This window comes from Schistocerca serialis, chromosome 4, assembly GCF_023864345.2.
Source record: "Schistocerca serialis cubense isolate TAMUIC-IGC-003099 chromosome 4, iqSchSeri2.2, whole genome shotgun sequence".
NCBI lineage: Eukaryota > Metazoa > Arthropoda > Insecta > Orthoptera > Acrididae > Schistocerca > Schistocerca serialis.
In genome coordinates, this window is record NC_064641.1 from 21,366,949 (window position 1) to 21,655,306 (window position 288,358).

The 288,358-nt window shown below is 41.2% G+C and overlaps 1 protein-coding gene across 1 annotated transcript; it reads left to right on the top strand.

The window, feature by feature from the left end:
• Nucleotides 1–25,202: 25,202 nt before the first annotated feature.
• LOC126473141 (activating transcription factor 7-interacting protein 1) lies at nucleotides 25,203–210,533 on the top strand. The gene is made up of 15 exons (XM_050099999.1): nucleotides 25,203–25,221; nucleotides 29,301–29,960; nucleotides 153,006–153,337; nucleotides 157,708–157,848; nucleotides 159,220–159,330; nucleotides 159,638–159,709; nucleotides 170,028–170,228; nucleotides 170,453–170,654; nucleotides 177,083–177,249; nucleotides 179,570–179,671; nucleotides 188,655–188,757; nucleotides 199,297–199,451; nucleotides 201,698–201,806; nucleotides 207,342–207,508; nucleotides 208,956–210,533. The coding sequence occupies exons 2-15, from the start codon at nucleotides 29,351–29,353 to the stop codon at nucleotides 209,058–209,060; spliced, it is 2,577 nt and encodes an 858-aa protein (XP_049955956.1). The 5' UTR covers nucleotides 25,203–25,221; nucleotides 29,301–29,350; the 3' UTR covers nucleotides 209,061–210,533.
• Nucleotides 210,534–288,358: the final 77,825 nt, after the last annotated feature.

Genomic DNA, 288,358 nt, shown 5'->3' on the forward strand with positions numbered 1-288,358 from the left:
TAACCACAGAGTCGGAAATACTGTCATATCCGGAAGTGAACAGCAAAATATTTGTGACAAGAAGAATAGAAACGTCGTTATGGACATTTCACCAGCAGCAATTTCATCCATCGTTTTTTAAATCAGGATGAAGTCACAAGGATGTAGAGGCTTATCTCACTAGGGGTAAGATAGATACTGCCTACACGAAAATTAAAGAGACCTTTGGAGAAAAGGGAACCACTTGTATGAATATCAAGAGCTCAGATGGAAACCTAGTTCTAAGCAAAGAAGGGAAAGCAGAAAGGTGGAAGGAGTATATAGAGGGTCTTTACAAGGACAATGTACTTAAGGACAATATTATGGAAATGGAAGAGGATGTAGATGAAGATGAAATGGGAGATACGATACTGCGTGAAGAGTTTGACAGAGCACTGAAAGACCTAAGTCGAAACAAGGCCCCGGGAGTAGACAACATTCCATTAGAACTACTGATGGCCTTGGGAGAGCCAGTCCTGACAAAACTCTACCATCTGGTGAGCAAGATGTATGAGACAGGCGAAATACCGTTAGACTTCAAGAAGAATATAATAATTCCAATCTCAAAGAAAGCAGGTGTTGACAGATGTGAAAATTACCGAACTATCAGTTTAATAAGTCACAGCTGCAAATTACTAACACGGATTCTTTACAGACGAATGGATAAACTGGTAGAAGCCGACTTCGGGGAAGATCAGTTTGGATTCCGTAGAAATACTGGAACACGTGAGGCAATACTGACGTTACGACTTATCTTAGAAGAAAGATTAAGTAAGGCAAACCTACGTTTCTAGCATTTGTAGACTCAGAGAAAGCTTTTGACAATGTTGACTGGATTACTCTCTTTCAAATTCTGAAGGTGGCAGGGGTAAAATGCAGGGAGCGAAAGGCTATTGACAATTTGTATAGAAACCAAATGGCAGTTGTAAGAGTCGAGGGGCATGAAAGGGAAGCAGTGGTTGGGAAGGGAGTGAGACAGGGTTGTAGCCTATCCCGGATGTTATTCAATCTGTATATTGAGCAAGCAGTAAAGAAAGCAAAAGAAAAATTGGGAGTAGGTATCAAAATCCATGGAGAAGAAATAAAAGATTTGAGGTTTGCCGATGACATTGTAGAATTACGGAACAAGTTTGATGGTCAAGAATTATGACGTTTCTGGAGCACGATAATCTCCTCTCTAAAAATCAACATTGATTCCACAAATAGAGATCTTGCGAAACTCGGCACGTACTGTTCCTCCGTGACGCCCATAGCACTGTATACAACGGCGCTCAGGTTGTCGCCGCGTTCTAGAAGGCATCTGAAACTGTTCCACTGTTCCGCACTGCCGTTTAGGGGGGGGGGGGGGGGGAAATATGACAAGAGTAAATGTAGTTTCCGGAATAGTCCAGAGAAGTGTGACAGGACCGTTACTATTCACAACATAGTATAATGATCTAGTAGAAAGCGTCCGAAACTCTTTGACACTGTACGATGATGATGCTGTTATCTATAAGAAAGTAGCAGTGCCAGAAGAAAGAAGACTTGCAAATGATTGATGAATGGTGTAGCCTCTGGCAGTTAACCATGAACACCTGTATCTTTCCGCACGAGGTCTGATTTCCCTTATTTTATCTTTGTGATCGTTCCTCCCTATGTAGGTCGGTGTCAACAAAATATTTTCGCATTCGGAGGAGAAAGTTGATGTTTGGAATTTCGTGAGAAGATTCCGTCACAACGAAAAACGCCTTTCTTTTAATTATGTCCATCCCAAATCCTGTATCATTTCTGTGACACTCTCCCCCATATTTCGCGATAATACAAAACATGCTGCCTTTCTTCGAACTTTTTCGATGTACTCAGTCAGTCCTATCTGGTAAGGATCACACACCGCGCAGCAGTATTCTGAAAGAGGCTGGACAAGCGTAGTGTAGGCAGTCTCCTTAGCAGGTCTGTTACATTTTCTAAGTATCCTACCAATAAAACGCAGTCTTTGGTTAGCCTTCCCCACAACATTTGCTATGTGTTCCTTCCAATTTAAGTTGTTCGTAATTGTAATACCTAGGTATTTAGTTGAATTTACGGCTTTTAGATCAGACTGATATATCGTGTAACCGAAGTTTAACGAGATCCTTTTATCAGTCATGTGGATGACCTCACACTTTTCGTTATTTAGGGCCAACTGCCAATTTTCACACCATTCAGATATCTTTTCTAAATCATTTTGCAGTTTGTTTTCATCTTCTGATGACTTTATTAGTCGATAAACGACAGCTTCATCTGCAAAGAACCTAAGACGGCTGCTCAGATTGTCTCCCAAATCTTTTATATAGATAAGAAACAGCAAAGGGCCTGTAACACTACTTTGGGGAACGCCAGAAATCACTTCTGTTTTGCTCGATGACTTTCCGTCAATTACTACGAACTGTGACTTCTCTGACAGGAAATCGCAAATCCAGTCACATAACTGAGACGATATTCCATAAGCACGCAATTTCACTACGAGCCGCTTGTGTGGTACAATGTGAAAAGGCTTCCGGAAATCCAGAAATACGGAATCGATCTGAAATCGCTTGTCAATAGCACTCAACACATCGTGTGAATAAAGAGCTAGTTGTGTTTCACAGGAACGATGTTTTCTAAACCCACGTTGACTGTGTGTCAATAGACCGTTTCCTTCGAGGTAATTCATAATGTTTCACCACAATATATGTTCCAAAATCCTGCTGCATATCGACGTTAACGATATGGGCCTGTAATTTAGTGGATTACTCCTACTACCTTTCTTGGATATTGGTGTGACCTGTGCAACTTTCCAGTCTTTGGGCACGGATATTTCGTCGAGCGAACGGTTGTATATGATTGTTAAGTATGGAGCTAATGCATCAGCATACTCCAAAAGAAACCTAATTGGTATACAGTCTGGACCAGAAGACTTGCTTTCTATTAAGTGATTTTAGTTGCTTCACTACTCCGACGATATTTACTTCTACGTTGCTCATGTTGGCAGCTGTTCTCGATTCGAATTATGGATTTTTTACTCCATCTTCTTTTGTGAAGGCATTTCGGAAGGGTGTGTTTAGTAACTCTGCTTTGGCAGCACTGTCCTTGACAGTATCTCCATTGCTATCATGCAGAGAAGACATTGATTATTTCTTGCCGCTAACATAGTGCAATGAGATGGTTTGAAAGCTACTTAAAAGACAGACAGCAATGTGTTGTCTGCGTAAATGAAACATCTTCCTGGAAACATGTTTCCTCGGGAGTGCCACAAGGATCAGTCTTAGGACCACTTTTGTTTTCTTTATATGTCAACGATATTTCGTCGGTTCTGTCCTCTTGTAAATATCATTTCTATGCCGACGACCTCCAGCTCTACCTAAGCGTCAGACCTGAAGATGTAAACACTGCAATCGCTCAGATGAATGATGATCTGTCTTCAGTAGTGACATGGGCGAAAAACCTGGGGCTTAAACTAAATGCAAAAAAGACGCAAGTAATCTTAATAGCCCATCAGAAATTAATAAGTTCAGATTTCCGCGTACGGCTACCTCCTATTCTGATCGACGGTACTGCAATACCATATCAGAAAACAGTGAAGAACCTGGGTGTAACTTTGGATGAGAATCTCAACTGGGCGGAGGATACAGTCGCAGTGTGCCGAAAGACGTCTGCTTGTCTCTATGCTCTCAAAAAGTTTCGGAACATATTTCCACAGGACTTGAAATCGTGCAAGCACTCGTTCTACCGAACCTCCACTATTGTGATGTGATTCAACAAGGCACGAGTAGTGAAAACAAAAGACGGCTAGAGCTAACCATGAATACCTGTGTGCGTTACACCTGCAACATTCGCCGATATGATCATGTTAGTGCTTCATACTCCGAGCTAGGGTGGCTGCGGCCGGACAAATTGCGTGACTACCACACTCTATGTCTACTTCACCGAGTCCTCGTCGCGCAAGCACCCCAGTACCTTGCTTCAGAGATTAAAAACCTGTCATGTCATCATAATCGAAACACGAGGTCACTCTTATTTGGTATCCTAACGGTGCCCACTCACAAAACAAAAACTTTTGCAAACTCCTTCTCAGTTGCCGCTGTCCGCCTCTGGAACAAACTGCCCCTTACCTTGCGCAAAATTCGATCTCCTGCTGCTTTTAAGAAGAAGTTGAAGCATTTCCTACTATCATCCTCACAAAGTTCTCCACAAAATTAATGTACAAGGACAATCCCCTCATCTGTCAAATAGCAAAGCTAGCGTCTCCTATCTTGCTCCTGAGATGCCTTCCTCTTCATCTATCTCTATTAGCCACGCAATCTTCTTTTCCTTTATATTTCCTTAATTATGTTTCATCATGTCTCTATTCTTCTCCTCCCTTCACCATGAGTCTCCCTCATACTTCCTGCTGCCAGCACTCCTATCTAGAATCTGTCTCTTCAATAATGTCTAATTATAACAGTACTTGTGACCTAAGAATATAAACTCTATATGTATGTATTTTTCCAGGTGTACCTTTCAAATTGTTTATTTCACTTTTTGTACTAGATATAGTTTAACATGCCTACTAAAACATATGAATGTAAAATAAGTAGAATGCCTGGTTAGATGTAAGAGAGGGCCTGATGGCCCTAATCTTGCCAGGTTAAATAAATCAATAAATAAATAAAAAAAAAAATAAATACTTCACATACGATCAGAACCTCTTTGGATTTTCTGCCAGGTTTGGAAACAAAGGAAACAAAGAAAACCCGAAGAGCCATCTACAGACAAGCCATATATTCATTCTAGCAGACGACAGTGGGGACAGGGAAGGTATGACATGAATATATGATAATGGATTACAGAGATACATAGGGAGCAAAGTTATGAATTTGAAACTGATAAAGACGTTGAAATGCTGCTGAAAAATACCGCTGCAATATCATGCATTCTCTCGTCCATCTTCCTCTCTAGGCATAGCTGTACCGACCATTTGAGTCTATAAGAGTTTATACAAAACCGAAGATTGCTTTACAAGATCAGTGGAACGGCTCGCATGGAGACGTTTTACGGCTTACTACTGAAATTTCGAGAGAGCGCTTTCCGAGAGAGGTCGGGTCACACATCCCTTCCTCGCACATACTTCTCGCGAAGTGACCACGATTAGAAAATTCGAGAAGTTAGAGACAACACGGATGTTTACAGACGATAATTCTTCCCACGCGCCATTGGCGAGTGGAACAGGGGAGGGGGGTTCGATTAGTGGTACCAGAGTTACCCTCCACCACATACCGTTAGGTGGCTTGCAGAGTATGATACAGTCATAGATATTCCAACTCTCAGCAGCGACTAATTCTTTTTGAAACAGTAAATCAAAGCGAAACGAGAAACACAGTAAGCAGCTTAAGCGTACCTTCTATGGACGTCACTCATTTTGAGCTTCCTGCGGAAGAGAAAGACTCAAATCCGGCAAGGAATTTACCGAGCCTGCAAGCGACTACACTTCATTACAGGAGATTCCGAGCGGCGATAACGTAAGATGGAAGACTTGGAGGAGCCTCAGGACGTACACATATTTTCTTCTAGTTTCACATTATGTGTATGGTATACCTACATTTTACATTGTCGGATTCAGCAAAATTTGGGCTGTCCGACATTTGGAACAACAAATTCAGTCTGAGCGTGCAAAGTCCAAGAAATGGAAAGACCGGTGCGTATCGAAGTCATGTTTAGTTAATAGCATCTTTGTTTGAGAAAGACGCACACCAAGTTTCAGCCATATTGGTCTATTTTTTTGTGTTTGGCATTCGAGCGAACCAAGGACGTCGAGCGATTGCCAAAAAATGGACGAAAAAGAATTTCATGTGGTGAATAAACATTACTTTATGAAAGGCAAAACGGCTCAGGAGACTAAAGAGAAGCTTGATAAACATTGCGGTGACTCTGCACCTTCGATTAGAACAGTTAATAAGTGGCTTCAAAATTTTCGGAGTGGCCATATGGGCACAAGTGATGTTGAGCATTCTGGACGCCCTATGGAGGTTACGACTCCAGAAATCATTGATACAATCCATGGTATGGTAATGGATGACAAAAGAGGTAAGGTGCATGAGATTGCTAGTGCTGTGGGCATCTCGAATGAACGGGTGCATAATATTTTGCATAAACATTTGGACATGAGAAAGCTATCCGCAAGATGGGTTCCGCGATTGCTCACGCCTGACCAAAAACGGAATTGTGTGAAGTGTTGCAAGGATGGTTTGCAGCTGTTCAGGAAAAATCCGCAGGACGTTAAGCGTCGTTTCGTCACTATGGACGAAACATGGATACATTACGATACTCCTAAGACCAAACTACAATCTAAACAATGGGTTACTAAGGGAGAATTTGCACCAAAAAAGACGAAGACCATTCCTTCGGCCAGAAAGGTTATGGCGACTGTCTTTTGGGATTCGCAAGGGATAATCCTCATTGACTATCTGGAAAAGGATAAAACTATTACAGGTGCATATTATTAATCGTTATTGGACCGTGTGAAAACCGAGCTGCAAGAAAAACGCCGGCGATTGGACCTCAAAAAAGGTCCTTTCCATCACGACAATGCACCAGCACACACTTCAGCAGTTGTGGTCGCAAAATTAATGTAAATAGGATTCTAACTCGTTTCACATCCCCCCTATTCTCCAGACTTGGCTCCCTCGGACTACTGTTTGTTCCCCAATTTGAAGAAATGGCTGGCGGGACAAAGGTTTCATTCAAACGAGGAGGTGATTGCAGCAACTAATAGCTATTTTGCAGACTTGAACAATTCCTATTATTCGGAAGGGATCAATAAATTAGAACAGCATTGGACGAAGTGTATAAGTCTAAAAGGGGACTATATCGAAAAATAAAAATAAAAGGTTTACCCCAAACGCGTAAGTAGTTTTTATTTTTGCACGGACTTTTCAAACGCCCCTCGTATTTCATGAACAGCATGATACTCATTACTGTTTTAACCAGGAGCAACCGTAAGCACTGAGCAACCAAATATGGAACACACACAATCATATCAAAATTCACACGCCAAGGAGTAAACACACAGGTACCGTCAGAACATACACAAAACACAGCGCGACTGGCGACTAGTGTACAAACATCACAGCTACGATTCATTTGTCGCCACGCACACGTGACGCTACAGCTCCGAATACACATAATGTCTCTGGTTGGCACGAATCTACAATGATGTCGCGACACGTGCAGTAGGTACTACACTACTGGCCATTAAAATTGCTACACCACGAAGATGTGCTACAGACGCGAAATTTAACCTACAGGAAGAAGACGCTGTGATATGCAAATGATTAGCTTTTCAGAGCATTCACACAAGGTTGGCGCCGGTGGCGACACCTACAACGTGCTGACATGAGGAAAGTTTCCAACCGATTTCTCATACACGAACAGCAGTTGACCGCCGTTGCCAACGTTGTTGTGATACCTCGTGTAAGGAGGAGAAATGCGTACCATCACGTTTCCGACTTTGATGAAGGTCGGATTGTATCCTGTCGCGATTGCGGTTTATCGTAGCGCGACATTGCTGCTAGCGTTGGTCGAGATCCAATGACTGTTAGCAGAATATGGAATCGATGGGTTCAGCAGGGTAATACGGAACGCCGTGCTGGATCCCAACGGCCTCGTATCGCTAGCACTCGAGATGACAGGCATCTTATCCGTATGGCTGTAACGGATCGTGCAGCCACGTCTCGATCCCTGAGTCAACAGATGGGGACGTTTACAAGACTATAACCATCTGCACAAACAGTTCGACGACGTTTGGAGCAGCATGGACTATCAACTCGGAGACCATGGCTGCGGTTACCCTTGACGCTGCAACACAGACAGGAGCGCGTGCGATGGTGTACTCAACGACGAACCTGGGTGCACAAATGGCAAAACGTCATTTTTTTTATGAATCCAGGTTCTGTTTACAGCATCATGATGGTCGCATCCATTTTTGGCGACATCGCGGTGAACGCACATTGGAAGCGTGTATTCGTCATCGCCATACTGGCGTACCACCCGGCGTGATGGTATGGGGTGCCATTGGTTACACGTCTCTGTCACCTCTTGTTCGCATTGACGGCACTTTGAACAGTCGACGTTGCATTTCAGATGTGTTACGACCCGTGACTCTACCCTTCATTCGATCCCTGCGAAACCCTACATTTCAGCAGGATAATGCACGACCGCATGTTGCAGATCCTGTACGGGCCTTTCTGGATGCAGAAAATGTTCGACTGCTGCCCTGGCCAGCACATTCTCCAGATCTCTAACCAATTGAAAACGTGTGGTCAATGGTGGCCGAGCAACTGGCTCACCACAATACGCCAATCACTACTCTTGATGAACTGTGGTATCGTGTTGAAGCTGCATGGGCAGCTGTACCTGTACACGCCATCCAAGCTCTGTTTGACTCAATTCCCAGTAGTATCAAGGCCGTTATTACGGCCAGAGGTGGTTGTTCTTGGTACTGATGTCTCAGAATCTGTGCACCCAAATTGCGTGAAAATGTAATCACATGTCAGTTCTAGTGTGATATATTTGTCCAATGAATACCCGTTTATCATCTGCATTTCTTCTTGGTGTAGCAATTTTAATGGACAGTAGTGTACATCAGCCCCTTCGCGGAAGCGGACGGAGCGTCGTCTCAGAAATGGGCCAGAAACGCACATGTCGACCGAACTGGGTCTTGCGGGCCTTTTGTTGTTCTGTAGTGACCGATCATTGCAACTCCGGTGGAATCGGTGGCGCTGGTTCTTGGTGACGCTGTGGTCTTAATGTTGCACTTGTTGGTGGTGCCTTGAGGGAAATGTACGCAGGCTTCACGCGCGGTTTATTGACACGGTTGCGGACTTCTCGTTTACAGCAATGTCCAGCGTCTGCCTATCTCTTCTTAAGACGTGATATGGCCGGTGTAAGGGCGTTGCAATTATAGCTTGACCTCGTCCGTCCGGAGCTTTACGTGTGAACAGCTGTCTAGATCGCGACGCATGTAAAGCATTGCGAAACTAGACAAAAGTTGGACGCGCTCCAGGTTGGACCGGTTGTGAACATTATCGAAAACTTGTCGGCGCACGTGGTCGGTAGGACCCTGAAGTGGTGTCATTGACGAAAGTTTTTAGCTTCTGGTATTCCTGCTGGGACTTGGCTAGTTCCGAAAAATCTATAATTTTCGCCACAGCGCTTAAGTGCGAACCAGGTTGCTACTTCTACATCTGACAATGATTCCCCATCCAAGGTAACATGCTGCGCCCTTCCAACCAGAAAGGCCTCAATCCACTCAGAAGTTTCACTTCATACCCCATATGATCGTACTTTTGACAATAAGCGTAATGGTGGTACTGAGTGAAATGTTTTTCGGAAATCAAGGAATACCGCATTTACCTGACTGCCACGATCCAAAGCTTTCAGTATGTCATGAGAGAAAGTGTGAGTTGGATTCACATGATCGATGTTTTCGGAATCCATGCTGGATTCTGTTCGACATATTTCATTACGTTCTAGCTCAGAATATGTTCTAAAATTTTACAACTAATCGATGTCAAGGATATTGGACGCTACTTTTGTGGGTCGCTTCTACTTCCCTTTTTGTAGACTGGCGTGACGTGTGCTTTCTTCCAATTACTTTGTTTTCTGCTCAAGAGATCTACGACAGATTATAGTTAGAAGAGGGACCAACTCAGCCGCGAATTCAGTATAGAATCTGATAGGGATTCCATCGGGCACTGGAGCTTTGTTCGGGTTTAATTATTTTAGCTCTTTATCAACACACTTATACTAATACCTATTTCACTCATCTTTTCAGTGGTACGAGGGTTAAATTGGGGCAATTCTCCTGGGTTTTACTTTGCAAAGGAACATTTGCAAAAAGAGTTAAGCATTTCAGCTTTTCTTTAAAGTCAGTTCCGCCATTAGACTGTTGTTTATTTGCAGTGTTACAAAAATGGCTCTGAGCACTATGGGACTTAACTGCTGAAGTCATCAGTCCTGCAGTATTACAGTCACTTACACGATCATTATTTCGGCTTCAAAGTGTCATTATCAAGTGTTTTAAGTATCATACAGTGCCTAAGATGGCAATTTCAGCTTTTGCTTTGAAACCCTCTATTTCAGTTCCTGTCTCATTCGCTAGTGACTGGACACTAACTTTGGTGCAATTAATAGCCTCTATATACGACCAGAATTTATTTGACTTTTGTGAAAGATCGTTTGACAATATTCTGATACGGTAGTCCTCGAAAACTTCACACATTGTTGACAAGCAAACGCATTTCAGTTAGCATCTCTGTCTTTAGCCCTATGCTTTGTTTACACCTCTTATGTAGTAGTGCCTGTTTCTTAAGAAATTTCTTTACTGTACACCATGGAGGGTCCCTGCCACTGTAAATCTTCCATTGGTTACATATCTATCCAGTGTCTGGTGAACGATTCTCTTAAACTTGAGACATAGTTCCTCTACTTGCTCCTGTCCTGTGCTGAAAGTTTCATATTCCTCACTGAGGTATGACACTACTGATTTTTTCTCTAGTTTACTGTTTGTTTTAGTTGTCCTTTGTACTTTGGTAATCGTTGTTGCCACAACCATGGCATGCTCACTGGTACCAGTTTCGATGTAGACATCCTCAAAGCTGTCGCGTGTGTCTGTTGCCATTGGATCCAGTACATTTCCATCATGAGTGGGGTTCCGAACTATCGGATCTAGATAGTATTCAGAGAAAGCATTTAGTGATGTTTCACAGCATGTCTGTAATTTTACCAACTGGTACTTGCACTGTAAGTTTAAATTGCTATAATCTGTTTTTTTCTTCAATATTGCGCTACATACAGGCTAAATACGCACTGTATCCGATCCTTCATTTCCATATACGTCTTAAAAGCTGTAAACCCAAAAGAGTTGAAACTTACATGATTCATTTTAAATAAAAGCTACTGCACGACAAGATCACAAAAGGAACGCTACGCAAACCAACTGCGTAAAGAGAAATTTCGTTGCGACAAAATTATTGACGAATTTGAGTGTCACATTACAAATAGTAAATCAAATTACTGCACACTTGTTGAATGTACACACTGAAAAATGTCCTTGCCCATTTTCCCAATTTTACGTCAATTATATTCTGAAATGGGGCACCTCAAACTCGGTCAAAAGTTTGAAACATCGCTTACGAGGCTTCCGCTCAAATGTGGAAATTTATTTACCTTGCTTTAATTGTTTAGCAAAATTTGAACAAAATATGAGACGGAGACCCTTAGACCACTTGACATGGAATCGATGTTAAAATTCGCACCACGAACTATTTAATCCATTCGTAAAATGAGCAGGGAATCCTGCAAAAAGCTTACGGTTAATTTTCTGTTACGTTCCAGCATGATTAATACAGCTAATATACCGATACTACTAATCAAAATCACTGCTGCAAATATCCGAAGCAATTAGTAATCTGTCACGATATAATGTATACGCGCTGTAATACGTCTCCATCAACTAAACTCCGCCGAAGCGTAGCCTCCACCAAAGACCCAATACGATGTGTTGTATGCGAGATGCTTGTGTTCCTCAGAATCATGCCTGAAGAGAATTTTATCCAGTATCCTAGTAGTATACTTACTATCACTGTAGCGAAACTGTATAAATCGAAAAAAATAGACACAAAAATAACGGAAATAATAAGACGAAATTTCTGGACGTTTCGATTTTTAGGAGAAATGAGTACATTCAGTTGAGAATAGGGACTGTCCCAGTAAAAAAAGATTGGAAGGCACATGCGTGCTACCTGTAAACAATGGTCACCCTAGAGAACATACGGGAATCTCGAAGGAACACGAACCCGTCTGCGTGGAATTGAGAGCGTAGCTTGATAACGTCGCCTCCGCAGCCATTGGCAGAAATGGGCCAATGCGTATTGATCTTTCCTCTACCCAGCACAGGCAGCCCTGGTTATTCTGCTACCAAAACAGGCTTGCATTGTCACATGCCAGCTATTGTTCGAAAGTTTTTGATTACAGGCTGGTTTTGGCTTAAAACAATCCAGTAGGCGTTTATATGTGTAACACGCCAAGCAGTCTTCGAAAATTGTGCTGATTGAACACTGGTAGCTTCTTCTCCCGCAGGCCATACTCTCTCAATTTGGTTTCCACGTGAAGGAAATGGCGTTTCATTCTTTTCACTATGTTGCTCGACTATGATTAAAGTCTTTGTACACATCTTTTGTGTGCAGTCTTCTGCGCAGTTTTCACATTAGGCTGTCAGTTTGTGCTTTGTCACGAACATCCTATTACATGCGCCATTTAAAATAACCTTAGAACACTTATAAATTACGTAGGTCTGTGGTTAAGAATGTAATAGTATTTAGTTACCGCATAACTTGACTGCAAGCGTTCCAGAAATTCTATGGTGCACAATATCCTATCAAAAACGTAAATATTTTACTCGCTGGACTTCTGCTGCTGCGAGTAAATTTTATATGTACTCTCTAATCAACTTGAAAGACGTCCAGCACCAAATTTGTACAGTAAAAGGCGCCAATGAGTCTGGTACTGTTGGTAAGCAAGACTCTTCTTACTCATTGTTCTAAGGTACATGCCAGTTCTAGGTAGTAGCCATCTGAAATGGATGTTGCGACGTTTGCTATGCAAAGCATTGAAACAGAGTATGCCAAGGTAAAGGAAAATCGCAAAAATGTGTGTATCGAGTCAGTTGATGTAGTAAGCATTGCAACTGAGGAAAACTGGCCATCAAAATGCACTGCGTGTACTCGGTTCCACTTTTGCTTATTTTTTACTAACAAGGAATGCAGAAGTCGATTTCAACATAAAATATTGCAATGTAGCGTACTCCAGAGGATTTTATGCACAATTCGAAAACGTGGACGAAAGGTGGGTGCATCATTACAATCATGAGTCACAGCGACAATCAAATCTGTACCACCCTCTTGTGGTAGTTCATCAAAGAACTAAAACATAATTTTTGACATGTAAAGTTATTGGCCACTGCCTCTTGGGACAACTAGGTTTTAATTCTAACGGATTACCGGTAAAAAACGTTTTATGGGGTGGTTTCTGTTCTTTGGATGTTATTTACAGTGACTGGCTGCCACGGAGTGTCCCTGCCATCATGAACCGTACTGGTACGTAGATGTCTATCCAGTGCAAGGTCAACTATTCTTCTAAATCTGAGCCACAGTTCTACATGCTCCTCTGCAGAGGTAAGTCTTTCGAGTTCCTTAGTCAGATACGACACTACTGCCTCTTTATCTAGTTTGCTGAACATATAACTGCGTGAACTTGTTTTAGTTGTACTCTGTACTTTGGTAACCATTGTCGCTACCACTGCCTCGTCGCCACTGATACTCGTTTCTATGTGGATATCAATTGTCTTTGTTTGCTGTTAGATGCAATACATCAGGAGGAGGCTTCCGAACAATCTGTTATAGGTAGTTCACTGAGAACATACTTAATTATGTTTCGCAGGATGTCATGCTGAACATTTAAACCATTGAAATTTTCCCAGTTGACTGTTGGATGGTTCAAATGGCCCTAAGCACTATGGGACTTAACATCTGAGGTCATCAGTCCCCTAGACTTAGAACTACTTGAACCTGACTAACCTAAGGACAGCACACACATCCATGCCCGAGGCAGGATTCGAATCTGCGACCGTAGCAGCCGCGTGGTTGACTGTTGGATGATCAAAGATTCCTCCAATGATGGCAGTATGATAATGAACGTACTAGTGGACCTGCTTTGTTATTTCGTCGCAAAGTCACTGGTATATCTTCTTCCCTGCATCCGTTATAACTGACCGAATGAATCACTGTTTCGGTTCTGAGCACTGTTTAGATCCCTGTCGATGTGGTTCGCCATTGCCTTCCTCCGACGTGTTACGAAGCTTCACGAATGTCCTTATCGTTATAGCGTCCCCAGTGCCAAATTTTTATCATGTAGCCGTAAAATAATAATTTCTCTGTGTAGGTTTAGATTGCAAAGAAATGATTTATGACAGAATGATCTAAAGAGACGACAAGATACACTCTTTTGTTAATTTTTTAGTCGTCTTCATTACTTCTTCTCTTGTCTTTATTGTGCATCGAAGGACATCTTTCGAGTGCTGGCAAATGTAAGCATATTTGTATGAGTTAAACATATAATATAATGATTTAATATTATTGTGCACTTTTGATTTGTAAGAGGTGATCCCGATTTCATGTCCGCCTTCCTTGAATTAACCTGCATTCAAGTAATTTACAGCTCAACAATCGCAGCGGCCGATGCAGCCAAAGACGCCATTACGTGGCGATATTAACTTATGAAAAATTAGCGGAAGCGTTAAACTCGCCCGTTATTAGCATAATACTAATTTTTCTCCACAGCCGCCCGACGTTGCAGAAAATACTTAGCTTTAAGATTCTTATTTTCAGTACCATAGCCGAGAGCCAGAGCCAGGACTCCGACTACAATACAATGGTTAACGGAGGTAAGAAAAATACTCTCGCGCGTGTGTGGGCCGCAATTTTAATTAATAACTAAAGATCTTTTGCTTTAAAGTGAACTGACTAGCCGAGGAAATTAATATGAAAAGTTTATTACATGGTTCAGCTTGTATGCTCATGTTTTAAGATGCAGCGAGTCTAACATTCATTAACGTAACAAATAATTTGAGATTAATATTGTTAAAAAGGAGAACTTCAGGAAAGCATTTAATCGCAAATGGAATATCGTTTATATTAAGGCCCACCACGTAAGTCGGCAACAATCAAAAAATAATAATAACAATAACAATATATTAAATTACGACGGCCGACGGACGCGAGATCGTCTTGATCACTCTTGACGAGTGTGTGGTTTTCTTTTTATTTATTTATTTTTACATCCCCTCTGTTCATAGTGGGTTGGCAGCGACATAATTACTGCTCTTCAGCCTTTGGTTTGCGTATAAAAATGCAGAAAAATGAATTTCATGAGGTTACAGCAAATATAATGTGCATGATGTGATACTGGTGGCGTGCCCTTTCCCACGAAGTGATGATGATGGTGATGGTGGTGATGGTAGTGGTGGTGGTTGTAGACTTCCTAGTAACTGTGAAGCAAAGAAAACAGACAAGGAAGGAGTCGGAAACGATGTTATATGGAAAAGGATGTAATATGTATGTTGGGGAACAACCTAGTTGTCACGATGTAGAAATTCTGAGACCGTGGGACTTAGATAGGAAGAGGATGAAATAGTGGAGTTTTTGTATTAAAAATGCGACCAGCCACTTCATAATGGTTTTTAAAAACATTTAATCTTAATCTTCCATAAGTCTCGCTTGGTTTAAATGGCTCTGAGCACTATGGGACTTAACTTCTGAGGTCATCAGTCCCCTAGAACTTAGAACTACTTAAACCTAACTAACCTAAGGACATCACACACATCCATGCCCGAGGCAGGATTCGAACCTGCGACCGTAGCGGTCGCGAGGTTCCAGACTGTAGCGCCTAGAACCGCTCGGCCACACCTCCATAAGTTTGCTTTGGAGTCACTGAAGGCTCATCTTCACTTGTTTGATACTTCCAGAAGTTGTTAAACCAAGTGCATCTAAGTGCTGTGTTCTACAGATTTCTCTGTAATGGATCGCTTTGAAGTGCTGCACTTGCAACTTCAGGAATTACATAACGTCGGCGCGGTCCCAGCGATTAGCCGCACATGATGTAAGATGTGAAGTGCCTGCAAATACCATTTGTAGATGGGCCTTCAGTAGATCCTAAACTAGTTAGTGGAAGAATATTTCTTTTAAAAAAATAGTGGTGAAGCAACTGGTAACAGTGTTAATACAAAGCTTCCGCTATTTTTACAACAATCACAGATTCAACATCCATAATAAGATACATTTTTGGACATTTCGGATTGGGACTTCCGTTTCGGATGTGAGAGGTGTGGTAGGGTACAGATGGAGTGACGGGTGGATCTCAACGATTACATTGCCGTCGAGGAGAGGAAAGTGACTGTCATTGCCCTGGAAAAGGCGCGGCAGTACATTAGTGTACAATTTTACTGCCGCCAACTTACATTTCGCGGAAAGACCACAAAGATAAGATAAGAGAGATTAGGGCTCGTACAGAGGCATACAGGCAGTCATTTTTCCCTCGTTCTGTTTGGGAGTGGAACAGGGAGAGAAGATGCTAGTTGTGGCACGAGGTACCCTCCGCCACGCACCCTATGGTGGATTGCGGAGTATGTATGTAGATGTAGATGTTCCGGTCCGTTGTGATCTTTACCTGCAACTCCTCCTATAAACTTAGTTTCTGGTCCAGTAATAGCCCCAGAGGTAGATCGAGCTAAACAAATAGGATGTGTTCTCACATGTAGATGTGTTCTCAAGAGTAAGGGCTACAATAAGGTGTTGGGATTCAAGCGCACGGATCATGAACTTATTCTAAATGTTATGACACATATGGCAACCTTATGATCCGGTTCAGGACACAATTGGTGCAACACACACTATCTGTTCGAAAGTATCAGGACACATCTACGTAATGCGGAATTGACTACTAGATGGCACAAGAGACGGACCCGTCAGTATAAAAACGGCTGGGAAATATGGTATACTGTGTCGTCAATAGAGAACAGTAACAGAAGAATGGTTTCGTCAGCAGACATCAGTGACTTCACACGTGGACTAGTCATCGGACGTCACCTGAGTAACAAACCCATTGGGGCTATTTCAGTCTTTCTAAAGCTGCTCGAAGTCGACTGTCGGTGATGTGATTGTGAACTGGAAACGCGAAGAAACAACCGCAGCTAAATCAAGGCCAGGGACAGTGGGACATTTCCGAGGGTGGTAGTAAAATATCGTAAGAAATAAAAGGAAACCTAGAAGACGTAGGTGGGTAAAATATTAAAATATGCAGGAGAAGCGAGGGTGGGAGATTAAGGTTTAACGTCCCGTCGACATCGAGGTCCTTAGAGACGAAGCACGCGCTCGGAATGTTTCAAGGACAGGACAGCAAATCGGCCGTGCACTCTGCAAGGGAACCATCCCGGTATTTTTCTGGAGCAATTTAGGAAAATCACGGAAAACCTAAATCTGGATGGCGGGACGCAGATTTGAATAGCTGTCCTCCCGCATGCGAGTCTAGTGTACTACTCACTGCGCCACCTCGCTCGGTAAAATATGCAGGAGCAACGCGGATTCCAACTGACGAAGATCGTGATGCGTGGATATATCTAAAGGACGCTTTTATCCTGTAGTAGATGTCACATGCCTGACTATGAGCCGGCCGCGGTGGTCTAGCGGTTCTAGGCGCTCAATCCGGAACCGCGCGACTGCTACGGTCGCAGGTTCGAATCCTGCCTCGGGCATGGATGTGTGTGATGTCCTTAGGTTAGTTAGGTTTAAGTAGTTCTAAGTTCTAGGGGACTGATGACCATATATGTAAAGTCCCATAGTGCTCAGATCCATTTGAACCAACCTGACTATGATGATCTATTATATTTTTGAGCCCACCATAACTGTGATTATTTAAGAAAAGAAAATAATTAAATTGGTCACTAAATCTTTATCGAACCCATTTCGTTTTTACACCTCACAAAGTTTCGTGTTACCGCTCTGGAGGTAATTACTTGCTGGTTGGGAACGACTGTTGTAAGATATTAAGTAATACAATCCAGATTGCTGCTATGGTATTTTAATGACGATTTATTGTGATGGATCTATTATGGCTAGAATGCCATTTTCAGACCATCTGCGAAAGTTACATAACATTTTTATTTTATTATGATGTCGGTCAATCATTTTTACATATATACGAATTTGGTACTTACGTCCGTATATCATCAGTGCTCGCTGTCGTTCCGTATTGTATAGCAACATGGTGTAGGTTAAAGACTCTTATGCTATAAGCCGGTTTGTGGTTTGCTCCTGTTATTAACAGTATTTTCTTGCATTTTTTTTACATTAATTAGCGTTCTATCGTCAGATTAGACGAATTGATGGTTGTGACACTTGACCAAAGATGCTATATAGTTACATTGTTGCTACGGTGTGTTGCAGTTATTACTTCGGGCTGTATGTATGATCTTTGTGATCAGTGTGTCCGCGGGTGGTTAATTTGTGTCTATCACTTATCGTTGGTTAGTAATGCAATAAAATTTTCTATGGAATGCTTATGTTTTAAACCGTTTTCATTCAAAATGTGATCAGGGCGTTGTATGTGTGTAAGTAGGGTTCCATCTCTTCAAATACATTCACTGTTAAACCTTTAGGTACTATCTGTAAAATTTTCAGTGCTGATTCCATTAAACGGTCATAGTAACAATCTGGATTTTATTACATACTGTCTCTAAGAGATATCTTCCATGCTGCGGGCCCGTTGAATCGTAAATCTTGTAAGATAATCCGCAGGATCGGTATTGCCCGACGTGTTCGTACATTTCACCGAAACCATCTTGTCTTGTCCGAGGTCTGCCTCTGGCATATTTTCCATTCTTCTCTGTCTTGCGGTGTACTTTTTCCGATCGAGTAGCTGGATCCGAAAGTTTTCTGCAAATTTTTGGATCGCTACAGGACAGTTCTGCGCGTTACAGGAATGGTGACATTTGTAACCCTATTTCGCGGATCCAGAAGTCGCTGGCGACCCGCATTCAGACTGATTTAATATTGGAACAGTTCAGAGGATTAGTCCTGGTCCAGCAAAAAAGAAAAAAAAAAGTTTCTGGATAAGTCTGGCGAGCAATACATGGCGTGGATCGTCTCGCAAGCTGTCCATTGCCAAAGAATGGGCAGATTATGATCTAGGTGGAAACAGAAATTCGCGAGGCCGCCAACTCCGACAGCTGACGAAAGGAACGTTTCTGTGGGAGAAGGTAATCTGGTGCGAAAAGCTAAGCAGAATCCAGACCGTTCAAGGTTTTGGAAGGAGTCATAAAATTTATGAGGGGCAGAGGCCCACACAGGGGAGACTTGCTTACATTGTACCGTCTCTTTAATTTTATCACTGCTGGAAAATTCGTACCTCTTGTACTAACCGAAATTTGTGAGGTCAGCATGAACTACGTGTTCTTCGGAGCCATATTGTCAGCTATAAGCTCTGTGTGATGCAGAGCAGATCGTGTGAAGATAGCGTTGAATATATTGTATTTTTCATTTAACTTTTTGTCGTATTGAGAATTGCTGTTATAAGGTAAGTGGCAACGTAATGATGTATTTATGGGTGAACATACATGAAATAATTTTAGTTTTCAGACAGTAATGAAACTGTATTTGTTGTGATTCGTTTGTAGACAATGTAGACGTTGCCTGCATGCTTTCAGCGTTATTATTGCAACGTAATGTTCAGAAATGATGAGGTGAAGTTTCTCATGCGTTCTTTATCCTGAGTTATTAATTAAAAAATTATTTTCTACTACATTATGGCAACAGGAAGGCGTTATGGACAGTGAAGCACAGATGATATGCATTTAACTGTAACAGTGTTTGTAAATGGGGAGCATGGATTAAATGAATCTGCACGCCCGTGAAATACGCCGAAGCCAAAAATTAAGTCACGCTGAAAACAAATTCTAAGCAACAAACTGAGATGTAAATTTTTTGGCCGTAGTAACATGCTTACCGCTGAAGCTGGAAATGAATTGGAACAGCATGTCGTTACATTTGAAGCGGTAATGTTCGGTTTAATCATGTACAACGTAAGAAAACGTGTAGAAGGAAACGGATGTCCCCATAATTTCAACGCAGTAGAAGCCATGGCAGGCAAAAAATGGGCAAAAGGTGTTCATCCACGATATATCGCGCTGTAGCCGTAACGCTGTAACAAATATGTTCGAAAATATCGGATGCAGAATCGCGGTTTTGCCGGAATCGTGGTGTTCGGTTCCTATTTGAACTAGGAACATGGTAAAAAGTTGTTGGTTTAGTCCGGACCAGCGGCCATCTGTATAGTCATTCGTCTGTTTTACTGTAGCTCTGTTACAGTGTATTAAACAAGGTTTGAACAACGAACGGGAGCAGGCGCAAGGCAAATGGTGCAAATCCGATTAATTCCTTTTGCAAAAGATTTTAATTGGGCTGAAATTAATGCTCAGGTAATGGCAACATTTTTGTGTGTGCACTGTTTACATTTTACGTGTAAAAACAGTGATCCTTAAATAACTCCGGATTGGAGCAAGACCGGTGGTTTAAATTTGGTCCCCAGGTGTATCATACCGTGGTATAAGATAAATTTTAAACGTTTGAAAAAATCTTGCTACGTCTGGATTTTAGGTGCGAAAAACTCGTTTTTCTGGGAGGTTCTTTAAGCGTGCCACTTCTGTAATTTAAACCTGTACGAATCGGTTCAAGCTTTGCACGAAGGTAGATATCAAAATGAAATTTTTCAATCCAATGATCTTTACCCGTTGTCAAGATGCAATGTATTAAAAGTCGAGCTAAAAACAAAAAAAAAATGGTTCAATTGGCTCTGAGCACTATGGGACTTAACAGCTGAGGTCATCAGTCCCCTAGAACTTAGAACTACTTAAACTTAACTAACCTAAGGACATCACACACATCCATGCTCGTGGCAGGATTCGAACCTGCGACCGTGGCGATCGCACGGTTCCAGACTGAAGCGCCTAGAACTGCCACATCGGCCGGCAGCTAAAAACAACACGTGAAATTAGTTCTTACGTTAATTGAATGCGCCGAAACGGTTTAAAGTGATTCTGATAAATAAAGTTACGTATTATTACGATAAAATTAAAAAATTTGCTTTCAAAAATCTACGAATTTGACGTGCGAAATTTTGAGTTTTTTTACGCGCGCCATTGCTACGATGAAACTTATAGGAATCGGTTGAAATTTTGTAAGAACGTAGACAATTACTCGTAATTAATGGCCTCGTTGCTTTGTTAAAGCTTTATTTGCTGCCACGATATAAGCAGCATGGTACGAAAAGACAGCAAGAAACATGTATCGGCGCAGTCGTTGCCCGAGTGAAAAAAAAAAAAAAAATCCTACATCGGTTGCTAAGCTACGGCGGTCTAATGTCCAAATTACGGCAGAGTAAAATTTGGAAACCAGAATGAAAAATGCTCCTATCACGACACAAAAAAGGCATATATGCCCTGAGCGGAGTTGGGGATGCAAAAGAAGGGAACCAGCTTTTCAGTTTATCTGGTAGAGATAACATTTTGAGATTCGCTCGAGTTAACTCTACTTCCCCCGTACAGCGAGCTCTCTTAGGTGCAAGGTGTTGGCACACCTGCATCTTGCAATTTATGGGCAAAGTCCCTGATCCTGTGCCAAAAATTCAAAAGTTTCCCCAACTATAGTAAACAACATATAGTATCATATGGCTGAAGACCAAAGTTTTTCTGGGGAGGATAAAATATGTGGATGTGTTCCTGAGGGACGACAGCATGTATCATATTACTTTGCTTGGCGCGATGCATATTACGTGACATGGGTACTAATATTAACAGATAAAAAAGCGCGAATATATCAAGATGTTTTGATTTAAATGTCTTTGAAGCTGCCAGATGAGTCGAAAAACTAGAGAATGGATGATCACTGATGCATTTTCCATCTAGTTTTCGCATTCACTTGGTCTTCCTCCTCTGATATGGCAATTACTTTATTTCATTTCTACTGCCTAACCGCCACTCTCTCGCTATAGCTATCACTTACGCAGACAGGGGAAAGTGTGTTACACAGAAGTGTTACATCTCTGCGCATCTTGTTTATCTGTATAATGTTTCTGAGGCACACTTGGTTATTCCGCCTCGCATTTGCCAAGTCGAGTGTAGAAAAAAAAAGGGAAAAAAAGAGTTAATGCCCAATAGAGGAAATATCATTAATCTGGCGCGCTATATGGACTGGTATTGCTTCATTTTCCCTCTAATCACAAACCAGTGCCCTGCAGTTTCACCTAAAAGACGAGAACTTTCGACGGTTCATCTAAAATATTTTCAGTAGAAGAAATTTGAGTTTCATCAGATTGTTCAATCGTAAACATTTTTCTCATCTATGCAACACTCGAAATATGAATGTACGTAATATATACATAGGTTCCTTGTACACATTTTTCGGAAATAACCACATTTTGACTCATCAATAGTGCAGCCACATCTACAAGTATGCACTGCAGATTAGCGAAACATGCGTGGTAGAGGGTACTTTTCATTGTACTATATTTGAGTTTCCTGTCGTTTCAGTTACAGAATAATAAATACCTAAAATTCACAGACCGGTGGGTCGTTAGACTGATTTTAGTCATGATGTGTTAGGACCATTCGCATATCCAAAGAACTAGTGCTTGGCATTGTCTGAAAATATTCCCACGGGCACGTGGCGTTTTACTTCAAATATCTGACATTCCAAGTCAGCGTTTCTGTCTCACGCTTCCACGAGTCAGATAATGCCTGTGTCAATTTCCACTGCATTCCTTGACGTATACTCGATGTCCCTGTTTGTCCAGTTTAATATGATTCCGTTGGGGAATCTTCAAACGCTTATAACAGTAACACAGTTTTATACTTATCACTCGTTCCGTGGGATTGACAGTCATCTATTATCTTATCCCATAAAATAGAAATTTACTGTTTTAATTTTCTCGACTACAAACAAATTTAATAAACTGTTCTAAAAGTTTCTGACACATACCTATAAAAGACGAATGCAGAGATAAGCCATGTTATGAATAAACAAAATCAGAAGAGAAATCCTAAGACCGAGCGAGAATTGAATTTCGATGCTTTGAATGATTAGATAGCCACCTCTTTGTTATCATAAAACCACTAAACCACTCCAAAGTTTAATAAAATATTTGATTCTGTAACACTAACCGCAGATATTATGTTTTCTAAGATAATATCATTACCGTATTCCCTTCCTGTATTATCTTGCAATTTATAAACAGTGGTTAACAAGATCCAAGGAACGATTGTAATGGATGTATTAGACAAAACCACAAGAAGACGGCCATTTCCTATGAACAAAGATAGCCACAGTACATGCCAAGATTGCCCAGAATTACTCCAGTGTTTATGTGTGCTTTAGTTAATTTTTTTATTTTTATTGTCGCCTAAGGATGAGATTTGTACCTAGAAACATGTTGCTTTATTAAATAATTTAAGCAAATCAACAAAAGATTTGTATCTGCTAGCTAACTAAAAAAAACTTTTTAAATCTGCGATGTCGAAAAGGAAGTATAACGCGATGTAAAAATCATGCAAACTGTGTGAATAAAATTACTGGTAAAGAAGTGACTAACTTGCGAAATAGACCTGGCTCTCACTAATATAACATATTTATAGCAGTCAGGGAACAGTTGTAATGAGCACAAAAGTTTAGACTAATGGAAATCGTAAGTGGTAGCGCCTCAGAAACCACAAAGAATGAATGATGAAATTGTCACATATTGAAATCTGTTTCATGAACTGATCATGATTCCTTACTTCAGGTATTTCGTATCAGTGAACCTGTTCGGTATGTTACCGGTATTAAAATAATTATTGAAGCATTTGGGTTCATTTTAGGATTTGAAGGCACATCAACATACCGAGGTTCGCATTGATGATATTCTGAGATGATGTTGATCCTAGGTAAATGGCCCAAGGGCATCGTACGGTAGCCCTAGCAATCTCAGTAACGAATATAAACCTAAACCAGAAATAACTTACGGGCCCAAAGCACGTTATTTACTTTAAGACAGGTTTCCTTTAACATTTTATCTCAATATCTCTGCCGGGAATGTCGCGGTTCCTATTTCTTTCTCAAATTTAGCTTTCAAGAACATGATTATTCAGCTGCTAACAATATTGCATTAAACAGATAACAACTTCTGTACAAAACAAGGAAAAAAATATACGTAGTTCCGATAGCTACCGTAAAATAATACTAGATGTCACATGTACACATAACCTCTGACAAGTACAAGTTTCAGGTACGAAATACTTTAAAATGTATAAAAATTCTTTGACAACGGCAGTAAGATGTTAATTGTCGTAGGGGGCGATGTATTTCTACCGGAAAAATGAAAATCACCTTTAGAATAAAGTGGCATAAAGTATTAACTTTTTGTTCGATGAGTGGCTTGATTTCTAGTAAGAATATGGAAAGAGCTCTGAACACTTTGGACCTAGGTCCGACTTATCATCGTAGACAAGCGCTACCGATCGTTTATAAGGGCAACGCAGAAATTGCTCCCATTAATGGCGTCATATTACCGTACCGTAACTGTATGAAGTACATCTTGGTTCTTAATCGGAACATATTTTCTTGATTAATTGGCGCCTAGAACAACAATGGGTTACAATGCCATCTCCAAAGACGCCAACATATTCATGACGATCTTTTGCTCGTCAGTGGCACATTGGAAACAAGTAAGTGCTACCGTTTGGCTGGGACCGACACATAGTCTTCCGCAGCGATATTGATTGCAGTTGACAGAAATTGTGAGATTCCTCCAGGATGGTACCGTTGTATTACGGAAGCTCTGTGTCTCGTAAAGGTTTTTGTAGCGTTAGTTTCGAAAATCAGAGAAGTTTTAACTGCGAACCAAATATCAATAGGGCTTCACGTAGTTACCAGTAGCGCCAAGAGATGGCGCTGCAGTCAGCGTCGGCCGTGCGAAACCTGTGCGCATGCGCACGCTAGCCATATGCATTGGGAAAACACAGGCGGTGTACACAGAGATACTTTGGTGAGTGAGATTTTGTTGTATTAAGTAGTTCGTAGACTCTGAAGGGCTTACGAAGTGGAACCTATCCGTGTCCTTAACAACAAACATGCCCACTGTAATAATCATAACGCAATGAACGTTTGATATAATGTGTTTTAGTCATCGGTACACGAAAGGTGTAAATAACGAGTTCGTTGAGAGTGACGGTTATTTAGGTGTAATATTAATGTTGACCTCTCAGTACGAACAACTCTTGTGTTTCGATGTGTCCGCAGTGTTTCGAGTTTTAGTTCTCTGACGTTGGAAAAGATCGCCGTGTTTGTAAGACAGTGGCTAACACGAGAGTATGGGGTCACTGATCCTCAGTGAATTGGACTGATAGGGCAATGTTTATGTGCCAGCAGAAGTTTCCTTTCTGCTATTCGTCATGTTTGATGGGAGTCCCACGATGACTAAAATTTGTCAACGTCTAGTACTTGTTCACGTCATCAGCATTGACTGCAGATTTTCAGTTTCAAAGCATAGTGACTAGTGGTTGTTTCGACCTTGTCATATTATCATCACGTAAGTAAAAGTATGAACCAGTCTATGATTATCGTGTACATCGTTTACCTTTCACGGGGCATTGGAAAGGATTTGTTGTTTCGAGGTGAAACACATTGTGTTTGGTTCTTAGTAACTAGGTGGCTTCAGGAAATAAATTTTACATATAACAGACGTAAACAAAAATGTTTTATTTCCCGAACCTGTTTTGTTGAGCTGGTTGTGTGCATGGTGTGAAACGTAGCAGGGAAGTGTATATGCAGGCGTGTGGTAGTTTGTTGCCGGAAGTGTTAGACAAATTGTGATTGTTTGAAAATGTATTTATATAGATGGTTGTCTCGCCTGAATTAGGAGGCATCAGTTGTGTGTCTTTATGCAAAACTGTGCATATGCACAATGGCATTTGCTTTACATCCGCAGCGTCCTACACCAAAGTTTGTAGTTTTCACGATGATATCGTTCTAGACTCTCCTGTAACTTAAGTCTTCCAGGACGAGGTATAATACCGAACAGAACTATTTGGTCCCATCAGAGGGCACACAATAAGCGTACCTCAAAAGTCTGTAAGAAGATTCTTCTTCATTTGACTCTGTCTGTACATTCTCCAGTTCGCCTAGTTTCGGGCAGCACTTTCCCCAGCACCATAGCTACTCGCGCATGCGCATTATATGCATTTCCGGCTATTCAAAAATCAATAAATTATTGCTCATCACTGGCGATTGTTAGGCACGAGTTTAGAAATGGAGGTACACTCCTCGCACACTGAAAATCTGACCGTCGGTGTTCAGTTTGTTACTACGGGCCCTGTCTAAGCCATGAGATTCGTTAGGCCTATGTAATAATGAGTAAAACGGTATCCTTGTAATTAGCTTCTGTTATTGCATTGTTCTACTGGCCCAGTTGTAGGTCTGGGAAATTTTTCTGAGACTCGGAAGATAAGTGATTAAAGCGAGTTGAACTGCAGATTGCAACACTTCTCATCTTGCATATATAATTTTGTCTGTACAAACTGGTTTGGTTGTAAGGAGTATCAAATTAGTCGCGACTGCGGGTGGGTCAAGTCAGCTCTGGCTTAACATTTAGTAATGTTCTTGTCTCTCTCCTCTCGGAAGACTGTTTGATACATGTGGCAACAGCGCTTACGGCTAGCCCGGGCAGCAACTGAACGACAAGCAGGACTCGCCGATGAATGGAAGGTTTCGCAGTGGGATTGATTTTGTCGGCACAGTGCTTGTGTGCATACACTTTCCTGTCCAGAAAAATTATCGCAAATACCTTGTATTTGTCTAACAGGACACGAAAATTGTTCCTTTTAACGTAGCCCGATATCCAGAGGTTTACTACTAGAAGCCACGCTAATTGTCCCATAAAGTTGGTATCGACGTGCTACCAAGCGGGGCAGCCCATTGGTTAAGACGCTGAAATATTCGGGAGGAAAAGGCCCGAAGGCCACATCTTAAAGGCGCGATTTCAATTAGGTTCTGCATTGGTTGTCATAAACACTTGAATGCTGGGATGATTTCTGAGGAAGGCAAGTTACATATCCTAGTCCCAAGCACTCGCCATCTTGAGCTTATACTTGGATTCTAATGACGTTGTTAATACACTAAATTAGGAGGTTTGTTGATGTAGGGGAATTTGGTGCACACAGTTGTGATCAGTTAGAATTCTTGGCTTGCAATGGGCACAACCTTGGCTGAAGTAATGAAGCAGCATTTTCACGAACACTGGCATAAAGCTACCCGTAGGAGAAATATTAAGGTTTTTGCAGCCTGTAAGCTTCCGCTCACTAATTTTTAAGGGTGCGTCAAACTTTATTTTTCTGAGACGTTCAGAAATAAATTGTTGCGAAGTACCTAAAATGAGACTTGTCAAAGATCTTGTTCTGGTTGATAGTATTTCAGAACCGTCAGTTTTTTTTTTTTTAGTTGGGACTGTCGGGAGAACGTGAATAAGCCGTAATGTAGAGTTATAAAGAAAAATTTACATCTCACATGCAAAAGCACAGGCCGTGTTAGTATACACATGCGATGTCCAAAAATGGCACAGCAATATTCATGATGACATAGATGTGGTCATGGTCAAGTCATGGAAGCTGCCTGGAATTGCAGGTGATGTAATACGGCCCGGATGGACCAACACACGTTAATGGAAGCTAGATATTATGATTTGATGCCCTGAAGTCGATCAATGACTGCAGCAGTGTCCCAGAGAAAATTTACACTTTCTTCCAAAATTTGCCAATAACGTTATGTTTTTACTTATAACTAGGTACGGGAACGAGTGCTCATCGGCAAACTAATTTAGACCAAACTACTGCACAAAGGATTTGGAGTAACTACCACTTAACAGATCACAAGACAGGGTAGTATTATTTGGGGTGTAAGATGTGAGCGTTTTACATCCCTTCGGTCAGTTTAATTAAAGGGTTGACAGTCGCATAACTGCTGTCCTCTCCACCTGGTGGCAGTATAGTAGCAACTCTTTTACGAAATTGGATCTTGTTGCCCACATCGAAAATTTAGGAGTGTTTGCTACAGTCCACGATTTCTATAGGTGGAACGGCTGGTATAATTTTTTTCTGAGCTGGTTCGTTAATGTAGCTTTACCTAAGATGATTTAACATACCCGTGGAGATAATTAGTACAATATGGAATTATGTAAACTGTCGAGCAACCTTCGTCATTATGGTAACGAGGTGGTTAGACGTAGTGCGATGATAGTAGGTTACAAATGAGGATTAGAAAACAAATCTTTAGCATTGTGTTAGAGGAATATGGATATGGTATAAGATGTGACTTCTTGTAGGGTTGCTTATTAATAATTATTAATTGGTGTGTCCTCTGAAGCTGATAGTCTTGGATTCTAAAGTAGTTCCTTTGTATTCAGTTCATACGTAACAGCAATTTCAAATGGAAGCATTGAAAAAGGGCTGTTATTTCTTATTTTCTTACAGTTGATAGCAGATTTAGGTTTTATTGCGATGTATCGCCTTTATAAGGTTTATTTAACCCGGCTATGAATTTTATTTAGGGGAACTTCGTATTTAGTCAAGGCCATCCGCCATATTGGAATTGCCTCGCAGCACGATACGTCACACTTGCAGGGCAGTGTGGACTTTAGTCAGGCGATAGGCAGCGTTCAGAAACGGCAGCTGTGGCTTTCGCTTGAGTGTCAGTATTATAGTTTCAATACATAAGTCACCCATCCTAAAAGATGGTATTTTAAGTACGTTTCGAGTAGTATGCTGTGTAGAATGTGATACTATTTCCAGTCCGTTTAGGCGTAGAGCCCTTTGCACTGTTTCGCGTAGGGATACTCATCTGTTCAATACACGTAATGTACTAATATCAACTAAGCGTAGACTGGAGGCGAAATCTGTAAGAGGAATCTCGATAGTGGGTGTACTATAGCACTGAGGTTTGCACAGTAGCGACGTGGCATCACGCCAGTTGGACGTCGGACGAGTAAAATCTTTTCCGCGATCGTGTCTCTGGTTCTGTCTCACATTATGAAGTTACGTCGTTCAGCTTGCCTCTGAATAGTCACGCAGTGGAAACGGGAAGCACTAATATTTCCATAAGTCAGGTTAAACTATGTGGTTTGAGTGTTCTCGCTTTCGAAATGTAGATACCTTAAGACTGACTAACATGTGGTTTAACGGCATCGTCAATTATGGCAACTGTCATTTATCAAGGAACTGAGCCTTGAAAGCAAATTAAAATAGTAATTGTTCTTAGATGTACCCAAAGAATGTTGATTGTATTTACTCTTGATTTGCAGTCAATTATTTTCGTAGCAGATGGTACAAGTAATGAATACAAACGCCCAAAGTGGTCGATTTGACCTTATCTGCGGTGGTCAACATATTTTATTCTGTGTGTGTGTGTGTGTGTGTGTGTGTGTGTGTGTGTGTGTGTGTGTGTTTTTTAGGGCCGCCTCCGGCTCTTCCTCTCCCCTCCCCCACCCCTCTCTGCTTACTTCCTCTCCCTTACTTATTTCCGCCGTCCACCTCTTCCGCCCCCACACTTTTACACAGCACTACTGTGGGTGGTAATTGGTAAGTTGTTAAATGTCAATGAATTCCATTTCTTTTCCAGGGCTCGACATATTTACAACAGAAATGACACATTCGTGCTGAGGAGGAGCTATGAAACTAACAAGCATGTTTGAAAGCTCAAGTGAAACTCCCGTTGTGAAGTGTTCGCAAGATGGTGAAAAGTCGGATCAGTCTGGTGCGTTGCTCGCACCTGATTCTGCGGACTCTTTCGATTTGTCGCCAAGTAAACCAAAGATAAAAGACGTTCAGTCGGCACCAGTTTCGGATTTATTAAACGGAGACAGCGATGTAAAAGCTGATTTAAAGAAAACGTTAGAACCATTGTCGCTAAATAATGGTGATGGTGCTTCGTCAGATGATTTGGAAAGAATTTCATGCAGAACGCCAGTCGGCGATAACGACTCGTCGAGCGAAAAAGAAAATTACGTGTTTGATGACGGGGGTTCCGAAGCAAGTTTGAAACTTCGCATTACTGAGAGTGAAGACGAAGGCGAGATGTCTCCGAGAGCTACTAGCCCATTTGAAGACATGGATCACGACACCAGCGAACAAATATTGCCTGAGACTGAAGATCGTGACGGCATTAACGGCGTGCCTGAAGACATTGAACAAAACTATGATAATGAAGAGCAGGGGAACGAAGCCACAGAAGCAGACGACGCGAGCCCAGTAGTTAAAGATGAAGACAGTGAAATACCAGGTGAGTAAGGTTTGTTTTCTCTGATTCACTCCCTCTGTTATCTTCAAAGGGGCAGGTGATGGTACATCATATGAATAGTAGTCGACGTGGTGCTCCCTCCCTATCTCTGGTGTAGTGTTCTGGTTTGAGTTTCAGGTTTAGAAAATGGTTCATAGTTTCTTCGTATATTTTCTTCTTCTTTCTGCTTCACGTTAGTAATTCTTTTTGCAGTCCTTATATTATTCCGGTGGTTTGCAGTAATTTTGGTCCTTTGTAATATATATCGAAAATTCTTTTGGAATGGAGGAGATCCAAAACCATCCAGGCGATACTAACAAGATCATATTATTAACTTGTTGCATAGATAAAACTTGTGCAAAAGCGACGTGCATCCTTACGATGTGTGAACATTACAGTCGAGATGTCTCGTAAAAACTAAAATTTTTCTTCCATAAGTTCTTATGTTCATTCAGGCACTAGCCTAGAAAAAACCGCTTGTGTATTGAAAATAAAAGCGAATATTGTGCAGTTAGTAATAGGCAACTGTAATTTTATAGGTAGGCGTGGACGAGGATCAAACTAATGTAAGGTCTAACAGGTGTATGTTAAAATCTTTGTCTTAACCGTTTTTGCTGATTTTATTAGTGGGAACAAAGTCGCTGATAAATGAGTAGAACATACTGTGGTCTCGTCTCAGCTTACTGACAAAATAAGAATGGGTAAGTATGTTGGTAGCTGGCATCCCCTCTAAGACAGTTGAAATTTGATTCATTATGTAAATCATTTGTTACTGTTGCCCATATTATTATTGTGTGCGGCATTAGCCGTATATTATTACGGCAAATGGTACATAGGCTGTCGCTTTATTAGAACATTAAATCACTGTGTGGAAGTACTAAGGGATATGCCTGCATGTATAATGCATGTAGAAAATACATACTTATTGATATGCAACGCATTTCTTTAGTTACCGCGTGAGTTTTAATTTCTTGACTATAGACTTTGGGTTGTTCAGAACATTTGGCTCGGCACATTCAAGCGTCCAGTTGCGGTAAAACAACATCGCTGTTCTCTGACAGCGTGACTCCATCATAGATGTGCTTTGATGAGAACATTTGCCATGTATATCGCTGAATGATCCTCGGTTCTCAGGAAAGATTTAAGAGGAGTCGAGGAGATGAATTTATAGCAAGGGCACCCATTACCCCGAGGAAGGGGGGAAGGGTTGCTCTTAGGGAAAAGTGTAGTATAGTCAGGTGTTTCCTTAAGATTTAATCGTCCGTATTGTATAGGTTCTTAAGTGTCGGGACTGGAACTTTTTTTATGGCTGCCATTCGCCTTCCAAAATATTAAAAAAATACTCCACGCCCCCAGAGCGTGCGCACCCTCCCCCCCCCCCCCCCCCCCTCCGCCAACTCCTAACAAACATTCGTTTGTGCACCCTTGTTTTGGTGGATTGTGTTGGAACCCAGCTGTTTGCGCAAACTAGTTTTCTTTACACTACATCCACTCAGTCGGCAGATTTATAATTTCCAAGGAGTGGATTTACTTGAATGCCAGCCGTGCATACATTTCAGAATCGCACAGTAACTCTTGGAAATAGCTGTCAGCAATGATGGACACATTAACACACCTTTCACTTCCACGTAACGTAACACTGGAAACTTGTTGCACAGGTGTCTAAAACATCGGTTTCTTTGACAAATTTCCTTAAGAAATTCCCAAACGACACACGAAGAGCGTTTTCATTTCCTAGCTGCATTCTATTCCCGATTTGCATTTTCTTTATGTAATGGTCCTTTCTAGCTCTGATGCGCCGCTCGTCGGTCAAACGGAAGTATCTGGCGGACATTGTCTGCGACCCCATGTAGATGATATCACTTTCAAATCGTCGCATATTCACAGTATCCGACCGGTCGTGACGCATAAGTTTCCTTTGTGCCATTTCTTGGCTTCGATGAATCGATGAACAGTCGGCATGGTTGAACGCTGTTGACATAAGACATCGATTGCCCATAAACCAACAGATGGTGCTTCTCATTGCAAAGAACTGCATAAGTTGTTTGTGTGTGCCAAAATGTGAAGTTGTTTCAAATAAATGACATTCTTTAAGACCTGAATAGAGTGCTCCTGTTTAGCGGTTTGTTGGTGCCAGATCCCGTGCGAAGGTCGCGAAGTTCAGCATCTTTTCAGAGATTGTGTTCAACAGGCTGGTAGCCATTGGAACGAGACGAACGAGCCTTCTTGATTTTAATCAAAATGTATTCTTCGGGTGCTGCTAGTATTGTCCAAGTGATGGGCTCTTCTCGAATTGATGTAGAAACTGAGGGAATGTCGGGATACTATAGGTGCACAAGTTTTGTTTTACGTGAAAATCCGGTGTCATCCGCCGTCTAGAAAAGTCCGTGGTGAGGCTTCTTGACTCGTCATCTTAAGGTACTGCCACTAGTTTGCTTCGTAAAAAGTTGACACAATTTCGCCAGTAGGCAATGTAACCCCAGATGACAGTAATTAAACACCAAATATTTTGATGTAAGCGAAGTATTGCTTCATTGAATTCCACCGAGGTTGGCAGAATAATTTACGGCGTTTCCTGAAAAGATGACTGTAAACCATGAAAATTTTGTAAAAGTATTTTAAACCTGAGGTGATATGAGCGAATAGTTTTTCCATCATGAGAAACTGCATTATGAAAAGTAAATGGCATTTCAGATGTCTGCAGCGTATCACTGTAATGTGCAATTAATATTGGCGGTATATTTTCTTTAGTTTGAGTATGCATATATATGTCGGCATCCAGTGTAACTTAAAGGGCGTCCCCCCACAGATTCTATTGCTGGACAAGAATGGTCCCTTTTTAAAGCCCCAAATAAACTGTTTTCCGAACAAGTACAGTGATGACTATAATCAGTTTTATGTTAGTACTTTAAGACCCATCGTGGAAAAGTAACATCCCTTGAGTAACGAACAGCTAACCCTTCATATAATTCCCCAAGTTTTTTTAGCAGGATGGGTCATGCTGTTTTCCAAAGGCGTTACGACCTCTTAATGGCTGGACAGGGATCGAACTGTTCGCTTTCAGAAAGCATCATTTGTATCTCATTCTCAAATTACGAGTGATTGGTACCGAATTGAAGCTGAATCACCAGTCTCAGAACGTCACGAATAACGTCTCTGTTTCAAGTTGATTCGCTGTTGATGTCGATGTATGTAACACTCCAGAGCTACCAACTCGTCGTAGGTTCTCGACTTTCCAAGAAGTGAGGGTGGATATCAAAGGAAGACCGATGGCATTCAAAATGCCGTGAAGGAAGTTTTGCTAGTCACCTATAGATTTTATTTAGGATCGTTTCTGACAGTTTGTCAGTAAGGCAGCTTGTATGATGTACCTTTGTTCTTACACCATTCGTGGAACTGGAGTGAATACTCATGTGACACGCGTCCTGTTCTCCTGCAAAGTCCGGGGACTCTATTACTACACCGGCAGGGAAAAGTATAAATCACTAGGATCGTTCTGTGATTCCTTTTTGGAAGTCACATCATTCCTGCACATGAAGCAGTACCTGGCTCAAGGATGTAATATTTACGTGAGTAATAAGTCTACTTACCACGAGTGTGTGCACCGGTGATAACTAAAAGAAAACTGAACAAATGTGACACTGAACGGAGGAGGCGAGTTTGAGAAGACGAAGTGGAGTTCGAGCGTGCAGCTAGTTGCGTCAATGGCAAGGTCAAAGACCAGTGTACAAATAGCATCACAGTGTGCGGGCGATTTGTCGCATATGGCTGATGGTTTAGATCCAGCCAGTTAAGATTGCAGTACAGACATAGAGCTGCTTTAGTGTCGTACAGTGAAACAATATCGTATCAGAAAAAGTCCAGTGCTTCTAACAAGGGAACCTCCCCATCGCACCCCCTTCATATTTAATTCTAAGTTGGCACAGTGGATAGACCTTGAAAAACTGAACACAGATCAATCGAGAAAACAGAAAGAAGTTGTATGGAACTATGAAAAAATAAGCAAAATATACAAACTTAGTAGTCCATGGGCAAGATAGGCAACATCAAGGATAGTGTGAGCTCAGGAGCGCCGTGGTCCTGTGGTTAGCGTGAGCAGACGCGGTACGAGAGGTCCTTGGTTCTAGTCTTCCCTCGAGTGGAAATGTTGATTTTTTTTTCACTTTATGTCACAAACTCTTATGTTTTCATCACTTTTTGGGAGTGATTATCACATCCACAAGAAAACCTAAATCGGGAAAGGTAGAAGAATCTTTTTACCCATTCGCCAAGTGTACAAGTTAGGTGGGTCGACAACATATTCGTGTCATGTCACGCACATGCCGTCACCGGTGTCGTATAGAATATATCAGACGTGTTTTCCTGTGGAGGAATCGGTTGACCTATGACCTGGCGATCAAATGTTTTCGGTTCCCATTGGAGAGGCACGTCCTTTCGTCTACTAATCGCACGGTTTTGCGGTGCGGTCGCAAAACACAGACACTAAACTTATTACAGTGAACAGAGACGTCAATGAACGAACGGACAGATCATAACTTTACGAAAATAAACTTATCAGTCGAGGGAAGACTTGAACCAAGGACCTCTCGTTCCGCAGCCGCTAACGCTAACCACGAGACCACGGCGCACCTGTGCTTACATTATCCTTGATGTTGGCTATCTTGCGCATGGACAACTCAGTTTGTATATTTTGCTTATTTTTTCATAGTTCCACTCAACTTCTTCCTGTTTACTCGATTGATCTGTGTTCAATTTTTCAAGGCCTATCCACTGTGCCAACTAAATCTGAGGGGGGTGCGATGGGGAGGTTCCCTTGTAAGCGCTATTGCTCCTGGGCACAGCAAGAGTCTATACATATTTCTCAATATTGAACGATCATTTGTAAACATTTGTTGTCGAGTCAGGTGTTTTGTTGTAGACATGCACTACTCTCTGGTCGGTAAATTGTAGTTCGTCCTGATCTGCAGACTTTGATACAGTTCACGGACATAATTTTCCAGGAATTAACTCTTATCGATGTAAAACAGCGGATGTTTGCTTGAAATGTACGTGAAAAAATACTTTGAGATTTTTTACTGATGCTGTGATAGGACCGGAGGTATAGAAAGATTAACAATATTTTCGTAGGTGCTCCTTAAAATCATACACAATTCATATTTTTTGTTGGCAACGGGCTACACTGAGGCCATTCTGTTCTGCCGTTATTTTATTCTTTCCAGCCGATCAACATTATCGTTAAAGCGAATGGCATATCTTACCACTGTATGATCCGTAAGTTAAGCAGTCATCAGTCTGGAGATTGGTTTTGAACACGAGAGTAGTTTACAAGGCATGATTCTGTTGGAGGTAGTATGCCTACAGCTCTGTCGGATCTCCCAACTGTTTTACCAACCAGTTAACAGGGGGAGTACTTTTAAACGCAGAGGGAGCCACATTGCAACTCGGCATTTTCCACATTAACCGGCATTGCCAGAACTGGGGGAATTAAGTGACAGAGGTCAGAGTCGCAGGAGTAAGCGTGACTTGTGGATTTCTAATTTGACACTTTAGCACTAATCCACGAAGTCGCGTAGTAAATATGTAATCACCAGAGTCAAGAAGAATGCGCCGCTCGGCCAAGCGAGGTGTAGGTTAATTCCTAGCTAGAGGAGAGCACTTATGTGAGTGGGCGCGTGTAAGACCCCAGCTTTTTTGCGCCATAAAGCAAAACAAAGCTGCCATGTGAGAGAAATAGGTGAACATATACGCGCATCCAATGTTACTAAAACTACAACGAAGTGTATAACATTTGGACATTCGTATTATTGTATTAATATGTAATGGCAAGTGCCCTTTCTCATGCACTTCAGTGGTGTATAGAGTATGTGTGTAGATTTGGGGAAGGAAGGTACTAAAATATGGAACAAAGACATGATGGACATAAGTCACCTCCAGTGGTTTTAAAATATATCGCGTTTCTTCCAAGTACTCCCCGACGCTTCGCACAGAATACTGTTCATCAAACATTAGTTTTGTGGCATGTACTTACATTTGGTGGAACAAAACGCTCAACTTCGTATGCGGTGGTCTACAGTTTCGAAAATTGCGAATAACGTACATTATGAAAAGAGAGCAGCGTAGAAAGCATTACTGGACGCAACGAAACTGTCAAAATGACTGCAAGACAACGATTGAAGATATACATATCTGATGAGCACTTGAGCTGAATGTGGAAGGTAGTGGCGTAGTTTCTAATTGTGTGGCTGTAGAGGACTACACAACAGTTCATGAAAATGGTGCAGTTGAACCTAAGATAACACAAAAAGGAAAGAAATAAAAGTTGGTTGTCGTTTTTTCTGGACGATAAGTATTTTTATGTGGAAAATACCACTGTGGCTAATATTTGACAGGCCCGTGTTATTACAAGTGGCGAATCTACAATGCTGGGAGGGGGGGGGGGGGGGGGGGGAGATGGAGCTCCTCTCAATGGAAAAATTTCTGCAAGTACTTCAGAAGGCATCTTATACATTGCACCTTTTGACAGAGAAGTCCCTCAGCACTGAAAAATGCTTGAAGATGATGGTGTGGAGAACACTCGACTATAATTGTTCAAAAATTCGTCTTTGGAGTACGAAGAAACTCCATTATGTTTCCTGGCCAGATCAGACATCCGTTTTCAAGATTATGCCAATAATACAGTTTGATGTGGAGACAAGAGCAAGAAATAATGCTACGTTCTCTCACCTACCAACCTGTAGAGTCATGAGACCTGGTGTCATCCTCGGGGTAACAAGTTGTTAGTACTAGATGCTTGTGAAAGTATTCACTCTGTTGATGTCCCTCTGTATTGTCTTCTGAAGACTGAAGTGGCATGCTTCATGCTGAAGTGTGCTCCTAGCCCCATCCATGACTTGCAAAAGCAACCTGAAGACAATGGAGAGCTGTAATTCTGTAAATATTGGTTGAAAGCTAAATGCTGGATAATTGGATTCCCGTTACTGGAGCTAGTTTCCATTTCCGTGATGGACATCTTTGACTAAAGTATAATATGTACCTGTGACAGCACAAACTGTTTTTAAAAATGTGGAATGTGGTATTCATATATGTGAGCTAAACTTGTATTACTTGAAGATTCACATTAACAGTATGTTGGTTGTCTTGACCAGGTACCTTTGGGAAAATTTCATCCATCCTTTTGAATTTCCAATACAAATTTAGTCTGCTTGATTAGGCAAAGCTTTCCCTGTGTGATGGGCTTGTAGCATCTCATATACATAAGTTGGGCAAGTTGCAATGGTGTGTGTGTGTGGGGGGGGGGGGGGAGAGCCTACATGTTTTGAGAATAATACTAAGTGTGCGCAAGTCAGACTGAGTTATGAATTGTATTGAGCTAACTAAAATTTTGGTGTGTGTATAATTAATTTGTTTATATATATATATATTCTTCATGAATGATAGCATCCATGAGAATCAGACAATGCAATTAATTCATTGCCAGTTTGTTTACCTGTAGAACTGTGTGTCATTTTCTAGAATAGAATTATTACTGCAGTCATGCATATACTCATGCATAGTTTAATATTCTCATGCTGTTTTGGATTACAGTAGAAATAGCATGTCAGATCTGTTCATTGGTTGTGTACTTAACACTGAAAGAAAAGCTGGAGTGTACAAGAACTTAGTTTTGTTCCTCCTTCACTCATGTTCTGGTGTATGTGACGAAAACTAATAATTATTTCCACAGATTGCATTTATAAACTTTATTTTGAGTATATAACTCAAGTTGTCAGCAAAATGTGACTGGAATTCAATATATTGAGAAAGAACATGTGGGTTCTCTATTTTGTTTCATCTGTGTTTAGTTTTTAGTCAGAAAATTGGTGAGTGATTCGTTAAAAATACAGTGGCGGAAAAAAATCGCAACACAGACTTGCTAGTAGCGCCACTGATGAGGATGCAAATCAGTTGTGCTTTAAATACTGGTAACGGTCTTGAGCGTTAGTTACCTTTCAGATTACTTTTGAGATCTGACGTCGTGAGTAGTTGGTCAGGAATGCCTCCAAGGTGACTAAGACGTTATTATCAACACGTCACTGAGGTCGTGCAACAGGTCTATGAGAAGCTGGAATTTCCTTCGAGAATATTGCAGCACTTGGCAGGAATGTAGCCACTGTAAATGGTTGGTGGTCAGAGAATGTACGGTCGCAAAAGGACCGGTCTGCGGACGGCCAAGTGTCACTATCGCGAGGGAAGCGCTTGTCTCTGGCGCATCCTACCGCATCTGCAGCAGCAGTCGGCACCACAATGACACAACGAAACATTATAAATCGGTTACGTCAAGAACAACCCCGAGCCAGACGCCCTGTGGCGTGCATTCCACATACCTCAAACCACTGGCATTTGCGACTTCGGTGTTTCATTAGAGGACAGGGTAGAGAGGTCTTTCTACTGAAAGCTGAGTCTGGAGGTACGGTCTGAAGTGCGATTTCGTATGACAATAGGAGCACTCGCGTGGTTATCCCACGCAGCACCCTGACTGCAAACTTGTACGCCAGTCTTGTGATTCGACCTGTTGTGTTGCCATTCATGAACAGCACGCTAGGGTTGTTTTCCTACGGGGTAACGCTCAGCCACATACCGCTGCTGTAACCCAACATGCCCTATAGGTGTCGACATTTTGCCTTATCGTGCTGGATCAACAGATCTGCCCTTGGGACATCCACAAACAGCATTGACCGACAAAAGTGCTACAGGCATGTAACTCCATTCTACAAACTGACGTCAGGCACCCGTACAACACAATCCATGCACGTTTGCATGTTCGCATTCAACATTCTGGCTGTTACACAGGGTATTTATGTACCAGCAATGTATAGTTGCAATAGTTTTATCTCGCGTTTACATTAACCTCTGATCTTGCAGTGTTAATCTCTTAAATATAGTACCTAAACAAATATATTCCCAAAATTTCATTACTCAGTATTAATTATTTTTTGGTGTTGCTATTTTTTCCGTCTGTGAATATCAATAAAATGGATATTAGAACGAAATTTAGTTGCCCACATGATTCAGAAAAGAAACATCCAGTTATCTTTTGCTTCAAGTTAAAATTACTTTTCGGCAGAACAACTGTAAGGGATACATGAATAAAACACGTGACTGGCGATTCGTCCGTCTCTCTCTCTCTCTCTCTCTCTCTCTCTCTCTCTCTCTCTCTCTCTCTCTCTCTCTCACACACACACACACACACACACACACACACACACACTGCCGTTGCAATGGTGTGTGTGTGTGGGGGGGGGGGGGAGAGAGTCCTACGTTGGCAGTGACGACAAATGCTGTTTCCTCCGCTCAGACGCAGTTGTACGCAGATTTGGAACACAGCTTTGGTACAGATCTTAAATTGAAGTTTCCGTGAGACATTTAAGTCTCTAATTTATCTACGATAACGTTGGAAGCTGAAGTAATGAATCAAAATTTATGCTGCAGCCAGGAGTTTGTGTTGGGGAGAGTATTTGGCTTGGGTAGTGCGTGAAGCTATGTTGACCATAAAGCTGTGGTAGTGTAATGGTCAGCATATCTGCCTAGTAAGCAATAAGACCTCGGGCTGAGTCCAATTTAATTCACGTCATCAGCTCCCAACGTTACAGCTTGGTAGTTACATAATTATTCTTCAGTGTGGAAAGCTAGTAATGTGGATCCTTCGGAAGAGATTCAACTAGAAATTAATGCCAAAACAATTAATCTGACTGTTAGCTCGTTTGTGCTAGCTGCTTGAAGTATCAGATTCGCAGTCCATGTTTCAACATTCGTCTTGCAATTGCGGCAGTGATGGCCCCGTTTCAGCGGAAACCCAGAGTGCGACGCTGCATGTGATGTGGCAACGTGGCGTGACGGGTCTCGTAAGCGTCAGCGGACCCGTATAGCTTGTTGCTTGAGCGATGCATAGGGGGGTCCGTTTGCTCGGCTTAGGGAGAATACGAGATGAGCCGGAACTGATGGATAGTTCTCAGGGTTTCAACCGTGTTGAAACTTCGATGAGACGCAACGTTTCTTGTACAAATGATAATGTCATCTGCGCCGTAACATTCCCGGCAGGCAGTTATCTGTCGGGGATTTTTGAGATGGCTCTAGTCAAAACGCCTAGCTGTTGAAGTCGGCTAGCTAACTTGTAAACCTTGTAGAAAGCCCCTGTAGCCACGCTAGCCTCTTATAGATGGGAAGAGGCGTATCGACCAGGAAACAGCCTCCAGGCTGTGTTTGGGACATCCTTTGCACCATCCTTTTTGCCTCGAATGCTAGTGCAGCAAAGACTGAGGGAGGGCTTTCGTGGAGCTTGGGAGAGTAAGAAACCGGAAGAATGGTGTGTAGGCAGCCATGACGCATGTGCTACTGACAGCTGCTGAAGTGTTGGCCGCGAAAGGCGAAGTGCGTGGTCAAGACTAATTCACACATTTTGCATGTCAGGGAGTTTTATAGAGCCATATTTTGGAACACAAGTGGAACCACTCCTTCATTTCAATCTCACGTGTTGTCGGGAATTTTGGTAAATCATGCGAGTGTAAGCAGTTTGAGGACTTGAAAACTTAAGGAACCATTTTTCAAATCCACGTAAAACATCACTACCACATGCAAGCGACAGTTCAACGCTAATACATTGCGCTCCCAATCTGAAAACATTTGTGAGCTATTTTTTCACTAACTTTGTTGTAATTGATACCTCTCGCTTGCATGTAGCAGTAACTGTTGTGCAGACATCACAAAATATTTCTCCTCGTGTTTCATTCGCCGGTATTGCAACATCAGGGACGGCTGGCACTGAACCAGACTGTACTGGAAACTACCAGAAAAACGTCTTGTGAATGCCCTTGCTTTTGCGCTTGATGCCCAAACAAACATTGTAGATTAGTTTCTTTTGCGACTTTGTAAGTGTTGGCTGATCTTCCCCTCGTATGGTGACCTAAAATCCCCGTCTACTGATTTTTGGCTCCAAGTAAACGCGAGAACTTGTAAAATGGTATTCTCATTGCAGATAGTGTGGGCGTACTGTTCATGGATGTACATAAGTAATGGAACTCACTGAATGTGGACGCAAGCTAATGGAAAAAAACTCTTAACTGAGGTATTTTTGTTCCCCGGTCAATTTGCCCTCTAGTTTAGTCTTCTTGAAATATTTTTGTCAAAGTATTATCAAATGTAGTTACTAACTTTTTGCACAGCGCGATAGATAGTTAAAATACAAATGAAGTCACAGTCTTCACTTTAAATACTTAGAAACTTGCGACTGTTAACTTCATATCAAATTTCACAATCACTTGACGAAAACTGACATGTTGGATATGGGTTAAACGAGACTTTTTTACATACGCGTTCGCTGTCTCTCAACGCTTAGTGTTTTACCTTTAACCAATAGTGCCGTTTTGTATTCAGTGAAAATGTAATTTTGGTTTTAAGAGCCTGGTTAAAAGTTTTGCTGAATATTGTAAATGAATGCTTAAACTGGACTCTTTCCTACGAACTTTTAGCTATTGCAGTCAGAAGCTTCCACACGCTGCTACAGAAAATTATTGTGTGCTGTGAGGTTACTTGCAGCATCGAACAAGTGCGTAGCTAGTATTCGCACCGAGACATTGTGATGGTAAAATGGGCCTACGCAGAGCTGATGGACTCCTACCGTCGGCCAGTTAATGGGTGTGACAGGTGATGAGCCCGTTCACACACACACACACACACACACACACACACACACACATGCTTAGATAAGATATTTCATACGTCATCGGTATGTGTGAAAAGCAGCCACTGGCCGCGCGTTAGGTCCCGAGAGATCCTAGTGCTTTGAGGAAGAATGGTCTGAGAAGCAGATACTCGTTCGTCGCCGTTCCCACACAGGATATCCGCTTTCATCGGAATCTAATTGCTTTTATTCACGAGTCTTAAGTCGCACGAACATATGCAAAGAGACGTTCCGTGTGGTGTTGAATGCTGGCGGACAGAGAAAATGCATTCTGTGAAATAATTATCCATGGCTAACTGTGTGGCCTCCAGTGACATTTTGAGTAGAGGGTGCATTGTGAATCAATATACCAGTTGGCTAGTGCTGAACGATATACTCTTGTTAAGTCTTAGACATCGTTCTGCGAGGTATCTCGTGACAGGGGAGGCACATGGACTTGTTACGAATGAACACTGTTCGCGTCATCATGTTTGCATACCCATTCATGTGGTACATGGTCCTTGGAGGACGGGCTCACGAAGTAAACCTGCAGGTAAAGAACTGAATTACTCACATGTATGATTAATAACAAACTGAAAGTCCAGTGTGGTGTTCTGGAGCATCTTGATTTGAGGAAGGATTTTCTGAGACTGTACATTTGGAACACAGCATTGTATTCAAATGAACCATGAACTGGGAGAACAGAAAAAAGAGAATCGAAACGTTAGTGATGTTCTGGTGTAGAATGATGTTGAAAATTAGATGGACTGAGAAGAAATGAGGTTCTCTGCAGAATTGACAAGAGGAGGAACATGTGGAAAACTGACAGAAAAAAGAGACAAGATGATATGGGATGTGTCAAGACATTGCGGAATAACTTCAGTGGTATGTGAGGGAGCTGTTGAGGGTAAAAACTGTTGGAGGAGACAGATTGGAATAAATTCAACAAATAATTGAAAGCAAAACATAGGCTGCAAGTGCTGCTTTGAGATGAAGAGGTTGACACAAGAAAGGAATAGGCGGCGGGCTACATCAGACCTGTTGAAAAACTGGCGACAAGAAAATCTTCATAAGAGAGATTGATACTGCTAGCTGTTAACATTGTAACTAGGCACCGTTTGCTGAACATCTTATTTTATTCGTAAAATACGTAGGTATATTTCGAATGAATTTTTAGGTTGTTATCCATGTGCAGATACTCGCTTCGTGCATCTGCAGCATTACAGCATCCTCCAGATATAGAGATTGGTTGGGAGCTCTTTATTACAGGCATTATGATTATTTACTGGTTTATGCCATCAGTAGTGTAGCTCATAGAAATGAACAAAAATAGTGAATTTACTCAATGTGTAAAACGAGTCTTAAATTCTCCTACACAGTGGGTAGGCTATTCGGAATGTTTATCTAGGCGATACGGCCACCACAGAGACGAAGGTTTTCAGGCAATGTACTGCCAAAAGCAAATGCTTATGCGTGAAGTATGTAGGACGTAGTAGTTGGCACTTCCATATCGCTTTGTCTCGCGTTGACAACGGCGAGAACAGATATTTGACAGCATTCGACCCGCAGAATGCAGCACCGCTCAAAATTCGGCGCCAGCCCTGTGTAGTGTACAGGTATGCCCCTAACAGGTTTGAAGAGGTTGTCAGAAATCTCATGTTGAAGAGCCGAGTGGGCAGCCGTCCCTCGTCAATGAATGACATCAGTTCGACGCTGTACAGTTACAGAACTTAGCAGCCATTCACGCACTTATTTCTGTCTTAGAAACTGAGGACCATGTAGACTAGATGTGTAAAAGTTTTGCAGTTCCACGGCAGTGGTCTCACACATTGACTCTTAACACAACGTATTTCCTATGTTGATATTTTGAGGTGTTCGACGATTTATTTTATGGTGCTGATATTTCTTCCAGAGAATTCCGTCTTTTCCCACATCTGACGGGATTTCTTCGATGCCGTTCTCGCAACGCCTAAAAGGTGCTGCCGGTTTCTAAAGATGACCCTGTTGTTGCCGTCTTCAGGCCGAATACCGGTTTGATGCAGCTCTCTATACTACTATATCCTATGCAAGCCTCGTCATCTCCAAATAACTGCAACCTACATCATTTGAACCTGGTTGCTGTATTCATCTCTTGGTCTCCCTCCCAGTTTTTACCTCCCACTTTCCCTCTAATACTAAATTGGAGATCGCTTGATGTCTCATAACGTCCGATGAGCAGATCCCTTCTTTTAGTCAAATGGTTCCACAAATGTCTTTCACCCCAATGCTCTTCAGGACCACCTCATTAGATATGTGATCTCTCCAACGAAACTTCAGTATTCTTCGGTATCATCACAATTTAAAAGCTTCTACTCTCTTATTGTCTGAATTGAATTGTTCACTGCCCACGCTTCACTTCCAGACAAGACTACATTTCAAATACATTCAGGAAAGAGTTCTTAACACTTAAATCTATACTCGATGTTACCAAATTTCTCTTCGCCAGAAATTCTTTTCTTGTCATTGCAGCCCTACATACGAGGGTTGGAACTTTAATAGTGGCAAGTATTTATTTACAGCTCGTACAAAATAGATGCGTGTCTCAAAGTTTCACTGACCTTCAAAGCAGTCACCAGCAATGTGTATAACCCGTTGCCAGCGATGTGGAAGGCGTATGATATTCTTAGCAGTGCCGGTTGTGTTGACAGTTCGAGCGGCGCGGTCCATTGCCAGACGAATTTGTTGCAGTTCTGACGCGAAATCGAGTTGAACTTACGAGGGCTTAAGTCAGGGGAGTGCAGTAGGTGGTATAGCACTTAGCAGCCCCCATCAGTCAAACAAATCAGTAACAGCACTGTACGTGCTTGAGCATTGTCCTGCAAGATGATGGTCAGGTCCTGCAGAAAGTGTCATCACTTCTGTCTCTAAGCTGGTCGTAGGTTGTGTTCCAAAAATGAACAGCGTAGAGACAGTTGATGACATTTTCTGCATGACCTGACCATCATTGTGCAGGACAATGCTCAAGCACGTACAGTGCTGTTACTGATTTGACTGATGGGGCTGCTAAGTGCTATACCACCTACTGCACTCCACTGACGTAAGCTCTCGTGAGTTCAACTCGATTTCTAAACTGAAGGAAACACTTCACGGCATTCGCTTCAGAACTGCTACAAACTCGTCAACTCGTCAGGCAATAGACCGCGCCGCTCCAGCTGTCAACACAACTGGCACTGCTAAGCGTATTCTACGACTTCCACATCGCTGGCAACGGGTTATACACAATGCTGGTGACTACTTTGAAGGTCAATAAAACTTTGAAACACGTATCTATTTTGTACGAGCTGTAAATAAATAGTTGCCACTATTAAATTTCCTACCCTCGTATTATATCCACTTTACTGCAGCCATCAATAGTTATTTTACTGTTCAAATAGAAAAACTCAACCACAACTTTTCGTCTCCTAACCTAATTCCATCAGCATTGGCCGGTTTAATTCGACTAATTCCATTACCGCTGTTGAGCTTTTTTTCTTGTTCATCTTATATTCTTTCGAGACAAAAACCATGCCATTCAACTGTTCTACCAAGTCCTTCGCGGTCTCTGACAGTGATGTCATTGGCAAACCTTAAGAGTTTTTATTACTTCTCCCTAAGCATTAATTTCTTCGCCAAAATTTTCTTTTGTTTCCTTTACTGCTTGTTGACATAAAGATGTAACATTTTCAATGGCGTATTTGTTGAGTAGTAGTTCAAAGATTTCTGTAGCGTTTGCAGTAAATGTTTTAAAGCATCTTCATTTTCTTCGTGTTAGTAGCCCCAACGATAGCTTCCTTTCTTGGCTAATGGTAGTCAAATCATTCGTGGGCTCAATGGCTGACAGATGTTATTTGTTACATTACCTACTTCATATTTCCGAAGTGAGATTTAATTCTCGAGTGTACATCGCAAATAATTACCTTACGTGTTGGGAATGCTCACAACAGTGACAGCGAGGCTCGTATGTTAGGCGATTGTTTAAAGAGGGACCTGTAATAATGTGCTGAATGTCAACACGGGTTCTAAGCTTCACAATCAAGAATCTCGTGCAATAGTAGCATATACTACTTACCTAGTTTTTTTTTGTGATAGTAGAGTGAGACAGTGATGCAAAAAAATTATATTGCAAATGGTAAATGAAATTCCTCGTATAGTGGGAGGAAATATTTTGCGAAACTTATCAAAGATTCTTGTCCAAGATTCCTTTCCCATCTAATTCCTAATGGTTTGATGCCGTAGAAGACGTATTGTTTTCAGTGTGGAGTAAAGAAAACTGCTAAATTTTTATAGTATCACTAACCCATTTTGCCCTTGTATGTACAATGTTACTATATCCACCTTACGGATTTTAATGACATTTACAAGTTGTAAAAACAATGTATATGGAGTATATGGGTTGCGAGTACATAATTAGGATACCAATGTACAATGTAATTGAAGAGAAAATGAAAATGATAGTCGAAACTACCTTTGTAACGTGAAAGCTACAAACCATGAGGGCAAAGAAAATTGGACAGACCGGCATATTGTAAAGGGCGTATGCCAGTAACCTGAAGAAGATACTGGCTTTTGAGGCTACCATACGTACATTAATGGAGAAGCAAAAGAAGAGAGGACGAAGATTAGAAACTTCAGCAAGAAAAGAAATCCGACTGACAGTTTTTGAAGTCGTAGCATCCCCACTGTAGCAGCCGCGAGGAGAAACATGTTTGTGACGGCCGTATCAACTACAGAAGTTTCCAAGGCTCCACGATTGTGCATCGCTAGGATTGCCACAAATTCTAATAAACAGTTGGGATGAAAAGCTTCACGTACTAGGTAAGACAAGATGATAATCACTGGTTCCAAATCGGACGATCTGGTAAGTACCAAAATCAACCAACTAAGATTGTTAGTAACATTAATTACGAAATTATTGAACTACCGTCCAATATCCTTGACATCGATTTGTTCTAGAATCTTAGCACACATTATGACCTCAAACATAATGAAGTATCTCGAACATGGCAACCAGCGTGGATTACGAAAAATCGATAGTGTGAAACCCATTTCGCAGTTTCCTCACGTGATATACTGAAAGCTTTGGATCAAGGCAGCCAGGTAATACAGTATTTCTTGATTTCCGAAAAGCGTTTGACTCAGTACCACTCCTACGCTTAATGTCAAACGTATGATCACATGGGGTCTCAAGTGAAATCTGTGACTGGATTGAGGACTTTTTGGTAGGGAGGACACAGCATGTTGTCTTGGATGGAGAGTCATCGTCAAATGTAGAAGTAACAACCTGGTTCGCACTTCAACATTGTGGCGTAAACTATAGATTTTGCGGAAGTAGCCAATGTCCAGCAACTTCGGGTGTGCTCCGGGGAAGTGTGTTCGGACTGTTGCTGTTAATTAATGAACTAGTGGACAATATTAATAGCAACCTCAGACTTCTTGCAGGTAATATAGTTATCTATAATGAAGTATTCTCTGAAAGAAGCTACATAAATATTCAGTCAGATCTTGATAAGATTTCGAAGTAGTGCAAAGATTGATAACTTGCTTTAAATGTTCAGAAATGTAAAGTAGAGCATTCCAGAAAAAGACAAAAAAGTAGTGTCCTGTAACTACAATATCAGCGAGTCACTCTTAGAATCAGCCAACTCATGCAAATACCTACGTGTAACACTTTGTGGGATATCAAATGTAATAATCTCATTGTCTCAGTCGTGGGTAAAGCAGGTGGTAGCCTTCTGTTTATTGGTACAGGGTGATTCAAAAATAATACCACAACTTTAAAAATGTGTATTTAATGTAAGAAACATAATATAACCTTCTGCTATACATCATTACAAAGAGTATTTAAAAAAGTTTTTTTTTTTCACTCAAAAACAAGTTCAGAGATGTTCAATATGGCCCCCTCCAGACACACGAGCAATATCAACACGATACTCCAACTCGTTCCACACTCTCTGTAGCATATCAGGCGTAACAGTTTGGATAGCTGCTGTTATTTCTCGTTTCAAATCATCAATGGTGGCTGGGAGAGGTGGCCGAAACACCATATCCTTAACATACCCCCATAAGAAAAAATCGCAGGGGGTAAGATCAGGGCTTCTTGGAGGCCAGTGATGAAGTGCTCTGTCACGGGCTGCCTCGGGTAGTTTGGTTTTCAGCCTAGTCAACAGCGCCTCAAGCGAACAAATGTACAACTAAATGAAACTTTATAGCTCCCTTAATTCGCCGACAGATAGTGCTTAGCTCTGCCTTTTGTCGTTGCAGAGTTTTAAATTCCTAAAGTTGTGGTATTCTTTTTGAATCACCCTGTAGAATACTGAGGAGGAATTGCAATCAGCCTACGGAGGAGATTGTTTACAAATCACTAGTGCGGCCGGTTCTAGAATGATGCTCAAGTGTGTGGACTCGTACCAAATAGGACTAAAAGGGGATATTGAACGTACACAGAGAAGGGCAGCACGAATAGTCACAGGTTTCTTTGATCCTTCGTAAACTGTCACAGATATATTGAAGGAACTGAATTAGAAGACTCTTGAAGATAGAGGAAAACCATCCCGAGAATGTCCAGTAACAAAGTATCAAGAATCGGCTTTAAATGATCACTCTATCATTCAGTCATTCTTCCCGCACTCCAAAGTGAATCGGACGGGAAGAAACCCTAAGAACTGGTATAATGGCATGTACCCTCTGCCATGCACTTAACGGTGGTTTGCAGAATATAGATGTAGACGCAACAAGTCAATTGAAAATACAAAGAACAATATTTGGGTGATTATATATACGATGGTAGTCGTAAAGTTTTAATGATCACTTCGGAAAATAAAGAGTTACGCTGTTATTTCTTTGTTTGTAGCTAACTGTCGGCAGTCTTGGAACACCTTGCAATCTCCGCGTCACAGTACTATAGCACGCTGCTAGATCATCAAAACAAAATGGCAAAGCCCATTGAAAAAAAAGGTATATCGTGCGGTACTTAGTTTTCGGCAGCAGCGGAAATGTTTTAGCTGTGTCAGAGTAATGGAGACGGTGGAGACGTCACCTGAAGTGGGCTACGACAGCTGCAACATTTCCGCTGCTGCCGAAAACGAATTATCGAAGTACGCCATTTTTATCAGCGGGCTATGCCATTTTGTTTTGGCTCTTATGGCGGAGTGTGACGGTACAGTTGCGCTGAGATTTCAGTGCGTACCAGGCTGCAGTTACGTACCTGCAAACAACAAAATGTAATTCCCGGTACGTAACTTTTTTTGACGGGATCGTTGCGCCTTTCGTATCAGCTCAACTATATGTAACGCATGTTTCGCGCATCGCTTCATTGTTAGGATACTGAGAAACTGAAATTGATTTTAAGGGGAAACACGGGGAAATCTTTCAAAAAAGTCAGATTTTTTTAAAAATAGTATAGTTCAAAGAATGTTACAAGCGCATGTAATGCTTATCGCGCTTTAACAGATCTGTATGGGACCTTTTGATGTACAAACCACAGCTTTTGGTCTCATATTTTTTTTGTAAATTGCATTCAGTGTTGCAAGTGAAATAAAGCATGTTACTTACGTACGGCGTAGGTATACATACCTTGAAATAAAAACGAAGTAGAAGCTTGATTTTTTTAGAAGTTCTTTACACTATTATCTTTAAGTTAGACTTTTTAGAAAGATGTTGCGGTCATAAATTATGGTTAAAAGTTTTTAAATGATTATCAAGAGTTTCAGTATTTAACTCGTAGGTTTTCTTCAGTGTGTTCTCAAGTTTCAAATTTGTCATAAGAATAGTCTACTTTTTAGTTACGTGAGCACATTTTATTTCAGTATACAAAACTTCAGCGAGCGAGGTGGCGCAGTGGTAGCACACTGGACTCGCATTCGGGAGGACGACGGTTCAATCCCGCTTCCGGCCATCCTGATTTAGGTTTTCCGTGATTTCCCTAAATCGCCCCCAGGCAAATGCTGGGATGGTTCCTTTGAAAGGGCACGGCCGACTTCCTTCCCCATCCTTTCCTAATCCGATGAGACCGATGACCTCGCTGTTTGGTCTCTTCCCCCAAACAAACCAACCTACCTACAAAATTTCAGCCCTATGTCTCCGATAGTTTGTAACCGTTGTACCAGAACATAATAAATGTGAACTTTCGGAAATTCAAGTTAAAACTTGGTTCTCTATTTGCAAAACACTAATACATTCCATGTTCATATTCATCTTGTTTCTGGTGTTCTTCCTCCCTTTTCTTTTTCACACTAATTCTTATTCTTGCTTCTTTGCTGTCTTCCAATACTGATTTCTCTGCATGGAAGAGTCTCCTGTGGTTAATTGCGATTAAATTTCTCTGCATATTTAGTCCACCAATTCGATAGTCTTAAACCTTGACACTGCACCATCATTGAAACCTAGCAGAGCATCTAGCACAACCATTTTCGAAATATTTAATCCTACCAGAACATTTCCTATATTCAGTTGTTAAAACTCTCATTCGAGTTTTGAGTCTTACCATGTAAACACTTCTCTAATAATCTTGTGTCAAATGGCAAAGAATGCTAATGGTGAGAACAGAGTTATCAAACACAGCTGTCTGACATGGGAGCGTCCATCATATGTGCAACCACTTTTAAATTCTTCTAATTTTGGGTCTTTTATTCGGTTCAGTTTCCTGGACGCAAACTTTTACTTCTTTAGAAAGCTAAAGAGAATTTTTGAGACACAAATTAAAAAAAAAAAGATTGCTTGACATATATTCACGTATTAGCCCCTTAAGGAAGAGGCTAATGCATTGTACAGGCAGCGTGTATAGTCACTAATTGATCAGCTTACACGAGGTACAAGAATTCCTTAAAAATGCAATTGGCATGTGTTAAAGAAACTGTAGAGGTCAGTTTCAACTTGAAAGTTGGTACACACTCGATCAACGATCTTGAAGTACAATTAAATAAAGATAGATATGTAGTGGCAGCCTGTTCACGGCACACAGTAAGAAACCTTTTGTCTCGCGCTGTTAGTTGTACAAACAAGATTCAGTGAATTAATGTTTGAGAAGCGCCTTCAGGTACAGTACTTCGGAACGATAAAACTGCCTTTTTCTGAACGATTATTCACCACAAATAGCGGAACTTCTGGTATTCTTTTTACGACGTTAGGATTCTTGTCACCCTCCAGAATCGTATTACATTTGGTAACATATTGTGATAAATATCACAGACAAAAGGCGGGACTGAAGTATGAACTAACTGGGAAATGCTCTTATACCAGTATTGACTGTATCTAGTGTTTTGTAATCACTTGAACTGATGGCTGTAAGAAATTCGTTCTGTGGACTTGCTCACATGAAACCTCTTCGGGAGGCGCGCGTGAGTCTGCAGTATCCGGGCGGTTTTGTATTAATTCTCGCTTTACTTATGACCCCAAAAATACCGCACACTGCACTCCAGCGTGCCTACGAGAGTAAGATAAGTCCATCATAAGTGTGGCACGACCATGAGTAAAGCAGTCATACTGTGAACTGAACGTACGTGGCAAGCTCACTTCTGTAGAACATGGAAATATTTATTATGAAAAGGCCTATTGTATAGACATTTGGAGCGGGAACAAAAGTACAGAATTTGTGAGATCAGTGGATATTCTTATGCTCGGCGTCATTATCGGAGTGATACGTCACATACAGACCACGCTGACAGAGAAACATTAAATACACTTACACTATTGTGAAGCAGAGGGACGATTTCCTTAAAAAAAAAAAAAAAGGCATCACAATTTAGACAACGCGGGTCGTGAACGTAGTATGTAGTAAAATTTCATTTATGTCAGTATAATCAGATAATTAAGAATCACTATGGAAGCACTGACCTGATGGTTTGATCATGTGATCCATGGCTGAATCTGCTACATTCTGGAGGCTATAGCGACGGATTTAACTCTACCTATTGTCTAGTCGTTGGCCATCATAAAATGTTCACAAAATCAATTGGAATTCCGCCAGTGGGTCGCTACTGTAAGTTGCCAGTGGCACCATACAGATATTCGACATCTGTAGAAGTGCTCAGTGTTTGCGGGGACAGTCTCCAGAAAATTAATGCGAAATGGGGAAAAAGAGTTGTCTGTGACGCATAGCAATCATTGTCACCATTTAGGCGTGTGCTCCCGGCGGATGCATACATGCTTACTATTAGAGAAACGTATGTATTCAATAGTAAACCATTCAACGAAAGAGCCTTTTGGTACATCAGAAAAACTGAATTCCGTACCTTAACATGCATGGTGCATTTCACCTTTCCCAATAAAGAAGTTTATTAGTCGTTTTTAATTCGACTACACATGAGAATGTATACTCTCACTTCTGACAACGAATGTATATGACTGATACTCTGCTGTTTCCAGAGACAGCCATGTGAGTTATCGAGATGTGGTTGCTTGACACATTCTTTCTCTTCACGCTAGGATCTCTGAAGTGTCGAATTTTTCTGTGCACATTACGAACGAGCTGAATGTTATATTTGCCCAATCATACGCCTTAAATTTCCGAGGATGCAACGCCGAACTTTCGTTTTGGTATTTCATGTCTCGTATTGACGTATAGCGTTGTACTTTCTAGGGAATCTTGGCAACTGAACGTACTGCGCTTTCAGCTGTTTCCCTCGAATACCAGGGAGAATTAACTGATAACCGCAGACCATAGATCGTAAATGATCTCAGTCGTTTGCGTAAGAGTGATTGAGCATTGTTGTCAAAGCTTAGAACCGTGATTTCTATCCAGTAGGTATTGGTGGCGAGACAACTGTGTAGCAGGTGTAGCCCATGTCGAGTGCTCTTTTTTTCGCAGTTGCTCGACGATGTTAAAATTTAGACGCTGCTGCAATGGACTTCCAGGCGCGGCCATCGGAGCATGGACATCCATATATCAAGGTAGCAGATGAGCGTTCATTGTTGAATACGACTTCGTGACGTAGAGAAAACATGTTCACATATAAAGTTTATTTTGTCTGTAGTGCCCTTGGTATCAAGAGTACGTCACGGAACTTAACTTATGGAATATAAACTATATCTCCAGATGGGAGTAGTATTTCTTTTCGACTAAGTAACAAAGGAACACGAAATGTTGCATAAATGTTTCGGTTTCCCATACAGGAGAAAAATAGGCTGTATAGCACCGAAGGGTAAAAACAGACGTAGTTACTATCCCTGTCGCCCTTTATCTTCCTACCTGATTTAGGACAGTTATTTGTTGGTACTTGAGATATTTAGCGAGCTTGTGATTATTTATGTACACAGTTATTTAATAGGAACATATTTTTCTAATCCCGTAGGAAGGTATGAGCTCCTACATGCACATGATTACTCTGCAGTTTACGCACAAGTGTTTGACAAAGGATTCGTAGAATCAATTTCACACTATTCCTTAACCGTCCCACGTTCGAATAGCGTGTGAGAAAATCGTTCCGTGCGGTCTCTGATTTCTCTTGCAAAAGACGTTCTTTATGTTCAGATGACCACAGCTCACATTTTATTGATCACTACTGGGTGGGCAAAATAAAAATGGCCCGAAAAATATTTACAATAAGCCTGATGTGGAATTGACCCATTTTGTGACGCATAATTGCGCATTTTCTGTGAGTTCACATACCCTGGCAGATCGGACCAGACCTCATTTAAAGAAATCAAAAACAGCATCCAAAAGTCCTGATCCCACTTCGGGTCAGAACTCATCTGGACGCTTTAACTAGGGCACAACAGTAAAATTTCTAAGAATACATATACATATCATTTTCGGCAATGTTTCGACATAGGTCTCTGAATTCCTGCTTGCACAGATAAAGGGCGTTGAGATTTCGTCGGGATTTGTACATTGAACAAGCACTGTTTCATAGGGACAGCATGTGTTGCATCCAACTGGTCACTAAACACGTCTACTCCTCTCACTCACTCAGACGTAACAACGCAGCGAAGTACTCGGACAGAGCATGCGGGAGATGCGCATGTGCAGAGATGTGACAGCAACGAAATCACGGTTTCCGGCATTCCCTAAGATCGACAGTTATGTCGATGAACATGGATAATTTCATGTCAGTCTTACAAATATTTTCCGGGCCAGTATTACGAGTGTAGTTTGATAATTCTGGTAAAAAAGTAAAAAAAAAATGTTCGTTTCCTAACCTCTGATTTTACTTCTCGACACAGTCTCATTGAGCGATATACACATGATCCGGAGATCCTCCAGCTTCCAGCAAGCCAAATTTCATGTTACGGAACAGGAAGAAGTCATTTGATCCCAAGTGTGGTTATCGCTGTTGTGTGGAAAGATACATTATCCTGGTGAATGAGTACTATTTTGCGCAGCACCCTTGATCTTGTTTCAGCCAACTCAAGTTTCAGACGATCCAACAATGAAGTGTAATAGGATACAGTTATGGTTCTACCTTTTTCCAAATAGTCCTTGGGATCCCAGCTGACAAAATGGTCAGCAGATTCTGTTCATTGTGTTGACCGCCGTTTTGACTGATATGTAGTTATGGATCCAGGTTTCATTAATACTCACAAATCACCGCAAAAAGTCCTGTGAATTGCGATTAAACATAGCCAGATATTGTGTTCAAATGTTGTACTGGATGCTCTTTTGATCGACTGTTTTTTCGTAGCCAGTTTCCTATGCAGAATGCTATGCACTCGCTCAGTCGAGATTCCTACCGTCTCAGCAATCCCACGAATTTTTATTCGGCGGTTTTCCTTTACCGTATCATCGATTTTGTCGGTAGTTTCCTTTGTGGTGACCTCAGCTGGATTGCCGGAGAGCGTTTCGCCTTCTGTGCTTGTCCGACCACCTTCAGGTTCATTAATCCAAAATTAAATGGCCTTCATTGATGGTGGAGAGCCCGCGTGAGCTCCATCCAATCCTGTTAAGATTTGTGCGGCAGTCCAACCCTTCAAATGCAAATGTTTAATAACAGCACCAAACTGTTTCCTCCATTTTCAGTAGCAGTCGACATTCTTACCAATCCATACGGCTGTCAACAATAGGCTGTATACTGTATATTTTTGACATTGTTTATACGATGCATGGACTAACAAATATACTAACCATCAAGGCACAACAAAAATGTTCCATTCTTTCACGGAAATTTACCAGACTTAGGGGTTATCTTCGTACTTTACTCTCCCTCTGGTTTCGCTCAGGTATTTATTGCTCTGATGGCGACACATTAAAGATTTCAAAAAAGTTAAACCATTGTTTCTATCAAGACAGTGAAGGTGCTCCTGTCTCATGAGTGAAAATAGTAATAAATAAAATTATTTGCGATCTGTGGTGGTTTTATCTGTACATTAATCCCTAACAGTTCAGAAATGCTAGCCTTACTTCAAAAAGATCTTCTAAACCTTTGTGTTATTGTGACTGCGTCTCTCCCGAGACGTTTGGCCTGGAATATAATCATTTATTAATTAGAAATTATTTTTTGGTTTGTTATTTACAATGTGTCTTAGTAGTTGCCAGGTTTCATAGTTCTTCTAAAACATCAACTTCTGATTTCATGCTATTCAAATACACTGAAGAGCCAAAGAAACTGATACTTTCCTAATATCGAGTAGAACTGCCGCAACACGACGTGACATGGACTCGACTAATGTCTGAAATCTTTTGTATGGCCATCCTTTTAGCAGGACGTCTCTGGGACGACGGCCGTTTACTATCGTGACAAAAAATAAAAACACCTACAGCCGTCCTTATGGTTTTATTTTGTCGCTACCAGTTTCGACGCGTCATTGCGTCATCTTCAGGCTGTTTTGATGCGATACAGATTGATACGACTCCCATGCATAACCCATCAGTTGCCAGCATTACTGGATTCGCAGATAATCTGTCAGCACTGATTTGATAGTTGATGGTTGGGGTGTTGACATATTAACAGTAATGCTGGCAACTGATGGGTTATGCATGGGGATGCACCAAAACAGCCTGAAGAGGACGCAACGAAGCGTCGAAACTGGCAGCGACAAAATAAAATATAAGGACGGCTGTAGGTCTTTTTATTTTTTGTCACGAATGTCTGAAATAGTGCTAGAGGGAACAGTAAGAGTACGAGGGGGTCGAGATCTCTTCTGTGCAGCACGTTGCAAGGCATCCCAGATATGCTCAATAATGTTCATATCCGGGGAGTTTGGTAGCCAGCGGAAGTGTGTGTACTCGGAAGAGTGTTCCTGGAGCCACTCTGTAGCAGTTCTGGGCGTGTGGGGTGTCGCATTGTCCTGGAGGAATTGTCCAAGTCCGCCGGAATGCACAACGGACATGAATGGATGCAGGTGATCAGACAGCGTGCTTACGTACGTGTCACCTGTCAGTCGTATCTAGACGTATCAGGGGACCCAGATCACTCCAACGCCCCACACCATGACAGAGCCGCCTCCAGCTTGACAGTCACCGAGCGAGGTGGCGCAGTGGCTAGCACACTGGACTCTCATTCGGAAGGACAACGGTTCAATCCCGCGTCCGGCCATCATGATTTAGTTTTTCCGTTATTTCCCTAATTCTCTCCGGGCAAATGCCGGGATGGTTCCTTTGAAAGGGCACGGCCGACTTCCTTCCCCGTCCTTCCATAATCCGATGAGACCGATGACCTAGCTGTCTGGTCTTCCCCAAACAACCCAACCCCCAGCTTGACAGTCGCCTGCTGAAATGCAGGGTCCATGGATTCATGAGGTTGTCTCCATACCCGTACACGTCCATGCACTGGATGCAATTTGAAACGAGACAAGCACGACGAGGAAACATGTTTCCAGTCTAAAAAGTCCGATGTCGGTGTTGACGGGCCCAGGCGAGGCGTAAAGCTTTTGTGTCGTGCAGCCATCAAGGGTACATGAGTGGGCCTTCGGCTCCGATAGCCCATCGATGACGTTTCGTTCAGTCGTTTTCGCGCTGACACTTGATGGCCCAGCATTGAAATCTGCAGCAATTCGCGGAAGAGTTGCACTTCTGTCACGTTGACCGATACTCTTCAGTCTTCGTTGGTCCCGTTCTTGCACGGTCTTTTTCCGGCCGCAGCGATGTCGGAGATTTGATGTTTTACCGGATTCCTGATATTCACCGTACACTCGTGACTTTGTTGTACGGGAAACCCCACTTCATCACTACCTCGGAGATGCTGTGTTCCATCGCTTTAGCGCCAACTGTAACACTACGCTCAAACTCACTTAGATCTTGATAACCGGCCATTGTAGCAGCAGCAACCGATCTAACAACTGCGCCAGACACTTGCCTCATATAGGCATTGCCGGCCGCAGTGCCATATTCTGCCTGTTTACGTATCTCTGTATTTGAATACGCATGCCTATACCATTTTCTTTGGCGCTTCAGTGTATATTTGTTGTTGTTGTTGTGGTCTTCAGTCCTGAGACTGGTTTGATGCAGCTCTCCATGCTACTCTATCCTGTGTAAGCTTCTTCATCTCCCAGTACCTACTGCAACCTACATCCTTCTGAATCTGCTTAGTGTATTCATCTATTGGTCTCCCCCTACGATTTTTACCCGCCACGCTGCCCTCCAATACTAAATTGGTGATCCTTTGATGCCTCAGAACATGTCCTACCAACCGATCCCTTCTTCTGGTCAAGTTGTGCCACAAACTTCTCTTCTCCCCAATCCTATTCAATACTTCCTCATTAGTTATGTGATCTACCCATCTAATCTTCAGCATTCTTCTGTAGCACCACATTTCGAAAGCTTCTATTCTCTTCTTGTCCAAACTATTTATCGTCCATGTTTCACTTCCATACATGGCTACACTCCATACAAATACTTTCAGAAACGACTTCCTGACACTTAAATCTATACTAGTTGTTAACAAATTTTTCTTCTTCAGAAACGCTTTCCTTGCCATTGCCTGTCTACATTTTATATCCTCTCTACTTCGACCATCATCAGTAATTTTTCTCCCCAAATAGCAAAACTCCTTTACTACTTTAAGTGTCTCACTTCCTAATCTAATACCCTCAACTTCACCCGACTTAATTCGACTACATTCCATTATATTTGTTATATTTGTTAGTAATATACTATTTGGTAGTCAAATATCTAATTTAGTAGAAAAATAGCAGAAGAAAGTATCGAGATTATAAAGCTTGAAACTGTATCCTTTGGCTAGATGAAATATTACAAAATTAGCGGCTCGATAAAAAGGAACCTTAACTTTATTTAATCGGTGATTACATTAATAACATTTTCAGAATAAAGTTTGAGATAGGTTCTCAGTTGAATATAGGTCTAGGCTTGTGAAATGATATTTAAGACAACTGCAGAAGAAATGCATCCTGCTATCTGTTCTGACAGCTGAAAGATGCATTGCCTGGGGGGGGGGGGGGGGGGGAAAGTGACGCGCTCAAAGACAAGGTTGTATGTCTGTGTAAATTCGTGCACACAATTGGCGGGTTTGTAAATGATCAGAATTGTAGTTATCAGCGGTAGGTTGAACAGCAACCAGTGTGCATTAGTGTTGTTACCATTGCTGGTGGGATATGTAAGGAATGTGAGCAGCGTCAGACTTCGAATGTGAAGGACACGAGGTGCTACGTACTCCTGTGACACAGCAGTATCAGCATCTGACCGAATTTGAAAGGGGTCGCTTGGTTGAATCAGTATCCAAATTTGTGTGGCATTCAGATGTGACAGTGGCATGATGTTGGACTACTTTACGACGTGAGGGCATGCATATTCAGCACGGATGCGGTCGACCACATCTGATCACCACAAGGCAGGCTCCCCATATTTTGCACGAGGCACATCGTAACCCCTTTACATCTGGGCTAGCCATCTGAGAACGAGTAATGGACTTCCTGTACCACTCTTGTCACCCCGCACCAATAGTCGGAGACTAGCAGCAGTCGGACTGGGGGATTACCTTACTGTGCGTAGGGTGCTATTACCACCACAACACAAATGATTGCCTCTGGAGTGGGCCCGTGACTGGGATGCTGATGAATGGTTCAACATAAGTGTTCAACGGTGAATTGTGGTTCTGCAGTAACCTTGGCGACCTTCGCCTATAAGTATGACGGCGACTGGAGAGCGTTCCCATTCTTTCCCCAACTTTTGAAGAGGTCCAGCAGTTCGTTACTGCTGGCGTCATGTTGTGGGGACCCATCTACTGTGATTTCAGGGCATGGCTGGTAGTGACTTAGGGAACGCTGACGGCTCAGCCTGTGTCCATTGTTACCTCTCGTCCAACTGTATCGCGCTGCCATATTGAAACAGGGCAGTGCTCCTCATCCAAATATGGCACGTGTCTCTATGAACGGTCTGCATGATGTTGAGGTACTGCTGTCGCCAGCAAGATCCCCGGATCATACCCCAGTGGAACACGTGTGGTACCAGCTCATACCTCAACTCCATCCCATTGCCACTATCCGGGATATCACGGACCAGTTAAAACGGTATTGGGTGAGTATGCCTCAGAATACAAGGATTTTAGGACACCTTTCCCAACAGCACCAGTGCCTCCATCCAGGACAGAGGGGGTGCAACTTCATACTGTTAAGTGGACTCACTGCGACAGTCCTTGTAAATTTGACTCAATTTTGTAATCACTGAAATAATATCACACACTTTCTCAATTCGTGAAGTATCATTTCGTTTCCTCCTTCCCTTATAGGTGCTTCAGTTTTTTTCGTCGTCCACTGTATGAACAGTATAAGAGTTACCCTCTAATTTATAGTCTCCTCAGCAGTGAGGAGACTTTCCAACACTATCTAGTCTTGCCAGTAGGTGATGTCAACGCTTAAATAAAACTTTCCTGAGGAGAACTAATTGAGCGGTACCACCAACGCAGTCGAATTAAAACTAACGAAGAGCATCCCTGTTTCAAATGCACTCTTGAAATACAAGCACTGGTATGTGCGTGATACAATCATGGAAATGATTGTTATTAAAGAACGATTATTTGGGCAGAGAGGTCCGTCGCTGGAGATTTTTCAAGAAATTCAGCATCAAATTCTCTAATAGCCATTCGAATGACGCAATTGGTAGCTGCCTCATAGAAAAAAAGAAATATTTCAGGAGCAACTGCTAGCTGGTTATTTTATTAGAAATTATCTGAATTCTCACTATCATCCCTCAGCAATGTACGAAACAGATTTTAGGCAAGAGATGAAGATACGTTCGGTAATTAAGTCTTAGCAATGTCGATGTAGGACCACGGGTAGCTCTTCATTGATTGCAATTTACTCTTCTCACAGAATCTCTCTTTTTTCCGTTTTCTTTATCTGTCCCGCTCTTTCTCGGATTTCTTCAGTATTCCCCCATCTCTTGTCTTCTCCATGGTGACCGTATTTTTTTCCCGTATCCTTCTGTCGTCGGTCTCCATCATCTTGGTCGGTGTGTACTGCTTCTCCCATTTTCCTTCCCTTCCACCTTGATCTCCAGTTCCGACCGATCCTTCCGGAGTTCCTGTCTTTCCTCTTGTCCTCCTTTTTGTTTCTCATACTCCATTCGTCATTCTGACCACACTTATCGTGATTACATTTCTGAAAACCTTGCTCTTTTTAATTTGATTTCTCCTTATATTGTCCTCTTGCTCTAACACAGTTATTTCCTAGGTCTTCGCATCCATCTCGCGCCAATTCTTTTGGGGTCGTTTCCTCAGGATTTTTCTTTTAATTGTTTTGCACCAATTCTTTGTAGGGTTATCATCTCAGTCGCTTATAGAATCGCAGTGCTCACTGTTGCCTTCCACTGTCAGATCTTCGCCTGTAGATAATTTTTTTAATTGGGTATGTGTCTCGTCGTACAGAAAGCTGATTTCATATTCTTCGTCTTCTCTATTTTTTCCCTCATTGCTCCTGTTTTTTTTCTTGTTATGAATTTCCAGGTATTTAAGTATGTCCAGCTTTTGCATGATGCCTTTATCTTGTAGGTGATCCTCAGTTTCGCCCCTTATGGCTATCTTGTTGAGTTGTGTCTTTGGGTCTTCTTCCGTCTCACTGCCTACGTCGACCGCAAAATGCTATGCCGCTATGCAGTCCTATTGGACCGATTGTCCTTTTGACTCACACGTGCGTCTTTGGTATCCCTTTTTTCTTGTTTCTTCTCCATTGTCCGATCACTTCATCTAATGCTAAGTTTAACAAAGTTGGCGACAATCCATCTCCCTGCTTGACACCAGACTTGATCTCAAACTCTCCTGATAGTACTTCTCTGAATCTCTTCCTATGGGTTGTGTGTCAGAATTTCCGTTGCTAATTCTCGTGTAATGTCGTCTAGTTCTCTGTTCTTCAGGATCTTTTCTAAAGCCTGTCTGTTGATGAAATCAAATGCCATCGTTAAGTCCTCGAAGGTTACTACCGCCTTTTTGTTCTTTAAGGGCCTATGCTCTGTCAGTTGTTACAGGATAAATATCTATTCTGTGCACTCTCTTCCTAAATAACGCTTTATAGTCTCCAACTGTTCTTCCTATCCATTCTTCTAATCTCGTGAAGAGAAGTTTCAACAGAGCCTTAGTATGTATTAGCACTATGATCGCATTCTTCCAACCTCTGGTAACTTCCTTTACCTTCAAATCTTGTTCATGTTGTGTACCACCGTGTCACGTCCTCACTTATCTCGGTTCCTATCCCATCTTCTCCAGTTGCCTTATTTGTTAGATTAATTCTGGCCAATGCAACCTCATCCGTTGTTGGAAGATGTGACACTTTCTCTTGTGTGCCCCAACTCTTTACTGTCCTTGTTTCGCTAACAGAACCTTTTTCTTTCCCCAAAGTTCAGACAGCTTCCCCAATTTCAACTTCACTGTCTTCCAGTTTTTCTTGAACTTCGTTGTAGTTGGCTTGATTGCATCTTATTTGTCCCTGTCTTCATCGTTCCTCTTGCTCTATTCGTCTGCTGCCATCTTCCCCTGTTTGAAATCCAGTGACACAAGATTACTGTAAATTAGTTCTGATTCCATGCTTAACCTCTTCATGAAGTTGTTCATGATCTCTTAGTTTCTATCGGACTGGTTGCTACATGGTCAATCTCTGTGTAATTCTGAAGTGTTTCCTCGACACAGCTCAGTTAACCTTTCCCCTTTTTTGTTTGTACTATGGTGTACTGGGTTCTTACTTAATATTCCATTATGTTGGTTCTCCCTTCCTGTCTGCACGTTATAATCGCCTAAGACGATGTTTACTTGTCTGTGTGGTATGGTTTTCATAGTCATTTAGCTTCTTCCAGAAACTATTACTTTATCTTTCGCGTTCTTGTCATTAATAGGCGCGTGTCCATTCACTGTTGTGTACATTTTGTTCCTTGTGTCGACTGTCAGCATTGATATCCTTTCTAACCTACTCTTCACTCTAGTCATGCCACCCTCGTATCTCTTTGTCTACTGTAAAACCCATACATAAGCACGTAACGCATTTTTCTTTCCCCACTCTGATTCCTGCTTTTCCTTTTAGCACTATAGGGAATCTTCAGGCCCCATTGTACCTTGGTTCTTATATGACTAGTATTCCGGTGCTTTCATCTCAGCTGTTACCTGTTTTAAGTTTACCAGTCTCAGTAATTGTCCGTACACATATGGTCTCAATTCTGAAAATCCTTTTAATTTTAATCCTTGTGTAGGTTCTTGGGAGCTCCGGCTCTTCCCTTACGCATTTTTTCGGCTGGTCCTTCAGAATCCGACTTCCTACTTGGGACAACCTTGGTCGACTGGGAATTGGCCCCCTGATATAACATCCATTCAAATGTCCACAACATGAGCCTTCAGAAACGTTTAATGGAACGGCTCGTGTCCGAGTTTGTTGGGCCCAGAACAAGAGTCCAGGCCGCCCCTGAGTTGGGTAATCAGACGTCTGTGGTGGCCAGCCCTAACATGGTGTACTGCCGCTACCTGATATGTTTCGATGGCTCTTCTGCTTTCTGGGGAAGTCAAATTCCTTGCCTTAAAGACCATCGGCCGGGCGTCACTTGTAACCCTAGGCAGGGGACCTTACTAGTTGCTTATATTTGGGGAGACAGATTGACCCACGTTTCTTACGAAGATGTTACTACTCCTCCTCCTGCCCCCCCCCCCTCCCTCCTCCATCCCCATCACTTGAGATTGGGTGCAGCCTCGAATCCTCCCGCGGTCAGAATCCTCCCAAGCCCGCAAGGATCTGAAAAACGATGGGACCGAACCCTCCCGTTTGAAGCAGGTAGCAGTTCTAAACGTTATGAATACTCCAAGCAGGCAAAGGAAAGCATATGAAGTTACAGTAGAAGACGTAAACATGTTTCGCGTGTATTGTATTTTTAAAAGTTTTATCTTTTATCTTATTTAAATATTTATTTTTAGGAACTGGGATCATTTATAGTCTTGATTTCTTCATAATTAATTTTTTTAACATCGTTGGCAGTTTTGGCAGAATTTTGCGCCTAGCTTTGTAAATAGAGTTACGGAAATTGTTGACATCTCTCGTAGTTATATCTTGCGTATCTTCTCCTCTTAACTTCTGGTAAATTATTTTTGACGGTCTCTCACAAATATCTTCTATGGCAACTGCCGCGATCTTCGAAGTGGCCGCAGGCAGCTGTGGTCATTAGCGCACACAATGCTGTGTAGCATTGTGTCAATTTGGGAGGCTTCGGTCCTGTTACCTGCTTACCTACCTGGTTTCGGGAGGATTCGGGGCTGCGCCCGTGAGATTGGGGCCCCGATCTTGGGAGCGGCAGTGGCGGTGTAGCGTCGCGATGGTAGATCTCTAGCCGTCTGGAGCAATTTACTCTCTCTCTCTCTCTCTCTCTCTGTGTGTGTGTGTGTGTGTGTGTGTGTGTGTGTGTGTGTGTGTGTGTTTGACTAGAAAATGCCAGGAGGTATGAAGAGAGTGGAACACCTTTCACCAGCTGTCAATGAACGCTCACCAGAATGAGAAATCGTATCTGTAGCGTTTCTGCCTGCGGGTAGTATTCCAGTGATGGAGATAATCCAGTTAATAATGGGAAGAGCTTCCTCAGAAGCCATTTGGTGATTATAGTCGTCAGGCCAGTGCTTTCATAGCGCCAATGTGCTAAAACTGTGAGAATATCCCGTAAACAACCCTGTTTTCAGGCTCTTGCGTCAATTGTAACAAGCTTTAGCAAAAATAGGTATAGTTATAATCGGCTTATATGAATTTTGGTGATATTCGATCGTCAATTTTCGGTTACATGTCTTATAAAGATTGTTGGTATTTGCAACCAAGCGAGAGTTCTGGTTAGCTATGGATTGTTTCAGAAGAAACTTAAGAAGCAAGATCTGGGGTTACTGTATCTGGTGCTAGGGACAGATACACATTAAATAAACAGTCTGGACTACATAACGCAAGAAGAAAGTGTGAAATGATGGAGAGGCAGAGAGTAAAGAAGAAAAAAGTGCGAAATAAGTTCAAACGGGCACTTCAGTGCCGAAATGTGTACCACTTTCGTCCAAATAGCGCTAAGGGAAAATTGGGCAAGAAGCCTTGGTTCTTTTAAGTGTGACTGAAGCAGTGAACTTGATTATCCGCTTGTTCAGCTGAACTGATCTTGAGGTATTCTACTGGTGCTTTGTCGTGGACCGTTAGATTTGTCATAACTCGGCATTCATTCGTCGTGAGTCATCGCTAGGATTCCCGTTGCTGTTTCCTGTGCTGCATCGCAAGGCGAAGATAACGGAATCGTGGTCTCAAACCTCACACACACACACACACACACACACACACACACACACACACACACACACACACACATATATATATATATATATATATATATATATATATATATATATATATATGTGTGTGTGTGTGCCATTCCCAAACTGCCATCCTGCTTTAGGTTTCCACGGCGAATATATTTATCCCCCCTACAACCCGGAAAGGCCACGTCATATCCTCTTCCTGCATCCGTGGCCAATCGAAACTTCTGACCCGTTTCTTAAAGATTGCTAAGTCCGTTAAACTCCCTTCCCAACATTCTTCAGCCTTATGTATGCACTGTATTTAGTAGTATGCTCAAGCGCCTATTGCTGCAAGTGGTTTAATATTATCAAGAACTCAGGTGGCGCTTCAGATGTAAGTAAATCGTGATGTTGTTGACGTCGAAGGTAGATACCTGTACCCATGTCGCACTGCAATTTGTGACATGGAACTTTCCAGAAATAGTCTTTGCCATGTCACAAGATAACCTGTACATATTACTAATTACGAGCGTTGGGACTCTAATTCACAACCGATACAAATAGTTACAGGTTTTCACCTGTTACTGTCCTTCAAAGTAGTCACCAGCGTTGTGTAGAACCCGTTGCAGCGATGTGGAAGGCGTAGTACACCGTTAACAGAACCTGTTCTGTTGTTGGTGCGAATGGAGCGGTCTAAAGTTATGGCGATTCTCGTGTGTGACTGTAATGGTGTTATCATAACGCATTACGTTCCTCCACGGCAGACTGTTCGTTTTTGGAGCATCACCTGCGACCAGCTTTGCGAAAGAAGCGGCGATACTTTCAGGCAACCCACCCATCATTTTGCACGACAATGCGCGGGCGCATACGGCGCAAGCTGTGGCTGCTCCGTTCGGTCGATGGGACTGGGAAGTACTGTACCATCCACCATACTCCCCGGACTTAAGTCCTTGTGACTTTGATTTGATTCCGAAGATGAAGGAACCACTTCGTGGCATTCACTTCAGAACTGTTCCAGAGATCCGACAGGCAGTAGACCGCTCCATTCGCACCATCAACAGGTCAGGCTCTGCTAACGGTATACTACGCCTTCCACTCACTGGCAACGGGTTCTACACAACGCTGGTGACTGCTTTGAAGGACAGTAACAGGTGCAAACGTGTAACTCTTTTTTTATCGGTTGTGAATAAATAGTTGCCACTATTTAAGTTCCAACCCTCGTATATTTTGGGCAAACGCATAGCCCGTAAATTACGCTACAGGCCGTGTTCGGATTTGATCGATCCTTGGATGACAGTGTGTTTGAAACGATAGAGTTTGCGAACGGTTCACTCGTTGTTTACTGTTAATTCAAATTTGGCATAATTGCAAATATCATAAATGGAAGCTACAAAGCAGTAGGTGCTGTTGAATTACGTTGAGAACCTCTGTTAGAAAGAAGGGTAAGAGCCATCCGGTATGCTGCAACGGAGATGTTAGTCGGCCTGATGAAAATTAACCATCACTGTTCCTATGCCTCCGAATGGCCGCCGGTGTGAAATATCGGAGTACATAGGTGGAGTTATCCCAATTGGACTTTTCGCACTGTAGTTCGTTTTTCTTGATTTAAGAAATGTGCTGATGTAACTGCCCACACAAAAGCTGCCAATGTTTTAACGAATTTTGTCGTAATGTCCGTCGCTAATCATAAACAGTCATCGCAGCGGAAGAAACGGGACTGACAAATGGTTTTGAGGCACAAATTTTCTTGTATATTGACAGTGTGCTGCTGCTTGGAGGAAATGCCTCCGGTATTTAGAGAAGACTATCTGCGTCTCTGACTTGATATTCATTAAGTTTATAGACTTGATATTCATTAAGTTTATAGGGCATCTTCAGCTTAGAGAATGCTGCGTATTCAAGTTGATTGTTGTTATAGTCCATTCAGGGAAAAGGGAAAAGTTGCTGCAGATTGGAAAACGGGGCAGAACGCTTCGTGAATATAACCCCACCTTATGGATGCAACGTTGATCCTCTCTCCTCATGCTATTCAGCAAGAGCACATTATGGTGAAAAACTGGCGTTTACAGAGCCGTTTTGACAGATTATGAAATGTGTTGTCACTAGAAACGCTGTGAATGTAAAATAAACGAGGCAGCACTGCAAAGATTTCGTAATGACCTCCAAGACCTTCTGGCTACAGATGCTTCCTGAGGACACGTAATGATTTTTTTATGAATGTATCGTCGCTGTAATATACTTATGTATAAACTAATTAAGGCTGATACCTACTAAAACGAGGTATGTATGACATTTGGAAACTTTGGACGTGCCCACCGTCATTCGGAACCACATTCTGTGGACTTGTAGTCAACCTTGCCGATCACAATGTTTGCCCTGTGACTGCCTCGCCGCACATAACTTGCCTGGTGTATAATGCACAGACGCATCTTTCTCTCTCTCTCTCTCTCTCTCTCTCTCTGCTTGTTTAATCCGTTCCACATGTCCATGACCGAATAAACTTTTGTAAGCTAATTTCTGGTAGCCTGTGCTATCACTCGAAGGCTTTCCAGGTTGGAATCCATTACTTCTGTGATGCCATCAGTCCATCTCATCCTTCGCCATCCCCTTTTCCTTGTGCCTTCGATGTATTCTGATGATTTGCCCAAAGCAGCTCAGTTTCTGATTCAGTATCAGACTTTCCAAGGAACACTCTGGTTTTGATTGCTGTAACACCAACCCTCTTTGCAGTGCATGGAACTTTTAAGGCGCTTCCTCCAAATCTCAGTTCAAAGGATCTATTCAAAGGAATCCAGTTCTCGTATTCGTACATCACAATTAGGAAGACTATAGCCCTTAATGCACTGACGTTTGTTGTTAAAGTTACGTCCCTACTCCTTAGAACATTGTCAAGGTTAGATATTGCCTTTCTACCAAATAACAAGCAGTCTCTTGATTTCGTGACTTCAGTCACCATAGACAGAAATCTGGGATCCGAGATAAATGAATCTAGAAACGACATCTACATGCTTTAGTGATAGGTGTATTTGTCAAATTTTCGTTGTCTTGACATTAAACATTAGTCCAGCCGTTGCACTTTGTTCTTTCACCTCGGTGAGAGGATCTCTCGTCCCCGACTGACGCAGCAGGTCTACATTTAAAACTACGATAAGCAGCCGTTATCCTACTTTACAGAGTCACTGTCGCCCAGCCTGTAAGTTTTGCATGCTGCGGTCATTGTTTGTTGCTCGACGGTAGTTAGACGTCGCCGTCAGTACCACGAGTCCACAGTTTGAGACCCGAGCGTGTCCCGACGTGTGCAGTGTTCAGGTAATGCACCGGGTGACTTGGTCGACAACTGCCGATATTTCGACAGGGGTACGCCCTGCCATTTTCAAGACAAAACTGCCCAGTTTTTCCTTTAAAATTGTCGGGTGTGTTCCTGTCCAAATATCGGCAGTTGTCGACGTCACCCGGCTGCATTCCCTTCATTAATTCCGTTAAAAGCTCTATTTGAAGGAAACCGCTTCCTCCATGGCATTAGTCAGTTATTTGGGGTATTTTTCTCACTAACTGTGTCAAGAACACACGCTAGAAAGAAGGCGTGTTTTAAAACTAATTGCCCTCGTTTAACTGTCTCCAGTGACGTGTAACACTGCCTCTAGATTTTTTGATGATCTCAGTTCCTCTAGAAATTGTCCACAAATTACGACAGACGTGCCATATCTAGCTGATACCAATAATTGATGATTAGATCCTGTGGAGCTATCAGATTGCAAGGATGTTGATTGATTTCTGCGTATCAATTGCTGATCTAGTTAGGCCCAAACTTTTCTGTGGACCTAAGATCGGATTATTTAGCAGGCTATTCAAGGTGTGGTAGGGAATGCCTAAATCGTATGCGACCAGTTGTTCGCCATACAATGTACCTTGTTATGTTATTTCGTAAAACCTGCCATTGATCCACAGACAAATGACGGATCTCTCCAGCAAAGCTGTGAGTTTGTACTGTCTGAGTGGATTCTCGGCTGACGCATGAACGAGAACTCCCGTATTTGTCAGTTGCATCAGGACGAGTTGACCTGGTTTGTTTCGTGTGGTGATATTTGTAGTACGGTTAACTCTATTTGCTGGTTTTCAATGAATGGTAGAGCGATGATCGGATATAGTGCTTCACTGATGATGCTGTTTTATAACGTCACTGTGTACGTTGGCTGGTAATGGAAGTCTTCGTGAAATTCCTATATCCATGTCACTTCAAGAGTTCAAAAAGTTTTCCGCGTTGATCATTCTAACAAAACACATCTATAATGTAATCACATAGTGCCTGCGTGTATGTACACCATGGGATGCATTGCCTGATGACGCAGCGCGTTTTGCGGTAGGTTCAGGGACTGTTTACCACGTAGGTGACTATCTCATAATATTTTTGCATTTGAATTCGTGTTTCTGACACGCGTTGCGTGTTTTGGCATGTTTGGCCCTTTTTAACTTGTGGGCAAATGGAACAAAGGATTTCCATTGAATTTTGTGTTAAAAATGTAATAAATATTAACAGTGCTCAGGGAATGATGGATATTGCTCTAGTCGAATCTTGAGGACATGAAGAAGCGTTTATAATGGGTACAAAGTTTTCAAAGTGGGTCGAAAGACGTTGTAGATTAACTCCCTGCACGCCCCAGTATATCAACAAGCGATGACACCAGGAAAATGGATTTTACCAAACGCCGATTGTTGGTGTTGATGGCATATCATTAGGCACTTTTCGAGCAACTTTTTTTGATATGAGTACTCTGCATCGTTGGGCGAGTAAGTTTAAAGGCGTTGAGGCGGGAACATCTGACCTGCGACAGAAGACGAAACGTGGGTACACCATTACGACCCGTAGATAAAACTTCAGTCTGTGGAATACAGCAACAGAGGTCGCACTGCACTGTGGCCACACCGAACTTTCGTGCGAACTAGAATGGTGACTTGGGCATTGCGGTATAGATTTCACAGTAGAAATGAAATTACTTTAATCACCACAAATCAGTACTCTGTATTGCAATACGAAGCGAAACATATTGAACTGACACTGCGTGAAACTTCAGGATCCACAATATTCGCCTATTTCTTGCCTATAAACAATAGCTATTTGTAGTAATAGGGTCAGTTAGTCACAGGTAGTCTTGAATCATTCAACATTTCTCAAAAACGTGGTTTAGAATTTTCTTCAACCCAAAACGTGGCCCTCCTACGTATAGAATACTTAATACCCACTTGCCACTTGGTAAGAAATGATTTAAAAAAAAAGTGTTAGACATGTGTAATGATATACCACTGTCGATAGCTCACATAATCCATCATTTCGCAACCCCTGTGAAGTGGTTTACGAATAAGACGGTTTGGGTTTAAAATTTAAAGGGGTTTATTGTGGAACATGGTATGGAGTTTAAATAACAAGGTACGTAGCTTTGTCAACACACTACACATATCATACGCTAGTATGAGAACACCTCCCGTCGGTCTAAAATCCGTTACAACTGAGATCTTATTTTTCCCGTTAGTTGATTAATAAGTCAGTTTAATAAGTTTATAGACTTGTTGTGTGACCCATGAAAACGTTTCAGACCAGCTACTAATTTACGTCATTATCATGGTAATTCTGTTTATTATCGGTGTAGTGGCAGTGCATGACATGTACTCACTTGAGGTATCAGTCGGCAAAATTCAGTTTTTTGGCGCCAGTAATATACATACTTTTTCCATCATTCGCCAAATCAGACTGGAAACAAAATTTTATGACTTGTCACTGTAGAATAATACGAAATTCTTTTGCATACAGGTGATGATTCGTCACACGTTCGAACACGCGGTTTCAAAAACTTGAGAAAGTTCAGCGATGATCACACGCCAATGACATCGTTCTATGGGTCGATCGCACCCCACATCTGTTCGCACCCCAGGTCTGTTGCGATTAGTGACTACTGCGCATGCGTGGCAAAGTGGCATTGACCTCCAGCAATGCAGGCGAAGGAACCCTTCCTGCTCCCCCCCCCCCCCCCCCCCCCAAGCGAACTGCTGCCAGCCTTGAGTGCGCAAAACTGCCGAACTCAAACCATTCTCCGCCTAGCCACACGACTACGAACTCTGTCCACACTTCGAACCCAATTCAACTGGATAGTGCGTTAAGCTTCATGGCCACTGGGCTTACCAAATGAAAATAAGGCTTGATATGCATATTGTCCTTGCTTCAGTACATTGTCTGTTGGTTTCAAAATAGCATCTTGAGAACTTTGGAATCCAGTGGATGCTGTTTCCTCATTGAGTCCCGTGTGGATGATGAACTAGTCACCAACAGACTCATGCAATGCATTAATGTCCCAGTTCAGTCCAAAGCAGAAAATCTGGAATAGAACTGAGCACACACACAGATAAACGTATTACATAAAAAACGAGTCACTGTTTTTGCAGGAAATAATTCACAAGAAAAATAACTGACAAGTATTTTAGAAATGCAGTTACCTTGTAGAATATGCTTGACTGAGGTGGGTGGGATCGTGAAAAATACTGTCGATCGACAGGACCAAAGAAAGACGTCATACTAATTATCTTCCAAAATCAGAATTCTGAGTTTGAGAAATTTCTGGAAGCATAAACAAGACCTCAGTTGCAGATTGTTCGGTACGTTTATCTAACATATCGGTAACATTGTGTTGGCACTGATCAGCTTGAATGTTTGCGAAAAAAAAATGTCTACTCAATTTTCTCTAGTGTATTAGTTCGTTGTGAATGCACCACGTTGCACCGTTGAAGCTTCCTAAAACTGTGCAAGATGTATCAAAAGTTTTATAACACTTTTTTTTTTTAAATGATAGCTCTTAAATAACCTGAGATGTCTTTGTGTCACTTTCATCTGCTACAGGAAAACATTATACTCTGAACAGGTCTATCTGTTGGATTCATTGATGGACTGCGGATTTTAAAACTCCGACGAAATTTCAGTACTTTTATCGAAAGCCTCGTAGACGGTGGCTGTTAAAGTGAGCGCGAAGTTTCACTCGATCGTCATACCTGCACCTACAGGTTGGCGCTCTAACGAGGATACCTGTTTTCGGATGGAACTCAATCAGCATCTCGTTTTCATACTCGTAATCTCAGAGATACTGCATTTGGCTGCTTCTACATGCTTCGCATAGTCGCCGAAGTAGCAGCTGGAAACTTGCTTTGGTCGGAAGCATGTCTCTTGCCATTTGATGAATGTGGGCGTTCTGTGGTTCCAGGCCAAGTGTAAAATGGCGACGGAGATTTGCAGCACTCTTACATAAGTTTTACGTGTTGATGGCTGCGGTTGGTGGACGCAGTTTGAAAGTGGGGGCACATTTCGCGGACTGGTATATTGAATTTTTAATCTGGTTCTCAAATTAACTAAATGTGATCGCTTGAGAACCTCCTTCTGAATGCCCCTGTGGTGCCTCGAAAGGAACAGACAGAATCCTAGGACATATATACGATCAAATTTATTTCTACCTGATGTCTGGTTTCAGACAGATGCCCGGCTGAACGTGCGTTATTGCTTTGCACGGAGTTCCAAATAGTTTACTTTTCTTGTAGTAATAAGGAAAAGGACGATGGCACTGTTTTCCATCAGGGGTAAAATAGGTACTGTTGTAATTCGGCATGCCATTGTGGATAGTCAGTGACCCTTGTCATCTGATAAATGCTTTTTAGAAGTTACAAAGTAACGTACAAGAAAGCACCGCTTTAAACAGGGAGCAGTGCGCGAGTGAAAACAGTCGAGAATAAAACGTTGGTAGAAGAATTATGGAGGTCAGGTCACAGATTCGAGCTTTGAATAGTCCATACCTCATCAGTGCAGGAGTGTGTTTAATAGTGTAGGCGAGCATTAAGTAATATGAGTTTAAAGATGAAAATACTATTAGTAACTGTAAATTTCTTTCCTGCCACAAAAAGTATTGCTTAGTGCACACTTCATAATAGACAATTTGGCCAATGTAGAGCAAATACAGGGTATTCGGAACTTACTGTTACAGACTTCTAATACTTGTAGAGGGGTGTGAGTAGATAATGTTGTGAATTGATTCGATGTCCGGAACCATTTGAAAACATGTTGGTAACGCGACCACTATTACAAGTAACTGATTAGGCGTGACCCAGTACATCACTTGTTTTACAATTGCACTCTTTAATAGCCAAATAAATTGCTCATGTCCTCGTTAACGGGTTCTTTTTGACGTGGCACTGTACGGCTTCTTCCAGTTCGGTTGTGCGGCGTCTCCTTAGACCACTTCAGTCACGCCTGCTGACGGTGAGGGTACCCTTTCTCCAACCCGTCGCGTAATTGTGGCGAAAAATCCATGCGGTAGAGTCCTACCTTATGGAGAACGAATTTAATAAAGGCGACGAGCAGCTCTTTCATTACCGTGAGCTTCGCCATTCAGAAGGATCATGTCGGTGTATTCGTCAAACGTGTAGTCAACCATGTTGGTCTAACACTAACAGAGACGTGAATGAAGCTCGAAATAGGTCAAAGAGGTTGGATAGACGTTAAATGCCATCAGTCGATGCGACACAGCTGCCCCCACCAGGATTGCCGTCTCATCCACCTACATAGCAAACATGTTTTCAAACGGCTGACATTGGTTCCTATTCAAAATATTATGTACTCACTCCCCTCGACGAGTCCTAGAAGGTCGTAATGGGAATTTGGGAACACTCTGTATATGGAGTAGCAGATAGGAAAAATCCTGAACTACCAAAATTGGTGTATGAAAAACCAATCAACTTAATATCTAAGCTTTAGATGAAAAATACAAAGGTACATTTGAACCCACAAACTCAGTTATGAGACGAAAGGATCCTGGAAGCGGCTCTCTTCTTTTGACTTAAGTCGCAATAGCCTTCGTAGCCATTTGTCTTCATATTAATGGCATCAAATATACTGAAATAAAATACGAGTACATTAGCAACATTGTAAAACATGTGTAATTCAGCTAGTCGCGTTGTAAACAAAATTACTCTGAACTTAAATCGTACGTCACCTCTGCGACGTTCTTCAAATAATGTTAGTCACACTCGATCGTCACTGAAAATATTAACATTCTTTGCTGTGATACTTACCTCCGAATTGTGTTGAAACGTAAACAATATGAGAGAACTCCTTTCACAAGATGGTCAATCGTAAACTCCACATTCTTGTGCAGGCCATTAGTAACTATTAAGTTGCGTAATGTTCTTTGTCTGTTGAATCTGACACGATTTGTGTGCTGAAGGAACTACGAAGAGAGTTGTACTGGACTCTGATAAGAGTACTAAACGTTAAGAGGGAAACTGTGTTCTTTGTTTAGTTGAGTATTGTTGGCGGTTGCGAAGTTTCATGTCTTCCTTCAGCCGATGCAGTGCTTTGGTGCTTACGTCATTTCATCAACCAATGGGAGACCAGCATCCCTTGGTGCGAACAGGGACTGCAGGATAGTCTAAATGGACTAGAACGATATTATTGAAGCTCTTCAAATAATTTAGTTGAATGTGTAGTAAATAGTATACTATGTGGATCTTCCGTGATGTTATGCGTTCTTACATGGCCAGTTCTTCCGGCAACAGGAAAATAAAAGGTAAAAAGAAAACCAATATCTCACTTCATTCCAAATAGAACACCAAGCTATTGGGAACTATGAATCGTAAAGCATGTCGGGACATAAATTTATTGTCGTTGTGTTAGTTTTTAGACTTGTCATTACTCAGAGGATGCTCTGTTGAAGAAACATAGAGTAAACACTGTAGTTAAACGTTAGGTCCCATGTGAAAAATTAAGCAAAGGACGTTGCTGTTCACATTAATCATCCCAGTAATTTTCAAAGAAAATACAAGTGATCTTGGAAATTTGCTCAGATATCTTCTGTTTGTGTTCCTTCAGCTGTTGTCGACGGTTGCAAATTTTGAAACGTTCCGCTTTCTTAGGTATTGCCTCATGGCTTTTGTATCTGAATCTTCGGCCGACGTTTGTTAGACGATTTTTATGGCTTTTCGCCAGCATGAGTGGCTGGCAATGTCAAAGTCTGATTCTCCATTGCTGGTGTCGGACAATTTTGATGTGCCTTCTGTTCTTGTAATAAATTTGAATTAGAACTATTGTTTTGATTAAAGCTAAATTTCATGTTCAATCCTACCAACTCCTTTCAAGGTGGTTGTTTTCTATCGTGTAAGTAACTTTGTTCCATTACATAAGCCGTAACTTAGTACAAAAATACATTTACGTTCCGTAAACGATTCTTGTGCTGCAAATTTTAGCGTTTGTGTTTTGTTCTTTGCTCATCGATTTCTTCTGCCAGTTCCTTGTGTTTCGTGCGCATGAGGAAGATGGCTGCCGCGAAGCTAATGTTTTAAGTGCTATTTTGTAGTTAATATGGCTGCTGTACAATGAAACTAACTAAACAGGCACTTATGCTGGCTGGTACATAGGGAGCTCAAGAAATTACAAACTTCACTTTAAATACACGAAAAAAATCAGATGCCATAAATTATAGTGTTGGAAGAAACAACTTAAATTATAAGAAAGGATATAGTTGCTCCAATCTACGCTAAATTTGTCAGCATGTAACAAAACTATTTTAATCGAACTAATTTTGAAGACAAGTTTAGACTGGAACGGAAATTAATATTGTTTCAACCCATTGCAGTGAATCATGTTTTCAGAGCCTGAAATAAATATCAGAATTCGTCGTAGGGAATATCTACAAATTGTGAAACGTATGGATTGCAACATTATCAAAATATAGAATACTCTTTGAAAATATAGTTGCAGTCGTGTTTCCGACCAAATTCAGTGTAAAAATGTTTTCAGGGCACCAGCGCGACGTCAAGGACGATGGCCTTAGTTACAGTATTTCGAAAAATAGGAGAAACAAAAAATTGGTTTTAATGTTTTTTGAGACTAGTTTGGTTGTGGCATTCACACATGCAATACATTAAGGTATCTTGCTGGTGTGATCATTATTTTCAGAAAATAGTTGCGCGATTACTGAGTATTATAAAGGTATCCATAGCCTTGATTAAAATATGTGTAACATAGATATCTATGTCTTGGTTTACGCGTTCATCATGAACAAAACATTAAAATTGGCCGATGGTACATGTATGAGAAATTCTGTTCTCATCGTCATAACAAGAGACTGGTAAACTGTTGTGAAATACAGTTCAGTAAGTGAAGTTACGGACCACTTAAAGTCCAGTAATTTTGATTGACAGTTGTAGTTACGTTGTCCCTCTTGAGTTCGTGTATTCAATAGAATGTAGTAGCCGGGAGTATTCGCCGTCGAGACATCATATTGGTTAAGTATTTTCCCCTCTACCTAACGCTGTATTTTATCTAAAAAACCATTTTCGTTGGAATTTCGTGCGATATTGTGGAGAAGGGAGGTTATTTGTAGAAAATTGCTATTAACAGTTCCTTTTCTTCTATGTGTACGTTAGATAATGGAGTTAAACTTTTCTCAGAAAAAAGCGTCGAGTAGTAACATCCAATTCCTTGCCGTAGTAGAAGTTTATTAACATATGACAACAATTACTGCATACATCTTAGTTCTTATTTCACTGCTTAACATTTCTATGGTCTTCCTTATTTTTCTCGTAATTACATAATTAGCAGTTGTAGATTGCTTTGCTGTGAATGTTGGATACTCCAGATTTATGAACAGTTTTATGAGTGACACAGGAGCGCTCATGTAGAAAAGACTATGGGAAAATTTGAGAGGTAAAGACAATTGGTCCCAGTCGTATTTTGAAACTCTTTCATCTCATCACAAATTGAGTAGCACTTTCAACACAGACTATGATTGTACCTAGTTTAATTCTTGTTAAGAGTATCCTCGTATCAAAAATTGCATGGATACTCAGAAGTCGACTCGATGTGCGATCTAAGTCTTGCCAAGATTAAAGGCTACAAGACGGACGTTGGTAAATGTGGGTGTTGGCTAGCTCGAGATTCGTAATTCGTCTTCACTTATCAACTAATGTGAATAACGCATTTGTAAAAGTATGTATGAAGTTCAGACAACGTACTATGACTTCAGCGCCCAGGATATGCATCGTAATTTTGTGAGTGGGTGTATATTACTAACTTTAATTTTTACGTTGTTTGTGATTTAAATAAAGAAGGCGGGAAATGCTTTGCATTTGGGCTTACATATCTTCATCATTACAGACTGTTCAGCATAAGATAATAACAAATAACGCTTTACCAGTTGCTTAAGCACATACCTGGAGACTGTCAGTAATCCCCAATAAAACAAGTGGCAGTTTAATACTAAGCATTTAATTCCTACCTGCATTTCTGGGCTCAAATTATTTGTATTATGCATACATCTTAAGAAATATGAAGTTCCTTACAAAAAGCACTTCTCATTTAATCAAGTAAGACCCAATTTTTAGATAGTACATTGGAGTACCCTTCACGACTAAATAATGTTACGTTGTGTGGCTCGGTGTCTGTCATAACGTAACAAACTATGGGTACAATACATCGTGTTCGATCCTCAGTTAATTCTAGGATTCTTACGCAGCGTTTCCCATCTTTCGTTCCCGGCAACGCTTGTTGATTTGAAAGTGCCCTGTTGCGTTCCACGATAACTGTAGGTTCCCTTTAACTAGATGTGTAAGTCTGTTCAGAGCTCGGATGAAGGCCATGTCTAGAAAAGGCTGCGGTGTTCAACCTTCGTGTTGATGAAGCCTTATCCTGAAGTGAAGTGCTGTATTGTCTTGTCATAGCTGCAATACTATAAACCGTAAGAACTGTGTAGCAGTTGACGGAAGAGACAGTTATTCACGATGGTATGAGAAAGTTGCACCAAGCTCTTATAGTTTTGTAATTGGGTAAAACGCTGAAAAAGAGTAACGTGCATTTACAGTTGTGCATAGCTATACCGTCAACCTAAAAATAGGCACTATAAACCGGAATATGTGATGATCTTTATACAGATTTGCTATTTTAGATTCATCCCAGTTTATAATGCCTATTTTTTTAGGTTAACGGTAGATCTATACAACTGTAAATGCACGTTAGTTTTTTTTCAGCCTTTTATCCATTCACAAAATTATACTGATACCTTCTTAGGGGCCTGCTGCAACTTTCCCAGTCATGTCTCTGCACACCAATTTTTCATCTTGATAAGAATGATTCGTAATGACATTTCACTAGTGTTTGAAGTTCTCACGCGCTCTTTATCGAAGCGTAGCATAAAACATATGAATCAGTTAGCAGCGATGATCGCGTAGTAGTAAATGCTATTATCTCCTTTTGTTATGTGATTTCAATTTTAGTAGCGTACCAAGAACGTGCAATTGGCGAGAACAGTGTTGAGATCTTATACATCACGGTAAATTCGCAAAACAGCTGTAATGAGAGATTTTAATTAAGGTAATTCTTAGTTCACATGAATAGATCGGCAGAAAGTGAGCGAGGAAAGATGAGCTGAGGGGGCAGTGAAGGAAGCTGACGGGAGGCAGGCGGCCTCCCCTCCGGTCGGGGCCGCATCGCCGGTTTGGACTCGTCCAACTGCTTGGACTGGGGAGTGGGGGCCGCAACCGTTTAGTTCTATCCCAGCCGCCATATTTCTTTCGCGTAATTTCTGTAGGCTCACTATCGGCACTTGCTCATAATTTTATTGCGAAAAGTAAAGCTTACCTTTCACTTTCTCACACAACATAAGGATCCAAAGGAGCCCTATAGCTGTTTGTTGTCTTTATCTTTGTTATCAGTGTATAATGACGACACTGATTTGACGCGTGATCGATAATGAGAGAGAGACGCTGTAACTGGCTCGTGGAAGATTCACTGGGAAAGCGGGCAAAATGTAGTCTTTCCATACTGCAGGTCAGTGTGTAATGAGTCTACTTTCCTGGCATGGCTTCGTGCTATTTTTGACTTGAAGGCCACAGAGGGCAATATACGGCAGAGACTATTGAGTTGACTGTTGAAAATTTAGTTGCAGAGTAAAGCGGCTCGTCTGAGTGAGGTGTACAGGTGGTGTTGTCTGGCAGCATAGGGGAATACTGAGATCTGGTATCTGCATGGTATGCCCTGTTGCAGTGTACCTCTCAGTAAGTGTGACAACCGGAAAGCTGAGAAAAAATCGATGGCTAATTCACGATCCAAATTGTACGACAAAAACGAAACCGTACATGGATTCTTCTTACAGCGTACTAATAAGGTTTCCTGCCAGATCTGATCGTTGTGCTCTACCTCTAACGACACTGTTTTCGACTAAACACCCAAATTTCCTTCTTACAGGCAGTGGGAACGACTAACTGGCGACAAAGGTGCGAAACAGATTATTCAAGACTGCGCCCATTTTCATATGTTGTTCACAAATGTATGATGTACTTTACATTCGCGAATCCAGCATTTGACACAAAGTGGCGTTTATATAAGATCGGCAGTTCAGGTTATGTGAAACTACTAGTGCAGGGCCGGCCGGAGTGGCCGTGCGGTTCTAGGCACTAGTCTTGAACCGAGCGACCGCTACGGTCGCAGGTTCGAATCCTGCCTCGGGCATGGATGTGTGTGATGTCCTTAGGTTAGTTAGGTTTAATTAGTTCTAAGTTCTAGGCGACTGATGACCTCAGAAGTTAAGTCGCATAGTGCTCAGAGCCATTTGAACCATTTGAACTAGTGCAGGAAGTGATGTTTGCCCATCGTGTCTGATTCGGGTTTAAATGCCCAGTAGCTGGTGGCAGTGTGGCTAACCGTTATAGGAATTAAGTATATGTGTAAATCGATACTGAGTTTATTGCTTCACGAAACTTTTCTCTGCCAGAGCCATTACTTTTAACTATTTCATTTGCAGATGAGTAGAAGAGTGTGTTCTATTGTAGGTGCTAGAGGAAAGAAGCGATGACACAAAAGTTAAAGCGTACTGTAGCATTATTTGTCATCCTTGTCCTGAGATTGACGAAGATCTGTAGTATAATTCTTCAGACATATGGATATCGTCACATTCTTCTCCCAGAACTTCATGTGGGTGTATGAGCTCATCTTTGGCAAACCAGCTGCTTCAATCGAAACCCAGCATTAAGACAAGTGACGTTCGAAGTTCTTTCTGGACTACTTCCATCAGCAAGCACCAGAAGTGCTGGCAACATCTCACATGACAAGAGATTCACCTTACTTGCGCTACTGCTTTGGCGCGTAGTTATTTTGATGAACAATTTTTCAAGGACACTAGCTGGGTCTTGTTTCAGAGTTACTTAACACGATTCCCAGTGGCAGTGGATCAGTTTTTTACACTAGTTTTCTCAATACGCCCATTAAAAATAAAAATCAGTTGGTGAAGATTGCATTTTCAAGTGTTAGTCTGTGATGACTTGCAGGACGAAGGCTGCCAAATTTTAAGTTGGAAACTAAATTTCCTGTCAGTCCGTTGGGATTATTTTGGTACTCTTAACTGAGAGATTATTCTGAGTGTCGGTTTGCTACCACAGAGCTTCTAGCTTATAAAGCTCAGTTGAAATACCATTAAGCACCCGCGCATACGTCGAGACATTTGATTGGGTATTGTGCTTTGTCGTCATGTTTTAAAACATTGAATGGGATTTGCAACTAAACCTAGAAGCGACAGATACCATTCTGTCTCTCTCCAAGCTGCAATCATTTAGTTCCCAATGTTCTATACTTTTCTTTTCCAGTACATCGTGTGATATATTTCCTTACAGTATACACCATAAATGATGTCCCTGACCTAGATTAGAGACGACAAAAATGTCTACATGATGGATTAAGCGATCAGGAATGTGTTAAGATGAGACAAACGAAAACACCGTTTTATCTTAGAAGATGCAAACATCCTTCACTCGGTAAATAGGAAACTATCACTTTGTGCATACAAGAAACGCTTTTGGTGAACTAAATAAAGTTTTCCAAACTAGTTTAGATTGTGTCTGAAACTGAAAATTTATTTTCTGTGTCTGTTACTAGTTTTTTCAGACAGCAGAGACATAGACTTTATGCAGATGGAAACGATTTGAAAAGGGAGGGTTCTTCAGCGAGCAGTTGAAAGATGCATGTTGTTAGTTACTATGAGAGACATCTAAACAAGCAAATGGTTCTGGGATCCAGGGGGAAGAAGACATAGTGACTAATGAAAATGAATGGAAAAATCTAGAAGTGCCCATATTCAGAAGTGGACGTCAAATGGCATGACGACGATGGTGGTGGTGATGATGATGTTTTCGTATCCCATTTGATTTCCTCGTTTTGGCGTAAGAAATTGGGAACACATTGTTTGTGCTCGATTTGCACATCCGAACGTTCAGCACCACGGCGATAACTGTGCGTTAGAATGTTGAACGATGATTATGCGTTCTCAGATAGGAAACAAGATAATATAGAAATGTAATATAATAAACCAATAGTATTATTTGTATATCCTCAGAAATTTTGCATTGGGTCTTTGGAGATTCACTCGGAGTTTAGAGATTTCCAATTTTTTTGAGATCAGCTAGAAAGAATACCAAACAAGATACCAGTAAACCTTACAAAATACGTATTAGAATATAACTGCTATAGTATCTCAGTTACATGAATAACAAATGACCTTGGCTATATAGGCTAGAAATTGCTTCAGAAAGGTAAACGTGAATAATTGCTTCGTTGAGTTGTGCTCTTAAGTATTGGCAATGTTTAGTTATATTTTAGAGACAGAGAAGTGAAAGATTTCAAACATGGGCACTCTTGCGATTTATAGTTCTTACACAAACTAAAAGCATAGGGCAGTTGGATTCTGAATTGAGTTTGCCTAGGAAAATCACAAACACAGTAACAGCTTATCATATTATACTTCCGAATAAACAAAGGTAGCATACGGATAACAATATTTAAGAAAATTGTTTTCATAGAACAATTCCCAGTCTTACATACAGAAATTTTATGGCAGAGTGCTTTTCAGTGTCACCTGAAAAGTATTGGCGTTCGTTATTTGCATACTTTGTGGAACCTATTTGCAATAACTACTGTATCTGTGGTGAGGAACATAGCAGTAGGTTTACAAAGAAGCTACATTTTCTCGGTGAAAATATGGCGACATGCTAGTCATTTATATAACTTGGATTTCTTACAGCAAGATTAAAACAGAGACTAATAATAATACCTCAACAACACACACTGTCAGAAATTTACGAAGTAAGAGCTGTAATATAGAAATAATATCAATGTGATTTTAAAACTTTTTTCATTATCTGTCTGCACTTTAATTTCTCAAGAGAGATACTTTTATGGCTACATACTTTGTTTCTTTCTGTGTATGAGTAAAATTATGGATAATTTGTATCCCAAGTGTTGATTTATGAATGTTGTATTAATTTAAAAGTGATGACTGTTTATTCACAACAAATTTAATGTTTTTGTGTATTGCGGATGTTTAATTAGCTACATGAGTGTTTAAGGCAGATGTTTCATATTATCCTTACATTTATGTACTGTGAATAAATGTTCAGTCTTGTTGTGAAATTACCCAAGAAAATTATTCAATATTTGCATTAATGAATTGATATGAGCAAATTATGCTCACTTTCTGATGCTTCGGATTCCAAAATTAGCAGTTACTCTTAAAGCAAATAATCCTGAACGGATGTATTTGAGACTATGTCCAATACATGATTTCCAGTTCCAAACTCTGATCACGAGGCACACTTAGGAATTTCGAATATTCATTTATAAGGTAGAGGGAGGTATGTTTGTGATGCATTTGCTTTTACATTTTTTCACAGTCTAACATGAAAGTATTTCATCAATTTATACAGATGATATTGATAAGATCAACTACAAATAAAACTACAAGAAGTTGTATGTTAGAAGTTCAAATAGAATTTTGAATGATGGTCAAGTACGATAGGCATTGGTGGGTAATTTCATGATAGTAATATGATTATTAGAGTGAATGATGTATGCCATTAGGTGTAACTTATTTTTAGGGAGATAGGGATTTTCTGCAGGGGAAATAGTGACTGTTGAAATTGAGTTTCTCAGGACAGCCATAAATCGTAATGAGTAAGTATTATTTTTACTGGTTCTGCTGTATAATTTTACAAGAGCAGCATCAGAAACTTATGAATTTAATATAACAAATACATTAGCCTTGAACACACATTGCCGTAGACTTTGCAACCACTGTTGTACAGCTGTTGTCATATGTGATGATGGCAATGTAATCTGCCAACTGTTGTGTTTTGAATTTAGGCTACTATATGGTAAATGAAATTTTCTCTTTAATACCAGTGTAAGATAACATATTGTTGCACTTGATATATTAAATTCCAGGGTTCCTAATGGTGATCATGTAAAAATATGGAGCAAAACAAGTAAAAATAAAACCTACTGCCAGGGCCCTTCAACCCCCACAAGCCAACCAACCAAAAAATACTGCTTGTGACTTGGTGCTATCCTGATAAAATAAATGCCAAATTTAATCAGAATTAGCATTTAATGCAGTAGCCATATCACACATCAACATTTCTTCTTTAGTGTATGAAGACTGACACAAGACATCATGTGGAACTATACAAATGACACACTGCACCCATTTTGCACTAATCTGATTTCTCACATTATCTATATGGAGGCCTCCAAGTACACCAACATCAGTGACGTCTCCACAGGTTGCGTCTTCTGGCTACATCTCTCTGAGATGTACACTCCTGGAAATTGAAATAAGAACACCGTGAATTCATTGTCCCAGGAAGGGGAAACTTTATTGACACATTCCTGGGGTCAGATACATCACATGATCACACTGACAGAACCACAGGCACATAGACACAGGCAACAGAGCATGCACAATGCCGGCACTAGTACAGTGTATATCCACCTTTCGCAGCAATGCAGGCTGCTATTCTCCCATGGAGACGATCGTAGAGATGCTGGATGTAGTCCTGTGGAACGGCTTGCCATGCCATTTCCACCTGGCGCCTCAGTTGGACCAGCGTTCGTGCTGGACGTGCAGACCGCGTGAGACGACGCTTCATCCAGTCCCAAACATGCTCAATGGGGGACAGATCCGGAGATCTTGCTGGCCAGGGTAGTTGACTTACACCTTCTAGAGAATGTTGGGTGGCACAGGATACATGCGGACGCGCATTGTCTTGTTGGAACAGCAAGTTCCCTTTCCGGTCTAGGAATGGTAGAACGATGGGTTCGATGACGGTTTGGATGTACCGTGCACTATTCAGTGTCCCCTCGACGATCACCAGTGGTGTACGGCCAGTGTAGGAGATCGCTCCCCACACCATGATGCCGGGTGTTGGCCCTGTGTGCCTCGGTCGTATGCAGTCCTGATTGTGGCGCTCACCTGCACGGCGCCAAACACGCATACGACCATCATTGGCACCAAGGCAGAAGCGACTCTCATCGCTGAAGACGACACGTCTCCATTCGTCCCTCCATTCACGCCTGTCGCGACACCACTGGAGGCGGGCTGCACGATGTTGGGGCGTGAGCGGAAGACGGCCTAACGGTGTGCGGGACCGTAGCCCAGCTTCATGGAGACGGTTGCGAATGGTCCTCGCCGATACCCCAGGAGCAACAGTGTCCCTAATTTGCTGGGAAGTGGCGGTGCGGTCCCCTACGGCACTGCGTAGGATCCTACGGTCTTGGCGTGCATCCGTGCGTCGCTGCGGTCCGGTCCCAGGTCGACGGGCACGTGCACCTTCCGCCGACCACTGGCGACAACATCGATGTACTGTGGAGACCTCACGCCCGACGTGTTGAGCAATTCGGCGGTACGTCCACCCGGCCTCCCGCATGCCCACTATACGCCCTCGCTCAAAGTCCGTCAACTGCACATACGGTTCACGTCCACGCTGTCGCGGCATGCTACCAGTGTTAAAGACTGCGATGGAGCTCCGTAGCCCGCATCTCGTGGTCGTGCGGTAGCGTTCTCGCTTCCCACGCCCGGGTTCCCGGGTTCGATTCCCGGCGGGGTCAGGGATTTTCTCTGCCTCTTGATGGCTGGGTGTTGTGTGCTGTCCTTAGGTTAGTTAGGTTTAAGTAGTTCTAAGTTCTAGGGGACTTATGACCACAGCAGTTGAGTCCCATAGTGCTCAGAGCCATTTGAACCATTTGGAGCTCCGTATGCCACGGCAAACTGGCTGACACTGACGGCGGCGGTGCACAAATGCTGCGCAGCTAGCGCCATTCGACGGCCAACACCGCGGTTCCTGGTGTGTCCGCTGTGCCGTGCGTGTGATCATTGCTTGTACAGCCCTCTCGCAGTGTCCGGAGCAAGTATGGTGGGTCTGACACACCGGTATCAATGTGTTCTTTTTTCCATTTCCAGGAGTGTAGATGGAAATGATGATTTTTATTAGTTTTCTTAGATAGGGGTGAGACATTTTGCCTTCCCACCTCTTTCTACTCCTGACAGTTCCCTTCGTTTTCTTCACTGCCTCTGGTTCCTTAGGGATGTATTGATGTGATGTTTTAGTTACTGTAGTCTAGAATCTATGGTGTTTCTGAAAGCTAGTGATACCTTGTAAACGCCTTATCAAAAGCTGGATTAAGGATTCTATTGAAGTTAGTTCTATTGGTTTTCTCTGGTTCTGTTTTCTTTCATGTGAGAACTCATATTGTCTGCCCAGTGAGATTTGAGACACTTCTAAATTCCTACATCGAGAGGCTGCAGTAGTGTGTAGTACACACAGGTACAGTAAGATGATGCTGTTCTGACATCTTTGATTATATTTGAATTGGTGTGCAATGATTGGGAACCCATAATCAATACAACTGGCCCCATGGGTGGGATGGACTTGCTGACAAACTGGAACAATTGCTAGCTCACTGGCAATCCATCCCATTATAGAAAGTTACGCAAAAATGTTTGGTAAACAATCCATTCTTAGCTGTTCAGTGCATCAGATGGCATTAAAAATGGAAACCGCATTAAATATAGAGTATCCATATCCCATTTGCGCACACATGTCGAACTAAAGTTAGAGTTTCTTATTGTTTTTACTACTGTCCTGGGTTTAACAACACTCAAGTTTCGTCACAGTTCTAGATTGACCTTGATGTTGAATTTCATTAGAAACTCCTCTAATTTCTTCATTAATTTTCGTATTGCCAGTTGAAGGTCTGTAGGCAGCAAGATTCTCTGGAATCCAGTGAGTGAGTGTGTTTCTTCTCTTGAAATCCCTGTGTGGATTTAGAAATTTCTGTTGAGTACAGTCACGAACCATGGCGATCGATTTGAGGCTTGTTCTGCTTACCTATGTCACGTATTCTACGGCAGCCAGTGAGCGTTCATGATGTTCTGAGCGCTGTGCTGTAAATGCCGTAGGTAATGCGAGTATTAAACGTGATTGTAGCGAGTTGTTCAGTGAATTTTAATTCCATTTGTTGCGAGTTGTCATCGCTGATTGTGGTGGCAAGTGATAAATTCTGCATAACCAAGCGAGAGGCATAATTTGCAGGATATACGCTTTCGTCAAACGGAAAGCATGCGCATTCCGCAACTTTCACTGGTAATCGTGAACAACGCAATCCATGTCCGTGCCATGACAAGCGCGAAGCGCCATCGTTCGTGGATCGGACTATGGCAGTCTTTGCTGTCTGATAGTTTCCTTACCGTGGCTTAACTGTCAAGCCAAATCCCAGTTTTTTTCATCCGTATAATATTATCAAAGAGCTGAATTTCCATATCCGATGTCAGTGCAAATCACGAGCGCCCGTACGATAGTTTGTAGGGGGCGGAGCCAACCCAAGGGGTATGGAATATTTTTTAATATTCTGGAAGACGAATGGCGACTTGTAAATAGCCATAAAAAGTTTGTTCCGACACTGTTAAAAACCTCCGAATACCAACTTTAAAATAATTTTGTTTAAAAACACTACCTGTCCAAACTACATTCTTCCCTTTTCTGAAAGCCGGGCGATGTGCGGCACCAAATTGCCCTAGGATATGGACTCCCGTAGTGCAAATAGTTTTCCTAACTTAAAAATTTAGAAACTCATCCTTATCTTAATGTTGAGAAAGAGCGTCTGTTATTGAACTCTATGGAATTGTCATTTTTGCAGCTGCATAAACTCATCATCTCATAATTTTTTGCCGGATTCACTGCTTCTGTTAATTAACGTCCGATACTCTCGATATCAAATTCTGAAGGTGGCAGGGGTAAAACACAGGGAGCAAAAGGCTATTTACAATTTGCACAGAAACCAGATGGCACTTATAAGAGTCGAGGGACATGAAAGGGAAGCAGTGTTTGGGAAGGGAGTGAGACAGGGTTGTAGCCTCTCCCCGATGTTATTCAATCTGTATATTGAGCAAGCAGTAAAGGAAACAAAAGAAAAATTCGGAGTAGGAATTAAAATCCACGGAGAAGAAATAAAAACTTTGAGGTTCGCAGATGACATTGTAATTCTGTCAGACAGCAAAGGAACTGGAAGAGCAGCTGAACGGAATGGACAGTGTCTTGAAAGGAGGATATAAGATGAACCTCAACAGAAGGAAAACGAGGATAATGGAATGTAGTCGAATTAAATCGGGTGATGCTGCGGAAATTAGATCAGAAAATGAGACGCTTAAAGTAGTAAAGGAGTTTTGCTATTTGGGGAGCAAAATAACTGATGATGGTTGAAGTAGAGAGGATATAAAATGTAGACTGGAAATGGCAAGGAAAGCGTTTCTGAAGAAGAGAAATTTGTTAACATCGAGTATAGATTTGTCAGGAAGTCGTTTCTGAAAGTGTGTGTGGAGTGTAGCCATTTATGGAAGTGAAACGTGGACGATAAATAGTTTAGACAAGAAGAGAATAGAAGCTTTTGAAATGTGGTGTTACAGAATAATGCTGAAGATTAGATGGGTAGATCACATAACTAATGAGGGAGTATTGAATAGAATTGGGGAGAAGAGGAGTTTGTGGCACAACTTGACTAGAAGAAGGGATCGGTTGGTAGGACACGTTCTGGGGCATCAAGGGATCACCAATTTAGTACTGGAGGGCAGCGTGGAGGGTAAAAATCGTAGAGGGAGACCAAGAGATGAATACACTAAGCAGATTCAGAAGGATGTAGGTTGCAGTAGGTACTTGGAGATGAAGCAGCTTGCACAGGATAGAGTAGCATGGAGAGCTGAATCAAACCAGTCTCTGGGCTGAAGACCACAACAACTACTCTCGATATTTGGTCATTCCTTTTGGCATTTTGTGACCTGATATACGAAACGGAAGATAGATTTACAGGAACCTGAGCGAATTATACTCGATTTGTTTTGCTTACAAGGGAAACTCCCCATCTCACCCTCCTCAGGTGTAGTGGTAAAATGGGCCACTGGATAGCCCTTCAGAAACTGAACACAGTTCAGGCATGAAAACAAGGAGGTGGTGTAATGAACTGTGAAAAAAGAAGCAAAGTAGAAACAGTGAACGGTCCAAGATCAAGATGTGCAATATCAACCGCATTGCAAGAATCCCGGCCTCGTGGTTGTGTGGTCACAGTGTTGGGACTGCAGAGCGGGAGATCAGTGTTCAGATCTCCCTCGCGACTCGTATATGTTTACAAAATTATGAACTTTCCGTCAGGTCACTGATGCCCGTTCGCCTTCTGTAGTCCACATCATCTACCACCGTGAGGTGAGGTGCATGGTAGAAGGTACGTCCCGTTGTACCAGTTATTAGTGTTTCTTCCTGTTCCATTCACGTATGGAGCGCAGGAAAAATTTTGGATTGAATGCCTCTGTGCGTGCACCAATAATTCTAATCTTATCCTCACGATCCCCGTCTGAGCGATACAAAGGGTGTTGTCGTAGGTCGCTGGGTAATCATTTAACACCGGTTCTTCAAACTTTTAACAGACTTTCTGGGAATAGTTTACGTCTGTCTGCAAGAGTCTGCCAGTTCAGTACCTTCACTGTCTCTGTGACCATTCGTGCTGCCCTTCTCTGTATGCGTTCAGTATCCACTATTAGTATGATTGCACTTCCTTAGTATTCTACCAATAAACTGAAGTCAACCACCTGCTGTACCCACGACTGAACCTATATGATCGTTCCATTTCATATCCCTACAAAGTTTTACACCCAGGTATTTGTATGAGTTGGGAGATTCCAACAGTGACTCATTGATATAGCCATAGGAAGTTTTTTCGTTTTGTGTAGTGCATAAGTTCATTTCTGAACACTTAGATCAAGTTGCCAGTCTCTGCACCACTTTGAAATCTTATCAAGATCTTACTGAATATTTATGCAGCTTCTCTCAGGTAGTACATTATTGATAGCTGCATCATCTGCAAAATGCCTGATTTTACCATTAATATTGTCGGCAAGGTCATTACCCGATGCTCAATCGAAGTTACTTTTGCATCAGACAGTGACTCTGCATCCAAGATAACATGCTATGTCCTCCCTACCAAAAAGTCTTGAGTCCAGTCGCAAATTTCACTTGGTACCGCATATGATCCTACTTTTGACAATAAGCATAGGTATGGTACTGAGTCAAGTGCTTTTAGAAGGCGAGAAGGGCTGTATCTACAATGTTGCCTTGATGCAAAGCTTTCACGATGTCGTGTGAGAAAAGTGCGAGTTGGGTTTCGCATGATCGATCTCGAAATTCATGCTGGTTGCCGTTGAGGAAGTCATTCTGTTTAAGATATCTCATTGTGTTTGAGATCATAATATGTTCGGAGATTCTACACTCAATCGATGTCAAAGATATTGGACGATAGTTTTGCGAATCACTTCTGCTGCGCTTCTTGTAGACGGGTGTGACCTGTGTGTTTTTCAAAGGACTGGGTACGGTTTTTGTAAGACGTATCTACGCTAGAATATAGTTAGAAGAGGAGCAAATTCAGTACAGAATCTGAAAGGGATTGCATCGGTCCCTGGAGCTTTGTGCAATTTTAACCATTTCCGCTATTTTTTAGCACCACTGATACTAATACGTACTTCATTCATCGTTTCAGTAGTGCGAGGATTAAATTGGCTCAATTCTCCTGCGTTTTCCTTTGTTAAAGGACATTTGAAAACGGAGTTAAGCATTTCAGCGTTTGCTCTGCTAGCCTCAATTTCAGTTCCTGTCTTATTTGGAAGGGACTAAACACTAATTTTGGTGCCATTAACATACGTCCAATATTTCTTTGGGTTCTGTGGAAGATCAAATGACATTCTGCTACGGTGGTTATTGAGGGCATCACGCATTGCTCTCCTGACAGCCAGACGCGTTTCATTCAGCAACTCTAGCATTATAGTCTTGACGATTGTCGTACTGGACATTGGTTATAGAATATGAGTAATGTGGTAAGAATAGATTAGTTAATGTGATGAATAGTGAGAGAAGACTAGATGTCGTACAGACCTCCCACTGAAATGAGGACAACAAATAATGGAATGTGAACTATGTTACAACAATGCAATTCAAGAGTCAAAACTTCCAAAACGGAACGCAACTCGACAGTAATTTGAATACACACACGTGACGGACGGGCAGTTCATAATTTTGCAAAAAAAGGCTCGAGGGAGATTTGAACACGGACCGAAGCCCAACCACGACGTCGCAACTATTGTACTTCACTCGATATTCCATATCTTGATCTTGTATCGTTCGCCGTTTCCAGTTTTCTTTTCCCAGAGTTCGGTGTACCTCCTTGCAGTTTTCATGGTTGATATGTGTACAGTTTTTGACGGGCCATTTTACCACTAAATGCGAAGGTACGATGGGGAAGTTGCCTTGTTAGTACACTGCACACGTAAAGTATAAAGAAATTCTTCAAACTTTAGTAGATTTTGTCCCGTAAATAACAAAACTAAGTGCAATACGTAACGAATTACCTACATTCCTGGTGAAGAAAATATGTAGTTTTTGCCTTTACATTGGTTTATCTAGTGGACACTACTGAAACTACTGAATCCTATACGAAAAGCGAAACAAGTAAAATCTCTCTCTCTCTCTACTGGGCAAAATCAATAATAACTTGTGCTGCGAACAATGATGATGTCCTAAGAAGCTACAAGCGGATTGGCGCGTTGCGTCTCGTACAGGTGTGGTCGCAGTGAGTTAACTAACAAACTGATCACGAAGTTACCAGTATCATGCAAATACCTCCCTTTACCTCTGATATTTCTGTTGATACTTACGTTTTATATCTGAATTGTACTGAATTAAAGATGATTTTCCCCTCTTCTGGTGACACGTCATTTACGGGGATGTCTGAATGATTCATTCGTTGATCCTTCTGTTGCAGCTCGATGACTATGCTTGTACCATCAGCAAAAAGTGACAGAGTTGCTAGATCCCAATTCGTTGCTTGTTGATAAAACCAAAGTACAACCTTCAGTACACCTTCCTTTGGCGGAACAGCATAAGAGTTGAAAAAAAGTTGTTCATATGGTCGGTCGGTAGTGAAACCGGTGCTAGAACTATCTGATCAGTTGAGGCCGTTCAAAGCAATGTCCAGCGTAGAAGGAAAAGTAATGTGAGATGTTAAACCTCAGTTTCTTGTGTGATCGTCGTTTACAATAAATTATGGCGTTTGGTATGAAGGGTTTGGCATTAAAACTATGATTAATACCACAGAAATGAAGTTTGTGAACAGAACAGGAAAGATCAGAAGAGAGAGATCTAGAAATGAAAGAATTTGGAAGAGATTGGACCTGAAAGCAATGAGTGTGATGTTTGAGGAGCTTCAGTTGACGTGGTATGCGCATGCATGTTGAGAGGATGGGAGACGAAAGAAAAGCTAAATAAGTATTTGAGATGCGTTTGTAGAGAGGAGCTGGACGAGGAAGATTCCGCATCCCGTGGGAAGAGGTCTCGAGAAACTGGGCCAAAGCGGTGGGATAAAAAATCTTCAGAATTAAGAGAGAGCGCGAGAATAGAGTAGAATGGAAGAATGGATAGAACGAGGCTACCACAATGCTTGATGCATAAGGGAACTGAAGAAGAAGAAGAAGAAGAAGAAGGCGTAGGCGTTCATCATTCTAACCTGTAGCCTATGTGGCTAGTGTTTGCTGACCTGACCCTGTAAGTGTAGTTAACAACGTATCCCTGTGACGAAAATATTTCGGATGGGCATTTCTGTTAGTTCCAATGATACAAAACTACGTAACTGACACCGCGTACGACCTCCTGTTATTAGTGTTACAGCATTTGAATTTCGGGGAAGCTTTTCCACTAAGTTCAGAAATACTGAATGGGACTTTGTTCCTGAAGCGTGGTGAATGCTAGCTGTTCGTTTCGTGAGCAGTTGGTGTAGCATGTAAACAACGCTTTAGTTCATTGGGAACATTCGGTAAGATTCAGATGGGGATTGGTGGTCCATACACGAATCAGTCCTGTATCTTAAAACCAGGTTGTACTGGTTTTTGTTTTGTGGAATGTGATATTAGCATGCCGATTCACTTAAAGGACATTCCAAATATATCTCAAAGTTTGCGGTTCTCTAAAATGTTTTTTAACAACTGCGTTCAGTTTGCCATAGGCCAAAACTACGAATCCCAGCTCAAAATAGGATAAATGACTGCCAGTAATCGCATATCGCCTTCCGAATTTCGCGGTCGACATTACACACTCCAGTGAATACTTTTTGCCGGGTGAGCTTCACGTGCCCCGGACACTGATAGACAGGTCGTAAATGCTGACTTCTCACAACATAAACCTTATTTCACTGTTCCACAGACCAAATACGGCATTGTTAGCAGGAAGACGGAAAACAGGTCCTGCGGACGCACTATGTCACGGGCCTTAATAACGTAGCTACAGCTGAAATCCTCTGCAATAAGTGACCCTGATGTCTGAGGACTGGCCCATGCATTACGCGTTAAATCAGTCGTCACCAGACTTCGTTCAAGAGCCAGTATTGACAGTGTGAAGCGGCCTTTAGGGTGCACATTATTATTAATAATTGGTAACCTAGACAAATTAGTATGTTATGAACCCGCAGTAGGCAAGCTATATTAAAGGCACGATAAGTTGGCCGCCTGCCAGTTGCGGGCCGTACGAATTCTTGACCCAGGCCGCAGTTTGACGACCACTGCACTACATTATGCGATCCTAGTCTGACAGTTGCTCAGTCACGTATCCGTTTCACTTTAAAATTCCAAATAGTGGACCTGAACATGAGTAACTTCTTTTATATCTGTGAAATTTCACTTCGACAGAAAACATTTACAGAGTTTTGACGCGTCGTGACTGCACTAATTGCTTAATGCTGAGCATGACGTCACGTAGTGCTTTCAGTTGGGCACCAGTGAAACTGCAGGCCACATAGTGAATGCTATGCACTTACCGATTAAAGCTAGTAACGCCTTGGAAGACTTGATAACTTGTACTGTTTACAGCTAGTTTCCCATTTTCTTTCACGGTCGTGGTTCTGCTGGAAATAAACGAGGGACCCGTTACCGTCCATCTAGTATTATGGAAGGAACCGAAATGGTGGTATGCACTTGTGAGGAGTGGCTACCGATGAAAATGGATTTCTTACAGATGATTGCTCAAACTTTTAGAGGTCATATTTGAATGCAGAGTTATCTGTTGCTCTCAAGGAGGGAGAGGATAAAGCAATTTGGAGTAATATAACGTTCGTTCTTACGGAGCAGATGTATATGACTATTACATGTGGGATCACAATGCCCACTGAATGCCCCTGGTCTATTGACCTTAATTCTTCCGAGCACACAGAGTACAAATCCTAATTTATACTTAGTAGACGCTTCTCTGCCGTTCCATCAGGTAAGCAGTACAAGACCGCAGCATTCTCCCCCTCCCCCCTAACAATATTTGCATACCTGCTCGTGGTCTGTCATGTGAGAGTGGAAGTGGAGGGAGGGGGTGTAATCAGGATTATCACGTGAGTTCAGAACTGGAAAAAAAGCACACAATCCACTTCCAATGACTGGCTTTGCCAAAACAGTTTAATATTAGTATGAGTTATATTATTGTCACAGTTATTTGACATGGGTGTTAAATGGAAAATTAACATGCAGTTCGAGAGTGGTGCCTGCTTCAAAATGGAGCTGCATAAGTAATTATATTATAGCTGAAATAACTGGCGTATCAATCTTTTGTTTTGCTTTTCAGTACAAGCCATGGTAACTCAGGCATAAACTTGACTGTGGATACGGTACATTTTGAAGAGGAAACACAAAACTTATTGACGGAATGGACGAATTGCTGTTGCCTCAACAGAGCCCCTGTGCTGATAGGAGACTTGCACGTATGGAAGCTTTTCATAAAGTTCGTCTAGTCTGGCGGAATCGGCTCGTGTGTATATACTTCTGCCAGTAGCCATTTATTTCTGCCTTTAACGTCTTGGGTAATTTGTCTTAGAGTACTGAAATTTGGACCACAGAACACTATAGTACTTCAGTGATCACACTGTACCATGTTCAAGCATCCCCATTTAAGTACATGCTTTTGATGGAAAGGAAAAGCTCGACTGATGAAAAGTTCGGATATTGGAAAGAGCTATGGAAATGCCTATATACTTGCTACATGAGTGAACTGTGCATTATATTCAGAGGACGATACTGGTTTTATAAATCACGCATTGGGTTACCTAATGTTTCTCACTCAATCATGGTAGCCGAGTATTCGTGACAAGTGGTTAAAACAGTATGTCTGGGTGGGTGATGCAATCGGGTTGGAGACCATATTTTCACTTATTGTGGTACAGATGCCGAACACACAACAGAGATTATTGTTCGCAACGCTATACAAGTCGTACAGATACTGTCTACAGTTTTCTGAACCATACCATCTTCAGTGAGACCCTATTGACATTATATGCAAGGCCTGGACTATTATTGCAATTAGATACTCCCAAGTCAACATCCTAAGACGTATTTCTGAGCTCTTTAATCTGATCCAATAGTCCAGTGTAGCTAAAATAGTGAACATTGCATTTAAATGTTACCGTATGTACTTCTCAGTTAGCGTCCATACGTTGCAATGTGAGAAAAAATGGCAAGCAGTTGCACGGTACAGTTATTAACGTCAGTTAACTGTGAATTATTGTTTCGAGAAATGTCTACAGTGTTTAGGGAAGACTCTCACTTATCACTTGTAAATTTTCAAATACTTACAACGCTCCTCTCTTCATCTTACAATTAGGAGAATACAGTACGCAATGTGCGAAGTCTGTTAAATATTTCAAATTTCACATTCTGAAACGTTTGATTACCGCTGCTTTTATTAAAAAAAGTGAAAACCACTTAACCGCGTCTGTCGTTTGGATGACACCCTTAATAGTATTCTGGAAACACATACACAATTTCCTCTTGAACTGTGTATTTCATAGACTGATTACACATTTGTGTAACACGCTGGTCGGTCATATCTGTTTCAAAGACTTTTTCATCAGACCAGCCCTCACCATGAAATAGATCATCAGTAGTTTTTCTGTTGTCGAATCCTTAGCTTAGAAGTATACAGAAAATCTACTGTCGCTAGTTCATGTAACAGCAGTTCACGAAATAAAAAATAAATAAACAAATCTTGTAGGTGAAAAGGCGTTTGTTCGGTGCAGGATAAGAGACGCTTCCTGCTGCTCGGCCGCTCGTTGCAGCACCCGAAGGGAGGCTAAGAGGGCAGGCAGATGCTCAGGAGCAGGTAAAAACGAGCAGGCTGTTGGGCCCAAGGTGCGCGTGGGTCAAGAGGTGCCATTCCCACTGTTCTTCCGCCGCAGACGACTCCCATTCGTGTTGTTTTTTTTGTGATCAGCACACCACAAAAGCGCATGCTTTCGAACAGTTCGGTAAACGATCAAAGTGACGCGTTGGTTTAAGCACAATACGTTCTGAATCGCAGGTACTGAATTCCCTTTCCGCCCATTCAGATTTAGATTTTCGGTGGTTTCCGTAAATTAAGGCGAATGCTAGGTGGGTTTCTTTGGAAGTCACGGGGCCAGTGTCCTCCATCCTTGACCAGTCCGAACGTGGCTCCGTTTGTAAAAGTCTTGTCTGTGGAACGCTAAACCTTGTATCTTCCTTCCGTACAGTAAGACATTGCTCGTGTTCAGAGGAAAGCTTGCAGGATCGTCCCTGTCCACCTCGTAGTACTACTCTTGAGTGGCCCAAACTTTGGAAGCTGATTTGTATCTTTTCAGCGAATCTGTTGTTGAATGTTAACATAAGAGGTTCCTCACCAAAAGCGCAGGTAGAAACAGTGTGGCAGGTATGCAGTAAATATTTTTAATGCCATTAGATTTTTCAAGTTGGCAGTACTTATCATTTTTTTTTTTTTGCCCTCCTCCTGTCTGAAGACTGGTTTGATGCAGTTTTCCCATAGTTTTCCATCCTGTGGACGTCTCATCTCTGCATAACTACTGCATCCTACATCAGTTCGAACCTGCCTACTGTAGTCATCCCTTAGTCTTCCTCTACAACTATTCACATCCTCCCGTGGACAAACCTGAGTCTTTGATGCCTCAGGATACGTCCTACCAACCGATCCCTTCTTTTAATGACGTCGTGCACAGATTTTTTTTTTCTTCCTAGTTTAATTCAGAACCACCTCGTTAGTCACTCGATGTAACTGACTAATCTTCAGCAGTGTTTTGCTGCACCACATTCCAAAAGAATCTATTCTTTCTCTTATTGCAATTGCTTATCGTCTACAGAACACACAGATACACTGATCCGCTAGAACATTGTGACCACCGTCCTATCGATCTAAATCTGTCCATGCGTAGCAACAGCATCTGGCGAGGAATGACTGCTGTAGTATCGGTGAGCGTGCTGCCCGTGTGTGGAATGGGGTAGGCGAGCGATCTGAGTTTGACTGAGGGCAGATTGTGATGTCCCGGAGGCTCGGCACGAGCGTTTCGGAAAGTGCACGATTGTCGTTTGTTCGAGGAATGTTGTGGTGAGAGTCTTCAACACGTGGCGAAACAGAGGTGAAACCACGTCCGCCGGCCGGTGTGGCCGTGCGGTTTTAGGCGCTTCAGTCTGGAACGGCGCGACCGCTACGGTCGCAGGTTCGAATCCTGCCTCGGGCACGGATGTGTGTGATGCCCTTAGGTTAGTTAGGTTTAAGTAGTTCTAAGTTCTAGGGGACTGATGACCTCAGAAGTTAAGTCCCATAGTGCTCAGAGCCATTTGAACCATTTTTTTTGAAACCACGTCCAGGCGTCGTGCCGTTGGGTGACCACTCCTCGTTACATAGATGGCGGACGTCGTAGGCTGGGCAGACGGGTGAAACAGGACAGGCAGCGAACTGGTGGAACTAACATCAGACTTCAGTGCTGGGCAGAGTAAAAGTGTGTCTGAATACTGAGTGCACCGACCACTCCCAACTACGGCCTCCGCAGCCGACGACCCATGCGTGTGCCAATGTTAACACCACGACACTGACCTTACGACTTATCTTAGAAGAAAGATTAAGGAAAGGCAAACCTACGTTTCTAGCATTTGTAGACTTAGAGAAAGCTTTTGACAATGTTGACTGGAATACCCTCTTTCAAATTCTAAAGGTGGCAGGGGTAAAATACAGGGAGCGAAAGGCTATTTACAATTTGTACAGAAACCAGATAGCAGTTACAAGAGTCTAGGGGCATGAAAGGGAAGCAGTGGTTGGGAAGGGAGTAAGACAGGGTTGTAGCCTCTCCCCGATGTTATTCAATCTGTATATTGAGCAAGCAGTAAAGGAAACAAAAGAAAAATTCGGAGTAGGTATTAAAATCCATGGAGAAGAAATAAAAACTTTGAGGTTCGCCGATGACATTGTAATTATGTCAGAGACAGCAAAGGACTTGGAAGAGCAGTTGAACGGAATGGACAGGGTCTTGAGAGGAGTATATAAGATGAACATCAACAAAAGCAAAACGACGATAATGGAATGTAGTAGAATTAAGTCGGGTGATGCTGAGGGAATTAGATTACGAAATGAGGCACTTAAAGTAGTAAAGGAGTTAAGTAGAGAGGATATAAAATGTAGACTGGCAATGGCAAGGAAAGCGTTTCTGAAGAAGAGCAATTTGTTAACATCGAGTATAGATTTGTCAGGAAGTTGTTTCTGAAAGTATTTGTATGGAGTGTAGCCATGTATGGAAGTGAAACATGGACGATAAATAGTTTAGACAAAAAGAGAATAGAAGCTTTCAAAATGTGGTGCTGCAGAAGAATGCTGAAGATTAGATGGGTAGATCACATAACTAATGAGGAAGTATTGAATAGGATTGGGGAGAAGAGAAGTTTGTGGCACAACTTGACCAGAAGAAGGGATCGGTTGGTAGGACATGTTCTGAGGCATCAAGGGATCACCAATTTAGTATTGGAGGGCAGCGTGGAGGGTAAAAATCGTAGAGGGAGGCCAAGAGATGAATACACTAAGCAGATTCAGAAGGATGTAGGTTGCAGTAGGTACTGGAGATGAAGAACCTTGCACGGGATAGAGTAGCATGGAGAGCTGCATCAAACCAGTCACAGGACTGAAGACCACAACAACGGCACCTACGACTGAAATGGGCACGTGACCATCGGCTCTGGACGTTGGCGCAGTGGCAGCGCGTTGCATGCTCTGATGAACCCCTATACATTCATCATCATGCCGATGGGAGTGTGCGAATCTGTCGTCTTCCATGGGAACATCTCCTTTACACCTGTACAGTCGACGGAGACAAGCTAGCGGCGGCTCCATTACGCTGTGGGGAACATTCACGTGGGCATCAGTTGGTCCAGTGGAGTTCGTGCAAGGCACCGTGACGGCCAAGGAGTAACGTATACTGGTTGCAGACTACTACACCTCTTCATGACAATCATGTTACCCGCCGACAGTGGCAGTTTTCAACAAGATAATGCGCCGTGTCACAAGGCCAGGAGTGTGATGGAGTGGTTCGAGGAATACAGTGGCGAGTTCCAATTGATGTGCTGGTCCCCGCAAATTGAACCCAGTCGAACACATCTGGGATGTGACTGATCGTCGCGTCAGAGCTCGTCGCCCCCTCCCCGGAATTTAAGGGAATTAAATCACTTGGGTGTGCAGATGTGGCGCCTCCAGCGGCCAGCCAAGGCCTCATTTCTTCCATGTTTCTGTTATCCGTGCCAAAGGTGGACATACGGGTGGGTTGTCATAATTATCTGGTTGAGCAGTGTATATCCCAAATCTGAACGTACCTTAGCGCGTGCATGGAGAATGAGTACTTCTTAACTTTAGTGGACATCGCATATGGTTGAGAGATTATTGCTGTTGTATCGCGCCCATATGGGTTTTTATTCCCATACGGTTCACCATTCTTTGCAGGAAAAGAAGAGAGATTTCATAATTAAGTGTTAAAATTTGTTCTATACGCTCCCCATTTCGATAATTCAGAAATTTTCAGAACCAACAAGGTACAACAAAATGTGGAGTATGCAGGTCACGACTGCCTTACTCGCAGAAGCAAAGCACGGAGCTCTCATAAATCAATAATATAAGGCAAGACAAAAATATTAATACTGACATTCTGATTATCAGTACTGCAGAGTATGAGTGCTGAGGGAAATATCTGGAGAAAGAATAATCTGCGAATGTATATGATGGTGTTACGAGGAAGAGCTTCACCAAAGCTCCAAAGCTGATCTGGATCCAAAGGTAAAAAGAAATAAGAGGTACTTAGTTTTTAAGCACAAAGCAGAGACGACGTGTCGAGCGGTATCTTAATCTATTTTGAATAGTTTTGAGAATATGGCGCAGAATAATAAGCCAGATTTTTTCCACATTAAACCATAATGTCAGTTCTTTTTTACAATGTTTGGGCAAGAGCTTTTGTAATCAGTGGAAATATTTCTTCGTATCATCCGCCCCCCCCCCCCCCCCCCCTGCAGCTCCATGGGGATTTTATGATTGGTAGCCCTTTGTCCCCATACCACCGACGACATTCGGTTTGAAACTGAAGGGGTTGGGTTGGGTAAGGAAGCGTCCGTGTTCAGGACGATTCATATAGTCGATGGCGAGCCCCATGCGTCAACATACGTAGAAAATTGATTTGGGCGGATCACGGAAAACCGGAAGTGACGGAAAGTGAAATAAATTGAAGAGAATTGCTTAACGTAGTGAACAGTTTGCGTTCTAAAATATTGTCGAATGTTTTTGAATACTCCAGTGCGTTCTGTATTATCCCAGAGTGTTCATTGACGTTTTCGAATGTTCTTGAATGTCTTAGAATGTTATAGATGGTTTGTTTGCTTTAACGGAGTGTTTTGAAATGTTCTCGGCGTTCCATATATGAATGAGTGACAGTACATTATTTCAAATTAGAGTATGATTGAATATTTGCGCGGATTTAATATCGATTTCTTAAATGTCCATTTTTACAACGTTCTCGAGTTATCTGGAATGTTTTCAGAAAACGAATGAAAATAAAGGCAAGCGAATCGCGGCTTTTTCTGATAGTAAGAATGTATAATTGTTTTTAGATTCATCACAAGAGAGCTTATGTGAAAAAGCTAAGATTGTTGTGAAATGTCACATTTTGGCTTAATACAGGGTGAGGCTACAGAAGAATGCTGAAGATTAGATGGGTAGATCACATAACTAATGAGGAAGTATTGAATAGGATTGGGGAGAAGAGAAGTTTGTGGCACAACTTGACCAGAAGAAGGGATCGGTTGGTAGGACATGTTCTGAGGCATCAAGGGATCACCAATTTAGTAATGGAGGGGAGCGTGGAGGGTAAAAATCGTAGAGGGAGACCAAGAGATGAATACACTAAGCAGATTCAGAAGGATGTAGGTTGCAGTAGGTACTGGGAGATGAAAAAGCTTGCACAGGATAGAGTAGCATGGAGAGCTGCATCAAACCAGTCTCAGGACTGAAGACAACAACAACAACAACAACACACAGGGTGAGGCAGCTGAGACAGGCGTATACCACCTATTTTTTCAGTGGAACTATATACTTCTCCCTGTGGCATTTCAAACAAGCTTCCAAGAGAACTAAAGCGACGTAACATGCACTGGACTAGATCACGTAGTATCAAGATAACAGCGGCGCAAACCACTGTTCCGCAGTCAGGAGAAGAGGATCCACACCTGGAGAGGTTCCACAAAGGGCTGACCTATTATACCAAATAACAGTAAACATGTAACTCAGGTGTGGTTATTGGGTTTACCTAAACGCTTGAAGTCCATCAGTCTGTGTTCTGCTGTTGTAGCAATCAGGTAACTTACTCGTAAAGCTATTGAGACATCCTCAATGTATACGACAGTCGAAAAAGTGAATATTGTTTGTGGCGAACGCCGCCAACTATTTGAGCGGCAGTGCGGTTGTTAGGCCGAAGAGTATCCAGATCATTGCCAATTACTTAACGATCTGTCTTATCAAAACATTGTGAAAAAAGTTCCAGAAACTGGTAGTGTGGAGAATAAAATACATCAAGGGAAAAAATAGCAACTGAGTGAAGAAATGAAACTAACATTTCAACAGTACTAACATAATGCGAATGAGCCATGTCGGAAGTCTGAGAGGGATCAGCCAGTGTTCTGCAAACACTACATCCCATCGCATTTCAACACTTTACATTTCGGTAAATCTGCAGCTCCCTGACTCGAAGTGTATAAGAACACCGCTCTTGGTGTCTCACCGTCTGGTGCTTGTTTTCAAGACATGTATGATTTGTCCTTGTTTCATGGATGGGAATGTACACACACTCTGGTATCTCTCTTTCTTCAGATATGCTCCCGTAATTATTAGACGACGTCTCACTGGAAGAAAGGCAGCCACTGTGCTATCAATATGACGGATGTCGCTCCCGTTCCGCATTTGTAATAACAGGCTCTTAAAGAGAACATTTGGAGAGCATTGGAACGGCCATTCAGGAAATGCGAAATGACCTGCACTCGCACCAAACTTAATACTTGCGTAGTTTCATTTGTAGCGAAAACTGAAACAAGAGGTCTTATCAGGACACGCAGATGACTCAGAAGTCATGCCTAGATGTCAGTGCCTAGTAACAAGGGCCTCTGATGCCGTTAACTCCAAATGAAATACAACCTGCAGCATTGTTTCTCCAGAATCACTCTATAGCGTTTAGCAGCTCAAGGTCAGCACTTTGAATGCTTGCTATGACAGCCGTGATGATAAACTACGAACCATACCTCAGTTTAGCGCTTGCTTACATTTGGTATAATGGGGCAGCGTCTGTGGAACATCATCTTCTGACGGCGGGGACAGTAGTTGGCCGCGTTGTTACTCTGATAACTATTTGATCGAGTCCCATACATGTTATATCATTGAACTCCTGATAGAAGCTTCAGAAATAGGCATGTAGTTCCATTACAAACAAGTCGGTGGCGTAATTCGGCGACTATAAACGATAAAAATCGCTTGCCTACGTCGGGAGATTCGCCATATTGTCCGCTATAACTTGGAGAAGACCGCACCTCAATATATTATTTCGTTCTCGATATATTTGCGGTGGTCTCTCTTAGCTGCCTCACGCTATATATGTTGAGAAAGTATTAATACAGCAACGTGACCTCTTGACCGTTATATATGAAAATAATTTCGTACTGACCAACAGCAGAACAGTCAAGACTGAACCTCAGTATTCCGTTCCGTTCTTTTAATCCTGTTCCACTTTACCTCTCGTTTATTATGAGTGTTTGGTGGAAGACAGTCATAGCAAGCAAAGTGCATTTTTTTCTTTTGTGTGTCTCTTATGCTTCAGATTAACCCATTTCAAGTTTTTACACACAATGCGAGTACCTACTGAAACTTATGGGGACACCAATTTTTTTTAATTGAGAGCGCATGTTTTCTGTTAAAAACATGTATTTGCTTATTATCAGCCATCTCCATTGCATTCTATGGAACATAAGACCTCAGAGATGCTTTCGACTCTTGTACCTATTGCGGAAGAAATTTTCAGTCGTTCCAAAAGTAGGCATATTGAAAACTATTGACACTGTGGACGGAATGGAGGATCAGTATATTGTATGGTCAAGATTTGCATAACATTACTTTTCAGATATCCAGGAAGGATTAGCCCAGCATAATATTAACTTATTTATATATTAAGGGATAAGCTTTAAAGTTATTAACCTATATTATTTGATTTCCATAGCGTTCCTATACTAGCTTCTAATAGATGCAACCCCCATCCATACTATGTATCTGCCTGACTTGGTTACAGAAGTGTTGTGGGTCGTTCAGCATTTATCGCGCCTCGTGTTGACGGTGTAAACAAGTCGAAATGACGTGGCATGACACTTGAGTTTGATCACAGAACGTGGTTGAGTTCACACCTTGAGTATTCTTTGAAGAATTAGCAGAGAGGATAACCGAATAGGATGAGTGGTAGAGAATTTGATGTTGTAGGCATAACCTGATTGTGTTGTTCACTGTAAATCTAAAATAGCTACTGTTTGATAGGTATCAGCTTATGTGGAACTGACCACTGTGCCCGTTGCAAACTTATAAAAGTTTGCTAAACTAATCCAAATTTGGTTGTGTGGAGGCATCGGATACCAAGCATATTTGCCAGCCGAGCAGATAACTTTAACAGCGTCAGCTGCTGGCGTCTGCTGTCCGTGCCTGCGATAGATCGTACTTACAAGGGGGGAGGGCGGAGGAGGAGAAAGGAGGGGGAGCTAGAAGTAGGGAGGGCTGTGAGAGGAGAAGGAAAGGGGGTCCAAAAGCAGTGGCTAGAGAAAGTACCTGACAGATTATCGCAATCTTAGGTTGTCTGATGATGATAGTTCAGAGGGGAAGAAGAAATGAGTGTGCTTAGATCTGACTACACAAGACACGCGCATAGATAGATAGATAGATAGATAGATAGAGAGAGAGAGAGAGAGAGAGAGAGAGAGAGAAAATGCTGGACGAATGAAGTGACTAGCCCCTCACTACTGCTTGTACTTGAAAGGATTTGTGATTTGTCTTCCTTCTACATGAGGATAAGACATCCCAGGTCTTGGAACTTTATCTATGGCCTGCGACTGTTGTTAAACGGTTCTACTTTTCGTGTGTTTTTTAATTTTTTAAACACTATCCATCGTAAGTCACGTGCTTACAGTCGCAGTCAACTGACACGAACGTTTTGTGATAAACTTCTGTTTTAGAGTGCACAGTCAATGTAACGACCTGAGGGGACGGGGTTTAAATCCTCGTGAGACCATTGTGATCGATGTTTCTTCATTTTCCCCTAATTTATCATGACGCGATAGTTCTTCGAACATGGGACACTGACGCGGCCTTCTGAAATATTTCTTAACCTATTCTACTGATTTGGTGGCGTTATCTCAGACGCCAAGTAAACTCTTACGTAAACAAAAGCAAGATAAAAAATTATAGCATTACAATTATTTTCGTGTGGAAGATAACTAACGTTGTTCTACCTACGTGACGTAGTGATCGTTCCAAAGTGGGCGTAATGGGTATCCCATCCGAAAAGTACTTCATTCGGTTACTGTTCCACATATTACCGCTGAAGCGGATGCGTATTTTCTAAAGTCGCATAGGGATACTTGTTGGACTTACTAAGTTTTGCTACTTATGAAAAATTTAGATTGAAAAACAGTGTAATTTGTACGTATGAGATTGTGAGGAACAAAACGACCCATTCCGAAGCGAAAGTGGTAACTGACTCGTGGGTTACGATTACGATGGGAGTTGGAATTGGCGAAAAGATCGTCGCACGACCACCGCAAAGAACAACAAACATCATTGTGGGATCGTGTCCGCTTGGTAGTCAGTTTTCAGGGTATTTCGTTCACTTGTACGATAATTTTTACGAAAGATGAGCGAACTGTAGCCCGAGACTGCAGCAGTGCGACTGGCGCGACAAAGCAGGCATTTCGCAGTGGTTGGGCAGCAAAGGCGAGCGTCAACGTTGGGGCCGACGTGGACGGAGCGACGCGTTGAGTGGCAACCAGCTCTGAGCGCAGCCCAGCCCAGGCAAGCTGGGCGGGAGCCGCAGCCGCCGCTGGCGCGCTGTTGCCACGTCTCCGCGCAGCGTGCCGCAACGCGCTGGCAACGTTACCACGTTTCTGAACCGTGCAGTAAGCTCGCTGCCGCCATTAATAGTCCACATTTGACTCCAGTTAACAGAGAATGTGTAAGTTGCATATGGTAACCATTACTGGTAGAATTAAGATAAATGGATGTGTGTATGTGCACCTAGCCTCCCAGTATGTAGCCGATCGATTAGCTTGGCCCGTGAATGTCAAGGTCCGTTCTCCCCGAAGTACCACAGCAGCCAGCCTGCTCCTTATCTGGGTGTCCAGACATGTAATATCTGAATATTAAACACATCCACTGTTTCCAATGTTAGTAATAGTTGGCACAATTCGCAGATTGGTTGTCTTTAGGACCGGAGGATAACCCATGTCAAGTAGGCATTCGTGAGTCATCGCAACTATCCTGATTAGAAGCCCCGTTAGACATGTTATGTTCGTTTACGACTCATGGAAACCCTCTGGGATCTATTTCTTGTTTCCCTAATGTCAGTAGTTTGGGAAACTATTACCAAATCTCGGGATATCATCGCCATTATTCTTTTGGCCACTCGGGAATAACCTTTCCCAAAGTCATAATAGTGATGGCACTTCGCTAGAAACAGTCACATGTTTGTTTCAGGTTAGTGTGCAGGTTTGGGGAGTTAACTATATGCGCTAAAAGGTTGTTCCCATTCTTTCTCCGTTTGGTGTTTCCCAATCAGTCGTATACCTGACACTTCTTTGTTGTGTCTCTAATTTTGGAGTGCAATGGAAACTCGATAGTTAACATAAATGTGTTTTTCGGTGGCGTCGGTGAACGCCCTTGCCCATTTGGATGTCCGTTAGGGTTTCAGATGTTTAAACTGGAAAAAGTTTTTGGTATTGTGCCCATTGGATACTGTGTGAACTAGCGTTATTATGTGCTGCTGACGATTTCAAGGAACTTAAACGCGGTGCTGATTCATACTCTGCTTCTCGTGAATCATACCGAGCGGTCGCCGAGCTTGACGCCCACACCCGACGTACGGATGATCAACATCAACAACCAGTCATACCAGCCAACCAATGTTATAATTTCCATCTATTCGGTTTCGAAATTAGGTAGCCCAAAAACAGAAGAGATATGGCACTGTAACGTAACACTAGAGGTTCATTATGTTGTTATTAAACTCGGAGTAAGGGCATATTTGCATTAATCAAGGATCGCGAAAGCAATAGGCCGAGTCTCAAAGGAATCCTCGCGACGTCCGTCTGAAGTGATGTATGGAAATGACTGCAGAACCTAAATCTGGGTGGCCAGGTGGGTATTTAAATATCGGTCCTCCCGATTGAGTGCTGCCTGAACCGCTCGGTTTCACCATTGGGAGCCATGTTGGATGACTGAGCAGGCTTTTTCCGTTGCGCGCTGTTACGTAATGTAGCTGAAGATATCAGCCAACGTGTGCAGTCGGGTGCCGCCTACCTGCGACAGCAGTTACCGGGGCATCGCCTTGAACAAAGGTGGCCGGGGTACTCGGGAGCACAGAATGCTGGTACCAGCTGCGTGGATTCGACGACCTGCGGGCAATCCACAGGCGGATGAGACTAGTCGTCCTGAGCAACATTGGTATTGATCCTTTTAAAGTACACACGTCGAATTCCACAGCGTTAAATAGGGTTCTTATTCCAGTGTTCTTACATTCAGTTTTACTCTGAAGATCTTGCCGATAAATCAGAGCCGAACATCAATGGACCCCACTATGAATACGATGCGTAGCTTCACTCCACTGGAAAACAGACTCAAAATTAGTCATGCGTTTTGTAGCACACCCGTTCCCATTATGTAGTGTGCACCCCTAATGAGTACAACAAATAGAGCGGGGTTTGTATTTGAACGTCGTCCATTCAAGTAGACATCGTGTATGATGACAGCCTTACAGAACCGCGCATTGATCTACATTTCTACGAGTATAGTTTATTTACGTAATATTTAATAGTAATACCAAGATCTGTCCAATATGCGGCTAACGGATGAATAAAACTAACACCACCAAAGGAAAAAAATCCGATTATCCATACAACTACACAAAATATGATAAGTCATCCATAGTTCTGTGAAATTGCCTCTTGGGAACACTAACTGGGTATATTTTATTCCATTTTCAGCTACAGTCCTATGGGTTACGTGCCCAAGTGTAGTTATTCACTCACTTATTCCAAAGTGCAAAACACTTCTTTGTGTCTTACATTTCATTATTATCTACAGAATTCACTTTCAGCGTTTAAATTGTTAACAAAGAAGCAGTTAGAGTGAATTATTATTATTATTATTGATCTACGGTTAAAGATAAATGGTTTACCAAAAGTAAAAACAAAATGAATAACTATACAGATAACAGAGGAATTAAAACATTCAGTAGACATTCAACCAAGGAAGAAATGGAATAAAAATCATTTACATATCTACCTATAGTGTGTACGTCTATGAAGTTACATGAGCATCTGACCATGTCTTCTGGGAGCTTCCTTTTTTCTCAATGGTGTATTTTCAGCGCTTATGGAGCCAGTTAATTCTTGAGAAATAGATTATTTTACTAAATCTCCCTTTTTATGTCGGAACAATGTTTTACTTTCTGTAAAATATTGTTGAGGATTCTGTAATTCTTGTGTTATTGTAATTTTGAAAAGTAGTTCTTTCGTACTTCTCCTCAGGTCTCTGAAAGGTTTCTGAGAAGTCACATTTCTGAGGCCCTTGTTAGTCCCTAATGTTTCAAGCAGTCTATTATAGTTGTTGGGCCCATTCCATATTCTGATATCTTTTCTCTGCCTTATATCTGGTCCGTGTTACAGGTAAGTTACCAGTGCTTTTCCACTTGTTGCAACGCTCTGAACAGACTGTCATTATTTTATGACGTATCTTTCGTGTCTCGGCTATTCCCCATTGTCATTCTGTGTTGGCATTGTTGTGTATTCTTTTGTCTTTAGACTAAAGTTTCTAGAAGGCCATAAAATTGAAACAATCATGAGATGGTGCATGAAATATGTATCTTCTTTGTCAATAATTTCAGTACTCTTCGAGCAAAGAAATAATAAAAAGGAACATTGGCAAAAACATGTGGTTCTGTTTTTCAGAAAATGATACTTTACATTTATATAATTGGGTGAATGCTATCTCTAGGATTGTGGCCAAAGGTAATACCGGACGTCTATCAGTGTTGTGTCCATCTCGGAAAGCTTTGGCAGCCTCACCTTACCTATTGCGAACTCCGTGTATAGCAACATTTAAAAAGTTTGATGTATGTCAACGTGGTTTTTAATCAACAAGTGAGTTTCGAACGGCCCTTCAAGAACAAAATACAGTCAAGTAGAAAAGACGCAAAAGAAACCTGTGAGTCGAAAATACTAGGATAGGACAAAGATATGGAAACACCGCGAGAGACGTATGCTTAAACATAAATGCAGATGCTGCCAAGCCTGCAGGTTAGGCTGTCATATTTAACGACGAACGCGACCTGTGCTATGTACCCAATGTGTCGCTCGTGGTCGTGAGTGCAGCATGTCAGAATTCTGTGCAATCGAACTTGGTCACATTGTTAGTGCCCGTATGGTGGATGCTTCCATAGCTAAGGTAGCCAAGTGGGTGGTGTTTCAAGCGGCAAGATTTATACCGCATACAGGCAGCGGAGAGATGTTGTTCTTGTTGTAGTTGTGGTCTTCAGTCCTGAGACTGGTTTGATGCTTGCACGGGATAGAGTAGCATGGAGAGCAGCTTCATCATCTCCCAGTACCTATTGCAACCTACATCCTTCTGAATCTGCTTGGAGTATTCGTCTCTTTGTCTCCCTCTACGGTTTTCACCCTCCACGCTCCCCTCCAGTACTAAATTGGTGATCCCTTGATGTCTCAGAACATGTGCTACAAACCGATCCATTCTTCTGGTCAAGTTGTGCCACAAATTCCTCTTCTCCCCAATTCTGTTGAATACCTCCTCATTAGTGATGTGATCTACCCGTCTGATCTTCAGCATTCTTCTGTAGCACCACATTTCAAAAGCTTCTATTCTCTTCTTGTTCAAACTATTTATCGTCCATGTTTCACTTCCATACATAGCTACACTCCATGCAAATACCTTCAGAAACGGCTTCCTGACACCTAGATCTATACTCGATGTTAACAAATTTCTTTTCAGAAACGCTTTCCTTGCCATTGCCAGTCAACATTTTATATCCTCTGTACTTCGACCATCATCGGTTATATTGCTCCCCAAATAGCAAAACTCCTTACTACTTTCAGTGTCTCATTTCCTAATCTAATTCTCTCAGCATCACCCGACTTAATTCGACTACATTCCATTATCCCCGTTTTGCTTTTGTTGATGTTCATCTTATATCCTCCCTTCAAGACACTGTCCATTCCGTTCAACTGCTTTTCCAAGTCCAGTTTTTATTTATTCTCCATGGATTTTGATACCTACTCCGAATTTTTCTTTTGTTTCCTTTACTGCTTGCTTAATATACAGATTGAATAACAACGCGGAGAGGCTACAACCCTGTCTCACTCCCTTCCCAACCACTGCTTCCCTTTCATGCCCCTCGACTCTTATAACTGCCATCTGGTTTCTGTACAAATTGTAAATAGCCTTTCGCTCCCTGTATTTTACCCCTGCCACCTTCAGAATTTGAAAGAGAATATTCCAGTCATCATTGTCAAAAGCTTTCTCCAAGTCTACAAATGCCAGAAACGTAGGTTTGCCTTTCCTTAATCTACCTTATAAGATAAGACGTAGGGTCAGTATTGCCTCACGTGTTCCAGTATTTCTACGTAATCCAAACTGATCTTCCCCGAGGTCGGCTTCTACCAGTTTTTCCATTCGTCTTAAAGAATTCGCGTTAGTATTTTGCACCCGTGACTTACTAAAGATATCGTCCGTCAAGTCGCACCGCGGGCGAAACAGCGTTGAGTGGTCGTGACAGTCACCGAAGCGGACTATAACGAAAAATTTTTGAACGACGGCTGCAAAAGTCACTGCTGAACCGAATCGCTCGCTCTGGAACGCTGCCGGCACCAAAGCTCCATAAACAGAGAACTGCAGGGCGAGCTGGAATTTCAAAACCACTCAGCAGGATGCAAATGTCCATAACAGGGGAGAACATGGAGCCGCAGACATGAAAGCTAGTCTATGGAGCAATGGAAGAAAGTCATTCGATCGGAGGAGCCATGTCCCTCACTGTTTCCGACTTCATGCCGAGTTTATGTCCCAGGAATGAAACATGGCGGGGATTCAGCGATGGTTTGGAGAGCCACGTCATGGTATTCCATGGGCTCCACGGCTACTTTACAAGGTCCCATTACTACCATGGATTATATGACTATTTTGGATAATCAGGTCCATCCCAAGGCACAGTGTTTGTTCCCCAATGGCGATGCTGTATTCAAAGACGACAGGGCACCAGTTCAGAGCTCAGATCGTCCAGGATTGGTTTTGTGAGCACGGGAAGGAATTGTCGCATCTCCCCCCTCCTCCAAGTCATCGGATTTCAGCAGTATCTCAGCCTTTGTTGTCGACTTTGGAGAGAAGGGTATGTGGTTGCTACCTACCGCCATCATTATCTGAACTTTCCGCCATTTTGCAGGAAGGATGTTATATTTCCTTGAAAACCAAACAGAACCTGTTTGTCCATTCTGAGGCGGCTGGAAGCTTTTTTGAAAGCCAACTGGTTTCCTATACCGTGTTAGATATGGCAATGTGTTGTGTTTTGGCGTTTCCATATTTTTGTGTAACCCCTGTATGCCGAATGAAGAAATCGAAAGATTGGCGGGCCTTGCAGAGTGTGACTACAGATTTGGAAGATAGCTTACAGGAAATACGCTGCAACCATGACGCTGTCACATTGTAAACGAGAGCAGCGATGTTGGACACACAATATGCGACATTTTCTGTTACATTCACGAGGAACTCTGGAACCGACGGAAAACAGGTTTACAGTTCGGATATTTGGTTGCGCAGATACAGATTTCAGTTTGAAAATTATGATTTAGACTGCTTATAGTTACATGCTGATGGTTCTGTCAGAAAAACGATAGCCCGAAGGACATTGTTATTAAAGAGACAAATTTATGTAGAAAACCAAACGGTATTTTTACGAAATGCGACATTCTACTTCACAACTTAATCCCCACCACTGCTAATACACACATGTCCTTACGATGAACTAATTTTTTTAATTTCTGATGCAAAGAAGTTTGTCTTGGAGTTTGAGCCACTTTGCCACAAATTCTTTGACCATCTCCTTTTCCCACGTAGTGCCTACTTGAGTGGATAAAACAATTGAAAATACGAGGGAACCAAATCTAGGCTGTAGGGAGAATGGGGAAGTATCTCCCAATATATTGTTTTCAGTGGTTTGTTGGGTCAGCTGGGCAACGTGAACGCGAGCACTCTCATGTAGCAATATCATGCCATTTCTTTGAGATCTGTCACGTTTTTTTCTCACATTGCTGTCTTTGCTTTATACGCTGATCTTCCAAATAATCCCAAAAGACGGTCAACGTGACTTTTCCCGCTGATGAGGAAAGAAAGATACCGTCGTGAGCCACATGAGGGCACTGAAGTGACTAAGTGAAAATTTATACCGGACCGGGACTGTAACCTGGATTTAAGCGTTTCTGCTCATAGAGCACGCTTCCCGTCCATCCCAAGTTCCAACTTGTCGCATACTTCCGTTGCGCTCTCCCTGTTGCGTTCCGAATTCCTTTCGGAAAGGCGAGGTAGTGTGCGTCCATTCCAAGCTTTGCCTTTCGGACTCTGGTTTGTAATGATGAACCCAAGTTTCATAACACGCTAAATCTTGTTAAGAAAAGGATGACCTTCCACGTCACTTAAAGGTGACAGTCGTTGCGAATCAGCTCTCTCTCTCTCTCACGTGAAGACAATTCGAATGTGAACATTACTTCAGGATGTGAAAGTGTCTGGATTGGATTCACAACTATTAAGATAACTATCTCATTGCCTTTGAAGCAAGATTTGAAACTGCAACCAAATACTGTATCGGTTGTGTGTGATTTGGTGTTTGTAAACACTCCCACCAAACTACTCATATATGTCCTACAATAGTTGGGCATGTTTGCCTGACGCCATGTTCGCAAAGCAGTGCTACAAGCGTTTTGGGAACTGCTTCAACATGTCACTTGAACAGAAAGGAGAACTGCGTGCCACACTGTTGGTGCGTAGTTACATTGGAAGACAGATTCCGAAATAAACTGAGAGTCACAGTAACGATGACATTTAATCACTAACGCAACAAAAACATTAGGGCGTTAGACAGAATAAAATATTAACCTTATTTTTCCAATTCGGTGTCAATTCACTAGACGAATGGAGCACATTATTCACATTATTTGAAATGTCAGAGCCAGACGCTACATTTTAACGACTGCATTTTCTGTTAACATTAGGTGTAACGCAATTATATTCGAAAATAAATCGCTGACTAATCAACATGTTTCCTGAAAAAATTTGAAAATGGTTTTTGAAAAATGTCATTTGACACTATTGTGTCGCTATGGGTACTTGTAACTAAAGAATGCGGTCAACAACTTGTTGGTACAGAAATAATTAGTATACCATTCGAGTAACAAAATTATTGGAACAAATTATTTAATATGAAATTTAACAAAACTATTACTTTTGTTCAAACAGTGTTACATGGTATTTGGAACGTTGAACTCGGGTTCTGCCATTGCATTTTTCTAATTTGCATCATTGCTCTCTCCCTTCAATTTAATGTGGCCAGGGAGGAACCCCGTCATATCTGGCCTATGAAACTGGCCTCACCTCTCTTTGCGATGTTTTTACCGCATCCGATGTGGGTTCTTCATCTCCAAACCCATCCTCAGTCAATCGCGGACGTCCTCTTGTCCTCAAAGTGGAGCTGTTTTCCTTCTCCAGTAGAATTAAAGCTTCAGCTACCAGATTTTTGAATTTCAGCAGATCCATTTCCTTGGCATCCAGATCTCTCAGCTATTGTAGCCATGAGTTGCATATGGAGAGACCGACTATGTGAAAAATTACTTTTACAGACAACTTCTTAGTTTCTATGTGTATTCTGTAAAGAGAGGTGAAAAAATCAGGTCTGTCAACGCCGCCCATAAATGCACGGTAATGCTGTACGATGGCTGGTCTTGTGAGCTCCAGATGTTGCTTCTGTGCTGCACTCAACCGCTTTACTTTATCGATAATGTCTGCACCCATGTATGAGGAAGTGACAGTGACAGCAGTATTATCGAGCCAGCGAACGAGACCAGAGATCTTCGGTGGTCACACAAACATCGACAGATCCTCTTCCGTCATTGTTCAGTTCAGACTCGGATTTAAAGTGGGCACTTTTGTAACCGGTTAGCTCTGATGGTCCCAATGGAAAAGATCTTTTTGAGCAGTTCGCATACCAGTGACATAGACGTAAAATAATTGTCGAAATTTAGTTTGTACCCGCAGCCTTGTGGAATGTGTTCACTCAGTCGCATCACAACGGAACAACCAAGGCCAAGGTGCTTCTGCTCACTTCAAATTCCCGTATTTTTACCCTGATATGTTTCAATATCATACACAATTCCGGAAACTCCACAACGAACAAAATTTTTTAGACAAAAGTTTGAAGGGATCATTTGCTAGTCAATACTTTGTCTTTCTTCATGTTTCAGACTGAGACAAGTTTCCCTGATTACAGAATCCTGTATTCTTGTCTGAGGCTCCCAATACATACGCAATCTGGGAAATCATAATGTGCCCATCAAAATATGTACTCCAGTCAGTTTTCATATTTCAGAGTTGGTACATTTCACTGGCACCCCATTTTTCTGCACTGAATGCAAATTTGTTTGTTCCGAAAGTAATTACTGAAATATCATTGTCAAGTATTCTTAAAAATATTCATCAGGACTTGTTACTACTTCAGCTGTAATATCTGGACCACTGAAAGTAGTGCCAAGGCGTCTGAAAAGCATTTTTTTTTTTTCATTTGAAATTACCTTGTGGCTGTTCATGTTCTGCTTGTGAAACTTCTTTTTCAGGTTCTAGAGTGTATCTTTCATGCTGTGAGGTCCGGCACTCCCATTGTTCATTCCTCGTATCTGCGGTACCTCTAAAAGTTTCAGGTCCAGCCTCTTCAGTGTCTGAGAACTCTGAAAGCTCATACTACCATTGAGCTCTAGCAGAATGTGCTCAGTTTCCATGTCAGAAAGTTTCGCCATATCAGTCCGAAAAATTAAATTATTTACTGAAATCAGCTATGTGAAAATAATCGGAATATCCATTAAATATATTGAGAATGATTAGCTTTCTAATTTTTTTTTCAACTGAACATCAAAAATTTTACCTATAAAAACGGGAATGTCCATGCCAACATGAACGTGCGTCGTCACAATGATGTCAAACGACGACAACCAGATTTGAAAAAAATGTAGCTAACAGTGAAACAAAAACATCAACCAAAATAACACATACACAATAACCTTACCTTTAAGAAACTGGTAACACCTTTGTCTTCTACAAATCTTCGACAGGCTCGAAACAGAAAGGATAAAATGTGAAGCACGTTTCACACACTACAGCACACGTAACACAGCACGACAAACATTCGGCTGTTGACTTTCCTATTCAAAGGAGACGAAAGATCTCCATTTGGCACACGCCCTGTACTAGATAGTTGCCATCTTCCACCAGCGTGACGAAATGTAGACTTTCTGTTTTTCCACTGTGCAGTCGGTGAACATGTGTCAATTGATAAGATGAACGAAAGGATTAAATTAGCGGAGCAGACAAGGGCGGGGGATCAACCTAGCGAAGATGCGGATTGGAAATAAGGAAATCCATTGTGATAAGCAGAGCCTCTGAACGAGTATCTCGAAAACGATGAATGTGGTTGAATGTTCATGTACTATTGTCATGAGCATCTGCGGAAATAGATAGGACGGTGAAACTGCCTCTAGGTGCTAAATGGTTGGACGTCCACCACTCTTCACAGAACCTGGGGTTCGGAGGCTTGTCTGCTCTGTAAGTAGTAAGATGATCTGTGGCGTTTCTGCCGAAAGAGCACAATGCTGTTGCACGCACAGGTGTTTCGGTGCACACCCTTCATCGTACATTGTTGAACGTGGAGCTCCGCAGCAGACCACCCGTACGTGTTCATATGCTGACCTAATGACATCCCCACGCCCGGGTTCCCGGGTTCGATTCCCGGCGGGGTCAGGGATTTTCTCTGCCTCGTGATGGCTGGGTGTTGTGTGCTGTCCTTAGGTTAGTTAGGTTTAAGTAGTTCTAAGTTCTAGGGGACTGATGACCATAGATGTTAAGTCCCATAGTGCTCAGAGCCATTTGAACCTAATGACATCAATTACGACTGCAGTAGGCACGGAACCGTAGGGACTTTGACCGTCGATCAATGGTGAATCACATTTTTGCTACACTAGGTCGCTGGTCGTCTCCGCAATCGCCGTCATCGACGTGAATGGCGGCGAAACGAGCAGCGCGCCATGGGTGCGGGCTGCTGGGACCAGTATTATGCGATGGGGGACATCTGCGCTTGCATGGGAACTGTGGTAGTAGTGCAAGACACGCTGACAGCTGCGAACCACCTGTTTTCCTTCATGCTTGATATCTTCCCCGACGGCGGTGTCATCTTTCAGCAGTATTATTGCCCGTGTCTCGGAGCCAGAACCGTGCTACAGTACTTTGGGAAGAATTATAACGAACTCGAGTTGATGTTCCGGCGACCAAATTCGCCTGATGTAAATCCTATAGGACCCACCTGCGGGGTCGCCATCGGGCACCATCACCGCGAACGCAGATCAGCTGCCAGTTATTTACGGGAATTGAAAGACCACTGCGTAGACATCTAATGCCACATACCTGTACAAACCTACCAACAAACTATCGGATCTCTGAGACACAGATTCAGTGATGTATTTCGTTCCAAAGACGGACAAACAAGCTAGTGGGGAGGTGGTCATTATGTTTTGATCCATCAGTGTACACTCACAAAATGTTTTTAATGCTTCATTGGGAAGTAGTCATTTTACCTGACACCGCTGTGCACTTAGAAACGTGCACTAGATGTTTTCCCGAGACCGTTAGTACGCCCGACTTTTTACACAGGTACCGAAGATTTGCACTTTTTATACAGACGTGATTATAGTTTCTGAAGAAGGGTTTGACGCAGTGAAAGCTGTTTTAATGTGCGCGCTGATAATTCGCAACCTGTATCTTCCCTTGTGTCCTACAAGTGAAATATGGTAACGTTACCAATTCTTCTGTGTAGAGATTTTTGGACGACTTCATTCTGTGTCAAATATTTGACGTACTTTGCCTACCCCATTGTGTAATAGCGCCTTGCCAACTACCATCCTGGCCATTGGTGGCAGTCCAGTAATCAGGAGAGCCGTTTGACGAGCATATTTTTTATTGTTATACCGGAAGACATGCTGATTAAACTGTTCTCATTTTTCGGTGTTGCCGTCAGTCTCGTACCCAGTGGAGGGTAACTACCCCGCCCAATAGGAAAAAATCTTCGTCAAACGAGCACCCAAACTGCCCCACCAGACACAGACGTATCAATCAATCAGTTCAGTGTAACAGTTTGAAGAAAACCAGTGTGTGCTGTGGGTATTGACAGAGCCATCCGTCGTTAAATTTCAAAACTATTCAACTGACTTGACCCGCTTCCTCCTCCCGCACCAGCCCAGACATGAGTACGCTCTTGGTTGTTCTTTTTTCCGTCTTATAACAGTTTTCAACTGGAGGCTCTCGATCGTGTAGTGTTCTGAGCATCTTCTTTCAACTGTATGTACGTCCATTTCTAATGTCGTCCATCACGTTTCTCTTGCTACCATTACCTCTATAATTCTTTGTTACAGACAGTTCCTAGGCAGTATAATGCCCTCTCTCTAATTACTTCCAATAATCTTCTTTATCCTCCCGTTTTCTTCATTAATTTTTCATTCTTAAGTCTGGCAGGCCTCTTCGCCTTTGGCATTCTTCTCCATAGCCATATTTCAATAATTTTCTAAGTATCTTTCTTATTAACTGTCCATGATTCACTGCTGTGTAATACAACACTCCAGACATATCATTTAGCAAATTTTCTTGGCTGCATTGGAATCCTTGTAACTGTTCGTAACTGCTTCGCTTTCTCGAATGCTCGGTTTTTTTTTTTTAATAGATATCCTCTGTTTTGTCTTTCGTATATTTATCGTCATACCATACTCATCACCCCCTTCCTTCAGTAAACACTCACGTAGCTGTAATTCTTCGTGCTTTCCCGGCGATCTGTTGCCATCTTGGATATTCGGGAATCCAGCCGGATGTTCGCGTCGTTCTCGCACGATATTTCAACAGCGTGCCTCAGTCTCAGGTAGCACCTGAAGAAGATAGCGAGGCACGCTGTTGAAATATCGTGCGAGAACGACGCGAACATCCGGCTGGATTCCCGAATATCAAAGGTGTCACTCCTGTAGCTGCTTTTGATTCCACCAGCGCTGCTTGAGCATCCGCGTTTTTTTTAATACCCTTTATCCTCTCTCTCCAATTGCAATACCTCCTGCGTCGTCACCTACTGCGTGCTCACCTATCCGTTCTTGTCCATGTTAAATAGTTTAGGCGACGGTAAGCATTCTTGCCGTAGACCCCTTCCAATGCTCGTCTGTTCAGTCTCCTCGTTCCGTACTCTATTACATTGTGCTGTGGGCACATCTCTATTATCCTTCTGTCTTTCCAGTCTCTTCTCAGCAGTATTCTCCAGCTGACTCCATCGATTGCCATTTCTCAGTCGATAAAACAAATGTACATCACCATGTTAATTTCTGTCATTTATTATCCAATCTACTTCAGATAACCTGCACCATCTGTAGTTCCTTTACCCTCTCTGAACCGGAACTGGTCTTCCCCAGTATCTTCCTTTTCTTGCTGCATGACTCTTGTTGCAGCCTGTGTAACATGACACGATATAACGCCCTTGTTTGCTTATTTTCGGTACTCCTCTACTGACCGTCTTCACTGTTCTGTATATTTATTCGTTTTCTCCTTTTCTCCCAATTCTTCTAATTCTTCACCTTGGTTCCTCATCCAGTTCTCTGTAACCAGTTCGGTTAGCCTTCTTAGTTCATTGCTTTGTTTTCTGTACTATCTTCTACCATTTTAGCCTTGCCGTTTTTTCGTTTCACAAGTTCATCCATTTTATCCAATACACTTTCTTTTATCCACCCTTTCATATGCCTTGTGCTTTTCTTCAATTTATATCTCCTTCCAGCATTGTGTTGCTAATGACATTACACTATTCAGTGACTACTACTACACGTACTTGTTCAAAATTATCATCGACATAGTGACTGTGTAGACTTCGTTCGTGTTTTTGAATTTCAGGTTGATTATGAAAAAGTGTATTTGACACCCTATCAATATCACCCGGAGCTTTCCATGTGTATAATCGTCGTTGATGATGCCTAAAGCAAGAATTAGAAATCCAGGGATTAAACTCCACAGAAGGCTGCCATTTTTCTCCCCTTTTATTGCTCTTTCTCAGTCCAGTCTCCACCTACGTTGTTTCTTCTGCCCTTTCTCACAATTCCAGTCTCCGATTAGTCCATAGTCGCTAGCTGCGTTGTTTCATGTGCCTTTTCCATTTTGCCAATCTTCCATGATTACAATTCTTACTTGTCCTTTCCCATTTTTTTTTGCGCAGACTTCCACAAACTGCTCATATAATACATTATTTTGTACACTTCCATTTGCTTTGCATCTTATGTGGGCATGTAAACTTGATAATCAATGTGTCCACAGTGTTAAGCTCTTGGTCACCAGCTAGCATACTTAATAGCTGTTGATGTGCACATCGCAGTTCGGGAAACTGCCAATATGTTTCAAATGAAGAGCGAAGATTGTCTTTAGAGATTTGTAATTGAACGGGGCAGCACGATATAATGCATGTTGTGCGGCGGCCATGTTGTCACGTGACGGGACCCTTCGCGCTGAGCAGCCTGTTTCGCTGCATTCGTGGCAGCGCTCCCTGTTTTGAGGGGAGAAGCAACGGCGGTTTCTACGTTTACTTCGCAGTCCTATGTTGTTGGTGCCGAGGAATGCAGAAATTCACGCTAAAGCGACGAGCTATTTAGAACGGCCATTCTTCGAACGTACCGTCCGGGTGAGTCGTACGTCACGTGGCTTTTAGTAGAGTCGAGGAAATCGTAGGAAGATCAGAATGTATTGTGTGTGTCTCAGTGTTGTATCTTAAGTACGTGAGAGTTGAAAAACATTCGTGTCCTAAGATTCTACTCGTATTATAACTTTGGATATTACGTGCTCGGTAGACACTTGTACATTTTACAAATAATTTTGGGTCTTGGAGGAGTATGCTGCATGTTTTCGACACACTTGAAACTGTCGAATGATAGACCTAGCAGCCTGCGACGAACTCCTGCTGGACTTGGTGTCATTTTTTTGACAAATTTTTATACATTCTGTTATGTTCTCTGTACATGTTGGAGTAGGCCAACAGACGTCGAGTATAAGAAACTTCTGATGAAAGCAGTCAGTTGAGGAGCGGCCACACCCAATGTTAGGGTTTCTCTTCAGTTGCATTTGCTCAGGCTCCTAGTATGTCATGGTTTCCTCGTGTACGTTTTGTGGTTTTCTCACATAAGTAAATTGTGTTGTCCTAGCTGATCTCGGCCTAAACAGTGATCCGCTTTCAGCTAAATTGCCCCGTGATTTCTGTAGCACCGTTTCGGAAATGTATTCTTCATAAAATCATGATGCTCACAGGAAACCGTAAATACTATGGCAGTAAATAAGTTGATCACTGCACTATATTCTGACCACATTTCGCACAATGTACAAACGCAAAAGATGGCTAGCTTTTCAAATGCCACTTGTGAAGACTAACTTTAAAAGGTAGCATTGTCTGTTAACGAAGTTCGTTGACGTAATTAAGGGATTTTTAAATTATTTACAATGTATCATTTGTAGTTCTGATTTTGCGGCTGTTGGTTGGATCCGCGCCGTCTGTCATGAAACTACTACTGCAGTCGAACAGGGTGGTGGTTGCTGTGGGGCACAATTAGTTGTTACGAAGAAACTCTGCTGAGATTTATTGGTTTATTCTGAAAATTTTCTCCATATATTGTTATTATACTAGCGTTCTTCTTTTAGTTGGTAATTATGGCGATAAATGCCAAATATCCTCTACTACCGGTTTGGACAGCAAGGTTGAAAACCACTGCGCCGCCATCTTGATAAGTGACATGAACAGTGGTGGATGATCTCTGCTTCTAAGAGTTGGTGTATCGAGGTTGTTTTTGAAGTTCGAAGTCTCTTTCTGATTCCGTGGTGAAATAAATAGTGACATTAATAAGAGGATTGCGTCATTTTTAAGAACCGTGCTGCGTGGTAGTATGATGTGTCCATATATCTAACGTCATTCTTTCATAGATAGAGAGAGAGAGAGAGAGAGAGAGAGAGAGAGAGAGAGAGAGAGAGAGGTGGAGGGGGGAGCAGAGATTGGCTTTATTATAAGATTTATTGAACCCTGAATAAAAATTCGTAATAATGGGAATTAAGGTTACTGGTCTAGTGAAAACAACAGACGCGAGGAACGTTGCGCTAAGTTCAGTGAACGTAAAACAGACATTAACCTAAAGAATACAGTCATCTCTTGAGTTTGGCCCTTGGACAATTGGATACTTTCTGATATTTTTTGTAGTTTTAAATATATTTTTTCCCGACAGAATTTGTGAGGAATTTTTCCTGGGCTGCCATCTGTTTTAGAAGAAGTGGTGGCCACATTGATATAAACATTTGCGTTTCAGGGAGATTGCTCTTGGAGGCAGCACTAGTTGGCTTCATTTCAATATTTTTGCAGCAAAGAAAGCGTATTAGAACTTCTACGTTTGTGATACGGAATAAATGACAAATATGGTAAGCAATAATTTATTGCCTCCTATTGTGCTGATCAAGTGTCAGATAGCATTTTAATACAGAAACTTATTCCTTCTGTAATAACCGGAAAACGTCAAAAGACGTAATTCTGAGGGTAGAAGAAAACTTTAGTCCTGGTATATTTGAAAATTTTAAACATAATTTCTCGTGCTTTTTGAAGAATTAGTCACACAAAATGTGATTTCAAGTTTGAATAAAAAGTAGGTTTTAAGCAAATTTCCAAGGTATCAAGACACTGCCGTGTATGTCGTTGCAGATCCATTTTGTAACACCTACAAGAAACCTTAAAAGATGTTATAAAGAATATTGTTGAAAAATGAATATAAAGGAAACTGTTTGCCTGTTGGGTGGAGTATTGCTATTGATGATTTGAAGTGTGTCTGTGAAAGGTAACACAGATAGCAAACTTTGACCATCCAAACAAAGCTGCAGTAATCGCTGATAATGATTTCTCAACTAAACTTGAGCTGAGATTAGTTGAACTGAGTGAAGCCGCAGTGGTATAGAAACTGGAATCGTCGTAGCTGTAATGGAGGAGAGCATCGCAGGATTCCCTAGAAACTTTCTACTAATTATAAGAAATGAATTACATTCCCTATTCATATTCAGAAAAGTACCACCTCCTAAATCTTCAGTATTTTTGTCTCCGTATAGTCCATACTTAAAACACGTCTCTTCGATTTTTGTTCAGTTTTCCTTATTTTTGCCACAAACGGAGAGACTATTGGAAAAATAGCATTTTCTGTGTCTGAATAACTCCAAATATACTGCGTTGAATTAATCAGCTAGAAGTCACGTCGAGGAGAAGTGCTCACTTGGTTGGTTTCGACGGATGAAGAGATTTTTTCACTTCATAAGACTAAGGTATGGAAGTAACAAATACAAACACAAAAAAGAGCGACGAAAATTTACTTGCTACATGTGGTCTCACAGTTTTGTAAACTGAGACAGGTTGGATGTAGGGAAAGAGAAGCTTTGTAAGATGAACGGAATCAGGAGAGGCCAGCGGTGTTATTGATCATAAACAGTTAAATCGTTCTGAATAAAGCGCAGGAATAGAGGTCATGAATAAACTATAGTTTGACTTATTCTAATTCATCTAGACCTCAACAAAAATTATAAAAGCAAGAGTAGGTGCAACAAGAAGTCACTTTAAATTGAACGATTTTGGTGCTTGGAATAAAACAGAAGATTTTCTAAAATGTTTGTCTGCAATTAGATGATACAAAGTAGGACAAATTCACCATTTGAGAGACATGAGCAAAAATAGGCTCCTGTGTCAGTTCAGTTTTTCGAGTAGCTATACTATGTACCAGTAGAGGAAATAAAGCAAAATGTGAAGAACCCCTTGAAATCATGCAAGAATAAGATGTTAAATAAGTAGTGTAAAATAAAGTTTATGTGGAAGCTTATAACGGAATGTTCATTAGTTGTACTTGAACGTTTACATACTTCAAAGGGGAGAAAACAGAAGAAAGAAACAGGATGTCATGAAATTGATAGATGACTGGTTATGTGAGTTCAGATGGTAGAAAAAGGCCATACCATCCTCAATACGATAGCACCAAATACAGAACTAGTGTATTGGTATCAACTTTTGGGTTTAGGAAAGCCTTTATTTAGCCATTGATAGTCTAGTTTGGGTTGTCCGTTGATTTCAGTGATGGTAGAGGAAAATGTGTGCGTGTGAAATTTTGTAGCGCCAGATATTAAAATAAACGACGACGTTCTGACGAAAAGCTCATTCACTTTCTGCCGGTACCATTTTTTTTATGTCCTTGAGCGAGTTATTGCCACATTTGAGTCGTATTCCAGAAGAGATAATTTTCTGATGTAGAAATTGAAGCTGCATGCGAGATTGAGCAAGAATCAGCATTAGGGGTGGGCATAAACTTACTATTGCCTGCTTCTATCGCCCACCAGAATCGCCTCATGATGTAACTGAAAACTTTTGCGAAAACCTCAGTTCGCTAGCACTTACGTTCCCCAATAATACTGGAGACTTTCATTACCCAACAGTCAATTGGGAAAAGTATAGTTTAGTTATTGGTGGGCGGGGCAAGACTTCATGTGAATCATTACTAAATGCCTTCTCTGAAAACTACCAAGAATAGATTGTTAGTAACCCTACTCATGATGGAAATATTTAAGCTTTAAAGTCAACAAATAGATCTGACCTCTTCGAGGATGTCCACATGGAAATTGGTATGAGTGACCATCAGGCAGTTGTAACAACAGTGATCATGAAAGTAACAAATGGAAACTGAAACAAGTAGAACAACTTATATTTCCAGCTAACTAGATGAGAGGTCATAGTGCTATATCTCAAAAAGGAATTCAGCAGAGGAGCATGTAGAACTACGGTGGCTCAGGTTTAGAAGAATAGTTGACCTTTCACCTGTAGATGTGTATTTAGTAGAACAGTTCATGATGGGAGGTACCCTCCATGATATACAGTCACTATAAAGAAGCAAATTTCTAAAGAAATAGATTACTGTAGAATAAGTGTGAAAGCTGAATGAAACGCATTTGTCTATCAAGTGATAACTGCGAGAAGCCTTCAGCACTATCGAAAGAGAGTATTATCGTAGGATCTCTCTCAAAACTCAAAAAAATTCTGGTCGTATGTAAGGGCTGTTAGTGACACTGAAGTTGTCGTCTCTTATGGCCGAAACAAGAAATTAAACTGAGGTAGCAAAGAGAAACCAGAAGTGCTTAACTCCGTTTTCAGATGTTCCTTCAGGAGTATTGCCCAATTTATCGTACCACTCCAAAACTGAGAGAAATAGATGTCAGTGGTGTTGAGAAACAGCCGAAATTTTAAAAAGCTCCAAGGCTTAATGGAATCTCTATCAATTCTATACTAAATGCGCGAGCGAGTTAGTCCAACTTTTAACTATAATCTAATAATCTACAATAGATGCCTCGAACAAAAAACCGTGCCCAGTTAGCTGATCTTTGCACAAAGAGAGTGGCTTTGTAGCACATGGTATGTGATGACAGCCGTCTACGGGAAGGGTAGCAGAAGTGATCCAGAAAACTACCGTCCAATAACCTCGACATCCATTTGTTGCAGCATCTAAGAACATACTCTGAGCTCAAACATACTAAAGTTTCTTGTAGAGAATGACCTTCATGCCATCCGGCATGGATTCCCAAAACGTAGATCATTGGAAAACCAACTCTCAAGACATACTGAAAGCAATTGATCAAGGCAGTAAGCTAGTTGCAGTATTCCTTGATATTTGTCTATAATGAAGTGCTGTCTGAAGGAAGCTGTGCAAATTTTGTCATTTTTATAAAATTTCAAAATCATGCAGATATTATCCATGCGTTTTAAACGTTCAGAAATGTAAAATTGTGCGCTTCACAAAACGGTAAAACGTCGTTCGCTATGTATGCAGTACCAGAGTCACGGTTATGGACTCAGTCAATTCATACAAATACCTGGATGTAACAGTTTGGAGGGATACGAAATGGAATGATCACATAGTCTCAGTTGTAGGTAAATCTGGCGGCAGACTGCGGTGCATTGGTAGAATACTACGGAAATGCAGTCATGGTGCAAAGGAAGCTGCATTCAAGTTGACCCAGCCTACAATATTGCTCAAGTACGTGGGATCAGTACCGAATGGTACTAACAGGGGATATTGAACGGATACGAAGAAGGGCCGTACAAGTGATTACAGGTTTGTTTGATCAAAAGGAAAGTGTCACGAAGATGCTGAAAGAAATGATCTGTCAGAGACTTGAAGTGGACAGGAACTGACCCGTGAAAACTTACTTAGGTTTGTAGAACCAACTCGGTTATGAATCTACGTATATATTACAACCGCCTACATGTCGCTTCCGTGGGATGGGGTCATGCACACGCACTTTTAAGTATTGTTTCCGTGATCCATACATGAATGGAACTGAAGAATGCCCTAATAGGACGCACTCACTTAACAGTGGCTTCTAGAGTATATGTAGCTTAAGACTTCCAAATTCCCATCCTGCCATCAACATTTATGATGCCGTTTGCTTATATACATATCTTGAGAAAGCCGCAATGATACGTTGTCTAATCTTTTCCTCAAACTTGACGGAATCAAACGCAAATGACGTCCATGTCGATGAGACTTCGAACACTTTAGCTTTCCTTTTCATTAGTCGTCAGCAAAGAACTGCTCAGTCAATGCAGTAAATTTTAACATTTTACTGATACACCTGGATCTTAGGGACCCGAGGGAAATCCCTTTTTTGTGTGGTAGCACGGACCTTGCCTCTCTCTGTCCTTCCCTACAATTCAGTTGGTTACAGCCCACAACATCGATGAAGTCGTTGCTTTGCCAATTTTGCTTATACAAAGGTGATTGGGGCACCAGGACCCAGATGTATCTTTAGTGAAAGTTTTTTTTCCAGTGCTTTGAATTTGCGCTACCATATGTCAGAAAAATGAGCGAGGAAGATATTACAGATACCCTAAACGAATCACTGGGCAGTGATATCAATGACATAAGTGAAAGTTACAGCGATTGTGGCCAATCGGTTTCAGTAGTTTAGATGAATCAAAATATTGAAATTGATTAGTGAAGACATTGAATGAATGACCAGAATCTATTGTTGTATAGCAATTGCTATTATGTATTATTTTCTGAAATGAGGTTGTCATTCAGCTGAAAATATTATAATAAAATCCCCCCATAAATTGTACCTAAAGAAATTTTTGTGCTGGATTTGAACTTTCCTTTTGGTTTAAGTTTTGAAGCATAGTCTATTCTGTATTTAAATGTGAAGTTTCAGCTGTGTAGTTTAGTACTTGTAGCCGATGTGTAGGACTTGGGAAAAGAATGTATTTCACATTCTGCATTTCATGCACTACAGTGTCTTTCTACTTTCTCTTTTTTAAACGTAAGTTATGACCAAAAATGATGAATGTAATTTTAAAAAATCTTTAATATATGTTTAATATTTAAATTCCATCCAACTGTTTTCTTTTTTCCCAAAAAATACTCAAAACCTAAATGGGTCCTGAGAATCCAGGTGTACCTTATGCATTACAGTTTGTTGGTGTACCAGTTGGAAATTAGAAAGGGACGACAAACTCTGTTGAGATAACTGCAGAATGTGTTGACGTCTGTTTCTATTCCTTGACAATAGAAACTGTCGCGTTTGTTACGTGCCATTGGCTAGCTGATCTTGGCACCAACAGCAGTTGTAGCACATTGCATGAGATGAAACTCGAACACACTGATTTATGTGACGATGTGGCTTAGTAGTAAAATGGCAGACTACGAAAGAAGAGGTTTATAGTTCGATCCCCGGCCATGTCTGAGATTTTGAACGGTCCCTTACGACTTCTTTCATCTGTTGCATTTTTTGTTGATTTGAAAAAATGCAGAGTTGCGCCGCAGTCCACATTAAACTGTAGGTCTCCCTATACCTGGTGAAGACAGCCAGTTCAGAGGTCGGAGGAACAACCGCATTTTACCTCTAAATTGGACCATGCGTATTAAGGTAATGTGGTGTTCAAACCAATCTTCAGGTTGATGACAGTGCTAATTTTGACGTGTCAGTTTTAATGTACCTCGGAGTTAGAACCAATTGCTGAAAACTCTTGCCAGCCCTGCCATATCGATTTGCTCAAAGTCTGTTGTGCAGGTACAACCCCCCCCCCCCCCCTCCCTCCGTGTCACTGTGCACGTTTTTAAACAACTTACATAGAAGCGAAATATCGCAACGTATTTATTTATTGCTGAAGGATGTAATGTATTTCCTCAAGGATAAGAAAACTGCATTGGATGTGCTTGTGCGTGGCAACGTTGCAGCGTTGCCGACTGTCTCGCGTATTCCTGCCAGCCGTCAGTCAACTTTGCGGCAACTAAAAAGTTATTGGTAAATGTCAGTGCCGAAACAGTTGCAGAATAAAATGCTACAGGTTGCGTATTTCAAATGTAAGGGAACACAACATATTCCACCATTGTCCGTGCACTGCATATGTGCGTTGTCTCAAATCTATTCCGAACGACACTATGAAAGCGAAATGAAATAGAGTAGAAAGGCGAAACCACATAAAATATTGCAGTCTTGATTCGTCGTCGTCGTCGTGCAAGGAAAGCGTTCATTTCTAAATGGTACAATCATTTTGTCACAACTTTAAATGGGGGTGAATTTAATACCAATGCAATGAATACTGGGGACTGTTGACACATATCGTAGAATTTAGAACAGAAAATTGATAATTATCCCAAATCAAAAATGGAATGACTAGTGGGAAGCATTTTGGAAGTTTATTAATACTTGACATAACAGTAGCCGGCTTGAGTCTTAAGAGGGTTGATTCGGACGGCGACACTTTCTTCTATATAATAAAATAAACGAAGTTTTGATGCATTGTGAGAAACTTCTGTTTGATAATATTGTGACAATTGCTCAAACGTAGAAACATTACTGGGAGGTGCAGTCGTTATTGGGCTTCGTTAATAATTTATTAAAATAGTTTCGGATGCTGTGGGCAGATAAAGCAGCGCAGATAGTTTACTGGCCCCCCCCCCCCCCCCACCCTTTCCATCCGATGAGCATAGATAGCCCAACACCCAATCTAAATCACGATTGTACACATCATTTCCAGTATTTTATTCTGTAATAAAAAAGCTTAACTGCCACACCACAAGACCGTGTAAATGTTATTACAGGCTTTCTAATGCAAAGGAAAGGGTGTTTCCGTGAATTAGCGTTTTCAATTAAAAGCTTAAGGGTAATTGTAGATTTCTTACTGTGAAGTCAGGAAATAAAATTCCCCCTTTTGTATAAAATTATATGGTCGTCAATATTGCCATCATAGTGACCATGAAAACAAGAGAAGACTAATTACATTGTACACTGAGCAGTTGTTCTGTCTCTGCTCCACCAGCACATGGAACAGAAAGAAACCCTAATACATGGTACAGTAAGAACTACCTTGTGTAATGCATTGAGTATCTTGTGGACTACAGATTTATATGAAATAATAGTTATCTTAATAAACTTTCTAAACATATACAGTATTCAACATTGGAAAAATGTTCATTACCCAAAGCAGGATAATATTTTATGTCATTGGGGAACAACAATGACTGTACTTAAAATTTTAATATTACATATATTAATATTACACATTATACTAATATTTTATATTCATTACTAAAAGAGTAATTCAGCTATAGGTTTGTATTGCGAGTTTACTGGTGGATAAAGTTAATACCTCTTTCCTGCATTAGATATTAGTTGGTTTACTATGTAACACGTGCTTGTGATACAAGACAAGAGTGTGTGGTCTTAGTATATCACTTTGCAACAAAAACTTTCACAGGCACTGAAACTTAAATTTTCAAAACAGTTGGGCTATAAGCAAGTAGAATACTTCATCCAAGGAAAAGTTTTGGTTGTGTAAACACACACTTTGTATGAATTAGAATACAACCCGTAATAGTTAGTGCCCATTAGCAGTTTTCCTTCAAGACATTGTCTATTGCCTTACTATTATAGCTGAAGTCCTATATGTTTGAGGGTGATTCAGTAAATGCTTGGATCATTTTAGTTTCACAAGTAGTGTGCATGACCAGCCATCCTGAGAAGTTATAAATGCTTAATGTTCAATGAGCTAGATAAAGAAACATTCTGTCGTATTGCAAATATGAACTCAAAAAACAATTATACTTGGGGAGGAGCATATAGAAGTAGTCTGGCTCAAGCTTAGAAGAATAGGTGATCATGCACTGGATATATATGTACCTAGTAGAACAGTTTGTGATGGGAGGGATGCTTTATTGCAAACACTCTGACACAGCAACTGCTGCATAATACTTGACTTTGTCTGAAAGAGCAGACCTTGTTGACTATTAACAGCCGTATGGCGTAGTCCATAATTTATTTGCTGACTGCAAATTCTTTGGCATATACAACCTATTAGTGACATGTGAAAATTTGTGCCAAACTGGGACTCGAACCCAGATTTCCAGCTTATCCTGAGTGGCCGTCTAAAAATAATTTTGGCTACCTGTGCATACTCTCCAGACCAATCATAATCTCCATTTCTCACATTGTCTACATCCTTATGCCATAGTCCAAAATATTCATCACATAGTGCTTACAATCGTTATTAATTACAGTCCTGCTCCAGGGAAAGAAATTTAAAGGTTTCTCAAAAACCCAAAGAAATTCTGATCATATGTAAAAACTAAAACAATCTATTTTTGACAAAATAAGTTAATTGGATAGATAAAAAATCATCACAAAGTGGCTGCAGAACACACACTTAAAAGGTTATCATTAGGCAACGTTTTGGAGCCGGTGGCTCATTCAGACAGAAGGGCGAGGCAGAGGGGCGAAAAAAAGGATGGGCCCCTGACCCGCGTTTCTGTGTGACTTTCCCGAAATCTCCCCCTTTTTTCTAGACCTCTTCCAGTCTTTTTCCTTCACACCTCTTCCTCCCACTTCAACCCTTTTGCCTGAAGGAAGACACACGGCTCAGAAAGTTTGCGTGATTATAAACGTATTTTGTGTGTGTTCTGCTGCTGCTTGGTGAGTAGATTTATCTATCCAATTAATTTATTTGATCATACAAATAAAGATTGTACTACAGATGACACAGGAACTGAAATTAATAAAACAAGAAAAAAGATATGCTGAGCCCAATTTTCAAATGTTCCTTTACAAAGCAGGGGTAAAGGGTGGTGTTGAGAAATAGATGAAACATCTGAAACTGTAGAAGTGTCGGGGCCCAGTCATCACTAGATTTTATACAGAATTTGGGATTGAATTGGACTATGTTGGTAACCATAATCTGTCATAGATCCCTTAAAGAGAAAGCTTTGCCCAATAGTTGGAGGAAAGGACAGATCATACTTGTCTAAAGGGCTGGTAGAAACTACCCATAAAACAATTTTTGAATGTCTTTGATGTCCATTTGTTGTAGAATCCTAGAATATGTACTGAGCTCAAACATAATGAGCTAACTGAAGAAGAATGACCTCCTACATGCCAACTGGCATGGATTCCAAATACATTTGTCATGCAAAACTCGACTTGTGTTTTTATCACATGATATCTGAAAGTCATGAATCGAGGGAATCAGGTGGGTACTGTGTTTCTTCACTTCTGAAAAGCATCAGGCACAGAACCACACAAATGCGTATCAATGAAAGTATGATCATATGGCCTATCACACGAAATCTGTGACTGAATGAGAATACCTTGACATGTAGAATGTTGGTTATTTTAGATTAACATAAGTAAAAGTAACTTAATGGTGTCTGAGTGAAATGCACAGTGAGGAACCCAATACATGTTGTGTGTTAAATATTAATAGTAAACTGCAGGTGAGGAAATATTTTTCATGAAGTATTATTTGAAGGAAAAAAAACTGCACAAATACTCATTCTGATTAAAAGATTTTGAAATGGTGAAAAGATTGGGCACCTGATTAAACTGTTTATAAATGCAATATTGTACATTTCACAGAACACTGACATATAGTATCATGTGACTACATCATCAGTTCACAGCTGGAATCAGTCAACTTGGACAATTACCTGTGTGTAACAATTTCTGGCAATTTGTAATGGAATGATCTCGTAGCTTCAATTGTAGATATAGTAGGTGGCAGACTTAACTTCATTTGTAAGATAATGAGAAAACACATTCTCTCTACAGTGGAGATTGCTTACAAACTACTTGCACAACTCATCCAAGAATACTGCTTAGGTGTGTGGGACCTATACAAAATAGGACTAACAAGGGATGTTGAATGTATACAAAGAAGGGCAGCATGAATGATCACAAGTTTTGAGTTACTGGAGAGTGTCACAGAAACCTTGGAAATTGGCAGGCATTTGAAGATAGCTGACAATTATCCTGCTGCCAAAGTCTACTTACAAAGTTTAAAATAACCAGTATTAAGTGAAGAAAATAAATATTTATTTTTTCTTCGGCCCCCAAAGTATTGTATTAAAGATTAGTCTAATTATGGTGTGCACAGAGGTTTTTAAGCAGAATACTACTACTGCTCTGTGCATAATAAGAAGTGGATATAGATGCAGGACCCATGTTCAAAGCAGGCCTACAAATTCTTTTTATTGAATTATAATATTTTAAAGTTATAACTCCATCATCAAAGTATATATTTCTATGTTCATGTATTTGAATGGTTAGGTTCTTTACTTGATAATTGTCTGAACAAATGGTTGTTTGTTTTCATACATCGTTCATACAAGGTTGAGGATTTTGGGGGAAAAGGTTAAAACTTTATAACAGTGAAATGGGAAATGCCTCTTACTTAAACAAGAATACAGACAGCAGTAATTGGAATTTTTCTAAACTAAAAGTAACAGTCAAATTTGTCCACAGAGAGATTAAATATCTTTTAATATTCTATCTTCGTAGTTGTAATGGCCATGCGTGTCGGATATGTAATTGGTGGCTTAATCTCTCTAAATTTGAACATTGGTTTGATATAAAATAATCATATTATGAAGCACTGATATCAAAGAGTGTAAATATGTGATCACGGGTTGACTAGGAAACAGTGCGCAATAGAGAGACAGAATTCTCTCCGTCATAAATAGAAAAGACGCATTACATATTTTCACAATGGAATACTGCTAAACTGAGAAAAAGGATAATTCCATTGAAGGTAAGTTTTGTTATGGGATGAAATTACTTTTTGATAGGTAATTGTCACAGATTAAGCCCATCACTAAGAAATGGTAAAATGTTAGTTGCATGTGTGTAGATGGGAAAGTCTAAGTAGTTGGTTACAACAAACAGGACAGGGACACACTCACTAGTAACAGAATTAAACCAATATTTACTACTAACAGGTAAGCATTTGTAATTTCTTGTAAAGGTGAAAGGAGACCATTAGATGTATTCAGAGTAAGTTGAGAATCTAACTTTAAGTATGAAAAATTTCTAAATATCAAATAGTAAGATAAGTGTAATAGTGCAGGATATACTTCATAACAAATCAGGAAGAAAACCTTGAAAGAGATAAGATATATTTATTACATAGTACAGATATGTGGACATCAAAAATGTATTACACAAGAGCAGATGAAAATACAATTAAAACCACATTTTAGTAGATATAGTGCGAATAAGTTTAAATAAAACAAGAACAGCCATGGATGATACTGTTGTAAAATGATGCGCAAAACTAGAGAAAAAGACTATTTATTCAAATAGAAGACAGGGAAATCATTATTCAGCATGGAATAACTATGAGGAAGCTGGTAATTCCCGTTACGTGGCACAGAAATCAGACGAATAGGAATATAAAAGTGACAAAATGAGGAACACTATCTTTAGAAAAGTTTTAATATGTCTCAGTTAAATTTCTGGTAAGAGATTTTTCTCTGTCAGTAGGGAGATAGGTAATTGTAAAAACAGAACTCTGATGACTAACGGATCAGACTTCTTAGTTATTGATGGATAAAGTTTGAGAAGTCAAAAACGATGCAAGCGTTATAAGGCACTATAGGTGTAATTTTGACTGAAGAAGGTAAGTGTAAAGTAAGATGATTCTTACAAAATTGAAGAAGCCATCATTGCGAGGAATGGAGAAATAAAATATGTGCATGAGAAATGTGGTTACAAAATTAACAGAGATCCAACACAAGTAAGAGAAGGGAAACACCGGGAGAAAGGTATCGAAGTAGAGGCACTGGATTTGTTATGTAGTTTTTATTTTTGTGAAACAGTGGAGAAAGTAGTAGTCAAAGAAATGTTCAGGTATCAGTCACAACAGGGAGAATAGAAAATAGTGCATTGAGAATGGTTAGCCACTAGCAGAAATTTAGATTTGCATAATAAAATCTAAAAAAAGGACAACTGATTGCTGCACTCTATAATTTATAAAAAATGAAGAAAGAGAACAACTTAGACCGTGGATAAATTATATGGCAAGGGAATAATGAGTAATATTATGTGGTGGTACGTATCGGTACCACTCCACGGGCATTGTTATGTTGGTAATGGAATGGCAAAAGTCTGTCCAATGCCAATAGTGGTTGTCCGGGACCCAGCGGACCCACTGGAACACACTCACTGAGTCACCCCTCCACTGGCTGTGGGCTACAAGCGCCCTCTGCCGCCATGATGTAGGATGCCCGACGGCAGCGATTTGGCTCGCTTGCACTCGGAGCCACCTCACTATGACACCTTTGTTTGTGCCTCATCCTCGTAGGCATTGTGATAGTTTCTAGCTGCGCTACTGGTAATGAGTCTTTGTACGTTTGGAGAAATAAAAGTGTAGTAAACCATCTGTTTATTGTGTTAACTTGTTCGCTAACGATTTCTGCGCTCAGATTTCCTATGACGGCATTCCTGCACCACTCTCTGGGCACCTCCACTTGTCATTGTGTATGACGTTGTATGTAACATTTTGAATTGTAAGTAGGGCTGAGCAGAAGTTGTAAATTATTTACAGTTTGTGGCAAAAACACAGATCCAAAATTGGCAGAATACACAGCATCACTTTGCAAAATAATAATAATAGTAGTAGTAGTAGTAGTAATTGTAAACTATTTTGCTAAATGTAAGGTCAGTTCTAGAAGGCATGGTACCTCAAGAGCTGTTGCTGTTTGAAAAAGCACATTTTTCATCAAGAACCATAGTTGCTTAAGTATCTATGTAGATTCACTTGTGATTATTAAACATTCAGCAAAAACTTGCCAATTTTGCATACTGTCAATAGTTGAGTGTTCATGTTAAAACAATGTCCCTCCATAGAAACCTATGTATGGGGGGGGGGGGGGGGGCAAGCTTTCTTAATATGCTTCTTGCACCTGCAGTGTTGTTATCCTTTCTAGTCCATCCTATGGATGTCTCTACATCTCTGCATAACTATTGCACCCTGCATCAGTTTGAACCTACCCCCCAGGGGATCCACAACTCTTTTGTGGATACGTGCGTAGCGAGCACGGGGCCCGGAGCTAATGTGGCCTTCCTTCCTTTCCGGGCTGCATACCTTCCCTTTCCGCATCCTTCCCCATCCCCTGTCTTCACCCCCCCCCCTCCCCTCTTGCTCTTTCCTTCACTTTCTCCCCCTCTGGGAGTATGGTTTGTGCCTACGTCCGGAGACGGACGCTTGTAAATGTACCGCATTCTTCTTCTTCCTTGCTTGTATGTCTTCTTCCTTCCTTTGTCCTTCTCCTTTCCTTACCTCTTCTCTTTACCCTTTTCTCCGCTGCGGCGTTTGAGACCCCCTCTTCTTTCCTTTCCCTTTCTCTTTCTTCCTCCCTGTGCGTGTCTGAAGGCCGACCCACGCACTTCCATGCGTAGCCGGTGACGGGGTAACGCGTAATTCCCCGCCCCGGGTAGACAGGTAGGACACGTACGTACCCCCTGGTAAAGGCCAGGCCCAGGGAGGGGTGATTACCCGAGCTGATACCTTCCGAAAGTGCCGATTGGTCCCTCCGTCCGTATGTCGGGAGGTGTGACCTGAGGTGTGAACAATCACCTAAGGCGGGTGTGCCCTCGGTGAGGGCCCCCACAAGGGAGGAGCGCGCCATCGGAGACGCCGGTAATCATGGGGGATTCTTCCGCAATGGTTTCCTCACCTTCCACTATGTCTGCTCACAAACGTAAGTTCACTGAGTCTCAGCCACAGACGGTTCTTCCATCGTTGCCACAGTTCCTTGTTTCTCGGTCTGACGAAGGTCACGACTTTTCCACGGTCAACCCTTTCATTATTCAGAAAGGTGTCGACGCAATTGCGGGTCCTGTAAAGTCTTGTTCCAGATTACGGAATGGCACCCTGTTGTTAGAAACACACAGTGCCCTCCAGGCTCAAAAATTGCTGCGTACTTCTCTGCTCCACACCTTCCCTGTCCGGGTGGAACCGCACCGTACCTTAAATTCCTCGCGTGGAGTCGTTTATACACGCTCCCTCGATGGATTGTCTGACGAAGAAATTCAGCACTACCTGTCTGACCAGGGCGTCACCGCTGTTCATCGGGTTATGAAAAGGGTTGACTCGAACATCATTCCAACCCGCACTGTCTTCTTGACTTTTGACAAAGTTCAACTCCCGTCAAAAATCAAAGCAGGCTATGAGATAATTTCCGTTCGCCCTTATGTCCCAAACCCTACGCGTTGCTATCGATGTCAGCGGTTTAATCACACCAGCCAGTCCTGTTCCAATCCGGCCAAATGTGTTACGTGTGGCAGGGATGCCCATGAGGGTGCTTGTCCACCTCCATCCCCTCGCTGCATCAACTGTATGGGTGACCACGCTGCTTCCTCTCGAGATTGCCCTGTTTTTAAGGACGAAAAGCTGATCCAGGAAATAAGAGTGAAGGAAAAGGTGTCGACCTTTGCTGCTCGAAAGTTACTCGCCAGTCGACAGCCCACCGTGCCTCAGAAAGGAAAATACAGCGCTGTCCTTGCTTCTCCTCGGCCAACAAAGGAGGCGGCCACGCAGACTTGCGACCTCACATTTAGTACCACGGTCGTCAGATCGGCCAGCGCAAAGATCGCCCGTTCAACCTCACCTCTTTCGCCTGCCCACTCTATGGCTCACCCTTCGTCGGGTTCTGCTAAATCTCGAGCCCAAAAGTCAGACGCCAAGTCTACAAAAAAAGAGCATTCTCGTGAAGAGTTTTTACGTACTGCAACTTCACAACCATCGGTTCCTCCTTCATCTAAACATACCTCCAAGAAGGCTACGAAGAAACACAGTTCCTCTCCTTCTCCGCCAAGGCGTGTCCCATCTACAGCACCACCTGGCGGAAATCGCCCTCGGCCATCTTCTGTGTCGCCGAGGCGCACTGTTGGTGGCCGGTCAACTGGCCGATCGTTGGTGGCAGGAGCTGCTCCTGACCAACCTATGGATCAGGATCTTCTGCCTTCGACTGAATGCCATTCCATGCTGTCGGTCGCAAGCTCTGAGCAGTCGTTGAGTTGACAGCACCCTTGGTGCCGTTCCTCCATTTTCTGTTCACCCTATGTCCATTATCCACTGGAATATCCGCGGCATTCGCGCCAATCGGGAGGAATTGTCGATCCTCTTACGATCCTACTCGCCGGTCATCTTCTGTCTTCAGGAAACAAAGCTGCGTCCCCATGACCGCTTTGTTCTCCCTCATTTTCAGTCCGTCCGATATGACCTCCCCTCAGTTGAAGGCACTCCAGCCCATGGAGGACTCATGATTCTGCTCCATGATACTCTCCATTATCACCCTATCCCCTTAAACACTTCCTTCCAAGCTGTCGCAGTCCGTCTTTCCCTTTCTGGATACATGTTCTCTCTTTGTACGGTATACGTTCCATCGTCTACACCAATGGCACGAGCTGATCTCCTTCATCTTCTTGATCAGCTTCCACCCCCCTATTTGCTGGTTGGGGACTTCAATGCCCACCACCCGCTTTGGGGATCTCCACATCCTTGTCCACGTGGCTCACTATTGCTAGACGTCTTCCACCAAGCGGATCTAGTCTGCCTCAACACTGGGGTCCCTACATTTTTGTCTGCCTCCACGGCAAATTTATCCCATTTGGACCTTGCGGTCGGTACTGTTCCGCTAGCTCGGCGCTTCGAATGGTTCGCCCTTGATGATACACACTCGAGTGACCACTTTCCATGTGTTCTTCGCCTGCAGCCTCAACTGCCATATATGCGCTCGCGACGCTGGAAGTTTGCCCAAGCCGATTGGACACTTTTTTCGTCTCTAGCGACATTCGATGACCGTCGCTTTCCCAGCGTCGACGATGAGGTCACACATTTTACCGACGTTATTCTCACAGCTGCGGAACGTTCAATACCACGCACCTCCGAATTGCCCCGGCGCCCTCCAGTTCCTTGGTGGAACGAGGCCTGCCGTGACGCAATACGTGAGCGGCGACGTGCTCTTCGCATTTTCCGTCACCATCCAACTTTGGCCAACTGTATCCGATATAAGCAGCTCCGTGCGCGATGCCGTCGCGTCATCCGCGATAGCAAGAAGGCAAGCTGGAAATTCTTTACTAGCTCATTTAACAACTTCACTCCCTCCTCGGAAGTTTGGAGTCGGCTTCGACGGTTCTCAGGCGCGCCTAGTTTCTCCCCGGTCTCTGGGCTCACTGTCGCGCATGATACCTTAGTGGACCCCGTCGCAATTTCTAACTCATTGGGTCAGCACTTTGCTGAGATTTCGAGCTCTTCAAATTACCCGCCAGCGTTTCTCCCGAAGAAACGTGCAGCGGAAGTGCGACATCTTGCTTTCTCCTCTCAAAATCGCGAAAGCTACAATACTGTTTTCTCCATGCGCGAACTCCAACATGCACTCTCTACTTCTCGCTCCTCCGCCCCAGGACCGGATGGTATCCATGTCCAAATGTTGCTGCATTTATCAACCCATAGCCTGCGTCACCTCCTTCGCCTTTATAATCGAATTTGGACCGACAGTACCTTTCCCAGGCGATGGCGGGAAGCTATTGTCGTTCCCGTTCCGAAACCTGGAAAGGACAAACATCTCCCCTCTAGCTATCGCCCCATTTCTCTCACGAGTAGTGTCTGTAAGGTTTTGGAGCGTATGGTGAATTACCGTTTAGCTTGGTGGCTGGAGTCCCGCAGTCTTTTAACACCTGCCCAATGCGGATTCCGAAAGCATCGTTCTGCTGTTGACCATCTTGTTGCTCTCTCCACTTATATCATGAACAATTTTCTCCGGAAACGCCAAACGGTAGCAATATTGTTTGATCTGGAGAGAGCGTACGATACCTGTTGGAGGACAGGCATCCTCCGCACACTGTTCTCTTGGGGCTTTCGAGGCCGGCTGCCCCTTTTTCTTCGCGAATTTATGGCAGAGCGCACATTTAGGGTGCGGGTGAACACTACTCTCTCCCGTACCTTCTCCCAAGAAAACGGGGTACCCCAGGGCTCCGTGCTGAGTGTTGTACTGTTTGCCATCGCCATTAATCCAATTATGGATTGTCTCCCTCCTGATGTCTCGGGCTCCCTCTTTGTGGACGATTTTGCGATCTACTACAGTTCTCAAAGGACCAGCCTTCTTGAAAGACGTCTTCAAGGATGTCTCGATCGCCTCTACTCGTGGAGCATCGAAACCGGCTTCCGTTTCTCACCCAGTAAGACCGTTTGTGTTAATTTTTGGCGACGTAAGGAGTTTCTTCCGCCCTCCTTACATCTAGGTCCTGTCAACCTTCCATTTTCCGACATCGCTAAATTCTTGGGTCTTATGTTTGACAGAAAACTGTGCTGGTCCTCCCACGTTTCCTATCTTTCGGCACGCTGTCTGCGTTCCCTTAACACCCTCCGTGTCCTGAATGGTACCTCTTGGGGAGCGGACCGGGTGGTCCTTCTCCGCCTCTATCGCGCCTTAGTGCGCTCGAAATTGGATTATGGAAGCATAGTCTACTCCTCTGCTCGGCCGTCTATTCTTCGGCGTCTCGACTCTATCCACCACCGTGGATTACGTTTAGTATCTGGAGCTTTTTACACCAGCCCTGTGGAAAGCCTTTATGCTGAGACTGCTGAACCTCCGCTGTCCAATCGGCGGGCAGTCCTTCTGAGTCGTTATGCTAGCCATCTGTCTTCCATGCCTGCTAATCCAGCCCATAACCTTTTTTTCGACGCCTCCTTTGATGTCGGGTATGCAGGCCGCTCCGCCTCCCTACTACCCCCGGGAGTCCGCTTCCGTCAACTGCTCCATTCTCTTTCCTTCCGCTTTCCTAAAACCTTCTTGACAACTTGGGGTACAGCACCGCCTTGGCACCGTCCCCGGATCGACTTGCTCAGAGACCTATGTCAATTTCCCAAAGATGGTACCCCTACACTTGTTTACCGTCGGGCATTTGCTGCTCTATGTGCACAAATGACGGAAGCCACATTTATTTACACCGATGGCTCGAAAACATCGTTAGGTGTAGGGAGTGCCTATATTGTTGGCGACACCCCAAATCACTTTCGGCTTCCCGACCAGTGTTCGGTTTATACTGCGGAGCTTTACGCTGTTCTCCAGGCTGTCCACTACATCCGCCGCCATCAGCAGATACAGTACGTAATCTGCTCAGATTCTCTCAGCTCTCTCCTAAGTCTCCAAGCTCTTTACCCTGTGCACCCTCTGGTCCACCGGATTCAGGACTGTCTGCGCTTGCTCCACCTGGGGGGCGTCTCAGTGGCGTTCCTCTGGCTCCCGGGACACGCTGGTATCTGTGGAAATGAGGCGGCCGATATAGCGGCCAAGGCTGCAGTGTCTCTTCCTCGGCCAGCTCTTCAGTCTCTTCCGTTTACCGATCTACGGAGCGGTTTATGTCGCCAAGTTACTCATTTATGGCATGCGCATTGGTCAACACTTCCCCACAATAAATTGCGGGAAGTGAAAGCCGTTCCTTGCGCTTGGACCTCTTCCTCCCGAACGCGTCGTCGGGAGGAGGTAATTTTAGCTCGACTCCGGATAGGGCACTGTCTTTTTAGTCATCGACATCTTTTAAGCGGTGATCCTCCCCCACTCTGTCCCCACTGCTCTCAGCTGTGGACGGTCAGACACCTTTTAATTGAATGCCCCTATTTTAATCCGTTACGCTCCCGTCTACAGCTATCGCCTGATCTATCGTCGATTTTAGGAGATGACACGCGCTCAGCTGACCGCGTTCTACAGTTTATTAGTGACAGTGAAATGACGTCAGTCATTTGAAGCTTTTTTTTTTGTGGACAACCAACCCCTTTCTATAGTGGACTTTTAAGCATTCCTTCTGCCTTTAGTTTCTCCAATTTTCTGACTTTGTTTCCATTGCTGCTGATTTTAAATTTCGTTTTTTTCCTGTTTTCTACGTCACGGGCTGGGCGCTAATGACCATAGAAGTTTTGCGCCCTAAAACCACAAACAAAAAAAAAAAAAAAAAAAAAGTTTGAACCTACTTAGTGCTCTTGATAATTTTCACATGCATCTTCCTCTCTGTTACCATACTAACTATTCCATAATGCCTCAGGATGTTTCCTGTCAACCTATTTAGTCAACTAGTCAAGTTGTGCTATAAAGATCCTCTCTCACAACTCGATTAGGCAGCTATTCATTGATTGCCCAGTGTATCAATCGCATTTTAATTTTTCTTGTGGAACACCACATTGCAAAAGAGTCTATACCATTCTTGTCTTTACTGTTCATTGTCCTTCAAATATATATTACGTAGACACACACACACACACACACACACACACACACACACACACACACACACACACACACACACACACACACACAGAGAGAGAGAGAGAGAGAGAGAGAGAGAGAGAGAGAGAGAGAGATTGTAGTGTGGTATCTGAAGATAATGATATTTTTTTAAATAAATTCTTACAAATGCTAGGAATTACTTTTAAGCAGCACAAACAAGCAGTGCTACACACTGCATGGTGTCTTGTGAAAAATTGAGGTAAATTGAACATCCACATACATATTCTGGAAAACACTTTGAAGTGCATGGGGGTATAGTAGTTGCCATTGCACACAACTTATAAGGGTTTCTTACCTTTCCATGTCTGAAGTCTTGTCCTGCTCTTCCTACAGCTCTGTAGGAGTGATAAATAGGAGGCCATAATATGTTCTTAGATACCTCTTTTAATATTGGTTTCTGAAGCTTTGTAAGCACACTTTCGTGGAATAACAAGTGCATCATCTGCAGAGAGTGTGATGTCTCTATTAATATTTTACACCAGGTCATCAGTTTACAAAATGAAACGCGATGTTCCCAACTCCCTTCTCTGGGGAACACTGGAAATAACTACAGCATCTTTGTTATGCTTCATGTGAGATGACATGTTGCATCCTCCTTACCAAGAAATCCTCAGTCCTTACAAATATTCTTTTTGCCACCCCTCATGATCTTTCTTCCATTAACAAGCTTTCATGTGACACTGAGTTGAAAGTACTTTTTAGCCTAAGAAGTGATACATCCACCTGATGACCTTGACCTGTACCTTTTAGGATGTCATGTTAGATTCACGTGGCGAATATTTTCAAATCGATGTGGGTGGGCATGGAGATTGTAGATATGTCACTGTGCTTGAGCTCAGAATATTTTCGAAGAGTCAAGAACACATGAGAACATATGGATGTCAGTGATATTAGACAGTAGTTTTTTTAGATCACACCTGTTGACCTTTTTTGTAGATGAATGTGGCTTGAGCTTTCTTCGAGCTACTGGACACAGTTTTTTGTTAGTGATCAGTGGCTGTAGTATGATAAGAGGTGTTAACTCAACTGTAAACTCTGTTGAGAATTTCATAGGAGTCCCACGTGGCCTTAGGGCCTTGTTCAGTTTTAGTGTTACTGGCAATAAGAAACTGCTGAAATCATTAATATCACTTACTTTTGTAACAGAGCAAGAATGTGCTTTTACTTTTCTACCCTTGAGTTTATTTTGTTTCACCTATCATTCCTGTGCACATTATAGTCCAGTCTGACAAGGAACGTCTTGAGTGTGAGGTTGCAAAAGAAAAATGTTGCTTATGGCATTTGATGCCCCACATAGTGTCTGCCATTCCACAAAAATATTGGTTGTTAGTGGCAATGGAACAAGACTGGAGGTATCCAGTGATGAGCCCAGCATGCATCTATGGAGCATGGTTGAACTGCTTAGTCTGACAGTACGTGGTTAGTAAGTGAAAGTGATATCGAAACAAGCGTCGAGCCATGTATTTCATCATACTTGTTGGACAGGGAGCCACAGATCCCATTTCCAGTGAAATGTTGTAAAGGACAATCTTTGTCCAAGGAGGAGGTGCTAAATATAATTACATACATGGAAGGTCATCTGCAGCATAGTAAAAAACAATCATGAACAGATTTCGGATAAGTCTGCAAAAATATGATTTGTAGTGCATTACGGATATTTGAGGGAGGACAAGACGCACTTGTTTTAAAAACTGGTGTTTGCACGTGTCAAGGACACTTGATATAATTTACAGAATGTGCTTGATATTCACCTCCTATGTTAGGCACAACAAAATGTGTGTATGATATGGATTAGTGATTTGAAGGGAATCAGTGCATGGTTGCATAACTCAAACAGTGCTACAGAACTGGAGAGTGCAAGCTAATGAAATTTCAAACAAAGTGTCAAATTGAATATGCATAGCAGACTGCGGAATTGGGCTGAAAATTTGTAGATGAGATAAACAAACTTACCCCTTCATTCACTAAGAAATTTGTGAAACTCTATAGACTATAAGGAGTTGAAGAGGAAATATATATGAAAGGAACCCAAAAAAGTAGAGGTACCAAGAGAATTTTAACCAGATCAGTAACTTAAGTGCTTAATACATTCACATAAAATTATGCTGACTGTAAACCTGGATGGTAAATTGGCTGGAAATTTATCTTCTTTTGTGCATGACCTTGTAAGGGCAGTGCGGAACATTTACGTCATAGCAAGCAAGAGCAGGAAAATGGGCATAAGAGAACTGAAACTACGGCATCAGCACTGTTTCAGCCAATAGCTGATCAAAATAACTTGCTTTTTCACTGTTCCTGGTCCTTTAGAGCAAACGATCCCTCCTGAAAAGTGTGACATTGCAGTTCATACCACCTGGAATCAGCCTCTGGATGTTTGTTTTTCCATTCCTATAAAACATATTATCTCACTATCTGCAGTGATGCCTTAAAGGATAGCTGCTTTAACAGTAAGCTCCATGACATACTGTTTTGCATTCAGTTGCATGCCATCACATTCCGTAAGTCCTTATCCACCCCTTTTTCCTGGACATTCATTTTCTTTCATCCTCCTGATTGACGCAAATGGTGAGTCATTAACTGCTATTATTTTCCCTGTCGTAATTGTTAGCACAACACCTGCAAATGAGGCTTATTAAAGATTTAATTTCTGTCCTCGTACTCAAGGGATTCCTTGTGATCTGTCTCTGATGATGTTACTACTATCATTATGTTAAACTCTTAATATTCCTTTCTTGTGGAGGCTGTCTGTTGAGTTATAAAATCTAATAAATTCTGGTTACTTTTATTACTTAAACTTACCTCCCTCCTGCAAGTGATATTTATCTGAAATGAGTATTAAGTCCTTGTCAAACAGCTTACATAAACCTTGTCGAGTGACATCTTCAACAGCAGCAGATATTTCGGCAAGTGTGCACTCTGTTGTTTTCGAGACACAAATGCAAGTCGTGGCACAGCACACTCTCATGGCATTTGTGCCGTAAAAGCAACAGGATGTGCACCTGCTGAAATATCGCAGGCATCCTCCCGTCTGCATTGCCGAGAGTTGTTTAAACAGTTTATATGCTGGGATAAATTCTACATCAAGTCCCTAGTTAACTTCTGAAATTTCCCAATATTTCTACATCTTAACTTCGTGTTTTTTTAATTATTTTCAGGGAAGCTGCTCAGAAGTGACGAAGAATGTGGATCAGATACAACTTGTATGCAGGAGAAGGACTGTAACAACACACATGCTGAATCTCCTGGTAGTGATGACTGTTACTCAACAGAACTTGAGCCAGAAAGATCTGAGCTGTGCTGTGATGTTGCAAGTGATTCTGATACTGTGAAATGTTCTTGTGATGGTGTGTGTTCTAGTACTTGTTCTACTTCTGTTTCAAAACAGGAAATTGGTAGTAAACTGAAACCTCATACTGAGTCAGATATTTCATTGGAGTTAGACAAATTTACTACAGAACATTCAGTTACTCATAGTGGAGAACAAAGTGGTAGTTTAAGTACCTCAGGTAGTCATATAAGTGAGAGAGAGAACAGCAGTAATAGTGAGACTGGTTTTCCAGAGGATTGCTCAACCAATAATGTTTTGCCAGTGAGTGAGCCGAAAGTTTCTGAAAGTGAGGAGGCCTCTGATATAACACAGAATTCTTTTGTAGGTAAAGAAAATACTTCTGAGGAATCAGTAACAGATCTGGAAACTGCAGGGGACGTGGCTGTTACAAACACAGAGGAGGATGTGCCATCTTCTATTGCAAAAATAGTTTGTCCTGTAATTGGGGAAAATGCCAAGTCAGTTACAGACGTATTAGTTGTTAGAACAAGTGCTGAGAGTGATTCTTTCAGTGGAGTTGGTAGTAATGGTGAGGATGAAGATTTATCTTCTAAAGATAAAGACTGCAGATCGTATGGGGTAGAGCCTGTTGATAATACAAGGACATTGGAAGTATTTTCAGTAAAAAGTGAAGACATAAATGAGTTAAGCACTGCAGATGAAGATATTAATTACAGGGAAAATGTGTCTTCTGTTGACAACCATGATATGAAGCCTGATAGTGATGTTAATGTAAGTGAGGTTTGTGTGAAAAATGAAAGGGAAGGGTGTGTTGATATGAAAGAGAGTGAGACAATATTACCTATGACAGAAAGCAACTTAGGTGCCTCTCAAAACTCCATTAGTATAATGGAATCTTTCTCTGTCACTGTTCCTGAGCAACAAAGTGATGATATGAAAGACAGTGAGACAGTATTACCCCTGGCAGAAAGCGAATCAGCCTCATCTCAAAACTCGATTACTATAACAAACTCTGTCACTTTTCCAGGGGAAGAGAACAATGATATTAAAGAGAGTGAGACAGTTTTACCTTTGGCAGAAAGCGAATTAGCTGCTTCTCAAAACTCAGTTACTACAAATAACGCTGTTGATGTTTCTGAGGAAGGGAGTGATGATACAAAAGACATTGATACAGTATTACCCTTAGCAGAAAGCAAATTAGCTGCCTCTCAAAACTTGGTTGCTATAACAAACAGTACCACTGTTCTTGAGAAAGGGAGTGATGATCCAAAAGACAGTGAGGCAGTGTTACCCTTGGCAGAAAGTAAATTAGCTTTCTCTCAAAACTCTGACACTGTTCCCGAGGAAGGGAACGATGACACGAAAGAACGTGAGATGGTATTACCCTTGGCAGAAAGCAAATCAGCTGCCCCTCAAAACTCTATTGCTATAACAAACTCTGTCTCTGTTCTTGATGGTTCTGCTTCCTCTTGTACTGATGTTACTCAAGAGAATTCAGAACTGATGTCGAATTGCTTAGAAGCTGTTAGTAAAAATGTATTGGAAGATAAACAAGCAGATGGGGAGATGCTCAGTGCAATGTCTGAAAGTAATAGTGATAAAAAAACTAGTGACATACATGTCAGTGGGAAGGAAGTGGTTTGTAATGGTACAGTGGATAACAGGATAGGAGATGTAATTAAGAGAGAGGGGTTGCGAGCACAGGAAAGTTGTTCTTCTGAATGTGATAAGATGGCAGATAATAATGAGAATGTGCTGACGATAAATCAAACCGTTGAGCTAGGTGCTGGAGAGAGTGAACTGGAGATGAAAGAGAGCAAGTCATCTGTTCTTGTTGATGATGTAAATGTTAACACGAGTGAAACAAATGAAGTGGTAGATGATGAGTTGAAAGTTGAAGGATCTGTGGAGGAAGAGAAATATGTGGATTCTAAAAGTGAACTAGTCGGTGTTACGAATAAAACTACAGATGAAGTGAAAGGCTGTGAGACATCAAGAGCAACCGAAGCTGAAGTGGAAAGCCATGTCAGATTACCAGAAACTGATGTAGCAGGTAACAACAAACAAAAAATAACAGACTCTGAGCTAGATAGTAGTATCACAGAAAGGACCTCCGATGACACTATTGTTACATCAGGTACTTGTGAAGATGAAGAACCGCTGACATTGTCAGATGTTGCTAATGCTTTAAAAGATGCTGTTGATACAGTTACTTTGCAAGATGGGGAGAGCGTCCCTTTCACTGGTTGTGAGGCTTCAGTACCACCACTCCCATCGGAAGTGCATAACTTGCCACCATCTGATATGCTGATTTCTGACAACACATCTGCCTTAGGAGTTCATGTGGCAGACCAAGAAGTGCAGCCTGAGAATGTTCAGGAAGCTCCAGGCATAGCAGAAGGTAGGGGCAGACGGTTGATAGCTTCTGGGGGTGAAGGAGTTGCATATGTGTGTTTTACTGTGCATGCATTATTCTTATTGCCACTTTTGGTATGGCCTGATTTTTATCTATATGGAATGCAGTTAATTCCTTAAACAATGCTTCCAGCTACATATTTTCATAGAGCAACATGTTTTTGATTCTGAACTGCTGAAGTATACGTAACATAACACGGCATGGCATTCACAGTTGCATTAGCTTCTCATTGTGCTTCTAGCATGTGCTCCTTCCTTGGATTATTGTGGCTAGTATATAACATTAAGTCACTGTATTCCTTCTTTCATAGCACTGTGCATTTGCTTTCTGGATGTTAAAATTGTTTCTTGTGTTCTAAACTGTTAAAATGACATGTGATGGAAAAGAGGTGTAAGAGGTTTTAAAGTTTCACTGTATTGCCGTTGTTTAATTGGATGTATTTAAGAAACAAATTCTGCATATATGTTACTCTTAAAATATCCTTTGTCAAATGGTACAGAGTTTTTTAAGATGATAAGTGTTATTTGGTTAACCCCTTTCAGTTCTACAGCATGCTGCAGTATACATAAATTTAAAACAAAGTAAATTGACCCCAAATTGAGAGAAATTGTGAACCCTATGCTGCTTTTGTTTGACAAAGTATTGGTATTTTTTATTTTACTGTATGGCCATTTTGAAAATTGGCAACATCTGTAGGCATTTATAACTACAGCTAAAAAGGGACCACTTGTCTTCATTTGCACCATTGAAAATACAAATGTGCTTTTTTTTAATACAAAACTACTCTAAACACATTAAAGTGTGTACACACACACACACACACACACACACACACACACACACAAATGAAATTACATTGCTACTGGAAGGCAGTTTTTTTGTGGATAAGATCAGTTATCACTGTCCAGCGACAATAGATTGGGTGCCCAGAATTGAACCAAATTTCCTTGGTTGGCAGTGGTTGGTGGAGGTGGATGTGCAGAACAATTGAAAACTGGGAGAAAAGAAAGGCTTTTAGGTAGTCACAGGGGTAGGGACTGGAAATAGGCAGTGAATTACTGATTCAGTGTCTACTTTCTATGGTAGGCATAGTAGTAGGATATGGAGACATTTTCTGATGCACTACTTTGAGCTTTTTTCATCAGGTTCAGTTTTTAAATAATTTAGTGGTGCATAATATTTTTTGACATAATTTCAAACTTTAGTAAGAAACTACTTGGGAAGCAGCAAAGTCTGAAAGTCTGTTGTGTTTCCACCTACTTTTGCATGAACAGGTACTGTGCTTACAGTGTAACAAAAATGTCCCTATCATTTGCACAGTGTACTTATTCATCTAAGAAGATTGCTTAATTGATTTATCACTGGCTGTCCATAACAACAACAACAACAACAACAACAACAACAACCAGCCATTAAGCTCCCATTACTGGATGTAGAACATGTACAAACTTTTCCATGTGCTACACTTTCCATACATATGCATCAGTGTTCCACCTGACGTATTCTAATATCATCTAACCACCACAACTGGTGCATCTGCCATCCATGTTTATTTACCCATCTAGTTTTTCCCTAAGCAGTTAGTGAAAATATGAAAATAAATCTTTCATATTAAGGGTAATTTTATTCTGGCCGGTGCTTTTAATGTGAAGTGGAGGAATGCTTATAATTTTGAGAAATTTTATTCCTCGGCAGCCGTTTTTTCCAAGTTCTTTTTGTATTTCTTCCAAGTTTAGTCATTTATTTTCAGTTACCATTATCTCTAGGCACATTTCCTTTCTTAAAATATCAAATTAATTTACAGTTTTACTTTTTTCTTGCTGCCTTTCATTTATATTATCAGAATACAAAAACCACATGGGAGTTATAAAATGAAAAGTAGGCAGAATGACTAGCCATTACTTACCTTCAGGAGGGAAAATTCCAAGTACTGCCAACAAACACGTCGCAAGTGGGGGCCTTCTCAACGACTACTCAGAATTTCTCCTCATGAAAGGAATTACTGGCTGCCATTCTGTCTCTGTGTTAACTTCACAATATTCTTAGTAGTTTCTTGCAATATGCATACTGAAGGTAATTTTAAGCAGTTAGTGCAATAAAAGAAAAGCCATTTTCTAACTGTTGAATGTAATTGCAGAAACACACAACTTTATCTACTCCAACAGAGAACTGAAAATATCGGAGTCTCTGAATACGTGTATATACTCCGCAATTCATGAGACACTAAAATCATATAATGATTTGCATTCTAATGTCTTAAAAATCCCACCAAAATGCATACCCATTGTGTTAATTACAATAAAAATGTATGACTTACATGACCATGTCACCCCCTTTCAAGAGCTTTCATGAGCACAAACTTGATTTTTGACCTTGTAATGTTGTATCAAAAAAGCCTTCTTGGCCGAAAGGTCACTTTCTGATGGTCTTTCTGATTTGCCTCTCTGTGACTCAGCATCTCTGCTGTGTGGTGAGTAGCAGCTATCCTTTTAGTAATGATGTTACATTGCATCCTTGATTTTCCATTGTTTTAAGTTTCATTCTAGGATTATAGCTGTCTGTAGACAGCATCTTATTGAACTTTGATTATTGCAGTGTGTGACTACTGCGTTATTTCCTCATTGATAGAGTTCAGTTTGTAGCTGTTGAAGCCACAGAACCATGAATACAAATTGCCTCTGCCGTAGAAAGTGCTGCAGCTCGCTATCCAGTACAGGACCTTCTATCTGCAGGATCATTGGCCCAGTCAGCATGATAACATCCAGTTATTTCTACAGAATTTTCTTTAGTGAAACACAGTGGGTAGATCCTTTGGTTCCTGAAGCTACCTGGGAACTAGTGTCATACTGAGTCAGTGTAGGTGGATCACTGGAGTATTGACTTTTCACTGCATATGAAATACCCGGTCTTGTCACTTCTACAAGATACAGCGGATATCCTACTGCTTGTCTGTAGGATATGCTCTCTTCTTTCAGTAGGACTTCATCAGATTTTGCAATCACTTCAGTGGGAGTCCAAAACTTAATTTTAAATACCCACGTAAAAAGTGAAACCTTTTTCTTTGAGGAATATCTACCAATAACTACATTTTATTTATCATCGAGAAGGTGTATTGTTCATCCATCACATTTGTCCACTGATCATGAGCAGACAATAAAGCTTCAACAGCTTGAGGTTCATTCGTATATGGAACTGGACAAAATAAACTGAGGTCTCTCTCTTATTTTCTCTCTGTACTAAACACACACATTTTTGTGAACTCATAAGAGTATGTCTTATCCTCCCATCATCTCTGAGTGACATTCATCATCATTGCTAATGCTTGTGGTGAAAATATCATCTGTATATTTACAAGCTGTCTTTGTTTTTATATCATCTCTTCTCATTTCTTGTGTTTAATTTCTTCTTATAATGACGTATGAGTCAAAATCAGCCTGATGATGCCCTTTGTAGACTTTAATTAGCTGAGAGATATAAGCTTTCTGGAATAGGAGTCTCATTTTTGGCTTTTTTCCTTGAAAATTAGTCATAATTTAGGAGCCAAAAATTCATTTATCCGTCAATCACTTTGGTAGGTGTCTAATTAATAATATAGGCAGCAGTCACTGTTGCCTCTGCTCAGAATTGTTTACGTAAACCAGCATCAAATAACATACACTTAGCACATGAACAGAACACTTGTGGAAAAAGCTATGTGAACCCATCCTGTTGAGGAAATATGGAGAAATCATCTGATGCTTTATATTATTTTTGTTTAAGATGATGTCAAAGTCCTTGGTAAAATACCCTTTACCATTGTCTGAACAAATGATTTTTATGAGGGAAGAGGAAAAAGTACAAAGCAACATTGTGGGTTTAAGTGAAATCTGTACTCAATAGTAATCTCCAGAGGCCAGTTCACAACTATTCCAGTGTTTCACAAGTCTAATGATTCCCTGTTTTCAGAATTCCTGTGGCTGTGACAGGAGCCAGTCCTTGACTGTGTCCTTCAGCTCATTGTCTGAGTGGAAGTGCGTCCCTTTGGGATTTTTTATTTCTTTAATAGACCAAACACATTTAAGTCACAAGAGACATGTCTGGGCTGTAGGGTTGATGCTAAAGCTGTCCCCATTTGAACTTGACCATAACACTTCATGTGAACTTTGGTATGTGGGGATATACATTATCATCGAGCAGAATCACCCCCTCCATGAGCAGCCCAGGTCGTATGATCTTGATGGACATGCATAGGCTACTCAATGTCTTTCAGTACATGTTTAATGGTTTTTCCGTGCTCAAGGAATTCGATGAATATCAGACCTCAGACATCGAAAGATTGTGAGCACCATCTTGCCTGCTGCAGGCACAGCATTGATTTCTTAGGCAGAGGTGACAGCTCTGCATTCGCATCCCTGTACACATCTCGCTGTGTTATCCCAAAATGGCATATGAAAATTTCAACTGGTTTCATTGTTCGTTGATTTTTTTCCCCTTTCCTTTGAATACTCCATACAATTACTTGTCCATAGTATTTTCCAGTAGGTTTTTGAAAGCTCCCAGTATACAGAGTTTGCCTTCAGAAAATACTTGTAAAATTTCTTCTGGAGTAGTCATTAATGAAAATAATTAAATATCCCACACCTCAGAGTGATCCTGCTCCCATGGGACCACATTTCAGTGTGAAATAACTGTGATAGTTGTGATGCTTTTGATTGAGCATTATTGAATGGCCATTTGGTTTGCTTAACTTCAAGACATGTTGTGCATGTGAAAGTACCAATAGCAGACAAATCTGATAATTTATTTACATCTGTAAAATTCAAAAGCCTTTTGCATCGATGCCACAGGAAAATGTTAGATTAGCAGTCTCTTCTGTGTGTGTTTAGTAAATGTAAATTATTTAACAGTGTTCAATTTCTGTGGAAACATACCCCATGCTGTGGCAAAGCCACGTCTCTGCAATATCCTTTCTTCCAGGAGTGCTACTTCTGCAAGTTTTGCAGTAGAGCTTCTGTAAAGTTTGGAAGGTAGGAGGCGAGGTACTGGCGGAAGTAAAGCTGTGAGGATGGGTCGTGAGCTGTGCTTGGGTAGCTCAGTTAGTTAGAGCACTAGCCCATGAAAGGCCAAGGTCCTGAGTTGGAATCTCGGGTCGGCACACAGTTTTAATCTGCCAGAAAGTTTCATATCAGCATACTCTCTGCCGCAGAGTGAAAATTTTATTCTATTTATCAGTGTTGCTAAATGCACAATACAAATGTTCAACCCCTGCTACATATATCATCACAACCATCTTGCGAAAAATGTACTTAGCATCCATTTGTGACCATTGCAGGAACTGACAATATTAGTAGCAAGTTTTGGTGTATTTATTGTGTTACAGTAGTTATTGGTGGGCTCCGTACATAAAATAATAATAATAAAGATTTTATTGTCTTTAGGCCATTACAATATATCCAGTCACATAGATTTGTCACGTGCATTGAGGCACCTGAGTCGACATACTGTATGTCTGGATTCATCAAAATTGAAGTGTGGTAGCTGTAAAACCTCTGACAAAAGTTTTATCTTCCTCAGATTTGCTTGCTGTGTTTCTCTTTGTTACTTGGTACTGTCTGGCAGTGTGGCCACATTTATTGTGATTGAAGCACCATGGCCTTTTGTTACCTTTCTTTACGTTTTGCGCTTGCACTTGTTTTTCTTGAACACACCTTTTTCCTGTGAAGAGTGCTAAACTCTTACAGTCTGTTACTTCTAATAAAAGCTTTGTTTTTGTAAGGTCTGTCCCAGTCTTATTGTCAAGCCTTCAGTTCAGATTATCATTGGTTTCTAAGATTCAGACAAGCCAGCCAGCGTATGTTCCCAAGCCTCTCATTATGGAGATACAATTTAATGTTTCTTAATTTATGAACAGTGGACATAATATTGTTCACGTAAACTTATACACTTTTGACGATTCCAAAGCAGTGGTAATAAGGTTACTCACCATTGCTAATACTACTCACCTGTTTCAACTGCTGTCATCAAAAGCTTGCTCCATTTTTCCCCAGAATTCTTTGGTTTTTAGATGCATCTTGTATGGGCACGTAATTGAATGGATGTAATAATAAAATTAGTCTTGATCTCGCCTTGAATTTTTTTTCTTTTTCTTAGTGTTGGTCCCACACAAACAGTCCAAGTATTCAACATGTTCCTAAATATGCTGGTACTGAGAGAACTTCCAACTCTCACAATTATCACATCTGGTGAGTTTGTCAGTGTAAAATTGGTTTTGATTTGGACTTGTCTTCTTGTGTTAAAAGCATGCAAAAACAGTAACAGTCCACATACACAGTAGCTGTGGTTATATTGAATAGAAGAGAATAAATAGAATCTTTATTGTCATGTGACATGTTATATGCAGTTATTTGATTGAAACATTGGTGACTCATCGATGAGTAATTCTATGCCTCCGTAGATATACATAAAGAAAGATACATTAAAAGAAAGCATACACGTGTACCCAGAAGCACATTACAAGAGAAAAAGATAAATACATGTTACATTTCTTCATGTTCTTTTTTGTAAATTTTCGCAATGGTTTAAACTTTTTTCTTTTTAAGTAATTTTCATGATTGTTTCTGTTGTTCATAAATATGGACATACAATTTGTGTGTCTTTGATGACACTGACACGTAAAAAAACACATACTCCATAAAAAGGGAACATTTCTATACACCTGGGTACTTATATACATAGTTTACACACATACCGTACATGTTTTATAAGCATGGACACACACAAGAACAACATACACTACATCTTCATTAAAAGAACACACGCATGCACATAGAACAAACCAAATTTAATACCTCCTCCTTGTCTTCCTCATTTATAAAATCAACCACACTTTAGTGACATTTCCTTTCGAAACATATTTCAAGGTTTACTCCTGTTGGTTCTAGCTTGCAGTCCTTGATCTCTGGCTGTATTTTATTTCTAAGCTTCAAAGCAATGTAATACGGAGTATTTTCAAATAATGTGAATTGTCAATAAGTCAAGGCTTGCAAATAGTTGTTGTTGTTGTGGTCTTCAGTCCTGAGACTGGTTTGATGCAGCTCTCCATGCTACTCTATCCTGTGCAAGCTTCTTCATCTCCCAGTATCTACTGCAACCTACATCCTTCTGAATCTGCTTAGAGTATTCATCTCTTGGTCTCCCCCTATGATTTTTACCCTCCACACTGCCCTCCAATACTAAATTGGTGATCCCTGGTGTCTTTACTTGCTTATATGTACTGCAGCCCTTCTTGGAGACTGGAATAACCTGAAAGCTTTCCAAGTAATGTGAGATCTTTTATTGTTCCAGTGAACAATAATAAAAGAGGCCAGTTGTTCCATATGGTTGGCTCGGAACCTCACTAGTATCCCATCCAGTACTGCGGCCTTTTTTACATTTAATGACACAGGTTCTGTGCTCACTGGTATTTGTGTCATTTTAGCCACAGTCTAATTAGTATATCAGTCCATAAATTATTTGTATCCAGCTATTAGTCCTTGTCAGATGTGGTTTAAATGTGTTAAGTTATCACCACAAGAGGAGTCACTGATTATGAATGCAGAAATGAAAAAGTAGTAGTTTCGTTTGAGTATTCCTAAGTAAATGAAAATACAATTTTAAATTGTTAAGTTACAATGCTCTACAAATTTAGTATAAGCTGCATGAATGTGAGTGTTAATTAGAGCTAATTTTACAGTCACTATATTTTGCATTGCATGATGCATTCGGTTGAAACGTATAAACTTAAAAATATGAGCTGTTTTCTGTAAAAACCACACACACACACACACACACACACACACACACACACACACACACACAGAGAGAGAGAGAGAGAATACAACAAAAATTTTCATCACTGTAGCTCATATTTATTTCATAGCAAAATTAGATTTTAACTATGATAAGAAAGTAGTTTCAGTAGCACTACCAAATTTTTTCTGACTTTTGTATGATTTCTACCTTTATCTATGCAGCTGTGAGACGCAGACGGAAGCGTTCAATTGAAGATGTGGTGCCAGATAGAATATCAAAACGTACACGTGGAGCTTCATTGGCCAGCAGTTCTGGAGCTAACAGCCCTGAAAAACTAACCCAAACAAGTGCTGAATCTGCAAAGAGACCTGTCTTAGATTCATCTACAGAAGAGGATGCAAAAAGAGTGCGGTTGAATGAAGATTACAATAAAGTTGTGAAAAAAATTGAACGAACGGTAGTTGCAAATGGTGTAGTCACTGGAGAGATAGGAAGTCGCCGAATATTTTTGGAGAAAATTAGAGCCAAAGACCTAAAGAATTTAACTGTAGCTGTAAGTATTGTTAGTATGTACATTAAGGTCCTCAATGTATACTTTTAGTGACTGTGTTATAATCTTGTTGTTCGAGAAGTGGTAAAGTAAAACGGGCAAAGGTTCCTAAACTAGACACATCCAAGTTGCTTACTGAACAGGCATACAAAAATGGATCACAGCAAAGTATGTGTGTTTTCAGAGTTATATGTCAAATAAATATGAAGCTGCAGCTATTAGTTGTAGATATGGACAAGATCATGAAGTGAGAGCGAGTGACTCTGAAATTTGAAGAGCCCGTCTGCTTTGGAGACGAGAACAAAGTAATAAGATACAAAGATTTGAAAGTAATAAAGTAAAAGGCTAGAGACCATGTTTTAACGTGATAAACGAAATGTACCATATCCAAGGACAGTTACATTACAGAAAAATTCTGTTACAAGACTTATAAGGTATCAGGTCTTGCATGCTGTACTGAAACACAAAGCTCATAAATAATGTTTTACCTTCACAATAATTCGGGTGTAGACATTATACTGAAATTAAGAAAATTATGTATTCTCACAAAAATAAAAGCTTGTCTGTATTTGATGGAGTTTCCGACAGTCAGCTTGTTAACAGTAACGAGCACTGTCTTGCTGAAATGTGTAACACATCATGAAATTGGGTATTTCTTTTTTCAGAATGATTGACATACACCCTTGTTAAATGCCTCAATAAGAAAGATGGTAGGAGAGATGTCAGTGACTACTGACCTGTTTCACTACTGACATCTTCCAAAATTTTTGAGGTCTTGTGTGCTAGAATAGTATCCCACCTGAGCAACAATTATATTCTCAGTAAATCACATTTGGCTTTCACAATAGTTGCTTAACTGAGACTGCCACCTTCCACATTCACTAACCAAACTTAAGATAAACACTAAATAACAAAATAGCACCAGTTGGTATTGTCTGTGATATATTTAAGGCATTTGACTGTGTGAATCACAGTATTCTCTTGTGGACAAACTGAGGTTTTTTTTTGGAATTGATGGTATAACAAACCAATGAATAGTTTCATATGTAACTAAAAGAATGTAGAAAGTTATACTGAATAATTCAACTCATGGAAGCAGGGGAGAAATAACTGGGATTCAACAAGGCTCAGTGTTAGGTCCACTTTTGTTTATTGTATGCAGGGTGTTTCTTATTATCGTTTAAAAGTTGTAGAAGTGATGTAGGTGACACTGAGACAAGTAATTTAATATAAGACACGCGGGATTGCAAATGTCGGGAAATACACCAAAAATGAGCAATGAGAAATGTTTCATGTGATGTCACCTGGCAAATGTCATATGTTGTAAACATAGAAGTTACAGAATTATTGTCCTCACTGTATCCAAGTAAAAGTCGTTCTTGTTTTGCTTCTCTTTCCTTTTGTGTCTTCTTTTTTTTTGTTTAAAGATCTTATTTAGTAAAGAAAACATAGATTATTTACTGGTAATGATGTAATTCATAAGCTTATATTAATTTACTTGTGACGTAGTATGGTATGTTTTTGTTGTATGGTGCTATACTTTGCAATAAACCAGCAAAGACTGAGAGACTACTAAAAAAAATAATAAATCTTACCTCAGTGCAAAACACACAATTATTTAAAGTAATGGAAAAAAATACTGCCTCCCAGATGCAAGACTCGAACCCTGAGCCCAGTGTGCTATAGTCGCACACTTGGGTCCAAGGCCACACCAACATGAATACTTACTTGTGTTGGAATGATCAAGTGCAACAGACGAGTAGGCTTAATCACAGCATGTACAGCAAGGTACATCATCTGGTGATGTCACATGTTCAACATTTCTCATCCATTTTAGGGGCATATCCTCACATTTGCAAGCCCATGTGTCTTATATTATATTACTTGCCTCAGCGTCATGTAAGTCACTTCGGAGATTTTTAAACGTTATAAGAAATACGCTGTTCATAAACAATCTTTCATCTAACACACAACAGGCAACATTAGTTCTTTTTGCGGATGTCACTAGTATTGGAATCAGTCCAAACATAGATAAAGCAACAGAAAAAATGGTAAATGATGTTCTTAAAAGTATTATTTAGTGAGTTTTTGCAAATAGTCTCGTTCTCAATTTCAGAAAGAGAACACATTCAGTCCTGTATATCTAGAGGTACTACACCAGTGATAAGTTTAACACATGGTGAGCAAATAACAACTAACGTGGATATGTCCAAAATTTAGGTATCCATATTAATGAGAAATTAAACTTGAAAAAATATATTGTAGAACTTCTAAAACAACTTAGTTTAGCCACATGTGCACTTAAAATAGTAAATCTTGGGGAGGGGAAAAATCAGTAAGTTCAAATATTTTATGTATTTTCATTCAGTGATGTCATACAGATTAATATACTGGGGTAACACATCTTTTTTAAAAAACTAAGTGTTCATTGCTGAAGAACATGCTGTAAGAGTAATATATGGTGCTCACCCATGATCATCTTGTAGACATCTGTTTAAGGAGTTGGGCATTTTGACTACTGCTTCACAGTACTGTATATTTATTCACTCTTGAAGTTTATATAATTGACTGCAGTTCAAAGGGAACAGTGATGTACATAATTAAAATACTTGAAGAAATATTGTTCTCATTACTCCACATTAAGATTATATTTAATACAAAAAAGGGGGTGCACAATGCTGCCACCAAAATTTTTGATCACTTACACAATCAAAATGTATAACAGACAGCAAAGTTATTATGAAAACAAACTAAGTTTGTCCTTGACTACTCATTCTACTCTGTAAAATAATTTATAATTTTGTATTGTGTAAAAGGAGACGAGTAGGAATTGACAACTCACAACAGCACTAAAACTTTTTGTAGATAATTAGCACACAGCATCTCTGTTGACCTTATCACCAATGGGGTGCTGAACTCTGGTATCCCTTTATCCCTAAAGAATCCTCATTGTTGGCATCTGCTGCCTCCTACTTCTGTCCACCACTTTGCCCTGCACGTGTCCTAAATAAATCTGGTCCAATCCTCCTATGAGCCTTATTTAGTTTTTTATCTACAAATTTGTCTTTAAACAATAGGGGGTAACTTACTATTGAAGAATGAATATCTTTTATCCTGGCAATGAAGGGGTATTTCTATTAGTTCCACGGAGTATCCATTTCATGATCATACCACCGCAGGTTTTCTGACAGAACACTGTATAACAATGTTATTGAGTATTAAAGATGTGTACTATGGCCCATACCAAATAATAAATGTACGGTACACACAAAATGGGAAAAATTTACGATAATTAGTGAAAACGTTGAATTATGTGTACAAATATTACTCGTTTAACTTTTAATAATGTCATTGGATGGGTAAAAAATCTACTCACCAAGTGGCAGCAGGAGAACACACACACAAAAGTTAGGAAAATGTACAAGCTTTTGGAGCCAGTGGCATCTTCTACTGGCAGAAGATGAGAAGAAAAGTGTTTTCTTCTCGTCCCACCCAGTAAGTCTCCCCTGACCTGGGGCCTTGGGTAACCTTTCTGCAATTCTCCTCATTTCCTAAACCTTGCCAGTATTTTCCCCTCTTCATTCCTTTTAAGCCCTTCTCCCAAGACACTCCAAAAGCTTGGAAATTTCCTTAATTTCCATATATGTTTTCTCTGCCACTGTTTCCTGAGTGGATTGTTTTACCTATCCAATTGTATTTTCATAAATTGTTTACTTTCATTTAAGTTTAGATTTTCATTGTGTTTAGGTAGCTTTGCTTAGTCATGTGGCAGTACCACAAGGCGTTTTGTTCCCTGAAAAACAAGTGATTTTGACATATTTGCAGTCCTATGTGTTTTTGTAGTGTGCTCTCCTCTCGAGCTTGATGTTCGACCTTTACACATTCATTATTTACAAACTGTATTGTACAATGAATGTGTAAAGGTCGAATGCAGGGATCTTGAGGTAAGTACCAAATGAAGGTGCACAGAATCTGCAGATAAGACATAATTGGTTTTCGTGGGAACAATGCACCTGATCTAAACACCGGAACTGCCACCTGGTAGAGCAAAGCCTCTGAAATGTATCGTAAATCAAAACTTAAAGATTAGTGACAGCATCACATTTTTTATTTATGTTTTAAACAGTCAGTTACTGAAAAAAATGAGAGTATGACATAAGTGAAATTAGTAATGACTGTATTAAATGCTTATTCACAGGTATAAATGAGGGCTAGGTCTTGGAATTATTCTTTATATGTATTGAAAGATGTTTCATACTATTATTAGACCATAAAAGTTAGTATGAAAGTCAGTTATGCTGCATTATGCACATGAGTGTTGTACTGAAGAACATAAAGGCTTATCAGCTAAAAATTGACTTCTCGTTTTACAGGAACTGGAGGAATTTTTCGTGGAAAAAATCTGTGAAGCTCTAGCCTATCGTCACGAAATAGGCTTACTGCGTCAGAAGCAGCAAGCTGTTGAAAATCAAATGGAGCTATGGCGAAAGAAGAGTTTAGCAATGTGTAAGCAGGTAAAAACATGTTTCCTGGAGAATTAATGCTACAATCTGCATGCTACTGGAAAGCAGTTCCTTAGTATTAAAACTGCAGTGGAACAGCATAATAAAGTAACTTGATTTCTTGTGCGCTGTATGACATAGATACTGAAATGTGAGTGTAGGTACTGTGCAAGAAACTGTCCTTTATTATCTAATCTGAACAGTAACTGATTTGCATTGGAAATAACAATACTTAATTGTTTGCTTGAATGTAAACAGTAAGATTTAAATTTAATAATTCATTCTTTGGAAAATGAAAATGTGCTGCAATAAACTTATTACGTAGATATCCCGTGGCGACTTTCATAGAGATGTTTGCCCGTCTAAAAATATTTGGAAATTGACAGGGTTTTTTCCTCATGGATTTAAAGACAATAATCAATGGTATGGAATAACCCCCTATTTCTTCAAATTTTCTGCTGCCTTCAGTATGAGGAGAGAGTTTTCTCTGTGTCAGTTGTCTTGTCGGAAATGCTGTGTTTGAATTTCAAGAATTCTTCTTTTAAATTCACTGCACTTTAGCCCACTTTGAATTGCATTTGTGACATATCTTCATTAGTAGCCCAATTACTTAATGTGTGTGTGGTTTTCATACTTTAGGAGAAGACCTTTTTGCCGAAAGCTCTAATGCCTAGTTGTCTTATTATGGTGCCTGTCTGTGACTTAAAACTTGTATGATTGTTAAAAAATTCTGTCCATACATAACATTGCTTGAAAAGATGTGGACAAAGACCTCTTTGGGCATGTGAGCATTAAAACTGTTAACCATGTAATAGTTAATCATGCATTATTATTATTATATAACGGAGATGCTGAATCATGGATAGGCACAACAAAAAGGGTGTCACAAATAAAGCTTTTGGTCAATAAGGCCTTCGTCAACAATCTCACACACACACACACACACACACACACACACACACACACACACACACACACACACACACACAGTCGTGTGGTGTGAGTTGTGTTTGTGCGTGTGCATTGCACGCCTGCGCTATTGCGTGCGTGTCTGTTTTTGACATAGGCCTTAATGGCTGAAAGCTTTTTTTTTTGTGATAGTCTTTTTGTTGTGCCTATCTGTGACTCAGCATCTCTGCTGTATGGTGAGTAGCAACTTCCCTGTTCATAATATTGTTACATTCCATCCTGAATTTTCCGTTGTTTGATATTATTATTATTATTATTATTATTTGTATCATGAGTTTGTGACTGGTCCTTTCAAAACACTGTGTGAGAACAAGTATCAAAAATCTCTTGTAATCTAATTGAAAAAAAAAAAAATTGTACAGATTGTTTGAAGTGTCTCTACTTACACAATATGGCCTTCATTCTAATTACAAGGTTAGAGACATGGAGCTGGTAATGAAAAGGTACCAGAATGATATGAAGACACGGAAAGATCGACCTGTGATTCCTGTGAAGGTGACTAGATCAGTAGGACTCCAAGTACATGTGAGTATATGTACTGTGTTTTCATGCCCATAAATGGGAAGAATTTCGGTATTGTAACTGTAAGATAGTTGTTACCGTATTAAACACTTAGCATTAGGTATCTTTGTGGGCATTTCCCAGTGACAAGGAGCTAATTCTGCTTTCGTATCCATTTTGAATGGCTAACATTCCACATTTACTGTTAAAATTTTTCATTTTTTGTCAGGGAGGTTCAGTTATTTCATCACTTGATAGTTTATTGTAGTGTTTAGGAAAGAAGAAAGGAAAACATAATGGATATTGACTTCTTAATTTTTTGTGTTTTTAGGATGTAGCGTCTGACCCTTCAAGGGCCCTCCTCCACAAAAGAAAAAGAATGGAACAGCAAGTTTCGTCAGTGGTAAGTTTTCTGTAGCCTTCTGAAGAGATGTGTAGAATGGAAGTTCTGGAAGAATGCTAAGATACATTGATGAAGGGGGGGGGGGAAGTAGTTTAAAATTCTGAGAATGTAAGTCTATTAACAGCATTTCGAGTGTTGCATTGTATATGTTATGTTCTGGGAGTGATGTTAGTATATATTCATCGTGGATATAAGTTCCTGTAAGCAAATGTCAATATTTGTCCTGTGTAATTAAGTTTTATTGTAGATTTGTTGTGCTGTTTGTGTGGTACTACTTGTCGGTGTGCAGTATGAACATTAATCCATGGTGCGGGCCCATTTTTTTGCATCCAACACAGACTGAATCCTCCTGAGAATCTGTATGTACTAGATGTTAAAAAGCTACATACACAGAATTTTAGTGCATCTAGAGGAGATAAAAATATTTTCTATGTGACAAAAATATCACAGGTGCACTGTTTCTCTGCTAGGTGTCTGTGCAGGCTTCTGGCACTAGCAGTGGTAGGTGGTGCTGTTGAAACTACTGTCGATGAATATTGTTTTAGAGATTTTGCTGAAAACTGCATCCATTTGCGTAAATATACAGCTGGCACCTGTGTGCTAATACTTGTCTAACACACTCAAAACTACCAAATGTTTTCATAAACAACCGCTGCCGCTTCAGCCATATGCTTCATCCCCTACTATAGAAAGAAATCCATAGGAGTGAGGTCGGGAGAACATGGTGATGGCCATGGTACTTCCCCATCCTTCCCACTTCAACAGTTTGTGAGTGTAATGGAGCCCCGTCAGGCTGGAATCACAATGGTTACATGAATCCCACCAATGGTACCCACACCAAATTGTGAATATTCCTGCATTCAAAATGTCTGTTTTGCATACTAACAAGGCTGTACAAGGGTTACCTGACATTCCCCAACATCTCTGGTAGTACTTATGGAGAAAGATACAGTAATTTCCTCCACAGAACGTGTTAGGCATAAGATATGGCCCACTCAGGTCGTCATGAACAATTTTAGCCAGCACATTTATAGCAAATCTGTTAGCAGTGAAACAAATGAGTTGCATTAGGATTTTCCAACTTCCAAAGATGGCTGCTATATATTTGTCTCCTTATGAAGGCAGCCAAGTCCATGAGCAAAGCACTTCTGTGGAAGTCAAGAATATTTACAATTTGGTGTAAATACCAGTGGCAGAGTTCTGCCAAATGGGCATCTATTTTTCTAGCTATAATTAGAATGATAATCTGATTACCCACAGTTACATCCTATTCTTGGCAACTGCTTCATTTAATACTACTGTATCATCAGTGAGTTTGAGGAATGAAAAACAACCGTATTATAGTGGGACTGAATTCTTTCACTGTCACCATTGTTTGTGGTGTCCACAATAAATCCAAACAATGTTTAGCAAACATTCTGTATTCACTTCTGTTTGAATGATCATAAAAACATTGATCACATCAACTGTTACATTCCTTCAGCTCCTTCTCAACAGTCTCTTTTGAGACACGCATACCCACTAGGCACTGTGTGTGTTGCTACAGTTGAGATACTCAGAAGTGTCTCAGTTTGAGAATCTTTAGCACTATTCAAAATGACATTTCTAAGATAAAATGCATGGGCCAAAGCCCCAAGTTCCTTACAGTTGTTTTCCTTGCTTCAGAATGCTGTAAACTTACTTTTGGCAAAGTTATTTGACTTGAAAAGAGAGATCTTTACAAACTGTTTGCTCCCAAAACAATTTGCACGGCATTTTTTGTTGAGTATGAATATTGTCCCTCACATGTGTCTGCAGAGTTTAATTCTAGGTTGTTTGATTTAAGATACAGCATGTGATGTGGATATTTTGGTCCATCAAGTAATGTTAGCAGATCCACAAACCTGGCATGATCATGAACAAACACCATGTCTGTCTGAATTGTGTTCACATCTGTGTCAATTTTTTTTTTTTTTTTTTATAAAATTCACACCACTATTGCTAGTATGTGTCATATCTGGCAACTGGAAAAACTGACAACCTCATGGAAGTAATTTTCCAAATAAAATACAGCTCCAAACTGGCTATTCCAACGAGTCACAATAAAATTTTTGTTTCTTTTACATTTCCACTGTTGGACTTTAAAAACTGAATGTATTTATATTTTCACTTCCGGGTGTTTAAGAAAGCAGATTTTACCATTGTCACAACTTGATATGTCAGACATAGCTATAGTCAAGCACTTGCTGACCAAACTGAGCTTGTGTGCCCAAAATTGTATGTGCATTAGTTGATATCAGTTATGACCTTAAATGTTTCGTAACATAGTGTCGTATATGGAGCACTGTCACTTACTAGAGCCTGTACTGCTTCATATGGGACTTTGTGATCACTTATCATCTCTAATATTAATAGAGATCAGTTCTTTGAATTATCTGACTTGATGAGGAATTTCATTGCAGCAAGGAATAACTTGAAGTCTTCAAAGTCTAACACCTGAAACAGGACAGCGAAAACACAGCATCCCATCCTTTCTGTGGTTTTGTCACACAAGATGTATATTTTTCTCCCAGCTACAGCTTCACTTGTGCACTTTTGTGCTCAGAGGCAATTTCTAGAAACAGTGAAACACAAGTCACAAAATAAACACCATAGTCATAATCTGACTAGAAGTTAGTTTTGGCAGTAAAATTAGTGTAGTAGATCTGCTGTTTTACAAGTTCATTTTATTCAGTATAAAATGGTTATTGGAACTTGGTAATGCATTTATTACATCTAACAGTCATTGCTTTTTTTTTTTTGCACTGCATGTTCCAGCAAGTAATTATCATCAAGCATGTAGTCTTCCTGTATTATGGCATCTTAAGTACTGCTGTAATTAACACTTGAAAATTTTGTTACTGGTGAATCTTGTCCAAGTGTGAAGTAATTATGACAAAATCTTGGAGTGTATTTTGTGCAAGTGATCATTACCATATGATTTTCTACAACAGATGACTTTCAAAATTATGTTAGTCACTTTCCCGTTTGGCAGTATCTGTAAAGTAAAGTAGGTTGGTAAGGATAAAATAAGATGTTCATGTGACTTTATAGAGGACACTGCATGCCACACTAGACATGCTATATCGCAGCAGTAAAAAGCGCTTCTATAGATAACGTCAAGACATGAAATGAATAAAACTCATAAAATGCAGTAAACGTTTTGGTATATGAAAAAGTAAACTACCTCTTTTTACGAATATACTGTAGCAAATAATCTGATGCACAAGGTCTAGAATTTTTTTTTTTTGTGTGTGCTGTGAAACTTAACTTTCAACATTAATTCATAAATCTTAGATGGAAAATTGTCAATGAGAAAACTAGCATGATAAGGACTACAGTATTAACTTACCTGTTTTGTGAATTTCTCATTTTTTCGGCAGCTTATTTTGAAACAAAGCTCGCTACACCAGGTATCACAATATAATACAAAATGTGATTTAAAAAAAATATATCACCCATTTGAGAAATAGTTTTGTCAATTGGATAATTCCTCTTGAATTTAAGACAAAAGTGACCAGAAGGCTTGAATATGCCATTTCATTCACTACTTAAGTTCTGCAAATGATGATATATTCATGTTGTGCACAAAACTCACGTGTTTTTCATGTAAGACTTAATGCACCAGACCCAAAGAGTGCCTGTTTCCCTTACTTCTATTGTACACCACAATCTAAAGTTACAAACACAAATTGTGAATGTGACAAATATTTCTTACACAGTCTTCCCACATTACACATCATCGTTAGATAATTCTGAAGTCCATGACCATAATGCATCATTTTCCAACTTGCATTTAAAAATGTGTCAACAGTATTTTTTGAAAATGTCTTTGTCTTGTTTTCTTCTTTTAGCACCACTTAAGCATTCAACAATTGATGATTGCCTCTTTTGAGAAGCAGTAACATTTTCTTGACAGTGGGTGTAAAGCTTCTCTGATGTAATCTTTCTTCTCCCACTTATTTTGACAGGTGCAAAATTTGCTGAGCACTATCTGTGAATCTGTGGCATCTAAATCACAACTCACATACTGCTGTACCTGTCATATGCATTCATAGGCGTGCAAACCATAATTCACATACAAGCAACGAAACAGTAAAAACAAAATGATCTGAGAGACAGATTTTTGGATTCGACATGGTGGCTGGCGAGGGTAGCAGAATAGATCATCAAACTACATTGACCAGCATTAATTGCTCTCTTGTCACTACCAGCAGTAATTAGAAGGCAACATTGTGTTTAGGGCAACTGTATCTATAAAACCAGTAGTAACATGCAGAGTTAATGACTCTTGAATTGTTTAGTGTAGTTGAGATTGAAGTCGTCATATTTGTTGACATGTGAGAAACAATCATTATGTCTTTGGCCAGCTAAAATTGGTCGTGACAGTATAGCAATACCAAGTCAATGTATATCAACTTCTATTCATTGAGTTATTTCAGTTAATTACCTTGTCAACAATCTATTTATATGCAGAAAATAAAGTTACCTCTAAATGCTGCAGATAGAATAATTTATTTGGATATATTTCGCACAAAAATAGCATTTATTAGGCAGTTTTGAATTTTTTTGCATTTTGACTCAATTCGCACCTAAATTTGCTTTTATTACAAATGCAAACTTTTCCTGTCCATAGTCATCAGTTAATAGAACTTATACCTTCTGAGACTGAGTGAAATATATCTGTCTTGTGCATAACAATCCACACATTAATGTTGGTGGTATTTAGTCTCTTGGCTTTGGACCATGTGCTGGTACTGGATTTGCCCTAAGTTCACTATGATACAGCTTCCTTAAACTGAACAGTTTACACACTGTTGAGTTCTGCTGGTTTCACAAAAGCAACCATCAACTCTTTGAGAAATGTTTGTTAACCTCTTCCGTGGTAATTGTTTTGCATACAGACGCTTTGTTGCTAGAATATTGCAGTATACCTCCCTATAAATGAGATGCTTGTCAGATAACTTGTTTCGAGTCTAATCAGCATTAAAGAACCTGTAACCATCAGTTGTCCATGTAAACATGACGTTACACAAACAGAAATAATTCAAAAATATCAAAAAATTATAGGATTTAGCCCAATAAGTGTAACTAGATCGAGAATGGTTCAATTTTATTGTTTTCTAACCTAGAGCCTGTTGCTTTGTTTGTGTAGACTGTATGATTTGCACAGACTTTCATGTTTTTCACAAACTGCAACACCTTCTGAACTTCCCACACTAAGGCTACAGAAGCATGGTCTTTGCAAATGTACTTTTCACCGAAAAGTGATTTTGTTAGCTTGAGTAAAATGGTTCTGTTACCATGCCTCTTGCATTCTTATGGTGGGTCCATAGGAAATGTCATCCTCTAACACACATTTCTTTATATCTGACAGAGAAATGAAATACCAGTTTTCATAGCTTAAAAAGTTTTTCGTTGTAACGAAATATTTCTTAACCATATTATGAAAAGGACAGTTGCTACTCACCATCTAGCGGAGATGCTGAGTCATAGGTAGGCACAACAAAAAGACAGTCAGAAAATAAGCTTTCAGCCAACAAGGCCTTCATCGGAGATAGCGAGCAAGTGCGTGCAGGCGCGCCCCCCCCCCCCCCCCCCCCACACACACACACACACACACACACACACACACACACACACACGCGCGCGCGCACGATTGCAGTCTCTGGCTACTGGGTGAGAAACTGCCCCTATGCCCCCTAAAAGGCTTGAGGATGTAGAAGGCAATGTAAACTATTATATTTAAGACACATAATGTGTATCCACAGGACATGCAGCCTGTAATTGAAAAAGTGTCATAACGATCTCCGGGAGGTGGCACCCAAGGGGGGAGGTGACCATGAGAAAGATTGAATAACCAACAAAAGGGCAATGTTCTAAGAGTCGTGGCATTGAATGTCAGAAGCTTGAACATGGCAGGGAAGCTGGAAAACCTGAAAAGGGAAATGCAAAGGCTCACTCTACATATAGTGGGGATGCGTGAAGTGAAATGGAAAGAAGAGAAGAATTTCTGGTCAGATGAGTATACAGTAATAGCAACAGCAGCAGAAAATGTTATAATGGATGTAGGATTTGTTGTGTACAGGAGATGAGAGAGCGTGTGTTACTGTGAACAGTCCAGTGATTGGGTTGTTCTCATCAGAATTGACAGCAAACCAATACTAACAATGACAGTTCAGGTATTCATGCCGATGTTGCAAACTGTAGATGAAGACGAAGAGAGAGGGAAAGTATATGATGGTATTGAATGGGTAATTAAGTACATAAAGGGAAATGAAAATCTAATAGCTGTAGGGGACTGGAATGTTGTTGTAAAGGAAGGAGTAGAAGGAATGCTTATGGGACAATATTGGCTTGGTGATAGGAATGAGAGAGGAGAAAGACTGAGTTTTGTAATAAATTCCAGCAAGTAGAAGTGAGTACTTTGTTCAAGAATCACAAGATGAGAAGGTGCGCTTGGAATAGACTGGGAGATGCAGGAAGATATCAGTTAGATACACCATGGTCAGACATATTACGAAATCATGTACTGGATTGTAAGGCATACCCAGGAAAAGATATAGACTCAGATCACAATATAGTAGTGATGAAGAATAGGCTGAAGTTTAAGAGATTGGTCAGGAAGGATCAATACACAAAAAAGTGGCATATGGAAGTACTAAGGAATGAAGAGATGTGATAGAAGTTCTCATAAGTTTTTAGATGCTGCAATAAGGAATAACTCAGTAGACAGTACAGTTGAAGAGGGATGGACATGTCTAAAAAGGGCAATGACAAAAGGTGGAAAGAAAACATAGATACAAAGAAGGAAGCCAAGACAAAATTGCTGCATGAAAAATGTGAAGAAATCGAAAAAGAAATGATTGCCGGAAGGACTCGTTCAGCATATAGAAAAGTCAATACAACCTTCATTGAAATGGTAGTAACGTTAAGAGTGCAACTGGAATTCCACTTTTAAGTGTGGAGGTGGGAGCTGATAGGTGGGGAGTACATTGATGGCCTCTATGAGTGAGAAGATTTACCTGATGTAATAGAAGGAAAAACAGAAGTAGATTTAGAAGAGAGAGTGGATCCAGTATTAGAATCAGAATTTGAAAGAGCTTTGGAAGACTTAAAAGCTCAAATAAGGCACAAGGGATGGATAATATTCCATCAGAATATCTAAAATCATTTCGGGGAAGTGGCAGCAGATAGACTATTCACTTTGGCGTGTAGAATGTATGAGTATGGTGATATACCATCTGACTTTTGGAAAAACATTGTCCCCACGATTCCGAAGACTGCGATAGCTGTCAAGTGCGAGAATTATTGCACAATCAGTTTAGCAATTCATGCATCCCAAATTTCTGACAAGAACAATATAGATAAAAATGGAAAAGAAACTAGAGGCACTGTTAGATGATCAGTGTGGCTTCAGGAAAGGTACGAGAGAGGCAATTCTGACGTTGCGTTTAATAATGGAAGCAAGACTAAAGAAACATATTGTCGACCTGGAAAAAGCATTCTACAGTTTCAAATAGTGGAAGATGGTTGAAATTCTGAGGAAAATATGGGGCAAGCTTACAGGAGAGACAGGTAATATACAAGAGCCAAGAGGGGATAAGAAGAGCAGAAAACCAAGAACGAAGTGCTTGGATTAAAGTTTAAATGTAAAATTCCATCATCATTGGTTCAGAGATGGGTTCATTGCTATTAAAACTATGTAATGCAATCATGGATTCATCATCCACATAGACAAGGCAATGAGAAATTTAGTACTTACCAAGTTCAAGCCAATAAATTGATGCCATTGTCTTCGCTGTCAGATTGTAATGAGTATGTCCCACAAAGGTTTATTACAAAAGGCTCCATAATACAGTCCCTACTAATTACTGTTAATAGTCCTTGGCCTGTAATTTTTCTGCGTGTCTTACACAATCTGCCCATGCCCATGCTCTCAATCACTGCATGCATAAGACTCCCGACATCTGCAGTTTTAAAAGTATTGTTATTTTATGCATCATAAACTTTCAAATGGGGCACATTTCATCATGATGGGATTGTAATAGCAGTGTTACGGTGGTGGGCTAATTCCTTGGTGCCCATGTTGTTCAGCGATCTTTCCTATCTCATAGGTACTTGCATTGACAGGCAGCATCAATTCTGCTCTAGTTCAGATGGATTGTGAAGGATGTTATTGCCCAATATCCAAACGATAATACCAGATTTCCTGGTATGGGACTTCATTCAGTTGCACTGAGTGGACATTCGCGTTATCCCTCACAATAACTGAATTTGGTTGAGGTATGGAAATAACAGCTTTATAAGCCATTTTTTAAATACACTGTACGTCGTCTCACTCTTGTAATCCACAGAACTGTTTGACTCTGAAGCCTTAAATATTAGTTCATTTTTGCGAATAAATCTTCTCTTTCCTGACCCTGCAAGTACAATAGTAAAGCAACTACCATTGAATATTGCAACTGTAAGACCACCACACCCCATCATTCATTTCTCAGCACAATGTCCTTGCATGATTCTGGTTCGTATAGATTTTGTCCAAGTAATGAGTGATATGTCACACTGTCTCGAATCTCCTGCATTCTTCTTAAAAATACAGGCCATGAAGCAACAGTATCACTTCTCTCCATAAGAAATTTTCTTGCACCGTTCATCGTATGGTATCAAAAGCCCATCCTTAGCATTGTCCATTGACTGTCACTAAAATCCAAGTGTGAAACAAAATTGTCTGCAATCAGGTATTTGCCTCTTGAATACATACCAAATCTTGTATCAAGTAAAATGTTCTCAGAAAGTAATCCAGGTCACCTACTTCTTCCATATGATTGCATTGGTGCCCTGGCAATTTAAAAGACACTGACCCAGTGGCTTTGATAGGTTTGTTCGCATTGCTTGAGATAAACACAACACCCAACACCTGGGTTTTCCTGGCTATTGACAATGTAGGGAATGAGCTCCACATGGTGATGAGCTGTCTGCTTCAGCCTCCCTCTGTTGAAGTTATGGTCTCTGAGCACTGCAGTTCACAAAGAGTTTCACAGGATTCAATTTTGGGTCCAGTCCTATTCCTCTTATATATATGTGAATGACCTTCCACTTAACATTCAACAAGCAAAATGTGTACTTTATGTGGTTGATAGTAGTGTTACAATAAATCCCATTAGAGAACAAAACACAGAAGTGATTGTTAATGACTATTTACAAATAATTATTTAGTGTTTCTCTGAAAATTGATTGACCCAAAATTTGGAGAAAAACACTATATGCAATTCTGGATAACAAATAGAATTATACCAACAATTGATGTAGTACATGTCCAGTAAATATGGTAGAATCCTCCAAATTTTTGGCTGTACATATTGATGAAAACTTGAACTGTAAGAAGCAATTAGTGAGCTCAAACAGTTAAATTAGCTACTTTTGCTCTTCATGCAATTGCTAGTTTTGAAACAAACAAATCAACTATCTGAAACAAGCAAATCAGTTGTCTGACACATTTTCCACATTTCCACTCAGTAATTTCTTCTATAGTATTTATCTGGGGCTATTCATCATATAGCAAGAAAATACTGATTCTACAAAAATGAGCAGTAAGAATATTATGTGGTGTTCACTCACGGACATCATATAGGTACCTGTTCAAGGAGAAGCTGTCAGTGGCTCAGAAAGGAGCTCAACACACACCAACAAAAATTTTTGGTCGTTTGCCCAGTAACATAAAATTTGTGACGGGTGGTATGGAAATGCCTCCCGTCGGGTAGGGCATTTGAAGACAGCTTTAAATCTAATTTAAAACATGAGATGAGATGTAGGTGCTTGTGTAGGACTAAACACAATTATGTGTTCATTAATGTTAACATTAATCATGTATACATAATTATCTTGTAAATTGACTCATTACACATCATTTTGATAAAAGAATCATTCAAATGGCTTATGGAACATTTAACAAACTGACTAACCACTTTCCTGCACAGCGTCTTTTGGCACCAAGGACTTCTTTCTTCTGCAGTACTTATCTTTCTCCCTAAGCTCCTACCATTCCCCTCCAGTCATCTTGATGCTTTGTGCTCTTCCTCCTCCTTTAAGTAGCTCTCCTAAGTTCCTCTTCTTAGTCCTCAGTGCACCTGTTTATGCCTTTCTCCATCTGGTTGCTGTCACCCTGTTGTATATGGCCTTGAACTCTTCTCGTGACTAATGAGCAATGCATTTTGTCTGCTTTTGATGTCATAAATATATATCTGATGTTGAAATGCAAGGTTTGGTGGCTTTAATTTGCATTTCTTTTGTGTTACAGAATACGGTGCAGAGGCAAAGCCCTCAGTCTCCTATTGCATCGAATATTTCTACTGTGCCCACAACACAGAGTGCTTCAGTTTCTACACGTGGAACTACATCATCACCTCAGTACTCTAGAACAGCAACAAGTACGAACAATCAGACAAATGTGCCAGCGGCAGCCACTCGTGTACCACCGAAACCAAATAGTGGCTTAAAAGTAAGATGGAAATACATATCAATGGTGGTAATGATGGGCTTAGGTCTTAAGCGTATTTTTAACCGTAAGAAATTTTGTCCGTGTGTGTGTGTGTGTGTGTGTGTGTGTGTGTGTGTGTGTGTGTGTGTTTTTTGGGGGAGGGGGGGGGGGGGGAGAGTGAGTTACAGATTAGGTTGTCATGCTTTTACACAAATTTTAATGCCTATTGTGTATTCTTATTTCAGACTTTGATGCCTAGGCAGCAGTCAGTCAGTGTAAACACCAATACATCTACCACTAGCCCATCCTCAGCAAACAATTCACGTGTCCAACAAATGACACGTTCAAAGGTTGCGAGCACTGCAGGTAACAGTCCTGTTGGGACTGTCAACAAAAGTTCACGTCAAGTAATAGATTTAACTGATGACGGAGATCGCGGGCGTTCAGGTGAGAAGACATTTTATGTGTGTCGGTAAAAAATTTTTGCTTTGGGTGTCCTGCTATTTAAGCAAGTAACAGTTGTGGTTTCTAGGAAAGGTTCACAATTTAGTTAAACTGTTCTGGTCATGTATTCCCATTTTGGAATAGAATGTAACCTGCGTGGCAGACATAGGTTTTGCTTATTGGTCTCTTCTATGCTATAGTAATGAGAAGTGTTTCCAACGCTATCTCATGCCAGACATTGCGATGTAACTTCATATATTATGTGATTAAAAGTATCCAGGTACCTGGTTGAAAATGACTTAAAAATTCATGGCACACTCCATCAGTAATGCGGGAATTCAGTATGGTGTTGGCCCACCCATAGCCTTAATGACAGCTTCCACTTCCACAGGCATACATTCAATCAGGTGCTGGAAGGTTTTTTGGGGAATCGCAGCCCATTCTTCACGGAGCGCTGCACCGAGGACAGGTATCGATGTCTGTCGGTGAGGCCTGGCACGAAGTTGGCATTCCAAAGCATCCCAAAGGTGTTCTATAGGAGTCAGGTCAGGACTCTATGCAGGCCAGTCCATTACAGGGATATTATTGTCGTGTAACCAATCCACCACAGGCTGTGCATTATGAACAGGTGCTCGATCGTGTTGAAAGATGCAGGTGCCATCCCCGAATTGCTCTTCAACAGGGGAAAGCAAGAAGGTGCTTAAAACATCAATGTAGGCCTGTGCTGTTATAGTGCAAGCCCCCTCCATGAAAAACATGACCACACCACACCACCACTGCCTCCGAATTTTACTGTTGTAACTACACGTGCTGGCAGATGACACTATCGTCAGGCATTCACCATATCCACACCCTGCCATCGGATAGCCACATTGTGTACTGTGATTTGTCACTCTACACACAATTTTTCCCCTGTTCAATTGTCCAATGTTTACGCTTCTTACACCGAGTGAGGCATTGTTTGGCATTTACCAGTGCGATGCGTGGCTTATGAGCAGCCGCTCAACCATGAAATCCAACTTTTCTCACCTCCTGCCTAACTGTTATAGTACTTGCAGTGGATCATGATGTAGTTTGGAATTCCTGTGTGATGGTCTGGATAGATGTCTGCCTATTACACATTATTGACCCTCTTCAACTGCCTGCAGTCTGTCAGTCAACAGACGAGGTCAACCTGTATGCTTTTGTGCTGTACATGTCCCCCTCACGTTTCCACATCACCATCACATCGAAAACAGTGGACCTAGGGATGGTCAGGAGTGTGTAAATCTCGCATACAGACGTACGACACAAATGACACCCAATCATCTGAGCACGTTCGAAGTCTGTGAGTTCTGTGGAGCTTCCCATTCTGCTCTATCTCCATGTCGAATGACTGCTGAGGTCGCTGATATGGAGTACCTGGCATTAGGTGGCAGCACTATGCACCTAATATGAAAAACTTATGTTTTGGGGGGTGTCCGGATACTTCTGATCACGTAGTGTATGATGATATAATGTTAAATATGCCATGGCTCTTGTGCCAAAGATTCTGATTCACATTTACAGCAAATTTTGACAAAGTTCAATAAGGTGATGCACCTCTGTTTTGGTTTTCTACACTTAACATGTCACTTCACAGGCAGGCATCCTTCGCATCTTTAAAAGCATATACCTCCCGTTGCACCAATCATGGCATGCAACCTTTCAGACAAGCCACTGATTAGTGCTGCAATGTCCTCTTGAGGAATGTTTCCCATTCCTTCAAGGATGCTTCATGTATTTCCCCTGTTGTCTCTGAAGAATGCTGATGGGCCTTCCTCCCTACCTGATCCCATATGTGCTCAGTTTAATGTTAAACTGTCATTAGTAAAGAGAGGGAACGGCACAACACCCTCCAAAAGGATTTCATCTACATACCAGTGTACAAGTACAATGGGCTCCCATGCTCCACAAAGATCAAATCTGTTCTTGCAGTCATACTGATTCCCGCACACATCATCAGAGAACTACCCTTGAAAATTGTCCTGGGTGAGAATGTGCAAGGGGTATCCGTTTCTCCAATCCTCCTTCAGACCCCAATTTACCATCAGATGACTGCAGGTCAAATCACAGCTCATCAGTGAACAACACTTGCTCCCATTGTGGGATCAGCTAGGAAGCCAGGCCCACAGCATCCTTCAGAGATCCTAGAGGACCTATGAGAGGCCGTCCTGAAAGAATGGGAGATGATTCCTCCAGAGGACACTGCAGCACTAATCGGGAGCATGCCGGAAGTGTTGAGTGCTGTGATTGCTGCAACAGAAAATAATATATTGCTTTTATAGATGCACAGGTGGTCTGCTTGCTCTTGTGGGATGTAGTCAAGCTGTGTGATGCTCTGGCCAGTTCTAGGCCCATAGCATTTCTCCTGGATTGAAGATTGGCTTCTTTCACACTTCTTTGGATGGTTCTCTCACTAACATTAACCGCTCAGACTTGGTGAAATAGATTTCATGCTTCGATGTGCACCTCGCCCCTGATTAACTGGAGATGATGATTGCAAAACTGGTATTACACTTATCTTGATAGGAGGGACTGCTTGTGGTTTTGATCATTAATTTTATGTATATTCATATTCAAAAGCAAGGAATACATATTCTTAAAAATGCATAACTGTAAGCAAATGATTTTAAATGAATAATTAACAGTTACACTATTACACTGTATTAGTAGTCTCTGACTTTAGCTGCTATAGAATAGATATTCATGAAGCAATGCATATTCCTACCCTTTTTCAAATGATATTCTTAATCATTTTAGCTCAGATGTTGTTGTTAATATTTCCTCTTGAAATAACTACTCTGTCTTTATGTATAATTATTGAATTTAGCAAAACTCATTTTTCTGAGGTGTTGGATACTATCTACCGTACTTATCGCAATGATTTGGTGTAGAAGGTTGTGAAAAATCAATCCAGTTTCAACAAAGTGACTAAAAACTGTTCTTCAGTTTCCAGTGGTTCCATAAATGCATACAAAGATGTGACTAAATGAGTTCTTAGGAAAGGTATCTAATCATTCTGGCCGTAACTCAGCGCCCAGTACTAAACAATAGCACCGGTTACTCCCACAGCAAAGCACTTCAGAATATTAAAAGCCCTCAAGGCAAATCACACAAGCCTGCAGTCATAAGACTAGGAGACACTGCTCTTTGTAGGCAAGACTTTGCAATGCAGACCATTCTGTACAAGATAACAATTGGATATTCCTCCAATTTCAGATAATCTTTCTTCGACCCCACTCTAAAACCCAGAATTGAGCTGCTCATAAAACTATAATCCATAAGTGCTTGTTAAAGTTAGTTCAACCTTTATTTCTTCCCTAATCCTGGGTTCAAATGCTACGAGATTAGACAAGTTTTGTTGTTTTACACTTCAATAAAATTACTGAAAATTGCTAGTGAAGGGAACTCCGTTAAATTATAATTAAAAATACTACCTAGAACAGACTCAATCACTGTTCTGCTAAGGCTCCAAGATCCACCCCTTAGGCATTTGTTGCTCCATTCAGATGGATCAATAGCTTGACTGAAACTGTGGTCAGCTCAGGACGAAAGCTCAGCCTCAGGACCACGAAGCCCATATTAAAATACTATGGAACCATTTACAATTGACAAAACAATGCCATTTTTCAAACTTTTAACAGCAGTTCTGCTTAAGCAGATGGTGTCATCATCTCCATGTGGCTAGCTTCTCTGCTGCAGATTATGGTTTTCTGCCAAGGAGTTTCCTCTTCGATGTTGCACATCAGCATCTGCATTCACTCAGCTCCTCTCTCTTTATTCATCTATAACATTATGTACTTTAAAAAAAAAAATCATACTAGCAAGAAATCAGTTGCTTACCATCAATCTCTAATTGAGTTGTGCTACAGTTTTTCTCAAGATGACAACAACTCTACTTTCGCCCGTCACAAATGTCAGTTGTTGTTTCAGTTGGAGAGAACTCGAAGTTGTAAGAAGTGGTAATCTCTTGCCAACGTTGCTCTTCTCAAGCCTGACCGTTTTGTCCTTGCATATGCTCGTGTTTCCCTGTACCTTCTTACAATTCTGGAAATTGTGGAAGATGTAGTTCTTAACACTCTGCAGTGTAATACATGCTCTGAGCATTTTCCACCAGAGCAACGTCTTCAGGGTGTCATGGCATGTTTACTCTACGAAGCTGATAATGATCACAGAAAGATATCACAAAAACATGTGATTGAAAGGAGAACAACACAACACAAGATACAATGATAAGTGCAACAAGAGTATCCAGTAATCTGTTTTTAAGGTTACACAGCTAAAACAAGGCTAGTGCAATAAACGATTGAAACTTCGTTGATTGCTCACAAAGCAAGACCAATAACTAGGAACCGGAACCTACCATCTATTTTTGGCAAACTTCACTTTTTTTTATTTGTAAACTATTATATGCACTAACATAAAAGGTTATTGTGCTACATGAGTGAAGATGAACAAAGCCTTAGTTCTTTGAAATTGGCTTTTAAAAAAAAGTCTTGATGGGAACTTTTTGACTGGATTGTTTGCATTTGTAAAACCTTCAACACTTTTAGTTCCAAAATGGCCTTTGTTTTCTTGGTTTGGCAGTATTTAAGCTTTCAAGAATGACTGTCTGTTTAAAAGCAGCAGCATTTTCCCATCAGTAAACCAAATGTGTCACCGAATTAAGGTGTTTCTGGACATTATTTGTCTTTTTCCACCCAATTCGATGATTACAAAATCTGCAGACTATTTCGAGCTTTCGTGGGCTTTCATAACAATGCGATCCATGCTTCACAACACTATAAATTGAACAGACACTATTTAACATAGAAGTAGAACAGAATGTACGGTAATTTGGCTTTATGGTTAGGGGAAGGATTTCAGCGCAGTCGAAAAATGTAGAATTTTGTTTTCCAGTCGCTATTGCATAGAATGCAGGCACTATTGGCTATAGTAACAGAGAGCCAAGAGTGTAAATGTACTAGAAGTTTGACTGCCAGATGGGAGAGGAGAGGAGAGGTGTAGGGAAACAAGCCCTGCCTCCCTTTAGCAGGAGAGCAGCCTACAGCAGGACTGACACATTGTTACAGGGATCGCTGAGCTCTTCTGGTATTGTAAGGGTGGTAATCAAAATCCATGATGTCCAGGATTAGTTGCTTCACTTTTTTCAAAGTAAGAAAAGAAAACCACGAACAACTCACAACACACGGCATTCGGGGACGCCAAACTCAACAAGCAACTGCGCAGTTGCTTGTTGAGTTTGGCAGAGTATTGTTAATGACATCGTTCATGCCTTCCCTTCCCTTTAGTGGTATTTGATGCGATCACAGTTAAATACATCAGCCATATAATTTCCCATGTTAAAAGTTTTCGCATTAACCATCTTTTCGCAGTGGTTAGCACACTGGACTCGAGAGGACGACTGTTCAATCCCGTCTCCGGCCATCCTGATTTAGGTTTTCCGTGATTTCCCTAAATCGTTTCAGGCAAATGCCGGGATGGTTCCTTTGAAAGGGCATGGCCAATTTCCTTCCCAATCCTTCCCTAACCCGAGCTTGCACTTCGTCTCTAATGACCTCTTTGTCGACAGGACGTTAAACACTAACAACCACCACCACCACCACCACCACCATTAACCATTTTTTGATCATTGGCTAACAAGCAAACATATGCATTTCTTTGTTGTAAAGTGCTAGGTCCCACGGCTGAGTACTACTATGTTGCACTATTTGGCGTGTATCTTAAACAGACGATTCAGCCGTCCACAATTGGCATGGTGCCAGATCATTTTCAATATTTATATGCAGACATTAAAGGTATTTCAGACTATTCTGATAAAATCGTTCATATGGATACAATTCACTGTGAAATAGTGTCTTTTAAGTTATTTCGCATTTTTGAATTTTGAGGCAGAATTTTCATCTATTTTGCATTTATTGCAATATGTGAATTTTTCTAGTCCCTACCATATTCAGTCAGAAAGTACAGGATAAAGTGCTACGCTTCGATTAAACGGTTGTTTACATATCATTTATTATGTGTTGCGTTTTCTGTGCCAGTAAGTGCAAATCCAGTTTCGAGAAATAGCCAGGGAATGCACAGAATATTTGTAGAAGACAGGAAGAATTATTGCATTGATTTGACTTTTTAACTTTCTTTGTGGATAAGTACTACTCATGGGATTCATGCTTTTAAAAAATGCTTGATGTATATTTCATGGCATTAAGTAAAGCAACTGACACATTTACACTGTCCTGCTGTAGAGACTGTAGGGATTGTTCTGTTGCCAAATAAATATGATCTACTTTTCTGTTATAATTATTTATGCATTGAGGTGTCTTTCAGTATTAATATGCAGATATGTACCATGTTACTCATGATCTTCCAATAAAGCCTTAAACAATCATGGAAAAAACTTCTCATTGCAGCACAACCAAGGACAACAGCTGTAATGACCTCTGTCAATACAAATACAGCCCCAGCCAATAACTCTGTCGGTGCGGCCACAACCATGACTCCCACAAGCTCCATCAGAATACTTCCACAACCGGTGACTGCAACTGCTGTAGCTGCTGGTGCAAACATATTGGCTACGGTAATATCTATTTGCAGAAGCTTGATCACACATATTATAGTAAGCTTGATCACACATTATAGTCTTGTAAAATTAAATGAGAATTGTCACAAAGTTAACAAGAAATGGGAGTGTGTTGTTGTCTTACAAAATTGAGTTAGAATTGTCACCATGTCAAAAATTCAAATGAAACCTGGTTTGCTATTGAAATATGACATGCTTAATGTCATTTATTGTAAGTATTCGTAGGTTTTCTCCTTGAGCAAATGATCTCTCTCTCTCTCTCTCTCTCTCTCTCTCTCTCTCTCTCTCTCTCTCTCTCTGTGCCCTTCAATAGCGGTTGGACACACAAGTATATACTTCAGGGGAAGGGGAAGGTCCATATTCTCTAGCTGCCTTCCATAGCTGGATGGTTCCAAACTTCAACAGTTTTATGCTGGCATTGCAGATGTGGGCTTCAAATAACTGCATGTGTAAAAGCCGGCTTGTTTAATGTTGGGCCTCTGAAGTCGAGATACCAGTCTGTATTTACCTTTGCAACACACATAGGTAGTAGTAAAGAAGCCTACGACATGAGGCATTGAAATGAGCAGAAGCTGTAATATACTACACAGGTATTTCAGTCCATAGTGGGAGATCCTGTTACAGTGTAAGTAAACTATTAACAACCAACCTTTATATTTGTCTGTCGAGTGTTAAGTGAAAGAAAGAGTAGTTACCTAAAGTGCATTAATTATTGATAAGAATTTTGTCTTTTTGTAAAAAAGCATGTTGCAGGCAATGAATCTGAAGTGATCTCAGAAATGGATCAGTGTGCCCAAACCAAGAGAGAACAAAAGCTGTGTTCAGAATCAGCGCTGAATTGTCCTTTGGTCACTGTTTCGGTCCTGTAGTTAGCTGTGTTATTTTGAGAATATATGTCAGTCAGCTGGATGAATAATAGCTAACTTCAGGAATCTTCAGCCTTCTAAGTCTCTTCACTAACCCTGATGTATGGGCAACTTACTCTGGAAAAAATAGTGATCTCCATTGCTCATCCTCACAAGAAACAAACTTTTGCCAACTACAAATCTGCACTGCAGTAGATTTTATATAAGCCTTCAATACAACAGAAGCTAATTTTGATTCTGTATAAAATGTCATATTTCAAGTGGCTGATTGGTTTTTAAATCACATGAACTGGAAAATCTATAAATCACATCAATGTAATGATATGAGGAAGTTATTAGGACAGGAAGAAATATATATCCGATGTTTCTGGTTCAGAATTTTTGCAGATTTCTGTGTATGATGACATTGCTCATCCCTCTACAAGTAAACATAAATAATCTTGTGTAAAAAGAAAAGAAGGAAAAATAGAAGGGGAGATGGACTGAACACACTCAATATAAATCACTGTATGCAGCAATATTTCCCATTGAGAAATCCGACTCATTCTGCATCGTAGAACATGTAACTGTTGGATGGTGTGTGTGTGTGTGTGTGTGTGTGTGTGTGTGGGGGGGGGGGGGGGGGGGGGGAGAGGACAGAGAGGTGTGAAATAAATAAAAACATTTACAGATGAATGCTTTCACTGTAATTTTTGATTGTCTTTTAAGTGAAAGTAATTTGTCATTTATTGTAAGTATTCGTAGGTTTTCTCCTTGAGCAAATGATATCTCTCTCTCTCTCTCTCTCTCTCTCTCTCTCTCTCTCTCTCTGTGCCCTTCAATAGCGGTTGGACACACAAGTATATACTTCAGGGGAAGGGGAAGGTCCATATTCTCTAGCTGCCTTCCATAGCTGGATGGTTCCAAACTTCATCAGTTTTATGCTGGCATTGCAGATGTGGGCTTCAAATAACTGCATGTGTAAAAGCCGGCTTGTTTAATGTTGGGCCTCTGAACAAAAACAGAAGTCATTTCTGTGGTCAGTGGAATTGGTGCACATATTTAACCAGATATGAGATGCTTGCAATTGTATTTTAAGTGTCTCCCTTGTATATGTAATCTGATACTCTGCTCATTGATACCTACTTTTTTTTACTCAGTATGTTCTTTGATTTCATTTGTTTCCTTGAACACTATCTGCTGTTTTGTTTGATAGAATCTCCTATTTTAAAAGTTGATGAACATATCACTATGTGCTTCTTTCTGCTGATGTTTAGTAAATAGAAAATTTTTCTGGTATATTTATTTATAATTCCATTTTTCCAGTTCTTTCTCCTGATAGGTGGTGATTACTCATTTACTAAAAATCTGTAATGACTGTAGGTCATCTGATACAAACTAGCTAAGTTTTAGGTTAATACTCAAAATATTTTCTTTTATTTATATTTAAAGATGTGTGTGAAATTTTTTAGGGCGTTACAACCAACAGCAATGTGCCTCGATTAACATACCTTGTACCAGCTACAAATCAGCTGCAGCAGCGACCTGTTCTATTGGCAAGCTCCCCGTCACAGGTCAGTGCGCGCGCGCGCCCACACACACACACACACACACACACACACACACACACACACACACACACCACTCCTTTACTTTCTATGGAATTAGGTTCTTGTAGAGCAGTATCTGTTCAGTAGATGATTAGAAATGCATGTGAAGTACAAACATCTATTTATATATCAAGTCACTTGCTTTTCTGAGACACATTTCGGGATATCATAACTTTCTTCATTAGGTGAATTCATTAAGAACTTTGAAGTGTGAGGCATGCAGAGCATATATGATTCTGAAAATAAACTTCTGACCGTTGAAAGCCAAGAGCTACATATCGCACATAAAATAATAAACACAAAAAATCAATATTTATGTTAAATTTTTAACAGAATTCATGTGACGGAGATACATCCTCCAAACTCAGTGTGAATTCATAGAATAAGTGACAAATTAAAGAGTAATCTTATTTCAGTTATATTCATAAGTCATATTTGGGTCTAACATAACATGTTTGCATTCAAAATGTGTGAATTTCACTTTTAAAAGTTCTTCCATGTGGATTATGAATGTGTTTGGTGTATCCAGTTTTCATGAGGTTGGAGAACTAAATGAAGAGCATTAATGTTTATTACCTCACTCTAGCCACATTATTTTACTAAGTTATGTGCTTAAGATAGAAATAGATCAAACTTGATTATCACCCATGACAGATGTGCCATGGTGTTTTGCCCTTAAAGAGCACAGTTGGACTAAACTACATGGCCAGTTCCTTGCTGCCCAAACTTCCCTCATTCGCTCGCTGTGTTTCTTTTTCCGGTCCTCTGTCCACGCTTCTTGTCAGCTTTGTGTCTTCGGCTTCATCTTGATTGCCTTCTTGGTTTGCCCATATTTCTTTCATCTTCCGGCTGTGATCTTGCTTGCATTCTTCGCTCAATTTTACGCCTGTTCGTTTGTCACAGTGTATCTCATGTAGTTTAATTTTCTTAATGATGTTTCTGAATTTTATTCTGTCGTTCATTGTGTCTGCTGTTATGTTGACTTGGTTCAGGTCGGTTTTTACCTCTGCCACCCATTTGTTGTTTCTAGTGGTTACCCAGTCAAAGATCTGTTTGATCAGTCTGTGTGATGGCATTCTGTACAGGTGTCCATAGAATTGTAGTCTGCGTTTTCTAATCTTTTCTGTGATTGTGTCCATATGTTTGTATAGTTCATCTGTAGGTTTCTTGCTCTATATTCCATTGTTGTTAGTTGCGCCAAATATTTTCCTAAGTATTTTCCGTTCTAGTTTTTCTAGTTGTCTGACATGTGTATGCCCTAGTGTTAGTGTGGTCTCTGCTGCATACAGTGCTTCGGGGAGCACCACCGTGTCATAGTGGCGTAATTTGGGATTTTGGGAGATAGACTTCTTGTTGTAATGATTCCACACTACTTTGTATGCCTTGTCCAGCTTAGTTTTTCTTTCTTCGTTTGAGGCTCTGTTATGTCCACTAATTTTTAGTGTTTCACCAAGGTATTTGAAGTTTGCCCTTTTGTAAATCGTGCCGTTCTTTGTGTTCAGAGATGAGAGTTTCATCGTGCTGACAAACTGTGTCTTTACATAAGAGATCTGTAGTCCAGTTTTGGAAGAGATTTCATGTAGTTTTTCAATAGCGTCTTTTGTTTAGTTTATACCTTTCGTGACAATCGCCAAATTGTCTGCAAGAGCCAGCCATGTAATCTGTAGGTTTCCTAAGGTTATCCCCTGTTGTGATGTTTCCCATTCTTTTATTACCTTATCTAACACTAAATTGAAAAGTAGAGGTTACAGGCCATCGCTTTGTCAGACACCTGTGCGAATTTCAAAGGACTCTGATAGTTCCCCACAGAACTTTACTTTGGAGGTTGTGTTGGTCAAAGTTTGCTCTATGATAGCCTGTGTCTTGTTGTCTACTTTGTATTCTGCTAGAATTTTGAAGTGAGTTTTCCGGTCGATAGAGTCGTACGCCTTTTTGAAGTTGACAAAGGTAATGATCTGGTTCTGTTTGTGTTGTAAAATCATTTTCAGGTTCCAAATTTGTTCCGCACAAGACTGCCCTTTACGGAAGCCTGCTTGGTATTCCCCAATCAAGTGGTCGGTCTGGCATTCTAGTCTGTTTAGTAAAGCTTTAGAGAGAATCTTGTATGTGACCGATAGTAGGGATTTTCCTCAGTAGTTTTTCGGGTCAGTCTTGTCACCTTTTTTGTGTAGTGGGTGTATCAGGGCAGTTTTATAGTCTTCAGGAATTTTCATGGTCTTCCAAATATCTTCCAAGATCCTGTGGATGTCTTTGGTGAGTTCTGGGTCTTGTAACTTCCACATTTCTATGATGATGCTGTCTTCTGCTGGTGCTCTATGATTCTTGAGTGATTTGATTATTTCTTTAACTTCTTTTAGAGTTGGAGGTTCACTCTGTGGATTGTACGTGCTCGTTTCTTTTATTATTTCTTTCATAGCGGGGTCCGTGTTGAGGAGTTTTTCGAAGTACTTTGCCAGAATGTCACAATTGTTTTTGGTATTGGTTTCTAGCGTTCCATCCGGTCTTCTGAAGCACAAGTTGGGTGGTTGATATCTAGTCATATTTTCTCTGAACGTTCTACAGAAGTTTCTTGTATTGTTCTTCATGAAGTCCGATTCGATCTCCGTCAGTCACCGTTTATCATACTGTTGTTTTTCACTGCGACTGAATTTTGCTTGATTGTTTCTTTGTTTTCAGGATTTTGGATGGTATATCTGGAGAAATGATCAAAGAAATGGGACAGGAAGGTATTGATGTGCTGCATTCCTTATGTAAAAGAATATGGGAAACTGGGGAGTGACTGGATGACTGGTCAGTCTTTCTTCATCCCCTTACACAAGGGAGGGACTATAAGGAACTGCTCCAGCTACTGGACTATTGCCCTCATATCTCACACAAGTAAAATTTTTCTCCACGCCCTGAACCCACATCTGAAGCTGTACATTCAGCCTCTCATATCCACAGAACAAGCAGGGTTTTGTTGAAGAGAAAGGAACTTGTGAACAGATCCTCAACATAAGAAAAATAATAGAAAAATTGAGAGAGTTTGATGTTCCTGTTTTCATCTGCTACCTTGACTATACGAAAGCCTTTGACTGTGTTCACTTGGAAAAGCTGTGGCAGTTGCTTGCCGAGTTCGGTGTGTCACCCCACTTGATAGAATTGATCAAAAGTCTATACAATAATCACTTCACAGCTCTAAAGACAAGTGCTGGCACATCGGATTCCTTCAGAGTATCGAAAGGTGTGAGACAGGGTTGTGTCATATCCCCACAACTGGTCAACATCTATGCAGAACATATCATTAGGAAAGCTCTTGATGGTTGGACCAAAGGCATCTCAATCGGTGGGATAACTATCAACTTCCTTCATTTTGTTGGTGACACTGTGCTTTTAGCCAACATCGAAGATGAACTTGCTGAGCTACTAACAAGAATAAAGGACATTAGTCTACCATATGGATTAGACATCAACCTCAGCAAGTCCAAACTCATGATAATTGATCGAGAAGAACAGATGCAGCTCACAGGTCGATTAAAGGAACTGGAATTCATGCATTCCTTCATCTATATTGGGTCAACCATCTGCAGCATGAGAAGTTGTGAAGATAAGATAAGAAGACGGATCACGCTAGGGCGAGTGGCTGTGAGGCAGCTCACCAAGATCAGGCAGAGCAGAGCAGAGCAGTAACGAACAGCACAAAGATCCGGCTAGTTGAAACACTCGTGTTTTCTGTTTTCTTTTATGGTTGCGAAACATAGGCACTCAAGGCCAGAGACAAACAGCACATCGATGTGTTTGAGCTTTGGTGCTGGTGTAGGATGCTATGCATAAAATGGACCAAAAGAACAACAAATGTGTCCATTATTAAACAACTCAATACCTCCAGACACCTTTCTTTTTGAGTCACCGATAAAATTCTCCAGTTCTTTGGCTATATTGTGAGAAGAGGGAGAGAAAGTCTAGAGAAAATAATTTTGCAAGGAAAGATCAAGGGCACGAGACCAAGAGGAAGAGCAGTGAGTAGATGGATAGATCAAATCAAGATCATTGCAGGTCTACGTCTTCTCAGGCACTAAGAGAAGCTGGCAACTGTCCGGGATGGAGACCTTTGGTTCATGGGGTCACGACGCTCAGCACTGAGCATGACAACTTAGGATGATATATGATATGCATTACATATGAACTTGCATTATTCTTCAGAGCATAGTAGTTGGCAGAACTGGTAAAGCCCCTACATGGAGATTTTTCTGTATTTCATTATACCACAATCCCAGTGATCCTATCCAACCTTTCTCGCCTACTACAATACTTGGTTGCCAGAAATAATAATATGCATGCTGCAAAAAAGATGGGGGGAGGGAGGGAGTGGGGGGGGGGGGGGGGGGGGATGGACTGTCCAGTACAACTGGAACTGACTTGCTAAACATTTATCAGACAAGAGAGTGATCACTGTTAATCATATCAGATTCTATACAAACATTGTGACTTCTACCAAACCTACTCCTCACAGTGATCCTTCACAACCATTGTGTCTGAGTTAGTCCTTCTTTTAACAATAACATATCACAGATCCTTTCAACAAAAAACAGTGCCCTCTATTGGAAGAAAACACAGCTCACACCCATTTACAAAAGTGTATGTGGAAGTGTTATACAATACTACTTCCCAATATCATTGAAATCCAACAGAAGGAATGTTAAACAGTCTTTTTAAAACTATCATTGATTGGTTTTTTGTGAATGGTCTCATCTTCAATTTTTAAAAGACAAAACATTCAGTTCTGCACATCTAGGTGCACTAAAGCAATGATAAATGTAGCACATGGTGAAGAAATATTAAGTTTAGTGGAAACTACAAAATTCTTAAGTGCACGTATTGATGAGAATCTAAATTGGAAAAAGCACTTATTGGAACTCGTAAAACAACTTAGTTCGGCCCTGTTTGCCCCATCATTGCAAATCTTCGTGGGAGAGAAATCAGTAAGTTGACATATTTTACGTATTGTAATTCAATAATTTGTACGGAATAATGTTGTGGGGTAGCTAATCTTTAGGAAAGAAAGTCTTTGTTGCTCAAAGAAATACGGTAAGAATAATGTGTGATGTTCACCTGAAACCATCGTGTAGAAGCCTATTTAAGGAGTTGGGCATACTGACTACTGCAACACATTATATTTATTCCGCCATGAAGCTTGTTGTAAATTATTCACTAAAATTCAAAATGAACAGTGATGTACATAATTACAGTACCAGCAGGAAAAATAGCATTATTTACTCCACTTTAACGTTCTCTTTAGCACAGAAAGAGGTGCACAGTGCTGCAGCTAAAATTTTTGATAACTTACCCAGTGATATAAAATGTTTGAGGGACTGCAAATTAAAATTTAAAAGCAGGCTGAAAGGAACATGAAACTAACTTGATTTCTTTTGAATCTTGGGATATACTCGGAGTTCAAACAGAATGACCTCCCTGCCAACCAGTGTGAATTCCCAAAACATTGTTCACGTGAAACCCAACTCTCACTTTTTCGTGTAATCTCCTGAAGGCTACAGATCAAGGCAGTCAATTGGGTGAAAAAAAGTTACTCAGTACCACTCTAGCACTTATTAATGAAATACAATTATATGAGTGTCAAAAGAAATTTTGGAACTGTTGACAGTATCTTGATAATGAGGTTGCATCATGTGATATTGGGTTGAGCATCATCACCAGATGAAGAAATAATGTCAGGAGTGCCTCAGGGAAATGTAGACACGCCTTTGAGAGGGATAGGGGGAGGGAGGGGGTGAAGAAATATTCAATAAAATCTTTTAAGGTTGACAACTAACTTTAATGTTAAGAAATGTAAAATCGTTCACTTCACAAAATGATAAAATATAGTACTATTTGACTACAATATTGGTGACTCACAAGTGGAATCAGTCAGCTCATACAAATACCTGGGTGTAACTATCTGTAGTGATATGAGATGTTATGACCAGATTGTAGGTAAAGCAGGTGGCAGTCTTCGCTTCACTGGTAGGAAAGTGCAGTCGTCTACATTGGAGATTTGTTATGAAGCACTCGGGCAACCCTTCCTAGATTGTTCCTCAAGTGTGTGGGATGCCTACCGAATCAGACTAACAGGTGATATAGAACATATGGAAAGAAGTGCAGCATGAATGGTAACAGATTTTATACGAATGCATGCTATCTGTTTTTGTGGACACACCTGGAAGAAAGACACGAAGCAGAATCTGCAGCTGTGATACATATTATATAAACTGAAGTTGGAGGAGGGGAAAGGGGAAAGGGAGATGTCATCTGCATTGGGACTTTGTGCGGAACTGGTGGCGCCTAATGAAAATGTGTGCCTTCATCTGCATTGGGACTTTGTGCGAAACTGGTGGCACCTAGTGAAAATGTGTGCCTGACTGGGACTCGAACCTGGGATCTTCCACTTACTAGGCAGTTGCATTAACCATTGTGCCATCTGGACACATTGTTTATTGCAAATGCGTGGATTATCTCGGCATGCTCCCCAGCCAATCCACATTTCCACCTAGTGTGGGTGGGAATGTGGGTCGGCCGGGGAGTGTGCCAAGATAGTCCATACATTTTTGATAAACCTACCTCCCTGGTCTCCATGACCAACTATATCATCACCCGCAATTACTTCGCTTTTGGGTGCATCGTCTACAAACAAATCTGTTTCAGCAGTGTGGACCTGCATGACACCATCCTATGCCAACTTACTCATGGGCCATCAAGAGGAAACCTTCCTAACCACCCAGAATCCCAAGTCCCTCACATGGTTCAAATTTGTCGATGACATCTTTGTGATGTGGACTGTGGGTGAAGAAACCCTATTTATATTCCTTCAGAACCACACCACCTTGTCCCCCATTCGCATACCTGGTTCTTCTCAACCCAACAAGCCACCTTCCTCAATGTTGGCTTACACCTCAAAGATAGCTACAGCAGTACTTCAGTCCGTATCATACCTACCAATCACCAGCACCACCAGCAATCACTTTAACAGTTGCCACTCATTCCCTACCGAGACATCCATCCACATAGCCTAGCGACATGTGGCTGTCACATTTGAAATGATGAGCAGTCTCTCTCCAAATATCCTAAGGTTCTCACTGAGGCCATCACAGACAGAAATTCTCCCAGCCTTGTACAGAAGCAGGTGTCCTATGTTCTTTCTATCCAGCCACCTATCACCTAACACATTCCCACTATCCAGTCACAAAGGAGTGTTTCCCTCATGACTCAGTACCATCCAGGACTGGAGCAATTAAATCACAGTCTCTGCCAGGATTTCGACTACCTCTCACCATACCCTTAAAGAGGAATTTTCTACCCACTATCCTTCTCACCCCTTACACAGTGATATTCTGCCACTCACCAAACCTCCACAGTATCCAAGTTGGTCATGACATTGAATATACTGCCAGAATTTCGAGGTGAATCTATTTGCAATGTAGATCTTTTGCCCACAGGAGTTGTACTGTGTCACGTACTTCAACTTTGGATTATGTTTCCAGTAGCTGTTACACTGTGATGCAGCTATTACATGTGCGGCAGCAGATTTATTTGAAGGATGCCCAGAATATGTACTCTTTTTTCTGACAATGCACCACTGTTGTTTTGTAGTGATCTCAGTGTGGGACAACATACATAACTTACTTCTGAAGTTCCTACATACATGGGTCTATTCTCCTGTTTTCTATAGAACTGCAAAAAAAGCCTTTTTCTGTGAAACAGATTTTTGTATATTGGGTATTGAACAAACATAAAAACCTTACATACAGACAACACCTGTCTGAAGTGACTTTTCTGGGTTTTATTTACCATCTCAGGTAGGTAGTTGCATGGTGTAGAATGACATTGTTAGTTGTTGGTGTTAGCACAGCATTTGGTGCTCTAGGCCATTTTCCTATTGCAGATGCATCATTTCCGTTGTCATATTACTCTTCTTCTTCTGTTGTATTCTCTCTTCTCCCCCCCTCCCCCCCCCCCCCCCCCCCCCAAACACACACACACACACACACACACACACACACACACACACACACACACACACACACAAAAGTACCGTTGTATATGGCTGTGGTGTGTTTACAATGGCCCTAAAATGTTGAAAAGCTGCACTAGGATTTGATCACTTAACTAATTTCAAAGCGTGACATCCTGTGACCTTAGTTAAGGGATGCACTGGAGTGAAGTACTTCTTTGAAAATCTTAACTCATAATAAATGCTGTGTGCAGAAGTGTTTTTTCTGCCATAGGAACATTTGTACTGTAACCAGAGACTCAAGTAAATAGTGAATTGTGTTATTGGAACTTTAAGGAAACGTAGCAAAGTGTCGCAGCGATAAGATACTGTGCTTTTGATCAGGATGATGGCAGTTCAAATTCCCATCCAACCATCCAGATATACATTGCCTGGATTTCCCTACTGCTCAAGGCAAATGCTGTGATAGTTCCTTTGAAAAGGTCATTGCCATTTCCAGTCCTTCCCCATTAGTGTTTGATGACCTTGTTATTTATGGAATATTAAAAACTAATTTTCCTTTGTATTTTACTTTTAGATTATTCAGGAGAAACATACATAAGATGTAGAAAGGGGAGGATTTGCAGATGTTTCTAAGAAAATGTAAAAAATCCTCCAAATGAGAGATTAGTCGGTTGCTAAAAATGTGTTGGGTCTGCTGTCTGGTTTTTCAATGCCTTTCTTCAGTTATTCATGCTTTGACAGGTTGAAACCCAATACTGTTTATACTCTTGGACAATTCATTTATTAAAACAATTTGAAATTCAGTATGAGAAAAAGACAGACTATAGACTTGTTATTTTATTTCTAGTTTATCTGTTCTTCAATTTTTTGAAATATTTTTTTATTATTTGTGCTTGTTATTGTGTTTGAAGTAATTGAACTGGATATGATTTCTAAGGATTAAATAATTTTTGTCTACAGGTTGTTCCAAATGCTGTAGTAACTGTGACCAATGGACAAAAAAATCCAGCACCTGCTGTTTATGTTAAAAATGGAGCAGTTGTTTCTGTGTCACCACTTGTGGGTAAGTTTTCTTTGCAATATTATTTGTGCAGTGCACAGAATTTCATTAGAGAATGACTGAGAGAGGTGGCGCAGTGCTCAGCATACTGGAGTTAAATGTGGGAGGATGACTGTTCAAACGCATGTTCGGTCATCCACATTTATGTTTTCTGTGATTTCCCTAAATTGCTTCAGGCAAATGTCAGGATGGTTCCTTTGAAAGGGCACACAGGTTTCCTTCCCTAATGGCTTCTTGGCTTTGCTGTTGATGCGACATTAAACACTAATCTTGTTCCCTTCCTCCTCCTTGGAGAATGAGTTTCTTAAGTATTTACATCAGTGGCATATCCTGAAAATGGTGGTAAGGCATGCAGCATGAAACTTGCCAGTTGTACACAACTGTGATTTTATCTGTACTGGAACTCCACTCTGCAGTTCTTCTTGCAAAACTCCTCAGTAATGCCATCGAAAAATGAGTTTCAAACTTTCACCTACACCAATAGCTCCTTGTCTATGGACATGATGGAGAATACAGACAGACGATTTTGCCCTTGTGCAGTCCCAGTAAAGGTCTTTATTCTTTTCAGTGCAGGAAAATGATTGTCCTACTGATGATAGTGTAGTCAGTATCGTTAACATCAGTTCACTTAGTTTATAGAGTTCTGGAAGTCTAGTGTGAAGTTCACTTCGATACAGAAAACTTTGTATTTCCTTCACAGTCATGGCTACAAGATGTGACATAAACATGGCCTGCACTTCAGACTTCAACCTAACAATATGAAACAACTTCCCATATGTTTTCCTAAACTTTCAAATGGCTCCATAGGAAACACATCTGCAAAACTCGAGAACTTCTTTGAGTTCAGTATTTCAATAAACTTTAAGTCAGGCAGTGAATCAAGTCTGAGATTTAAGTGCTTAGTTATAGTATCTGATATCTCAATATCAATCCTCTCTCACCCTTTGCATATGTTTCTGTGCAATTTTCTGTTCTTCTCTTCCTTGGAGTATCACATACTGGTTGCTTTCAGTCTTGCACTGTACTTTCTCAAAGCCATTGTCAAAGCTATTGTATCTCGTGCACAGCTTTCAAGTCTTCAGTTTCTTTGCTGCAAATTTAATTCCAAAGAATTTGACTGCACACTGTTAAATGTAACAGCTGTCATGAAACCAGTTCCAAAACACGCACTATAGGAAGTTAAATTGAAAATCTCGTAACATAATGAGAAATTGCCTTGCTTTATTAATAGCAGGTGCATCTGAATTTTGGTGATTTTTCCAAAGTAGTTGCCTCGATTGTTAGAAACACAGCTTTTTCCAGTATCCTCGAAATTACGCTACTGGCCATAAAATTGCTACACCAAGAAGATGACGTACTACAGACGCGAAATTTAACCGACAGGAAGAAGATGCTGTGATACGCAATGATTAGCTTTTCTGACCATTCACATAAGGTGGGCACCGGTGGCGACACCTACAACATGCTGACAAGAGGAAAGTTTCCTACCGATTTCTCATACACAAACAGCAGTTGACTGGCGTTGCCTGGTGAAACGTTGTTGTGATGCCTCGTGTAAGGAGGAGAAATGCGTACCATCACATTTCCGACTTTGATAAAGGTAGGATTGTAGCCTATCATGATTGCGGTTTATCGTATTACGACATTGCTGATCGCGTTGATCGAGATCCAATGACTATTAGCAGGATATGGAATCGGTGGGTTCAGGAGGGTAATACGGAACGCCGTGCTGGATCCCAATGGTGGTGTGTTGTTCTTTTGGTCCATTTTATGCATAGCATCCTACACCAGCACCAAAGCTCAAACACATCAATGTGCTGTTTGTCTTATCGTATCACTAGCAGTTGAGATGACAGACATCTTATCCGCATGGCTGTAATGGATCGTGCAGCCATGTCTCGATCCCTGAGTCAACAGATGGGGACGTTTGCAGGACAACAACCATCTGCACGAACAGTTCAATGACGTTTGCAGCAGCATGGACTATCAGCTCGGAGACCATGGCTGCGGTTACCCTTGACGCTGCATCACAGACAGGAGCGCCTGCGATGGTGTACTCAGTGATGAACCTGGGTTCACTAATGGCAAAACATTTTTTCCGATGAATTCAGGTTCTGTTTACAGCATCATGATGGTTGCGTCTGTGTTTGGCGACATCGTGGTGAACGCACATTGGAAGCGTGTATTCGTCATCGCCATACTGGTGTATCACCGGGTGTGATGGTATGGGGTTCCATTGGTTACACGTCTCTTGTCACATCTTGTTCGCATTGACGGCACTTTGAACAGTGGACATTACATTTCAGATGTGTTAAGACCCGTGGCTCTACCCTTCATTGGATCCCTGCGAAACCCTACATTTCAGCAGGATAATGCACGACCGCATGTTGCAGGTCCTGTACGGGCCTTTCAGGATACAGAAAATGTTGGACTGCTGCCCTGGCCAGCACATTCTCCAGATCTCTCACCAATTGAAAATGTCGGGTCAGTGGTGGCCGAGCAACTGGCTTGTCACAATATGCCAGTCCCTGCTCATGATGAACTGTGGTATCGTGTTGAAGCTCCATGGGCAGCTGTACCTGTACATGCCATCCAAACTGTTTGACTCAATGCCCAGGCGTATCAAGGCCGTTATTACAGCCAGAGGTGGTTGTTCTGGGTACTGATTTCTCAGGATCTATGCACCCAAATTGCATGAAAATGTAATCACATGTCAGTTGTAGTATAATATATTTGTCCAATGAATACTCGTTTATCATCTGCATTTCTTCTTGGTGTAGCAGTTTTAATGGCCAGTAGTGTATAATTCTAATTGTCTTAAAAAGTGGATGGCTGCTGTCAATATCTTAAGCATTTCCTGGTTCTGTTACATTTGTTCATTGTGCTTTCAAATGCTCGTGTGTTTTTGTCCATCTAATTGTAAATCAGTCCTACTTTTACCAAGTGTTCCCAGGGTTATCCAGGCATGAATAGAGATTCTGATTTTTCCTGCAGTGTGTAGATTATTAAGGTCCGCATAACCATGATATTTACTTTTACAAGGAGATTTGTCTTTTCCGAAAATCAAACATGGCTGCATAACCAGATTGTTTTTTTGTTGTAATCAGGATTAAATGTTTGTGTGAAATTCCTGGATTTGTTCTCTGTCTGTAAATTGCTGAGATGGGGTTGATTGACCATTCTTAACAAGTTCCAACTTTTCACTGAATGGCTGTTAGTGGAAAGTTTAATAAAAATACTTGCTGCTCTATAACATCACTATTACAGTCACTCGTTGTCTGAAACTGATGGCTAAAATATCATTCTGACACATTAGATGTGTTTTGTTCATCCATCATTAATGCACCTGGAGTTCAAGGGAGCATAAGAGAAAAGATGCTGAATGCAATCTTCCTGTTGCATATGCATCTGCCCATGTTTCATGCATCCTTCCTGTGACATTACAAATGGCCAAATGGGAGTAGAGTCAACTACAGCGCCTTCCTTATATGTTTCGAGAACTGCCACTAGGAAGTGCCCATGCAGGTGCAGAAGCTAACTGTCGGCTCAAAAGGAAGAAAAGACTGGCTGAAATAAGTATCATATTATGATTTAATTATTATGAATGGACTTATAATGAATATTTGTGATTTAATGACATGAATTGCATTTATGGAGAATGCATCCTTCGGGTGGTACAGGAAAGCAGCACACTGATAATGTTTTCATAGACCCAAGATAAATTTATTCAGATAAAAAATTTTCCTGAAACTTCCTGGCAGATTAAAACTGTGTGCCGGACCGAGACTTGGAACTTGGGATCTTTGCCTTTCATGGGCAAGTGCTCTACCATCTGAGCTATCCAAGCACGACTGACGGCCCAGCTTTACTTCTGCCAGTACCTCATCTCCTACCTTCCAAACTTACAGAAGCTCTACTGCGGTTCGCAGGTCCCGAGTTAGTCTCGGTCCGGCATGCAGTTTTAATCTGGCAGGAAGTTTCATATCAGTGCACACTCCACTGCAGAGTGAAAATCTCATTCTAAAAACTTTCCCTGTTAAGAATGGTCTGTCTGATCATGATGCACAGCTAGTTTACAGTATATGATGTAGCTCCATACAGTAATGCAAAACAGTCCTCCAAATCAGTGCGGTCATTTAATGATTTAACAATTCAAAATTTTAGGGAAAGCTTGCAACAGCTAGACTGGGATGAGGTGTACAGGGAACATGATGGTAATTTAAAATTTAACCTATTCCATGATACCTTTGTGAGTATATTTGAAATGTTTCCCTAAGAAAACAGTGAAATATAACTGAAAGAAACCATGTAAAAAGCCATGGCTTACTACAGGGATAAAAAATCTTGTAAACAGAAAAGGGAAATGCATCTTATGGCTAGGAGGAGTAATGACCCTGAAACAGTGAAACATTATAAAAACTACTGCATTGTATTAAAAGAAGTTTTAAGTGTTGTAGAGAAAATAGGATCCAGCTATTCATTAGAAAATGCAAGGCAGTATATTGAAGAGGCAGTACCTATGCAATTTGATAAAATAGAAATTCAACCTACCTCTCCTACTGAAATTAGGAAAATAATAAATTCACTCAAAAGTAAAAGCTCACATGGCATGGTGGCATTTCCAACAAAGTAGTAGAAGCTTGTTCCCAACAAATAAGTAGGATTCTCAGCCACATATGTAGCAGCTCACGGACATTTTTCCAGAGAGACTGAAATAGATTATTGTTAAACTATCGCACAAAAAGGGGGATAGATCTGATGCGAACAACTACAGCCCAATCTCATCTCTGACAGCTTTATCAAAAATTCTTGAAAAAGTAATGTATTCAAGAGTAGCATAACACATTTGTAGAAATGAAGTACTAACAAAATGTCAGTTTGGTTTTCAGATAGACTCTACAACAGAAAATGCTGTATGTGCTTTCACTGATCAAATATTAAATGCATTGGATAACTGAACATCACCCATTGGGATATTTTGTGGTCTCTCAAAGGCTTTTGATTGTGTGAATCATGAAATTCTTGTAGATAAGCTTAAGTATTGTGGTATGAGTGGGACAGTGCACAAATGGTTTAATTCATACTTAACTGGAAGAATGCAGAAGGTTGAAATTAACAATACAGTTAGTCTGCAAAAACCAACAGAGTCCTCTAACTGGGGAGGTATCAAGAACAGTATCCCACAGGGTTCAGTCTTGGGTCCCGTATTGTTCTTAATATATATTAACGACTTGCCACTCTATATTCATGAAGACGCAAAGCTAGTTCTTTTTGCTGATGATAAAAGTATAGTAATCGCACCCAAGAAGCAAGAATCAGCTGAGGAAATTTCAAATAATGTCTTTCAGAAAATTATTAAGTGGTTATCTGCAAATGGACTCTCACTAAATTTTGAGAAAATACAGTTTATACAATTCTGCATAGTAAATGGCATAACACCATTGATAAATATAGGCTATGAACAGAATTCTGTTGCTAAGGCAGAATACTCATAATTTCTGGGTGTGTGTATTGATGAGAAATTGAATTGGAAGAGACATGTTGATATGCTGAAACTGTTAGGTTCAGCTACTTATGCTGTTAGGGTTATTGCAAATTTTGATGATAAACATATCAATAAATTAGTCTACTATGCCTCTTTTCATTCACTGCTTTCATATGGCGGCATATTTTGGGGAAATTCGTCATTAAGGGAGGAAGTATTCATTGCACAAAATAGTGTAATCAGAATAATAGCTGAAGCCCACCCAAAATCATCTTGCAGACATTTATTTAAGAAACTCGGGGATATTTACAGTGCCTTCGCAGTACATACATTCACTTATGAAATTTGTCATTAATAACCCATCCCAATTCAAAAATAACAGCGAAGTGCAAAGCTTCAACACTAGAAGAAAGGATTATCTTCACTATTCTGGATTAAATCTCACTTTTTCATAGAAATGGTTAATTATGGTGCCACAAAAATATTTGGTCGTTTGCCAAATGGTATTAAGTCTTTCAGTCAGCTAACCAACATTTAAAAGCAAATTAAAAGAATTTCTGAATTACAACTACTTCTACTCAACAGATGAATTCTTAGATATGAAGTAGTAACTGTAAATAAATAAATAAATAAATGAATAAATTATTTTCTGTAAAGAAAACTTATGTTGAAGTGACACGTTTCATATTCATGATCTATGGAACAAAGATTTGTGTGTGTGTGTGTGTGTGTGTGTGTGTGTGTGTGTGTGTGTGTGTGTGTGTAAGGTATAATTGAACAATATGGAGCCAATAAGTGCCCGCCAGACAATGCACACCAAACTCCTATCTTCTCTAAGTGGAGAGGTTCTTCATACAGGATATGTGGGTTTCCCTGTGGCCAGTATCTGCAATTCCAGCAATTTACATAATGTGAAAAATTAAACCAGACCTCATCTGACATGGTGTAAAGCAAGATGTCAAAGTAACTGTTAGCAATTGATGTTAACATCCAGTTACAATAATGCACTGTTTTTTCCTGATCCTCAAATTTCACGTCTTGCACCACCGTCATATGGAAGGCTTTTAATTTCATATATTTTAGTACAAGATGTACAAAATACATCAGCCTGCTGTGATAACTTCCCTGCTGACTTAATGGGGACTTCTCTTAATGTCCATGCAGATTCTGTCTATAGTTTCAGGGGTCCTCACTGTCAGATGCCTATTTCTCTGCACATTCTGAATGGGTTCTACAGCCCTCCATTTCTCATACAGATCTTGAATAGTTCTGTTCATGAGGAGGTTTTTTTTTATTATTATTTTTATAAATTTTTACCAGGATACTTCACTTGAAACATTTCTTTACATTCTTTAATTGGGGGCTGTCTTTATGTAATTCTGCACAGTATCAATTCGCTGTTATAATGCAAACTGCCCCATTTTTGTAATAACTTAACTATGAGTTTCTCACAACTGACACACACACACACACACACACACACACACACACACACACACACACACAGATATATATATATATATATATATATATATATATATATATATAATAGAAGGAAACATTCCACGTGGGAAAAATTATATATAAAAACAAAGATGAGGTGACTTACCGAACAAAAGCGCTGGCAGGTCGATAGACACACAAACACACACACAAAATTCAAGCTTTCGCAACAAACTGTTGCCTCATCAGGAAAGAGGGAAGGAGAGGGGAAGACGAAAGGAAGTGGGTCTTAAGGAAGAGGGTAAGGAGTCATTCCAATCCCGGGAGCAGAAAGACTTACCTTAGGGGGAAAAAAGGACAGGTATACAATCGCACACACGCACATATCCATCCACACATACAGACACAAGCAGACATGTGTTTGTGTTTTTTTGTGTGTCTATCGACCTGCCAGCGCTTTTGTTCGGTAAGTCACCTCATCTTTGTTTTTATATATATATATATAAACAAAGATGATGTGACTTACCAAATGAAAGTGCTGGCAGGTCGACAGACACACAAACATACACACAAAATTCAAGCTTTCGCAACAAACTGTTGCCTCATCAGGAAAGAGGGAAGGAGAGGGAAAGACGAAAGGAAGTGGGTTTTAAGGGAGAGGATAAGGAGTCATTCCAATCCCGGGAGTGGAAAGACTTACCTTTGGGGGAAAAAAGGACAGGTATACACTCGCACACACGCACATATCCATCCACACATACAGCCACAAGCAGACATATATATGTGAAGAGAGTTAGTTATTCTCTGTTCTACTTCATTGCTAAGTACGTTGTCGGTTCTATCTGTTGTGACGCAACGTTTAGGTCAGGTGGCTATGAATGCCCACAAAAGGTAAAGATCAATGTTCTGCCAATTTTTTTATAATCATCAAGAAACACTCCATTCACTGAGAGGATAATGCTGCAGCTTCTCAACAGGTATAAGTCATTTGTTGGAATCTTACATAGAGCCAAAGACCATAAAAAAAAGTGTTGAAGTTTTAGAAAAAGCAAACATTCCAATGAAAAAGCCTCCACAGTAACAACTTTTAACAGCCAATTTCAAATCACTGAGGCCTAGTTTGTAGTCAAGTAGTGTGATAACTTTCTAAATGTTTTTGTGTAATCATTTACACACAATAAAAGATGTTAAATTTTCATCCCTACAGATAATCCATTTTCGGAAACGGCATGAGTATTTTGTGGGCCATGTTGGCAATCCCGATCAAATGCATGTTTATTTTGGTATGTTATTGTCAACATGAAGGGTGTTAAGTGTTCCTATAAGAAGTTGTAGCAATGAAAATGCCAGAATAGCAGCAATGCTGGGTGTGTTAGCAAGTGGAAGGAAGCTCACCCCCCGTATGTGATCGTTCGCAGGAAAGTAACACAGATAGGAAAACTGCCTGCAGGACTTAACTTTAGGTGCCAAGAAAGGCTTAATGTTAGATTGGGTTGCTTCAAACAGAATACCAGGCTCTTTGCTTAACAGTAGGAAAATAATTGGTATCCAATTTTTTTCAGGGGACACCTCACCCAGAGAGTTAAGGATCTGACAGCAGTCCTAGCCCATTACTGGTGGGATAACCACACAACTTCAAGTAATATATATTACTGTGAATAGATCTTTTTAAAGGTTCACCTGCTACAGGAGTGGCCTGTTCAAGGGGACCATGTCCCCACTCCAGGGGGAAATTAAAGAAACCTTCAATATCCACACTTGGCCAATAGATTCTTACTGCATGGTGCAGAATCTCAAGTGAATCTGTAATGAAAGGATTCAGAAAGTGCTTTATAGCCAGTGCTGTGGATGGTTCAGAAAGTGACATGTGGGACTGTTCAGGATTAAAGAAATGCTAGTAGGCTTACAGATGATGATGATTATGATGACACAAAGCTAGTTAGAAAAAGGAAATGAAAATAAAAAATAATGTAAACAATTTCTTTTTATTTTATTTCCGCTTGCATTATCAAAATATAAAAAGTCAGTAAACTGCATAAGTTTACAAAAAGTATGTTAATTTTTTTTCAGATACTTCAAAACAGCTTGTATTTTTGATTAGTCAGAGTATGCTAACAATAAAAATGTCTCAAGGAACTTCTTAAGCAAGGGGGTTGTCTTATGTTAAGGGCTGCCTTATAGTCGAACAAATACAGTATATTAGTGGGACAAAATGCAGTTTGAGTTGTTTTCATCCTTAAATGGTTTGTCATCTGTTAAGCATATATGCGCCTGTAAGGGATGTGTATGTACAGGATTGCAGAATTGGTTATCAGTCTTCTGTATTTACATTTCTTTGGAATTTGTCATCAGTGTCCAATCTTTATATCTCTTTCATTATTGTGTGTTTAGAAGTACTGTAAAGGGCTTGCCTGTCCCCTCACTTCAAAGTGAATCTCTTGTGGGTTTAAAGTAACAAGTGCAAGCACATTGAATGAGAAGCTGTTTGCAGGTGCTGAATGCATTGAACAGGCAAACAAAAAATGATATTCCTTCATCTATGAATGTTAAAGAAACAAATAGTATGAAATCAGATACTTCTAGATAACCAGAGATTTCTAGACAACAGTAGAATGTGATAGGGATGAACCACAAATGACTGTAGAGCTTGACCCACGTCAGTCTTAAACATATTGGGCAGGTCTGAGTATTCGTCAGTCATCAGGTACATTTGAGCATCCTCGGGGTTCTACATGTTCTAAAACAAATTTGTTTGATGTCATAGCCTATTTTACATCAGTAAAAGATTACGTCTTTTGATGCGTAGTAAAGGTAAAGTTCTACTGTAATTGCATACACACCTTAAACAGCCCAATTGGAAGCTGTAAAAGTTAAAGAATGTCTTTGATTACTGTCACTAAACATATTTATTACTGTTATTCTGTATTTTTAATGCATTTACATATTTCTAAAAAAACTAATATCCGTAGTTATATTGATGCTTTGAAACTGTATGATGCTTTGAAACTGTATTATGTCTTATTCGATTTGCTACCTTTCATTTTCATTTCTTTTTGAGGGGTCCAATTTCGACAACTGTTTTTCAGTGTATTTTCTGAAAGTAAAATGTAAATGATGCAGAACATCACCAAGCCTTTTAAAACATACTTATTATTTTCTATTTTTAAAAATCGAAAGTGAAATGGGGATTCAGTTTTGGGAACTTTCCTCTACTTGCGTCATTATTTGTCATTTTTCATGGGCATATACACTCCTTATGAAGATTGTTGATGAGACAGAGCTTGGACTGGATATGTATTCACTACTTGTACAGCTTACAGCACAACGTGTAAAACCGACAAGATAAACTAAAAAAAAATTCCGAAATAAGGCAGTCAGTCTTGAAGGGATTGAAAAATTGTGCTAATCTGTTTTCAGTAATCATGTAAAGCTTTTATGTACTCATTTTTGAATGTGTAATTGCTTTAGTGCACATTTTTGAATGTGTTATTGCTTTAGTGCAGGAATGTGCACACCGAATTATGTGGCCATATCGTTAGATTTAAGTGTGATAAACAGAAAGTTAGAGTAATTTGTGGGTATGTCTGTAGGTGTTGTTAAATTTTCTTCCCTAGGGTCTGGAACAGTGGGCCAGCAGGTTCCAACATCGACACGTCCTGCGGGTTTGCAGCCATCAGTAGCCCAAGGTTCACCGAGCAGGCCACAAATTCGTCCTGCACAGGGGTTAACAGCTTCTCCTCAGTCGCGGTCTTTGCCTCAACATGCTCAGGTGTGTCCAGGAACTCTTTATAACATTGTAGGACATATCTGCTCCACAAACAGTAGTATAAAATTTTGCCATTTAATTTTTTTTATATTCTTTAGATTGTTCATTGTTAATATAGCCATTTTTAACATACAGATCTGTTTTGCAGAAAGCTGTTTTGTAACCTTTCAAGGAATCATACTATAGTCAAAAATGGAGACATTGACAAGAAAATGCTGTTCTGCAGTATCAATGTTGAAAGCAGAAGTGCTCATTACTTACTTAATTACAGCTGACTGTTTGTGGAGTCCCTGTTATAGTTTGTGAGCTTCTGATGGAAAATAGTGGAATGTTAAAATATAAAGCAGCCTTATGGACTGCTTGTATTCCACATCTGAGAAAACTGTCTGTTCGTTGTCATACAATACTCACATTTTCATCGGTTGCTCACAGATTTTTGTCAGGTTAAAATAATAATTTAGTTATTTAATTCAAATGTCTCGACACTGTGTTTAAAGCACAATATTTCTGTCTGAATGCAGCAGGTACAGTAAATAACAAGTATTTTGTTAACAATCATTTGGATATATGAATTGGATGCACATTTGAGATGTGGTTATGAAATACATACTTGAATGTAATGAGTGTTTAAGGAAGTGTCGTCTTACTGTTAACGGTCAGTTGGAAACTGTGCGTTACCATTGGAGAAGAACAGAGTGAAATTAGATACTTGGTTACAATAAATTAATAAACTTTTGTTGATAATTTTTCTATTCTTTCTTCGGAAAGTGAAATTGTGGGCAACATTAAATATTTAGGATCTGAGGTAATGCAGAACGTAAGGATGGAGAAAGAAATTGGCAAAAGGGTACAACACAGCAGTGCATTTCAGCAATATGTGTGGGGAAGGGAGATACCAATGAAGTGCAAGAAAGTGCTGTACAAAACGTACTTTACACTCAAATTGATGTATGCATTGGAGACCTGGACAATGAGTCGAAGACGGAAGAGTAGAATCAAAGCCAGTGAATGAAATTCCTAAGAAGTGTGCCAGAGGAAATGAGAGACAGAGTGGGAAATGATGTTAGGAAGGAAATTGGAGTGTAAAAGTTGAATGATAAAATTTAGAAGAGTTGTTTAAAAGGTTTGGACATGTAAAGAAAATGGAAAATGGGAGAATACCAAGAACACCATTATGTCTGAGGGCAAGGAGGAGACCCAGAGCTAGATGGATTCACTAATTCAAGACAAGTTTAAGAGGACCGAATCTGGACTGGAACAAAAGCAGTTACCGAAGAATTATTATGGATAGGCAAGGGAAAGTGGAAAAGTACCATAAATGTCCAAACATGGCCTGATGTTGGATAAAAGGGAGAAGAAAGTGACGATGACTGGAAAAATGAAAGCTGATATTTTCTGTTTTTCCAGCATGTGCACAGTATTTAAAGTAAGAACTTTAACAATGCATGTAATGCCAAACATATTTGAACCAAAGGTTCTTACATTCCTGAGACTACTTGTGCATTATTGCATTTATTTGTAATAAAAGAAAATGTCAAAATTTCTGAATGGGTGGTGCATTATGTCCCCATGTTGCAGACATTGTCATATGTTGGTAGCATTACATTAAAGATATTGAAACATTGTTTACATATCTACTTCATATTGCATTTGATGCAGACCTCAAACAGAGATTGAGTACTAACTCTTGAAGAAATTTTCAACATTGTGATGCAAGTACATTTCAGATAAAAATTGTATTTACATTGAATAGCATTAAATGTAATCTCAGTTTTGATTAGAGATAATGTTTGAATAATTAAAACTGAGAGTGTACATTATTATAAAATAAATAAGAAAATCAAGTATGGAAACCATTTGCCACTCTCAGAAATCAGTTGGGAAACCTTGGTACGTATGACAGAAACTTAAATAAATCAAGTACTGGTATTAAATCTCAGGTGCTTAGATGTATGTTTCTTCCATGTGGAGATAGTTGGGAGGCAGCTTGCACAGAACAAGAGGTGTCTACCAAATGAATGATAGATACTAACGGAATACTTGTCTTGGGTTCAGTAGGAACTGACTGTTCAGTTTACTGACACTCTACGTAGTTTGTTTTGCTCAGGGCTCCAGGATAACAAGTTTGTGCTTGAGAGAAAGAGAGACTGGAATATAAATTACCATCCATCTTTTCAGCCTCTGTATTTCACCTGTTAGCACTTTTAACTGCTATGAAATAAATTACAATATAATCTTCTTCGTTTCAGCACCCTGCACCTCTTCCCGTGGCACCAAACTTGAATCTAAATAATCCAGACTTAAAGAAGATGCCACCAAGACCCGAATTAAAAATATCAAAACAGAGCAGGCACCAAGGTAGGTACTTTTTAAGATATTATTGTTAAATTTTGTTTTCCATTTTAATGATTTGTGTGTATTCTAAAGGGAAATAATATTCATTCACGTAAGTATAAAACCATTATTTTTCTGAAATTTGCAATAGTTATGTGTAATGATAACTTTTATGGCATGACTATGCTAATAACTGGAATTAAATTGTACACAGTTAATAAATACAGTGAAATGCTACTTTTTCACTTTTCAGGGTACAATTTTTAAAAAAATTGTGTAAAATGAGGGAAAATGTGAAATGTGGGAAAATCTGAAATGTAGGAAATAATGTTTGAAGCAGTAAACGTTTCATGTAGTACCTCTCTTCAATGTTCACATTTTGTGTAAGATATATTTACATAATAGGCATCAAAATACTCATAAGGGCTTGTTTATTATCTAATAAAAACTGCTGGTAACTGTGTGGAAAATAGAAACATTTGACTTAATTTCATAAATCCTGCAGCTGTCATTCGTTATTTAAATAGTGAAACATTGCACCAGTTACATATTTTTTCATGCTTATCGAGAGGCATTTCAAAAATTTATTCTCCTTGTCAAGTGCATTTATGTAAGTATTTTGTATGATGTTTGCATATGTGTTGTCCTGCATCTCTTTCTGTGTAGTCCTGTCTTGCTAAGCAAGAAAAAATATGGAAGTAGTGTTATGTTTAAACCAAAAACGTGCACAATGCAAAGTGAGCAAAGGTGTCAGCACTCCAAGTAGCCAAACAGCGAAACATGTTAATATGATTCAACAAAGGTGTCACGATGATAAGTCACAAAGCTCCGCATGTGCACTTACACAGTAGAGACAGTTTGAAAATGGTTTTGATCATGATACCTTCTTTCGAACAAACCCAGTTACTCCCACCAGCCTCTGTACTGAATAGGGCTTGGCAACAGCAGGAGATAAACATGAATTGTTCCAATTTTTACCTGTTCAGATCTGCTGAGTAAAAGGCTCTGGTGTCAGGAAACATTAACTGTGTAACATTTGTAAACAGTACTTGATATCCAGTGCCATACCAGTGTCATTTTACATCAATTGTCAGTTTTTCTCTGCGAACAGTTTTTCGTAAAGCATAAATCACAGGATAATTATAAATATGTTCATGCAAAATAGGGTGAGAATTACCAATGTGAAGATAGGAAATTTGAAGGGAGCAGTAATAATTGTCATAAATACTGGGAAAACCTTAGTTCCAGAAACGTAAAAGTGGAATAGCTGTATTAGACTTCATTGATTTACTGTTAATTTTGGAGATAGTGAGGTAAAAGGGTAGATGGGGGATTTAAACTGGGAAATTTATAAAACTATGTAAAGATACTCAACGTGGAAAAGAAAATAATCAATTTTTGACAATATAATGTAATTGGATAAATAAAAAATCTATTCACCAAGTGGCGGCAGGAGAATACACGTATAAAAAAAAAGTTTTCCTTGTGCAATCTTACAGAGCCAGTGGCTCCTTCTTCCGCCAGAACAGTTGAAGGGGCAGGAAGAGGAGTGAAGGGAAATCAACTGAAGAGGTTTAGGAAAAGGAGTAGTTTGGAAAAGTCCCCCGAACCCCGGGTCAGGGGAGGCGTACTGGACGGGCTGGGAAGGAAAGACTGACTGACTGGGGACTGCACCGGATGAGATTTCAAAATGAGAGAGCTTCAAGGTGGAAGAAAGGATAATATACAAAACAGAGAGTACTGCTAAAACATCATGCACGAGTTAATAAGAGAGTGAAAAGCTAAGTGCATTTTCTGTAACAGAAGTGGTAGGTAGGGGACTGGCGGAAAATAGACAGGTCAGAAAATGAAAGATGTAGAAAACTAAAACAGAATGAAGAAAGGAGTAGTTACTGTGAAGAAATTAACGTAAATTAAGGCCAGGTGGGTGGCGAGAACCAAGGACATGTGGAGTTCTCAGAAACTGGCGTGTGGGGGAAGCATCCAGTTACAGCCTGTAGTGAAACAGCCACTGAAGTAACGAATGTCTTGGGGTATAGCTTGCTCTGCAACACGATATTGTGTGTTGCCGGTATACACCTTCTGCCTATACCCATTTGTCTAACTGATAACTTACTTGCTCTACAACATAAAGTCATGAACTCAGTGCCTGTTTTACCACACATGCCATCTGGATTCTTCTCCCAGGCACAAGTGTCTCAGAACTTCACAGGTGAGAACTAGTGCTACTACATGTCCTCGGTTCTCGCCACCCACCTGGCATTACTTTACACAAATTTCTTCCATCTCAGCATTTCTTCACTGTAACTTCTCCTTCCTTCACTCCATTTTACTGTTCTACGTCTTTCATTTTCTGACCTATCTATTTTTTGTTGCCCGCTTCCACCTTTGTTACATAGAATGCACTGAGCATTTCACTCTTGGCTTGTGAATGATATTTTAGCAGTAATCTCTGTCTTGCATATTACCCTGTCTTACACCTTTAAGCTCTCATGTTTTCAAATCTCGTTCATTGTAGTTTCCAACAGTGTCTTTCCTTCCAATACTGTCCGGTAAGTCTCCCCTAACCCGCAGTTCTGGGTGACTTTCCCGAGCTCTATCCCTTTTTCTAAACCTCTCCAGTTCTTTGCCTCTTCTATCCCTTTCAACCCTCTGCTGGAAGGAGGAGCCACTGGCTCCAAAAGCTTGCATAAGTAAAACCTTTTTGTATATGTGTGTTCTCCTGCCGCTGCTTGGTGAGTAGATTTTTTAATCCATCCAACTACATAATATCAGCATGGCAAAAGGACTACAAGTTGCAAAATTTGAGGAGAAAATAATGCAGGCAAATAGAGAGTGGGATGGTAATGGAGGGAGCAACTGAGATAAGGAAAAGAGGAGATGAACATAAGATAAAAAATTAAACAAACAAGACAAAAGCAGCAGAGAGTAGATGGTGAATAGTATGGGCAAGGTGATAAGACCTCTGTCTCACTACCTCTTGAGCCTTCATTTGCCCACAAGGCTTATATGACATTTTTGTAAGCATGACACTGTGCCAGTTCCAGAACCATAACACCACCAGCTGATTCTGTGTGGCTGTGCTACATAAAAATGTTGCTCAGTACACTCAACTCCCCTGTTGCCTGCTTCATCAGGCATCTATTGCAGTTGATGTTGTGAAGCAGTGAGCCACCTGGTCGTGTTGATATGTCTTATTTGTGTGGCCATCATGAATGTACCCGTTTGATTTAGGAAAGCATTCTATGTTGAAAATAATGCTAAGGACTTAAAAGGAGAGGACCCAGTGTTGCAACTGACTTTTTGCAACCACCTGTATGATGGTGTAGGGTAAGATCCCAAGTATCACACTGTGAAGCCATTCACTGTGGTGGGCCCTCATTTATGAGTAAAAGCCGAAAAACAATTCAGCTTGTTCCACTAGAGTATTAATTCAATACCAGATTTTCCAATGCTGCCATAGTGTAATGGATATCGTAGCAGATTGGGAAACTGAAGGTGGTGGGTTAGAATCCTGTCACTTGCTTACAATTTTTATTTATTATTTTTTTAATTTTATTTTTCTTCTGTTATTTGCTTGAATTGAAATGTTTCGAATTTTATAAACTTTTGCCAAGTCATTTTAGCCATTGTATTAACTTCCTTATTGGTTCTCATTCCTCCAATGGGCTCAGAATCATTGGTGGATTTGCAGTTATATTAATAGCGGATGAGGAAATCCAAAAATTTATGGATAGTCTTACCTGATCATGCAAACCCTCTTAATCAGTCTCACTGTTCCTGAACAATAACACTCTGCATCATGAGTTGAATCGTTTCCTCTGTGATTTGTTCACTCATCGCTACTGTGTTTTCATTTTTAAAATTGGGTTTTGCAGAAAGGAGAAACGTCTTCTTATACATAGACAATGCATTGCATAAGGAATTCGTGAAAGTTGTCCTTCTTTTTCATCAAATTTCTCCATTCGTTTGTCATAACATTTGCTGGTTGATGAATTTACGTTGTCAGGCATTTTAAATGCAACAAAATCACAAATTTCTTATTGGTAAGTGCAAATCCATCAATGGTTTTGAGCTCAATGGAGAAATGAGAACAAATAAGAAACTTAATACAATGGTTAAAAATCACTTTGAAAAAAATTAGAAAACCATTACATTTGAAGTAAATAACTAAACAAAAAAATTTGTAACCATGTGACAGGATTCGAACCGGTCTCCTTCAGTTTCTCAATCTGTAACGCTATCCATTATGCTGTGGTGTCATTTGAAAATGTTGTATTAATTTAAAGCTCTAGTGGAGTAGGCTAAACTGTTTTTCGGCTTTTACTCGTAAAGAAGGGCTTCAGGATATGATACCCAGATTCTCAATCTACAACGCCACATAGGTGGTTGTAAAAAGGTCAATTGCACCACTGGAACCTCTGCTTGTTAACTTATGTTCCTTCGTACCACCAGTACTTGTAGTACTTGGAGAGCACCTGTCAAGATTGAGAGATTTGCACTAGTGCACTGCTGCTTGTTCTGTGCATATGTAAATTTTTCTGGTAATTAAGTTATAGCTTCCTAGGTTTCTGTCCATTTTCTTGTTGTTTAACAGCTCCCCTTCTGTGTAAGTTTTTATGTTAACTCTATAAAGTTCAGTAGGTCAATTTTCATGGTCATTGAGAAGTAGGAGAACTGTTATAAGCTTACTGCTTTTGAACTGATTAGCACCAACTGGGGAAATCTTCTTTTTGTTTTTAAGACAGTTCTTGGAAAAAAATCCTGTATCAGGTACCAGAAACATATTTACATCATCTACAGAGCAAGATCTTTCAGTTAAGCCCCCATCAAAATTAATATAAAGAAAAAAAGTGCTATGGTTGGTTGTTTTTGACTGGATTACTAAGTAGGCTACATTAGAATGGAATGGTCCTAGAATAATATTAACATATAGTTAGGATTCTGACACAGAAGTTTCTTATATAATGATTTTGTAGCTTCAAATCTACTGCATAAAAGGAAAAAAATAGATTTTCACGAGGGAGTAATATGTACTGAAGACATGATAGTTACTGTTATGTTATTTGAATGCAATTAATAATGTTTGAGAATTGGTACTTCTTATTTTGAAACTCTTATAAAAATACAAAGTAGTGACAGAAGAACAATAAAGATGACTCTGACGTAGACTTCAATACTTACCTGTATTTCTGGTTTATGCCTCCATATTATTGTAGAAGTTTTTCGAAGGGATTTTCACTGAGATCAAAGTATGAGGATAAATTTGGCTAGCAAGAATATATTGATATTATTTAAGGCAGAACAACAGTTTTGGAACAAGTAGAACTAGATCCTTAATAATATCTGCTTTTTAAATTAATTGGAGCACATAAGCACATGTAATAATGGGGGAAATTTTCAGACAGCTGTTTACCTGAATAATGGTTAATGCAGATCTCTTACAAACTGTATCCAAAAGATAGTTTTCTTTCTAATGATACATAATCAAACTTATTCTTTCTTCTCACCTTCCTTTCGAATCACAACTGCGTGTTTTCAATATTAAATGTCTTGCAGGTATTGTTCTGTCGTGGAATATGCCTGTGACAAATGAATATGCAGCCATTGCCAGCTACCAGCTGTATGCGTATCAGGAGAGTTCATCACCTCCAAGTACAGCACATTGGAAAAAAGTTGGAGATGTCAAGGCTTTACCATTGCCAATGGCTTGCACGTTGACACAGGTATGTATCTGCCTGACATTAATTTCATGTGACGTGTAGGTACAGTTTTATGGAGTTAGGTTTGCATATAATTTGTAAACACCATGACTCATATGTATTTGTCTTTATCCAGTCTTCTTGTGTGTTAAATAAGACTATGCAGCCTAAAATTTGAAATGACAGGGCAGATTATAGGAAGAGGCTTTGTACGCTGAAAAGAATTTATTTTTTGAACCAGCCTACATCAGTGTAATAGGTAAGGATAGGAAGTGCAGAAAAAATGACATATTGTGCTTTGTGGTACACTTGATTGAAAATGTTGGCTGTAGTTAGACTTTGAGATTAAAGATATTGTAGATCAGGTAAAAAATGAAAATATGCTGACAGCTGATGTGATAAACAGTAATCAGTAACGAGCTGGAATATCGTCCATTTTCCACATTTGAAAGTTAACACTTTAGGAATGTCAAGAAAACGTGACAGAAGTTTAGTTTTACTTTGATGCTCCTATAGTTTGTTTTTATTTTTGTGGACTGTTATTAGTCTTACTCAGGTATTACTTTTGTGTGTAGTGAGATAGAAGAAAAATGATGATAAGAGCATTATAGCATCATGATGGATCTCAAATACTGTAAACACATTAATGTAGGAGTAAGTGAAATTGTAATACAATGGGTAACTTTCAGAAAATAGACTTTCAGGGATGTAGAATTATTGAGGTATGAGTGCAAACTAAGGCTGGCATACTATACTTTTGGCCAAATGGGCATGCTATATGCAAGTAGTGTTCATGAAGGTATTAATACCACTAGCAGTTTCATAAAGTGCCATAAGTAACATTGTATAAAGTTACAAATACACCAAAGTGAAATATCTCTCTCTCAGCAAATATAATGTCACGAGACTTAGAGCATTACATCTGCATAGTGAAGTGGAGTGAATGAAATTTTTTCCCTGTGACTTGATATGCACACGGCTCGCCTCACTTGCCTTGTGAGTGAGCACTCGGTGATTGTAACTCAACAGCTGTGTAGCCTTCACAGCTCCAGTTGTTGTGGCAAGTAAAGGGAGCACATAGCGCATACAACTTTGGCATCTATGTTCAAGAGAGTGGGATCTGCAGGGCCGTAAATACTATGCAAGTGCAGTGGCGCTTGGGAAACTGCAGTCAGATTGTGGGAAGTTTATTCTTCCCCTCCCCCTCCTTCCTTCACACCACAGCCAAGTGAACACCATGTGGATCGGGCACATCTGACTAGCACAGGCTGCAAGCAGATTTAAAACATTTTCTGTGTCAATGTTGCCAACAAGCCTATATGTTGTAGCTGGGTGTGCACATGTTTGGTTTTTAGATTGAAATGTACTTTCTATGCTTTTGATCTATGCTTGATTTCATAGGTGAAAAGTAATAATTTTATAAGTAACAAAAATTTGTTTTATTATTGTAGACATTTCTTTTTCTTTGCAGTTTGTCGAAGGACACAAATATCACTTTGCTGTGAGAGCTGTTGACATACATTCTCGTGTGGGACCATTCAGCTTACCAGGGAGTATTGTACTGACTCGGAAGTAGATACTGATGCATTGTCTCTTGCTGGATGTTTTATTGTAAATAGTGCCGTGGTATTTATATAGAAATCTGTGAATAGTTGAGGTAACTCTGAATGCCATACAGACAGTGTTTTGCTGCTGTACAATGTAAATAAATTGCTGAGAACTTTTTTATTACATGTGTTTTTTGTGTAATGAAAATGTTTGTTGTAAATACACGCAAAAAAGTGAAAGCAGAAAAACAGAAACAGGTGTAAATATTTATGTACAGAATCTTATAATGGAAAATCTTTTTGGCAGCTGCAAATTTGGACTACTTGAATGTCAATGGTTTGTGTTCCAGGAATGGAATGTAAGTTGCTTACCATCATTCATAGGAGAAAAAAGAATGTACACAATAATTCCAAAACTTACTGCAGTTAGATGGTGTCCCAATATGTAAACAAGTGTGTAAAAAAGTAATCTCAGATGTTAAAGTATTTGCTCAAACACATTGATAAATAGTGGTCCTCAAAACTTAGTACATTTGTGAAGATTACTCTTGTTTTTGTAAGGTCCAATTAATTTACTGTCTGTCTGTGTGTGTGTGTGTGTGTGTGTGTGTGTGTGTGTGTGTGTGTGTGTGTGTGAGATGGATGATACACTATTTGTCATACAGTTGTAGTCTTCGAAATTAATTGTAAATAGGCTAAAAGTGAACTTTAGCTGCAGAAACGACATGTATTCCTTCGTGAAAAAATTATGGATGAATGAAGAAATAGCATAAAATTTCATTCATATTTTGCATTAACTGAAGCACTCAGCACTAGTCTTTGAAATTTACTCACATTTTGCCACCATTTTATTGGTGAATTGCAGAATCTGAAGCAATGATTGTTATTGCATTTGTTTAGTATACCTGAGATGTGTGTATTATACGTGCAATGCTTAAGACATAAAATTTCTAGTGTATTGATAAAACAGTTATTTTTTATTTATTTATTTGGTCTTTTGGAGTGAACTTAACCCTGAAAGAAAAGGTTTGCTATGTCAATTTCTGTTGTTGTTATTGTTGTTAGTTTTTTTTTTTCCCCTTCAGAAAATCTGTTAATGGCTACCAGCAGGATGTAGAAAGTTGTATATATTTTTCTTTCTGTCTGTAAATATACATATATATAATTTAATTATTTGTGTAAATGAGCTTTAAATGGTAAATTTGCTTATAATAATTCCTACAAAGAAAAACTGCATTTTTTAAAAAATAGAATTGTTGTTACATAAATTTTGAGAACTTTTCATTACCTGCAATTCTTTTTAGTGTACCGTGTGTTCATTTTTAACGGTTAGTTTTAAGACTATCTACAGTGTTAATACTTCGAAAAAACTGTGCCACGTTGTCGGCATGGTTTTGGTACCATGTCGACTACAGATCTCACTGCCAGCAGAATGGTTGTTCCAGTCAAATTTGTAACAACAATAAAATATGAAAGTAAATAAAAGTAATTGATTCTTAAAATGTTATCATTTCTGGATGCTGTGGAAAAAATGATACGCACTGCGTGATACCACAACTGAAGGTAATTTTTTGCTGTTTCAATTAGGTACTAAACTGATTATCTGTGTAGGCTATTCCTGCCAAATACTGTAAAATATTTTTCATCCTAAAAATTAAACAAGAAGTAATAACCTCTGCTCTGATGGTTACTACAGGGACACGCTCAATTTAGAAAATGGACCATTTCTGTACACTCAGGATTAAAATCATTGTGGTGTGTTATATAACTGGCACAACTTTTTATTCGGATAACATTAAAGTACCATTGAAATTGAGACAATTTTTAATGGCTGTTGTTTCGGGGCAACCTTTAATGTCCCGCTGCCTGTAAGATAAGTATGAGTTCTTATATTGGGTTGTATAGTGACTGACATGTATGTTAGAACTGTCGTCAGTGGAGGTGCTGGAAAGAGTGGCTGTGGCATATTTGCAAGGCAATGCTTGCTTTGCCTTTATCACATTTCCATAGTTTTCTTGCTGCTGGCTGTTCCCGATTCTTATTTTCTACTGGCCTACTTTTGTGTAACCACAGTGAACCAATGTTTGAAGAATGTAGACTTTACGTCATTTAGGTCTCTCTTCATATGTTGTAGCATTTGGGAATGGCTGGGATATACTACATTCAGCCATAGCAGGATGTGCATATTAACATTTTAGTAGAGCCTTGCTCGGTCTGCTTAGGAGATGGCAGGTTGCAGCAGTTAATGCCCGTTCCAACAATTCACTTGTTCTTTGTGATTGCATATGCATTTGATACTCAACAGCTTTGAGTGCCTGTATAACAAACACAAAGGAGATTGCCAAAAATATTGGTGGCAAACAGAAACTGAATAAAGGTGAAATTATTTAAGTCAAAAGAAATTGCCTATGCCAGTAACAAAGGTACTAAACAGATTTCCGAAGTCCATGAACGTCATGCAGCTGCTGTAGTAGCACAACTGCCTGCAGGTGCCATTAGAAAAAAACGGATGCAATGTTGTAACTGAACTCCATTTGCAGGGCAGTTAGTCACATGACAGCATACTAACACTTTCAACTGAAGTATCTAAAGTTCTGGAGAATATGTTCTTTTCATGTTTTAATTTCACCCACACTACATTCTGTGTTGAAAAACTGCCAACATAGTTAAAGAAAATTATGCACACTAGAATCACCTGTGGTCTATATTCGATCAATTGTGTTTATGAAGTTACGCAAGTCCAATTTTTGTATAATAATTGAAATTTATTCATATGCAAGTTCTTAGTTCTTGCTTGAACACTGCTGTAATTGTGAGGTGACAGCATGCAAATCGCGACATAATAACTTCATTTTTATGCAGTCTTGCAGTGGGCATACCTGATGGGTTGTGGAACAAATCAGCATACCACCCAGTGTCTCCATTAGAAAATAATAATGGATGTGCTAATGTATCCAGTGACAAGTCTAAAACAGAGATGTTTTTGACTACATCAGAGTTCCTAAAAAAAAAAAAACCTCACCATATTTCTTTAGAATGGTGGCTCACCATCAACTGTATTAAAAATAGAGGCCACATCAGTCTGATTGTGTCAGTATAACACCAGAGATCTAAATTTTTATTAACTGTATAACCACACAAATTTTTCTGTTTTTATTTTAGACTCATTCAGTTAGCATTCATTGCAGTGAAAGAACGCACAAAATGATCAGAACTTTCTAACTCAAATGCAGTTTCATGCATTACGTTGTTGTTGTTGTTGTTGTTGTTGTTGTTATTACTGCACAAGTGGTTTGATTGTTCATTTAGTCTGTACTCTGCTGTGAACAGAAGTGCCTGTCATGAGAATATAATCCCATATAACAATGGTGAAAATAACCATATGTAGAAGTCATTGGATCTGACCTATGATGAAGAAACTTCGTTTGTCATACACTCTTCATAAAATTTTTGTATCAGAACTGACCATAGTAAATGCTGATAGTAGCTACCAGTGTCACTGAAGTAATTCTCGATTTATCTTCAATTCTTGGCTTATTCAAAGAGCGCCCTTGATAAAGTGTGTTGAAAAATAAATTTTGTATTAACACCAACAAATTAATTTTTCCGTTACAACATCACAATGCAAATGCCTTTGTGTCATGTACAGTAACATCTGATGCGAAATGTTTTGCATCACAAAATCTGCAATGTAGATCCATCACACCACAGTTGTAACTTCAAAATTACATGGAATTATGGTTAGTGCACCTCTAAATGTAACGTTAAATAAAACAGTTGCATTATCGTTAGAAATAATCATATTCCTGTTACTTATATTTTCTCCTCTCAAAAATTTTGTCTGTTTAGCTGTGCATCTTTCACTCCGACCCATTAGCATTCTCGTTCAAGGCATAGACTAAAAAAATATAGTTGCCATATAATAAGGGAAGTTGGAAGTCATAGTTATTCAAAACACATAAATTAAAAGTCTGGAAATTACTTCAGATTTTCTGGTAAAGGCAGCAAATGACCACAAAGCTATTTTCACAGAAAAGTAAGCGAAACAAGGACACCAACACACAACATTATTTATAGACTTCATTATTACAATATTTTGATTTCTACGACTGACAACATTATTGATTATAGACTTCATTATTACAATATTTTGATTTCTATGACTGACAACATTATTGATGTATCAGTTGTTACATTGTTGGTGCCCAGTATTTATGTTTTCCTGCAACTGCACCATGTAACCACGAAAGTGTCTCGAATGCGATTTTATGAAATGATGTTAGTTTTGTCTGCCATTTATACCATTGCTCCTGATTGGTACGTGGGACAGATGGATAGTGGTAGTGCTTCAGTTTTCGATGTTTACCTATTGGAAATTTAACACGTGATAAAGAGGTATTATCACAGTTATGAGTATGAAAGCATCTATTGATTTTTGCCACTCTTAACGGTTACGTACACACTTGATTTTTTTTTTTTCTTTGTGCACATCTATGGCAAAGTACCTTTTGAATTATGTAAGTTTCATTTGCATCCTTGCCTAATTAATAATAAAAATCGATATATCAGTTTTTCATGTTCACATATTAATATTATGATCGGTGGATTTTCTTTTAAAAATAGCAGACAGCTTCATTTCGAAAGCCAACAGAGACTTTCAGTGCAATTCCTTGGGACCAGCACTAACAGATTAAAAATAAAGGATTCCCTGACGAGCTACCACTGTCAGAAAAAAAAAAAAAATTTCTGGAATGTTTGTGAGGAAGTGAACAGAAATTGTCAGAAAACCAAATGATGAGAAAAAGAAAATCCTGCAGACAAAATCTAATCTCTGTAGGTCTAACTAGCCTCCCATATCGGAGATACAAACCATTTCTTTTGCAGATTAACAGTCCCGACTCATTGACCACTTGGATCCCCACTTGTCACTGTTGATGCCACTTCCCTGTGCACAGACATCCCATATGTCCACTCGCTTGCTGCTGTCAAATGCTACTTCTCCTGACATACTTCAGACTTAAAATCTACCGCATCTTTTCCGATCCATGTAATTACGTCCTCATTAATGATATGAATATAATAGAGGGAAACATTCCACGTGGGAAAAATATATCTAAAAACAAAGTTGATGTGACTTACCAAACGAAAGTGCTGGCAGGTCGATAGACACACAAACAAATACAAACATAGACACAAAATTCAAGATTTCGCAACCAACGGTTGCTTCATCAGGAAAGAGGGAAAGACTAAAGGATGTGGTTTTTAAGGGAGGGGGTAAGGTGTCATTCCAATCCCACACACACATCCATCTGTGTATGTGCGGATGGATATGTGTGGGTGTGCGAGTGTATACCCGTCCTTTTTTCCCCCTAAGGTAAGTCTTTCCGCTCTCGGGATTGGAATGACTCCTTACCCTCTCCCTTAAAACCCACATCCTTTTGTCTTTCCCTCTCCTTCCCTCTTTCCTGACGAAGCAACCGTTGGTTGCGAGAGCTTGAATTTTGTGTGTATGTTTGTTTGTTTGTGTGTGTATCGACCTGCCAGCACTTTCGTTTGGTAAGTCACATCATCTTTGTTTTTAGATATAATTACATCCTCACTTACAGATATTACTTTGAGGGGAAGCTGCAGAAACTAATTTATGGTATGGCAGTGAATGTCTACAGGACACCCTGATCTATATCAAGCCATTTATGGGCCATCTAGAGGAAACCTTCCTAGCTTCCCAACATCTCAAACCCCTTGCCTTCAGCTTCATAAGTGGTATTTATGATCTGGAGTTAGAGCTAAGACACCTTATCATCATTCCTCCATAGGCTCAGCATCTTCACTCTCATATGCTTCCCCCTGGTCACACGAGGACATTGATGAAGATTCTCTTGCCAAGTATGCTGAAGGCTTCACTAAAGGCTGTTAATGTCATTGAGGTTAGTGTCCTGACAGTCATGAACAAGACAAACTGAAACTGAGCATAGCAAAACAAAACCAGAAATGCTTAATTCCATTTTCAAATGTTCCTTTACAAAGGAAAATGCAGGAGTATTGCCCAATTTAATACTCATGCCACTGAAAAGATGAAATAGACGTTAGTGCCAGTGGCATTGAGAAACTGCTGAAATCATTAAAACTGAACATAGCTCCAGAAGTCGGTGAAATCCCTTTCAGTTTCTATACAGAATTTGCAGCTGAATGAGCCCCTCTTTTAATTCTAATCTACTGTAGACAGCTTGAACAAAAAACCGTGCCTACTAGGTGGAAGACACTCATCTTCAAGAATACTACTTTTGAGCATCCCTAACATCCATTTGTGTAAATCTTGGCACATTCTGATCTCAAATGTAATAAGGTTTCTCTAACAGAATGATCTCCTTCACACCAACCAGTGTGGATTTTGAAAATCTTGATCATGTGCAGTACAATTTGCACTTTTCTCAAATGACATGAATCAAGGGAGTTGCTAAATGCAGTATTCCTCAATTTCCAATAAGCACTCGAATCAATACCACATCAACACTTACTGTCAAAAGTATGATTGTATGGTGTATCAAGTGAAGTATGTGACTGGATTGAGGATTTTTTGATAGGGAGGATGCAGCAAGTTATCTTGGATAGTGTCATTGACAGATGTAGAAGTAAAAGATGCAGACTTGGGCAGCAAAAGTTCAAATGGCCATAACACGGTAAAGCACATATACAACAAATGTGTCTTCACGTGTAAATTTAAGGTAAAACAAAATTTTGTATTAATTCAAATGTCACGAAAATGAAAAGTGGTGCCCAGATTTTAAAGTGTACAATTTTTCATAGTTACTGCATGCACGAATATACTGATAAAAGGGCATCTTTGCAAAACACAGTTACACTGGGCAACAATTGTACAATTTCTGTTGACTTTGTTCTTTCTATATTGTCCTAAGATTATGTATAAAAAAATCAGTCATAATGGTACAGCTTTGTTTTTTGTTTTCATTGGATTGCTATTTTATAACTGCTTTCCCAAAGTTTGCTTCATTAGAAAAAAATAAATTTTACTTTGCAAGACCTGTTGTAAGAGATTCTTTCAGAGAAAAATGACTTACATCATTTTTATAGTTGAGTGTGGAACAACTTTTATACAAGGGTCACTCCAAAAGAAATGCACACTATTTTTTTTTTTTTAAATCCATCTTTTATTCTACATGTCTGAAAGTTTTACAGTGTGTAGATACATCCTTTAGGAACAATATTTTCATTTCTCCACATAATTTCCATCCCTCTCAACTGCCCTATGCCATCTTAGAACCAGCACCTGTATACCTGCACAGTAAAATTCCGGACCAACCTGTTGGAGCCACCGTTTGGCAGCGTGCACAAGGGAGTCATCTTCAAACCTTGTTCCACGAAGAGTGTCTTTCAGTTTCCCAAAGAGATGATAGTCACATGGAGCCAGGTCAGGACTGTAAGGCGGGTGTTTCGGTGTTGTCCATTGAGTTTTGTGATCGCTTCCATGGTTTTTTGACTGACATGTGGCCATGCATTGTCGTGCAACAGCAAAACATCCTGCCTTTGCCGATGTGGTCGAACATGATTCAGTCGAGCTTGAAGTTTCTTCAGTGTCGTCACATATGCATTAGAATTTATGGTGGTTCCACTTGGCATGATGTCCACAAGGAAGAGTCCTTCGGAATCGAAAAACACTGTAGCCATAACTTTTCCAGTAGAAGGTGTGGTTTTGAATTTTTTTTCTTGGGTGAATTTGCATGATGCTACTCCATTGATTGCCTCTTCGTCTCTGGTGAAAAATGATGGAGTCATGTTTTATCACCCGTCACAGTTCTTCCAAGAAATTCATCTCCACTATTCTCGTACTGTTCCAAAAGTTTGCTGCATACCGTTTTTCTTGTTTCTTTGTGAGCCACTGTCAACATCCTGGGAACCCACCTGGCACAAACCTTTTTTAACGCCAACACTTTCATTATTCTGCAAACACTTCCTTCCCCTGTCCCAACGTAGCATGACAATTCGTTCACTGTGATGCGTCTGTCAGCAGTCACCAATTTGTTAAGTCTCTGCACATTGTCTGGAGTGTGTGCAGTACAAGGCCTGCCGCTGCGAGGACAATCCTCAATATTGCTGTGCCCAGTTTCATCACGTAACCTGCTTGCCCACTGACTGACTGTACTGCTATCAACAGCAGTGTCTCCATTCACCTTTTTCAACCTCTTGTGGATGTTTCCCACTGTCTCGTTTTCACAGCACAGGAATTCTATGACAGCATGTTGCTTCTGACGAACATCAAGTGTAGCAGCCATCTTGAGGACCTGCTGTGACGGTGCCACTCACGGGAACAGGTTGAACTTGTAAAACTTTCACACATGCAGAATGAAAACTGTATTTTTACAAAAATAGTGTGCATTTCTATTGGAGTGACCCTCTTATTAGTTGGAAATGGGAACAAATGTGTGAAGGAAGCCAGGCATGTCCGTAAATGATGGATTGGGAAAGCTGGGCTATTAGCAAAGCTACTGTGTGAGGCTTCCACTCTCACCGCATCACTTTTTAACCTAAGTCTGCTAGCCTATTGCAAGACTAACTGGAGGAATGAATGCAGCTTCTACTACGTTAGCATCAACTACTACAATGGATGGCATAAAGGACCACCTCCAGGCATTGTAGTGTGTGATGCAACAGTTGGTAATTCTGAGCATGTCTTAGCTGGTGGGAGTGACCGTGCGGTTCTAGGCACTACAGTCTGGAGGCGAGCAATCGCTATGGTCGCAGGTTCGAATCCTGCCTTGGGCATGGATGTGTGTGATGTCCTTAGGTTAGTTAGGTTTAATTAGTTCTAAGTTCTAGGCGACTGATGATCTCAGAAGTTAAGTCGCATAGTGTTCAGAGCCATTTTTTGAGCATGTCTTAACATTAATGCTTTATTAGGTGGCTAACATCAACAGATTACTAGCTGTTAAAAATTATATTTGGTGATGTGTTTTGGGTGTAGCCCGTCATCAAAATATTTGCTAAATGAATCTTAACTTCCATGAAAGCCACGCACAATGCACACGACATTGACAGTAAAAATATTTACAAAACTCGCAACGAAGTTTATATAGCATAGAATGCCTCATCAAGTAGTATTGTCACATAATTACATTCTCAACATAGATTTTCAATTGATGGTATCAACACATGCCACCAAGTGGCATAGTTGTATGGTTGTAGCTATATTAAAAGTGTATGGCCAAAATAGATTACTACTGCTACTACTACTACTACTACTACTGGGGTCAACATTGTTGAATAAAAGTGAGATAGAGAAGGAAATTTGACAAAAAACATCAAAACCGAACCAGGTGAACTACAGTTTAAACCACCTACATTCATCACACATTGTATTCTAGGAAAGCAAGATACAACTGTACGTGTCCCGAGTGCAACTAGTTATATTGTATGATTGTGTGACACGAGCTAGTACACAGACAATGGAAGAGCACATCTGTCCATTTGAGAGGAAGATCGTTAAAGAAAGCTTATGATCCGGTATAGAATACAGAAGCTGAAACAAGGGAAAGAAGGCACAATGAAGGTCTGTATCAACAGTTCAAGAAAGCTGATACTGAAAAAGTGATTCCTAGATGACTACAATGGGCAGGAAATGTTCTCTGAGCAGACGGTACTCTCCCTAAGAAAGTATTAGTATGTCAGCCAGCTGGTAGACATCAAAGAGGTGAAGCAGATCAAACAGCTAGTTTGGAGGATGTCGGAGACAGAAGTAAATGGGCAAACATACAATTCATGGATTGTATGTCATTTCATTACATTTTTACATTCATGTATTTGTATATTTTTGTCTTCTGCCATGGGCCTAAATGGCCTGTTTATGTGCAATAAATAATGATGAATCATATGAAATGTGTAAATAAAAATACATCAATAAATCATGTGATTCATTTTAGGGTTGGTGGGATATGGGTGATAGGTGGGCGGGGGGGGGGGGGGGGGGGAGGTAGGGATCGAGACAGTCACAAACCAGTCATAATTCATGCAGATGACAGCCAGTAACATAAAGCATGAGACTTCCTAACAGGTTAAACTGTGTGCCAGGTCAGGACTCAAAACTGGCACTAGGTTCCACGTTCAAATCCTGGCCTGGCACTCAGTTTTAATCTGCCAGGAAGTTTCAAGTCAGCGCACACACACACTTGTGCAGAGTGAACATATTATGGGAACATACAGCACTGTCAAATTTGGCAGTGTAGAAGAATCAGTTATGGTTATTTACAAAAACCCTACAAACCAGAATGGAGAGTGTTATCAATGAACAAACAGGCTCCAGTTGACATTGCTTGCTTAATATCTTTGCTATCCTCTCCCTTGGTGTCCTCACCAGTGGTACATATGCTGACTGACCTGTGTTAGTGTTAATGTCTATCATAACTAGTGACTCACGTTCTGGTACTAACCCGACCAAGAGATGACATGGTAGGCTTACATTTGGTGTGAGTATTTGTAACTGTTCAACCCTCGAGCTCATGGGATCCGCCAGCTGTGGAAAATGTCCCGAGATGTACTGCCTTGCTATTTTGGCAAAGTTTCATCATATAGGTGGCTTTCCTCATTTTCTGACTTGTTCCTGCCTTTTCTGTCAGGCTTTACTTAATCATGTCTAGTTAGCCTGTTGTGGTGCTAAATGCTTAGTCATAAGGGGTGTCTGGGTTAAGCAGTTATTGGATCATGAGTTCCAAGTTCCCAGATCGCTGGATTGGGGGTGGGGTGGGGTGGGGTGGGGGGGGGGGGGGGGTAGTCCATTGATTGCTTGGCCCACTAAAAGCGTAGACATTACGTGAATTGTGTGTGTGTGTGTGTGTGTGTGTGTGTGTGTGTGTGTCAAGAATCAAGTGTACCAAACACCAGTTTAACCTGTTAGGAAGTTTTATGCTTTGCGTTACTGGCTCTCATCTATATGAATTATGGTGGGATTGTGACTGTCTCAATCTGTACCTCCCCCCCTCCTCTTCCCCAGCCTCTCATCAGTGCTGCAAAATACTTGGCAAGAAGTGAATACAGTTCAGATGTCTGTTGCACCACTTTTAAATTAATATACTGTATATTAACCTTGTGGCTGCAATGGCATTTAAGTCAAAAATGGTTTTTCACTGCATGCCTTATGCCACCCCCATCTCAGTTTTGTGGAGCGTTCTCTTCCATGCCTCGTATCCTGATACTGCATTAATTTCACTTTTATCGTATGTGCATATGGTACATTACCTAACAAAACCACAGTGACTGTCTCCTTGGTGCTTTAGTTATAGGCTTAATACTATTTGCGATTTTCAGTGAAATTTGTAAATCCATACACTATCTGGCAATTTCAAATATTTCACTGTTTTGTAATTTTTTTTTTTAGTAACAGAGCACCTCTCTCTATACTTTATGTATCCTCTCCTTCCTGTGCCCAGTCTGGTTTACAGGCATCTTGTAAAGGGACTGAGGTGATTCATTCTTCTATAACACTGGATTCAACATTGCTATATGTTGTAGGTTTTCCTCTCGTCTATGTGAATTACAGTTGGTTTGTGATTATTTCAGTGTGCTGTCTCCTACCACTCCCTCCCCTTCCGTGGTACTCCCTTCGTACCCTTCCCACCAGCTCTCAAATGAATCACATGATACATTGATGTATTTTTGTTTATACGTGTTTGACTATTGCTTAATAATTTTCCTGATAGGTTTTTGCTCCTATTTATTATTAATTTGTCTGTTTACGTTTTATGTACACTTTTTATACCACTACAACCATATAAGTATGCCTCCTGATGGCACATGTACTGGTAGTCAGTTTTTGAAGTGGCAGCCCACCGTCAGTTGAGTAGCAATGTTGAGAATGTAATTACATGACACAAATTTATGTATTAATGCATGTTGTGTGGGATGTATGCTTTTGTGAATGTTTTTATATTTTTACTCTATATAATGGAAGGAAACATTCCACGTGGGAAAAATTTATATATAAAAACAAAGATGAGGTGACTTACCGAACAAAAGCGCTGGCAGGTCGATAGACACACAAACAAACACAAACATACACACAAAATTCAAGCTTTCGCAACAAACTGTTGCCTCATCAGGAAAGAGGGAAGGAGAGGGGAAGACGAAAGGAAGTGGGTTTTAAGGGAGAGGGTAAGGAGTCATTCCAATATGTTTAAATATGTCTGCTTGTGTCTGTATGTGTGGATGGATATGTGCGTGTGTACGAGTGTATACCTGTCCTTTTTTCCCCCTAAGGTAAGTCTTTCTGCTCCCGGGATTGGAATGACTCCTTACCCTCTCCCTTAAAACCCACTTCCTTTCGTCTTCCCCTCTCCTTCCCTCTTTCCTGATGAGGCAACAGTTTATTGCGAAAGCTTGAATTTTGTGTGTATGTTTGTGTTTGTTTGTGTGTCTATCGACCTGCCAGCGCTTTTGTTCGGTAAGTCACCTCATCTTTGTTTTTATATTTTTACTCTTTGTGTCATGTGTACTTTGTATTTTTATGATGATTAAGTTTTATTTGGCAGATGTTTTGATGATGGGCTCTGTCTGAGACACATCTCTGTGACACTCTCCCACAGATTAAACAAACCTGTGACCATTCATGCTGCTCTTCTCTGTATACATTCAACATCTCCTGTTAGTCTTATTCGGTATGGGTCCCCCCCACACTTTAGCAATACTCTTGAATGGGTCACATGATTGATTTGTAAGCAATCTCCTTTTGCAGACTGAGTGCACGTCTCCAATATTCCACCAATATACCGAAGTCTGCCACCTGCATTACCGATAACTGAACCTACGTGATCATTCCATTTCGTATCCCTATAAACCCCCCCCCCATGAACCATGGACCTTGCCGTTGGTGGGGAGGCTTGCGTGCCTCAGCGATACAGATAGCCGTACCGTAGGTGCAACCACAACGGAGGGGTATCTGTTGAGAGGCCAGACAAACGTGTGGTTCCTGAAGAGGGGCAGCAGCCTTTTCAGTAGTTGCAAGGGCAACAGTCTGGATGATTGACTGATCTGGCCTTGTAACAATAACCAAAACGGCCTTGCTGTGCTGGTACTGCGAACGGCTGAAAGCAAGGGGAAACTACAGCCGTAATTTTTCCCGAGGGCATGCAGCTTTACTGTATGATTACATGATGATGGCGTCCTCTTGGGTAAAATATTCCGGAGGTAAAATAGTCCCCCATTCGGATCTCCGGGCGGGGACTACTCAAGAGGATGTCGTTATCAGGAAAAAGAAAACTGGCGTTCTACGGATCGGAGCGTGGAATGTCAGATCCCTTAATCGGGCAGGTAGGTTAGAAAATTTAAAAAGGGAAATGGATAGGCTGAAGTTAGATATAGTGGGAATTAGTGAAGTTCGGTGGCAGGAGGAACAAGACTTCTGGTCAGGTGACTACAGGGTTATAAACACGAAATCAAATAGGGGTAGTGCAGGAGTGGGTTTGATAATGAGTAGGAAAATAGGAATGCGAGTAAGCTACTACAAACAGCATAGTGAACGCATTATTGTGGCCAAGACAGATACGAAGCCGACGCCTACTACAGTAGTACAAGTTTATATTCCAACTAGCTCTGCAGATGACGAAGAAATTGAAGAAATGTATGATGAAATAAAAGAAATTATTCAGATTGTGAAGGGAGACGAAAATTTAATAGTAATGGGTGACTGGAATTCGAGTGTAGGAAAAGGGAGAGAAGGAAACATAGTAGGTGAATATGGATTGGGGGACAGAAATGAAAGAGGAAGCTGCCTGGTCGAATTTTGCACAGAGCACAACATAATCATAACTAACACTTGGTTTAAGAATCATGAAAGAAGGTTGTATACATGGAAGAACCCTGGAGATACTAAAAGGTATCAGATAGATTATATAATGGTAAGACAGAGATTTAGGAACCAGGTTATAAATTGTAAGACATTTCCAGGGGCAGATGTGGACTCTGACCACAATCTATTGGTTATGACCTGTAGATTAAAACTGAAGAAACTGCAAAAAGGTGGGAATTTAAGGAGATGGGACCTGGATAAACTAAAAGAACCAGAGGTTGTACAGAGATTCAGGGAGAGCATAAGGGAGCAATTGACAGGAATGGGGGAAATAAATACAGTAGAAGAAGAATGGGTAGCTTTGAGGGATGAAGTAGTGAAGGCAGCAGAGGACCAAGTAGGTAAAAAGACGAGGGCTAGTAGAAATCCTTGGGTAACAGAAGAAATATTGAATTTAATTGATGAAAGGAGAAAATATAAAAATGCAGTAAGTGAAACAGGCAAAAAGGAATACAAACGTCTCAAAAATGAGATCGACAGGAAGTGCAAAATGGCTAAGCAGGGATGGCTAGAGGACAAATGTAAAGATGTAGAGGCCTGTCTCACTAGGGGTAAGATAGATACCGCCTACAGGAAAATTAAAGAGACCTTTGGAGATAAGAGAACGACTTGTATGAATATCAAGAGCTCAGATGGAAACCCAGTTCTAAGCAAAGAAGGGAAAGCAGAAAGGTGGAAGGAGTATATAGAGGGTCTATACAAGGGCGATGTACTTGAGGACAATATTATGGAAATGGAAGAGGATGTAGATGAAGATGAAATGGGAGATATGATACTGCCTGAAGAGTTTGACAGAGCACTGAAAGACCTGAGTCGAAACAAGGCCCCCGGAGTAGACAATATTCCATTGGAACTACTGACGGCCGTGGGAGAGCCAGTCCTGACAAAACTCTACCATCTGGTGAGCAAGATGTATGAGACAGGTGAAATACTCTCAGACTTCAAGAAGAATATAATAATTCCAATCCCAAAGAAAGCAGGTGTTGACAGATGTGAAAATTACCGAACTATCAGTTTAATAAGTCACAGCTGCAAAATACTAACACGAATTCTTTACAGACGAATGGAAAAACTAGTAGAAGCCAACCTCGGGGAAGATCAGTTTGGATTCCGTAGAAACACTGGAACACGTGAGGCAATACTGACCTTACGACTTATCTTAGAAGAAAGATTAAGGAAAGGCAAACCTACGTTTCTAGCATTTGTAGACTTAGAGAAAGCTTTTGACAATGTTGACTGGAATACTCTCTTTCAAATTCTAAAGGTGGCAGGGGTAAAATACAGGGAGCGAAAGGCAATTTACAATTTGTACAGAAACCAGATGGCAGTTATAAGAGTCGAGGGACATGAAAGGGAAGCAGTGGTTGGGAAGGGAGTAAGACAGGGTTGTAGCCTCTCCCCGGTGTTGTTCAATCTGTATATTGAGCAAGCAGTAAAGGAAACAAAAGAAAAATTCGGAGTAGGTATTAAAATTCATGGAGAAGAAATAAAAACTTTGAGGTTCGCCGATGACATTGTAATTCTGTCAGAGACAGCAAAAGACTTGGAAGAGCAGTTGAATGGAATGGACAGTGTCTTGAAAGGAGGATATAAGATGAACATCAACAAAAGCAAAACAAGGATAATGGAATGTAGTCTAATTAAGTCGGGTGATGCTGAGGGAATTAGATTAGGAAATGAGGCACTTAAAGTAGTAAAGGAGTTTTGCTATTTGGGGAGCAAAATAACTGATGATGGTCGAAGTAGAGAGGATATAAATGTAGACAGGCAATGGCAAGGAAAGCGTTTCTGAAGAAGAGAAATTTGTTAACATCCAGTATTGATTTAAGTGTCAGGAAGTCGTTTCTGAAAGTATTTGTATGGAGTGTAGCCATGTATGGAAGTGAAACATGGACGATAAATAGTTTGGACAAAAAGAGAATAGAAGCTTTCGAAATGTGGTGCTACAGAAGAATGCTGAAGATTAGATGGGTAGATCACATAACTAATGAGGAAGTATTGAATAGGATTGGGGAGAAGAGAAGTTTGTGGCACAATTTGACCAGAAGAAGGGATCGGTTGGTAGGACATGTTCTGAGGCATCAAGGGATCACCAATTTAGTATTGGAGGGCAGCGTGGAGGGTAAAAATCGTAGAGGGAGGCCAAGAGATGAATACACTAAGCAGATTCAGAAGGATGTAGGTTGCAGTAGGTACTGGGAGATGAAAAAGCTTGCACAGGATAGAGTAGCATGGAGAGCTGCATCAAACCAGTCTCAGGACTGAAGACCACAACAACAACAACATCCCTATAAAGTGTTATACCCAGGTATTTGTATGAGTTCGCTGATTCCAACAGTGACTCAATGGTATTATAGTCATCGGATACTATGTTGTTTTGGTTTGTGAAGTGCGAAATTTTACATTTCTGAACATTTAAAGCAAGTTGCCAATCTCTGCACCACTTTAAAATCTCATCAAGATCTGACTGTTAATATTTATGCGGCTTCTTTCAGATAGTACTTCATTACAGGTAACTGTATCATCTGCAAAATGTCTGATGTTATATTTATTTTACACTTCTATTTCCATAGGACCAAATTGAGGAGCAAATGTCCAAGTACACGAAATTTCAACATATAAGTAATAACAGATAAACTATAATGATTATGAACCCAAACAAAGACAAGCCATAAGTTTATATAAATGCAATCAACAATATAACTCAGAAATCAGCTTAATTTTTCAAGAAACTCCTTGACAGAATAGAAGGTGTGAGCCATGAGGAAACTTTCCAGATTTTATTTGAAAGTGCGTGGATTGCTGCTAAAATTTCTGAATTCATGTGGCAGTTTGTTGAAAATGGGTGCAGCAGTATACTGCACACCTTTCTGCACAAGAGTCAAGGAAGTGTGATCCAAATGCAGAATGGATTTCTGCCTAGTATTAACTGAGTGCAAGCTGCTAATTCTGGGGAATAAGTTGTTGATGTTAACAAGAAATTACAGTAAGGAATATATATATTTAGAGACCAGTGTCAGAATACCCAGACTAGTGAACAGGGGTCAACAAGACGTTTCTGAACTTGCACCACCTATTGTCCATTTATGAGCCAAAAATATCCTTTGTGGTTGCCCAAAATACAATACCATATGCCATAAGCGAGTGAAAGTAAGTGAAGTAGACTACTTTTTGTGTTGCACTCTCACTTACTTCAGATACTGTTCGAATAATAAAAATGGCAGCATTAAGTCTTTGATCAAGATCCATAAGGTGGGCTTTCCATGACAGTTTACTATCTATCTGAACACCAAGAAATTTGAGCTGTTCTGCTTCACTAATCATATACCCATTCTGTGAAATTAAAACATCGGGTTTTGTTGAATTGTGTGTTAGAAACTGTAAAAACTGAGTCTTAGTGTGATTTAGCATAACTGCACTATTTGAAACAGTGCCAATGTTGCACACAACATCCTTTACTAAGATGCTAGTGTCATCAGCAAACAGAAATATTTTAGAATCACCTGTAATACTAGAGGGCATATCATTTACATAAATAAGGAACAGAAGAGGCTCCAGCACTGATCCCTGGGTACTCCTATTTGACCATGCTTCACTCAGACCCCACATCATTGCCGTCCTCGGCACTGTGGATAACGACCTTTTTCTGTCTGTTGTTAAAGTAAGAGGTTAACCAATTGTAAGCTACTCTCCATATTCCATAAAGATCCAACTTCTGGGGCAATTTTGTGATAAAATGCCTTAATTAAACCAAAAAAGAGATCTAGCATTCGAAACCTTGCATTTAATCCATCCAGTAACTCACAGAGAAAAGAGAATATAGCATTTTAAGTTGTTAAACCACATCTAAAACCGAACTGCATATTTGACAGCAAATTATGTGAAATAAAATGACCAATTTACTTTAGAAAACACTGATGGCATAGAAATGGGTATAAAATTGTGTACATTATCCCTTTCTCCCTTTTTATACAGTGTCTTTACTAGTGAGTACGTTAATTGTCCAGGTAACTGACCATTCTTAATGGAAAAACTACAAATATGGCTAAGTACATAGGTAACAAGTGCAGCACAGTACTTTAATATTCTGCTAGGTAGGAAATCCTTAGTCTTCAGTGATTTAATTATTGACTCCATCTCCCCTAGTCAGTATCACACGGGAGTATTTCAAACATCAGCCTCAGAAAGGCATTTTCCAAGAGAGTTATGTGATTTCCTGTAGAAACTAAGTTTTTATTTAATTCACCAGCAATTCTCAGAAAGTGATTGTTAAATATTGTACATATATCTGACTTATCAGTGACATAAATATTTTTACTATGAACTGACCCTGTGCTGCTGACCAAACACTTCCTTCACAAATGACTGTGGTTTTAACTTTATCCTGTGAATTAGTTATTCTATTTGCATACCACATTCTTGTTGCCTTCCCGATAACATTCCATGCCATTAATATTGTCTGCAAGGTCATTAATATACAATTATACTATTTGATAATGTTGACAGGAGTGGATGAACGACGACTAAACACAGCGTCAAAAAGGAAGCGGTCGACCTAGAGAAATGATTGAACGTGAGGAATGAGCAATTGCCAGAGCCCCAGATTCATCATTGTCATCGAACTAACATGCAGCTAGTACTTCAGTGACCCACAAGTACCATTAATAGTTGGCTCACAGTGCCCCTCAGATTGACTACCATTGACCTCCGTACACCAACAAGTGTGTCTGCAGTGGTGCTGGGCACCTTCAGCCTGGAATCTCATTGACTGGAGTAGAATTGCCTTCAGTGCTTAGTCCCACTTCAAACTGAGCCTCAATATCCAACAAAGATGTGTCTGGAGATCCACGAACAGTCGTGGGACCCCAACCTGACCGTTTCCCACCATATGGCCCTCTAACCAGGAGTGGTTGTCTGGGGTGCCATTTCAGTTCATAGCAGGACTCCTTTGATCCTCATCCATGACATACTACCAGTACGTTGTCTATGTTCTATGCTCCATTTTGTTGCACGTCTTGGCAGGCCAATCTGGGGTTACGTGTCAGCAAAATAATGCCCTCTCGCAAATGGTTAGAGTTTTATTGCTTGTCTTTGTGCTTGCCAACTTTATATTGTCCAATGAGGTTGTTGGATCTCTCCCCAACTGAAAAAGTTTGGAGCATTATAGTCAGGGCCCTACAAGCAGCTGAAGATTTTTGATGATCTAATGTGTTGATTGAACTGAATTTGGCAAGATACCCCTCAGGAGCAAATCCAACAATTCTGTCAATCAGTGCCAAGTGGAATAACTGCTTGCAAAAGTGCCAGAGTTGGACCAATGTGTTGCTGACTTGCTCAATTCTATGAAGCTCTTTCTCTTGAATAAATCATCCAATTTCTTGGGGATATTGCATTAATTTGTCTGCACATGTGCATCCATCGACCAGTTTCCATCCCATTCAGATTATTTCTTCATGGTGTGTCATTTTTTTTTAAGAGAGTATTAAGTTTAAATAAAGCATGAATAAAACATTTATATGGAAGAACTACAACTATATGCTAGTTTCTCATTTTCCACCTGTATATTTAGGAGCTTTACTTTCACCTCTCCAGCCCATTATCAAACCCAGTGGTGAAACTGCTTTCCCTTAGCTATGTTGAAAGGATGTTTGCATTTATTTGCCAAACAAACCCAAAGTATTTGGTAAGTAATAGGACTGGTATTAGCCATAAGAAGCTATGATAATATATAAATATGGCATGGAAAGTTCTAGTTGAATATAAACAGTTCAGGAGTAAAACTCACAACTCACCCTATAGTAGAGGCATTGGTTCATCGACAGACCCATGAACAGGACTGAAAACTTCACTAGCATTCAGACAAATTCTTTTCTGCCCCCTCCCCCTGCCCCCTCCCACACACAGGTACATTTTTTAACTGGGGAGCTGTGTGTGGGGGGGAGGGGGGAGGAGGCTGCTCTGTGTGAGTAAGAAAGCTGTAACGTAAACACACAACTTTACCAAGTGTTGGAATGATACTGTAACACAAAAAGGAGAGGGGGCCTGTTCAGACAGACAGTTCATTGTAGTCTCCTGTGAGCTAGATGTGTTGCATGCATGCTATTGTGTTGCCTTTCCAGAACCCAAGATGTCTCATGTACCAGGCTACACAAGGACAATGACCAGTCATATGCAATAAGGAATGTGCAAATTATCATTAATCATTAAGGGCTCTGAGATCATTACATAGGTGCCTCCTTACATCACTCTAAATTCTGTTAATTCATAAACTATTTTGTAGTACTAATGATATGTATGATATCTTTTATGTAATCTAGGGCTTAAAGCTTCCTGTTTCCTCCTGGGTAATGCAGTTTTTCCAAGTGTTTGCCGAAGGTACTAATGCAGTTATAAGTTCTCAGTTTATCATTTAGTTCAAATATTAAGCCAGCAATATGGAGGAAATAACAGCAATTTAATGTAAGTGGGTAAGCATCAGTTATTCAAAGTTGTAGCATTACTGTTACTTTTACTATATTTAGAAAAGCATCAACAGGTACACATGGCTGATAGGAGTGTAACAATTATTTAATTCTTTGTTTAGTTTCTAACTGCTGCTTCGCTTTGTTGTACACTTCTGAGGAAGTTAGATATCCTTACCAAGTAATGTCTAGCACACCCTATGCATATTTGCAACCATGACTGTGCATCGAGAAGTGTGGTGTCACGGGTGTGTTCAGTGACAGTTAAGTCAGGTGATATGGTGGCCATGTAAGCATTCTCATAGCCTCACATACATGTATTCCTCGGACTATTCTGACACAATTAGGGAATGGTGGGTTTTATGTTGTACATTGTTAGTCTTGATGATCCTGCACTAAAATGACCAGCAGAGAACCAGTAGAACCCCTGGCAACATTAGTTATATGACACGACGGAAAATTCCATTTCCTTGGTGACTAAAGCACTTGCCCATGAGTTATATCTTGATTTGTTCCATATTCCTTCATATTCAGGTAAATAGAACAAAATGAATTTAAATATAACACAAGGTTTTTTTGGACTTGAAACTGGAATTATTTGCATCCTTTAATTGAATCTTCAGTTGAAAGAAGGTCGGGAGGTGCTTCTGGTAGCCAGGTAGTGACATATGCTGGCACAAACATGAGATATGACAGGGGTGCTGGCTATCACAGCAAGTGATCCTGTATCTTTTAAATAAGAGAAAACTGTGTATGAAACGGGACTTGAAAATTAAATGTTACAGGAAAACAAAATGGTTCAAATGGCTCTGAGCACTATGGGACTCAACTGCTGATGTCATTAGTCCCCTAGAACTTAGAACTAGTTAAACCTAACTAACCTAAGGACATCACACACATCCATGCCCGAGGCAGGATTCGAACCTGCGACCGTAGCGGTCTCGCGGTTCCAGACTGCAGCGCCAGAACCGCGCGGCCACTTCGGCCGGCTTACAGGAAAACATATCGTTTCTTTCTACCATTTGCTGAATGTCCATTGACTCTCTTCTATTGTTTCTTCCTTCAGCCATTGTCTTGAATGGCCGACTGTTGTACTCAGTTCCTAATATTGTTATGATGTCAAATAAAGTTTTTTTTTTCTTTTATTGTTTGAAGTGACTCTTGGATCTAAAAGACAGTTTCTCACATAATTTTGCTGTGATTTTCGTTTGAGTGTTGATTCATACAGCACATTAATAATCGAATGAAGTGTTACTTGACATCTCATTGTTTATGGTATGACATGATTATCTATGACAATATACTACAACAGCTTTTATTGTGTAATGCTGAATCCTATCTTGACAAAATATTAGTCTGGTGTAAAGATTAGCACCTAGCTCTTAAGATAGAGAAGTATTAAGTTGTAGACTTCATAATATGTAATGAGACAACTGGAGTCAGTTGTGTCATAAAAGTATGCAAATGAGGACAATAAGAGGGGCAATTATTGGGGAAGCCACAGAATACTTTTCTTTTTCAAATTAATGGCTTTGCTGCTAACTTCAATGTGTCATATTTAGCTAAGAGCTCAATATGTCTGACTGACATATCGAGGATACGGGTTAAATTGTCCTGCCAGCAACTTTTCCTTTATTGGAAGACTGTACATTCAGGCTTAAGAGGAAAATTGAGGAGCTACTTGCTGAGAAGTAGGTTCTTTTTTTTAATTTAGGTTAAGTCCTAATACACTGGTGTACAAAACTTAAGGATGGAAGTAACTGCTGCATGACGTGTCACTGCCAGGTAATGTAGCTCAATATAACTGGGGCTGTACATAGAAAGAACTGCTGCAGCATCGCACAGAAGGTAACTGAAAGACATATGCTTGAGGTGAACAGAAATGGCACTTTTATTCAAAGACAGTAATTACACTGAAGTCACCACAATCCATGGTGGTCCCCGGGACCTGGTTTTTAACAAGGTGTGCGATCACTACGATTGCCAGCTCGTGCTCTGTGGTGCGCTCCCATGCTGGCCACAATATTGGTCAGGAGTTCTTGTGGCAGGGTATTCCATTCCTCCGACAGTGCAGTTGATGTCTGCTGGATACTCATTAGTGCACGTGGATATGCTACAGGACTTCTCTCCGATGCATCCCAGATGTGCTCGACGGGACGTTAGTTGGGGGAATGGATAGGCCAGTCCACTGCCAGATATTCTCTCATTCCAAGAGCTTCTTCACATGCACTGTTCAAAGCGGCTGTACACTGTCAACCATACAAGTCAGGGCTGAATGCATCCCTGAGTTTAGTTTAGTCTCATACTTCAGGTATCATTTGCATGATAAACTGTAATGATGTGGAATGAGTCGTATTATATTCACATGACCTATTAATTTGTAAATATGGCTACATGCTGAACATTTGTGAAGTTGCCTTTTTTTCTTTAAAAAAAATGTATAGATCTGAATTAGTAATTCCTAACCACCACCTTTAACGTTTAACAATAATAGAAATTCTTCTGTGGAGCAGGAGAAGTTGTCAAGAAGAAATCTTTTCAGTTCATTTTCATATTGTACCTTGCTGTCTATCAGACATTTTGTATCACTTGGTAAGTGATCAAAAACTTGAGTTGCAGCATTGTGTGCCTCTTTTTATGCCAAGGATAACTGCAAGATGTAGTAACAAACGTCTTTTCTCTTCACCTAAAAATTATGAAGTGTCCATCCTATTTATTATTTTTCTACACAGGTTTTACTTATCATTTGTGTAGTACTTCTGTACACGGAGAACTGAATATGTAGCACCTTTTTAAAATTGACATTGAGATCGCTCACAGGGAGCAAGTCAATGATATTGTTGTGAAGATTTTTACCATTTTTCTGCTACTGTGTGTGCATTTGGATTGATTACAATATTAGTGTCATCCGCAAAAATAACTAATTCTGCTTTTATACGTTAGATGCAGATGACACAATGGCAGACTTAATTTTGTGCCTTGGGGGAACCACATGTGTTATTTCTCCCCAGTCAAAAGAATCTCTCCTGATTACATTGGTTGAATTATTAACTACAACTTTCTGCCTTCTTTTGGTCAGGTATGTATATTGTTTGGATGTTCCATCAATTGCAAAAACCTCATTTTATCTAGGAGAATATTGTGATTATGTCAGTGAGATGCCCTAGATAGGCCACAGAGAACATCAATTGGTGCTATTTTGTTATTTAGTGCAAACATTTGGAGAGTGAACTTGTGAATGGTATTTTCAGTAGGGTAGCCCTTCTTAAACCCTAACTATGATTTTCTGAGGATATAATTGTTGCTCAGGTGGTGTTCTATTCTAAAAAGAATGACAAAATTTTGGAAACTGATGCTAGTAGTGAAGCAAGTCGCTAGTTATTGGCATCTCTCCTATCGCTTTGCTTATAGAGGGGTTTAACAATGTTACATTTCAATGCAGTGACCTGACCGTCAAACTTTTTTGCTTAAGAGCAGATACTGACACTGTGGGACATCCACATATGTACCGATCTTATTATTAATTGGTAATCTACATAAATTAGTATTTTATGAGCTCCCAGTAGATTAGCTATTGCAAGAGCGTGATAAATTGTCTGCCGGCCCCCAAGATGTACTGAGTGTATGTGAAACGTTCGTTAATAGTTGGCACCATTGGGAACAGTTCGTCCTCACCTCAAGAGACATTGTGGAAAGGTTTGGAATATAAACCAAGAGATTAGCACAAAGTCTGGTGATCAGGAACTTCACGCCACCACCGCTCATCCCTTGCCGGCCAAATGCCGGTAGTGAAATTTTTATCAACTAGCAGGGTTCGATGCCCGCAAGTCAAGTGCCAACCCAGAAGCGTGCGTTAACGACCTCGGCCATGGAATTTTTTTCTATGCGAGCAGGTGATTAATTGAGCAATATCAGTAATTTTACTTATATTTAACTGCGTTATGAAATACAAGACATGGTCACAAATGTTGACTCAATGTTTTGAATGTCATTTTTCTTCTACTTCTTGCGGTGTATTACAACAGCCTAAATTTGGCATGAGTAGGTATTGCCTGCAGGGGGAGTGAATGTTAAAACTAAGTTTTTGAAAACAATAGAAAGTCACACTTCATATTTTTTACCGCCCGGTTCTACTCTTTATATGAACAAGTGCGTCAACAGAATACACACTGTACAAACTGAGCTAATACAGAAGACTTACATTGATGTCCCGTAAAGTCCAGTGTGGTGACTTACATTTAAAGTTGGCTGACACCATTAAAAATTGCGTTTATAGTTGGCTGAAGTATCGGGACAAGAGGGACACTACCCCAAGTACCGATATCTAAGATGGCGGCGATGATGTCATCCAATATGGCAGTGTGTAGACTCGGCAACAGTGCATGACGCCATCTAATATGACGGCCGTGATGTCATCCAAGTGAACTATCTCCACTAACCTATCCCCCCTCCCCTCCCCCAGAAAATGGCGAGAAGTTCAAATTTCATCAGGACAATGCAACACACCTCTTCCTAGGGATTGGCGGGAAGTTTGAATTTTGGAGGGAAGATAGGTCAATTGGGCTATCTGTACTAAACTAAGAAACTGCCGGGAAAGAAAGGGCACTTGGGCTACCTCCACTAACCTGTCATCCAACCGCCACCTCTTCCTAGGAAATGATGGGGAGAGGACTCAGCCTGTGCTGGGCTCCTGGAGAGAAGAAGTAGTGTACTTTATTTATTTTGGAACAATTTATTTAGGGATGGATTTTGAGAGATAGTATATTTATCACAGTGATACAGAACGCATACTCTGACATGCTTGGAATCACGCCACATAGCATACAAACACGCAAACAACTCGGAAATTACCCATGTATAATGCTCTACAGATGCACTTTGTAACTGTAAACAGCCAAAAATAATGCATTGCACAGCCTACAGACCTGCAAACCACTTGTAAAATAATGAAATACATTTATGTCCAGAGACCCAAACAACTTGTAAATTGTTGAAATAATAATCTATCTATAAGACTCTGCAAAAATGTTAAATGTCAACTCTTTAAGTCATGCACCAGTCTATATTTAAACAATTTGAGGCACTACAGCCATCCAGTGTGGCCACCAGGGAGTCTAGAGTCCAGCTGACCTAGTAGACAGTACCGTCACCAGGGGGCACTATCGTCCGTTCCGTTACATAATCCAAGATGGCGGCTGGGGAGTGAGGGACATTGGTGGAAAACTGTGTTCACCAAGAGGTCTGGAGTCCAACTGGCGTAGTACACAGTACCATCACCAGAGTGCGCTGTCTCCATTCCATGACGTTACCCAAGATGGCTGTTTGTTTTGTAAATGAGTAGAGCATTATGATTGTATTTTTACATAATTTCCATATTGCACCAACAATTATACCCTGCAATGTGCCCTACAGATCGTCAAATACGGAAAGACTCTTACTCAATTACATTTCTCGCCCACTGAGGACAGCAGTTTTAATATTAGAGTGCGAAACTGATCTCCAGCCCAGTAATATGTCACCGCATACCGTGTCGATGTAGTAAACATACAATTCGTATCCCGTGCCATACAAAATCAGTCCTTTTACATCATTTGTACATATACTGCGAAGACAGGCAGCACTGTATACACTTCTCGCAGCACTAGATATTCCCCGATGATGTTGGCAGTCATCCACCCCCGATGGGTGACCAGATTGCTCTCAGCAGACTGAAGTCACTCTCAAAACTGTTCTACAAAATTGGGCTCATCCCTTCTCTGCACAAACGCGTTACTGTTTTTTGTCCAGACCTGTTTGCTTGCTCTTCTACAATCATCTCCAGACTCTGGGATTACAAGAATACATATATTTTCGCATGGTTTGCCATAATACTATACCATTTTCGCGGTACTTCTCGATATAAAGCGCACAGCAGAATCATACTGATCGCTCGTGCAACTTAATTCAGAAGATGAAGACTTGAAATTATTTCTCTACAAACCCAAAACTTTGGCTATATGGGGCGGGCTGTAGACCACTGACTAACTAGAAACTTGTCACATCTGCGAAGACATTTGCGGGGAAACTCGAAAAAAAACAGAGAAAACTGGTATTTCCATTCGCCAATACCGATATTGGTGATGTAGCAGATTCCAAATTATCCCTATAATTTACAAATTCAACTAAAGTGTTTCTCATGTCTACAGAACAGGCAAATGTGTCTTCCACATGCTAGATGCACACACCACAATCGATCTCCTCTCAGCTAAATAAAGGCGCGAAATATGCAGAAGCAATCAACTGAACAATTTATATTGGAGGGAAGAACAGTGCAGCACAAACACACCTCCATATTCAATCTTCTCAAATTTTCATGCGATCACAAAAGCTATCCACAAGCCATAGTAGACCTGAGTTAGGGTTCAAGTGTGAATCTGCTGTGCATTATATTCGGAGGGATGTTGGGATGCAGATCCACAACATGCTGAACACGGAATATGGTTTGAAGGTGGATCTGCCACACACAGTGTACGAAGCGGTGTTGGGGTTCTGATCCACAATATACCACAACCGAGTTGGTGTTCAAGTGTGGATCTGCCATGCACTGTATATATATCCGGACTGATGTTCAGAGGCAGAACCACCACACATCGCATCTTGGATAGGGCTCACAGGTGGACCAATCATGCGCTACATATGAAAACGAGTTCTATGTCTGAAGTTTGGTCCACCAGAGGGGGCGGGGGGACTGGGTTGTGGGAGCCTTCCGTGACACATATACGTATACACACACAGACATACGGAGAACAGAGCAAACCCTCTCCAAATGCTGAGGTGACTGGACACAGCCGAGTAGAATGCTGTACTATACCTCTCGATCAGTGCATCTGGGCTAGGTGTTGGCAGGTGTGGTACACTTAGAAACAATTTTAGAACACAGAACGAGAGGTTACGTCATGATTGCGTGGATAAATCTGACACAAAATCGATAGAATTGCGAAAAATGACAGCAGGATAGGTATAAATTGGTCAAATATACACCAAAATGTGGGGAAACTGAGGAAGTACTTGTGTATCTTCTGGTTCACATAGAACAATTTGTACATGGGAACAACTATGCGGCAGGAAGAGGAATCCGAGAAAACGTCGACACGGAAGTGAAGGGAATCACGGAAGCAGACAATTGTAAGGGGCTACGGACTGCGCGCACCCATACATACATTAACACGCGCTAGCCAGCCGACCTGTCTGGAATGCTGACAATTTGCTCGGTCAGTAGACGAGCGTCCGGCCACACTGAGACAGGGAGAATGCGACTGGCCGCTTTCCGCAGCGGGCTGTATTAACTAGCGTTGCCTCGGGCGCAAATATGTCTCTTTTCTTAGTTCACCATGGAGCCTTTCGATATGACCGTAATTAGCCGGTGTTAAAATGTCAGACACAGTGATGATAGGAGCGTGTACCGTGCATGTTTTATAATCCGCCTTTGTTAATAAAACTGTTTAAACTTACATCTCGTGTTCGCGTTTTGCTGTACCTCAAGGACCCACCACTTACAAACCATGTGAAAATACATGTGTTCTTGTAATCCCAGTGTCTGGAGATGGGTGTAGAAGAGCAAGCAAGCAGGTCTGGACCAAAAACAATAACACGTTTGTGCAGAGGGGTGATGAGCCCAAATTTGTAGCACAGTTTTGAGAGTGACTTCAGTCTGCTGAGGGCATTCTGGTCACCCGTCAGGGGTGGATGACTGCCAACATCATCGGGGAATATCTAGTGCTGCGAGAAGTGTATACAGTGTTGTTTGTCTTCGTGGTGTATGTACAAATTATGCAAAAGGACAGATTTTGTATGGCACAGGATACGAATTGTATGTTTACTACATCGACATGGTACGCGGTGATATATTACTAGATTGGAGAACTGTTTTGTGCTCTAATATTCAAGCTAATATTCAAGTGAGAGAGCAGTATAATTGAGTAAGGGTCTTTCCGTATTTGACGATCTTAGGGCATGTTGCAGGGTTTAATTGTTGGTGCAACATGGTGATCTGTCCAGAATACAACCATAATGCTCTATTCATTCACAAGACTCCTTTGTGCCAAGGCATAGGAGCGTCTACAAACTGATTTGAAGAAAATGGGCGGAAGATATGTTCAGAAAGTTCTGATTAAGCAAGTGTTGAAATACAAGTTGAAGCAGACCATCCATCTCTGGCGGGGATGTCGTCATTCATCCAACACTGTGCCATTGGTACATCTCAAGACCTGTAGCTGTAGGATACCGAAAATTCCAGCCAGTTTTTCTCTTCTGTAAGACAGTGCTTCGAATTCTGTTTCCGTAATTGTTCTGATTTCCCCTCGTCTGTGCTCCCTTTCCAAACAACAAGAATGCTTTTATGATTAACGGTGTTTTCATGAATGTGCACAGGCTTTTAGCAGTCAGAATGTTTAATGTTTCTAGGACATACATTGATAGCAGGACGAACATTTTGCACGAAGCGTCTACCACAATGGGTACGCGTGCATGGCTAGATGCAGCTCGCATGTTCCATTAGGGTCAATGCACCCCGTGCTATTTTGTGACATCAGTATCCAGAGGTATTGCGCCAGCAATGGTAAACACACGTGTTGCCCAGAGGCATCTAGCATATGGGACTGGCGTGAGCGTGCCTTGGAGTTCTGTGACATCAGTATAACACTTGAAGAACTCTAACTGTATAACGAAAAATAGAGGCAACTTTCACCTGCTCGCTGTAGACAGCAGCAGCGTGAGAGCGATGGCCGGCCGGTGTGGCCGTGAGGTTCTAGGCGCATCAGTCTGGAACCGCGAGACCGCTACGGTTGCAGGTTCGAATCCTGCCTCGGGCATGGATGCGTGTGATGTCCTTAGGTTAGTTAGGTTTAAGTAGTTCTAAGTTCTAGGGGACTGATGACCTTAGCTGTTAAGTCCCGCCGGCCGAAGTGGCCGTGCGCGTGCTGGCTTGCGTCCGGCAGTGGCATCGACGTGTGTGCGCCCTTGGAACCTCTTCGCTCTGCAAATAGGTCTTCGCTTCCATCCCCTGGTCATGTCAGCAATGGTGTCTAGGTGATCATGTATTTCGATAAGAATTTCTCAGGTGTCAAGTATGAAAGGGATGCCACCACCTCATGCTTGAGGGAGCTGAATGGGCACCTGTGTGTGGCTTGGCAGCTGACAGCCAAGGAGCTTCACAGGGGGGGGGGGGGGGAGGCGCGGCTGTCGGTAGCGTCCTGTGTGCGGTCCAGTGCACAGGTGGCAGCAGGTGGTGCCTGTGTGCATGTTGATTGTGTGTCTGTTGCATTATTTTGTGAGCAGGTCTCTGGGCTGTGCTATGCATTATTTGGACAGTTTACAAGTAGATTTCTTGTCTGCACATCAGTATACTGCATTATTTAGGAGGAGTTTGCATGTCTGTACTGAAATTATTTCGTTAATTTAGGAGTTGTTTGCGTGTCTGCAGAGCGTTATTTACAAGTGGTATACAGGTCTGTAGGCTGCGTGGCGTGATCCAAAGGATGTCAGAGCATGTGTTTTGTATCAGTGTGATAAATATAATATCTCTCAAAATTCACCCCTAAGTAAATTGTTCCAAAATAAATAAAGTACACTGCTTCCTCTCTCCAGCAGCCCAGGACAGGCTGAGTCATTTTCCCCTCCAGACAGCCATCTTGGGTTACGTCATGGAATGGAGACAGCACCCTCTGGTGGTCAGTTGGACTGCAGATGTTGTGGTGAACACACTGTTTCCCACCATTTTCCCTCACCCCTGGGGCCTGCCATCTTGGATTATGTCACGGAACAAGACACAGTGCCCTCTGGTGGCGGTACTGTGTACTAGGTCAGTTGGACTCTGGACACCTTAGTGACCACTCTGTTGCCCGCCATTTTCCCTCGCCATCTAAGATTACGTCATGGAATGGACAACAGTGCCCTCTGGTGCAGTATTGTGTACTAGGTCAGCTGGGCTCTGGACCCCATGGCGACCACACTGGATGTTTGTAGTGCCTCATATTGTTTAAATAAAGACTGGTGCATGATTTCGAGAGTTGACGATTAGCAAGCATGGTTGCAGAGCCTTTTAGATGGATTATGCATCTGCAGAGCATTATAAATGGGTAATTAATGAGATGTTTTCATGTCTGCATGCTGTTTGGCGTGACACCCCAAGCATGTCAGAGAGTGTGTTCTGTATTACTGTGATAAATATACTACCTCTCAAAATTCATCTCTAAATAAATTGTTCCAAAATAAATAAAGTACATTCCTTCCTCTCTCCAGGATCCCAGCACAGGCTGAGGCCTCTCCTCACCATTTTCTAGGAAGAGGTGGCGGTCGGATGGCTTAGGTTAGTGGAGGTAGCCCAAGTGTCCTTTCTTTCCCACCATTTTCTTAGGTTAGTAGACATAGCCCAACTGACCTATCTTCCCTCCAAAATTCAAACTTCCCGCCAACCCCTAGGAAGAGGAGGCGGTCGGATGACTTATGTTAGTGGAGGTAGCCGAAGAGACCTGTTTTCCCGCCATTTTCTTAGGTTAGTAGAGGTGTGTTGCTTCCCGCCAAAATCCGCCATCTTGGCTGACGTCATGTGCTGTTGCCAAGTCTACATGCCGCCATGTTGGATCACGTAATCGCCGTCATCTTGGACAACCGTACTTGGGGTAGCGTCCCCCTTGTCACAATAGTGGCTAATAGCTCTAAAGATTAAACTGGTTGTGCTGTTGTGCTTAAATTTCATTTGAAGTACAGTAGTAAATGATGACATTGATAGCATCCAAGATGGAGGTGACTGTACTACAGTACTTGTAATGTCCATAGTATAGTGTATTTGAAGATAATTTACTACTACAGAAAATGAAATATACATTTTAATCGCCTCTTTTATGGGCATGTGTAAAGAAATCTCATGTCTGAACACATCTGCTTATCTTTCAAAAAATATGAGTACATTTTGTAACAATTATAATATCTTACAAAATACGTTACGAAAAACAGAAATCTAAAATGTCACAATTTACTATTTTTCTTCAAACGTAGTTAATTACTATAGTGCAGCTAGGTTAATCTTTAGGGGTGTCAGCCAACTATAAGTGTAATCTTTAATGCTGCCAGAACTTTAGACGTAAATGACCATACTGGAACTACTCATAGAATATGTACTTTATATAATGTCAGTGTAAGTTTTCCGTATTATCTCAGTTTTCATCTTTTACTGTTTATATTCTGATAATGCTATTGTCATTTGAAGAACGAAACCGTTCAATAAAAAATGCAAAGTGTTCCTTGTGGCTGTTTTCATAAACTTAGCCTAAATTTAATTCCTTGCTGTGATAAGTACCGCATTTGAAGATGATCATCTGTAATGTGCATTCGCGAATCCGTGTCAAAATTTATTCCACAGCGGCGGATCACTACGCTCGTGAGTTACTAGTACTGGAAGACAAACAATAAAACATTCCTCCCTTTCACATCCAATAACCCTGTAGTAGCCACACTGTACCAGAGGGAAGTGGCGAACTTAGAACTTTACATAGGTCACAGCAGCATTCGTCGACGTCAATTAAAATTAAGCGCATCTTAAAATATTACTGTCTCTCTAAGTATTTTTGTAAGTTCTGAGGAAAACGAAACTCTCAACAAACTGTTCATGTTAGTTTACGTTTTCGTATTCAGCGGGTGGTTACTAGATGCCAGAGGCGGCTGGTTATCACATGTTAATGTTGTAAGCACACTGTACATATCGCAAGAAAATTATGACATTTCTCTTCGAATGCAAAACGAAGTCGAACGAAATTACGGCATTTCTCTTCGAATGCATGCTGGTATCCAAATAAAATGGACGGAAACGTGTTTTGTACCGCTTTCTCCACGATAACTGGATCACATTGTCGAATGCCGAAATGATAAGTCAGCTGCGCTGCGATCAAGTCAGAGAAGGGACGCAGCTGTGTGCTTTGAACCGCACATGCGCAGATGTTGGGCATCGTTTCCCGCACTACGGGTGCTTCGTTGCTCACAGCACCAGGTCAGTATTTTTCTTTGAAATTGTGTGTAACGTGTTGTGAAAGTGCAGATTGTGAGGGGTTATTTGTAAGTGGATGAAGTCACAGCTCCATGATCGAGTGGTTCAAATGGCTCTGAGCACTATGGGACTTAACATCTGTGGTCATCAGTCCCCTAGAACTTAGAACTACTTAAACCTAACTAACCTAAGGACATCACACACATCCATGCCCGAGGCAGGATTCGAACCTGCGACCGTAGCAGTCCCGCGGTTCCGGACTGCAGCGCCAGAACCGCTAGACCACCGCGGCCGGCCCCATGATCGAGTGGTTAGCGATATTTGGTAATTTGTTGACCTGGGTTCGATTTCTGCTGCTACTAATATTTTTTTTCTTCATTTTATTTTATTCCTCACAATGTTAAATAACAAATTACAAAATTTAAATATATTTAAGCAGTTCAATTTATGTATGTAAAATTAATATATTCAATATAATTACAATTACTACCCTCGTAAGCCAAAAGGCTATATTGTTTTGGTTCGCCCGGCTCCACCCGTAGGAGGTTCGAGTCCTCCCTCGGGCCTGGATGTGTGTTGTCCTTGGCATAAATTAGTTTAAGTTAGATAAGTAGTAGGCTATGGGTCACCACATTGCAGCACCTTGGTGAAATTGTGCATGAGACGCCACTGGAGTTGACAGAGCCAGCAGCACTGTTGTGATGTGCCACACATCGGCAGGTTGTGATCTGTATGGAAACCAGTGACAAGTAACGTCGCATCCTGCAATGATCTTTGGATCCAGTGCCTGACTCCCAGTGTCAACGTATAGTGAGTGAATTTGGTTTTCAGCGGCACCTTCATTTTCGAGCAATGTTGGGCGGGAAAAGGAATACAGGCAGTGCACAGTGGTAGTAGGGCAACAAGGATGACAGCACGTTTTGTTAGAGCAGGTTGCCTACATGAGGGGCAGGTACGCAATCAGTGGCAAACCCATTGTTCTCCTTTGTGTTCTGCCAAAAGGATCCTTCTTTTTGATTGACAGGTCCTTAACGTATTGTTCCCCTGCCCCTTCCCCCTTCCCCCACTCCTCAGGAAACCTCCAACTCACTCCTTCTCCCTTCACTGCTACAGGTACACTTTGAAGTCTGAGTTACTGGAATAGCCCCTCTCACTCTCATCAATTTGATTGACTACTTAATTAATTGGATCAATTAATTAAACCCTCCCCCTGTGGTAAACCCCACCCCCTCCCAGAAATGGTGGGAAAAAGAACCAGTTGATTAGTCATTTGGAGGGAATTAGATTATAGTGTATGGAATATTGTTTTAAACAATTTAGACATTGTATGGAATATTGTTTAATTATTTATAGTAATGTACGGAATATACAAGGTCTGCCTAAAAATTATCCGACCTTTGATTTTCCATCGAAAAATAAAGCCGATAGTGCGGCGCCACTGTACACAGTAAAGGAACAGACCTTCATGTGCATGTGTGAATTTTGTCCTCGCTTTCCAGCGCATCAGTCGCTGCCTGTCGGTCGCTGAGTGAGGTGCTACACAAGTGGATTGAAGAGTTCCTAGATAACAGAACGCAGCATGTCATTCTCAATGGAGAGAAGTCTTCCGAAGTAAGAGTGATTTCAGGTGTGCCGCAGGGGAGTGTCATAGGACCGTTGCTATTCACAGTATACATAAATGACCTTGTGGGTGACATCGGTAGTTCACTGAGACTTTTTGCAGATGAGGCTGTGGTGTATCGAGAGGTTGTAACAATGGAAAATTGCACTGAAATGCAGGAGGATCTGCAGCGAATTGACGCATGGTGCAGGGAATGGCAATTCAATCTCAATGTAGACAAGTGTAATGTGCTGCGAATACATAGAAAGATAGATCCCTTATCATTTAGGTACAAAATGGCAGGTCAGCCACTGGAAGCAGTTAATTCCATAAATTATCTGGGAGTACACATTAGGAGTGATTTAAAATGGAATGATCATATAAAGTTGATCGTCGGTAAAGCGGATGCCAGACTGAGATTCATTGGAAGAGTCCTAAGGAAATGCAATCCGAAAACAAAGGAAGTAGGTTACAGTACGCTTGTTCGCCTACTGCTTGAATACTGCTCAGCAGTGTGGGATCTGTACCAGATAGGATTGATAGAAGAGATAGAGAAGATCCCACGGAGAGCAGCGCGCTTCGTTACAGGATCATTTAGTAATCGCGAAAGCGTTACGGAGATGATAGATAAACTCCAGTGAAAGACTCTGCAGGAGAGACGCTCAGTAGCTCGGTACGGGCTTTTGTTAAAGTTTCGAGAATGTACCTTCACCGAAGAGTCAAGCAGTATATTGCTCCCTCCTACGTACATCTCGCAAAGAGACCATGAGGATAAAATTAGAGAGATTAGAGCCCACACAGAAGCATACCGACAATCCTTCTCTCCACGAACAATACGTGAGTGGAATAGAAGGGAGAACCGATAGAGGTACTCAGCGTACCCTCCGCCACACACCGTCAGGTGGCTTGCGGATTATGGATGTAGATGTAGATGTAGAACGTGTTCGTCGGATTACTGATTCTCTCAAGATGACTGAATGTGTTGAGGAAAGATACTGCATCAAATTTTGTCAAAAGCTTGGTGATTCTCAAAGCGAAACAATTCGTAAAATTCAGCAGGTGTTTGGAGAAGATGCGATGGGTGTAACTCAAATTGAGGAGTGTTTCAACCGATTCAAAAATGGCCACACATCAGTGCAGAGTGACCAGCGTACTGGCAAGCTCCAAACTGCTGTTGTTGAGAGGGTGCAAAATTTGGTGATGGCAGATGGTCGTTTGACAGTGCAGGAGATTGACCAAGAGGATGGAGTGCGTAAAGATTCTGCACATCCAATTTTGCATGATTATTTGAACATGCACCGAGTGGGTCCGAAATTCGTGCCCAAGTTGTTGTCGCTGGAACAAAATGACCTCCGTTTGAAGTTGCACAGGATCTTCTGTGCTCCCTGCCGCCGATTGATAAGCAGCTGTCAGCAGCAAGTCTTATACTTCTAGCTTACTTATTTGTTACATAGTTTAATTCTTAATTTCTTTGCGTGTTTTTTGGGTACTTGCATTGTTTAATTCATAAATTTCGGTCGTATTATAGTATTTGAGAATTGTAGCATCGCGTTTTAGTACCTGAATAGTGTAATTTCGCGTAGTCGTGTGGCTTCTGTTTTTGTTTTGAGCAGCCAGTGTCGGTTTGTCACAGCCAGTGTGCTCCCTGCCGCCCTTGGATAAGCAGCTGCCAGCAGCAAGTCGTATATTCCCAGCTCACTTATTTGTTACATAGTTTCGTGTAGGAGGTGTAATTTCGAGTTTTAGTTACTGTAATCGTAAATTCAGGCAAATTGTAGCGCAGTCGTTAGGCATTTGTACAGGTTATTTCATACATTCTTTGCGTGTTTCCCTCGCGTTATCTAGGCACGGACTCGCGTTTCAGTAACTGTTGTTCAACATCGATTAGAATGGACAGGGACTGTGATTGCTGTATTCGGATGAGGGCTGAGTAGGCATCCCTTCGCTCACACCTGCAGGCGGCACTGACTTCGGTCGTGCAGCTTGAGGCTGTTGCCGATGGGCACCACTGTGGGGAGCCGGACTTGGGTATCACGGGGATGTCAACCTCGTCCCGTCTGTCCCCAGATCGCTCTGCCGCTGTGGCTGCCCTGGTTGCTGCCCGCAGTGGGGCTGAGCCCTCGCCTGTGGTTGATTGGGAGGTCGTTCCAAGGCGTCGCAGGCAGCGAAAGACGTCCCCGGAGGCTGATCAGAAAGCCTCCACGGTGCGTCTGACAAACAGGCTTCAGGTACTGTCTCTGGCTGAGCCAGATGCAGCTGCCTGCCCTGTTTCAGAGGATGATTCTCAGTCTTCAAGGTCCGGGCAATCGCAGATGGTGGGCTTATTGGTAGTTGGGAGCTCCAATGTTAGGCGCGTAATGCGGTCTCTTCGGGATATGTCGGCTAAGGAGGGGAAGAAATCCAGTGTGCACTCTGTGTGCATTCCGGATGGAGTCATTCCTGATGTGGAAAGGGTCCTTCCAGATGCCATGAAGAGCACAGGGTGCAGCCAGCTGCAGCTGGTGGCACATGTCGGCACTAATGACGTGTGTCGCTTTGGATCTGAGGAAATTCTCTCTGGATTTCAGTGGCTATCTTATTTGGTGAAGACTGCCAGTCTTGCTTCCGAGATTAAGTCGGACCTCACCATCTGCAGCATCGTTGACAGAACCGACTGCGGACCTTTGGTGCAGAGCCAGGTGTAGGGTCTGAATCAGAGGCTCAGACGGTTTTTCGACCGTGTTGGCTGCAGATTCCTTGACTTGCGCCATAGGGTGGTGGGGTTTCGGGTTCCGCTGAATAGGTCACGCGTTCACTACACTCAGCTGGCGGCTACACGGGTAGCGGAGGCTGTGTGGCGTGGACTGGGCGGTTTTTTAGGTTAGAAGGCTTCGGAAAAGTACGGGGTGGGCTGCAATCTCAAAGGGTGCATGGCAAATATAGGATGTGCTTGGAGCAAGTAACAGTTGGAATTGTAGTTGTAAATTGTTGTAGTTGTGCTGGTAAAGTCCCTGAGCTTCAAGCGCTAATAGAAAGCACAGAAGCTGAAATCGTTACAGGTACAGAAAGCTGGCTAAAGCCTGAAATAAGTTCTGCAGAAATTTTTACGAAGTCTCAGACGTTGTTCAGGAAAGATAGATTAGGCAGAATTGGTGGTGGAGTGTTTGTGTCTGTCAGTAGTGGTTTATCTTGGTATGGGTGGAGGTTATACTTAACAGCCGAACTAAGTTAATAATTGGCTCCTTCTACCGACCCCCAGACTCCGATGATATAGTTGCTGAACAGTTCAGAGAAAATTTGAGTGTCGTAACAAATAAATACCCCACTCATACGGTTATAGTTGGTGGGGGCTTCAACCTTCCCTCGATATGTTGGCAAAAATACTTGTTCAAAACCGGTGGTAGGCAGAAAACATCTTCCGAGATTATCCTTAAATGCTTCCTCCGAAAATTATTTCGAGCAATTAGTCCACGAACCCAAACGGCTCTGAGCACTATGGGACTTAACTTCTGAGGCCATCAGTCCCTTAGAACTTAGAACTACTTAAACCTAACTAACCTAAGGACATCACACACATCCATGCCCGAGGCAGGATTCGAACCTGCGATCGTAGCGGTCGCGCGGTTCCAGACTGTAGCGTCTAGAACCGCTCGGCCACTCCAGCCGGCAGTCCACGAACCCACGCGAATTGTAAATGGTTGCGAAAACACACTTGACCTCTTAGCCACAAACAATCCAGAGCTAACAGAGAGCGTCATGACTGATACAGGGATTAGTGATCACAAGGTCGTTGTAGCTAGGCTCAATACCGTTTCTTCCAAATCCACCAGAAACAAACGCAAAATAATTTTATTTAAAAAAGCGGGTAAAGTGTCACTAGAAGCCTTCCTAAGAGACAATCTCCATTCCTTCCGAACTGACTATGCAAATGTAGACGAGATGTGGCTCAAATTCAAAGATATAATAGCAACAGCAATTGAGAGATTCATACCTCATAAATTGGTAAGAGATGGAACGGATCCCCCATGGTACACAAAACAGGTCCGAACTCTGTTGCAGAGGCAACGGAAAAAGCATGCGAAGTTCAGAAGAACGCGAAATCCCGCACATTGGCTAAAATTTACAGACACGCGAAATTTGGCACGGACTTCAATGCGAGATGCCTTTAATAGGTTCCACAACGAAACATTGTCTCGAAATTTGGTAGAAAATCCGAAGAAATTCTGGTCGTATGTAAAGTACACAAGCGGCAAGACGCAGTGAATACCTTCGCTGCGCAGTGCCGATGGTACTGTTACCGACGACTGTGCCGCTAAAGCGGAGTTATTGAACGCAGTTTTCCGAAATTCCTTCACCAGGGAAGACGAATGGAATATTCCAGAATTGAAACACGAACAGCTGCTAGCATGCGTTTACCTTAGGGGTTGCGAAGCAACTCATATCGCTTGATACGGGCATGTCTTCAGCTCTAGATTGTATACCGATTAGGTTCCTTTCAGATTACGCTGATACAATAGCTCCCTACTTAGCAATCATATACAACCGCTCGCTCACCGATAGATCTTTACCTACACATTGGAAAATTGCGCAGGTCGCACCAGTGTTTAAGAAGGGTAGTAGGAGTAATCCATCGAACTACAGACCTATATCATTGACGTCGGTTTGCAGTAGGGTTTTGGAGCATATATTCTATTAAAACATCGTTCTTGTGCAACGCAGCTAGCTCTTTATTCGCACGAAGTAATGGCCGCTATCGACAGGAGATCTCAAGTTGATTCCGTATTCTAGATTTCCGGAAAGCTTTTGACACCGTTCCTCACAAGCGACTTCTAATCAAGCTGCGGGCCTATGGGGTATCGTCTCAGTTGTGCGACTGGATTCGTGATTTCCTGTCAGGAACGTCTCAGTTCGTAGTAATAGACGGCAAATCATCGAGTAAAACTGAAGTGATATCAGGTGTTCCCCAGGGAAGCGTCCTGGGACCTCTGCTGTTCCTGATCTGTATAAATGACCTGGGTGACAATCTGAGCAGTTCTCTTAGGTTGTTCGCAGATGATGCTGTAATTTACCGTCTAGTAAGGCCGTCCGAAGACCAGTATCAGCTGCAAAGCGATTTAAAAAAGATTGCTGTATGGTGTGGCAGGTGGCAGTTGACGCTAAATAACGAAAAGTGTGAGGTGATCCACACGAGTTCCAAAAGAAATCCGTTGGAATTCGATTACTCGATAAATAGTACAATTCTCAAAGCTATCAATTCAGCTAAGTACCTGGGTGTAAAAATTACCAACAACTTCTGTTGGAAAGACCATATAGATAATATTGTGGGGAAGGCGAGCCAAAGGTTGCGTTTCATTGGGAGGACACTTAGAAGATGCAACAAGTCCACTAAAGAGACAGCTTACACTACACTCGTTCGTCCTCTGTTGGAATTTTGCTGCGCGGTGTGGGATCCTTACCAGGTGGGATTGACGGGAGACATCGAAAGGGTGCAAAAAAGGGCAGCTCGTTTTGTATTATCGCGTAATAGGGGAGAGAGTGTAGCAGATATGATACGCGAGTTGGGATGGAAGTCATTAAAGCAAAGACGTTTTTCGTCGCGGCGAGATCTATTTACGAAATTTCAGTCACCAACTTCTCTTCCGAATGCGAAAATATTTTGTTGAGCCCAACCTACATAGGTAGGAATGATCATCAAAGTAAAATAAGAGAAATCAGAGCCCGAACAGAAAGTTTAGGTGTTCGTTTTTCCCGCGCGCTGTTCGGGAGTGGAATGGTAGGGAGATAGTATGCTTGTGGTTCGATGAACCCTCTGCCAAGCACTTAAATGTGAATTGCAGAATAATCATGTAGATGTAGATGTAGATCAACACTGACCCTGGGTTTCTGAACACCGTGATAACTGGAGATGAGTCATGGGTGTACGGGTACGACCCAGAAACAAAAAGACAGTTGTCACAATGGAAGCACCCCGAGTCTTCAAGGCTGAAGAAAGTGTGGCAGTTGCGAAGCAAAATCAAGGTAATACCGACTGTCTCCTTTGATGTTTGTGGAACTGTACATCACGAATACGCACCGGAAGGACAAGCAGTGACAAAGGAGTACTATCAAGATTATCTCCAACGACTCGGTGACAGGTTCAGCACAAAAGACCAGAAATGTGGACGGCAAAAAACTGGCAACTGCACCACGACAACGGCCCCGCACATTCATCCCACTTGATCCAAAATTTCGTGGCCAAACATGGAATTACAGCCGTTCGCCAACCTTTCTACTCTCCAGACATGGCTCCTTGCGTCTTCTGGTTGTTTCCAAAATTGAAGACGGCACTGAAGGATCCCATTTTGAGAGTAGAGAAGAGATAATGCGGAACACGACGACGGAGCTGAAGACCATTGGAAAAGAAGACTTCCAGAGGTGTTTCCATCAGTGGGAGGATCGGTGGACGAAGTACGTGCAAGCACAAGGGGTCTATTTTGAAGGGGATTAGGGTCCCAACCCCGTCAGGTATTCGAAATATTTTTTCTTGCCAAAGGTCGGACACTTTTTAGACAGGCCTCGTAGATTATTTATTTAGTTAAAGAATTTGTCTGGAAATCGATTGCAGTGTATGGAATATTGTTTAAACAATTTAGACAATATGTGAAATATTGTTTATTTAAACAATTTATGGTATTCATGGCAGTGTATGGAATATATGGAAATTGGTGGCTCTGTGGTTGAGAGGAAGGATCTCATAACAGCAAAATCAAGGGTATATTGTTTATTTATCAAAAATTCAGTTTGCGGGGGTTGGATTTCTCTTGCTCATCATTCTCTGCTGTTTGGAAAGATGTAGGTCATGTAAGAAGTAATTACATGTGGCAAACATGTTGCATAATCTAATGTTTGACACTGCCCTCTGGATGTCTTAACCTAATACAAAATTGTGAAGGCTTTCGTGGCCACTTGTTGACAAACTGCCTATTGGCTTCTGTCTCGGGTTCTTCGGCCGACGTTCATCTAATGATTTTTCTGACGTTTCGCCAGCACGAGTGGCTGGCATTGTCAAAGCTTCACCACTGGCAGTGGAGGGTGAAGCTTTGACAATGCCAGCCACTCATGCTGGCGAAACGTCAGAAAAATCATTAGATGAACGTCGGCCGAAGAACCCGAGACAGAAGCCAATAGGCAGTTTGTCTTAACCTAATGTTCGGCCCTTTGTTGGCACTTAACCTATTGTTCTGTTAAGTGGTTTTCCATGTCACCCCCATTTCCTTAAACTATTGTACCGGCTTTGATACCAAATTATGTCTTCCCACCATTTTCTGGTACACTTTTCGAATTTCACACGCTTTTGAACGCCATTTCTGGCGCACTCTTGCTTATCACCCACCCCCACCCCCTTAAACTATTGTACCGCGTTTTACATACAAATTACGCAGATTAACCTAGCGTCCTGCACTTAACCTGCTGTTCTTCTCCATGTGATCCACCTGACCACCCCCTCCCCATATCTATTGTACCACTAACACCACACTGACAAAACATTTATGTAAACTAATTAAATCGATGTCCTTCACATGTGTGGTTATTCCTCAGTTTTTAATAATTCGAATATGGACAAAAATCGCAACGTGACCTGCTGAAGAAACCGAACGACCGATCATTGCCAAATGGCCCAAAAGGCAAACCATTTCCTTTTTATTTGGTTGCTGATGAAGCTTTTGGTTTGTCGAGGCACGTTTTGCGCCCAGTTGCTAAAAAAACGCTAACCCCGTTAAAGAAAATTTTCAACTGTAGGCATGCAACTACCGTACTCGTCGTTTGGTTGAATGCGCATTTGGCATACTGGCGAACAAATGGTGCATTTTCCATAGACCTCTTGATGTTACCATCGATTTCTGCGATACAGTAACCAAAGCATGTTGTGTGCTCCACAATTTTGTACTCAGAAGAGGTGGAATCTGTGATGTCACCGCCAGACGCCACACTTGCTAGGTGGTAGCTTTAAATCGGCCGCGGTCCATTAGTACATGTCGGACCCGCGTGTCGCCACTGTGTGATCGCAGACCGAGCGCCACCACAAGGCAGGTCTCGAGATACGGAATAGCACTCGCCCCAGTTGGACGGACGACTTTGTTAGCGACTACATGGACGAAGCCTCGCTCCTTTGCCGAGCCGATAGTTAGAATAGCCTTCAGCTAAGTCAATGGCTACGACCTAGCAAGGCGCCATTAGTAACATTGCATGTATCTAAAGAGTCTCACTTGTATCGCCACAATCTCCAGATGTACCACAAGGATGGATTAAAGTTAAGTATTCCAGAAGCTACATACTTTTCTTTATAGCATTCATTACGTATCCTGTTTCAGACCTCACGCCATCCAGCTTTAGCTTTGCACGTGCCTTTCGGCTTCCTCTCATTGTGTCTAGGCTGTCTTGTCTAGACACAACAGAATCAACTTTACAGATATGGCTTATGAATGTCCACTGCAGAGTATAGACATTGAACACCAGGCTAGAACTTCGTCTGGTATCAATAAACGCAACTATTTTGCAGCCTATTTTACGTCCCCTGGAGGAGCTCTTCTGTGGCAGTATGAGGCGTAGCGCCGTATACCGATCCTGCCTTGGAGGCGGTTAAGTGGGAGATGTGTCTCAGAGCTGGATAGTGACAGATGGTGACGAGAGACTGGACGCGCACGTAGTTTATGTATCAGCCGATAGAGGACAATATTGAATAGAGGGACTGTGATTTTAGTTTAGATTGTGTCCACTAGGGTGCACTAAAATAATAGAATGTTTTTCATAAACTGTTCTGGTATTTTCGTAAAGTGTTGTTATGTCTTTTTGTGTATGTAAAATGTTACAAATGTGTTTTAGCAGTATGTATGATGCATGAGTGTGGATTAATGTTAATATGAAGATAATTGTTTAACGAGTTATGTAGTAGGATTTAGTGTGGGAACATTTCGAAGAAGTATGGATATGAACAAAGGGGATTTTTGTAGAATAGATTTGTAAAGTAAGTTTATGGTAAAGGGAAAGTTAATTGAGGTATAAATAACAATAGTAAATAACTTTATGCATAAGCAAAATTTCAGCATACTAGATAATTACGTCGGTAAAAAGTGCAGTCGTTAGGTTTACTATTTTGCGATTTGTTTTTGAGGAAAAGCGCGGATTGACGCGGGAGAATGTTGTTTTGCTATTGGCTGTTGAGTAAACTGACCAATGGTAAAGCAATATTCTTCGCGCGCCTTTCTCTGCTGGTAGAGAAGACTCCTTTCTTTCAGGAGTGCTAGTTCTGCAAAGTTCGCAGGAGAGCTTCTGTAAAGTTTGGAAGGTAGGAGACGAGGTACAGGCAGAAGTAAAGGTGTGATGACGGGGCGTGAGTCGCGCTTGGGTAGCTCAGTTGATGCCGGCACAGTAGCTCAGCGTGTTCGGTCAGAGGGTTAGCTGCCCTCTTAATAAAAAACCTATCAACAACGAACCAAAACGGGTGTCTTACGACGTCCGCCCCGAGCAGATACAACGAACGAAAGAGAACAAAATGAAATTAAAAAAAAAAAAAAAAAAATTGGTAGAGCGACTGGCGAAAGGCAAAGGTCCCGAGTTCGAGTCTCGGTCCGGCACACAGTTTTAATCTACCACGAAGTTTCAAAACTTAAGAGTGTTCTACAGAAGAATCGAAGCCTAGCCATGAAAGAGATCAGACGTGTGCAGTAGTAGTTCCGATGGAAATGATAAGTTGCCGGATCTAAAAGTGTTTCATACATCAAAAGTGTTGGAAAGTGACGGCATAATTATTCCGATGTGTGTGTAAAAATTTCGGAATTTTTAAGTGAATTTTGTGACAAGAAAAGACATAAATTCCGCGTGGCGTATTGAGCAGGTCGCTGGCTAAAAACTGTGACTGCATTTGGTACCGACAGACTTAATATTTGGCGAGCATTCTCAATCAAAAACAATCAGTATTTCTGTAGCTAGTACGTTTTCGGCAAAGGCAACACCATAAACGTGCTAACGTGAGTGAAAGGGATTGTGGGTGACTCTGTTAAGACTAGCACGGGCTTGGCAATGATACTTGTTCACCTAAGTTTCACAATATATTAATTGAGGACAAAATTTCCAACCTTTCATTTCATATGATAACTTTCTCCCGAAACGTAGATTAGTGACTTTAATTGCAGCCTGGTTCACGTCGAAGTACAGTAGGTTTCACTCGGCTTCCCTACTGATGATCTGCTGAGACAATGTTCACAGGTAGGTGCAGGTTCGTCGTAAAGTGACGGAAGGAACCGTGCCGCTGTAAGTACGATTGACTCTGATTTCACTATGACTCAACAACATTGAAAAACTTTCTTGGTATATCCACAAAACACCACTAAGAAGTGTAATATAATTACAATGTTAAAAATGTCAGTAAAAGCAACTTTGTAAGATAAAAACTTACATTTTTTTTTTCTTTTTTTTTTTTTTGCGAGTTGTACCAGATTGTACTCCACACGTTTACACACACTTCTTCCCATAGTTTGCTTTTCAAATTAGCGTCAGAATAATCTTTTAAAGTTTTATTGAACAATACAGGCCTCTTTTCTACTTCATTTATGTGCAATTCGCTATCGATGCCCTCATCCCTCAGCCATTTTAAAAACTTGAAAGTTTCCAACTGCAGACAACAGAGACAGCAACTATGTTGCCGCCCGTGTGCTCGCGTACTTACGATCTGAAGGAGGGGAGACGGGAGGGAGACATTTGTGTCGCCCTGCTGTCGGCGGGTAGAGCAACTGAAAAGTTGTGGCGCTGTCGCCTCGCTTCGTGTGCGCTTTTACATCATGATTGTACCGACTCTGTGGAAAAGACGAGTCATTGCGTGACAAGTCTCTCATGTGCGCCAGCCCTAAGTTAACGTTAGCCTCTGAAGCAGACTTCCTTCACCTTTATGTATGAAACTGCAAAAGTTTAAACAATAAGGACCCTAGCTAGACCGTACGAAAGTAAAAAACCTAGTTTCTAATATAGTAATAAGTGTATGGTCACAGTAACCAGAAAATAACTTTTTGAACGTGACGAGCGTGAACAACAGCGACTGCAAATGTAAGCGCATGTAAACAGCAAGGAAAACACAATAATATTTTGTTTGAGATCGGTGAGGTGAAGTTTTGTTATTGTGATTTGGTTTTCACACGAGAGGACTGTCGAGTCGTTTTACAAATAAGTTAAAATGCTCATTCAGGTTAGATTCGAACTTGCGTTCTACGGATATCGTCTTATAAAATTCGGCTATTGACCGCTCTAGCAACTGATTGACGTGTAGTTAGGTAAAACTACAACTTTTCACTAGGTGTTTAATTTCGTTGAATGACGCTGTCCTTCGTTGTAACAGTGAAAGAGCATATCCCGGAGATAAGTTAATGTTAACTTCAAAGTGCAGCACAATTTAATTAAGTTAGCGAACTTGTGCGTCAACGTGGTGGCAATTTGCCGGTACAGTGCAACAACATTTTACGCACCTTCTCACTCCATCTACATCTACATCTACATTGATACTCCGCAAGCCACCCAACGGTGTGTGGCGGAGGGCACTTTACGTGCCACTGTCATTACCTCCCTTTCCTGTTCCAGTCGCGTATGGTTCGCGGGAAGAACGACTGTCTGAAAGCCTCCGTGCGCACTCTAATCTCTCTAATTTTACATTCGTGATCTCCTCGGGAGGTATAAGTAGGGGGAAGCAATATATTCGATACCTCATCCAGAAACGCACCCTCTCGAAACCTGGCGAGCAAGCTACACCGCGATGCAGAGCGCCTCTCTTGCAGAGTCTGCCACTTGAGTTTATTAAACATCTCCGTAACGCTATCACGGTTACCAAATAACCCTGTGACGAAACGCGCCGCTCTTCTTTGGATCTTCTCTATCTCCTCCGTCAGACCGATCTGGTACGGATCCCACACTGATGAGCAATACTCAAGTCCCTGGGACACTCAAAAATAACTTCGGAGGAGTTTTTGTAGATGTATTTCTACAGTATGCTGCTACACACCATTTGCAACTCATTTTCCGAAACGCAAATTCCGAAACAAGACATCACCATGTGTTAGTATTATGACAGTAGGAACGGCGAGCTAGCCAGTGGCGTCACAGGCACAGAAACTAAAACAAATGAACGAGTGTGAACTATGTTACAACGAAGGAATTCAAGAGTCAAAATTTCCAAAACGGAACGCAAGGGGCATACATAACATGTGGTACTTGTGTAGTACAAATAAGAGGTACCTACGTCTGGAGGTCGCTTCGTTACACGTCACCATTGCAAGCGGACGTTACACCACGATACAGATACAAATTTGAATTCAGCAAGCAGACATGTCGATGACCGGACTGACAGTTCATAATTTTTTGTGGGAAAAAAAGTGGGGCGCAAGGGAAATTTGAACCCGGATCTCTCCTGGCATACTCCAACACCATGACCACATGACCACGACACCAGGTCATTCAAAGTCGCTCGATATTGCCGTCTTGATCATGGGCCGTCCACTGTTTCTATTTTGCTTCTTTTTTCACACTTCTGTACACCTTCCCGTTTTCATGCTTGATCTGTGTTCAGCTTTTGACGGGCTGTCCAATGGGCCCTCTTACCGCTAAATCTGAGGGTCGGGGTGGGGGTGTGGGGGGGGGGGGGGCGAAAGGGAGTTTCCCTTGCGAGAAATGGGATACAAATGGTTCAAATGGCTCTGAGCACTATGGGACTTAACATCTGAGGTCATCAGCTCCCTAGACTTAGAACTACTTAAACCTAACTAACCTAAGGACAGCGCACACATCCATGCCCGAGGCAGGATTCGAACCTGCGACCGGAGCAGCAGCGCGGTTCCGGACTGAAGCGCCTAGAACCGCTCGGTCACAACGGTCGGCAAGAAATGCGGAAATCGTATGTCCGATCAATATTCTACATTTGCGGACTTCCAGAATGCGTTTCTACCCAAATATTGATCACGAGAGAAAGAACGAGGTAACAAAGAAAAATTATTTTCGATGTATAATTACGATCGCCATGATGTGGCTAGGAGCGACTTTCTTTAGAAAAACTGGGAACGCAATAGTTATCAGGACGATCATATTAGTGACGATGATTCAATCATAATTTTGATAAAGCATTTACCCCAGAAAATAAGAAAACAGTTAGCTTCATGAACGTTTGATGATTCTGATGAGTTACTAAGAGTTATAGATTGTTTATAGAAGATAGGCAATGAAGGAACTGCTATTGAATCGGAACAAAATACGTACAACACATGCCAATCAATATTTTCAGCGACGTGACGCTCCGGGACAAGAGAATTTTTGGCAGTCGACAAAAGGACAGTCGACAACGGGACAGCGACACACAAAGAGATGAACGCTCGCGAAATTACGTGCACAATCATGATCGGTTTCGAAACGACGAGAGCAGGAAAACTGATTTTCACTGACGGGACCAGCAGGTCATAGAAGTGTTCCGGATCCTTCACCACTCCGAGGTACGGATAACAGATAATGCCAACACGAGCGCTCGCCGGTAAACTTAAGTTTGGTTTCGCGTGAGACCCACTCCGAAATATGTGACCACATGAATGAGTCAGATGTGAGAATAAAAATGGTTAGACGCGAAACTGAGGACATTAAAGCTGATTTACTGGGAGAAGATGACGAATTATAGATGAGGCTTTGAATCGAGTGGTTGAACTCAGTGTAATTGTTCGGAAAATTACAGCAGTTTTTCATTCTGGAAATAATACTACAGCGATCTCGAAAAGTTTATATGAACTGCTTTCCCTGTCAACAGTGTGGATTTAGCTACCGCAACTGGGCACAGAAGTCGTGCTGTTACTGGGCAGGCACTCGTTCATTCGGTATGAGATTTTAGATAGATACTTTGACGTGATTGTGTTGATTCTTGATTCTCTGACTGTGGACTGCATTTTTAGTAACGACTGCCTGGCAGAAAGAAGACGAAGGATTGATTGTGAAAGAGGGTGTTTAACTATTTGTGATAAAAGTGAAGAATTGGAGATTAATTTCGATGGTTTTGCAGCAGAAGAAAAAGAAGCTTCGACAGGGTTAAGAATTAGAATTATCAAGAATAAGATAGATAACAAAATCGAAGTGCCAGCATGTGTGAAGTATAATATGCCCACATGAAAAGGAGACGGTGGCCATGCGGTTCTAGGCGCTTCAGTCCGGAACCGCGGGACTGCTACGGTCGCAGGTTCGAATCCAGCCTCGGGCATGGATGTGTGTGATGTCCTTAGGTTAGTTAGGTTTAAGTAGTTCTACGTTCTAGGGGACTGATGACCTAAGATGCTCAGAGCCATTTGAACCATTTTTTTAAAGGAGATGAAATTCGAAAAGTCGTGACAAAAATTCAGGAAAAAATAGATGATTTGAATAACATGCTCAGTTATTATAGGGAAGAATTGCGAGAAGTTTTATATATGCACGCCGAAGTATTTTCGTACAAACCTGGACTAATGAAAGGATGTACATGTAGAATTAAGGTGGGACCATACAAACTGTTTAGAATTAAACCATATTCAATGCTACTAGGTTGAAGAGAGGTAGTAGGGAAGGAGATTAAACGTTTGATAGAAACTGGAAGAATGCTCCTATCGGAGCACAAAAAATGTGCATATATTCCTGTTAATTTATAAGACTCTGACTAAAAAGTAGGGCACCAGCTGCCTCGTTCTACCTTCCTCAGTACCTTTAAAAATTTTCCCAAAAATTTTGAAATGCGAACATATTTGCACTCTTTATAACATGTGACTCATCTCAAACACTCACAATCTCTCCAAACTGTTAACTCCCTCACACCGATTAGTCCATCGTTGTAAGTTGGCCACACGTATCGACTCCCACTTGCCTATTCTCAATCACTCAATCAGCCCAACTAGTTGCCACTATCTTTTTGTGTCTCTCTGTCTCTGTCTCCTGTCTCACGGCCACAATCTCATTCGTTCTGTCCTACTGCTACTACTACTACTGTCGTCTCCCTCACTGTCATTGCCTCCCCTTTGCTCTCTCTGAGTGATAATATCTAAAACATTCCTTCCCACTACTGCTGTTTTTTCTTTCTGGCACTATCTCTCTCTTCCTCGTAGTCATTGTCATAGACTCTGTCTCTCATCATCACTGTCTCTCAACCGTATTCACTTTCTCCTTCTCTTTATTTCTCTCCCACTGACACTCTATCCTTCACTCTTTGCCTAGCACTGTTCTCATACTGTACTATGTTCCACTGCCATTGTGTTCCCCACTTTCTCTCACACTGCCATTGTCTCCTTCGGTCTTCCTACACTGCAACCCTTGCCTACTATCTTCCAGCGTTTATATTTTTCCATCTCTTTCCCACTGTCACTGTCTCCTACTCTCTCAGCATAAAAAGTGTGAATATGTTCCTACATCAATATTTTTGGGAAACATTTTAAAGATACTGAGGGACGTATAATGAAGCAGCTGGTACGCCATTTTTCAGTCAGAGTCTTTTAAATATAGAGTGACATATTCGCATTTTTTGTTCCAATAGAAGCATTTTTCCGCTGGTTGCCTTCTTTTCCCCAGTGCAGGAGGGTGTGACACTTATATGAAAAAAAATGCTTTGGTCAGTAAAATTTAGATCGTTTACTTATGTGAAACTGAAATAACGCGAAACTAATTTTACACCTCAGACCGGATTTTGCGCGAAAAATTTTTGCATGTTCCTCAGTTCTAAACTATGGGGTTCTCAGAACCTGCACGAAAATAGCATATTTCTCAGTGTTGCGTCACTGAACTACATTTCTGCTCACACCGGATTTTATGTGTGTATTTTACGTGTACAACTAGGACAACTTTGAATCTCTGTATCTCGAAAATGGATAAAGATATCAAAAAAATTTTCGAAGTTGTTCGAGATCGGAATCTTAGAAATATGTCGTAAAAATTACAGCCCTTTGCTGCTCATAGCCACTTGGAATCCACGGCTCGGTTTTGGGACCCAGTTACCTATTCTTCGGCTGTTTCTCGATAACGGAAAATGGCTTTTGACAACGGAAAGATGGGACTTCTAGAAAAATGCCTAGAGAATATACCGTTAAAATTTGAGAAATTTTCTGCGGTTACTTATTATTTAGATTTCACCTCATACCAGATTTTACGTGTAAAAGTTGGCTAACTTTGAACCCCTGTATCTCGGAAATCAAATCTTAGGAATATACCATGTATAAATATCGGCCACTTGCTGTGCATGGCAGTTTTGGAATCCGGGGCTCTGTTTTGGTACGAAAAAATGGTAAAAAAACGCTTTTTTCATGTTTTCTGAGGAACCGGCTATGAAGCCCCTTAAGACCGACTGTAGACCATACCAAATGCAAAACAAACCAAACGATTTGCTCTGTTTGCCTAAGCTGGAGGACTTTGACCCCTTACTGTAGGGTACTGACAAGACGACGATTCTTTTGGTTAGTATACAAATGGTCCCTTGCCAATAGAACCCCAGGTGTGAGCACGGCGTTTTAGAACATCTTATTGTTATTGAGCACGTTGTTGTATGTGTACTGATTGAGAGATCGGACAGTGAATATTGCAACCCAATACATCTGGTAATTTAAAACGGCGGATCAGTCAGCCTTGTTTTGGACACTTGACCTGTCAGTTACATACAGGGCTATTACAAATGATTGAAGCGATTTCATAAATTCACTGTAGCTCCATTCATTGACATATGGTCACGACACACTACAGAAACGTAGAAAAACTCATAAGTTTTGTTCGGCTGAAGCCGCACTTCAGGTTTCTGCCGCCAGAGCGCTCGAGAGCGCAGTGAGACAAAATGGCGACAGGAGCCGAGAAAGCGTATGTCGTGCTTGAAATGCACTCACATCAGTCAATCATAACAGTGCAACGACACTTCAGGACGAAGTCCAACAAAGATCCACCAACTGCTAACTCCATTCGGCGATGGTATGCGCAGTTTACAGATTCTGGATGCCTCTGTAAGGGGAAATCAACGGGTCGGCCTGCAGTGAGCGAAGAAACGGTTGAACGCGTGCGGGCAAGTTTATCGCATAGTGATGTGAAAGATTCAGTGTTTAAACCTCCTCTACCAAGAAACGTGCCAGAACTGCGAGCTCGCATCAACAATGCTTTCGAACTCATTGATGGGGACATGCTGCGCCGAGTGTGGGAGGAACTTGATTATCGGCTTGATGTCTGCCGAATCACTAAAGGGGCACATATCGAACATTTGTGAACGCCTAAAAAAAACTTTTTGAGTTTTTGTATGTGTGTGCAAAGCATTGTGAAAATATCTGAAATAATAAAGTTATCGTAGAGCTGTGAAATCGCTTCAATCATTTGTAATAACACTGTACTTCTGCCCCAGTGGGATCAGCCTGAAAATAATGAAGAGATTTTGCAAAAGTTTGCTGGTGCTTCTTACCTCTAGCACTCTCGATGTGGCTAGTAGCTATTGGTAGCGGGAACTGGAGGAGGGAAGCCGAAAGTTCACCGTGTTTGTACAGCAGACGAAGTTGCCATTTCAGCTGAGTGCCATTCGGCTTAAACATTGCATCAGCAACATTTGTTAGAGCTTTGGAGGAGATTCTTGGAGAAGAAGTTTTACAGAAGGTAACAGTGTACGTCAATGATGTTTTGATTGAATCTACATCATGGGAAGAGTATCTAGGCACAGTAGCTAAAGTTTTGGATGAACCTACATTTAGATCGACAGGAGTCACATTCTGTCTGCAATAATCGGATTTCCTGAGGAAGAGGACATTATTCTTGGACATGTTATCTCGTTGTTGGGAATTGGGCGAGATCCTGAGAGATTAGAAGCAGTTCAAAATTTTACATTAACAACTTGTAGAGAAACAACTTTAATCTTTTTTAGGTTTTTGTGGATACTACGGCAGGTTCCTAAAAGGACGTTGCTTGTCATCATACGCATTAGTGATATCAATTTGGACCCGGAGGACTGGTCAACAGGAAGTATCTGATGAGATGAAGAAATAAGTCTCAGAAGAGCTCCGCTATTGCATCTGCCAGACCTCATCTTACAAGGGAACCTCCCCATCGCACCCCCCTCAGATTTAGTTATAAGCTGGCACAGTGGATAGGCCTTGAAAAACTGAACACAGATCCATCGAGAAAACAGAAAGAAGTTGTGTGGAACTAGGAAATAATAGGCAAAATATACAAACTGAGTAGTCCATGCGCAAGATAGGCAACATCAAGGATAGTTTCAGATCAAGAACGCCGTGGTCCCGTGGTTAGCGTGAGCAGCTGCGGTACGAGAGGTCATTGATTCTAGTCTTTCCTCGAGTGAAAATTTTACTTACTTTATTTTCGCAAAGTTATGATCTGTACGTTCGTTCATCGACGTCTCTGTTCACTGTAATAAGTTTAGTGTCTGTGTTTTGCGACCGCACCGCAAAACCGTGGGATTAGTAGACGAAAGGACGCGCCTCTCCAATGGGAACCGAAAACATTTGATCGCAGGGTCATAGGTCAACCGATTCCTCCCCAGGAAAACACGTCTGATATATTCTGTACGACACTGGTGACGGCATGTGCGTCACATGACAGGAATATGTTGTCGACCCATCTAACTTGTACACTTGGCGAATGGGTAAAAAGATTCTTCTACCTTGCCCGATTTATGTTTTCTTGTGGATGTGATAATCACTCCCGAAAAAGTGATGAAAACATATGAGTTTGACACATAAACTGAAAAAGTAAACTTTTTACACCAGGGAAGACTTGAACCAAGGACCTCGCGTTCAGCAGTTGCTCACGCTAACCACAGGACCACAGAGCTCCTGTTCTCAGAGTGTCCTTGAAGTTGCCTATGATGCGCATCAACTACTCAGTTTGTATATTTTGCTTATTTTTTCACGGTTCCACACAACTTCTTCCTGTTTTCTCGATTGATCTGTGTTCAGTTTTTCAAGGCCTATCCACTGTGCCAACTTATAACTAAATCTGAGGGGGGTGCGATGGGGAGGTTCCCTTGTTAGGATGGATGCCAGTGAATTTGGACTTGGTGATCGTTTATATCAAATGGTCACTGGAAATGGTCACGAACGGTCGCTTTCGCTGGTTAGCGTCGGAAAACAAATACACTTGACCAAGCGTGAAGCATTTGCGATTGTTTGGGGCTTTGAAATGTTCTGCTATTTACTGCTGGGACAACACACTATCGTACGGACACATCATAAGGCATTATATTTCCTTCTCCACTGTAAATTATAGCATAATGTTGTAAGTAGGCTGTTTAGGTTTGTAAGTAGGATGTTTAGGTTTTTTTATTGGTAACGCCACCTCTGTATGAAAATCACTGGCTGTGCTGTGTGCAGTCTGTGGCTGCTTTGCATTGTTGTAATACTCGCCATTGTAGTGTTAGGCAGCTGGATGTGAACAGCGCGTAGCGTTGCGCAGTTGGAAGTGAGCCGCCAGCAGTGGTGGATGTGGGGAGAGAAATGGCGGAGGTTTGTAATTTGTCATGAACTGCTATATTTATATATGATGATATCAAGGTAAATACATTGTTTGTTCTCTACTAATATCTTTCATTTGCTAACTATCCCTATCAGTAGTTAGTGCCCTCAGTAGTTTGAATCTTTTATTTAGCTGGCAGTAGTGGCGCTCGCTGTATTGCAGTGGTTCGAGTAATGAAGATTTTTGTGAGGTAAGTGATTTCTGGAAGGTATAGTTTAGTGTTAGTCAGGGCCATTCTTTTGTAGGGATTCTTGAAAGTCAGATTGCGTTGCGCTAAAAATATTGTGTGTCAGGTTAAGCACAGTCGTGTATAATTTGTTAAAAAGGGGACGTTTCAATGTTGCTAAATGGGCCCTCGCCCTTTAAGAATTCAGTTTTAAGATACAATGCATAGCAAGCACAACAAACGTGGTACCTGATGCTTTGTATTGTCTTCCATAGTATTTGAAAGATGCTTGCACCGAGAGACCATGTGCAAAGGAAAGAAGATTAATTTCATGAGAGAAGTAGAGAGACAACGAAAAATTTAAAAGTTTTTACGTAATATCAAACCAGAGCAAGAAGCAGATGACAAAAATGATAGTCATTTTAGTCAGATGCGGTGGAGATTGAAATTGGATAATATTCTTAATTAATAATGACATCTTGATGCAAAGAACGGACTTAAAGTCTGAATCACGAAGGCTTTGTATACCATATCACATTATCGATGATAACATATATCGGTTTTTATGAAGAATTATTGAAGAAGATGATTTTTGTCAGCGTACCAAAGTGCCTACAACGCAATATAAAGGATTCATGCACAATATTCTCTCACAAACAATATGTTCAGTCATTGGTTTGGATGTTTTTGTCCTCCATCCAAAGCCTCGTGAGAATTTCTCATAAATCTTGGTAATGGTCGAATTACTTTCAAAATTTGTTTCTTTCTTTACATTGAAAAAAGCTAACAGTAAGATCATAAAGAAAAATATGAAGAAAGACTACTTTCTGAACACCATTCGGACACAAAGTATTCTGTCAGATAATGGACTGCGGTTTTGCTGTAGAGCATGAAACTCGTTCACTGAGGAATAGAAGATCCGTCACTTTAAAAAAAATGGTTCAAATGGCTCTGAGCACTATGGGACTTAACATCTGTGGTCATCAGTCCCCTAGAACTTAGAACTACTTAAACCTAACTAACCTAAGGACATCACACACATCCATGCCCGAGGCAGGATTCGAACCTGCGACCGTAGCAGTCCCGCGGTTCCGGACTGAGCGCCTGAACCGCTAGACCACCGCAGCCGGCCCGTCACTTTAAGATGTCATTGTATTGCACTGGGCTGAACCCCGCTAAATGTACACTGCGAGAATTAGGACAATTGTTCTGAGCATATTGCGAAAATAAAAACAAGAACTTGGTTCATAAGTTATCTGACTTCGAAGAAGAGATGAATAGTTTGACGAATGACGGTTCTGGTCTGCCACCTTGTACAGTTTGACATGGCGAAGGACCTGTCAATATTTTCAAGGAGTTTATTAATTTTCCGGCAAAAACCAAAGAAAGACAACAAAAGGCCTTGAAGCGGATGGAGACGATAGCAAAAGCGAGGAAACTAAGACACAAGTATTTGGCGAAACTCATTTTATACAGAATCGGAGATTGTGTGCCGATACGATCACATTTCACATCTTTAGCGGCAAAGGATGGAAGTAAGGAACTTCTGCATTTTTACTTGCGACCATTTAAGATTCAGAGAAAAGTGTATCCAAATTCTGTTGAGTTAGAGAAACCTAATGGTGAAAATATTTTGAGATTCATCATATAGAGAACATTAAATTGTACCATCGATGAATGGAAGAAAATGAAAATGTATATGAACAAGGCTGTCAGACTGATGTATTCGTTTTGTCTTTGTCTTGAGTATACTTCCCAGTGATGTGGTATAAGGAACCCGTTAAGGATGCTTCCTCTGATTAGTTGGTGAATTATTAATAATGGGGGACTAGTGAACAAATGTATTTTGTGTGTGGAGAATGACAATAGGTACTTGGCTGAACTATAGTGTATTTCAAGCTATGTTGTGAGATAGTGTTAAATTGATTTTTTGATTGAGACTCTTAATTTTATGAAAATGAAATTGCTGTTGTTGTGGTCTTCAGTCCAGAGACTGGTCTGATGCAGCTCTCCATGCTACTCTATCCTGTGCAAGCTTCTTCATTTCCCAGTATCTACTGCAACCTACATCCTTCTGAATCTGTTTAGTGTATTCATCTCTTGGTCTCCCTCTACGATTTTTACCCTCCACGCTGCCCTCCAATACTAAATTGGTGATCCCTTGATGCCTCAGAACATGTCCTACCAACCGATCCCTTCTTCTAGTACAGTTGTGCCACAATTTTCTCTTCTCCCCAATTCTATTCAATACCTCCTCATTAGTTATGTGATCTACCCATCTAATCTTCAGCATTATTCTGTAGCACCACATTTCGAAAGCTTCTATTCTCTTCTTGTCTAAACTATTTATCGTCCACGTTCCACTTCCATACATAGCTACATTCTATATAAATACTTTCAGAAACGACTTCCTGACACTTAAATCTATACTCGATGTTAACAAATTTCTCCTCTTCAGAAACGCTTTCCTTGCCATTGCCAGTATACATATTATATCCTCTTTACTTGCACCATCATCAATTATTATAATGTGGTATTGATGGCTGCGAGACCTCATCCGAGGAAGTTCGGCCGCCGGGTTGCAAGTCTTATTTCGGGTGACGCCACATTGGCCGACTTGCGCGTTGGTCATGATGAGGACAACACAACACGCAGTCCACGAGTGGAGATAATCTCCAACCCGGCCGGGACTCGAACCCGGGCCCGTTGCATGGTACGTAAACATGTAACCACTCACGTAAGCACGCGGACTGTTAATCTTATTATGTAGTGACACAAGTTTTGTTTCGAGTGATACTGCTCGCTGTTCCCACTTGGATTCACAAGGTCCTGGCAGACAACGCTGTTGTCGATGGTGCGCAAATACACAATGGCAACGTACTCAGCCTTGCTGCACAAACTGGATGCGCGTTGAATTCCTATCAGGTAGCATGGTGATGGTTTGTCTATCATCGAACTCACGTGGAGCAGCGTAGCGATTTCATGAGTCGTGTTTATAGTGTTGGTTAGTTTATATTAAATAAATGAATACCCGTGAATGCAGTGAAAGAGTGTGATAAAAAGGTGCAGTTCAAAATGTGTGTATTTGAATATTGCAAATGCTAAGGTATTTATGTATTCAAAGTATGCATGTCATTAACCTAATGTTGCCGCTTTCTATTTTATGTTTTCCTCTCTGATTTTATTGGTTATTAACATTAGTATATTTCACTTAGGACTTTAATAATTCTGTGTATACATTTGATTGCTGATATGATTATTTTTGTTCCATACCTGTGCAAGAATTTGAAGTTTGTTTATCCTTATAATATTATAATGATGGACATAGCAAAATGGGATCTACTCATTTGCGTTCCTCTGTAGCACAACGTTGATTACTATTACTTAATACTTGATGTATTCAAAAAATATGCATGTATCATTCATAGCTCTGTTAAATACATTCCTTTCAAATTAAATTATACACTTTTTATGGACGTAAAGAGATGGAGACTGTGCACTAAAATGTGCCTGTTAATTAAGTGACATTTACCCCAATTAATATTGTTATTTGTCACAGACACTTATGGTTAATAGCCATATTTTTTAACTTTCCCTTCCTATATTGTCGTGGTCATAATAATAATTTGTTGGTAACGTCACAGATACTTTAACTTCAAAAATATATTTTTATGTGGTTATAACTATCCTGTGTGGATAGTTTAGAGGCTTAGCAACGTAATACACTCCTGGAAATTGAAATAAGAACACCGTGAATTCATTGTCCCAGGAAGGGGAAACTTTATTGACACATTCCTGGGGTCAGATACATCACATGATCACACTGACAGAACCACAGGCACATAGACACAGGCAACAGAGCATGCACAATGTCGGCACTAGTACAGTGTATATCCACCTTTCGCAGCAATGCAGGCTGCTATTCTCCCATGGAGACGATCGTAGAGATGCTGGATGTAGTCCTGTGGAACGGCTTGCCATGCCATTTCCACCTGGCGCCTCAGTTGGACCAGCGTTCGTGCTGGACGTGCAGACCACGTGAGACGACGCTTCATCCAGTCCCAAACATGCTCAATGGGGGACAGATCCGGAGATCTTGCTGGCCAGGGTAGTTGACTTACACCTTCTAGAGCACGTTGGGTGGCACGGGATACATGCGGACGTGCATTGTCCTGTTGGAACAGCAAGTTCCCTTGCCGGTCTAGGAATGGTAGAATGATGCGTTCGATGACGGTTTGGATGTACCGTGCACTATTCAGTGTCCCCTCGACGATCACCAATGGTGTACGGCCAGTGTAGGAGATCGCTCCCCACACCATGATGCCGGGTGTTGGCCCTGTGTGCCTCGGTCGTATGCAGTCCTGATTGTGGCGCTCACCTGCACGGCGCCAAACACGCATACGACCATCATTGGCACCAAGGCAGAAGTGACTCTCATCGCTGAAGACGACACGTCTCCATTCGTCCCTCCATTCACGCCTGTCGCGACACCACTGGAGGCGGGCTGCACGATGTTGGGGCGTGAGCGGAAGACGGCCTAACGGTGTGCGGGACCGTAGCCCAGCTTCATGGAGACGGTTGCGAATGGTCCTCGCCGATACCCCAGGAGCAACAGTGTCCCTAATTTTCTGGGAAGTGGTGGTGCGGTCACTTACGGCACTGCGTAGGATCCTACGGTCTTGGCGTGCATCCGTGCGTCGCTGCGGTCCGGTCCCAGGTCGACGGGCACGTGCACCTTCCGCCGACCACTGGCGACAACATCGATGTACTGTGGAGACCTCACGCCCCACGTGTTGAGCAATTCGGCGGTACGTCCACCCGGCCTCCCGCATGCACACTATACGCCCTCGCTCAAAGTCCGTCAACTGCAGATACGGTTCACGTCCACGCTGTCGCGGCATGCTACCAGTGTTAAAGACTGCGATGGGGCTCCGTATGCCACGGCAAACTGGCTGACACTGACGGCGGCGGTGCACAAATGCTGCGCAGCTAGCGCCATTCGACGGCCAACACCGCGGTTCCTGGTGTGTCCGCTGTGCCGTGCGTGTGATCATTGCTTGTACAGCCCTCTCGCAGTGTCTGGAGCAAGTATGGTGGGTCTGACACACCGGTGTCAATGTGTTCTTTTTTCCATTTCCAGGAGTGTAGTATTTATTCATGTTCTATTTTGTGTTTCCTATCAATCTGAAACTTTATGCCGCCATAAATTTTCACGTAATGTATATAAGGATCTTGTATCGTAACATGTCAAGATATTTGTCATTATGTCTAATATTCGAGAGTAAATTCATCGAGCTGGATCATCGCAGTGACTACGTTGCAGCTACCTCTGGTTTAGCTAGAGTAATCTCTGCCTGCTGACAATGTTTTAAATAACATCTGTTGTTACCATAGAGTAAATGGTTGTTACTGGGCGCCAGCACTTCCCATGGCGACCTCGCAGAGTACAGTCCCAGTGTGAGACCTCAGTGGTTGGGTTGAGACGATGTGTGGGCCGGCACTGTTCGGATGGAATTGCTAATTCGTGTTGAATATAATTCTCTGCAGCACATTTATTCACTTAAGTGTGAAAAGATCGATATCATGTAATGGCATGCGGAATATTGCGTTGTAAGCAGTAAACCATAAAGTTCGTGATCTGTCAACGATAACTGTTCTAAATCGAACCCGTCATTATCCACTTCTTAAATTGTCAGTCGTTGGAATGTGTGTCTTTAAATTAATGGAGTTGAAACAGGCAGCAGCATTGTCGTAAGGTAGCATGCGCAGCGGGTCGTGCTATAACTTCCCTTTCCCTTTCAAAAGATACTTTAACCCTCTAGTGATCCATGGTTTTAAACATGGCTGTTTAATGTCCTTTCTGATTAGTTTATGTGAAAAGCTACCTGTATTTGCAGATAATGATATAAGTTTATCGTGGAACAGATTACATTTTATGTCAGCATTTGGTTCATTATAAATTTCATCCAAGGTCATCTCTTGTAAACTATTCTTAAAGACATTTGTTTTAGAGTAGTTAATTATTATGACTGACATTCACTGAGCAGTACCAATACAGTAAGGCACTATCTTATTTGTCCTAAATAACCGTTCATTGTGACAAGAGAGAATATTTCTTACTATGTGAACAGTTATTTTCAAGCTTTGAGCTTAATCAAAGAAAACGTCATCGATTAGGGCGGGACCTACTGTCCTTATCTACGTATGTTGGAAAGTAAAGTTCTGATATTAAATTGTAGGATCCAAATGTTTCCAGATTATTTTTCCTATCAGAACTCTTTCGAAAATACACATTGAAATCACCGCAGAATCTATCTGACAGAATAGTAAAGTATCAAAATTGCTCATAAACAGTTCAAAAGGAACCAGTGGGGATCTATATACAGTTACCATGAACAGTGAACATTTTTCATAGGTAATTCACAAGCTCACACTTCTGTGTGCTGATTGCTACAAAGTCTACTGCCTAAAAGTTTTTGAGCTTGTGTTCCGTCCTGATACGATGGCTATTCAAGAAGTATCCGACTTTTATTTATAAAATCTATCTTTATTCAGAAATAATTGTTTGACATGACTCACCTTCAGAGTAACTCCCTTCATCTTCTACGCACCTCTACCTCTCTCAATGCTGCCGCCACTGCTGGAAGCATCTCTGGAAATCCTCTTCTAGTATGGCGCGCAGCTCCTCCGTCGAATACTGCTTAATGTCTTCCATGTTTAGAAATTTGGCCCCTTTAAGACTCTTTGTCAGTTTAGGGAAAAGACAGAAGTGACTCAGTGCTAGATCAGAAGAATAAAGAGGCTGACAAGCGACACCCGTGTTGCGTTTGGTCAAAAAACTACACTACTGGCCATTAAAATTGCTACACCACGAAGCTGACGTGCTACAGACGCGAAATCTAACCGACAGGAAGAAGATGCTGTGATATGCAAATGATTAGCTTTTCAGAGCATTCACACAAGGTTGGCGCCGGTGGCGACACCCACAACGTGCTGCATGAGGAAGATTTCCAACCGATTTCTCATACACAAACAGCAGTTGACTGGCGTTGCCTGGTGAAACGTTGTTGTGATGCCTCGTCTAAGGAGGAGAAATGCGTACCATCACGTTTCCGACTTTGATAAAGGTCGGATTGTAGCCTATCGCGATTGCGGTTTATCGTATCGCGACATTGCTGTTCGCGTTGGTCGCGATCCAATGACTGTTAGCAGAATATGGAATCGGTGGGTTCAGGAGGGTAATACGGAACGCCGTGCAGGATCCCAACGGCCTCGTATCATTAGCAGTCGAGATGACAGGCATCTTATCCGCATGGCTGTAACGGATCGTGCAGCCACGTCTCGATCCCTGAGTCAACAGATGGGGACGTTTGCAAGACAACAACCATCTGCATGAACAGTTCGACGACGTTTGCAGCAGCATGGACTATCAGCTCGGAGACCGTGGCTGCGGTTACCCTTGACGCTGCATCACAGACAGGAGCACCTGCGATATTGTACTCAATGACGAACCTGGGTGCACGAATGGCAAAACGTCATTTTTTCGGATGAATCTAGGTTCTGTTTACAGCATCATGATGTTCTGATCCGTGTTTGGCGACATCGCGGTGAACGCACGTTGGAAGCGTGTATTCGTCATCGCCATACTGGCGTATTACTCGACGTGATGGTATGGGGTGCCATTGGTTACACGTCTCGGTCACATCTTGTTCGCACTGAAGGCCATTTGAACAGTGGACGTTACATTTCAGATGTGTTACGACCCGTGGCTCTACCCTTCATTCGATCCCTGCGAAACCCTACATTTCAGCAGAATAGTGCACGACCGCATGTTGCAGGTCCTGTGCGGGCCTTTCTGGATACAGAAAATGTTCGACTGCTGCCCTGGCCAGCACATTCTCCAGATCTCTCACCAACTGAAAACGTCTGGTGAATGGTAGCCGAGCAAGTGGCTCGTCACAATAGGCCAGTCACTACTCTTGATGAACTATGGTATCGTGTTGAAGCTACATGGGCAGCTGTACGTGTACACACCATCCCAGCTCTGTCTGACTCAATTCCCAGAAGTATCAAGGCCGTTATTACGGCCAGAGGTGGTTGTTCTGGTTACTGATTTCTGAGGATCTATGCAGCCAAATTGCGTGAAAATGCAACCACTTGTCAGTTCTAGTATAATATATTTGTCCAATGAATACCCGTTTATCATCTGCATTTCTTCTTGGTGTAGCAATTTTAATGGCCAGTAGTGTATGAGTTAACTGAGAACCATGCGCTGGAGCATTGTCACGGTGATGGTGCCAGCTGCCCGCTGGCCATAAGTCCGGCCGTTTGCGTACCACCGCTTCACGAATGGGATGCACAAACCCTTAGTAGCACTTCTTACTGACACTATTACTTTCAGGGGTGTATTCGCGATGGACCACGCCACTGGACTCAAAAAAGATGGTCAGCATGATTTTCACATTCATTCGGACCTGCCTCGCTTTTTTGAATCTACGGGGTGATGGATGCTTCCATTGTGATGAGTGAAACTTAGTTTTTGGTTCATACTCGTAAACCTAGGTCCCATCACCAGTGAGCACTGGGTTGAGGAAGTTGGAATTACTATTCAAAGTATCCAGCAGGTCCAGTGCGATCTCCAAACGAAATTGCTTCTGCTCAGTTGTTAGCAATTTCATCGCAAAATTTGCTGAAATCCTCTATACGCCTAAATGTTCAGTTAAAATGGAATGAATGGATCCACTACTAATTTTAATCTCACCTGCAAATTCTCTAATCGTGATTCGTCTATCCAGCAATACCAGGGTCCTTACGTTATCAATAACAATGTCATGTGCGGCTGTTGAGGGCCTGCCTGAACATGCTTCTCTCTTTTGTGATGAGCGGACATCTTTGAGGCGGTGTCCTTTATCTGTGTGCTGACCATTGCTTTGTCCAGAAACACTTGTCGAATCTTGCTGATTGTTTCAACTTGAGAACCGCCAAACTTAAAACAAAAATGTGATGCTCGCGCAGGCACAAGATGTAGTATCTTTTCAGTTCTCTCTAAATTATCTAAACAGGCAAGATTCTCTTCTGCGTTATTACTCAGACCTACAATGTTCTGATGAAATAAGCTAATATTACTTTTCTGTGACTTTTTAAGCATATTGCTGGGCTCTTCCGTTAATTAAACTCCTTTTACAACAGGGTGCCTGAATCCTGAATCTAACTAGAAAGGTACTTCTCTGATATCAGTAACCGTAGGGATCTTGCTTTATGTGATGGTGGCCTCTGTACATTTTCTGCAAGAACCTCAGCCAAGCTACCTTTCCCTCTCTTATTCAGGTACAATGTCTATCACATCCACATCTCCCAATCGTAGAACAGGCACTGCTTTCATGAGCAATTTCACTTCAGTCAGCAACAGCCTGCTCAACACTCGTGTTCCTATAGCTCACAGCAGTGTTAAACCAGGGTTGGTCACAGCACCGTAGGACCTCCACGAAACTCACATTTGTGTTTGCAGTTGCCACTTCTATTTCACTAAGGTCACCCCTAATGCGTAATTTATGTCTTTAGCTAGGCCTTTCCCATCTCCACCTGCTATAATAACCTCACTATATTTGCAAAATCTTTACACAAATGCTCTATGTCCTGGCCTATCATTAGTAGAAATGTAAGAGGCATTGAAGCGCAACGTGTGTCATCAAAAACCGGGTGATCAAAACGTCAGTATAAATTTGAAAACTGAATAAATCACGGATTAATGTAGATAGAGAGGTACAAATTGACACACATGCTTTGAATGGCATAGGGTTTTATTAGAACAAAAAAAAAAAAAAAAAAAAAAAAAAAAAAAAAAAAAAAAAAAAAAAAAAAAAAAGTTCAAAAAATGTCCGATAGATGGCGCTTCATCTGATCAGAATAGCAATAATTAGCATAACAAAGTAAGAGACAGCAAAGATGATGTACTTTACAGGAAATGCTAAATATGTCCACCATCATTCCTCGACAATAGCTGTAGTCGAGGAATAATGTTGTGAACAGCACTGTAAAGCATGTCCGAAGTTGTGGTGAGGCATTGGCGTCGGATGTTGTCTTTCAGCATCCCAGAGATGTCGGTCGATCACGATACACTTGCGACTTCAGGTAACCCCAAAGCCAATAATCGCACGGACTGAGGTCTGGGGACCTGGGAGGCCAAGCATGACGAAAGTGGCGGCTGAGCACACGATCATCACCAAACGAAGCGCACAAGAGATCTTTCGCACGTCTAGCAATATGGGGTGGAGCGCCACCCTGCATAAACATCGTACGTTCCAGCAGGTGTTTATCAGCAAGGCTGGGGATGATGCGATTCTGTAACATATCGGCGGACCTCTCACCCGCCACGGTAGCAGTTACAAAACCAGAATCACGCATTTCCTCGAAGAAAAAAGGCCCGATAACGGTAGATGTGGTAAATCCAACCCATACCGTGACTTTCTCGTCGTGCAATGGAATTTCCACGACAGTTCTAGGATTTTCGGTAGCCCAAATTCTGCAGTTGTGGGCGTTGACAGATCCTCGGAGGGTGAAATGAGCTTCGTCGGTCCACAACCCGTTACTCAACCAATCGTCATCTTCCGCCATCTTTTGAAACGCCCACACCGCAAATGCCCTCCGCTTCACTAAATCGCCAGGTAACAGTTCATGATGCCGATGGATTTTGTACGGATAGCATCGGAGGGTACGCCTCAGTGCCAACCAACAGTAATGTATGGAATGCTGGTGCGACGTGCGACTGCACGAGCACTGACTTCCCCGTGCATAGACGAACCCGCCACAGTCTCCATTTCTACCTGAACTGTCTCAGCAGCATTACGCCTTGTGCTCAGTCGGCCACTACGGGGTCTAAAGTCTAAACAACTCGTAGCTTCGAACTTCGAAATCATTCTCGCCACAGCTGCATTTGTCAACGGACCTTTACCCGTTCGAATCCCCTTCCTGTGGCGATAGGATCGTAACGCTGAACTAGCACATTGCCCATTCTGATAATACAGCTTCACTAAAAGCGCCTTTTCAGGTAACGTCAACATGCTGCGACTGCTGGCGCATCTGATTCTCTCTCTCTCTTTTTTTTTTGTTTTTGTTTTTCTTGATTGTCATTTTGAAACCTGTATTACAGGCAGGCCATGCAGCAGCAGACGACGCCGCTCTTTAGCCGCAGAGAACACAAATATACAAATGAAGGCATTTAAAGAAAAAATATGGTGGACATATAAACGGAGACAAAACACTGTTTAAAATACAAGGTGCCGTTCACGGGCGTAGAGTCCAAGATAAAATTGTTCAGACACTTCGACACAGACAGAGACGAAAATTGTCACACGTGAACGTAGGGGCACAAAACGAGTAACACTGAATCACTGAAGCACAAAACGACGGCACACACAGAACACAAAGCGTTGATCTCCAGCGCGCGAATGTTCACTATCCGTGTACGAGTCTGGGGACCTGCCAAGAGAGGAGGAGGGGGGTGGGAGAAGGAGAGGGGAGAGCAGATGCCATGGGCAGGGGAGATAGGGGGGAGGGAGGAAGGGGGAGGGGAAGCCCGGGGGAAGAGGGAAGGAGGGAGGGGATGGGGAAAAAGGAAAGAGAAGGGAGGGAGGGTGCCTAATGGAAAGGATGCAGGATGTGGGGGGGGGGGGGGAGGATCAAAGTTGATAGGAGGGGTAGATGGAGGGGAGGAGGACATCATCAGGGAGGGGGAGCTGGCGGAAGCCACCTTGGGAGAGGGTGAGGAGGGTGGAGAGATGGAGACCGGGTGGGACGTGGGAATACAGGCGCGGCAGCGAGCGGGGGTGGGAGAGGATGGGTGAGACAAGCGGATGAGGAGGATCGAGTTTGCGGGAGGTGTACAGGATCCGGATCCTTTCAAGGAAAAGGAGGAGGTGGGGGAAGGGGATGAGATCGTACAGGAGCCGCGTAGGGGAGGGGAGACGGATGTGATAGGCAAGGTGGAGAGCATGGCGTTCAAGGAATTGGAGGGATTTGTGAAAGGTAGGGGGGGGGCGGAGATCCAAGCCAGATGGGCATAACAAAGGATAGGGCGGATGAGGGATTTATAGGTGTGGAGGATGGTGGAGGGGTCCAGACCCCACGTACGGCCGGAGAGGAGCTGGAGGAGACTGAGTTGGGAGCGTGCCTTGGCTTGGATTGTCCGGAGGGGGGGAGTCCAGGAGGGCGACGGTCGAGGGTGACACCAAGGTACTTAAGGGTGGGAGTGAGGGCTATAGGACGGCCATAGATGGTGAGATAGAAATCAAGGAGGCGGAAGGAAGGGGTGGTTTTGCCTACAATGATCGCCTGGGTTTTGGAGGGACTGACCTTGAGCAACCACTGGTTGCACCAAGCGGTGAACCGGCCAAGATGGGATTGGAGAAGGTGTTGGGAGCGCTGTAGGGTGGGGGCAAGGGCAAGGAAGGCGGTGTCATCGGCAATTCTCTCTCTCTCATTACAGCTCCTTTTATACACGATTGTCATGCGCAGTCACTGACGTTTTGCTGTCCAGCGCCATCTGTCGGACATTTTGTGAACTTTTTTTTTTGTTCTAATAAAACCCCATGTCATTCCAAGCATGTGTGTCAATTTGTACCTCTCTATCTACATTATTTCGTGGTTTATTAAGTATTCAAATTTATGCTGACTTTTTGACCACCCGGTGTAATCGGTGAATCGTGGGATTTCCCCACCCGTACCCTGCCCCCTCTGATAAATGCCAGTTGCCCTACGAATAAAATAGCAGGAAATTCAAAATTTTGGTGGGAAATTCAAAAAAATAGCCCAATTGCGCTAGTGTGCTTCCTATGAAAGTAAGCTGTTGTCCTAAGCGTAAAGAGGTGGAAAATGCAAGATGGTGTCGTAATGCTTCTTTATTTACGTGACCATCACGGCACTCCACGCCAGTTCTCGATACCAGTAATATCGTACTACTTTTCTGCGACATATTTTTGTGACAATATTCACATTTGGTTTTATTAATGTATAGGTACTCCGATGTATCGATATATTACAGTGATATGGTTCTTGTGTGTATTCATTTCTGTGAGACTGTCATAATCTTTGATTACTTGTAACCGTTTTAGCGAGAATGCGCACAGAGCAGTCTTTGTTTCACTTTGCAGAAGTTAAATTGTTATTTCGCTTTGTAAAAGCACAAAAAAAATGTGTGTGAAATCTTATGGGACTTAACTACTAAGGTCATCAGTCCCTAAGCTTACACACTACTTAACCTAAATTACCCTAAGGACAAACACACACACCCATGCCCGAGGGAGGACTCGAACCTCCGCCGAGATCAGCCGCACTGTCCATGACTGCAGCGCCTAGACCGCTCGGCTAGTTGCGCGCGGCGTAAAAGAGCAGTCAAGTCTTGTGTTTGGTTAAAGTGCAAATTAAATATCTGAAGATTGATACAAAACTGTTTTCTTGATGATATGACAATTAAGAAAAAGTATATGTGAATTTACAAGAAGTTTAATAAAAATGTAGATCGTGAACAGCAAGTCGAAAATTATTTCTACCATACCATTGTTCTGATTTGGGATTGTTTGATCATTAAGAATTTCCTGAAAAAAGCGTTTGTTAGGCCTTCAAATATTGCTAAAACACAGATCTGGACCTTCTAGCAGTCAAAGTGGAATTACCGTAGAATCAACAAGATGAGGCATTAGAACTTCGACGAAATCTACGTGGGAATCCATTCAAGATAAGTGCCAAAATTAATGACTTTTTTTCAGGGACTTCATTATTTCCATTCTGACGATACCATCCACAGTCAATAACTTTGTTGTTGCCCGATAAAGCGAACTTATGTTGCGTGAGCAACATTATTAATCTAATTTCTAACCTACTTTCCAAGTTGTGGTATTGTTAGATTGTATTGTCATGCTGGCTGACTTGGAATATTGACTCTGGCTCCCTGACGTCAGAATCCGAGACATGGAATAAGAGCACTAGCCTAACTGTGATGTCGGAATCCAATGGGGCTGACCTGCACTACCAGATGGCTATCGAACATGGCGTCCGGGGCTCAGCTCTATGACTTCACAATTCAACCCAGACCTGTCAGGCTATTTATAACAGTGTAGAATTCCAGCATACTGGTCCAGACTTGAGGTACTGGGGCATTTTGGAATACTGATCCTGGCTCTATGATGTCACAATACAGCTCAGACTGGTTGGGCTATTTTTGTAACAGTGTGGAATTCCAGCACACTGGCTCAGACTTCCTCTACTTGCTTTTAGCATCTGCAAATGAAAATGTAAAGCATAAGAGTACTATACGACCATGAATTTAGGAAGACAGGAAATGGTTCAGATCCATTTGAACTGATGAATGATCATAGTCCAGATAATCACCTAGGCTAATATATACAAGTATTTGTATGGAGTGTAGCCATGTATGAAAGTGAAACATGGATGATAAATAGTTTGGACAAGAAGAGAATAGAAGCTTTCGAAATGTGGTGCTACAGAAGAATGCTGAAGATTAGGAGGGTAGATCACATAACTAATGAGGAGATATTGAATAGAATTGGGGAGAAGAGGAGTTAGTGGCACAACTTGACTAGAAGAAGGGATCAGTTGGTAGGGCATGTTCTGAGGCATCAAGGGATAACCAATTTAGCATTGGAGGGCAGCGTGGAGGGTAAAAATCGTAGAGGGAGACCAAGAGATGAATACACTAAGCAGATTCAGAAGGATGCAGGCTGCACTACATACCGGGAGATGAAGCACCTTGCACAGGATAGAGTAGCATGGAGAGCTGCATCAAACCAGTGACAGGACTGAAGGCCACAACAACAACAACATACAAGTCACGACATAAGGACAGTTGACTGACCGAGAGACCATTCACAACTATTGTTACCTTCACGTGACGAGTGTGCCGTAATATGTCTTTGGAAGGATGGCATACCAGTGTATCTTAGATACAATTTTCACCAAAGAGGTCAGAGTTCTCCAGTGGTTTGGTCGAATATAGCGACCGAACACTGGCTCGATCCTACAATAAGCTACTGCTCACTTGCAAGTGACTGGTCATGACTTCCCTTAACACTAAGTTTGGATCTCTCCCCGTGCATCTTTTAAATAAAAACAGGGAGGGACAACAACTTCCAGATACATTTATTCCACCAAATTAAAGTCCAAACCGTATGCTGTCTAGTAGGGACACTTCTTCAAAACAAAGACCTCCCCAGGAAGAACTGTCTATTCCGCAGCTGTAAAGTTCATGATCACCTGACAGTGGAGAAGTCTGCCACCACCCCATCTACAATGCACCCGCTAAGAGACAAATCTCCCTTGAGTCGTACCACTGGTGAAGGCTCTGTTAAGAGAGAAACATACGAGGTGTGGCTAGAAAAAAACCGGACTAGTACTGGTGAAACAATAAAACGAATGCAATAAGGCTGAAAGTCGCGTGGCCTGTCACGTGACTCTCGCTCCGCCTACTGCTCGAGTTTCATCTGCCTCCTGCACTCAGTCTGCCCGTGGCGTCTGTTTTAAGTAGTTGACGTTTTGTCTGTGCGTCGGAAAATGTTGAGTGTACAGAAAGAACAGCGTGTTAACATCAAATTTTGTTTCAAACTAGGAAAATCTGCAAGTGAAACGTTTGTAATGTTACAACAAGAGTACGGCGATGATTGTTTATCGCGAACACAAGTGTTTGAGTGGTTTAAACGATTTAAAGATGGCCGCGAAGACACCAGTGATGACACTCGCACTGGCAGACCATTGTCAGCAAAAACTGATGCAAACATTGAAAAAATCGGTAAACTTGTTCGACAGGATCGCCGTTTAACAATCAGAGCAGTGTCTGAGTTAACAGGAGTTGACAAGGAAAGTGTTAGGCAGATTCTTCATGAAAGTTTCAACATGAACAAAGTGTGTTCAAAAATGGTTCCAAAGTGTCTCACAATTGAACAGAAGGAACGCCGAAGAATGATTTGTTCTGACATCCTGGAAAACATTGAAAGTGATCCCACCTTCTTACAAAATGTTATTACTTGCGATGAATCGTGGTTTTTTACTTACGATCCCGAAACTAAACGCCAATCGATGCATTGGAAAACTCCTGGTTCTCCACGACAAAAAAAAAACCACGAATGTCAAAATCGAAATTCAAGGCAATGATGATTGTTTTTTTTGACATCAAAGGGATTGTGCACATTGATTGGGTACCAGAGGGACAAACAGTGAATCAGCATTACTACATTAGCGTCCTGGCTACCCTACGTGAGCGAGTACGGAGAAAACGGAACGATTTGTGGAGAAAAAAGTCATGGATCCTTCACCAAGACAATGCCCCAGCTCACAGTGCGTTGTCAGTGAAGACGTTTTTGGCAAAACACAACATTCCCATCTTAGATCATCCACCCTACTCACCTGATTTGGCCCCCTGTGACTTTTTTCTTTTCCCTAAAGTCAAGTCAGCTTTGAAAGGAACTAGATTTGAGACTGTTGAAGCAGTAAAAGAAAAAGCGACGGAAGTAATGTATGGACTTACCGAAAATGATCTGCAGCATTGCTATGAACAGTGGAAAATTCGTATGGAGCGGTATAGAGACCGAGGAGGAGAGTACATTGAAGGAGATAACATGAAATTGTAAATAATTGTAAATAAATGTTTTTTCCAGCATCAGTTCGGTTTTTTTCTAGCCGCACCTCGTACATACTACCGACTAGATAATCAGATAGGAAATGCACTATGCAAGCGGTTTCACAATTCATGTTACACAATTCTAGAGGTTGTAGAGGGGACTTCATAGATCAAGTTTTACATAGGAACCCAGGTCCGGAAAGGTCATCCAACCCTGCTACAGAGTGTCAAAGCTACAGGCGCCATGACCTGTAAATGTATCTACACTCCTGGAAATGGAAAAAAGAACACATTGACACCGGTGTGTCAGACCCACCATACTTGCTCCGGACACTGCGAGAGGGCTGTACAAGCAATGATCACACGCACGGCACAGCGGACACACCAGGAACCGCGGTGTTGGCCGTCGAATGGCGCTAGCTGCGCAGCATTTGTGCGCCGCCGCCGTCAGTGTCAGCCAGTTTGCTGTGGCATACGGAGCTCCATCGCAGTCTTTAACACTGGTAGCATGCCGCGACAGCGTGGACGTGAACCGTATGTGCAGTTGACGGACTTTGAGCGAGGGCGTATAGTGGGCATGCGGGAGGCCGGGTGGACGTACCGCCGAATTGCTCAACACGTGGGGCGTGAGGTCTCCACAGTACATCGATGTTGTCGCCAGTGGTCGGCGGAAGGTGCACGTGCCCGTCGACCTGGGACCGGACCGCAGCGACGCACGGATGCACGCCAAGACCGTAGGATCCTATGCAGTGCCGTAGGGGACCGCACCGCCACTTCCCAGCAAATTAGGGACACTGTTGCTCCTGGGGTATCGGCGAGGACCATTCGCAACCGTCTCCATGAAGCTGGGCTACGGTCCCGCACACCGTTAGGCCGTCTTCCGCTCACACCCCAACATCGTGCAGCCCGCCTCCAGTGGTGTCGCGACAGGCGTGAATGGAGGGACGAATGGAGACGTGTCGTCTTCAGCGATGAGAGTCGCTTCTGCCTTGGTGCCAATGATGGCCGTATGCGTGTTTGGCGCCGTGCAGGTGAGCGCCACAATCAGGACTGCATACGACCGAGGCACACAGGGCCAACACCCAGCATCATGGTGTGGGGAGCGATCTCCTACACTGGCCGTACACCACTGGTGATCGTCGAGGGGACACTGAATAGTGCACGGTACATCCAAACCGTCATCGAACCCATCGTTCTACCATTCCTAGACCGGCAAGGGAACTTGCTGTTCCAACAGGACAATGCACGTCCGCATGTATCCCGTGCCACCCAACGTGCTCTAGAAGGTGTAAGTCAACTACCCTGGCCAGCAAGATCTCCGGATCTGTCCCCCATTGAGCATGTTTGGGACTGGATGAAGCGTCGTCTCACGCGGTCTGCACGTCCAGCACGAACGCTGGTCCAACTGAGGCGCCAGGTGGAAATGGCATGGCAAGCCGTTCCACAGGACTACATCCAGCATCTCTACGATCGTCTCCATGGGAGAATAGCAGCCTGCATTGCTGCGAAAGGTGGATATACTCTGTACTAGTGCCGACATTGTGCATGCTCTGTTGCCTGTGTCTATGTGCCTGTGGTTCTGTCAGTGTGATCATGTGATGTATCTGACCCCAGGAATGTGTCAATAAAGTTTCCCCTTCCTGGGACAATGAATTCACGGTGTTCTTATTTCAATTTCCAGGAGTGTATATACATGCTGATTCCATGATGATGTTACAGACTTTATGGATGATGGAGAAGGACAAATGTACAGTTTGAGGTAAGGGTTCCTTTACCACAAACGAACGAATCGAATGTTATAAGCCTCTGACAGTGGAATACTTGTTCCAGTACTGTTTTTGCTAAGACTGCAGAGTAGTCAAATTTCAGAGGTGGTAATACGGACCAATACAGGAAAAAATATTTAATAAACAAGGACTCTAAAACGAATACCTTAAGGGTTATGAACACTTGTTCGATATAGGAGATGTGTTTCACACTAGCAAAGATCAACAAGTGCCTATAGCTCCTCAGGTATGCATTTTAGAACTAATATTTACTGAACACTCTTTATTGTCTTGGTCCATAATACCACTTCTGAAGGTTGCATACCCCATATTCTTAGCAACAACAGTACCAGTACAAACACCCACAAAAAAAGTTTTGCATCACCTCGGTTCCGAGCATTCTGGAACCCATACAGAAAATTGGAATAGAGATCAACATAAACATCATTTCCGCCCATTTTATTGCCCATGAAAACCACACATTGCATGTTGTACCACCATACAGAGAGACCTTTAGAGGTGGTGGACCAGATTGCTGTACACACCGGTACCTCTGATGCCCAGCAGCACTTCCTCTTGCATTGACGATGGCCTGTATTCATCATGGCATACTATCCACGAGTTCATCAAGGCTCTGTTGGTCCAGATTGTATCATTCCACAACGGTGATTCGCCGTAGATTCCTGAGAGTGGTTGGTGGGCCACATCGTCCACATACAGCCCTTTTCGATCTATCCCAGGCATGTTCGATAGGGTTCATGTCTGGAGAACATGCTGGCCACTCTAGTCGAGTGATGTCGTTATCCTGAAGGAAACCATTCACAAGATGTGCACGATTTGGGCGCGAATTGTCGTCCATGAAGACGAATGTCTCGCCAATGTGCTGCCGATATGGTTGCACTATCAGTCGGAGGATGGTATTCACGTATCGTACAGCCGTTACGGCGCCTTTCATGGCCACCAGCGGCGTACGTCGGCCCTCATAATGCCACCCCAAAACAGCAGGAAACCTCCACCTTGCTGCATTAGCTGGACCGTGTGTCTAAGGCGTTCAGCCTGACTGGGTTTGCCTCCAAACACGTCTCAGATGATTGTCTGGTTGAAGGCATATGCGACACTCATCGGTGAAGAGAATGTGATGCCAATCCTGAGCGGTGCATTCGGCGTGTTGTTGGGCCCATCTGTACCGCGCTGCATGATGTCGTGGTTGCAAAGATGGACCTCGGCATGGACGTCGGAAGTGAAGTTGCTCATCGTGCATCCTATTGCACACAGTTTGCGTCGTAACACGACGTCCTGTGGCTGCACGAAAAGCATTATTCAACATGGTGGCGCTGCTGTCATTGTCCCTCCGAGCGATAATCTGTAGTTAGCGGTCATCCAGTGCAGTAGTAGCAATTGGGCGGTCTGAGCGAGGCATGTCATCGACAGTTCCTTTCTCTCTGTATCTCCTCCATGTCCGAACAACATCGCTTTGGTTCACTCCGAGACGCCTGGACACTTCCCTAGTTGAGAGGCCTTCCTGGCACAAAGTAACAAAAAAATAGTTCAGATAGCTCTGAGCACTATGGGACTTAACATCAGAGGTCATCAGTCCCCTAGAACTTAGAACTACTTAAACGTAACTAACCTAAGGACATCACAAACATCAATGCCCGAGGCAGTATTCGAACCTGCGACCGTAGTGGTCGCGCAGTTCCAGACTGAAGCGCCTAGAACCGCTCGGCCACATCGGCCGGCACAAAGTAACAATGCAGACGCGATCGAACCGCCGTATTGACCGTGTAGGCATTTTTGAACTACAGACAACACGAGCCATGTACCTCCTTCTCTGTGGAATGACTGGAACTGACAGGCTGTCGGAGCCCTCCGTGTAATAGGCACTGCTCATGCATGGTTGTTTACATCTTTGGGCGGGTTTAGTGACATCTCGGAACAGTCAAAGGGACTGTGTCTGTGATACAATATCCACAGTCCACGTCTGTCTTCAGGAGTTCTGGGAACAGGGGTGATGCAAAATTTTTTTTGATGTGTGTATATTCCACTGTCAGAGGTATCACAATGATTTTCGCTTGTAACTTTAACTCATTCATTTACATATCAGGGAGTCGAATTGATACATTAATCCGTCTACATTTTATCAGACTACACTATCCTTGAAAGTTTGGAACATCATCGCCCTGTATACAGGGTGTTACAAAAAGGTCTGGCCAAACTTTCAGGAAACATTTCTCACACACAAAGAAAGAAGATATGTTATGTGGACATGTGTCCGGAAACGCTTGCTTTCCATGTTAGAGCTCATTTTATTACTTCTCTTCAAATCACATTAATCGTGGAATGGAAACACACAGCAACAGAACGTACCAGCGTGACTTCAAACACTTTGTTACAGGAAATGTTCAAAATGTCCTCCGTTAGCGAGGATACATGCATCCACCCTCCGTCGCATGGAATCCCTGATGCGCTGATGCAGCCCTGGAGAATGGCGTATTGTATCACAGCCGTCCACAATACGAGCACGAAGAGTCTCTACATTTGGTACCGGGGTTGCGCAGACAAGAGCTTTCAAATGCCCCTATAAATGAAAGTCAAGAGGGTTGAGGTCAGGAGAGCGTGGAGGCCAGGGAATTGGTCCGCCTCTACCAATCCATCGGGCACCGAATCTGTTGTTGAGAAGCGTACGAACACTTCGATTGAAATGTGCAGGAGCTCCATCGTGCATGAAGCACATGTTGTGCCGTACTTGTAAAGGCACATGTTCTGGCAGCACAGGTAGAGTATCCCGTATGAAATCATGATAACATGCTCCATTGAGCGTAGGTGGAAGAACATACTGACGAAACTAAAATGAGCTCTAACATGGAAATTAAGCGTTTCCGGTCACATGTCCACATAACATCTTTTCTTTATTCGTGTGTGAGGAATGTTTCCTGAAAGTTTGGCCGTACCTTTTTGTAACACCCTGTATTTACACCCGGCGGCACCTATAACATTGACGCTCTGAAGCATCGTTGGATGACATTTCCGGGCATTTGTTCCTATGTAAAACTTGAGGTACTAAACTCCCACTACAACCTCTAGAAGTCTGTAACATGAATTGTGAAATATCCTGTCCAAGTTCCAATTCCCAAAGCCAGGATGCTATTGTGACAGCATTACAGCCTTAGCCTGTATGACTGGAGTTAAAATGATTGGAAACATGAAAACTGCAGGAATCACATTTATAGTTTAATCCAAATGACGTAAATTGAAATAACCTATAACACACATGTACATTCTGCATGGAAATGAAAAATACTAGGGATGCACATTCGTCTCCTGATGATGGAGACTTGTGCGGTGGCTATGAAGCAGGAATAAATAATTAAATAATAATAATAATAATAACAACAAATAAAAAATATGCTGCCACAAAAATTAGTACACCCGGAGAGACTAAGTGACGGCATATACTTCCTGGGGCTCAATAGATGGGCTGATAATAATTTCAGCGTCGCCCACCAGGAGACAGTGAAGTGGCATAGCTACCAGGGCGCCATCTGTGGCTACCGATTAATAGGGAATGCCCACAGCCAGAAGGCTCACTGTGGTGCAAACGTGTGAAGCACGCAGGCACCCATGCCACAGAGAAGTACTTACACCTAACTAACGTAAGGACATCACACACATCCATACCTGAGGCAGGACTCGAACCTGCGACTGTAGCGATCATGCGGTTCCAGATTGAAGCGCCTAGAACCGCTTGGCCACACCGGCCGGTGCACTCAGTATGTTCAGTGTGTTGTTAGACCTGTACTTCTGCCATTCTTGCAACAGGAAGGTGACGTGTTGTTCCAGCAGGATAATGGTCGCCCACACACTGCCCATAGACTCAGTGTGCTCTGCAGGATGTGCAGCAACCTCCCTGTCCAGCGCAATCTCTGGACTTGACTCCAATCAACCATGTGTTGAATATGGTGGAACGAGAAGTGACCTGTGTGACTCATCTACCAACAACTCTTGATACATGAACAGATTGAAAAGGCTAGCATTAACGTGTCCCAGGACAGTATTCGCCATTTGTATGAATGACTGGATCCCAGAGTCAGCGCCTTCATTACTGCCTGTGGAGGCTACGCCATGTACTAATACGGGTATTTTAGCATGGGTCAATACCTAGTACCTCAGAAATGCTCGTACTATTGATCTGTAAATGTTATAATGTCATGTGCTCCATTTGCACTGTTGCAACAACAAACCCTGAGTGAATTGGAAACCTCTAAAAGGATGTACTAATTTTTTTCTGGCAGTGTAGTTTGAGGTACTATGCTTGTAAAATTCATGACAAAACATTATGTGGAGGAATGGCTAATGGCTATTTCACGACAGTAACATAACCAAAGTATTGGGACAAGGCCAGTTCTGACCCACGCTACATTGTTGCCAGATGTATCCAAGATGGCGGCGATGACGTCATCCAATATTTCAGCATGTAAACTCGGCAACAGCACATGACGTTATCCAAGATGGCGGCCATGACGTCACTGATGATGTAAGACCCACACCCCCTGCTATGCCCCGTCTGGCAGGAAGTTTGAATTTTTGGGGGAAGGTAGGACAATTGGGCTATGTCCACTGACATAACCCCCACCCCAGAAAAATGCTGGATTTTGGCAGGAAGTTTCAATTTTGGCGGGAAGATGGGGCAACTGGGCTATCTCCACTGACCTAACGCCCTCCCTCCCCTACCGCAGAAAAATGGCGGGAAGTTCAAATTCCAACAGGATAATGCAACATGCCATGGTTATCTCTACTAACCTAAGAAAATCATAGGAAGATAGGTCACTTGGGTTACCTCTGCTAACGTAAGTCACGTGACTGCCACCTCTTCCTAGGAACTGGTGTCAAGTTTGAATTTTGGTGCTGAAGAAAGGTCAATTCGCGTATCTCTACTAAGCTGAGAAAATGGCGCGATAGAAAGGACACTTGGACTACCTCCACTAACCTAAGTCACCCGACTGCCACCTCCTTCTAGGGATTCATGGGAAAAGGACCCGACCAGCTCCCTATAAGTCTCTATTAGTTCACATGCACTATTTTATTTAAACAATTAGAGGAACTACCACCATCCAGTGTGGTCGCCAAGGGATCTGGACTCAAAGTGACCTAGTACACAGTACCACCACCAGAGGGCACTCTCATTGTGACATAATCCAAGATGGTGGGGGAAAATGGCGAGAGACAGTGTCTCCACCAAGAGATCTAGAGTCCATCTGACCTTGTACACAGTACTGCCACCAGAGGATGCTGTCATCTGTTCCGTGATGTAACCCAAAATGGCGGTCTAGGGTGGCGGAAAATGGCGGGAAAAGGACTCTGCCTTGCTGGACATGAGTCTTTATTTTGCAGGCAGTGTCTCCACCACAATATCTAACAGTCCAACTGACCTAGTACACAGTACTGCCACCAGAGGGTGCTGTCATCTCTCCTGTGATGTAATCCAAGATGGTGGTCTGGAGAGCAGAAATGGCTCTAAAAAGAATCAGCCTGCACTGGGCTGCTGGAGAGAGTAAGTAAGGAGTGTACTTTATTTATTTTGGAACAATTTATTTAGGGATGGAGTATATTTATCACTCTGATACAAAACACATACTTGGGCTCACAATACACAGTCTACAGACCGGTAAACTACTCCTAAATAACGCTCTGCAGACATGCAAACAACTTCTAACTTACCAAAATAATTTCAGTACAGACCTGCAAACTGCTCCTAAATAATGCAGCACCGTGATGTGTAGGCACTCTCAGTACTCATAAACTGTCCAAATAGACACCGTCCGCTGCTCTCTGCCCATTGGACTGCACATGCTCCCAGAAGTTGAGATGCACCGGTAGCCCCGCGAAGTGATGCAGCTGTCAGCTGTCAAATCACACACAGGCGCCCATTCCGGTCCCACACATATGAGGGGGCAGCATCCCTTTCACACTCAACACCTGAGAAATTCCTCCTGAAATATGTGCTCACCTAGGCGCCGTTGATGACATGATTGGATGGGAGCAAAGATGTATATACAAAGAGCAGACGCTCCAAGGTGGTCCACACACACATTTTCACCACTGCTGGCATGAACCCTTCCTCTACCTGTGGTCAGGCGAAGAGCTTATTGCCAAGCAACACTGCAGAAATCCGTTCCAGAATAGCACAAGCTGCTTTCTCCCCAGAAATTGCAACAGACCATGCGTGACGTGTGACTGACGCATCACTGTGAGTAGCTACATACCATCATTGCAAGCGCATCTAGCAACATTCTCAGTGTAAACTGAAGCCACATGGCTATCTAAAATAATAACCAAGTCGAACTCTAGCAAACTGCTTAGTGTCCCAGAAATACTTAATGTGCGCTTTTGTAGGAGTTTTCGTGATGTCTCAGCTTGTATGCACGGAAATTTTTTCCCTAACAGAACCTGTTTACGAAAATAGCGCAGAATAACATCGAATGCCCTCTTCCCAGTGGTCCTAACATGATACCCTTCCTGCTCTCAACATACGCAAACATTTTCACCACTGTGTAGAGACTCCTATACCCCAGCACAAAGGATGTCTTGTGAATGAATTGAGCATTACGATTAGCTCTTATCGAATTTACCTGCTGAATTACTGATGCCGTCAGAATTGAAGCACCATCCACCTTTTCTTTCTTTCTGCAGATGGGACTTTCGGCAGTAAAATTATTTTGCGCAAATCACTAAATTGACAGTTAAACCCGCAAACTTGTCTACAGATAATCAAATATATACGAGACTCACAAGAATATTGGAAGCCAGGAACATATTTACCAGTGTAACTACGATTAAATATTACGATTGCTGCTACAGTCTGACACCGATCTTGACGCCTGTGCTTCTGGAACAAATCTCAGTATCTATAGCACACATAATTTTCCACGTAAAAAATCTCTCTCAAAGCCTCGCGGTTATCGATGTGCTGAATCTATACGTCCCTCATGATAGGACACACAGTTATCTTCTCTAGGCATGCCACAACATAAACCACAGTAACTTTACAATGCAGTATATACACATTTTACACAGCATAAGCCACAGTAACTTTACAATGCAGTGTATGAGGTGCAACAATAAAGTAATGAGACTGATGTGAGAAAAAATGTTACTTACCTTTTTAGTCAAGTTTAGTATTGTCTCCTTCAAAGTAGTACCCTTTTGACTGCACACGCTTTTTCCAGCTCTTCTGCCATTGATGGTAACATTTCTGGAATTTATTTTCTGTAATATCCTCCAAGACCCTACCCACAGCTTTTTGGACTTTTTGTGTTGTTTGAAAATGGTGTCCCTAGACCGCCGTTTTGACTCTTGG

Coding starts and splice junctions, on each gene's coding strand:
- LOC126473141 (XM_050099999.1), top strand. CDS start 29,351: ATGAAACTAACAAGCATGTTTGAAAGCTCAAGTGAAACTCCCGTTGTG. Junction 153,338..157,707: donor TAAAGAATTTAACTGTAGCT/GTAAGTATTGTT, acceptor CTCGTTTTACAG/GAACTGGAGGAATTTTTCGT. Junction 170,655..177,082: donor CGGAGATCGCGGGCGTTCAG/GTGAGAAGACAT, acceptor TTCTCATTGCAG/CACAACCAAGGACAACAGCT.